Consider the following 254,992-nt stretch of genomic DNA (forward strand, 5'->3'; position numbering starts at 1 on the left):
CTTCTCTGTGCTGAAGCAAAAATGTTTATATGAAGGGTTGCATTAATATAACTATTGGCTGAAGTTCTCACTTTACAATCTAGTTTTCTGTCTATATAAATCTTTGTATGTCTCTGATAGAGTGCCTTCATTGGTGCTAAATGTCCGAGAGAGCCATGATTACTGCAGTTTCTATGGCGGCCTGGGGTCCCAGGGGTCTGTCCGGCCCCCAGGCAGCTGCTGCCGTAGGTGTCCCGGATGGTGCTGTGCTGAAGAGCTCAGCCAGTCTGGGCCCTCGGGCTAGCTCCCAGCCACAGGCAACTTAGCGAGCAACTCTGGAGTGATCTGAGCTCTGGTGAATTCAGCTATTAGTGATTTCGCTCTGTGCTCGCAAAAGTGCCTTGGCAGACGCAGGGATTGAGAGAGGAGAAGTCTGTGTGGAGTTCCGCAGCGGTGTCTTTATTGGCAGCTCCTGCAAAGGGTTCCAGTGACAGCTCTTCTGCCGAACTGGGCAGGGATGGGGGTTTATGTAGGATTCTAGGGTGTTGGAAATTGTCCAATGGCCAGGGTTGAGGAGAGTACGACCTATAGCCTTACAGAGAGATAACAAGGGTCCGAGGGTGGAAGAGGGGCTGCTTTGGTCCACTCATCATGACTGCATTTCTTATCTTAGGCGAGTGACCGCCAGGGAGGCCTTGCAGGGCCTCTGTCTGCTACAAGTTTCCTCATCAAGTAATTCAGTATCTGCTTTCTTTGTTTCATTGACTTCTGGTGCATGTTTATATCCATAAAATATTGTGACTGTTGAGTGATACTTGCAAGGAAGGTTTGGGCTTTTTGGAACATGTAGGAATGACTCATCAAAAGAACATGCTGATGCTGCTGTGGCACTGTTGTTCCCACGGTGTGGTCATGATATATCAGTCTTATATATAACACTCAAATACCTTAATAAGGCAAATAACTATTGCAATTTCATGAGTAAGCTAGGGAAAAGGAATAAAAACAACAACAACAACAACAAAAAAAAATAGATAAGAGTAACAAAACTAGGCTAGTGTCCAGGAGCAGGCTTCAGATCTCAGCTTACAGACGTGGACTGTGCCATAGATCTATACTTTTTCCTCTGTAGGCTTCAAATTGTTGTGTCGAAGCAAGGTGACTTAGGCAGTATAATAAAAACATACCATTATGCACAAAAATAAATCTAACAGAGTGCTAAAAGAATTGCAGATTCCCTGAAATGGGGCTGTACAGAGAATCAGCAGCAGAGAGAAGTGGAAAAGAGAAGGAAGGCCTCAGGCTTCTGGGATATGTGGTTATCAGCCATGAGCTGTCAATTTTTGTAAGGTAAACAAAGGAGATGAGACCTTGATCTGGGGGACTGACATGGGCAGAAGTATCCCCTTGTCTACTCCTTGCAGTGAATTTCAGTTCCAGCTCTTCTATCTATGGTGTGAGGCTGCGGAATGATTGATGGGCCAGAGCCAGTGGTCTGAGATACAGTAAGGCCAAGTGCTGGATCCTTCACTTGGATCACAATAACCCCATGCAGTGCTACAAGCTTGGGGAAGAGTGGCTGGAAAGTGGCCTGTCAGAAAAGAACCTGGGGGTGCAGGTTGTCATGTTTGGGTGGTTACGGGCTCTTTGGGAGGGTTAGACATGGCAGAAGAGATTGGGGTTGACACTGTATGTAATGGAAGAGCTGGAATTTGTGGAGCTCACAGTTGGCAATGGCACAGTTGAGAGACTCTGGATAAGCATCAAGGGGCAAGCAAACAATGTGGGTATCATTGCAGGAGTCTACTGTAGACCTGTCAGGCAGGACAATGACGTCAGCAAATTAGTCTTTGAAGAACTAAGGGACACTTCCAAATCAACTGCTCCCATCCTTATGGGGAAGCTCAACCTACCAGAAATCAACTGGGAGCGTCACACCGCTGGTACAACCTGGGCCAAAAATTCCTAAAAGACCTGGACAACAATTCTATGGAACAGATACTGAGGGAGCTGACTCAGAAAGGTGCCCTCCTTGATCTGCTCCTTGTCAACAGAGTGGATCTTGTGAGCAATGTGGTGACTGGTGCCATCTTGGCCACAGCGACACGAAGTGATTGAGTTGAAAATCCTTATTGACGGGAGGAAAAGTGCAAGAAAACCTCAACTCTGCACATGAAAAGAGCAGACTTCAGGCTGCTCAGGGAACTAGTTAGAAAAGTCCTCTGGGAAATGTTTCAGTAGTGCTGGGGTCTGTTACTGCTGGTAACTTTTTAAACATCACCTCCTAAGGGCACAGGAGCAGCAATTCCCCATTGTCAGAAGTCAAACAGAAGGCTGGCTTGGCTGAACAGGGATCTTCTTTTGGGTCTAAGGCAAAAAAGGAAGGTGTGTTCCCAGTGGAAGCAAGGCCAGGTGAATACAGAGATGCAGCTTGCCACTATAGGGAGAAAGTTCATGCAGCTAAAGATTACTTGGAGTTGTAGCTGGCCAGAAATGTAGGAGACAATAAAAAGTTTTTTCAAATACATTAATGGCAAAAGGCAACATAGAAATAATATCAGTCTGTTACAGGATGAAGTTGGGCACAAACAGGGCCATGGACAAGGCAGAGGTGTTTAATGCATTCTTTCAACACAGATGATGGACCAAGGGGGTCTGAGGTGGAGGACAATGGCTGTGAGAATGATCAAATCCCAGCTGACCCTGAACTTGTACTGCTCCAGCTGGATCACTAGAATTCTATAGGGCCTGATGGGATTCATCCAAGAATCCTCAAATAACTAGCTGATGTCATCGCAAAATCTCTCTTGATGATTTTTGAACTGGGAATCTGGAGAGGTCCCAGCTGACTAGAAGCTGGTGAACATTGTCCTGATTTTCAAGAAGGACAAGAAGGGGAACACTGGAAAATACAGACCTGTCTGTCACACTTTAGTGCTGGTAAAATCATGGGAAAGATTATTCTGGGAGGTATTGAAAAACACCTCGAGGTCAACGCAGTCATCGGTCACAGCCAGCACAGCTTCATGAGGAGAAAGTTCTGCTTGTCAAACCTGACTGCCTTCTGTAACAGGGTAACCCACCTAGCTGATCTAGGAAAGCCTTTTTGGACTTCAGCAAAGCTTTAGATACTGTCTCTCTCAGGATCCTTCTGGAGAAAATGTCCAGCACACAGCTGGATAAACACATCATGCGATGGATGAGCAGCTGGCTCAGGGGTCAGGCAGGAAGGGTTACAGTGAATGGGGTGACACCAGGCTGTGGACCTGTCATTAGTGGGGTTCTGCAGGGCCCCATCCTCAGCCCACTTCTCTTCAACAACTTTATTAACAACTTGGACACAGTATTAAAGAAATCCTAAGTAAGTTTATTGAGGACACCAAACTGGGAGGAGTTGTTGATTCCCTTGAGGTCAGGGAGGCCCTGCAGAGAGACTTCAACTAGAGAGATGGGCAATCACCCACAGTATGTAATTTAACAAGGACAAGTGCCAGATGTGGACTGGGGCAACCCTCTATGTAAGGACAGACTGGGGAACAAGAGGCTGGAGAGCACTACCACAGAAAGAACCTGGGGGTCCTTGTCAGTGGCATGTTAAATATGAGCCAGCAGTGCCCTGGCAGCCAGGAGGGCCAACCCTGTCCAGGGTGGGCACAGCATCACCAGTGGGACAAGGGAGGGGAGGAGATTGTCCTGCTCTGCTCTGCACCGGGGAGGCCTCACCTTGAGTCTGTGCAGTTTTGGGCACCACAATATAAAGAAGACATTAAACTATTGGAGAGTGTCCAAAGGAGGGCCACAAGGATGGTGGAGGGTCTGTAGGAGAACCCTTATTATGAGCAGCTGAGGTCGGTTTGTTCATCCTGGAGGAGACTGAGGGGGGACCTCAACATCCTCATGAGGGGAGGCAGAGGGGTGGGACTGATCTCTTCATTCTTGTGACCAGTGGCAGGACCCAAGGAAACAGTACGAAGCTGAGTCAGGAGGTTTAGGTTGGATATCAGAAAAATTCTGGTTCTTCACCCAGAGGGTGGTTGAACATTGAAACAGACTCCTCAGGGAAGTGGTCACAGCACCAAGCCTGACACAGTTCAAGAATTGTTTAGACAATGCTCTCAGGCATTCGGTGTGATTCTTGGGGTGTCCTGGGCAGGGCCAGGAGTTGGACATGATGATCCTGATGATTTCTACTCAGCATATTCTATGATTCTATGACAGCAGCTGAACGTGAGCCAGTGTGTGTGCCCGGGTGGCCAAGGCAGCCAATGGCATCCTGGCCTGTATCAGTAATAGTGGGGCCAGCAGGACCAGGGCAGTGATTGTCCCCTTGTACTTGGCAGTGGAGAGGTCACACCTCAAGTGCCGTGTCCAGTTCTGGATCCCACAGTTCAAAAAAAGACTTTCAGCTACTGGAGCCTGTCCAGAGAAGAGCAGTGGAGCTGGGGAAGGGTCTGGAGCACAAGCCCTTCAGGGAGTGCCTGGGGGAGCCAGGGGTGTTTAGCCTGGAGAAAATGAGGCTCAGAGGGGACCTTAATGCTCTTTACCTGAGAGGAGGTTGTGGCCAGGTGGGGGTTGGTCTTTTCTCCTGGGTAACAAGTGACAGAATGAGAGGACATGGCCTCCGGCTGTGTTGAGGGAGGTTGAGGTTGGACATCAGGAAGAATTGTGTCACTGTAAGGGTTGTTAAGCATTGGAATGGGCTTCCCAGGGAGCTGGTTGATTCACCATTCCAGGATGCATTCAAGAAAATGACTGGATGTGGCACTTAGTACTATGGTTTGGTTGACAGAGTGATGTTCAGTCAAAGGTTGGATTTAATGATCTTGGAGGGCTTTTCCAACCTTAATGATTCTATAATTCTATGTATGTGTCTTGTATTAAATGGAGAGGACAATATGGCTTCCGTGGCTAGTGACAAACTGCCAAACAGCTGAATAAATACATACATCTTTATTAATCATGGGCAGTTTGGGGTGGAGTTATCTCCTGCCTGTCACCTTTGCCTCTGGAGAGATCCATGGTGTCCCCTAAACATGCCTAAACCAGAGGCTATGGGGAATCATAAGTTTTAGTCACCAAGTGTTAAAAAGGTGTTTGCTACAGTGCTTGGAAGCTGGAGCATCAGCAGTAAATACCCTTTACCTTGCAGGCTTGGGAGAGAAAGTCCTGAGCCCAGGGCCCAGCAGCTGTAGGTTTGATGGGGTGATGTGAGTTGCCTGGATGAAGACCCACATACACTCCCAGGTCACAGGCTAGGGAGAAGAGGGCCTTCCCCTGTAGCTAGCTGTCTGCTTCTCCTGGCAGCAGGGTGAAGAGGTGTCTCCTTACATGCCTAGGAAGTGACCCTAGGATAAATTAAACTGTTTTGGTCTTTAAAAATACTGTATTATTATCCTACTTGTTTTCTACATCGATATTTTCTGTGACTCCATATTCCTTATTTTCCCTTACTTGCACTTATTTCCTGGTCCAAAGGTGTCACCCTTGCAGACCAGTGGTGAAGCCATACTGGAAAATATGAGGGATGTGTGTCTTGTTATTTCTTTATGCTGCAGATAAGACATTCAGAGGTAGGTGAACTCAATGCTTGGCTATTAGTTATGGGTGCTCCTTCTCACAGGAGAGACACTATCCCTACTGGGGTGTGACTGTGGGCTTTGCTCAGGAGATCAAGTGTAAGAATTGTTCTTTTAAGGTGTTTCACCTTTGGTGTGTTCCTAGCAGGAGCTTAAATCTTTATGTACAGGAAAGGCTATGGGTCTTTGACATGAATATGAGTTCTCATGGATACGAATGAAGCGCCTTCTGCATAAAAGGGCTTTCAGGACAACAGAATGGTGTTTTCCAAACTTCCTTCTGATAAGAAAGGTACATGACCTCAAAAAAAAAAAAAAAAAGAAAGAAAGAGGCCACTAAGAAGAGCCAGAAGGACATAGTCCATTGGTTTGCTTTATAACTGCTGTCAAGTGACAGCATCTACCTTCTGAATGTGAGTTTAAAAGGCTCGCAACTCTGACTCCCCACCTCCTTTAAAAGTGGGCCTTCAAAAACCTAATTCAAAGAGGAAATCCTTATATCATGCTATATTTTTCAAGGCTTGACACTGTAAATTGTAAGGGAACTAGCAACTTATTCTTGATCTCTACTTGAGTTTTCTTCCTCTATTATTGAAATAATTCTTAGTTATTATCTTTTAGTTAAAACTCTTAGTTTGGATGTCTTAAGCTGATTTGATTGTCATACAAGTTGTTTATCAGTAGCTGGTCTTTGCCTATGCTCTCTGTTGCTGGTATTTACCTTAGAAAGATATATTCATTTGCTTATGACTACAGGTTTACTCTGCTATGTTTTAGCTAACAGGTTCTTAATAATTGTAATATGAGCTCTCTTCCCACCAAATCAGGAAAAAAAACCCAAAACCAAACTAACCACAAAATTAGTCCATCCTGTAGGGCCTTAAAAATACTGCTTAATGCATATTAAACTGCATCATGCCTTGTTTAAAAATAAAGAGGTTGTGGAGTCTCTCTCACTGGAGATATTCAAGAACTGTCTGGATGCATTCCTGTGCCATGTGCTCTGGGATGGCCTTGCTTGAGCAGGGAGGTTGGGCCAGATGACCCACTCTGCTCCCTTCCAACCTTACCCATTCTGTGATTCTGTGAAGAGGTCTCTGAATGAAGCAAGCAGGAAAGTAGAGTATTGTAGTTTCTAATAGAAAACAAGAGGTTTTTAAACTTCAGGGTTTCAAGCTGTCTCATACTTTTCAACATAAAACAAAATACCTTTACGGAAGGGTGCAACTTCCTGCTAAAGTATTTCTCTTTAGGAGGTATAAAGCTTTAATGGTGCTTCGTTTAGGCTATGTAGCTGGAGCCATAAATAACTTTAGAACTCCTCTTAAAAATAGTGAAGTTTATCCACAGAAAAGCAGGCCCTAAGCTACCTTACAGAACAACTTTGACAAAATGGCTGTGACTGAAAAGGACAAAACCTGACAGCACAAGCAGATGTCAGGTTTACAATATACTTACTGCAAGGTAGGAGGAATACGGGACATGATATTCCATATTATTTTTGTGCCCAGATCACAGTGGAGCTGTGTGCAAATGTTCTAATGAAATCCTACATCTTTCCTTTGGAACAACCAAATAGATTCAGAAACTCCCCGGCAGAAGAGCAGTATTGAGCACACAATAATTGGATTGATCCTCATAGCTTTAGATCTGTGCAATTTAGATTCCAGGGTCCTTCAAATAGATCCATAAAAGGATAACCAAGAAAAGAAACCTCAGGTGTGTAAACTTGTAAGGAAGGCCTTACCATCTTCTCTGGAACATACCTACAAGTGGTAATTGGAAAAAAAAATCAAAAAAACAAAACAAGCCCCCTAGGTATCTAAAAAGACTTGCCATCTCCCAACACAAAAAACTTCTCAGCTTAAAAAAATCTTATTTTACATTACATTCATCCTCTCTAAGGAGGCATCCACACAGTGAAACAGGATGTACTATGTGTCAATCCTCTTGGAAATGTCCCAGTGTGGACTAACCCACTTCAGCTTTATTGCCACATCAAAAGCTCTGTGTATTAGCTTGCATTAAAATCATAATTTCATTGTCTGCTGCAGGATTTGATTGCACATTAGCTTCTGGGGTTTTGGTTTGGTTTGGTTGGTTGTTCTGTGGGATTTTTTTACTGATGAAAATTTATGGGAAAAGATGCTGGCAGGATGAGGAATGCTCATGGGATCTGGTGCATTTTACACTACTGAATCAAAACCACAACAATGTGGCAGGTGACCTACAGCACCTCACATCAAAAGGTCTAGAAAAATGAGCAGCATAATCATTACAGTCTTTGTGCTGAGACCTATTCATGGCCAATCTGACCCATTCAATTTTTAGCTACCATTCCCTTTACAGTATTCTTCTTTCACAATGTGCCATGGAATTTATTCTTGATGTTACCAAACCCACTTTGCTGTGTACAGCCTGGTTGCCAACAAACCCATATCAGGCATCTCTGAAGGCTAGAGGTTTTTTAGGGGAAAATGATAATTTATCTCTCTCCTCTTGCTAGCTGAAGTTTCAGTAGTTTTTAACAAATTATCTATGGTAATATTTCAACTTCAGCAAGTCAGCTAAAGGCAGGAGGTCAGTTAGGTCAAGTTTGCCCAAATTCAGGGGACCACCTTCTCTCTGTAGTCACTGGAGTAGGAGATAAACTTCCAGACCGCAGGATGCATCTTGCTGGTGGATTTCAGTGGAAGTCAACTAAAAGAGATGCCTGCATGTCTACTGCAGGCATCCTGAACTACGATATGGGTTAGATTTCTTGGAATGAGCTGATGCAATATATTCAGTTGACAAAAGACTTTAAATGACAGTGAGTTTTGGGCTTTTTTTTGCATTCCTTTTGAGCCAATACTAACAGATTTTCTTCATGACAAGGTCTAGAACAGATATTTTGCAAAGCTGAGGTGGCTGGCTGGCTGCAACGTTCATCTTGCACATGTCAGTGCTTTACTTGAAGTTTGCAGGAATTGTTGGCCCCACTTCACCAGGTGCTGTAAGGAAACACAGCTGAGAAATGGCCCTTGGTGCCCAAAACTTGGGACCTGTTAAACTGCTGTCAGTGACCCTACTGTGACATCTCTGCCTTGGTGGGCTGCAGTGCTTTTCCTCTTGCCCTTTAAAATAGCAAAGCTGCCAGAGGGTAATCACCTGGTTATTGTGTTTAATTATTAGAACACATACTTGGAGGCAAAACCTATGTTTACTCTTTAATAATGTTACACTTGGGAAATGAAAAATAACTGGAAAAAAAAGGATGTGGATTTACTTGAAGGCAGCTGTGGCTTCTCTTTGTGCTGTTTTGCAGTACATGTGCTCAGCACTGCGAGCAAGTGCCATTTGTTCCTTATCAGCTAAATGGCTGTGGGTGCCCTGCATTAGGTGTTTTAAAGGACAGTGTCTGCTTACAGCATTGCTAGGTATGTGGTGCTGTGGGGTTTTGTTGCTTTTGGGATAATGTGGATTTTTTTGGGGGGTTGTTTTGGAATATGTATTAAGAAAACTGCAACCACTGAGTGATCTTAACAGGAGATGTGCTGGCACTGAGGGTAAGTTTCAGCATCATCTGCTGGAGAAGGGGATTGCAGGGTGGCTGCTCCTGCAGTGGGCCCGGCTGCCCTTGGACACGGTGGGACCCTGAGGGGCAGTGGCGGGCCTAGCTGGAAGGTGTGGAAAACTGCTCTGTAGGGGATAGATAGGGCTTGTCCACCTGATCTCATGGAGGCTATGCTCGGGGGAGGCCTGTCTTCAGCTGGCACAGAATCACAGAAATAATTAGGTTGGAAAAGACCTCTGGGATGATCAAATCCAACCTCTGAATGAACACCACCATGTCAACTAGACCGTAGCACTAAGTGCCACGTCCAGTCTTAAACACTTCCGGGGATGGTGACTCCACCACCTCCCTGGACAGCCCTTTCCAATGCCTAATCACCTTTTCTGGTAAGAAATTCTCTGTAATGTCCAAATTCTCTGTAATGTCCAATCTATCTCTCATGTCCTCTGGACAGGACTCTGTCCTCTTGTCCTGTCCCTCGTTACCCAGGAGAAGAAGATGACCCCAACTTGGCTACAAACTCCTTTCAGGCGGTTGTAGAGAGCGATAAGGCCATTCCTGAGCCTCCTCTCCACCCCGCCCACGTGCAGTGGGATGTGTGACAGTCTGCGGCTGCCGGCGGCCACCCCCGTGCGCGGTGCGGGGTGCCGGTGCGGTGTCAGCCCGGCGGGGTGGCGGGGGGCTGACAGCCGCGGCTGGCGGGCGGGGCGGGGCGGGGCCGTGTTTACATCCCGGGCCGCCGCACGCTGCCGCGGCTCCGCGCGCTCCCATTGGCGGCTCCGGCGGCGGCCCCGCCCCGGGGCGGGCGGGCGGAGCCCCGCTGGGCGCGCCGGGCCGCCGGCGGAGCCGCCGCTGGCTCGGCGGGGCCCTGGGCCCGATGGAGCGGACCGGAGCGGGGTGATGGTGTCGGGGGATCCCCCGCCAGCGGGGCCGGGCGGCGGAGAGGTGCCGAGGCAGCGGGCGGCGGCAGCGATGGCAGCGCTCCTCCCGGCGCTGCCTGCCGCTCTGCCGGCGGAGCCGGGGCAGCCGGGCCGGGACGCGGGGTGTTCCGGGGGGCGCGGGGGTCGGCGCGGCCCCGCGGCACAGGGGCGGCGCTGGGGCGGCGCTGGGGCGAGCGGGGCGCGGGCGGCGGACGGGCGGGGGAGCCGCCTGCCGCCCTCGCACATGCGCAGCGCGGGCCCGGCGCGCTATATAGCGGGTTGGCGCCGGCGGCAGCTGAGAAGCGCGGCCCGGGCGGCAGCGGCGGAGGTGCGCGGGGGTCCCGCCGGTGAGCACGGGGGCTGGTTGGGCGGTGGTGGTAATAATAATAATGGTGATGTTAATGATGGCATCAGTGATGATGGTAGCGATGATTATGGTAGCAGTGGCAGTGTTGAGGATGGCGGTGATGATTGTAGTGGTGGTGCCGGTGGTGGAGGGGGGGGTGTGAAGGGGGCACTGGCAGCGGTGACTGGGAGCCGTGAGGCGGGAGCGGTGGCCGGGAGTCGTGACCGGGAGCGGTGAGGCGGGCTGCTCGCCCGCCCGGGCAGCGTTTTGGAGGGAGAGTGGCTGAGGAGAGCCTGGGGGACATGTCGCCGGGGGCGGCCCCATCCGCAGGGAGCGGAGAGTAGCGATGGCCCGGACGGGCATCCCCGGAGGGAGCAGTGCGGTGGGCCGGGGTGCCGGCGAGATCCCGCCATCGGCTGCCCCCCGCCCCACCGCGAAGAGCCCCGCGGGAGGCGGGCTGCCCGGTTTTGGAGGGAGCCCGGCGCGCTGGGGGCGGGGATGCCGGCCGAGCAGCTTGGCGGGCTGACCCCGACCGCCCGCCTGCGCCGCACCCCGGCGGGACCCGGCTCCCCGCCTTGGCCCTTGGAGCGGGGTGCCTGTGGGGACATCCCCTCACAGCCCCAGTCCCTGCACTGGGGGTCCCGCTGAGGGGTGTCCCGGCGGGGGGTGGGTGTCCCCGCGTGTGAGGCGCCGTCTCGGCAGCCCCTTCCTTCCCCCTCAGGTTTTGGAGGGAGCCGCGCTCTCAGCCAGGCGGGAGCGCGGGTGGGGGGGGGGTGGGGCGGCGGTCCTGCCCCTCCCGCGTCCCCTCAGCACCCTCGGGAGCGGGTGGGTGTCGGAACGGCCTTTCGGGAGGGGAGGGCGGGCGCCGGCGGTGCCCCCAGCCCAGCCTGACCCCGGCACAGGCCGTCGCCGCCTCCCCGCTCGCTGGAAATTGGCGCGGAACCGGCGCGGCGGGAGCGCGGGCGGCGGCGCCCGGCCCATCGCGGCCCGGCCATCCCGGCAGGTGTGGGGGGCATCGCCCCTGAGGCAGCGGCAGCGTCAAAATGTGGGTCTCTGTGGGTGCCTGGAGTGGAGGCTGTGGGGGGACTAGAGGGGTCACAGCCCCAAGGACTCCCCACATCCTCTTGTGTGGGAAATGTCCCTTTACAACTTCCCTGCCCCCACACCCAGGAAGCCTGAGCTAAACTGCTGGCATACCTGAGCACCGTGCAGCAGGACATGGAGCTGCGTGTGCTTATGTACCACAGTCATGCTCTGCTTGGGCATTCCTCAGGCCAGTGGGATACTTGTGCCCTTCTGTTTGAGCTGTGTGAACCATGCTGCTCTTTGTGATGAGTTCATGACACAAAGTAGGGAACTTGGCTCTAATTTTGTGAGGATGCACTAACTGAGCTTATGCTATTACTTTGATCCAGGTAGAGATCTTGTAGCCCAAAGAAGATGTCAAGGCGCAGGTAAGCTGTTAACATTGTATTAAGAGTATCTTACTAATACTAACAACTGCTAGTACTAATCTAACAACTGCAGCTCTCCTAATGTCTAATGTCTTTTTGCTCCTTACAGTAGCCGTTTGCAAGCCAAACAGCAGCAGCCACTGTCCTGTCCAGAAGAGGCTCCGCAAGAATTACAAGCACTACATTATCTCCAGACCAGAAAAAGGAGAACAGCAGAGGTGAGCAATTTGAGCTGCTTGGAAAGTTGGATGATTCTGAAAACTCTCCAGTGTGTTTAGATGGGACAGTCTTTACTTTGCCAAGTTACAAAGTGGTGCAGGGGTAGGAAGAGTTTGCCTGAGCTTTAGGAGGGTCTGCTGGTCACTGTTAGTGTATTGATGTGTGTCTCTATTTTCAGCAGGAGATTAAGAAAAGAGAAGATGGAAAAATTGCTAAAAAACATCAATATGAAATTAAGGTAATTCAGTCCTGAATACCCTTTCAAATTAGGTAAGGGAGTCTGGTTTATGTTGGTGGGTGTGAAATCATGCATTCCACACCAGAAAGTATTGAATAGGGGAAGTTTGTATTTTTAGATACTAGAAACTATGGGAGCTTCGCACCTTTTTATCAGTTGTTACACATGACTTGGTTGCAGATAAAAGATCCTTCAATGTAAAAGCCAGTGCAGAGTAAGATTAGGTGAAAAAAAGAGAATAACCCCAGATGTTTCAGAACAATTCCATATACAGAGCAGGTAAGGCCTAGAGGCAAGTCTAAACAAGATCACTGCACTTGTTTTAACTTTAGGTGTGGTTTCATGGCCATTTAGTTAAGATTCATAACCATGCAGGCCATCTTTACTTTCATTTAACAGTTCTTTTGATTATTAAATCAGTTTAGGAATGTGTTTTTACTAACATAGGAAGCTCTTAAAACTTACAGGCCTTTTGGTTTTCTATTGTAAAGCAGATTAGTAAAATATTACAACTTTCTCTTGCAAACAATATTGTTTGTAAAGTAAATGAGACAGCTATGGTGAAGCAAAACTCTTCTGACTGTGAAGTTGTCTTTGTAAATCTTGAGTACGAAAAAATGCTTCATAAGTACATCAGCTGTACCTGGGGTGAAAGTAAAGTGTTAGGTGTTACAGCTTATCTTTGCTGAAAGGGGGAAATCCTGCTTCCCTGTCTCTTCTTCCTTGATAGCTGGCCGTGCACTCCATCCCCTGCCTTGCTCCATTCTTTGAATAAAGCAGTAGGCAGGTTCATCTTGCTAATCTGGCATTAGAAAATAAGTTAAAGTTATGCCAGGTTAGTGAATTAAATCAACCCAGCAGAGGGTCTGACAGCATTGGGGTAGATCTTGGGCAGTGAGGATCACAGGAGAAAAGGAGGAGTAGGACCTCCCTTTTCTCTTGGTTGCATGCATTAAGGTCAGTTCTGCTGGAGTATGTAACTTCACTCTTGGGTACTTCAGTCTGGCTATAAATAAGTTTAGATATACTAAGGGATCCTGTGTAGCTTACCTTGCAAGTTAGCTGTATAGGAAAAGCTTCTGTGTTCAAGGACAGGTGTTGCCACTCTTTGTGAATGGGATTCCCTCTCAACTCCACAGGGAATAATAGAACTTCTGTAGCACCATTTTGAAGGCTGTCAGCCATTACAGCATTGCATGTGCTCCAGGGATTTGATACCTCCTTATTGGTTACATACAACCAAATAAGCATTAGTGATACAAGTTACAGTTAACTAAAGTAATCTAGAACTCCTTCTCTAAGGCTTTCTGCAGGAATACCTTTGCAGTCTTCTCATTTTGAGTCATTGCATCCCATATTTGGCATTGGCAAGCTGAGAGAGTTCACAGCTGCTGCTTGCTCAGTGGGTATCTAGCTCTGGAGCCGAGATGGGTGGCTCCTCTCTGGAGCACTAAATTGGAAGATAACAAGTTGCTGAATTTCCACTGAGAGACAGTAAAACCTCCACCCCCTCCTTTCTCTTCCTTCTGAATAGATAAGTAGATAGGACTAGCAACCTAATGTCCTGTGTTTTAGTAGCAATTAATATCTTTGCCTTTTGTACTGTAACCGAGCTTTTCGAGCAATGGATAGGCTACTTGTGGGTTCATAAACTAAAGATGGTCATTTTCCTCAAAGCTGAGTTCCCAAATGCATCAAATTTATTTATACGTGCTCCATCTTGACTATGGAAGGTTTCCTTAGCATTTAATTTTCTTCTTTCTTGGTTTCAATACTTGAATCAATGCTGAGATCTAGAAAGACTAACGTACATATCATATATTGTTGCTGGTACTGTAATCTACTCCTTGCCTTTCTTGCTCTCATAGTAAACTCAACATTTAAAAGATACCTTGTTTATTTTGCAGAGTTGTTGGCCCCCAACGATAACAGGAGGCATCTCACCTTGCATAATTATTGAAACACCTCACAAAGAATCAGTAACCACTGACTTCTCGAGATTCAAAAAATACAGATTCAGGAACCTCTTCATCAATCCATCACCTTTGCCAGAACTCAAGTAAGTTTAACAGATGCAGTCATTGTTAATGTCTGAACTACTCTAATAAAATCTGTTGTATGTGCTTATATAATACATACCTCTACTTGTCTCCTCATCTTACAAAAGATTTGATGTACAAGCAAAAGACAGAAATTCTTGGGTTTGGTTGTTTGAATATTTTTTTCCCTGATCTTATAAACACACCAGACAGATAGTTTTCATGTTTCAGAGCTGTCCTTTTATAACTGGACACTTAAAGGGTTAAGAGGCAGATAATAGTTAAGCTAAAACTTCTTTCAGAGCTATTGGAACTGTGGCCAAAAAATATTTAACAAAATTTTCTTAAAGAACTCAAAATGTTCAAATAAACTTGTGGCAATATCACTGTGCAGGTAGCTTGCTATTGCAATGGAATGTGCTTGGTGCAGTCACAGTTGTAGACAGTTGCCCTTCTGTAGAGAGAAAGCTTAGCTGACTAAATTGTAGTTTTCAATTTCAGAATTTCTTAGACATTAGGCTGTATTAGATGAGTACCCGGTTGCTGTTTGTATAAGCCTGGGGTTTAATGCAAGAGGTGGTAAATTTACTGCAATGTGTTAAGGATAACTTCTCCCAGGGTAAATGAGAAGAGAAGCAGAACAGGTAGCATTACTTTTAAGTTAACCTTTCTAGATTTACCTTGGTGTTTTTTTTTGTGCTGGCCCAAACTGGATCAGAACTTCAAGATGCTGCCAGGTGATGCTTTACCTCAAAGACCTGTTCAGATACAGAGTTCCATGCAAGGTGCTTAATCCTGTTGTTGACAGGCATCTGGTAAAGCTGAACTCCATCCTTTCTGATTAGCTGAATAAGAGGATAATTTACTTCTCCTGCCTTCTCCATCCTTCCCTAACTGCTGTAAGAAGATCATAATTAATTTCTCAATGCCTGCCTGCTTAAATGGAGAGAGTTGTGTATTAAACAAGCAAATATCTCTCCAACTTCTAACTTATGAGGACAACAGAATGAAACTGAGCTGGGTTAAAATTTGTAGGCAATATCAGTGATCAACTCTGTCTCTCTGCTTCTGCCTGGGGAAAGGCAAATACAGAACTCCAAAAATTTCAGTAGGAAATAATAATTTCATTGGTTAACATGCTTTTCCTCTTAGTACCTGCAGGATAAGAAGTGCGTCTAAGAAAAGCCCATGTGGATTGATAATAACAGTTACAAATAAAGCCATATTGGTGATATAGGCATCATCTTTCCAGACAGACTGGAGCACTAATAAGTTATAAGTTAGCAAAAAAGAAGAACACATTTTTTCTCGAAATAGATTGCTTCTGAGCCTTGAAGTAAGCTAGGGAATAAAGGGACGGATGAGTGACTTTTAAACACTATCTCGTTTTTCTCAAGCTAAACTGGACAACTTGTGTATGCTTTGTGTTTCCTGAGGAGTATATTGTCCTTTTTTAGGGGAAAGGTTTGGTTTTATCTTGCTCTCTGAACAGCCATCAAACTAGGCAAAATAGGGAACTCCAGTTGCACATGCTCAGTTTTACTGCCTGTTCTGTAGAACTGGACTTATTGGTGATCTTGGCAAGCTGCTGTTGTGGTGATGTAAAATGTTCCAGATATTCCTGCAGTTTTCTGATTACCATAAGGATGTTATAGTATGTGGATTTTTTTGTTTTTGAATGTCTGTAAATTATAAATAATGTGTTTAATTTTTTAATGAATTATGCATATACTTATTAATGCTTTGTGTGACTTTATTGTATAGCTGGGGAAATTCCAAAGATGTCTGGCTCAACATCCTGACGAAGGAGAACAGATATGCTCACTGCAAACACTTCACATCACTACATTCTAGTTTGCAACCTCACATGAGATCGATACTGCTAGACTGGCTCTTAGAGGTGTGTACCTTTAGTTACTTTGCTGCGTGTTATGCCTGTGAAGTAGGCAGGTAAAAGCACAGCTTTTAAATTTTTAAAGATCTCATAGTAACATGTACAGTTATAGAAAGTGGTAAAACTATTTTGCAACAGAACAAATGACTGCTTTTGATCCTCTTGGTGAGCTACATCGGGGCCTTCCCAGGCAGGAGGCACTGAACTTTACCCCCAGTACAGTAAGCAGTAGTGTTTAACTTTTGCTCATGGCACCCTACATCCTGCAAGGGAGAGAAATCTGGTTTTGAGACACTTGTATTGAAATTATGGATCTCTAATTTATGGGGAAGACTGTATCTAAGCCATGGAAAAAACTGCATCTGTTGAGGATTTATGACCCTGACCATGTCAAGAGCTCTTGAGTGTCAGCCCATGATGCTATTTTCTGATTTCATAGCAAATTTTCAATTTTATCATAGGATGAGAGAAGAATAAATCAATGGCTGACAGGTAAAGCTTCTTGATACAGACAGCTTCTTATGTGGAAAGGTTACAAATAAATCATATTAGCAAGGGATTTCAAGAAAAACTAAAGTTTTTTTAATACACTCTGAATAAAAAAACTGTTCCAATTGTGTGCTTCACTAGTTTGTCTAATGTGGAATTTACATGTTGCCGCTAAATTAATTTGTTGCTTTTTTTTAAAATCTTGAATTAGGAAATCATCCAACTTCCAAACAAAAATATCAACAAGGGCATTGCTTTTGTCCAGCTCAGTGGTTCTATATGCCACAGAGGATTTAAATCCTAGCAGCTTCTAGACCTCTTCAGTAGTTCCTAACAGTCTTCTATAACGTTTTAACAGATGCTGCTTAACATGACCATGTGTTATTATGTTTGGGAAATACACTTCTTTAGAAACTGTGCTATTTATTTATGGGTGGGCCTGACCTATACAGTTTTAGTTCTGGATCTTCTTTGGAGCAGTCGTTAATAGTATCAGAGTAAGACATCAATTATCAGGCAAATAGATCAGGTTTAAAAGAGTGGGGCTGTGGTATTTCTGCCAATCAGTAGCATTTTTGGTGGTCAGGAAGGGCTTTAATTTGCAAATTAATTCCCAACCTTATCTTGGGAAATAGCTTGTAGTAGTGAGATTATATTCTGACTTTGTATCCAAGTTAAATAATGCAGCATCTGTGATCTATTTCTTGGATAGCCTTTTCTGTTCTTGTTCTTTATTGCATGTAGATTGTAAATAATTAATAGATATCGAACTGCTTTCTAGTTGTGAAAGGGGTATGGAGTTGCAGATGAGCTGGATATGTGGTAGCCCTTCCCAGTTCAATTAGAGGTTAGATGAAAAAGTAGGGCTCTCCTTAAGATCTCCAGGTCTGGGCAATCTCCTTTCTTTTTTTATTAAACTGGCATTTGAAACACTTCAATACAATGCGAGTATTAAAAGTTCTCCCTGCCAGGGAAACCAGCAATGGGATGGAGCAGATGGCGGCTCCTGCAGTTTTGTTCCTGCTTAGTGAGGCTGTTGGTGTGCCTGAGGGGCTGCAGGCAGTGCTCCTGGCCTGCCAGCAGAGCCCACTCCAGCAGGAGCTTCCAGGCTTCTTTGCTGTAGAGCCAAATATTTTAATTTTTTAGTGGCTCTGCCCTGGGAGACCTATTGGGAATTCAGTGAAGATTTGACTTCAGCTTGAGGCTTGAGAGTATTCTTAATCAAGGTAATTAGTGTGTGTAAGTGTAGGTGTTGCTGTTCTGTTGGGATTTTTTCTTCTTCAGGCTTTCTTCTTTCATGGGGAAATATGGTTGCTATTTAATTTGGAAAAAATATTTCTTGAAAGTCTGTTAGTACATCATAGACAATTCACATTTAGGTGGGAACATGGGAAATACCTTTTCCAATCCCATGCTAACCACTGCATCATACCATACCTTGGTATGTGAAGCTTTGTGTGTGCAAAAGATGAACCTGCATTTTGCTGTTAGAGCTTGAATACTCTGATGTGTGTACACAGATTTTTATAACAGAAAACTTTTGGTTTTTTTCCCCTGTTGTAGGTGTGTGAGGTGTATGCACTCCACCGGGAAACCTTCTACCTAGCTCAAGACTTCTTTGATAGATTCATGTTGACACAAAAGAACATTAACAAGAGCATGCTTCAGCTCATAGGAATTACCTCATTATTTATTGCCTCCAAACTTGAGGTAAGAAGCTCTGTTACAGGGAGGAGGATATTGAATTTGGAGTAACTAAAAAGACAGTGATAACAATTATTTCATGTTTGAATATTTTGGACTTGTGGGTGTACGTACAACACTGAAGGTCAGAAGGGGAAATGTTTTTCTCTTCCTTCAGTTGTGCATTTGTCTCTCGGAGAGTAGTTTTTGTCCTCCCTTTCTCCAGCAGCAGAGAAGGAGACCACATAAACTTAAAAGGCATGCAAATGTGCTAGAAGTGGTTTTGTTTTGTCTTGCCTTTTTCCAAATATACAGCAGTTGGCAAACAATCTCAGGAATGGGTGTGGGACTTGAACAAAACCAAGCCTAAGTCTCAAACTGCCTATACATCAGGCTGATACCCTTACAATATCCTCCATTTAGTGGAGTGTGAGTCTTAAGTGCAGCAATGGTGATACCTTACATAGTGTGCTACATCCATGGGCCAAGAGCATACTTTTGGATAATGCATAGTGGGCTAGACTGACAGGAAAACTTGGGATTAAGTTGTTATCTTGGAACCCCCAGATGTCACTGTGGTTCCCAAAGCAAGGTTGTACACTACAAGCAGTCACCTGTCCTAAGGAAGTGCGTGGGGCCGTGGTGGTCACAGAGCCAGCTGGTAGAGAAGCAGTTTTGCTGGCAAGCTCTCTTCTACTTACACACTTAACTATGCTTGGCCCCAGCTGGCATGACTGGCTTAGCAAATTTCCTTGACTGTCTCTGCATCATGGATTTTGAAAGTTGCAGTGGCTGGTTGTGGGGTTTTCTCTCTTTTTTTTTTTTTTTTTTTTTTAGCTTTTCTCTTTTTATTTTTTTTTTAATTTATGCAATTACATCTGCACTGACATTGCCAGTAACCTGTACCAGTCAGCCATCTATAGGAGAATTGGGATGATGTATGTTTTTACAGTATTGGAATGCCTGAGTAGAAAGATCTATAAATGAAAGGGTGTTCTGATTGTTTGGGCAGCATGTATTTGCCCAGAAGCTCAGAGCTGCAATAAATCCATTGCATTGTACTAAAACCCAAGTAAGGTTATATGTTATCTCCTTATCCTGTAAGTTTCATGTCAGTTCATGTAATGAAAAAAACACTGTTGTAGCATAAGAGATGTTAACATGTCAGTATGGACAGAAAAGTATTTCCCAGTATCTTCTCAGCCTTTCTTAGAACTGTAAGATACACTCATCTTCATTTTCCCTCCCCTTAAAGGAAATCTACGCTCCTAAAATACAGGAATTTGCTTATGTCACGGATGGTGCTTGCAGTGAAGAAGATATTGTAAGAATGGAACTTATTATGTTAAAGGTAATAATTTGCTGTGTTTGTAAGCACTGGGTGAAAGACCCTCCAGCTGAGCCTTGTGTTTTAACATCACTTATTTGCTTAGCAAAAGGAACCTGTCCCTGTTTCTGCACAATAGTGAAGCCTTTGTTCTGTGTGCATGGACCTCTGAAATCGTAGCTGGGATGCAATCCCTGACTGGTAGAAAAGGGCAGGTTTCTCATGCTTGTGTGAATGTAAAAGCTCTCAACAGTGCAGCCAGCCACAGGCAGGCTGGAAGGCTGTCATGGTAATATACTGCACGTGCCAGCATCCCTTGCTGTCCAGGAACAAGGGCTTCTGGAGAGACAGGCAAAAACTTCACACTGCTTGGTGTTCCTCATGTTGGAAAGGATCTATCTTTACCAGTGCAGGACTATACATATATTCTTCCTTAATAGATATGAGCTGCAGGTTCACACAGCTAGCTCAAAAGCTTGACAAAATAATATTAATTTCCCAGCTTCTGAATGGAGAAGACCTATAAAATCCAACTGCACAGGTGAAAGGATACAGATTTGTGCTGATCCTAGTACAGCCTTTTCAAAAAGCAGTGAGAATGCAACCCAAAAAGAATATTTGTACTTGAAATTATAATTTTTAGTGTCTTTTTAGGATATGTGCAGTAATCTCAGGAGAGGTATAGGAAGAAATCAGAGCACAAAACTATCCTTGAGTAGTTTAAGGCACTTAACTGTTTGTTAAATATTTGCAGGCTTTAAAATGGGAACTCTGTCCGGTGACAATTGTCTCTTGGCTGAACCTCTATCTTCAAGTGGATGCTCTGAAGGATGTTCCAAAAGTGTTGCTACCTCAGTATTCTCAGGAAAAATTCATTCAAATAGCCCAGGTAGGTAGTAAAATGTTGGAAAATGGTTCCTGGGGCAATGACACGCGCTACTGAAAGCCACTTTGTCCTAAGGGTTCCCTTGTTTCCCCCTCACCTGTTACTTTATTAAGGAATGTGCAAGATTGGCTCCACCAAAGAAATTAATTTTTGAGGACAATTACCCCTGCGTTTCTTGTCTCCCTGTTTTTACATACTTTAAGAATTTTCTGTATGCTGGAAAAATAAAAAATCCATTTTATTTCTTTAATCACTCCAGCATTCTGTAAACAGTAGTGACAGCTCTGAGAGGAAGGTGGATAGTTTTTGACTCTAGGCTGTTTTTACCTGTGTTGTCCTTAACAGTGTTTCTGTGTAATTGCCAAGAAGGCAGCCTGGGGAGTGCTTTGACTATTTTGGAAGAGCTGTGGTTCTGTTTGTATGGGCATGTGTTGTGCCCAGCCTCAGAGAGGCTTACTGAAGCTGGGCAGCTCAGTGGTGTAAATACTGCACGAGGTAGTATTTAAATTTAGGACAATACCTTCCTGGAGCTCAGCCCTGTTCTGGGGCAGAGGCTGTAGGATGTGCTGTGTGCATAGCCCTCTCTTGAGAAAAGATCATGCTAAAGTATCAGCTTGTTAAAATTTGTTACTCTTCATGTCCTCAGCTTTTAGACCTGTGTATTCTGGATGTGAATTCCTTGGACTTCCAGTACAGAACACTAGCTGCTGCAGCGCTCTGCCACTATACCTCAATTGAAATAGTTAAGAAAGCTTCAGGTAAGATGCCTCTGCAAAGCTTGGCCTTGTTGGGCAGGGAATTCTGAAAGCTGTCACAGACAAATTTGCTTAAGATGGTATTGGTTTACCAAGCTGCCAAAGACCAAAATCTACATGGACACTAACATTTGTTCTGTGTGCTTCTTTTCCTTCTAATTTCACTTCCTACCACTATTTCAGATGTTACAAAGACTCAGAAGAAGGAAACACCAGCAATGCAGCTTTTGCTAAGGAACTGAAACATTTATTGTTCTTGCTTTTGGGCTAGTATTTGCTCTATGACTTCCAGGTGTATGGGGGATGATTAGCTAGGTACTTGGCCACTTTTTCTCCTGAAATGTAGTTCTCAAGCAGTCATGCATGCCTGTCATCACCACCCAGTGTGTTTTTATAGCATGACCCACAATCTGGTGTTCAAGCCACAAGTCACTTCAGCCTCCCCTGGAAAGCAACAACAACCCTTGTGACTTGCATTCCCCCTCCAGACACCACCCTTTTAAGTAACAAGTATAAGGAAATGTTGGCTGTTTCTGGGAGGATGTTTCTGAATTTTATCTGCAGTATTATTTATTGTGTTTTTTAACTCATGGCCATATTGGAACACTATGCAACTCCCTCATGATTTCTAAATATATTCTGGTGTTCTACCTTTCAGGCTTAGACTGGGACAGCATTTCAGAGTGTGTACAGTGGATGGTTCCTTTTGTGAATGTGGCAAAAAAGGTCCCTGTGAAGCTGAAGAACTTCAAGAAGGTTGCGGCAGAAGATCGACACAATATCCAGACCCACACAAACTATCTGGACATGCTGGTAAGTGGTTTGTGGATGTGCAGTTTGGGCAGCTGAGAGTTCATTACACATCCCTTGTCCTGAGGCAGCTTTGAATGACCAAAGCACCTCCCTGCTCACACCTGGCCTGGCTCACCTCAGTGAGTGAGTGCCCAACCACCAGCTGCTATAAACAACACGTGCTTTACCCTAACACTCCCAACACACACTTGCATTACCACTACTGGAGAGCTGTTTGTAACTTTTTTTTATGCAATGTCACGGGTTTTCTCAATATCCTGACTCTAGAGCGCTTGAATTGTGTGAGGAAGCACTGCTGCCTCCTCCTGACACAAAAAAAGAGACCTTGTCACAGGTATTAACTGTTGTCTTCTTTCCCCAATACACAGGAAGAAGTGAACAGTGGAGTAGTGTCTACTGCCCCAGGGCAGTTATCACCTGTGTCAACAGGAGGAATAATAACCCCTCCCAAAAGCACAGAGAAGAAATGAAATACAGCCAATTGTCATGAACAGATTCAGAAACAGGACTTGGTGCTTCAGAACAAGACCACACTAAAGGTGACTCATGCTCCTTACTGCTGTTAAAGATTTGGGCAGTAAAAGACACAGCAGATGGAAACAGAGACCAGCATCCTCCTACAGACTTGACAAAAAGAGCTCAGCTGAGCATTGCACCCGGCTATCACAAGAGCCTGGACCACTTTGGTCCATTCTAACATGATGTATGGTGAGACCTGAATTCTTAACTTATGACTTTCAAGAACTTTTTTAAATAGGGCTGGGTGGCAAGATTTGTCCACTCAGCTTACATGGCAGACTTGCTTTAAATTGGGTTAGATGAGCAGAAGAATATTGACAGCTTGTATGTATTACCTCTTCTTGACCTTTTTTCTTTTCCTGGTAAGGTCAGAGCTTACTCATGTCAGTCAGTCCCCCCAGCTCAGGTGCAGTATTACAGAGGTCCATGGGCAAGCAGTTCACATCTCTGAAACCACTCCGTGTTTGCAGGACAGTTCAGCCAGCCTTGTGTCAAATCCCAGCTCCGCAGGAGGCTAACGTATTTAAGGCCCTTTAGGCTTGCCATAAGCTTCAGTTTTAGTGTATCACTGACCTCAGGTAAGAGTACCAGCAAAGAACCTGCTGCTGCAGTAACCCTAACTGGAAGAAGTACAGTCCCCAGCCACCCACTTGCAACAAGAAAAGCATGAGAACTGGAGAAGGTATGGAATAAAGGGAGCCTACAGGTACTCTACAACCACTCACGTCATAGGAACAGTATTTTAAACTGTGGAGCTCTATGTTATTATCAGTGTTTATAAACAGCGCTAACTACTGTGTTTTCCTTGGAATATTCACTACCTCTGAGTCACTTCTGTGATGAAGGGCAGTACTAGGAGAGAAGGGTGTCAGTCTTCTTCCCTCTTTCATGATGCTCCTATCTGTGCTGCACACCCAGGGACAAGTGTTACATTACACTGAGCAGCCCACAACGCTGCACTAGAGCATCAAGTGCCACCCACATGCACATTACACTCACGACAACTTTGCAAACTTGAATTCATGTATTCTCAAACAAGCCATTGTGGAACTAGCTGCAGTTGCTTCCAGCCTTCTGTACAGTTTGTAAAAATATAAGAGGTTCATTGTAAGATTTCATCTATTTCTAAGAAGAAAGATACTAGACTGTAAATGTTGTACAAAAATTTAAATGAATTTTTAAAAATAAAGTCCTGAAAGATTTTTTTCACTTTTACACATTTTGTAATAGTATTCCAGCATTAGCCTAAAAGTAAAGTTTTGCCATTGCTTGAAGAAACTTCTTTTTCCTTCTCTGTGCAGCAAGCTGTAGGACTTCCTCAGGGTTGCTGGCGTTCAGCTCTGTCTGGCCAATGGCTTTTATCTTGAAACAAAAGAGGAGACACAACCAACATGAGGCCTTCCAGTAGAGCTGTTTCATTTCAGGGCACTTTCAGCACTAATTCCATGGGTGATTTATTTCTGTATTTATTTCCTGTATGCCCTACCATCCCACCCCTTCAGCCACAACTTTACGTAAGCACCGAGATTCTAAAAGAATTGTGTGACAAAATGAAAACTGGAACTGAAACCACCTTTTCAGAGGTGATTTCAGGGAGGGAAAGGCGCTCTAAAGAAATCTCGGCACCCTGGGTTAACTTACTGCTATCTGCCGCTTGTCTGTCTCGCCTCTTTTGTGGTGGAGATCTGAGGATGAGTCAAGAAAAGTCACTTAGGTAGGTAATGGACTTTTTCCCAGCAAAAGGATACAGGGATTCCAGCAAAAGGATACATGTCAAGTACTCCAAGATGGTGACATCCCAGATGTATTCATAGTAAGAATCCATGGCATCATGACTGAGAGACAAGACAGGTTAACTGACAAGGTCACATATTGTGTTTAAGCATCTATAAACTTTGTTGAAACATTTACCTGTTCTGTTCCTGCAGTGCCTTAAAAGCAGTTTTATAGTCTACTTCTCTGAGGAACTGGCACAAAATAGCTACCTGTAAGGAAAGACTCAGTGATTCTGACAGCCTTAATTCCCCACAGACAAACCATCCACACCCTGCCTTGTTCATTTCACTCCTTTGCTAGACCTAATCTAGACCTTGTTCCCAGGACAAGCAAGTTCTCAGCACCTAAACACAGATCATTCTGACATAACTGTAGCAACAACTACAAGAAAAGGGGATTGACTCAGATCAGAAGGGAGTGACTTGGCTTCCAGGTTTCCAAATGCATTTAAGAGCTTTTAAAGCAGAGCCCAGTACAAACTTTGTTACTTCTTGAAGAGTGACCGACCCCATGGATCAGCAATAGCACCTGCAGTTATGAAAAACAAGGCCAGGTTCCCAACATCACCCCACAAATACCTTCTCTTAAAAAAGTCTGTATTATCAGAGAAAAGTAGGACAAAACACCCCTAGACTACTACTACTTTTTACATTTCCAAGTATGTGTTTATTTATTCATTAATTTTAGTTCTATAACTGTCCTAGAAGCAAAGGTAAAACCTACTCTACTGCAGATTGCATTTCCAAGGGAAGCTGAATTCAGTATTTTTTAAATTTATCCCCTATATAAACATTTATAAGCAAATGTTTTAGTTAATGCCATGTTTCACCTCTTACCTGGGTGTGACAATTGAGTAAAGAGCAACACTTGATCATTCTTTTTATCACCTACAGAAAGGTTAAAAACAAATCACTTTCTGAAATGCTTGCTTTGGAACACAAACTGCCATTTTTATTACTTTTTAAATTCAAGTGACCAGCTATCTACATTCTTCTACCCCCTAGAAACTCCCAGGCTTCAGCACATGCAGTGATGAACTGAGCCTTCATCACTACAGAGATTTCCAGCACAGCAGGAGCCAGATGTTTTCAGCAGCTGGAGCTCAGGTGAGCACTGCTGGTGAGGCAGGGCTGCTGCACTGTCCTGAGCAGGTCTGGCCCCCAGCCCTGCCCAGCATGGTGTGGCTCTGCAGGGATGAGCCAGGGATGGTCACACCACACAGTGATTGTGCTCTGGGCTTTTACATTTACTCTCCACGCCAGTGGGTCCCACAGTGCTTTCCCAGCACACAGCTCTGCAGGCTCTTTGAACTAACAGAAAAGCCTGTGATTCAGCAAAGGAGAAATCTCAGACTTTCTAAGGCTTTCAAGTAACAAGCCAAAAAAGAAAAAGGACTGATGAGGGCATGTATCCCTAAATGCATCAAGATATAACACCTCACATGCTACAGGAATGTGTCTGTGCTGGACAGTTTAGTCTCTACATAGAATCAGGATGCTGACTGAATCCAAAGAGAGATTTTTGCAAATCCCACTTTAGCTCACCTGGTCTGTGTACACATCTGGTGGCACCATCTTATTGAAAAAGTCTGAGCATACAGCTCCTGCCTGCAGGTAATAGTGAAGGGCTGCTGAATACTGATTAGTTGCTGCCAAGGGAAAAAAAAAGCAAAATAAGGTCTCAAAAGTAAATACAGTAGTTATTTAATACTCAGATCAATTGTTTATAGAATTATTCAGATGCATATCTCATAGATGAATTCTACTGGGAAAATGACTCGTGTTTCATTGTTTAAAAAGCATGGACACACAAAGTGGTTACACAGTGGTAGATGGAAAAACTACACAATCAGAGAAACTAGCACCACAGGCAAATTTCTGCCTTTTGGGGATTGCTTTTTATTTTTTCAGGTAGTTGATCTTCAATCCATCAACCTTAGAGTGGAAGTTTGTCTTCAGTGAGCTTAGCACACACAGGGTAGTGAAGGAGTTTAGTGTGAGTGAGAGAACACTCTCATGGCTCAGGCTCAGCGCTACTTCTACTCCCAGTAAGCCCTTCCTGAGCTGGGGGGAAGGCAGCAGCCTCCCGGGGCTCTGTGGCAGGAGCAGCCTGCTTGCCCATGGCTGCTGAAATACAGACCACTGTATTTGCCACTGCTCCAACCACTGTTCTTTCATGTACCAGCTCTGAGACCCCCTACATCAATGTCCTCCTTCTGGGAAACTGCTGCACTTTGTACAGGCAATAAAGACTGGAAAACAGGTTTATAACCCTGAATCACTCTCCCACATGTAACATGACAGCACTGAACATTGGATAAAGACTCCTCCTCTCACCCCAAGAGTAATAAAGCTGTAGTTATTCCTCATTTACAAACCCTTCCTCATGCTTCCTCATTACAAACCCTTGATACTTCCCTATATAAAATACAGATCGTCTCCACTCTGCTCATCTTGTGTTCCACTGAAGCTGATCTCTATTGTAAAATGCAAACCCATTGGGATGAAATTATGATGTTCAACATCAGTTCAGAAGGCTGAATGATTTATTATAACTACGCTATAATACATTAATATACTATATAAAGGAAGATACTAAAACTACATACCTACTTTCTCTAACTACCATATCTGACTCACAACTCGTGACCCTGTTCTCCAGAGTCCAGACAGGTGGATCTGATTGGCCATCAGGCTCAAACAAGTCTCACCAGAAAACAATCAAGCAATCACCCCAGGTAAACAATTCTCCAAACACATTCCACATAGGAAAAACAAGGAGCAGAAATAGAAATTGTTTTCTCTTTCTTTCTCTCTGTGCACCTCTATGAAAAATCCTGAGAGAGAGAGAAATGTGCTTGCCACAGATCTCCACATTTAAAAGCAACCACCATTCACAACTTTCCATTCACTTAAAAAACACTGAAGTGCCATGATTTTGCACAATTACACCACTCAAGGACCAACTGCACTAAAACAGTGATGTTAAGGGTAACTGTCAAAGTTTCCCTTACCCTAAAAGCAAGTCCGCATGACCTATCAGAAGCTCAGGCTAGCTGTGGATTTTGACACCTTCCCAGACAAATCCACCTACACCACTGCATCTGAAGATTTTAACCTCATATATCACTAAAACTTCTTTTCATAAAGGGAAATACAAGGTGGGTTATGTCAAACAAATCTCAGCAAGGTTCCCCTACACACGTTAACCACAGACATTATTTCACTTACCAAAATAAATATCTGCCTGAATAATTAACCAGAAGTGGTTGTTTGCATTGATAGTCAAGGCATAGCTGACCAGCTCTTTTACTGTAATAGCTACAGCTTCAAAGTCCACTGATTGAAGACTAAAGGAAAAAAGAAAGAAAAATAATTCCCAACTTACTGCTTTGGTTTTTTAACCACTAATTTGATTTCCCATCTAGTTGAAGTCCAAAGCACCTTGCATTAAAAGCATAACTCCAGAAAATATTTCATCTTGACTAAGATTACTGTTGTTACAATACAGTAAATCTCACCAAACAAATACAGCCTTCAGAGGCTTGAACAAAAAGCCAGAACTAAACGAGATTCTGAGATCCCACCCCACAGAGCCTCTAAATTTCAGTGGAGAAATACAGTTCAACCCAGCCAGAATAAATCAATACATACCATTTGCCACTTCCTATTTTGGCTATTATTCAAACACACCTCAAAAAAATTAGTGATTTCATACTGAAGTATTATATAGTACACATATAGTGAACATAAGTTCAATAAAGCACACAGATTTAAAAAACCCATTTTTTCTTCTCATCTTTCTTCTTTCCCATATCTCCATCAGGACCATCAAACCAGGAACAAAACTCTCCATGTCTTCAAACCAACCTTCCCAGAGACAGAATGGGGGCAGTGATGCCTTTACATGGAGAAATCACACTAACAGTAACTGGGACCAAACCCATCACATACAGAATTTTGAAAAAAGTGGTTTTTATCATCATCTTACTTGGGGATGGATGAGGGCCAGATAGAAATGTGTTCTGCTGCAATATCATTCACAATATCTTCCTAAGAGAAGAAAGATGGTATAAGAAATCACAAGAAGAAACATTTCAAGAAAGCCAAGACAGACTTTGATGATATATACTAACCCGAACATTATGAAGTTTGACAAACAAGGACAATATTGTAGTAAGAACCAATGGTTCCTGTAGGGGAAAAAAAAAAAATATTCCCATGAACTGACAAAAATCCACTTTCTTCTCTAAGCTTTAAAACTATTTAAGAAGTTATGCACTCATTACAATTTCCTATTGAAATAGGACAATATTTTGTCAAGATATCTGCAACACAAGTATACTGCAAGAATGTTTCTGTAGAAAGTTTTTAATTACTTCAGATTTTCCTGAATAACTCCTTGGATATAAACTTTACTTTTGCTTTATGCATCTTTACATTGTTTCTGTGATTACTACCTAACCTTAAACTTAAACTAGGCTTACTACAACTTTCTATGCATTTACAAACCCAGAAGCTATAAACAATTTCCCTCCTTCTTACTTCTGCTGCTTAGTATGATGCATGTAGCAGCTTCTGTCTCCCTCCAAAAGGAATGCTTTGCTTCGTGACAGCTGCAATAAAATACACTCCCAATGTAAACAGATCTCCATCAGAATTCAGGGTAATTTTTTTACAAGCTATTCCACACTGCTGTATGCCAGGTATAGCAAACTCACACTTTTTTCAGCCATACAAAACACCCATATAACTGTTAGATTTTCTGGAATTTAACACAAAGAGTCCAGAAAAATACTACACCAAAAGGAAGTTTTGGTTGCAAACATATTTTCAGCACCACTGTGACTTACCCGAAGCTTTTTGATGAAGGACAACAATTCACTCCTAAATTAGGGACACAAATACCCATGTAAGTAATCATCCACAAGAATATATGCACACTTCAAAAACAAATCAGCAGAGCAAATTCTTCACCTGCTAAAATACCCCTTCACCTCCAAGTTTACAAATGCAGGGCATGTAAATGAAAATGCTCAACCAGCTCATTCACTTTTAATACAATTACTAGCAAATTTTACACTAAAAACAGGTTAAAGTAAGAGGTATGTTCTTCTATTGAGCTATAAAAGGCATGAAAATCACAGAAGTCAACCACTGACTCTAAAAGGGAAACCAATTGAACTGTACTGCAATTCCCCAAGCCAGGTTTGCAACAATGACCCACACACTTACAGAAGAGGGCACACATTGATCATTTATAATGTCCTTCAGTTTCCTTGTAATGAACATCAGAAATTCTCACCATAAGACAATCCTTACTGGCACAGTTTTCACTACTTCTTTTCCATAATAACAACAGGGTCACTGCCCTTTACTTGCCCTTTTTGTTTGGATCAGAGGGGTCAGGAAAGGTTCAGTAACCTGGAATACACTTGTACTCCTTTTTCTTGCCAGAGTACACAACTGGAAGATACAGCACGTCTGTACCCTCTTACACCTACCCCACAGCAGTGTTAGCAAATGCAGCTGGCCTTTAGCACACGTTGAACTGATTAGCTCAAGGAAGGCAAAGACACACACAGAGGTTTGACAGAGGCACCCTTCCCATGGCTTTAATGTGGGAAGCTGTTCAATACAGTCACACAAGCCAAACTGTGTCATATTAGACAAGTTATATTTAGGCTTAGACTTCAGAACAGGCCAAGAACACTGGACAAATCAGAGAGTCAGTCCTGAATCAGTCATTTGAGGCTAAAGCTGCCAAGATGTCTGACAGAGAAACTGTTGACCAGAGTAATTTGATTTTCTTACTCTTTGCAGACTTTAGCTGAATTAGAATTTCATTTCAAGACAGAGTTTAGCTTTAGACTCGGAGACAAAGCTAAGTATAGATACCCATGCTGTGAGCTATGTGCTTGATACAGCTATAAAAGCATAAAACTGATACAGAATAATTCTATTTGCTGCAAAGCAGACAGCTTCAGCCCATCAGCTCAACTGTCCTCTAGATGCCATTGACTCTACTGGAAGATCTGCACTGGTTGTAATGGGAGCACAGCCATATATGTTTCAGTTTCTGCATGGAGAGCTGCCCACCACACCCTCCTCTTCTGCCTCTGAAAAGGAAAGTCAGCACATCCCTACTAATACCCAACTCTCACAGTGAACAGGATTTTTACTCAGATCTTTAGCTGTTGCCATCAGTCTGATAGTGAAATCCAAACAATTTTTGACGAGAACATGGGATCAAACTAACTATTCAAGCCATCTTTAAAAATAATTTTAGAAAACATACCTGTACATAATACCCAGTGTAGACTCCCTGTGTTTTATCAAACTCACTCTTCCATCATTGCCACGTTTGTGCTGGTTGGATACACTGCAGATTTGCACAACGACTTCCCAGAGATCTTTAGCTGTGCGTCTACTTTCTTTGGGACCTGGCAGTTCCTTGCACGTAGCAGCCAGCAACTGGCCCAGCTAGGCAATGGAACAGAAAAAATACAGGAACTAAGGCTTTTCTGCATATCATCTACAGCAAAAGAATTACTGGTATTTAAAATGGCTTAAGCAAATGATTTTAAATTATGATCTACAAAGCAATATGACTAAATTTTGCAGCAGAGAACAGTGATGACAAAGCTGGAAAACAGGAATTAAACAGAGCATTTTCCCATTTATTAGCTTCCTTGGTGTGTATTTCATTAGTACAAGCTCCAGAAAACAAACTTACATATTACATAAAACCTAACCCCCATAAAATACCATTTTATAAAGACTGGCTCTTTAGAACTCACTTAACTTCCATACAGTAATTAATCTTAACTGAAACTGGCACAATGTTATACAAAAAATCTGAACCTCAGAACAGAAATTAGGAAGTATCATAGGTAAGCAGAGCAGGGTAAAAATGAACCTGTCCTGTAATACGACCTGCCTTCTGCTCTATGGCCTAGGTGAGAACTAGAAATAGTGCTGTGAAACAACTTTGAAAACAAAGTTTCAAAGAAGGCAGGGCTTCAATGTCTCCAAAAATTCAACACTGGTGATGGATAAAAGAACAGAACTCTTACAGTGCATTTGGAACACAAGTATCTGAGGAAGAGACAAGAAGCCAGACTTGAAAACAGAGATCTGCACACCTTTCATACTTCCAACATAAATCTAGGCTGAATTCCAGCTGAGAGTCCTTTAGGGAAGTGCTACAGTGTTTCAATCATGGATCATAAACACACACACCTGATGGACCCAACCTTAGCTGGCAGCTGACAAGGGCCAAGATTTCACGTGTTCCTGCAGCACAGCTTCCATGTTTTTTGTCAAGGGCTAAACATTAGGCTTGTTGCTTAGCCCTACTATGTTCTGCTGCATACTTAATTCATTACAGCCACAAAGCCCCACACTCTTGAGCAGAAGGGTACTTGCTTTGAAAAGTACAAAATACTTCAACAAAAAAGTCAATTACAGTCTGAGAAAGTTTTGAGACTGAGCACTTGTTACCTTCACATAAGGATTAGTTTGAACCAGAGGTAATGGAACTTGCATGGTTAAATACTCGTTCTCACACCAGTTTAACAGGAAGGCAACACATTCTTCAGCTATAACTTGTCGAAGAGGAATATCTAAAAGGAAAGGGATTCTTTATTTAACTTTTTTTTGAGAAAATAGTGTTGTAAAATGGTGTTGCATGAAAAGAAGCAAATCCCATTGTCTCTAATCAGCTGTTTTTGTTCAACAGCTATCACAGTAAAATACAATGCTTAACCCAACGAGAGACCTCACCTCTGGAAATCAGAAGCAACAAGAGTTTTACCTAATCTCAACAGTACAATGTTACTCTGTCATTGTCAAACCAGGAGAAAGCTTTAACAACTAGCAAAACCCTTCAGACAGAAGTGCAGAGATGTTTATCCTGTTCAATCCTGTAAGTGGCATTGAACAGAAACTGTCAATGAGGTAGGCATCATGCTCACTTCCAACTTCTAAAAACAAATGAAACTTCTGAAGACTTACTAAAACCAGTGTCAAAGTCACTGTTGTTTTTCCACTTACACACCTAGGTGATTAATCTGCAATAGAAAGTTATTTTATTTTGCTGTGGATTTTTCCCCTTCTCTCAAGGTTTGTGCTTTACTGCATCCTCAGAAAGACAGTAATGTACTTACCAGGTACTCTCATTTCCAAATAGCCTCGGACTCTGCTAATAAGATCAGAAGGAGGACGCTCTCCAGAAGCACCAGGTCCAGCTTCGTGAGTGTAAATGTCTAAAAGGAGCATTTCATTCAGCATGACCTGACGGAGCTTTGGAGAAAACTCTGTCACAAGCTCCAAGCAAGCAGCAAAAAGCTGCTTCGCATGGACAAAATCCTGCAATAAAAATCATATGCATTAATGATTCCTAACAAACTCATAAGGGGAAATACTACAAGCTAAAGTGCATTCAACTCTATCTTGGCTGATCCAGCCTTGGCATTCATTAGCATCAGCATTGCTCAAGCATCTCACAGTGTCTACTTATGAGTCCTCTGGACGTGCTGTTAATCTTAAGAGTTCCAGATCTTTTGAAAACAAACAAGGAGTTTAAGCAAAAACATGCTAGAACCAACTACTGGTATGCTTGGTACAATTTTGTTTTAGCTGCAGTTCAGCAAATTTGTCAATTACAAGGAAAATAGAACAGCATTCCAATAAATTCCTTATGTAAAACACTTATTCAAAAGAACAGCACTTCCTATCAGTAAATCAAATCACCACTGGATGTAGATGACACATGATCTAGAACAACATAATCAAAACTTAGTATGAATGAAATTATCTCCAGGCCCAACTCACTAGAAAGCCATTACCTTTGCTTTGCTGATGGAACTCTGAGAGACAGAAATACTTATCCATAACACAACATATAGAGCTTGTTACAACACCTCCCTCACCACCCAATTTTTTAGATCTTTTTCTAAAAAAGGACCTTCCAAATTTTCCATTTCATTAAGATTCAATGAAATTTGGACCAATCTGAAAGTTGGTCCAAACCAACCAGTAAGCTCAGATGGCTTGCTCACCTTAATGGCACAGCAGTGTAATCCCTTGGCCATCAGGATGTAGACCAAATCCCTAGTCAGACTGTCTTTGATTCCTAAAATAACACTGCCGTAAACATTTGGTACTTCCCACTGGGAGAGAAATGCATAGGATATTTGCACAGAAATAAGTTTTAGAATCACTGCTTAAAACAACATAAACAAACCCCAAATATTGAAAATGACTGCCAATTCCCATCTTTACATCTAATCACAAGTAATGTACGGCTCATTTAGAAATACAATAAAAATGCCCTAGTACCCATTGTTCACACTCTGAATATACAATAATTAAGGGGAGGGACAACAACAACAACAAAAAAGACAAGGAATCTTTATTTAAACAAAGTCTTCCTCTCTCTTGCTCCAACCTTCTAATGACAGAAATTTAAGCTAAAACAATATTGCTATCTAGTCAGAACACTAAAAGCACAAGCTACGAAAACATCTTTTCTCGTAAGGTAAGCTTGTGATACAGCCAGTAATTCCTTAAAACAAAGGTTACAGGTTTTATTGTAATACTCTTCACATAGAATGTGAGTTTAGATATGTATTATCATTCTTATTAAACCACCACTATGCAGAGAGGGAAAAGATAAGTTACCCTGAGGATCTATAAGAAAACGTATGTTGTTCACTGCAGTATGATACCTAACTAGTCCTTGAATTATAGTCTCTTGTGAGCACATGAACTAAGTTACCTTATTAGAAATTGTCCAGAATTGGCGTTCTGAGGTCATACCATGCAACTCGATTAAGATCTGGCGAATCCTCCAAGGATCCACTGACAGTATGAGCTGATGTTCAAGCTGGCCAATATTGACACTAGCTGAAGCTAGAAGAAAAGCAACCACATCTCCAGCAAATTCTTCTCAATGTAGATACTTCCAATTCTTTAGCATATAACACTTCAATCAGAACGTAGTAAGAACAGCAGATACATCATGCTTCCACAGGTCCAGCCATCCTTTTGTGCCCTTCGACGAACACCTTGTGCTACCTTCAGCCCGACCTAAAGGGCTGCTTTCAAGTCCCCTTCCTCACTCCAGCAGCTCTGAGTTCTCTTGCTATAGCAAAGCAATAGATTCAAGATCTGCATTAAAAGTGTGTTCCTATACTGCTCTAGTGAAAATACACATTGTCTTAACTAGCTTAAGTTACTGCAAGACTCCATTAGAGCTGAAAAGGCAAGGTCTTTCTAGCCCCAGCCACCATCTGGCACCTCTTGTTAGCTTTGACTTGTGCAGCTGCACAGCCAGCCAGCTGTATTGGGAAATTAACTGGTTGAAAAGATGTATGTTTTACTTTGGTAGGTTAAAAATTTCATTCAGATGGCACTCCTGGTCCAGCTTACCACAGAGTCACATCATCATTAATGTATCTAAGTCCAGAGGCAGGGTTCCCTTTCTGGGAACAGCTGCCACAGCCACATTTGCTCAAACAATGCCATACTCTCACTCTGTCACCTAGGACACATTCATTTGAGCATATCTATTACACTCATTTGAGATACAAGCAAGTAACAGTCACCTTCTTGAACAAGCAGGACATGCACCAACTAACAACAGGAAGTACTCTCTCTAAAAACATTCTAAACTTTTTTGAGAACAGACCTGCCCTTCGTAACCTCAAGGTTTTCATCATGGAAACAGGGCACTGTCTGCTCATAAGTTAATGAAAATGCTGCGAAAATTACCTGGGATATCATAAAAAGAAGTCACAGGTTTTGTGCACAGATTGATTCGAGGAGATCTCTTCCGCATTTGGTCAATGAGCAGCTTCCGTTCATCATCTTTCAGCAGTTTTATGAAAAGCTCATGAGATGAAATCATGAAGACAAACTGAAGATCTTCCATGCCCAAACATAAGTTTCTAAACAAATAAAAATGTTAGTACATAAGCAGGTAAAAAGTGAAAAAGTTCTTATTTTTCTAGTTATAAGTTCTTGAAATATTTATTGTGCTGTATTACATTGCTTACAAAGTGCAACTTCATGTTATTGTAATATGGGCACATACTTGAGAAATGCTGCCATTCTTCTCTTCAATTCTTCAGAAGCACTTTCCAAGTTTATTGACCCTGAACAAACCTGGAAAAGAAAGCAGAAAATAACTAAGCAGTCCCCTTGCACATTTATAACATTTAGTTACAGCCAGTGTTACTGACTAGCTTTTAGTCTCACAAGTAGTAACAGCCAGTAAACCTTTATCTCAAGTGAGGCAACAAAGTTATAGAATCACAGAATGGTTTGGTTTGGAAGAGACCCTAAAGATCATTCAGTTCTAAAAGCCCTGCCACGGGCAGGGACACCTTTCACTAGACCAGGTTGCTCAAAGCCCCATGCAGCCTAGATTTGGACACTTCCAGGGATGAGGCATCCGCAGGTTCTCTGGGCAACCTGTTCAAGTGCCTCACCACCTTCACTGTAAAGGATTTCTTCCTAATATTTAATCTGCCACTTTCAGTTTGAATTTATTACCCTTGTCCTGTCCCACAACAAAATGCAAAAATCCCTCTCCAGTTTTCTTCTAGTCCCCTTTAGGTACCTGAAGGTGCTCCAAGATCCCCTTGGAGCCTTTGCTTCTCCAGGCTGAACAACTCCCACTCTTTTGGCCTGTCATTTTTATTTTGTAGAGCAATTTTAGAATCTGCTTAAGTGCTGTTGGGTGGGAACCAAATGCAGCATTGCTGGGTGGTTACCCTAATTCATGTAGAATCAAACCAGTATTTCTGTTTTGCTCTGTGTAACCCTGCCATGACTCGGTTACTCTAACTGCAGAGATGAGACCATCTCTCAAGGGCTTCTTGTAAGCCAAAGGAAGTAAGATAAGATTTGACTGACAAAGCTTGATAAAGAAATCTCAGTACAACTGTGTGAAATAAGACTGCCGCTAAAGTAAACCTGATAAAAGCTATTGCCATCACATATGGATCAGTTTCCTGCAAACTGTACATAAGATAGGATGTTTCAGACAAAATCCACATTCCTTTTTCCTGTTCCTCTAGTATACAGAAGCACTGACACCGAGTGCCACACAAGAGATTATTTAGCACATAAGTTTAAAAATGAAGTATTTCTAAGTGCAAAATAAGATTCACTAGGACTTGTTTTTTTTTTTAACCAGCAGTTGAAAAATAACTATATAGTTGAATTTGTCAGCTTGCAATACTTTTTTTTAGAAGTATGTTTCAGTCCCAATATGAGCAGTTGACGTAAGCTTTTACTTCTTCTGCAGTAGAGAGTACCATCAGTTAATTTTTGCCACATGCTTGAAGAGACAAGCAAAAGAGCTAGGCTCAAATTAATAAAAGACATTCAAGTAACAGCAAAGCAAAAAAAGGATTAAGTTTAATTTAAGAAATAACAGTTTCCTAAAAAGCTTCACTAAAGGTAACAGTGTAGGTCTCACACATAACCGTAACTCAGGATCACTTTTCCACATGCTAACTTCTACAACAAAGCTGGTAAGAGAAAAGTGGTCCTCTTCCACAAGTACTTTTCTACTCATTCTGTCTTGGAGAATTTGATTCTTTGCTCCACTAGAACAAGTATTCAGCAATATCTCTATATAATTTAACAATGTCAGGAATAGCAGCGACTTCAAATACAAGCTGAAGCAACAGCTCACCACTGGATCCTCCTTGACAGATGGAAACAGAGCTATGAACAACAAATGCAGAACTGAACACTGAGTGGAGCTCTACTAACTGCAAACAAGTTGAAAAATGTTTGAGAAGTTACCTCTCTCTGCTTCAGAAATTTGAGCATCATTTGCAATAATAACAGTTATGCGGAGAAAGAAATCTAATCACTAAATACCATTTTCACTTGCAATTCTAGATTAATGTTTTACCTCAAGAAGGAAGTCTATTTTCTCTTTGCTGGGTTTCAGGAACAGTTGACAAAACTGAATATCAATTATTCGACCTTGTAATATATCGCAGACAGTGTTGCACACGCAGACTTTGAAACAGACTTCATCCAGAGCATCATTCCTGCATGAACACAAAACTGAAGATCACAGGACAGCTCTGACAAATGAAGAGTGGTATCACAGCAGGTGGAAAAAACATCTTAAAAAAAAATCAGTCAAGTGATAAAATCAACTGTTAATGTTCAGTACATTTTTTCCATATATGGCCACAGTGAGATACAATCGAGGAGCTGTGGTGTGATGTAAAATGTAGCTTAGGCTATTGCTAACAGAAACGAAGGCTAAAGTTTCTTGGATGTAAGTAGTTTGTTGTTAAAAGATTTTACATACTTTCCACGAAGAACATAACTAATGAAAACTGCTCTTCATCATCACTGAACATTGATCATTATTTAATGTCTCACCCTTGCTGAGCTTTTTGGAAGAGCTCTCTCAGCACTGACTGTCTGAACTGTTCAGGTAAACTGAGGGTTAGGTTATCTTCAAGGAATATCTTCACTAAGTCCTGTAACAAAAAACAGTTGGAATAGACAATGCATAATGCAAAAGAACTAGACAGAAAATTATTTTATCTAGTAAAAATGAGGAAACTAAGAGAAACAGCTCTCATCCATATTTAATACTAAAATTCACTGAGTAATCAAAAAGAAATCAAGTAAAAAAAGAAGATCTTTATCATCAGAAAAATCAAAGAAAAAACCAAAAAACCACAAAACAAACTTGCACATCTAAGTAGCAACCGTCCCTGAAAGCCAAAGAACTCAACTCTACCTGAAAAGCACTTATCTCAGCTGGCAGGAATTATTTACCATTGTATGGAATCCAAGATATTTTAATCTAATGTGTACCTGATTATGTTATATTCCTAAACACACAGGATTTAAAACAGTATGTTAATGGTTAAATTGTCATTTAAAATTTCTTAAAATCCGTACCAGTTCAAATGGAATCCTCCACACAGAATGCTAAAATCCCCCCTCAAATACACATGGCTTTGTTTAGGCATTCTACCTGGTATTTGCCAGATTTCATACAGCTGTGGATTTTACTGTATGGAGTTGCCTGTTGAGATGCATCATCAGAAGATGAAGTAAGAACTTCACAAGCTTGACAATACCCAGCTAACCGTTCTTCATCTATGGTAAAATGAAGTGATGATGAGCCATTCTGAAAAGTAAGAGTTATATCAGATCTTAGTGGCCAAAGTATTATGAAATATATGCTTAATTCAGAAACAAAGACTCACAATTTCCCCAAATAACAGCAAAAGAACAAAAGAATGTACATTTAAACAATTAATTTAAATAAAAACTGGAGTCCTGCAGTTTTAGAAATATGAATATGAAGCTAAATAAAAAAGGAAGCATACTGTACTTATAAATTAAGATGAACTTTTTAAAAAGGAACACAGATGTACTTTTTAAAAAGGTACGTAAACGGTACATATTTTTATGTATGTACTTTTTAAAAAGAACATAGGCAATTTCCAAGGGAAAATCAGATTAAAAAAAATAGGAAGTGCTGTATGGTTACCTTCCTCAAAAACACGTCATCACCACGGACACAGGATGTACTGTTCAGTTGAGTTACTATTAGTACTGGAGATGCTATTTCTGCATTTTTTGCATCAATACAATTTGTGTAAAAGACTATCCATTACAAATGTAGAACAAAGCAGCAATGCACTGCAACCAATTAATACCATTTCAAACCAGGCACAATGTGAAAAAAAATTACTGTCAAAACTTCAGGAAGTTTCTTTAAAAACTCTGTGTACCATTAAGAGTTATTAAACTACTAAAGAAGCAAGCAATAATTTTGACAAGGGTTTTTTTTTACAGAAGAGATGAATTTACATGCTAAAAGAACACTTGTTACCTTTGCAATCAACTCCTTTGTTTTGAAAAACTTCTCCTTAGCCTTTTCATGAACAGCTGCATTTGTAGATCCTTGTTGGAAATAGATTGCACCCAAATCATAGCAAACCTGCAAACAGCACTGATATCAACACATGGTCTTGGACATCATGTTTTAAGTCAAGATTAAGTATTTAAGCTCAAATGTTCCACGTACTTTAAACTATTCCTACTTTTCTAATTTACCAACATACATTGCACACCTTACCCCACACATTTCAATTGCTTCCTCTTTAACTGCAATCTCAATCTGAGTAATTCAGCACAAGCCTTACAAAATTAAAGAATGATTTTCCCATAATCATAGCAAACAATGCAATAAGCTCTCCTTGTCAAAAAATGGGTTATTTCAGGGAAATGAGAAGGCAAAAGTGAGAGGTCAGTGGAAAGCAACAATAGTTACAATGATTTTAAAAAGTTCTACTAATGTAAAAATGAAGCCACTATTACTTCACTGCATTAAAAAAACAAAACAAAAAAACAAAACAAAAACAAACAAACAAACAAAACCAAAAAAAAACAAACCCAAAACAACACAGGGAACATTAACAGAAAAAAACTGTGATTCACCTCGAAATTATTAAACACTTTTTCTAAAGAAGCAGATATAAACTGAAAGCTTTAATACAAAATGTACAAGTTACCTGGCACTGGATCTCCTCTGCACTGATTTTCAGTCCAGCTGTAGAACTTTCTGTTTCTCCATTCACCATACCAGGTTCCATGGCCAATAAGTCCAGAGTTCTTATAGTATGGACATAAAGATCTTTGTTTAATTTAAGTGCTGCTTCTAGGACCAGGATGGAATCAGCAGCCTGCTCCTTCAACTGTAATAGTTCAAATACATTAAAAGAATTAACCTCTTGGTCTTGAGTTTAACTCCGGGTTTAAGTTAATGCTACAATTTTAACTGTTCAGTATAGGGATGGTTTTTAAAAAAGACATTACGCAACTGCTCTATGTCATGTAGGCTTTTGCATTTCTTCTACAATAAAAGAATTCGTATTTACATTTAAATTCGAGAAAAATATGAAGGGAAAAAGAGTCTCACCACTTTCAAAATATTTTCAGTTAGTTCCTTTTCTTGCTGAATATGATTCATACTGCAAGTTAGACACAAGAAGTCAAGAGTTCAGTTTTAAGGTAGATCTGCACATTATTTCATGTTCTAGATCACAATAATTCATTCATGCTTGGTTTTGCTTAACTACATTTTGAACATCATTATGCAGGACCACCGACTGCTCTTATCTATCTATATCTGAAACGCAGAACTATATAACGAAAAGATAGTTTTGTATGAGAATGTGGTTCAGTAAACAAAAAGTTGCAAAGTTATCATTGCCTTTTTTAAGATCAGATTGCTAATAGCAATTCAATAGCAAAACAATAATAAAGAAAGCTTCCACAGCCTCAAGTCTCATGAAGCTTCAACATTTAAATGTTCTCAAACATGTCAGGGGTAGAAGCATGTTCACATGTTTATGTAAAAATTAAAAGTATTTTTCAATTATTTTCCCACATAGATTTTTTAAAATTCAGGATCAGACTCTGATACATACAGGACAATATAAGATCTATAGTTAAAATAAGGAGGAGGAAGAGGAGTATGTTTAATCAACATATTTAACAGACTCTCTTAAACAAGTATGGTCTAATGATTAGCACAAAAATCACATTAAACATATGAAAAGCACCATTTAGATACTTCCAACTTTCAGAGAAATCTGTAACATAAAAGTCACAGACAAGTTGTTACTAAAGCCTCACAGATTCTAGAAGGCAAAATGCAAAATTGATTTTAAATTAAAAATTATTGCCTAATGAAGCAAATGAAAATACTTATTTCTAAGGTTATCATACACAATGCCTCAAACAAGTGTAATAAACCAAACATATTAAGCAAGCTACTGTAAGTTAGGGATCCAAAAGAATGCAAGAAATGAATCCCATCTAAACTAGAGCATAAGCATTCTGCCAAGGCAAATTGTCATCTCTCTTCCTCTCATGAGTTTTCATGCCATGTCAAAGTCACAGAGATTATAACACTGACAGAGTGGAACAACAGACAAGTGTATGTATCAAGTGTGTCTGACAGGAAAGTGAGAATATACTTGAAATAAATCCAAGTTTTCCATGTCACAGATAGATGTTTTAAGAAACTGTAAGTTATTAATCTGATTTAATCCACTTAGAAGTTACATTCCTGATTATAAAATACCTATGACATTCAAATTAATTATATCTGTAACTTACACATTTAACTGAGGTGGACCAGGTTTCACTTGCTTTACAGGAAAACTACTTTGAACGATGGTTCTTATGGCCCTACACAGGGGAAAAAAATTAAGCAAAGAATAGTATTAGCCTCAGAAGTGTAATAAGCAGATCACATTGATAATAGCAGTTTACCATTTCAGAAACATTATACCATTAGAATACATCCTTTACTCAAGAGCACATCTAGCAGCTAAGAAACACTCTTATGTCCATAAAAAGCTGAAAGACCAAGATTTTATATTTATAAGGAGAGAGTTCAAACCACTATCTTGACTATTTTTTTAGGGAAGAAAACCAACTCTAGAATAGCTCTTCAGACTCAGCTCCTTCACTGTAACCTAGCAACAGATCACAATACTTTCTCCTTCTACGTACAATTATACAGACAGAAGAAAACACTGCTTTGTTGTATAATGATATTACTGCTGTGTAGGAGTTTACCATCTGTTGTAGAGTAGTATTGCCATTGCAGTGGTTGGGGGTAAGCTGGACAGATCTACATCCACATGTTTAGTTCCCGGGGGAACTTTGCTGATACACAGAAGTTCATTCAATAGCATGTTCAATACAGGAACAGACAAGCTATTAAAAAATAAAAGACAGAATCAGATACTTCCTAGAGTAAATCTACTTATGGAATGTTAAACAATGTACACTACTATTCAGTACTGGTTACTGAATACTGTTAAGTACTATTCAGTACTTAACATCACATGGATGTTTTTCAGCATTTGAGATCAGGTATGTAAAGCAGTTACCAGTATTAGCTGCATAAATTAAGCCCAAGAGGATGGGCCCAAGTTCACCTGCCCTGACAGCTGAATTACTACTCTGCACCAATGCATTACCCACTGAGGTACCGTACCAGAATAATCCAGTCACCTGTAACAGCACGACCTAGCTAAATAAGAAGTTCTTTCAAAGCAGCCCCAGATCATACTCCCTGAAGGTAAGCAACCCCATTTCCATCACAAATGAAATTTCACTCACATAAAGTGAAGTTAAGCCTAGGAACTTTATGAATAGCGTTAAGTACAACATACATTAGGTGGGACAGAGCTCTCTTTAATAAAATGACAAGACATGCAGGCTGGACTGCACTGCTCCAAGCTTTTGTGGTATAATTTAACAACTAAAATACTATTATTAATTTAGACATTATTTGAAATTAGATCAGCTACTGCCAAAAGTACCTTTGACCTTATGAAAAATTTGCATTCTTTGCAACAAGTATTGAAAATAACCAGTGAAACTACACTTTTCGCAGCTAAAGCCAGGATTTCTGTTTAACAAATTTTAGGTCCTATGTTCTATCAGAAGCATTCTACAAGCAGTGGCTAAGGGAACTGGTGTTTAGCCAGAAGAAAAGAAGGCTCAGAGAGGACCTTATTGCTGTCTACAACTCCCCAAAAGGAGGCTGTAGCAACTGGGCGGTCACTCTTCTCCCAGGCAAGTGACAGGATGAAAGCAAATGGCCTCAAGTTGTGCCAGGGGAGGTTTAGATTGAATTTTAGGAAAGATTTTTCACCAAGTGGGTGGTCAGCCATTGGAACAGGCTGTCCAGGGAAGTGGTTGAGTCACCATCATACCCTGAAGGTATTTAAATTATAGGCAGATGTGGCACTTAGGGACACAGCTTAGTGGTAGGCTTGCCAGTGTCAAATTAACAGTTGGCCTCAATATCTTAAATCTCCTTTCCAGCCTAAATGATTCTACAATTCCATGCAAGTTAGAACTAGGTAAATTATTGCCTCCTTAAATTTTACATTAAATTACAGAAAAAGGGGGCAAGAGACCTGTGTGAATGAGTAAGGAACTTCTGCCATTACTTAAGTGTAAACAAGAATCACTTGACACAATCCTGTGCCTTGTGTTCTGGGATGATCCTGCTGGAGTAGGGAGGTTGGATCAGGCGACCCACTGTGGTTCTTTCCAACCACACCCATCCTGTGATTCTGTGAAGTGCAGCTCCCTAATGTGCATACCACTGCCAAACTGAATTAGTTCTTGACTGTTCTAGCTCATCAGACCATTTTTCAGCTGAAATTTCCAAAGGAAAGATGCAAAGCTGGGGCTTGTCTATTTCAACCACAGTCATTTCAGTGACCTAGTTCACAGATACATGGACTTACTAACATCAACAAAACTGGAACAAGACCAGCAATTTCAAGCATGTCAGAATGAGGAAAGTTACGCTAGTTTTGTCACTGAAGAAAACATAACCTCAAATTCATCTTTATGAAGCTTACATGTACATATCTTAATGTCTAAGACATGCTGTTTTTCTTCTCTAAATACTGTTTATTTGTTCAGACACACTGGCTGTATCAAAACCAATTCCTAACTCACAGCTAAAATAAAACTTGATTTCAATTATCAAACCCAAAAGGAAGCAAGACAGATTTCCATTTTTTAAAAAATAAATATCTCAAGCCATTTCAATTTAGTAAACTTAGCATGAAGATGTACAGACTATACCTTTTTTCTAACACATCCAGATCCCACTTCAGATGAGCAGCAACTTTGAGAGCAAGAAGTTTTAGAATGCGGTTTCTTTTGTTATCAGGTGGTGGCTGGACTTGGTTCTGTTCATTCACTGATGGTTTTGAAGCTTGTTCCAAGAACTGAACAATCAACTGTACAGGTGGTGGGTCTGCAAAAAAACACAGCCACTCCTCAAATTCTTTATAAGCCCAGAATTTTTTTTTCCCAGCTATGAATACGGTTCTTTTATCCTTGGTGTTTATAGTGCCGACATTGTTACCTGGTAGATTCTCATTCCAAATGGTGTCCTGCATGTGCTGACTCAAATCAGACTATCAACATATCTTTGCTTAACATTAAAAATCACTTGACCATGGTAACCACACTCTCACATTTAAATTTATTTTCATTATTTTGTATTAATTATGTTTTGCTGCTTGCATCTACTGAAAATAAATGCTGCCTAATGAAATCACAAGTGAACTGTTGTAAAAATGATGTATCTACTGTAATTCTCCTCTGCATGTAAAATATATTTACAAGCAATTGCTGTTACTTCTGAATACATTTAGAACATACTTTCAGATTGGTTAAAAAACAACATCAAAAAAGCACCCAATCTCTTCCTTACAGTAAGATAGCCAATACCTTTGAGCTCTTTTGAAAAAAAGAGGCCAAACTGTAACTATTACACACTCACTGACCTTTGTGAAACATAAAGCAAGTATTACCTATTTACTTAATTCATTACAAAACAGAGTATAAAATCTAAGCATAAGATCTAATATAGATTATGCTTAAATTGACTTTTTGTTGAGGCAACACTGGCCCAGGTTTCCCTGTTTCTTTCACCTCCTTGCAGAATTTGGGTACTGAAAAAGATGACTACCACTTATGACTGTCAAAAGATCAGGTAATTTTAAATATGGCCACTTTCTTATAATACATCAGATGAGATTTCTATTGATTCCAGGTCCAGAGAGCAATTTCAGCAATGAACCTTTCGGAGGACTTCACTTCCTGCCACTAACAGGACTCCAGTGGGAGAAAACCAGCTGCCAACTGCAATGATGTGCAGGAGCAGCACTTCCCACCGAACAAACAAACTACAACGCTTCCGCACACAACAGTCTCATACACGAAAGGAAAAGCGATCTACCAGAAAAGAAAGACAGAGAAATGAAGTTATTAGATAGGAAAGATAAAGTGAAATGGGAAAATACGCGTTATTGCCGGCGGTGAAAGCCGCCTCACAGCCCCGGGCAGTGCCCGGCTCCCTCTGCCCCCCGCTCCCCAGCACCGCAGCAGAGACCCCGCACTGCCGCCTCACAGCCCCGGGCAGTGCCCGGCTCCCTCTGCCCCCCGCTCCCCAGCACCGCAGCAGAGACCCCGCACTGCCGCCTCACAGCCCCGGGCAGTGCCCGGCTCCCTCTGCCCCCCGCTCCCCAGCACCGCAGCAGAGACCCCGCACTGCCGCCTCACAGCCCCGGGCAGTGCCCGGCTCCCTCTGCCCCCCGCTCCCCAGCACCGCAGCAGAGACCCCGCACTGCCGCCTCACAGCCCCGGGCAGTGCCCGGCTCCCTCTGCCCCCCGCTCCCCAGCACTGCAGCAGAGACCCCGCACTGCCGCCTCACAGCCCCCGGAGCGATCCTGCCCCAGGAGGGGCCGGGGAGCGGGGCCGGGCCGAACCCGAGGGCGCGGGGAGGCGGCGGCCAGCAGGGCACGCACCAGGAGAGGGCTTCTGCAGGTGCTGCTCCAGCAGCGCCTCCTCCAGCACGAACTCGAACCACGACGTCTGCGGCGGCGTGCATGGCCGGCTGGAGGTGGCGGCTTCCCGGTCCGCCGCCTCCGCGCTCATGTCGGCCGCCGGCAGGGAGCCCCCCACGAACCCCCCGGCCCCGCAGCCACCGACGGCCGCACAAGATGGCCGCCGGCCGCGCCCCCTCGGAGGCGGCCCGCGCAGGGCCCCGCCCGCCGCGGCGCGGGGGCGCGGCGCCCGTGGGGCGGCCGGGCGGAGCGGCCCTGTCGGCAGAGCAGCCCGGCTCCCTAATGGAATCGGTGGTTTTCTTTCCCAAGTTACTAGTTCGGTGCATGTCCCCTGCCACCCCCCGCAGCTGTCCCTCTGCCTTTGCGTCCGCTGCGGTCCTGTCCCCTCTGTGCTGCCTGTGAGCACTCAGGCCGATAAATGGCTCACCCTCCATGCTCCTGCCCCTGCACACCCTAATGCCTCATGAAAGGGTAAAGAAATGAGGACTTTGATCCATAGAGGCAGATTTAAATCATGGAATCACAGAACGTTAAGGAGTTGGAACGGACCTTAAGGATCATCTAGTCCCAACCTCTCCTGCCATGGACAGACACATCCCACCCGACCAGCTGCTTAGAGCCCCATCCAGCCTGGCCTTGAACGCTTCAGGACTGGGACATCCTCAACCTGCCTGGGCAACCTGTTCCAGTGTTTCACCACCCTCGCAGCTGATAGGAAAGATGGGTGCTAATGTCTTTACAAATTATTCGATGAGAAGATGATATAGGAGATTTAGGAGAAATGGATGTTACTGTCTTTGAAATGGGTCTCTAGGAACATCAAGCTGCACAGGTTTGTGACAGAACCCAGGTGTTTTGACTAGACATTTTGAATTCCTGAACTTTAGGGTATTAGGAGAAATGCATCTGGGCAAAGTCTGTTGCAGAACCCAGATGGTCTGAACGTTTGGTGGATCTGCAGAACCCAGAGAGTCTGAACTTCCGAAAGTTAGGAGAAAATGACGATACGTATTTTTGGGGGAATATGTGGTAGGTGATTTAGGAAAGCTGTACCTTCCTAGTACCTCAGCCAATGGGAAAACAAAGAGGGCTACAGGTGGTCGGGAGTTTAGGATAAAAGGAGGCTGCATCCTCCAAAACCTCAAAAGAGACCCTGTGGGGGATTGGCCTAGTGGACTCTCTCCCTTCATTAGAATAAAATTGCAGGGCTCCTTTGCCTCCTTTATGGACATTGGCTTTTCATAGTGTGGCTTTTATGCACATAGTTAAGAGTTTTTTCCTAATAGTTAACCTAAATTTCCCCTCTTTCCATTTGTACCCACTCCTCCTTGTGCTATCACTACAGTTCCTGACAAAGAATCCCTCTCCAGCTTTCCTGTAGGCTCACTTCAGATACTGAAAGGCTGCTATGAGGTCTCCACAGAACTTTCTCTTCTCCAGACTGAACAGCTCGACTGTCTTAGCCTGTCTTCATAGTGAGGATGCTCCTGCCCTCTTATCAACTTCATGGCCCTCCTCTGGACTTGCTCCATGTCCGTTTAGCGGTTACAGCTTCTAATGTTATTAAGGTGTCAGTATTTGCATGACAGTCCGTGTCCGACTGTGCCACTCTCTCAACTGCAGGATCTGGTTCTGAAGCTTTTCAGGTATCCCTGTTCTTAGAACATATATATCCTGGGGAGAAGCAGGATGACTAGCAGAAGCTTTTATCTATTTCAGTAATTTGGCTGAGTTTCTCTAATATTTTACTAGAGAAGAGTTCCCAAAGGCTGCACAGGAGATTTGCAATGTAGATATATGATTATGTACAATAATATTACAGTACTAGAAAAGTTTTTAACCAAGAGGGTAATTGGACAGTGGAATGGGCTACCCAGGGAAGTGCTTTCAGCACCAAGCCTGGCAGTTCAAGAAGTGTTTGGACCATGCTTTCAGGCAAATGGTGTGACTCTTAGGGCTATCACGTGCAGGTCTCAACTATGATCATTTTGCATTTTGCTATAAGTGATCCAAGGAGATAGAGGAAAGTTCTTCTTTTTCACCTTTCATGAGGAGAGAAGTCCATTACATGTCCTGAGTTCGATGCAATTTATCTTCTGTCGTGCATAGTACTTTGTGTGTTCAGTTATTTGAGGGAAAAAATTAACTACTGCTTCAGCTTTCCTGAGTTATTTAATGCATCCAAATCTAAAATATTCAGTTTCAGAATATGAATTACAAAATAACCCTCAGGGAGATCATAGTCTGTTAGCATGATTTTTTAGCACATTGTTCTAAATGTGAAAGTGTCCCTTTTGGAAGAGACATTTTACCAATAATTATACTAAGCTTTACTTGATACCAAGTTCAGAAGAGGCAACTTAATAAAGAGCAATAAAAATGTATATCCACTTCATGAAAATGTTGTAAGAATTCAACACTTGGAAGAGTGACCTTACTGAAGTTCTGTGGCTCAGCAGTTTTCATTTGCAGCAATCACATATGTAATATCCCCTGGTGTAAGAAGTGTTGTAGTTTCTTACCACACTACACATATATCTTTACAAAGTAGGAAAAATTTACATTAAACAAGATGTGGCTATATGCTAATACATCCACCATGTTTATTTTTTATGACTTTGTAAGAACGATCAGTGTCCAGCCATGTGAGGTTTTGGCATGAAAGAGTGGCTCATGGTGACTCGTTCTCCAAATCTTTCTAATAAATATTACTAATTTAGTGTCATCTACACAAATAATTTTATTAAATGAATGCAAATTGTTTCATTCAGTTCACATGGTAATTCTGTTCAATCCATTTTTGATGTAAACAATTTGTTCTAATAGTATCAAAATTGTCCCTCTAGGTACAAAACTAATTTACATTTGCATTCTTTATGCCAAGTAAAATGATGAAGAGTGATGAAAAAATCTAATTTTAAAACATTAATTATAAATCAAAGTGAGTGTCAAGACTGATAAAAAAACAAATGTTGAGTATCATGGTAATTAAAAAATCCCACTGAGTTGAAAACAGTTAAAAAACCCTTGTCACTTCAGAGCTTACAAGCACTCTGTAAGCACCTATTAACATTCACACATCACCAAATGCATTGGGAGCTGCCCAAGAGGGGAGCTCAGCTTCAGAGAGGTTAAGAGAGAAAAGGAAAGAACAAGGTGATTTACCCATTGTCACAGAAGTGAGTGTTCAAGTCAATATCAGATTTCAGAAGCTTCTGATTCCCTTTTTTCCATACTAAAACCAGTCGTTTTTTGGAGAGCAGGAGGAGGCAAAGGAGTAGAGGCTAGGTTTCCCATGCTTTCTGTTTTGAGGATCCCAGTTTTTACAATGACTGTCCTGAATGAAAGAATTCAGTTCCAACTTTTGCCTGGATGCCCTTCTAGCTTGTCTTCACACCTGCTATCAGCTCTTCTGTTTTCCAGCTGCACACTTTGAAGAATGGTTCCATGTGAAAAGCAAAGTTGGACATAAAATTTCACTGAACAGAAACTTTTTCCAGGTCTCACAATTGCCTTTAAGAGTGTAGAATTGTCACAAAGTCATGTTCACAGATGGGATCTTGCTACTCTTTTCCCCTTGGTACAGGTAATTAGAAAAAGGGTCAGACAGAAAAAGTCACACAGAGTTGGGCAGCCTGTGAGTGAGGCAGTGTGTGTCATGTCATGGAAGAGCAGAGTTTAGGAGGATACAATAAAAGCTGACAAGAAACCAGAAATTGTAAATGTTTTATATTTAACATTGGTAATAATTATTTCACAGTCTAAAATCAATTCAATTTAGAAAAATTAATGCCCTATGCATTGTTACCCACCTGATAGGTTTTACATTAATACTAGGGAGAAAATAATTCGAGTTCTTGCATCCAGGATAATTCTAGTAAGTCACTGCGGTCTACACAAATAAAAAAGGATATTGTAATACTATTCTATAGCTATCCTACATTCCAAAGTTTTCAAGAAAATTCATGCTTTGAAAGTCTTTGCACTTATATAATGAAATAACTTTGTACAGTGCATATAAAAAGATTATTCAGATTATCACTCCTGGGAAAAGTGAGTATATCATGCTATTGTACCTAAAAACTTGCATCATGTAAGTTACTTGATGTAACTTATATATAAAAAGGGGCATTTTTAAAAGTAATGTCCATATGTCATGACAATGTGTCAAGTTCCTTTAACTCCAGTTACAAATTTTCATTTGAGACTGCATAGAGTTCTTTAAGCTTCTCAAACTTTGACCCCCACGTTTGGAGGCAATCGTAATTTAGATCTTCATCTCCACTGATGGAATCTAATGAGCTAAGGCTCCCTGCTAGAGAGCATTGCCCTTCCAAGCAGTAAAAATGAATAGTGTCAGCTGGAAGACTCTTCAGATCATTGTCTGCATCCCGTATTATTTGAGAAACATATTCCTTGAAGTCTGGGGTGCTGGTAACAGCTGATATTGATTGCTTTTGATGTGCATGTTTTGGGAGTGAGTCTCTTTTAGGGCCAATTGGTGTCCTGGAGTGTGGAGCAGCTGCTTGCAAGGAGGAGCGGGGAATCTTATGGAGAGGTTTCTTCAGTTCATCTATATCATAAGCATTCTGGAAACAAAGAGAATGCAAATATCAGAGAGAAACAACTTAAAAGGAAACTGATTCAAAAAATGTTTTACAACACAAAGCAACAGAAGACTGAATTCTGTGAGTCTTCTACAAGCTGAAGAAGAGTGTGCCTAGTTCAGAGGACTAAGTTCAGATCGTACCAAATCTCTTTGTGTAATGATAGTTTTCAGCTAAATCAACAATGATGTGTCCAGAGCAGCTCCCTTGAAAGTGGGCACACATGACCAGCATCATTAAAGGTAGAAATGGGGCTGAAGTGAAAGCCTCCCACTAAAGAGGACTTCCGATTACAAAAAAAAAGAAGAAGGAGAAGAAAAAAGCCAATTTGATAATAAGTTAACTAAAAGGTCTGGGAAAGGAAAGTGAGGAGATGTTGGATTTGCAAAGCTGGACTGAAGCTGCATCATACCTGGTCACGTTCTCCACCTCCTTCTTCATTATAGTTGAAGACATTTTCTCTAACATCCTCCCAGCTTTCATGCTCTTCAGGAATGTGGTAAATTCCTCCTTTCCGAAACCCTGAACTTCCCCATTGACTCCACACTGTGTAGGAAACCAAGAGTGCTGGAAGAAATAAAGACACATATTTGTTATATGATGTATGACAAAATACGTGGCATGATAAACAAGTAGTTATATGGTTCATGAGATATTAAATCAACTCTTAATTTGACAACTAAATTTGCTGGTAAGAAATGAGTATTATTAAGATATAAACAACAAAAATTCATGAATGTAAAGAATAATCTATGTATATTACATCATAAACTTCATTAAAAGGGTATTTTACTTACCTAAAGGGATCCATTTAAATAGAAGGCATTTTGGCCAATCTCTGGCCTTTCACCAATCCTGAGTAAATAAGATACCCAAAGTAAGTAAACCACTGTTTTAATGAAGGTTACAAGTGTAATATAATCATGGAGTCTTTGCTATTATGAGATGTCTGTGCAGTTTATCAACATGAACACAGTTATATGGTGTTACTAATTTTTCAGCCAAAGTGCAGCTGAAAAAAGACACAAGACACACTGTGAACATTTCTCTATGCCCACATTTTTAATGAGGCTTGCCTTTTAAGACCATGAACTTTCTAGATCTCTTCCTTCCTAATATGTGAAGAGCATATGTAGCTGTAGGTCCTCCCTAATATAAACGTAAGGGCTCAGAGCAGGTGAGAGTTTCAAATGGATGTGGCTGCACACAGAGTTGCTCACAAAGATGGAAAGCTCTTAAGAAGGATTGAAAGTAAGTGACTCTGGAAAAGTCCTAACTTTGCTAGACGTGTCTTCAAAGCAAATAAAACGTAACTATGTGCTGATGTCTGTCTCTTAGCTTCCTCAAATAGTGATCTCCAGAAAAGGCAAAACACTGATCACAACACTCAAAGGTAAAGCAGACTTAATTCAGTGGAACAAGGTACAAGATTAAAAATAAGAAAAAAGGGTACATGATCTCCTACCTAGGAAGACAAGGAGGCACATGCTGATTGCCAGAATAGAGCCAGAGCTTAGTCCAACAGGTCTTCCAGCCTTCACCTGGCTAATTTCACACCATCTTCCCTTGTAACCTTCAGGGCACTGGCAGATAGTCTTGTCGTGGGATTGAGCCACACAAGTACCCCCATTCCTACAGGTCCAGTGTCCACAAGGGGATGAGGTACAGTGTCTGAGCCCTGTAAGGGTGTCAGTCACTTCTACTTTCCCAGCTGGGCACCTGAACAACCAAAGCAAATGATATCTTATAGGCAAGCAAAGCATCTGGAGCTGTATGTTGTTTTGTGCAGTTTGTTACTGTTTCTTTAAAGTTTAATTATTCTCAAGCAAACCACAAATCCACATTGAAAGTTTGAAATACATGGAAAGTCTAACTTAGTGAGCTAATAGACTTATGAAAATATGAACACATGTTCTGGTTTCCTAATACAGAAGATATGCACAAGAGCTTCACTCTTTCCTTAAAAGAGGGAGCCATCACTTTCTGACTAACCCTTTTTCTACATCCATGTTCTAATCAAAACCCCTAAAAGAAAATGGACAGCTGAGATCAATAGGCAAAGAGCTAGTGAGCACATGGTATAAGTTTAGCAATGTTCCCTTGGACCCTGGGGAGAAATATCATTGACCTCCTCAGAATGACTCGTCTTGTCTTTTAAGATTGATTTCTTCTTGCGTGTAATTGGAGAGGCCCTGGAGGTATAGTGTGAGGTCACAGACTTTCTTTCTGCAATCCAAAGAAGAAATTCTACTGAAAAAATGGCAGAGACTTAATACTGTTCTTTCAGAAGCAGTCTGAAGAATGGAGTGTCCCCAGGTACACTTAAAACCATCTCGCAGCCTCTTCTAGCAAAGAATCACCAGACTTCACAAGTGCCAAATTTTGTCTGAATTCCAACAATTCCAGCAACTCCTCCTCTCAGTCCTGCATGTATTTATGTTTGGGTTTTTTAAACAGAAATGCCTGTATTTTGATTTGCATATATTAATAAATATTTTGAAGTTTTTATTGAAATAGTGGATCTTCTCCAAGAAATTAACTATGTAGGATAACAGCTGTTGGGCTTGGGCTCTGGCCCTGGGAAGCCAATTCTAGAATCCAGTTTTGTGACAAACTAATTTTGAAAGTCTAATTGTTTCATACAAATTATGAATAATTTCAACTTCTTTACAGGAAATATATGTAAATAAGTATTGTATTTGCAATATGCAAATATATATATTTATTTTAAAAATATATTTTTATATACATATATGTATATACTGATGTGTATATACACACATACACTGTCTTTATACAATGTAAATGTGTATATACACTATATTCGTATTTTCATGCAGAGGACAGACGAAAGCTTTTGCAATCCACCTTTTATTAAAGGACATTTCATTTTCTCACTGGCCTCCTGGTGATCTTCTCAGCATGGAAAAAAAGGTGGAGTGATTAGGTTCCATATCAAACTTGCAGAAAAAGGCAAGTCTAGTCCATGATAGGAGATGAGATGGAAAGAAGGATTTGCCCTCAGAATGGCTCTCTCTGGCCAGGGAATTTCACTGTTAAAAGCAAGTTGCTTGGTCAAAGGTGGAAAGAAAGAGCTTCCCAGCCATCCCTGGATGAAAACAAAAGCTTCATGTACCGGCACTCGTATTTTCTCCAAAGGTCTACACAAAGGAAGGGGCTGTAACACGGCTGGCTGCTGCAGGCACTGGAATGGCACCCCATGGTGACCCCTTGCCGCCTCAAAATTAATCCGAACTCTGTGCTTCTGCCCTCCACGAGGAGTGGCTGACCATCCAGCTGGACATCACGCATACAGCCTGCAACAAAGCAGAGGAGCATCACAGGAGTACATTCAGTTAGCTACTTCCCCACCCCAAGCCTTGCCCCCAGCACATAAGCAGGAGAACTTAGAGCATTGAAGAAAACTTAAAAAATTGTTTAAAAATATCCTTATACTCCTCGGGTTTATTTTAGGAGAGCTACAGAACATGTGTCTATTGTGCTGTTGCATCCCGTGGTCCGCATTACGCTCTGGTCAATCTACAGATTGACAATACTTCTCCAGGAGAGCTGCACTGTACCAATACCACTGTTCAGCAGAATTGTGCTATGAATCAGAACAGCTCCACTAAATTAATTTAGATTTAAGATATAATCTTAAAAGTGGGGCTGTTCTAAAAGCAACAGAATGAAAAAGCTGTCTTGTTGAAAGACAATCTCAAAGTCTCAGCACTCAACCCCAGGAAATGGAGAGAGCACCACAAATTGCCTTGTAATTCTTTCTCCTCCTGCCAAGAGTTGTTTTGCCTGTTCCTTAAATCCTTCCAAGGCAAAAACAGTAGTGAAGATCACACGATGAGTACACTGCTTGAGGTATGAGAAACCCTGACCTAGTAGAAGTGCCCCTACCCCTGACAGAAGGTTTGGAATGAGATTATCATTAAGACCTCTTCCAACCCATTCTATGATTCTGTGAAACAAAAAATTGAAGTGCTATTTGTTATTATTTACAGGAAATCTCACATCTTCACTAGAACCAGACACGATAGAACATAGGGTTGAACAATGAATTCCCCAGTAGAGGAAGGGCATAGTAATCCATATGGGAATTGTTACCTGGGTTTTAGACTATCCAATACACTCAAAGATGCCACTTTCAAGATTTAACTCCCCCCTTTTAGGAATCCATCATATCACTTACCTTGGAAATCACTCTCTGAATGACTGGGAAGGCGGTTTCCTAGCACGATGCTTGCCCAATCCATTTCAAACCATCTATTCACACCCAAGACAGAGGTGATTTCTTGATTACCTCCACCACTGTTAACACGCAGGGTAAATTCATTGTTGTAGCGCTCCATGGTCAGAAGAACCCACTGGCCATTGTTTATACGTAATGTTCTCATTCTCAAAGAGTGATTTTTGTCCCCCAAACTGAAGTTAACACTAAAGAAACCCTCAACCACCTAGAAGAAGATGACAAAGACCTTTAATAACAGAAATGCACTTCTAAATGTTATTCACAGTCCTGCCTCAAGAAACGGATATGAGTTTTTAAAATGGAAATAGCACTCTTATTTTTAAGTGTTTTATTCCGAGAGAAAATTACCACAAGAAAACAGCAGGTGCAGGAATTATCAACTGTTTTTTTTACAGGCTACTCTTCTAACTCACATGAACTCTTTAATCAGTCTTCTCCCTATTGATATCTACCTCTAAGTCTTCCCACCAGACCCTCCTGTTTCAATTAGAATAATTAGCCTCTCTCTGGCTGGTATAGTCCAGACAGCTTTTTTCAACAGCAACAAAAATGTAGAGGCAATTTTTACAGACAGGGAGAGAGAGAGAAGCCAAAGGAAAAAGCAGGGGAAAATGTCTGATTGTTCAGGACAAGCAGAACAATCTTCTTCATTCACATGCATCACATGGACATTTTACAGGCAGTGCAAACTAGAATTTATGCTATGAAAGAGTAATACTGAGAAGGACAACACAAATGAGAGTAGTTACCCTCATATGGAAAATTCTTGCTCTTTATTACATTACAGAACAAGTGTCTTTAATCAGAAACTGCATGTTTTTCTCTCGCTGTGGTACTCCATGACAAATTGAGAGCACACAAACAGAACAGCTCTGCTCACCTCCAGTCGGATGTATCCATTCCCATCTGCAGAGGCCAAGCTGAGAAGGGTGCTGTGGGAGAGCCGGGTGCGCACCAGCAGCTGGATCCGTGTGCTTCGAGTGCTGAGGATGCTCCTTGGCTCATAATGGATCCAGCTATCCCTTCCGAAAGCCCATTCTGGAAGAACTGAGCACAGCACACAAAATCAAAGTGAAAACTTCAGAAATGGCTGGTCCCTCAGATTTCTGCTCTTTGAGAATTACTAGCTCTGAATGTCAGAGTTTTAGATCTTAAGGAATTTTGGCAATACAATGAAGCATTGTGGAAAGCAACTTCTGTCCCACTTCAAAGGGAATTAAGAGAAAACCAACAAATCAAGGATTCAGAATTTAGGCAGGAGAGGGACAATTAGATACTATCTCTTGCAATCTGCCTGTTACAAACTATATGTTCTACCTAATCACTTCTACACTATGCCCAAATCACTTTGTTTTTTTTTTTTTAATCGGAAGCATATTTTCCAGTAAAGTAGCTCATGTTGATCTGAAAAATAGAAAAACCAAACCCCCAAAAAAACCAACCAAAGAGGAGAATCAAATGTTTCCTTCAGTAGTTTAGTCCTGTGATTAAAACCCCCGCTCTTAGAAAATATGCACTTTTCTTTCCATTTCAGTTGGCACAAGAGAAAGCCTCAGGGAAAGCACAGGATTTTTTTAACTACAAAGGGAGATTAACTTAGAGTTTACTATTTTAACTAGGGAAAATGCACTATAATTATTTGTTTCCCGATCCCTCTGAGGAACCCAGGGTCCAGCAGAGAGTTTGATGAAGTTGCACTGCACACTTCTGCGGAAATCAAACACCACTAAACTACCCAGGCCCTGATGCTCTTGGCAGAGAAGGCACCTATTTCAGTCTCATTAGCTGACATCAATTCTAGATCTGTTTTGGACCAAGCTTAGTTGAAAAAAAGAAACTTCTTTTCACCAAATAAGAGATAGTTCAAGTTAGCTAATAGACAGGACAGACACTGGGTTACCAGCAGCTCATCAGACATAAGCGTTATGCAAGTAGAAATCCAAAGAGTACCCAGCTCATCCTGGGGCATTTAGTTTGGTTCCCAGGACATGAAATATCAAATGATCAAGAGACAACTTCTGTACTCTCTTTTCCTTTCACTGTTTGTCTTCTCTCTTTCCTTCCTTAAAGCATATTTTCTTTTCTCCTCTAGGTTTCCCCCCCATCCCCCCCATTATTTTTCTTAACCCAGTTCTTTCTTGTTCACTGTCTCTGCAGGTTCTAGCTGATGAGCAGGCATGGGTTTTCCTCAGATGCTCCAGAGACTCCTGTCCTCAGCTGTCTGCTCCTTGCTGTGAGCAGGTCACAGTCATTCATAAAGCACCAGCTGCACACCAGCATTTTGCAGCCCAATAAGAAGCTGGTGTGAATCAAAGTTTTTCTGTTACATGGGGATATGACTTGCAGATTTTGAACAATTACTTTCTGAGCCCTTGGTTTGTCGCACAGTAATGAGGGGTAGAACCAACACAGCAGCTGGGCTTCTGAAGCAGCATTTAAAAAAAATTCAAAACCGAGTAGGGTTTGAATCCAGGCAGATGTTTATAAACCAGTATATCTGTCTGTAATACAAAAAGCTTAACTATATTAACCAATTTTTTGGTAATTTTAAGCACCTTAAACAGTGAATGTTCCAGGCCTAGACCATAACAGTTACAATTCCAGTCTTCCCCCTCATTGGACAGACAGGGCTTCCACTGGGCAATTTACTGTCACACTTTTGTAAGTCCTGTATGGCAGATGGAGAAAGAAGAGAGGGTCTGGCTGCCTGCATAGGGTATTATTGTTCTGTATACAAGGAAAATTGGGTTCATTGAGCTGAAAGGATATGTGTAATGCACTATTGTCCTATTCATTAATTCCAACATATTGACCCAACACTAGCTTGAAAGCACTCCTTTCCAGCTGCTCAGTGCTGCTCATGCTCACCTGTAGCTCACTCAAACTACAGGACTGAGGGGGACAGTTCTCTGCTACAGGACTGAGTGGGACAGTTCTCTGCTACAGGACTGAGGGGGACAATTCTCTGCTACAGGACTGAGGGGGATAATTCTCTGCTACAGGACTGAGGGGGATAATTCTGTGCTACAGGACTGAGGGGGATAATTCTCTTCCAACAGAAGCCCCCAGAGTTAAGAGCCACTGGTGCTCTTTACAGACTGTTATGTTCAACCGTGTTGTTTGTACCTTGTACCTAGAGGCAGGTAAAGTCCCAATAAACATCTGTCACACACTTCTGATTCCTGCTTGGTTGATGAAGGTTTTAAGATAGAGGGGACAAAAGCAGCTTCAAGTGTATATACCCTGTATATACCCCGAACATGGATGTGGGCTACTAGGAGTTAAATAATTTATTTCCAAAACTTTTGAATTTTGTTAAAATTTTTCACTTTCTTACAACATCTCTGAGGTTTTCATTATCCACCACTGGAAGCTTTTGTTCTCTGATACATATTTCATGCTGACTTTGTACAGAATAACACATTTGTTGCAGGCAGCCTGATATTATACCCCTACATACACCCACTGCTGTGGTCTAGGGGCATTGGTCAACTTGCAATTCATTCTAATGACAGATGTAAATGCAATTACCACCATTTTAAAATGGGAAATGGGGTCTGAAGATAACAAGAGGGTTATGCCCACAGGCTTCACATGTTCATTAAACTTCATTTTGTGATCAGCCTGAGCAGAGGTAAAAGGCACAATGCAGAATATTTCCCCTTTCACCACTGAGAAATAAGTTGGTGATAAAAACAACAAAACAAGCTGTCTGACCATTTCCCTACCCTGCAAAATAAAGCAGCTCTAAACATAACCCTCATCTGCGACATTACCTTTATTTAACAAGAGTTAGCAGGATCTTTACATCTCTGAAGATCTAAATCATTCCCAGAATACAGCATGGTCATGGTGTTATTATTCTGTTCCGTTTGAAGTCATGGCAGTATGACTTTGAACACTGGAACAGAGTGTCTGATGCTGTTCCCACAGATCCTCACCACAAATTTCTCCCTAGAACTTGCAGTACCTTTTTCACATGCTAATCCAGCATATCCTGGGGAACAGTCACAGCGAAAGAAATCCCAGCCACCAACACACTTGCCATGGGTGCCACAGGAGGCCATCCCACCACTCTGGCACATCTCATCCATAAGGACACAGCCAGGAGCACTGTTCAGGGACTCTGCAGGGTGCTCTAAATCATAGACCTGGAAAAGGTCAAAGAAAACCATCACAGCAGGTGCTTACAATTATCAGCAGTAAACCAAAACTGATCTTTGTGGCCCTACCTTACTGTCAACGATGACATTGCGTATGCAGCCCACGAACCCTCTGAAGTGCCTTTGTGAGTCGCGGTAAGGCAAGGTCTTCTTAACTCCACCCAGCTGCAGGGGCTGATGGCCACTGAAGAGCTTACCCATGCTGAAGAGGAGGGAGGCAAAGAAAGAATTAGTGCCATGCAAAATACAGCAGCTTGGCTGATTTCACCACCCCACCCCCCGCCTTTTTCTGTAGCTCTTTTGAGTAGTTGTGTTTTAATTTTCTGTTTGTTTTTGTGTTTTTGTGGTTTTTTTTTGTTGTGGTTTTTTTTTTTTTGTTTGTTTGTTGTTTTTTTTTTACCTTTGAGATCCCACAATCTCTCCAGAGGCTTCACAGGCAGACAGATCCATTTGGGAAATCTTCTTAGTGACACTGCCATTGTCTCTAACTGAGACATTCATGCAGTTGTCAAGAATCAGCTTCACCTCCTAGAAAAAGGCATCATTTAAAACAATTATATCCAGAGATGTGCATATATTTTAATTACCTATTTTCTTTCACTTAGCAGAAGATAGAATAGTAACTAGTAATTACAGTGCAGGAAACTTTGTTAAAATAATAAAATACTCCACATACTAATCTGGAAAGTTATCGCACAGGGCATGTAACTAAAGACCACACAAAAGAAAGATCTGACTCTGCCATGACCATGCCAAGTCATGGGCATAGTAGAGGGAGCATAAGACATTCTTGGAGTTTTCTGCAAGATCACAACACAGAGAGGTAACCTAGCATAGCAGAAGGTCTGTCAGGCTGTATCCCATATCCTGACCTGCCCTTCAGCTTGTTTTACGTAGGAGAGAAGGGGGAGCCTAGCAGATGCCTTCTGCAGTGTTATATTGGCAAGATAGTCCCTGTACACAAAAGTACATCTACTTCCTTTGTGCTACACATCTCAGGTTTCTTGCTGGGGCAGGGCTTCTCACTCAGATAAAGTACGAATATTTCACTCAATCACATCAGGAAGCATTTATCCCATGGATTATCACAACCCTGTTGTCTAAGCAGCAGGCAGGATAACTAAAGAAAGGAAATAGCATGGCCAATTTCATAACTGGATCAGACTTCTCCAGGCCTTTTCTGCCTCATTACTTCAAGACTAAGGGGATGTCTGAACTGACAAACTTCTACCCCTGCCATTTCAGAGATGATAGAAAATTGATGGATTGAGTTCTACAGAAGGGAGGAAGGATTTCGAAGGAATAACTAGGTACATGAATTAATGCTTACACAGGGCTGCCTGTGCCATATTTACACTTGCCTTTCCATCATTTATAATTTTAATATTGTGCCAGCGGCGATCTGCAACATTAACTTTTTGTGACAGCTGCAGGAAAAGCTCACCAGAGCTGTGGCTCACAGTCAGCGACGGGACACCACCAGAGAGTTCTGCAAAGGAAAGACTCTTATTGGATATGCAGTAACCATGTTCCCATTCAAATGAATTTGAAGTGGCTGTTGCAGTTAGATCTTAGTTGGAGAAGATCTTTAGACAGCTTGAAAAAAGTCCAGCTTCTAACAGTGACACAAAGATATGAATTAGGCATACTGGCAAACTATTGTGCATTCTCTTTATTCTCCAAAAGTAACTTTCTGAGCCTTTTTAAAAATAAAAACCCCAAACGTATGAACTAAGTAGACTCTCACTTTCACATAAACACAAATACTTTATAAGGTGCTAACCTAAAGCAAGGAAGTTTTCCTGTTCTCCAGGCTGCCCTCGTGCTGCTGGTCCATGGTACAACAGAAGGCCATCAACAACTTCAGTGATAAACTCTAAGGAGATGCGGCTCTCAAAGCAAGGCTGAAGAGGAGGGAACCAGGCATAACCGTGGCCTCTGAAGCTGTGTTTTGTCTGCTGACAGTCTGGTCCATGATAATTTGCAGCACATTTGCATCTATTTAATAAAAAATAAAAGCAAATATCCACCATGCAAACAGAAAATGCAAAGGTCTCTTCTGACAACAGGACTCTCCTCTTTAAACACAGAACTCCATGTTCCCTAGGCCATAGTATAGGTAAAGCACTAGCAAAACTTCAAAAAATGTTTTGACTTGTTTGTACAATCACAATATATATTTAGTCTAAATTATAATATGTCTATGCAAGGATATTCTTTGAGTAAATGATGCGCCTGTTGTAATATATAAAGGCCATGAAAATCTCTTATGTCTTCAGCATAAAAAAAGAAAAACATGGTTTTCACTAGGCTTAGTTACCAGCTTGTCTGAAGGCTTTGTAATGCTGACAGGAAAAGCAAAGGTATCGCAGTATCATAGAATGCCTGGTTGAAAGGGCCTCAAGTATAATTTGGTCCAACTTTTCTTGGCAAAAGAATGATCTAGACAAGATGGCCTAGCATCCTGGTAGTGTCCATTGTTGGGTAAACCACCACCTCCCTGGGAGATTAATACAATGGTTGATTATTCTCATTGGGAAAAAAATTCTGCTTGTATCCAATCAGAGTATCCGCAGGAAGGGTATATCACCCAGAAGAAGTGCGGTGTGGCAGTCACAGACCTTGACCTCTTCACTCTTACTGCCAAGATACTTGCTAGTTTATTTCTTTTACACTATCAAACAAGAGACCCAGAATACTTTCCAAGTTCTTTCTCTGTAGAAAAAAAGTAGCCACAGTATGACAGTAGCAGAACCTGTAAGTGGGAAACCAAAGGAACTACAGAAATGGGCAGAGGGACAGGAAGGGAGATCAGTTGGGCTCATATTTCTCAGTTTCTGTTTCCCATAGATTGCTTGTACCTTTGAGAGCAGAATGTAGGATGCAGGGAAAGATGACACACAAAACTACTGAAAATGGAGCAAAAGCAAAGAAACCTCAGAGCTGAACAAATGATAGGTGACAGAGCCTACCTAGAGTTTCTGGGCAGCAAAATTTCCCTGTCTGATTATATCTGAGTAGCAATAAGAACTTTAGCATGACAAGAGCTGCTGCAGCTTCAGTCTGAGTCCTGTCACCCCTACCAAGGGTGCTATGAAGACACTTGTCAGTGTTTCTGCTTTCCTATAGTTGGGATGATTGCTTTTAAGCAAACATGCTGGAAGCCACATTCTGGAATGGGATCAGGCTAATTCTGAGCTAGTACAGTCCTATCATTTTTTAAAATCTGTATACTATCTTATCTATGAGATCTCATTTTTGGAGAAACAAATAAGGCAAGAAATGTGGGGAAGAGGTTATTAAGTGATGTAAGAGATGTGATTAAAACATTTAACAGCATTAAAATGTTTAAGGCAGGCTGCACAAACTAGAATACTTTGCAGTGTGGCATTAATGGAACTGGTGCAGCCTGGAATGTTCCCAAGGTTTTCCTGGAGACCATGTTGAACATAAAACATATGTACCTGAGAATAGAGGTTCTTTTGCAAGACCTGTGTGTGAAATATAACAAAACTTAGATTTGCCACAGTGGGAAGACATGCAGCGATGGTTCCTGAAGCTTTGACTCATCCTCCTTACAGCCTGAATTACATGCATTGTGTTTGCACACCTTATGAAGCTTTACCAACCTGTAGCCCAAATCAGTATCCACACATGTGCCACCATTGAGACAAGGGTTTGTCTGGTATGAGGAGCAGGAAAGATGAGGATTCTCCCGAGCAGCACAGCCACACACAGCATGACTCAGGACTGTCACAGACACCAGTGAAACACTTCCAGCTGTGGTAATGGTTGGTACATGGTTCTGTTCATGCTTACTGATGCATCCACCGCTGTGAGTGCAGTCTGCAGTCACGCATTCATCAATGCCAGTCTGGGTGATATTTATGTCCAGAATGCTTTCCAGCTGAAGAAGAAGAATTGCATTCATTTGACTTTTCCACTAAGTTCACCAGTGACAGCAATGAAATCCCAAGTCTTATTTATTTTCAAAACTGGTTGCTGTGCCAATTCCTTCCAATGTCTGCCTCACCCTGTACAGCCAAAGGCAGCTCAGTCTGGCATCTGTTAAGTCCAAAGCCTTGGTGTAAGTCAATTACAGCATGAATAAGCATTTTGAGGGCAAAAATACTGTCAATATTCATTAGAGACTGAGTGGATTTTTTTTTTTTTATCACTAATGGTTCTGATGCATTATTTATATGGCATCTGAACTATATTTTTATCTGAACTTCTGACTTAAAGATACTGGGAATTGGTACTGGATAGTGAAGAAATATCTTTTCTGGCAAGAATGAGTTGGTACAGCTCTGCACCAACACATTTCCAACAGTGCAAATAATTCAACTCCTGTCAATGTTTTTTTTTTTTTTTGGGTTTTTTTTTTTTTTTTTTTTTTTTTTTTTTTTTTTTTTGCTAGAGGGAAAGGAACTTTACTAAATTTTAAACACATATTTCCAGCCTGGTTTTGTACTGGAGAGTGGCTCTTTTGCTCTTTTAAGTCTAGAAACTTGAAACGTTTTATTTTCGGGAGTTTCAACTAGAGAACTAAAAATTGAAACATTAAGGCATCATGCAGAAAGGCAACAGCCAAACACATTCTTTATACAGTGTTTTACAGTCTTTTCAATAGGAAAAACATGTTTACAGTACTAAAAGTGTATTGTGTTTAGGTGACTTAATATGTATTTAGAGTCTGGCTTTCAGAACATTAGAATTTGAAACTTTTAGTATAAGTGCAAAAGGATTGCTTGATTTTACTGATTAAAACTATCTATTTAAATCTATCACACATTATTCCCTCAGTCATTCTTATTGTTCACGTTCACTAGGCAATGGACATCACCTGAATAGACACAATGGGAGGATGCTGTGGTTTCATACACAGGATGGATACTTACCCAGGCTCTGGAAGCTGCTACATTGCCATTAAGTTTTTCTGCTTTATAATAAGGTGGACCATAAACTGCAAACCAAACATCAACCCCTCGGATTGGACTCGGGCTATTCAGTACACTGAAAATGTGAACATTTTCCAGTTGAACTGAGATAATTTCTGAAAGCAGCTTCTTCATCTGATAGTATTTACTTTGTTTTTCAGGGGACTGGGATATGAACTCCTCTGGTGTGATACCTGTAACAGCAGTTGAAAATTTGACACACGTTTCTTGCAACTGTTGTAGCAATAAAAGAGAGGAGCATCACAGAATAAATCATAAGGTTGCAGAAAATGGACTCAACTGCAAATTCAGGAGTATTTTAATTTTTAGGCTCTGAAATTTTCTGTGCTTGCTTCTGCTAAACCTGTGTGTCCTGAAATTTTTTGAGTTTTATTAATTTCCAATTTTTTAAAATTATTTTTTAAAATCAGAAACATGTTTAAGAAGATTTTGCTTTTCCACAAAGGTTGAAAGAATCTGGTTAATTTCAGGCAGGCACTTGTTCAAATAAAGTTTCTCTTCTGAAATAGAAGTTGCTGGGTTTTAAAAAAGTTGGTATAGAAATCAGATAACTTTTCCTTGCTGTCTTTTTTCTCCATAGATGTTCCTTCACATGCAGCATCAGAGGACCATGCAAAGATGCATTTGCAAATCCTTACCTAGAAAACTATTAATTCTCATCCCATGTCTAAGGGCATTCTAAGCAGAATTCTAAGTATCACAGCAGTAACACTAAAGACATAGACCGTACTTGGTCACATTGCCTACCTTTTATTCGTACAGAACCAGCATTACGGAGGGCCTCATCTTTGATTTCCTTCACTATAACCTTTACAGTGGAGATAACATCTGGCCAGACTCCATCAATGACTCTAACTCTTATGTTGTATGTTCCCGGTGGGGTTCCTTCTTTAATAGTCAGCAAACCTGAGTTATCATTAAGGATAAAGTACCTGTAATAAGAGTTAAGCCAAGGAACAAGCTATGAGAAGTCCAAAAGCTAAGTACTAGTTATCATCATTGATGGTTTTTCTGAACCACTTTTTATTTATTAAAGAAGGCAGATATGTTCCCTCATGAAGGGACAGAGCAGAATAGAACTTTTTTACATTGTCTCCTGTTGGCTCCTAATGACTCTTCATCAGTGTATCATGAAGGTTTCTTCCTGCTGCTATGCTGTATTAACTGTATGGGAAGACTAAAGCTGCAATAGCCATAACTTTGGAAATAGTGCAAATTCCTAGTGTAGATATATTCACTGAGAATGACACCTCTGTCAAAACCTCTGAGTGGCACATGTACATCTCAGGCCCAGTCACAATCCAAACGCTCCCAAGCCTATTCATCTAGTATAAATACAATCTTGAAACCAGTGGTGACATAGAAACACCAGGAGCTTGGATGGAGGAATTTAGAAGTTAGTAGGTATGTTTCCTGTAGCAGCTCACTGATACAGATTGTGGGTGTGACTGTGAACAGGAATTTAGAATTCTGGCCCATGAGGCAATGGGCAGCAGACTGGTTTGGCATGCAGTGTAATTTACTGCAGCCTCACACTCAGAAGGGTTTTTGGAGATCTGCACACAGAAGTGTCTAACCAACAAAATGCTTTTGTACTCTCGTTTTCAAAAAAAAGTCAGTGCAAATACTTGCTATGATTTTGTGTGTGCTCAGTTTTCTAAAAAAAAAAATTACGCAACTCCCATTTTTCTCTCCAAATACCTTGATGTTTTCCCTTCAAATTGGTAGATTTTGCGATCCCAGTCGTCAGCATCAGGGGCACTGACCTGGCCCAGTACAGTCGTGGGGAGAATACCTGGAACAACATAGCACACAAGTGCACAGTCAGACCTCTCACAGTCAGACCTCTCACACATTCACAAACATGTTCTGGTCTAAGCACATGTGTTGTAAGCCTAAGACCTCTACAAAAATTGTTGTGGTAGTTCTCGAGAGATATGCACTGGTTTGCAAATGCCACATGGTGCCCTGCTTATCACATGTTCACTGTATGACTACATAGATTTAATTCTACAGGTGACTGCAATGAATAGCAATGGGAAGGAAGAAAGAATAGCCACCTCTGAAAATTTTTACTATTTTATCTGCATTATCCAACCAACTTACAGAGTGGTTTAGACAGGATTTGTTTGTTTGGCAGGATAAACATCCAAAATGCAGACTGGGTTATAAAGGGCAAAACCAATAGCAATTACAGCAAGGTAGAAATTACAGCAAGATAGTGAGGATGCCCAAAATACAGTGGTCAGGCTTATTTTGAGTAAATGGTGAGACTGGGGTGAGATGGAAAGGTGCATGTATTCTGCTGGTTTTGCATCCTCTCAGCAAAACTGACAAATTAGTATTTTTTGGATTTACAAAACTTACTTCTGAAGGAAAGGTTCCTCCTTACTTCTGAAGGAAATAGTTATCTGAATTCATAAACCTACTGAACAAAAAATCAAGGACACACAAAAAGGATAAATGTGGGACTTTACCATGTGACGAGGAGCAGCACAAACACCAACAACCGAGGATCTGAATGCAAGGAGAGAAAACTGTACCTCTCTGGCAACTGTGGTGACATTCACTAGATATTTTGCAGGAGACAGGAAGCTCTGGTGTTTGATTCCCACAAGATATGAATGCAACATACAGTGTGATAGTAACCTTTTGATTCTGTCTCTCCTTTATATTTTAATTAATCAAAGATCTGAGGTCTTGAATAGTCCCTCCCAGAAATTAACCGATGTACCGATGAAAGAAACAACTAAAATGAAATTCAGGCTTAATGAAAATGTTTGGTATTTAAGCCAGAGGCAGAGTTTCTCAGCAAATAGAAACAGACTTGGTTTCAATTTAACAATAAGCTGAACTTGAGTAATCGTGCAACAGACAGTACAATGTTTCAGTACAAATAAATGTGAACAACATCTACTCAGAAGTAGTTCCTAATGTGCCACAATAGACAATCCATTTAATGTCCTATCAAACCATAGGACACAGAGCAGAGTAGAAGAGAAAGGAATGCCCTGAGCCAACATGATTGCAAGCATCCCAAAATATTTTTACCTGTGTGTTTTATTTTCCTGATAGGCTTATTATGGGGGGCACCAGATCACAAGAATACTGCTGCCAAATTGCCAAAGCAGGAAGGGAAAGAAGGCTTCTCTCACGCTGTATGTAGCCAGCATTCACAGAAAATTCCCCCATAACAGCATTTTTCAGCTGAAGACTTAGATGAATGTTTCAGCATTCATTCAAAGTTCAGTTTAAGTGTACACACTAAAATTCAATTCAGTCAGGAGAAGGAAAAACGTTTAAGGAGGAGAAAGAAGGTTCTCAGCATTCAGACTCATCATTTCTCAGCAACATTATGAACTTTGGTGATTTTTTTTCTCCCCTGATATGTTAACGCTGCTGAAAAACTGTATCTGAAACCAAGAGATCATTACTCAAGTTTGACAGAAAAGTGCCAAAAAAAGCAGCCAGTTATGCTCCTTCTTCAAGGCTGGCTCACTGTCTTCCACAAATCAAGTGGCCCAGGGACCTGTGCCCCACATACCTACTGCTCTCTGTTGGGGTTTAAGCAAACTTCAGTAGCACCTCTACTAACAGCTTACGTGGAACAGGACAGAGTCCTCCTGTAAAACTTAAAGCTGCTTCTTTTGGTCTTATGTCACACTTGGAAGCAAACATAAGGGAGTGATTTACCATCATAGCTGTAAATGAGACACTCCATGTAGCCAGCAGAATGCGGGTGGTCATTTTGGTCCCCGATGTTCACGGTCAGGGTGTTGGTGGAGCTCATGGGTGGGATCCCACTATCTGTGATCAGGATGGGTAGGTAGAACACCTTGTGCACCTCCCTGTCAAAGGTGCGCAGTGCAGTGAGCACGGCACTGCCGTTGTGGAAGTCCTGCAGGGTGAAGCTGGTCAGGCTATCGAAATCACTGAGAAGGCGAAAGGAGAAAGGTGCTCCATTAGCAGCAGTGTCTCGGTCCTTGGCATACAGCAGTGTGGAGGTCTCATTCATTTGGACAACCTGTGGAGAAGCTGTGTTTTCCCAGACCACTGGGTTATAATGTGCCTCAAACTCTGGCCCATTGTCATTTACATCCTGCAGAGTCACTAAAACAGTGGCACTGCCAGTCAGAGGGGGCTGTCCCATATCAGTGGCAATCACAATGAGTTGGTACTGAGCTGCTGTCTCATAATCCAGCAATCCTGCAACCATCAGCCACCCATCACTAGCCAAAGAGAACTGGCCACCTGGATCAGACTTGTTTAGCAGGTGGAAAGAAAACCTCCCATTCAGGCCAGAATCCAAGTCAACAGCAGAAACCTGAATAACTTTGGTGCCAACTGGTACATCTTCCCCAAGTGCAGCCACTTCATAGACCTGGGGATAGAAGACAGGAGCATGATCATTGGAGTCCTCCACATAGATCACACAGTGAGTGATGCTGAAGAAATCCATGTCCTCTGCTTTCACAGTCAAATTGAATACCCTCTCGTGAGGCTTCTCAAAGTCAACCCGTTTGCGTAGTCGGATAAACCCACAGTTGTTCACTTCATCTGTCTCTATGGAGAATTTGTGGTCATTGTCTCCATCAACAATGCTGAATGTCACCATGGCATTTTCTCCCTCATCTCTGTCCACAGCAGACACCACTACCACCTCAGTGTTAATACTCGCGTTCTCGGAGACAAATGCTGTGTAAATCCTTTGCAGGAAGACTGGAGTATGATCATTCACGTCAGTCACCAAAATAGTGGCGGTGCCTGTCCCAATGAGCCCTCCTCCGTCTCTGGCCTCAACCACCACTAGGTATTTGTCTTCCTTCTCACGGTCCAAGGACCCAAGCACTGTAGAAATCGTGCCACTAACTGAATCAATTGAGAACAAGTTCAAATTAATTTCATTTTTGACATTCTGAATGATACTGTATGTTAGCACAGCATTTATACCAGCCTTGGGGTCATCGAGGTCCACTGCTGTCATTTCCATGATAGGAGTGTCAGCCGGAGAGTCCTCAGGGATGTGGCCTGTGAAACAGCCATCCGACACACAGAGGAAAAGGGGTGCGTTGTCATTCACGTCCCTCACTTCTATGATCACATCTGCAAAGCCAGTCAGTCCCTCTCCGCCCTCATCCGTTGCAAGAACGAGAAAGCGCCACGTCGCTCGCTTCTCCCGGTCTAACCTTTTGTGTGCGCTGATCTCACCTGTGTTCTCATTGATGCTGAATTCGTTGCTGGCTCCCTGCCCGTGCAGGGAGTAGTTAATGGCATTTTGATCAGCTGCTTGGTCGGGATCCGTTGCAGAAACCTGGAACAAGCCACAGCAGGCAATTGTTTATGTTAAAAAAAAAGGGAAATCACAGTTCTCTTATTGATGGCAGCTGCTACAGTGCAGGCTAAATGCATAGTGTACATTTTAACAGCAAGCATCTATTTGCTTGAGTCATTCAAGTACTCTTTCAATAAACATCATGTACTGCTTAGAGAAACAGAAAGAGGACATTTTCACAGACTAATACATTCTACTTCCCCGTATATTTTGGAAAGAGAAAAAAATGTAGGAAGAATCAAGTGAAAATAATAACAGTTCTGCTGAGCAAATATTCCTTGTGAAATTTTTGAAGCTGGAATACAAAGGCAAGCAGAGGCTGATTCTCTCTGAATTTACAGACTGCTGTGAAAACAGGTCATGCATCCAAGCTGATGATCAGCACAGGCCAGATTTGCATCCTGGGATTGTTTGGGAGATTACTAGTTGGGCCTACCAAGAACTGCTCTAACAACAAAACAATGAAGATGATTGAGTTGGAGTCCAAGAACAATCCCTGGTAAAGTTTATTTGGTAGCATAAAATTAACTGTTACATACGTGAAGTACATGTGCCAAAACCATTCTGTGCTTAGACAGTTACTCAAAATGTGACAAATCTTCTTTGTAAAGGAAAGTTATCACAATTTTCAATACTTAGAATCAAATAATTTTAAAATCAGTTTGGAAAAGACCCTTAGGATCAAAAACCAACCGCTATTTATGTAGGTGAAGAGAGCAAGTCCACCACGAAAAATTACCAGGTTTACTTTATTCTATTCTTTACAGAAAGTTGCTAGCTAAGTCCTAATACCAGGCCTCACCCACCCTAAATAAACTATCTTTTTGGATTTGCGTGAATGGATGGGATCGAGCTGAACATAAAGCCAGGTTTTGCCCTGCTTTGTGGAAACTGCTTTACCTTCAGGACGAGTACAGGCAGATCAGTGAGCTCCTCCAAGACACTGCCCTGGTATTCATTCTGAGTGAAGACTGGTGCTTCATCATTCTTATTGACAACATGGATGATGATAAGTGTGTGGTTTTCCCATTTTCCATCAGAAGCTACAAGCCGGAGTTCATAATGTTGTTCTTGTTCATAATCCAGAGGCTGAGCAATGAAGACAGTTCCAATCTCAGGTTCCACATCAAAAACCCCTTTCACATTTCCTGAAGTGATCTGATACCTTAGTTTGGCATTTGCACCTATAAGAGAAAGAAACAATTGCCCCCTGTTCACTCTATGAATGCTCAATCCAGCTATGCACAATGGACATGTATCCAAGAAAAACCTTATTTTCCATGACTGTTGGTGCATGTGTGAGATAAAACATAAAAACCTACACAGAATGATCTGTGTACGTAATTAGAAGATTTTGTGTGTGGTAGATGGGAGTCTAGGTTTGCATTTATATTTACAAGTATACTTTACAGACACAGACAAGCACTTGTTGATTGATAATGGAGAAATTGTGTGATTCTAAATTATTGTGCACTCATTTGCCAATAATAAAAAAGTAACATACTATGAAAATACAAGAAGCTATTTTTACTCAATGTTTCCTAAGTCTCTCACTTCAAATGCCAGTATTCCTTAACTTTTTCTTAAACCACTGGGTGGTGCTAAAATATAACAGAAGTCCTCTATTTTGAGCGAGAATTCATCTTGGAACGTTCCACCTGTGCAACAGTAGTTGTTTGCTGCAAAACATTTAGGAACAACAAGTAGTTTAGTGCTTCCTGTTTACTTATTTGGAAAGGTAAAAAATACATTGCATTCCAGTATACAAAGCAGTTTCCTAAATTAAATAGGTGAACTGCTAGGACCAAAAAGAGCATTCAGCTTTTTAAGTTGTGAGTCAGCCGTGGATGACAAGATTAGAGCAATATGGATGGCTAGAAAGTGAAAAGGCTGTGTTCAGCATTAGTGCTTGAAAGGACTTGGCTGCCTTTGCAGCAAAAGCTTGAGCATCACTTGCTAGCAGCTTTTGTCAAATTCTCCCAAGTGCAGCAGCTGGTTCCAAAGGCTGCTTTACCCCTATCTCACGGGCACTAAGAGGCACAGGCATTGCAGCACTGCTCTCACCTACTCTCAGCAGCACATCCCTCTGGCTCTCATCTGGGCTCTGTCAGCAGCTTGCCTTCTTTTAACCAATAGATTTGTTTCTCCTCAGCAGGTTGAGCTGGACCAGCTCACAAAAGCAACCAAAATGCAAAGACAGGGACTGACTAGTGGTACATGCTATTGGACTGGCTTTGCCCATCTGGTCTCACCACACAGTAGGGGTAGCTTCACACCATCAGAGCTGGTGTCAGTGTGAGCCCAAATGGAGGGTCTGACTTTCCCTTTCTTCCTGACTTCATTTCTAGCCATGCCATGCCACATTTTCCACTCTTTGTCAGATTCTTCCACAAGCATATTTAACCCACAAGCTCACCAAAAAGCACACTTTTTTTTTTTTTTCTTTTTTTTGCAATAGTGGTACATAGAACTGACTCCTAGGGAGATCTTGAAAGCACAGGAGTCAGTAAAAAGCCAGCATGTGCTCTGGAAAGAGTGAGTATAAAGTTACAGCAGAGTTGCAATTCCAGGTGATTTCATTCTGCCCCAAAGACATTGCCAGCTAACTTAACCTCTGCACTACAAACCTGAGCACCCAGGTAAAGAAAACATTCACATGCACCCAGAACTTCTCTCCTCACTTTTACAAATGTTTGAAATGTGGAATTGTCTCCTGAATGCAGAGCTGTTTGCCCATGAAAGAAGTAGCCCTACCCTACACACAAACACACATTAACACAAAAAGAACTTAAAAAGACATGCACGTTCCACTCACCCTCATCTTTGTCATCTGCTGTTGCTGTCACAACAGGACTTCCCACATCCCTGTCCTCATCTATGCTGAGCTCATACACTGGCCGAGGAAATGCCGGAGCATTGTCATTCACATCGCTGACAAAAATCCTCACGTAGGCAGTGTCTAAGAAGGAGATGCAAGAGGAGCACACAGAGTAGAAATTGCAGAAGTGGAATACCTTGCATCATTCCAAACAGCTCACATACCTGCAAAGCCTATGAAAGTTAAAAAGCCTAATATAGAATTCCTTAGTTTTACCTGTGTTGGGCTGCCCATGAACACCAGGTCTAGCAGATTCTGATAAGTCCTGAGACTGAACTTCAATCAAGTAAGAGGCTCTTTTCTCTCTGTCAAAAGATGCCTGGGTGTAAATAATTCCTGTCTCAGGTTCAATGGTGAAGAACTGATAATCCTCATTAGCATCTTTTAATATTAAGTAGTGAACCTAAAAAGGAAATAGTTAAAAGAGGTTACATTTTCTATTTTCATTTGTATGTCCAAGTGCTGTGACCTCCCCCTTCCTCAGTAGCCTCCTGGTTCTGTCTGCAAAGTAGCAACACTCTGAGGAAAGACAGATCATCTGAACATATTTTTTTTAAGTCTTTTGTTGATTTTGATACAGAAAGTGCAGAATTCTCAAACAGAAGAACATCTGTACCAGTGATATCAAGGCCCATCAAGCCCGGTATCTAATCTCCAACAGTGGCCAGTAGGAGCAGTTAAGAAAGATCATGAAAAACAGAAGGAGAGAGAATGTAGGGACTGGCATTTTCCCTGGTGTCTCCTCAGCTTCTAGTAATCCACTGTGCTTCTGATCTTAAAAAAAAAAAAAAAAGCTAATATTTTGGGTCCTGTTCAACAAGACTGAGTAAATGAAAACCTCCACCAATGAAAGCTATTCACATTTTTCCCTTTAATAAAGGTCTTTCTCTGAAAAAACACCAGTTCCATCCCCACCCTCAAGTCATGCCCAGAGCAGCACCAGAGTGTTCTACCACACAGGTTGCCCTCCAGACGCTACAAAATGAGCAGAGTTCCCAGAGTCCCCACTAGCTAGAGTTTCTTCACAGAAGAGCTAGTAAGATTTTTAGAAATGGTTCAGGAAAATGCAAAGAAAATGAGTAATTCCCTTCAGCACTCTGCTTTTTCCTAGGGTTGGGTCATTATTACTATGATGGTCAAGTGTTGGTTTGACCAATGATGGTATTTAATTGACCATATTTAAAAGGCTGTGAATAACTGCCAATAATCACTGATGGTCAATTAAAAAATGAGCTAAAGAGGCAGGAGTTTGAAAACATGTCCTGCAGCCACATCCACTTGTCTTGTCATGGGAGCAACCCTGAGAATCATGCAGCAGTGCTTTGATGGTTGCTGGATCAGGATGAGCTGCCACGCTGCAGGACCCTGAGATCACGAAGAGCATCTTCTCTGCCTGCATCCCATGAGATGCACACCAGCCATAAGATAGACAAATGCTTGACAAGTGCCGTAAGAACTGCTGGTGGCTCATCCCCTGCCATCAGCTGACTGCACGTTCTCACTACTTACAGTACTACAACTTGAGTATTGTGAGGAAAAGAACTGGATTAAGGTCAAACCTCTCCATGTAGGCCAGAATCCAAGTCCATAGCTAACATCTGAACCACGGACGTGCCAACATCAGCTCCTTCTGGCACAGACACCTCGTAGTTAGAAGACATGAAGAATGGAACATTGTCATTGACATCTGAAAAAGGAGTTGATGAGGATCATGGTAAGAAAATATTTGTAAACTTTTTTGTTTACTGTGTTTTTTTTTGTTTTTTTTTTTTTTTCCCACAGGTGTATTTTGCTTGGAGGAAGAACTTACATTGTTTATAGTAATAAGCAATCCTGCTCTGGGTTTTCCCATTCTCATGGTAGCAGTCTGGAGGCATTTTATAGACACTGGGCAGTTTCTGAGAGACAGTGGCCTAATCCCAGCTGAGATAGTGGCTAATGATTTGACCAGAGATATACTAAGTCCATGAATGCCAGGACCAGGAGGGCTTTCATCCACAACTAAATTACTGAAAAAGGATTTTTTTTCCTGTGAGCAGAATGAAGTTTCTGCCAAATTCTGGTACCAATAGCTGCACTACAGGAAAAACCTTTTGGGACAAGGTCCATAACCTACAATGTTAGGAGGCTCAGACCCTGCTCTACAGCCTGAAGGGGTTTTGCGTTGGTGGATTGTGAAAGATAGGACAATGCTGTGATAAAGTGAAGCAGGAAAGTTGAATTCCCTTTCAAATTACTACCCCGTTCTCATTTCCATTTTGGTGGGCAAGACAAATGTTTTTGCTGGAGACTTAATTTATTCATATTTTCATTTGAATGTCTGCATAACAAAAGTAACTCCACTAATCCTGCAAAAAGCAGGGATTAATATCAGTTTTACAGTTTTATGTGGATCTACTGGAACAGAGCCTTATGAAAAGATCCTATTATAAGGAGGTTTGAATCAAATTTTTGAAAATTGCATTTATCATAAGGATAAATTTTATTTCTATAGATGTAACCTAAGTATGCAATGGAAAATACTGAATGTAACAAAAACCCCTAAACAGATATCCAACACAAACCCAGCCTATCTGAGCTGTTTCTCTTTTTATAGCACAGACTATTTCCAGTAATACTCATCTCCTTTCAATAGCTTGGGAACAAGTACTAGATTTCTCCTCCTTTTGAAAGAAAAACTTTCTGATTACCTTTGCAGAACCAGGCACCGTGCTGCCTAAACATTCAAACAGCCCATTTTTGCACACATTTCCACATTTGATAGTAGTACTTAGGAACTGTCTCAGACATTGTTTAATGACTGCATAACTTTTTACAGTATAGAAATGTACAAAGCATTCTGAGGTTGGTTGGCATTTCATGGATGTTACCTTAATTTGTGGCATTATACTAAAAATAATAAGAACATTTTTCTGAACAGCAGCAAAGCTTACCTGTTATATTGACACAAACAGTGGCAAAGGAAGCTAAAGGAGTCATTGCTACATTTTGTGCCCGGACTGTCAGGGTGAAAAACTTAGTAGTCTCAAAGTCAAGTGGTTCAGCGACTAGAAGAGAAGCAGATCCATCAGCTCTGTTTGGCTTCAGATAGAAACGAACTGGCATGTTAGTCTCTGGAACTTGACCCTCCTCCAGGTTATACGTAACCCTGGGATCACCAAGAGGGGATGTGGCTTTGATGGTCTGAAGAAGAAAAGAGCCACCACATACATTCATGAAGCACGGGGTTGCAAGTGTTGAGTGTGATGGCAGAAACATACACACATGTATGTACTCCAAGAACATACATGCCTGTATGACTCAGGTAACAGACAAAATAGAAACATTTAAAGAGCTGAGTTTTATTTTACAATATCTAGGTTTGGTGCCGGTGTTTAATCAACAGGAAATTTATCTGCCTGTAAATGTGCCAAGCCAGAACTGCAGCACAGGTGTAGGAAATCCCTCCTCTCTCCTCCTTCCAAAGCAAAACTGATCCATAAGGAGACCATTTCTCCACTGAGTTGTACATTTTACTTAGCAAGTTACAGAAGAAAAACTCAAACCCTAGATTGTTTCCAAGTGCTTGAATATTACATGCAGGAGGAGGAAGGCAGGAATTATGTGGCAATATATAGAAGACTAAGTCTTCTGTCCTTAAAGACTAAGTCTCTATGGGTTAAAAAGGAATTGGTTTGAGTTAGAAGAGTCCGAAGCAAACTATGTCACTCCACGCTCAGGCTAAACTGAGGAAGGCTTTAAGAAAGACACAAGCAGATAGCACAGCCCGCTGAGGATGGAGGAGTGAAGAGATGGCTCTTAGGGGGAATACACAAGAATTTCCTTCTCTGGCAGCACATAAGTCTTGCTCCTGTGGAAGCACACCTTGAGGGCCATTAATGTAAGAATTCACTGGGAAAACTGCTGCCAGCTGAAATGCCACCCTTTTCTGTGACAGGTACACCTGACAAACTTTAATGGGTGCAGAGCAGTGAAGGCTCATAAGGGAATAATGCAAGGCAGTAAGGCTGCAGAGCGGGCATCTGTGAACTTCTGACTTAAAGTATAACAGAGGAAGAAGTGGAAATGAAGAGGGGGGGGAAGTAGTCAAGCTTTTAACATACCACGATCTTGGTGTCACGAATGGTGTTTTCGGGGATGGTTACCCAGTATGTGCTCTGCTCCCAGCGGGGTGGCTGGCTCAGTGCACTAGTGACAGTCACTGTCAGCTCCACGGTGCTGCTTCTGTTCCCACCATCTGTCGCTACAATATAGCGGCTAATGTGCATTGTCTAGAAACAAAGGCAGAGGATAATTGAAAAATATTTTGTACAAACCAAGAGATTAACCCTCTGCAATGGATTTGAGAGGCTAGAGTCTCACATTACCTGGGGTAGTGGGCCATTCACATACACCCAGCCTGTGCTGGGGTTGATCTGGAAGTATTCCAGCTGATGCTCTAACATTGAGTATGTGACAGCAGCATTCACACCCTGGTCACTGTCGTGAGCTGCAACTCGGAGGAAGCTCATCCCCACTGGAGTGTCTTCACTAAGGAAGTCTTTGAAAAGACAAAGGTATTGTCAGCAGGTCTGCTCTGGTTTAGCAGGTTGTATTTGTAAAGAAATACCCCTGTAAAACATCATTGTTCCCTTCATGGGAGACTAAACGCTTCTGTACTGAGGCAGTTTATAAGTATTGTCCCCAACAGTGTCTATAGTCCTCTTTTAGCTTCCCCGTACCTCTCCCCTGCCACGCTGGATTGTTAAGTGAGTTGCTGGTGATGCAGATTTAGTGACACTGCTGCTGCCAGCACTGGTGCCTCTCCACAGCAGCGCTGGCAAGCCCCACAGTGGCTCGCATGCCCACTGCTTTGGACCACAGCCCAGCCTGCTGGGCTCAGCTGATAATAAAAGCAGGTTGGCAACAAAGGCAATTCTGTGTGAATTGAATTAATCTTGAATGTGAGTGGTGCCGGCAGCGCTGCCAGTGGGAGGCACTAGGTAATAGCAAAGCATAAAGACTCAGGTCACAGAGAAGATGCCTCCAACCCCCCAGTGTTTTGGAAAAGCTGACCAGGGCACGGGCAATGGTCATTTTATGTATATCTCTTTCCTTAGGTTTCACTCCCTGTTCCCAGAAATCCACCTGTGTCAGAGGTCGTGTCTTTCTGCTTGTAGTTCTAGAGAGACCAATCCTTCTTTGAACCTGCTTAGGTAATTGTCATCTAAAAATCTGGTAGCAAAGTCATGCGTTTGAAGAGCCCACTGCACAGATGAGTAATTAATTTTGTCTTCCTGAAGCCCGATTTCTGGAAGGGACACCAACAAAATGATGGGAAATCATGAGCAGTCATTTCCTGCTCCCCTCCACTGTGAGAGTCACAGTTTCATATGAAACTATTGCATCCCTGCCAGCTGTCTTCCTTCCACACTCATCTTTACATTACACTGATTGTTGTCCAGCTCTTCTCTCTATCCTCAGCCATCCAGTCCCAATTCCTCCTTCAAATAGCTACGTGTGCTTGCCTGATTGTGGTTTTGAGTTGTTTCCTTGTAGTAAGGCTCCACCAGCTCAGTGTATTAAAACTGACAGTGGGAAGGCTGTTGCCATTGGGTTTAGGCGACCCAGTCAGTCTGTTAATTCACGTCTTGTTCAGAAACTATTTCATATCTTTAATCTCCCTTATATGTATGTCCTTTAGTATTTTTGGTGTGGGATAATCAGAACTGCACACTACTTATGGAGCTGTCATGTTTTCTGTTTTGGTCTTCTCCTTTAATGTCTACAGTGTGTAGTAGTGGAGCAGTACAACTTTAAACAACACCAACCACTTGCTCCATGAGCAGTAGTTTGAGATTTAATTGGCTTCAGTCATCCCTGTGTCATTTAATTGGCTTGACTTGTCCCTGTATCATTTAATTGTTCTGGGATTCTTGTCTTTGTTGTGTCAGTAACAGACAAAGCTAATCTCACAAGAGATTTACCAGCACTAAGACAGATTCATGAAAATTGAATTAACTGCCATAAATCACTGTAAAATTCTCCTTTTTTTTGTTATGTTTTTGTTTGTGTGTGCGTGTGTGTGTATTTATGCTGTCTTTAACAGTCAAGTTCTGTTAAATTGCATTGTAATAAAAAAGACAAAGTTACTTGGAATGGTGGCACTATCTCATTTCATGTGCTTTGCTTGCTGCTGGCACAACTTTAACATTTACTGTACCATCCCTACTACAGTTAAGCATTTCTTTAATGTCTGTTTTGCAGACAGATGATAAGATACATGGCTAAATCAGGAATTTGACCAACATGCTAGTGCTGAGAGTAAAGAACCAGCAGTTTCCAGGATGAATAGAAACCTATGACTAATGGCATTTGATCTTGTTAGGGAAGAAGCTATTTTTAATTCTGTGACGTTCAAGCATTGATTACTTATGTAGAGATGCTGGGAAAGCGCTAGGCATAACATGACCTCGTTATCTGCAGTTCTGCCATCTCAAAAAGCTGCTTTTGCTTCACAACTTTTGCTAGTACCCTCTGTTCATGAAAAAAGAAAAAAAAATCTGCCTGTTCCTCGAAGTGGTGAAGCCACCATAATTACAAATGCAACCTCTTAGCTTCACAGCTTTTGAAAAAGAGGAATCCTGGGCAGTTTCACCTGGAGGACACATGTGATAGTAGAATAGAAAGGTTCATCTTTGCACAAACATTACCTCTACCTCAGGGATTGTCTGCTCGACTCAAAAATATTTCTCTCCAGAAAGATCATTCCTACTCAACTTCTCAGTGCTGCTTTGGCCACATTTGCAGAAGACATTTTTAAGAATGTAGAAATGGCTATTCCAAATCTATACATTTTAATGAATTTGGGCCTTAGAATTAGTCACTAAAAGATACATTAAAAGGTGCAACACAATTTTCCTTCTGTCGTTGTACATAACTCTGAAGTGTAAATGTATATTTAGCATATTTCCCAGCAGGTCACTTCTTGTTAAAGTCCTAAAATATAAAGATCCAACTTATTTTTGAGTCCTTCTAAAATGCTGGCATCTGTGATGTTAAAGACAATTTTCTTATAAGCCATCTTCATTTTAATAAGGCATTGGTCACTGCTTTGCCCTCCACAACATTTCACACAAGTGGCAAAAAACCTCCAAAATGAAGTTGTTGGCAGATGCACCAGAAACAATTTTTTTTCCATTTTAAAGCAATTATTCAAGGAAGGACCTGTTCCAGTCCAATAACTACAGATTATACTCATGACTTGTGGATGACATTGAATGTAGAGAGTCCAAGTGTAATGAAATGCAGGATTCTACTGGAGAAGCATCAAGTCAAATTAAACAAAAGTCTGATGCAAAGCATATCATGTGGGGATGAAAAAGGGAATGTCACCAGGTCAAATGGGAAAAGCTAGCTCAGCAGGACAGATACAGCAGGCGTTGGCTCCCAGCCAAAGGCAGCCTAGAAACCAAGGATTCTGTGCTGTTTGACAAGACATAAATGCCACTTCAGTCTATTCAAACTGAGGTGCTGTGCTACAGAGACACAGATGACAATTGTACTTCTAGTCACGGTTGATGATTTCCCAGCTAGGATGTCATGTTTTCTTTTGGGACATCAAATAAAAATTCAGTGCAGAAAAAAGCTGGGCAGAGAAAAGCTGCAAAGAGAAGGGATCAGATCTGCCTCATCTGTAGGAGTGAAGTATGTCAATGATTTTAAGAGAACTGCAATGACTAAAGAGGACTGGTTAATTCTGCACATTTCCACTGAAGATGGGTTAAACAGTAAATGGCTTAGTGGGCAACAAAGGAAGGTCGGTCACCTAACAGAGTGGCCACTGTTACAAGGAATAACCTTCTAACAAGATTCATGTGGCAGTAGTGGGGACAAGCAGTTAAGTAACACTCACACTGATAGCGACTGTTCTCAAACTTGGGATCGTTGTCATTGACGTCAGCGATGAGGACGGTGACCTGGCACACGCCGATCAGCGGCTCCTGCGCCTGGTCAGTGGCAGTGACAGACAGAGTGTACTCCCTCTGCTTCTCCCGGTCGAAACTCTGCGTGGTGGTGATGACTCCTACAAACACAGACACCTCCTGTGCTGCATGTCACAGCCTCAGGACCGAATTTGCAGAGAGGAATCTGCACATCTCCTGCACAAAAGGAAGCTCTGATCACATGCAACAACAGCTGTGAAGCTCAGTCCTCACTGACCCTGCAACACATGTCTTGGGCTAGACCAACTCCAGTTCTCTTGTCTCTCCTCTCCTCACATGCCTCAGGTCGCCTTTTTCCTGCTGCCCTGATAAGAAGCTCAGTCTGAGTATCTTGTTATCTCATGGCTCATGGAGCACAGAAGGACTTTCTCCTCATTGAAGGGCCTCTCTAGGTTTACTCCAGTGGTAGTCAAAGTAACTGAATCAGCTCATTATTACTTCGAGGAAGAGCCACATCACAGAAGACACAAGTGATATGACCAAAGTAACCTCTCCTACAGGAGTTGGAGGCTGTCTCATTGAACAGATTAAAATTGGGGAAAATCATATAGTGGATAAATCAAACAATTTTCTCCAAATTTCAGGTTTTCTTCCCTACTAATCAAGTCTCTCTCTGTACCTCAGCTATTTTCTTCTGGTTAGCAGATTTTGAACTGGGCTTCTTGAGGCCACTTCTAGACCTATTTCTCTACAATGCTCATAGTTCTTCAGCTCTGTTGTAGTCCCTTCCAGTCTCCTGCACAGTCCTGGACATAACAATATCATATTTTCCTATTTTGACTATGGAAACATCAACAATTATATAACATCTTCATTTGAAATAAATCATATATAAAGACATTGTTGCCTTGTTCTGTATGAGGGTTTTGCCTGCAGTGCACTGGATCTCCTATTTGTGCATGAGATGAGAAATCAACTGTGGCCACATCACAGGCAACAATAAACTTAACCAGTAAAAATCACACTGTCTGCTCTGCATTTTTATAGCTACCTTTGATCCAAATAGGAAGGTAAGTGATACAAAACACATTTTTATCTTCTTATTGAATTGGGATTTGTTTCCCTATTTAATTTGCATTTGGGACCCCCAATATAAGAAGGATGTGCATCTGTTGGAGTGAATCCAGAAGAGGGACATGAAGATGGTCAGAGGGTTGGAAACCTCTCCTGTGAAGACAGACTGAGCTGGGATTTTTCAGCCTGGAGAAGAGAAGGTTCCAGGGAGACCTTACAGCACCTTCCAGTACCTAAAGATGGCCTCAACTAGAGCTGGGGAGAGTCTGTGGGCATGTAGTGATAGGACAAGGGGTAATGGCTTTAAACTGAGGGAGAACAGGTCTAGATTAGGAAGAAATTCTTTACTGTGAGGGTGGTGAGACACTGCCCAACACAGGTTGGACAGGGAAGCTGTGGAAGCCCCATCCTTGGAAGTGTTCAGGGCCAGGTTGGATGGGGCATTGGGCAACCTGGTCTAGTGGAATATGTCCCTTCCCCCAGCAGGGGTGTTGGAAATAAATAATCTTTCAGGTCTTTTCCAACCCAAACTTACTATGATTTGAATCACTACAACCTTAATCTAATCTAATCTAATCCAATCCAATCTAATCTAATCTATGTGCATGGCTATTTGCATACCCTGAGCATTTTCCAGTGTTTATCCTATAAACTGTCACAACTAACCCTGCAGTTACATGGTTAAGCATGAGCCCACATGAACATACTGATACGGTGGCATTTTCATTACAATACAACGTCATTTTCATTTTTTCTCAGTAACCTGCAGCTACTGACCTGTGTCTGGGTCAATGCTGAAGCCTAGAGAAGCTCCATCTCGGTGCATGAGCCCATACTTCACCTCTCCATTGATGCCGAGGTCTGCATCATAGGCTTCTACCTGTAGCACACGCGTGCCTGGAGGCTGGTTCTCCAGAACCCAGGTGCTGTCACTGTAGTAAGCGCACTAAAAATACACCCAAACATCCGACCCTAAATATTACACAGAGTCACATGAATCTGCTGCACAGTGCCAATATTTTTCCAGCAGGTCTGGGAAAAACTTGGAAGAAAATTGCTACTACTACTTATGCACACAAAGAAATCAATCCCTAAGGGAGAGGAAGGAAAAAGGAGGATGAAGATTTTATCTCAGGGTCCGGGTGTCGAGGTGACCCCAAGAGTGTAAAAGTCTTTGTTTCCCAGCCCGCACAGATGGAAAAGAAGTCTGAATGCGTAGGGTCGGCTTCTCAAGATTGTTTATTTTCTCTTATCTATAACATTCTTTCTCTGACCTGCTGAGCTCTGTCTAGCAAGTCGTCCATGGCATTCTGTGTGCCCTCTAGGGTGGTGTTTACATTTTATACTAAAAACTACGTGTACTATGTTTACAATAATGTGCCAATATCTATCATATGCCATATGCAATCATATGCCATTTATGTTAGACATTGTGTCTCTACCTTAAACCAATAGAAAAGTGTCACCATCACAGCAAGACATGGAGGACAAGAAGAAGGAGAAGAAGGTCAGGACATGCCCAAATCCCTCCATCTTGTCCCCTTGAACCCCATTCTAAAAAGCCCCAAAATTCTACTTTTTCACCATGTGTTAATTCAGCTATCACACTACTCAAACCCTTGCGGCTTGTAATTCCTCATACAAAGTTGGCAGTTTTTTCCACGGGCTAAAATCGAAGCCACAGGTGTTTTTGACTTCATGCCAAGGTCTCCGAGCCCCCTGCCAGGGTCTTGAGACAGCCAGGGCAGTCAGAGGGATGTCCTGGGTTCCAAAAACTTTACACTTCCTCTAGGAAGAAAGCTGACTGCTTACAAGCTGACTGTTCACTTACAAGTTCATTCTGCTCTGCACACACAGACCCTTCAGCCCACCAGCAACCACCAGTGGCTATGGAGACTCTTATCCCAGTTATAACTTAGATGGGAAAAGAATATCTGCAGAAAGACATCTTACCTCTCTAAAGACAGGCTTGTTGTTATTAATGTCATTAACTCCTACAATAACCTCAGCAAAACTGCTGAGAGGAGTGGGTCCCCCCGAGGCATTGTCATCTATCGCAGTGACATTCAGGGTGTACTGTGGCCCTTTCAGAGTGGGTGGTGGGTTTCTGCGGAGTTTAATGATACCTGAATTTGGAAGCATAAAGTGTCATGTTAATTTACTCTGTAAACACACAAAATCAAGTGAGCATCACATTTCTCTGTCACTGTATTGCTGGCTCAGTTTGTATTTTGGTTTGAAAGCACAGGAACCTATCATCTTAGTCTGCACACCCTTGGACCAGGATCCCAAGTTTTGGCTGATAGTTGAAGAACAAGCATCATATCAAAGAACAAAACCTCCTGATACAAAGCATCTGCATTTGCAGATTATATAAACATGGTGCTTTCTTATGGTTCTTGACATACAGGTGGAGCAGAGTCAGTAGAGATTAGACAGTAAATAACTATGTTCCAAAACCTCTTTCCTTACCTTTCTGGCTATCCAGCTCAAAGTTGCCCTCCTCATTGCCCCCTGTAATCAGATAAAGTAGCCCATCTCCGTCAGGGTCCTCTGCCCGAACAGTAGCCACCAAGGTGCCAGGACCAGCATCTTCCGAAAGGAAAGTCCTGTAACTGATGGACATAAGGGAGCAATGACAGCACACAAAGTATCAGAATAACCATCACCATGTTAACCATCAGCAAGATTATGAACTCATTATGAATGTATTTTGAAAGCTTTGGCCATGCAACTATGGAATCTTAAATTGGTTTAAGATATGAGTTAGGTCTTCTTTGTTCAACATTTGCTATTTATTTTAGGATTGTAATCCTGTACTTCTGGTATATATAATTTTGAAGGATGCCTTGGAGGATAACAATATGCACCGTAATACATTGTACTGTAAAACAGGATCATATGTCTATTAAAGTTGAGAAAAAGGAGTAGTATCTGCCATGCAGTGTTTCTTATGTCCCTATATATTAATGGAAAGCATCAGATACTACAGAGATGAATATAAAAAAGTATTTGAATTTGTAAATAAATATATGTATGTTTTGTATTTGAAACATGCTCATACTACAGAATTGTGCAAAGAATAGAAATTATCTTGATTAGGGACAGGAAAGAAAATGGACTCTTAAGCAGGGGCTCATGAAATTAGCTTACAATACAATCTGTTGATGCTAAAATTAAGTTTCAGTAGTAGTTTGCTAACTACTATATTTATTTGTCACCTATTTATAAATGGATAATCACTTTGAGGCCCAGGAGGCAACGCAGTCAAAAACATTTCCTGTATAGATAGGTCTTTGATTCATTCTGTTGTCTCTCTATAAAGTCAATGTGTGGTACCAAAAATTACGTATTTTTTAATATACAATCTAGAAATGAAAGTCCAACTCCTAAAGCCTTTCTATATAGAAATTATCCTCCAATTTCACCGGTACTTACGCTTGCACAAAACAACAAGGGACCATTTAGCCAAGTGCTATTAAGGTTACATGTCTGAACAGCATCTTTTAAAAGCAAAGCAGATGTTCAAGGTGCCTTACACGGCCTGGGAGAAGACAGGAGCCTCGTCATTGACGTTGGCCATTCGGATGCGCACAGACGCCGTCCCTGTCCGAGGGGGATGTCCTTTATCGACAGCGATCACCACAAACTCATACATGTGGCTGGCTCGCTCAAAGTTCAGCCTCTGGTTAGAATTGATGACCCCGTGACGTGTGATGGAAAAATCAGTGCTCTGGATGAAGTAAGAGATCTCAGAGTTGGAGCCAGAGTCGCAGTCTGTTGCAAGCACTATTAGAGAACACATTTAACAGAATCGCAAATTTAACATACTGCAAAGGAAGTTTGGTTATGCTGTTTCCCACCAAGCCAACTCTGTTTGTTTGTTAGTTTTTGAGCACAGGCATCACTTAAATCAGTTTAATCCATAAAAGTTTTTGTTTGTTTGTTTTGTTTGTTTGGATTTTGTTTTGTTTTGTTTTTTTGTGGTTAGAGTCTGGGAACTTAGCAGGAGGCTGGGAGTGAAAAATCAAAACAGTTCTTCCCTCTGCTCCAACTCAGCCCGAGTGATCTCAGTCAGGTGAATTTGCAAGACAGCTGTGATCCCAGCATTGCACAAAATGCTTTGTACAAATAGCAATCAACACTGGTAATTAGCACACAATCAGTATGCACGTTGGTGAACATTATCAGTCATAAACTGGTTCCTCACTCTTTCCAGGAAAGTAATGTTCAAATTTAATTAGCTCCCAGCTAGTTATACACTTTTAAATTACCTGGTGCTTTGAGGTACGAAGAGTGACTAAACATTCCTCCCCCGTAAGTGTTTATTCAGTACACTGAGTGTCCCATCTGCTCAGGAGCAGCAAACCAGGATAACAAAGCATCAAAAGTGATTTTTAAGAGCAGAAGCTCACCTTTCCAATTACCTTGCAATTTTTCTAGCTTAAGAATGAGGCTTCACATCATACCCACACTGGTAATAAACAAACTCCTTATTCTACCAATAGGATCCAGATGCAGCCACCGTGGTAGCACACAGCCTTGTGGAAGCAGAACTGATTGCAGTGCGTGGACACCCCAGTAAACAGCTGCAGCATCATCCACAGAGGGGAGGCAGAAACAACATGTCTCTATCAGAATATTAACTCAAAATAGGAAAGGAGCAGAGAATGATTTCAAAAGTACACTGAAGAACTGTTCTACTTAGTTGCAAAAAATTTCAACTGCATCTGCCTGTGGATAGTTACTCATCTTTGTTTACAAGGATATTTAGAGTGGTTGTAAGGTTTTTCCAAATCCTGCTGTGAATAAATGTTTGTGTTACAGACTACAGAATCAAGGGCTTTAGAGTTAATGACTCTCTTGCTGCACTGACAGACAAAAGATATTAAAAACTCAGAGACTAAAATGACAGTGATTTAAATCTGTCAAATATAGTGGTTAAGTATTTTGTTGTTGTTTTTAGAAAGGCATGCAGAATGTGAAAAACTTATCTGATTTGAAAAATTCAGATTTAATCTACAGTCATTAGTGAGCCATTTAACCATTCAGAGAAATACATGCTATGTGCTTAATGATATGCTTCTTTCCCCCCAGATGTTTTCTGGCAAATAGGGAATGTGGCACTTGTACATGACAGAAACATGCCTTACTTCCCAATAGCACCTGGGAATTCTATTCCCCTCCATTTCATTCCATCCTGGAAGCTGGTGTGCCTTGGAAAGGATCATATGCCAGCTACAAGCAGCTCTGTGCTGGCTTTGCATGTTCTGAACTAGCTTAGTGCAAACTAACTCTGGCTCAAAAGCTGACTGAGTTGCCAGCTACAGCTCCAAGCCTTGTTCTAGTGGCACATCGATGCAGCTGAAGGCTGAGGGTCCTTCTGAGAGCACCCTCTGTGCTCCAGACTTTGAGTGTGCTAAAATAAAAGCAGCTGAAAACTGAAACCTATATTTGCATCACCCACAGTTTTAACAAAAGCATTTATCACACTACGTATTTCACTGCCACAAACAGCTACAGGCATGCCCACAATGGCCAAAGCTGTCATATTTGCATTTATTTTTGTTTGTGGATCATTCTGAGGCCACAACATCTCATCCCTCAAGGAGCTACAATGAGGGTAAGAGCTCTTTGTCTTTTTTTCCTCAGATACTTACCTTGGCAGTCAGTGGCACAGGTCTCATCCTGCACAAGGTACAGCTTCCTTGCAGCCACTAACAACCCTGCTCAGCCCTTCTACAGCAAGTGAGTCTTCACACACCCATTTCCACTGACTGTCACTGTACTTCCACCTCCCATTTTCTTTTCTAAGATGGCTCTTTCTCTTGAAATGTACCCCATGTGAAAAGAAAACAACATGGGATGCAGTTGCACAGCTTTGACATTCTGCTTGCTTTGGACATGGGGCACACATTTTTCCCCCACAAGTGGAATTTTGACGAGCTTTACAAGTCCTCTGGACAGAAGAATATTCATCTCTTTAAGGAAAATCACATGCTTAGGAATTTTAGGATTTGGTTTCTGATCAATTTCTTTCTTCCCAGGAGAAATTAAATCTAAAAATTAAGTATGAGAAGCTCTGAATTCTCTTAGCAAATGTTTAGAGAAAGCAGGCCTTGCAGCTCCCTTACAAAAGGGAAGCTAAAGTACCTCTGAAACCTGCAGAGTTCAGCTCCATCTTTGGGAAATTTACATTTTCATCTTTTTGCTAAGTCTTGCCTTGGCACATATTCATTTCTCAGGGTTCATACCCCCGAAAAGACAGCTACAACATTTAAAGGAAATGAAGCCACTTTCTATCAGCGGCTTTAACTGCCCTTGGATACCACAGGATCTCTCCTTAGGCACAGTACAGTGATCCTCACCTGAAGACACTCACAGCTCTACTTCCAGGATACCTAAAAGTCATCCACAGACCACCAGGAAAGCTGCCATCCACATCCTACAAAGGCAGTGCCTGTGCGAGACAGCACTTCCTCGTGGCCAGAACATGAAAAGGTAACAAACCAGCACATCTGCAGCGAGACTGAAATGAAAGGTGACAGGACGGTTCCCACCTTGCAGAAGAGACGTGCCAATAGGAATGGTTTCGGGAACGTTGTCTCTGCTGTAAATGGAGCGCTGGAATTCAGGAGAACAGTCGTTTTCATCGGTGATATGGACCATGACCTGAGGAAAATGTACACACTGAGAATGGATTTTAGCTTCTACACTGCTAAAAGAGCAGTGGCAGTCAGTGCTTTTGCTGCTGTCCCATCCTTACACCTCTGATGCTATTCTTCTCACACTACTCCTGTAACTCAGAGAAGCATTTTCTCCTCCAGTCCCAAGATGGGAGGCAAAGCCAAAGAGTAATATCATGAGGTAATTGAAGAGCCCAGATGTGAAGCCGGGCCAGAGCCCAGATTTCTGCCTGTACTACAAAGCCTCCTCCCTGCCCAGCATCCTCACGAGTGTCCTGGGCTATCCATCTGTGTAACTGGTCCCAGAGCAAGGGATCGCAGACCATGGGTAGGAGTGAAGAGATTCATGTACCTCAGTGACACTGCTGAGAGTGCTCTCAACTTCCATGGCTTTCAGCAGGAGGTGGTAGAGGTGGTGCTCGCTCTCGTAGTCCACGGGGTGGGTCAGGCTGAGCTCTCCGCTCTCTTGCCTCACCCGGAAGAGCCCAGAGGGGTTCATCAGGAGAGTGTAGGAAAGAGGCTGGCTCTGGAAAGAAACCGCCTCAACAACTGCTACTCTGCAAAGAACGAGAGAACAACCCTTTGCTTCAAAACAATAACCACAAAAGCTGTCTCCTCAGCACCTAGAGGAGGATAGGATGAGGAAAGATGTCTTGCTTACTCTCTGTCTATGCTTGGCTCAGTTTTGTATTCAGACAGGGAGCCCATCTACCTTCTCTTCTCTCACCAAACTTATTCACTGACACAGCAGTGCTAAAATAACAACCCATTTCAACCCCCACAAACCCTAAACCATCTTTTTCTTCCCTATTGTAGCCTTTTAAATACTTGACAGCAGTACTGGTTTACCCCCAGTTTCTCAGTTATTCAGAAATAAGTGACCTACTATACTTCTGAGTTTCTCTATAGTTGTATATTTAGAAAAGAAACAGGTTTAGACATGGATGGGAAACCGATGGAGCACAGGGCTTTCCAGATCCTGCTGTCCACCTTGGCAGGATATCAAAGGAATATTTGCCTCCCTACTGTGACTTATGTTTTGAACCTCCACCTCTCACACCAGTCTTTCACCAGCATAATACACTTTTAGCTCATCTCACTGAAAGCTCCTGGGAAGTAGAGAAATTTCCCTCCTCCTCATTCAGCCTCTCTTAAGGATTAGTGGCACATCTCCAGCAATTTTTCCTAGGTCATCAGTATATTTTGAGGGTTCCTGCTCCTTAGAGGCCTTATGGTACTGTTCCACCTGCTACTTAGAGATCTTAAAGCCCATTCTGCTCTCAAGTAGCTGAACAGTGACAATAAACCCAGAGCCAGCTTGAGAGCATCTCCCCACTGTGGCTTGGCTTAGCCACTCTTCATGCAACAGCAGAGCCTCTTGGAAATTGAGCTTTATCTATTTGTATTTCACACTGGTGCTGTTATCTCAGGAGTCTGGCAATGACTTGTCTTTCTAGAAATTTAAATACAAGTCAAACAGGACACAAACAACTCCAGATCTGGTTAATTAAAAGACTATTTTTCAAGCATCTGTTTAAATCACCAGGAGATGCATAGCCAGCAGTTTGGCTGTTCTAATTCATGATGCAATACACTAAAACCCCAAAAGCATTAAAATAATTCCAGTGTCTCAGACTATGTGTGACACATGGAGACTCATGTTACACTGGAGAAACATCAAAAGAGGCACAAATTCTTTTAGAAAACACAACATTATTTTTAAAGTGTGATAGACAAATGCATATGCATGGCCCTAAGAAGCAAAACCACAACAGTTTCACCCTGCTGTGCTCTGTGAAGCTCCTCTCAGACCGCAGGGAGGAGTCACCTAACCAAGTACAACTTACTTTTCTCCTGCTGGAGTATTTTCAGGGACAAACACACTGTAGGACATGTTGGTGAACTGCGGAGGTCGGGAGCCTGCCAGGATGGAAACGGAGGCGTAGGGGCTTTTGTTGCCGTGCTCATCAGAGGCTTCCACAGTAACCACATACTCCTTGTTCCACGTCAAAGGCAGACCAGTTGTCATGATCATGCCAGTGTCCTTATCCACTTGGAATCGTTCTTCACCACCTATCAACACATGCACAGCTGGTCTGAGACATCCCCGCAGCAAGAACATTTGCAGCTTCACCATTTCGAGGTAAGCCATCCCCAACTCATCCACCTATGTCCTTGTACACACTGCTTTTTACCTTTCCAGTTGTTCACCTTATCTTTCACTCACATTCTTTTGTAGACCAACAGTATAAAAGGGACAAGAATAAGTAAGAAATGGAGCCTTAAGCTAAAAGTAAAGCTGTCATCAATTTTAAAATAAGCAAAGAAAATGGCAATAAGAAAGATTCCCATCCATGTAACTTTTAGTTACAGCACTTCCAGCCTCTACGTCCTGTTCTTGCTGTGTCTTTAAGGATTCCCCAAGGGAAAAATCTACCAATGAAATAATAAAATGGGAACTTGGTAAGAAGGATCTGCAACTAAACAGAATTTCACCTTTTTTTTCAGACTAGCCCTACCTGCAATGAGCGTGTAAGTTATGCCAGCAGTGGTGTTTTCATGGCTGCTGCAACGCGCGACGAGCTGGTAGATGAGAGTGCCTTTGCGCGCATCGGGGTCGGCGCGCGCCAGGTATGGGTATGGGTGCATGGCCCAGGACAGAAGCTCCTCTTCTGGAGCAAGGAGAGTCACGTGGCAGAGGTACCAGTCATCATCTGCAAAAGACACGTGGATTTCTAGACAGCTTGGTCACCAACTTAATGTTAAGATCTTATCCATTAATATCTGTAAACAAACTGAGAAGGAAGCTTCCACTGCAAAGGACATGTAGTGATTTAATCACAGTATTTTTTACCTCTAGGGAGACCTATATTCAAGCCTTTTTAATTCACAGCAAGTCACTAAAAGATGCTAAAGGTATATATGCGCTTCTTTTTCCTAAGCATTTTTGTCCTAAGCATTTTCCTAAGAATTTTTCCTAAGCATATTTGTGTTCTAAAAGTGGCCTTAAGATTCGACTTCAAATTAAAACAAATGTATTACTGAATGTAGAGAACAAAGTTGAATAAAAAGATAAACTAAATGTAGAAAGGTACATAGGAGAAATGCATGTTTTCTGCCTGTTAAAATATGATCACATACTTCCACAAACTGCACTGAGGTTGCAGGTCTGTTAAGGGCTACACCACTACAAAATTAACATCCACCCAGGTGTATGTGTGTCTCATACGGAAAACCCTTCAACTCTGCCTTCAAGAAGGCCATTTCACACAGGGTGGAAGAAAGCAGGAGCATGTGGACAAAACCAGAACCAAAGGCAAGAAGTAAGCCAGAAATTCCAAACAATTCTAAGTGTGTGTCTCAGGGATGTGATACTAAATAAAAGGCTACCCACAGATAGACATTCCCTGACACACCAGACCTGTAGTTACAAGCAGCCTTACCCTGCAGTAAAAATACATGCTAGACAAATTTCCCAGAGATAATCATTCCCAGGAAGGAAAAAACTTAACTGAACTTTTGTGGGGTTTTAAAGTATTTAAAATCATTTAAGATATGGTTTCCTTAGTTTTCTTAGATTAGATGGTTTCTGGTTTTCTCATGAACCAGCACTGCATACAGGAGAACATGGGTTCACTTTTTTTTCCCCCTCTGTATTGCTGTGTAGGACAAGGCACAACCCATAGCATGAGGTAGTAGCTCATAAGAGCAGCTGGAGCAGTCACTATTTTATCTATAGCCAAGAAGGAGGGTTGACAAATAAATACCTGTCCTAATTCAGCCAGTTACAGACATTGTTATTTTGCTCGTAAAGGGATGAAAACTTGTAGGCATGAGCATTTAAAGATATTTTTGTTCATTTATTGGTCTAATTCAGGCAGTTCTAATTTCTGCAGAGATTTAATATGTAGTCAAGTATTTTTCCCATTTAGTGAAACCTGGAGAATGATTCAAAAAATTGTAATAATATAGATTATTCTTAATATTGCTCCATGTAGGTGATCCAATGGTAAAGTACCAATCAATAATGAGGTCCTAATCCTGCTGTAGGTATTGTAAAACCACCCAAAGTCAACAGTAAAACAGAGATTTATGTTTTTAAAAAGACAGACAAGGGAACAGATTTCATTGAGTTCAGGACAGCATGTCGGGGAAAATATTTGTGTTGCTCAAATTAACCGTAATTTTCTGGACTTTTACAAACACTTCATCTTCCTTTTCTATGAAAGCTGCATTTAAATAGAAACATAGAAGAATTTAGGTTGGAAAAGACTCTAAGATCTTCAAGTCCAACCATTAACCTGGTACTGCCAACTTCACAACTAAACCTGGGACTCACCATCCCTGGAAATGTTGAAAAAGCATGTGGACATGGCACTTGAGGATATGATTTAATGGTGAACATGGTGCTGGTGTTAGGTTGACAGTCAGACTTGATAATTTTAAAGGTCTTTTCAAACTTTAAATATTCTACAATTCCATGAAACCATGTCCCTAAATGCCACATCCATATGTCTTTCAAATATCTCGAGGAATGGTGACTCAACCACTTCCCTGGACAGCCTATTCTAATGCTTGGCAACCCTTTCTGTGAAATTTTTTTTCCCTAATATCAAATCTAACCCTCCCCAGGCACAGCTTGGGGCCATTTCCTCTTGTGCTATCACTTGTTACATGGGAGAGGAGACCGAGCCACTCCTGGCTACAGCCTCCTTTCAGGCAGCTGCAGAGAGCACTAAAGTCCCCCCTGAGCCGTCTTTTCTCCGGGCTAAACACCCCCAGCTCCCTCAGCCATTCCTCAAAGGACTTGTGCTCCAGACCCTTCCCCAGCTCTGCTGCCCTTCTCTGGACACGCTCCAGCTCCTCAATGTCCTTCTTGTGGTACGGGGTCCAAAACTGAACACAGCACTCGAGGTGTGGCCTCACCATTGCCGAGTACAGAGAGAAAATCCCTGCCCTGCTCCTGCTGGCCACACTATTGCTGATTCAGGCCAGGATGCCATTGGCCTTCTTGGCCACCTGGGCACATGCTGGCTCATGCTTAGCCCTCACTGAATCTTAGTAAAATTGTGACACTTAGCAAAGCCTCAGATCACAGATTCATGGGATGGGTGAGGGTGGAAGGACCTCTGGAGGTCATCTGGTCCAACTGCTCTGCTCAAGCAGGGCTACCTAGAGCTGGCTGCTCAGAGAAACATCCACAAGGCTTTTGAATATCTCCAAGGAGGGAGACTCCAAAACCTCCCTGGGCAATCCAGTGAACTGAAGTTCTAGGGGCTGGATTTCAAGAAAGACATGGACCAGCTGGCAAGTGTCTAGAGAAGAGCCAAGAGCATAACCAGTAAGAATGCCCTTCAAGAGAGGTGAAAAGATCTGGAGATTTTCAGGAGACTGCAAGAGACATGCAAACAGTGATATAAGGACTAAGGTATGAAGTCAGTCAGCTGTTCAGTAACCTGCAAACCAAAAAATAACTAACTCTCATTCCAAAGGAAAAGACTGGCATTAGATGTTGGGCATGGAATCCCTCTCAGCATGTTTTTAATTATAAGGACAATGGAGCCCTTGATAGTGGCCAGAGAAGCGAGATAGCATCCACCACTGAGATCTTTAAGACCTGACTAGACAAATATCTGCTGGCAATCACTTTGTTGTGAGAAAACCTTCCTCTAGGCAGGGGCATGGAACCAGCAAGACTGTTAAATCCTTTCCATCACGCATTAATCTCCCTGCCCTTCAGCTTTTGCATCTCATTGATTTTTGAGGCATATATGTCCACATGTCACTCATTCCCCTGCAGCTTCAAGGAACTTCTAACATAAACATTCCTTGGACTTTGTGTTTTATCTTTGCTGTTTGCTTAAGGGTAAGAAATGAGAAAAGGAGTGAATGGCAGTCTAGAAACATCCAGCATCACACGTGAAAGGAAAAACATGGGATGAAGCCAAACCTGGAGGGCTGTAGTACAGCAGCAGGGGTAATAAACTTCAGCTATAGGGTAGAATATCTTTCTGCAGCTGAGACCTGGCTCACTCCTTCAGGCCCTCAGCATTTATTTCAGACTTTCAGACTTGAAGCTGTTTTCTCCATGCAAGTAAAAAAAAAATTAAATTGAAGCAACCTGCAAGAATGCTGACCAAACAGTCCAGGTTATATGTATATAGATCAGAGCTCTAATCCTAGCAAGGCATAAATGGAAGAAAAGATAGTTACAAAGAGCGGATTTTATCAATTCAAGTCCAAAACTCTAAAAAAGTGGTGTTGAACTGGAGACTAACAGGAGGTCAGTCAAACAGCACTAATTTCCCCTATCATCCAGAAAGAGCTGTTCAGAAGCAGCACTATGAGTAGGGACATTTTTGTTCCGGTCGCTCCCCTTTGCACACACGCCAGGTGTGAGAAACTCAAGGATTTTAAGATGCTACAGACATATGGCAATCAGATACTGTGTAAAAATATCACACTGTCTTGAAACAAGTCAGTGAAACAAAACCAGCCTTGACAAAGTAGAGTTTTTCCCCAGGAATGCATTGGGTTTTCAACTGTCATAGCTGCAAAGGCATTAACAGATCAAGCCTGTGAAATCAATAGTGGTTTATTTTGTTCCTGACACAACCACAGCATCCTGTTAAATCAAAATGCAACATCACCCAGTGATGTTGCAGTTCACCCAATTTTGTCAATATGAATTATCCACTGCAAGGAAGGAAATAATCAGGAAACCAGACTATCAATAGGATAGCCTGGCCTCTGCACCACACATTGGAAAGAGTCTTGGTAAGATCAGTCTGGAAGAGAATATTAAGGAGTGCTGATTTTCCTGGAGATTCTGGTGTATCTAAAAGGCTTCAGCTTTACCTCCTGCTTACATTGAAAAAAGACATGTAAACAAAAGGGATGTCCATCAATCAATTAAGAGCATATTAAGTAAAAATGTTAGGATATATCAAGCACAAGAGTGGGGGGAATGAAGAAATGCTAAGTTTGTGTCTTGGAGGGCTAAACACTCTTCAGCAGATCAGAGCACATATGCCCACACCTTCCTTGGACAATAATATGAGAGCAAAGAAAGAACTGGAAAGGGTTTTGAAACTGCAAGTGGCTATTCTTGCAAGCCTGTATCAATTTCACTCCTTTGATCATTTAGTTTCTTTCCTCACCAGAAGAAGAAACATAAGAGAAGAGAATCTCTTTTCCCAAGATTAGAATTAAAGCTGCATAGGCTGATGTGGGTTTGAGGGGACTAATGCTGGAAAATTAAAAACTAAAATTGTGCATTAAAAATTGTCGTTTATGTTTTGTTTCTATCCCCTCAGGCAAAAAGAATCATTTGAATTGAAAAGAGAGAGTGTGGTATGTGAAGAAGTTTCTGAAGTATCCAGCCTGAAATAGAACACCAAGGTGGGATGCCTAGAAAGCCCTTCATTGTGCTGTGGTGCTCATTGGCCACACCACAAGTCCTCAGTGGAGGGCAAGACATCAGGAGCTTTGGCTCATTATTGAAATCTACACCTGAGAAATGGCTAAATGCTAAAACCCCCTTGTCATCTTCAGAACCATAGCCATAATCTACTTGGGGATATTTAAACTTAAACCAAAATTTCTTGTGGCAGTACTTGATCTTTAATCAGAGTTCATCATCACTTTCAGAAATGCTTTTTTTTTTTTTTTTTTTTTTTTTTTTTTTTTTGCATTTTAATGACACCGTTAGTGATATTTATACAGTCACGATGTCCACTGTGCCACTCTCTCCTGCCCAAGGGGCTTTTGAATCTGGTGGTAAATTATTCCTACAAGCTTGAACATCAGCAGCTGGGCAGAAGATGAGCACCCCAAATGAAGGTATTCACTGAGGTAAAGGAGAAGAGAAAGCAGCTTTAACTTGGTCTCGAGGACTAGTCCAGTCAGCAACACCTGTGATGCTCGTGCCTCTGCCCCAGCTACAGCATGTGCTGTCACCCCTGCTGGGAGAAGTGCAGGGGCATCAAGGAGCTCATTCAATGGGGACAGCCTTCACAACACAGATCTCCCCTTCAAAAATGAAGGCTTAATTTTATGAAAATCCTTTCCCTAACTCCCTTCAGAAAAGTTGTATGGGAGCACCTTTAGTCCAGCTAGTCTGCTGTCATGAACATGATGGGTCAGCTCCACCTCAAACATTGATGAGAGATTCCTGAGTGTGATGCTTTCATTAATTAACAGATTTGGTGTCTCACAAATACTCCTAAGGTTCAGGTACAATGCCCGGGAGTATCATATTCCTTTGCAACATACTACAGCACTGACTGGACTCATGTTGGACCAAGTAGTGAGTACTGTGTCCTGAAGGCAAGGTGACACCCTCACCATCAGTTATGGAAAGAGGCCTCTTCACTCCCTTGGAAGTCCACAAACCACTGCAGCAGCTTGGGGACAAAGAGCCCACAGCCACAGTACACCTGGGCAATGTGACTTGTACCAACTGCCTCAGCTAAAGCTTTGCTAATTTCAATTTTCTCTCCTCAGTTAACCATAACCAGCAAGCTTGAAAGAGCAGCCTGCAGAGATCATTTTACATTATATCTATAACATATTTCTTAATTTACAGCAGCACTGGGACACATTTTCTATGTATACACACCCTCACCCAGTTTAGGAGGCAAGGTCTTGCTTTTCTCAATACTACCTCTGGACTCGCCCAGTGGGACCATCGAGCTAAAAGGCAGCTGCAGGTGCCACTGCACACACGGACAGCAAAGAAAAATCTCAGCCAATTTTTCACTTTCTGTGTGAATGCACAGCTACAGTGGGTACCTCCATCACATGGGGTGTCTGAGAACCATGGCATTTGTCAGTCAGCAAAGATAATTTCCACAGGCAGATGACTATACCACAGGAAAATCTTCAGGCAGTTACAGGAACAGGACTTCAAAATCCATCATATTTTTACTGCTATCACATCATCTTGCCTGTGGTGTCCTCCTCTAGTTTTTAAATTCTATTTTTAATTTTGTGTTGTCTGTTTCCAGAGGAAAGCTCTGAAGCACTCTCAGACCTGTGATTACAGAAGCAGCATTTCTGCCTCAACCCTTAAATCTACTGTATCTGCCAACAGCTGCTCCTTACCACACAATCAGGAGAATTAGAAACACAGCACCACAGAAAAGGCAGGAGCTACAACAATTTACAGGATTTCAAAAGCTTCCATATAGCAGAATTCCACATAAAACAAGTTTTTATTACAGTTTGCCATGTTAACAGCTGACTAATCCTCAATAAAAATGTTATTAAATACTATACAAAAATAATTATTTACAGGCACATCAGTTGATGAGGAAGTCAGATCACACCAGTGTAGTAAGAGTAGCTGACAAGTCAACAACACAGAGGGAATTTAGAGGATTTTTTATGCCTTTCAAAGAAGGAAAGTGCAGTAAGACAGCTACAATCATGTCTTGTCATCCTACCCAGCATAGCACTTGCTCTTCCTCATTAAAGTGGAACTTACTAAGTTTAAAGTATTTTGTGTGGGACAAAAAAAATTTTGTTCCTGAGAGGCTGTAGCAGAGTCTGATTCCTTCAGACTCTGATAGGAATAACTTTGCTTTGATGTGTAGTCTTCCTGTGGAAAAACTACAGGCATTTACCATTTGTCCTTTAACATAATTAAATCTCTTCTCCCTGAAGGTTGCTTAAATGTTTTTAAAATAAAAAGTTGCTTGCTGAGGCTTCATGCAGTAAGAGCTGTTCCTATGACCATAGTTAGAGTCCATTAACTTCTTTCCAAACTCTTAGAAAGTTAATGTCACCAGCAAAATACAATCATTTTAGGACAGCAAATGTGTTTGATATGTACAAAAAGATGCCAAAAACCATTGTAGCCATATTAACTTTACCACTTTAACTCCCCTGGATGCAGCTGTGAGAAGCAGCTCAGATCCAGCAGCACGTGCCCCTTTGGTGCAGCTGGGCAGCAGCTCTGAGAGGTGTGTTTGGAGCAGCAGCCTCCAAAGGAGCTGTCTGCTGTGCCCTAAGAAATGAAAAGGTAAAGTTGCTAGTTTAGCTTCCACTTCTCCTTATATACTAGATTTCTAAACAGATCCTCTTCCACAGGCATGGCCCTTGGCTCTTTGCTGCCTCCCTCTCACAGATCAGTGTCTATGCCATACACAGGGTTCTCCCAGTCAGGCAAAAGCTCAGCCGCCCATAGGAACCAATGGCTCCTTACTTTGTTGTCATCAAGCACTGCTTTTAGGGCATTCCATCAGCAACATTCATGGCAGGAGCAGAATTCCAAGTCCTTTCTGTCAGCCTGTTTCCTCAGGTTAGCTTTTAAAGGCTTTTCTTAAACTTTCTGCTTTACTTTTCCTTAAATTTTGGGCAGTTTCCACCAGCAAGCCAACCTCAGGGCTCAAACTGCAGTACTGTCGAGCTCTGCGCCAGCCAAGGTCCGAGTGCTGCAGCAAGGAACACCTGCCACCTGCCCTGAAGCACCAGCTGTGAAGCCACTGCTCTCTGGGGAGGACACAGCTTTCTAAGCCCATCGGAGATGCACGAGCAAGTTCAATTCCACTTCAGTCATCGTCCCAAAAGAGAAGACATTGTGCACATCTGCCATTGGGAGCTAATATGACGAACAGACTGCCTGTGCAAACATGGTATGTGTGGATTTTGGGCCTCCCATGTGTAAGGCAGGTGTGTAGAGGCAGCCCCAGGTCAGCTGGCTCCTGCCAGGAAACGAAAATCAAACCCTGCTGTGCACTGCACAGTGCCCCTGGAGTGTGAGACAACACCAGGAGCATGCAGGGGTGTTTCTGGCATGGTGCAGCTTTGATCTGGATCTAAAACCAGGTTTTTAAATGCCTTCCTGCTGTTGAAATTTAATGAAAACTCAGGAATACTAAATCATAGTCTGCATAAACGGATTCAAGATACTAATCTTAATAATAAAGGCTTGAATGTTCTATTTTTAAGGTCTCCCACTGCTTTTCTCTCAAACTTGTCACGATAGAGGTTTTCTCAACATGTAAATAGCTTGTGTAACTCACCAAGAATACTTGTAACATAAGCTTTACATTTACCTCTTCAGTTTTAAGCTTTTTGTAGGCTTCTCAAAGTGTCTGACTTTATCACACATTCTTAAGACTAATTTATTGCCTCTGGATCATTATGTATGTTTACTTTTCTTTTTTTCATAGCAAGGTTTTTCCAAAGGTATTTACAGACATGGTAATGTAATAACCTTCATCCCAGAGCTTGCTCTTTCATCAAGTGGTCCCTGGCCATTAAACTGGTTTCACGGGTTAAGTGAAGCAAGCTTTTTCTGTCGGTACCTGAATTTGGAGGCACACTAATGGCATCCACAGATGGTTTTAATCAGTCTGATACCAGGAGGAAACAACCCCCTCACCCCAGGAAAAAAAAAAAAAAAAAAAAAAAAAAGCAGTATATAATGTGACCTCAATACCTGATCAAGCCAAGTTTTTGTTTCTGGAGTAAGCCTTATTTTCTGAAAATGGCAGGAGGTGCCAGGAAGCAGTGGGACTGTTTAAAAAAAAAAAAAAAAGAAAAGAAAAAGAAAAAAGTAAAAAAAACCACCAAACCTAAGCTACATCATGATTTGAAATCATGGCCAGCAACATATGTTAATTACTTGTTAGCTTTTACAAAAGCTGTATCACATGGATTGAAAGGTTTCCCTTCCCAGTAGGCATCCTGATGGAAGTTTCTTAAGAAAGTAGAAGGGACTCAAATCCCATATTCTTTCCATGTGCAGTCTGGGTTGTATTTACAGGAATGTCAAGATCTGACAGATGTCTCCTTAAATGCAATTTGCTTCCAGTTAGTCATAAGAGTTCAGCACTGATCATATTCTACCATAAGACACTGCACTGAAGGAACTCCGTTCTGCTACAGCCTCCTCAGTCAGATGTAAGGTCTATCTCCTTGGAATTCACCTACAGTAGTAAACAGTTGTTTTCCCACCTGAAAGAGAACAGGGAATGAGATATCCATCTCACCTCCAAAACCAGGAAAATACTGAGCAGCCTTGCACCTGTTTTACTCACTTCAGTCTAAAACTACCTACTGGTGTTCACCCCTCTCTGACGTCTTGAGGCATCCCAGAGTTAAAGGGTTGCTAACACCGACCTTTTAACCCTTCAGTGAACTGCAGACACATGGGAGGGGAAGAGATTTGTCTTGCCATGCTTTTTTTGAGTTCCTACTGTTGCCAAACAAAATTACCCTCTGTAGATAATGGAGTGACTTACACAGCTGTTTCCAGTTAGACAGCATGTAGAGTGTATCTGCAGTGTGAGTGTGTGCAGGGACACGGGCATCTCCCACTGGGTCTCACTATTCCAAGCCAAGGCAGCGTGCACTCTGTAAGCCCATTGCAATAGTCTCTTAAGTTTAAAGAAACAAAAAAACCAAACAAAAAATCCAAAGCCAAACAAAAAAGACAAAACAAAACAAACCACCAAAAAAATCCCCCAAACCAAACCAAAGAGAGAGCTAAAAGTCTTCTAGAGTCTTGGAGAACAGGGGTAAGAAATTGCTGTTTGAAGCATGATAGACAAAGTCCTAAATGTGAAGCTTCTACACAGTGTGCACCAGTGCCTATTGCCAGCATCAGAGAGGGCAGCTGAGGGGGCAGAAGAGGAAACAGCAACTGCACGTCCCACCCTGTGTAAGTTGGTATGAGAAGGATGAAAACATGCGTAGGTACTTGTAGGTGTGCATGAACAGAGGCAGACATGGAAGAGAAAGCGAGCTTCAACTCTTCCTCACCATCCCCAGCCTTTCCATGCTCTGGCCACACGCTGTTCCGATGGTGCACTCAGTGTTTCCAGGATGTGAATTGTCAAAAAAGAAAATCTGAATGAGAAATGTTGGGTCTGCAACTCATACCTTTGTATTGTTGCCTTAAGTTTTAGCTTTCATATTTTTCAGATTCTGTACTGCTTTAGTGTGTAACTTTGAACTTCGTATAAAGTGTTAGCAAGTTCTCCTCACAGTTTAGTTAGACAAAACAATCTTTTTCCAGCCTGAGAATCAAGGACACCATTGCAGCTTCAGTCCCAAAAAGTGTAAACAACAGCGAGTTGAGGAAAGCAATCTGGGAGGATGGGTCTTCTTGTTTTAACTCCAGGTCCAATCCATAACCATCCATGCACACAGCCCAGAACAGCGAAGCTTTGACACATAGATGGAGGCTGCCAGATTCCTAAAGAAGATGCAAACTGCTCTGTGTAGGTAAATAAGACAAGCCACAGAACTTGCGCCAACATCTTTAGGATGCACAGTCCACGTACCACGTGTGCATTCAATGGGAGAACAGCTGTGTTTTCACAGTGCCTGCTACAGGGTCCCCACAAAACAGATGGCAGCCTCCTCCCTATCACTGCTGTGTTTGCTACTGAGCAACTGGGAAGATTCAGGTTATTGTACTCTGTGCTCAGTTTATTTCAGTACTTCAACTGCACACGGAAATACCTTGTCTTCCTAGGGCTACTGTTGCAGGAAACAGTGCTCTAAGTTACTATCTGATGTACTGTTTAATTTTTTTAAAGCTTATTTTTTAAAAAGCTGTTCTTTTCTTGAAAAAAAAAGGCAAATGCATTCAAACCCCAAGACACACGCTTCCCTGGAGAAGCAGCACCTGTGAAATGCCTAAGTCCATTCATGTCTTTTACATAAGAGATAGCAATTAATAAAGGTCTGATAGCTTTGCTTTTCAATTAAAGAGGTTATTAAAAGTTTGGCACATGTTCCATAATATTGATTGCTTCGTGAGTGATTTTTAATTACATTTAGTAAGAGACGTGAGGAGAAATGAGGAGCCAACCAAAGCCAATTCTGTTTGACTTTTGACAGTCCACCAGGTCTCTTGAGATAAAAAAAAAAAAAATGGACACTCACATCCTTTCACCATTTCATTTTGTTGTAAAATAAGCAGACAGAAAAATATCCCAAGTTTGTTGCTGTACAAAGTTACGAGAGAGTTTTGATTTTCAATGTAGCTTAAAGGAGTGCCTAAATGACCTTGTCCCACTTGATCATTGAATTCCTTTCTCCCTGAGGCTCGTCTGTTGTCAATACATTATTAGCACACAGACAGTGGTAAAAACATGCTGTGCACCACCAGATTGGAGAGGACAACACAATCATATGCTGAACACTGTTCACAAGGTTATTTGCTTTCATTGTAAATTAGCAAGACAGTCAAGCTGTGTGTCCCATTTCCAACTCCATCTTTAGCTTGAATGAGAAGTTCTACTTTAAACATCAGGCGATTTGTTTAAAGTTAGCAGCTGGGAATACTGTGCAGAGTTTTTCTAATGTTAAATGTCTGTCAGTTGCACAACACATCCCATTCCTGCAAGAGTAAGTTTCTCAGGCAGGCTGCACAGAGCAGTCTGGTAAAAAATCACAGCCCCCAGCATGCTTCAACACATTTGTTTTCCTCCCAGCTCTATGTTTCACATTTCCTGAGCTCTAGACTGTAAAATTCATTGATGTAAATTGATAAATATTCCCTCTTTTAGTTGCAAGCATTGAGAAAAAAGCAAACAATACAAAACAAACTCAAGCAAATGATAACTAGTTACATTATTAGCAACCTGAGCTGCACTTACAAATGCACTCTAAATCTTACTTTAAGATGAAAGTAACACATGGAGAGGATGGCTCTTGCAACCATAACACACCTGAAGCTTAATGTGGTTTAAGAAGTTTATCAAGTCTAGCCATTCTCTTTGCTGTCTTATTAGGAAAACCGTACACAACAGTATATGAGCGCTTGACATGGTATAACTGCAATATCTCCATTTAGTTCTCTACACCAATTCCTAGGATTCCTGATTCAGATTTTTTTTTTTTCTTTTTCTTGTCCTAGTCTCGTTGACATCTATTTTGTAACGAGTCCTTTCCCTTCCCGTGCGCAGCTCTGCCAGTGCTGTGGCTGACTCCCAGCGCCATTGGATGCGGTTCAGGGAGCCGGCGCAGCGGGACCCCCAGCGCGGTGGGCTGCAGGTCTGTCAGTGCCCACACCCAGGACAGCGTCACCTCTTCCCGGCTCCTTCCAGCAGGACCAGAGCGACAGGAGAGGCTCCCTGCTAACTGCCCCCACTATGAGACAAGCTATCTATTGCGGCATGGCCCCTTCTTCACCGGGTCCTAATTGCATGTTAACCCCTGAGCAGAGACCTCCGTTCCCACAAAAGTGAGCCTACTGTGACAACAATTCCTTACAAGACAACATAACCAAAACACCATTCCCTACATTTCCAGCTGCTCCTTCAAAGGCAAGAGGCAGATGTTCTGCGGGCGGTACCGGGGAAGAGCCGGCACACTCCCACGCCCCCGCCGAGCTCCTACAGCCGGGGGCAGCTCCCGCAGCCGCCTGCGGCTCTCCGCGCCCCACGGAGGGCAGCATCACCGCGGCTTCATCTCCTCGAATGGCAAATGCCCGGCACGGCCGTGCCCGGTCAGCATCCCCCTCCTTCGGGGCAGCCCTTCATGCCCAGTCGTTCCTTCTGCGGCCATCCCGACCCACTCGGAGCAGCACCGCGGAGAGAACCGACCCCATCCCGGCCACTCTGCCCGTCCCCTCCCGGACCGCTACCTCCTCCGCCGCCGCGGTGCACCTTGACCAGCACCTCCGCCCGGCCGCCCGCTCGCAGCTCCCGCCGCAGGTAGAGCCGCCCCGACGTCCTGTCGACCCCCACGGGGGTGGCAGCGGGAGAGGCCAGCTCGAACCAGCCGCCCGCCGCCAGGTCTCGGCTCTTCGGGACGGTGAAGACGGTGTCGCCCAACCGCGCCCCGGGGGGCAGGCGGGCCGTGTAGCGCCGGGCACCGGGCCCCGGCGGCCGCTCGGGCGGCGGCTGCAGCGAGCGCGGCTCCCGCCGCCGCCCCGCGCCGTCCGCCGCCCCGCGCCCGCGCACGGCCAGGCGCAGGCACCGCGCGGGGCTGCGCAGCGGCCGCGGCCGCCCGTGGTCCAGAGCCGCCACGCAGAGGCGGAGCCGGCGCAGCCCCAGCAGGGAACCCACGGTCAGCACCTGCCCGCTGCGGGGCACCACGAAGAGCAGGCGGCTGCCGGCGCCCGGCGGCCAGGGGCGGTAGGTGAGGCGCGCGTTGGCGCCCTCGTCGCCGTCCGAGGCGCGGAGCCGGGCCACCTCCGTGCCCAGCGGGACCAGCTCGTCCACCTCCAGCGGCTTCGCCGGCGGCAGCCGCGGCCGGTGGTCGTTGCGGTCCAGGACCCGGACCCGCAGCAGCGCCTCCCGGGGGGACCGTCCCTCCCGCCGCCGCAGCCGGAACCCGTACTCGGGCTGCGTCTCCCGGTCCAGCGGCTCGGCGGTGCGGAGAAGCAGCAGCCCCCCGCCGCCGCCCGGCCGCCGCTGCAGGGAGAAGCGGGAGGCGCCGTAGCCTTCCAGCGCCCACTCCCCGGCCGGCTCTCCGGGGCCCAGCAGCCTCCGCAGCGGCACCCGCAAACCCCGCACCCGCGTCCCCGCCGGGCTGTTCTCGGGCACCTGCCCGGCGAAGCGCAGCAGTCGGGGGGAGCCACCGCACCCCGGCCCCGCCGCCCCGCCGAGCAGCGGCAGCAGCAGCAGGACCGGGAGCAGCCCGCAGCCGCTCCGCCGCGCCCTGCCCATCCCGCCGAGCGGAGCGCAGCCCGGCTCTGCACCGCTCCCGCCGCGGGCACACACGGCACGGGCAGCCCTGGCCCATCCCGCGGCCACTCACGGCCGTGGGCGGGGACGGACCGAGCCCGCCCCGCGTGGTCGAGCGGGCAGCCTGCCCGTGGCAAAGCGCACAACACTGAGGTGCAAATTCCTCACCTCCCCCTGTTCCGTGGCAAAGAGCACAATGTTGCTTGGCAAATTCCTCTTCTTCCCCCAGTTCACATTGCCCGTGAGGGTCATCTGTGAATGATCTCTCCCTGTCCCTGTTTCGACTCGTGAACTTTTTGTTGTATTTTCTCTCCTCTGTCCATTTACAGAGGGGAGTGACAGAGAAGCTTTGGCGGGTGCCTGGCATTCAACCGGGGTCAAACCACCACATGAATCCAGCTGCTCCCTCCAGGTCTTCTGCAAGCTGAGCGGACACAGGATGAACTACACTTCCTGGGGGGGTGACCTGGGGAAAATGGGCAGTCTCCCCCCTGTCTCCTGAGCCTGTATGAAAAAATCCACCCAGTCAAGCTACAAGAACCACCATAAAAGGAATAGAGGAAAAAAAACACTATTGCATAAAGGAGAGTGGACCTTGGGACACTTGAATCATAAGAGTAGTTGTCACCCAGCAGATATGCTTCTCTATTATAAGCTGGGTTTGTCTTGGAAGTACAGCCTCTCAGAAGTACACATTCAGGTTGCTGCTCCTTCAGGAAAGATGCAGTATTTTTGGGACAAGAACAGTGTGTGCTGTTGTTGAGAGCACGACTGAAATGGTCCTTCTGAATATACTGAGCAAACACATCAGTCCCACTAGATATACAGAAAACAATCTGGGCATGGAATTCATTGTTCTGGTTAGTCTGTGATCAGTGGAAGTGTGAATACAAGCCAGACCACTCCAGTGTCAATCACTGCTCATCAAACCAAACAGTACTCATTTTCTCATCGCTCCAAGCATGAGCTCCCAGCAGCATCTTCCTGTTAATAAACAAGAACAAGAGTATCTCCTTTCACATAGTGATGGTAATAGCTCAGGAACAGCCTTTTGCGGAGTCTCCACATGCAGCTGGTCAAACTGTGTTAGGTGTTGCTCCATCAGAAATGCTCCCTCTTCCTGCTTCGAATAGGCTCGCTAGTTTTACCAGAAGGTTGTTAGGAAGGCAGGGGTGTTTGTTGCCAGCTGTGTTGTAACTTCAGAGGTGACATATCTAGGCTGGAAGTGAAGCCCTGCTCAAGAAAGCCAGAATCCATTTCACTTGTCTTTAGTCAAATATTACATGCAACAGTCAAAGGTGACAACCAACTGCTAGACCTGCCCCTGTGCCACCTGGGGAATTACCAGTTTTAAGGAGAGGTAATTGTTGAGAGATCACATCCCATTGTTACCAGCTGTCAACCTTCATTTTTTATCCCCTCAAGGTGAAGAGATGATAGCTTCTAAAATGTGGCACAATGCAAGATTTCAGACTGGGAAGGCAAAAAGTAAAACTAAACAGTTTTACAGAATGGTTTACCAGTAACAGCATGAAAGTAACCATCCAGATCCATGCCTAGTTAATGTGCTGTAGCAAGATTTGAGTATGCTATGGTTGCTCTTTGTGCCCCAATTCCTTCCTTCACAAAGCCACTAGAAGGCTCTAATTTAAAACACTTAATGAGCTAGCCAGACCATGCAAAGAAGCATGCAGTTTAGGACAAACTTAGGTCTGTATGGAGACACAGCACAGCATTCCCTCTTCTGAAGTGGGTTGCATCCTTGCACAACTTTCAACAAGGACATTAAATCCTCTGAAAATCAAGTTCCCATTTCTAGCCTACATTACAGGGCACACTACCTTTTCTATTCTCTTCTATTCAAGCACTTAGGAATATAGTTTCCCCTACAGCCTGTGAAGATATAAATTACATTTTATTTACAGTATTCCCTCCCACCTACGAACTCATGTATTTCTAATACATTAACATAGCATTTTGGTGATGGAAATTCAGGCTTCTCCTGCATGCCACTCCCACTGCCAGAATTTAGGGCATACCTCACAGAGAAGAACCAGAGCCAAGCTCACCTTGCGGATACTCACTAGCACAACTGTTATTTTTGACACCAAATTACGCAAAACCTGTATAACAACAAAACAAATGTACAGATATTTGTGGCCATAGATCCTACCCTACCATTTAAAGAGATGCAAACACACTTGAGTGTAGCCATGTTTTCCAAAGGAACTTGTCTGTTCCTGCAAAACTGAAGCAGAATCCACAGAGACTGATCCAGTGTTAATCCAAGAGGACTTCTCAGTAAAGATAGTGGAGATGGCTCTTGGCTTCAACAGGAAACAACATAGACAAGAAATAAATACAAATAAATAAGTTCCTTAGATATTGTCTAAACCAACACAGATATCTTCAGGATACTGACAGCTTCTACTGCCGAAGAATTATAGTGAAATTTAGTTTTAGGACTCTTCTTAAGCAAAGCTGATCTAGTGAACTGAGTACTGTGAACTGCACCCACTAAACCTAAGTACTGCCATTCTGCTGCCAAAACATCATAAGCCCAACAGCCTTCCTCTGGCTCTCCCTTGCAGCTGGGACAAGCCCCTGGAATGCAGCCAGCAGTTTGGACTACAGCTCAGATTGTCATAAAATGGGCCAGCTTGGGAGGAGAGAAAAAGAAAAAAAAAAAGGAAAGGAAAAATGAAAGGAGCAGCATTTATCCATGTGCTAACAATGCTGAAATAGATGAAAAGGACCGTGCTTCAGAACTGCATGTGTTTCAGAAAGAGGTTTTCATGATGAAACAAAAAACAGGCTTTTATGATTTTTTTATGATTTTAATGTACCTTTCTAAAATTGCATAAATGGTTTAGTCACTTCTGCTGCAGTAATTTTGTCTTACTGCCCAGAACTGAAGTCAGATCAGCCATGGAAACTACAGGTGCACCCAGCAGCTACTCTGGGGAGACCACAGCCTCAGTGCTTGGAGTCTCATGGAGAGTGTAACGTGAGCCAGTGAAGAATGGAGCTGCATTCTTACCCGTCCTTTTCCAACTTGCTTCAGAGGGGAGAATAGCTTAAGGCATCACTTTACATTCAACCTCACCTTACAGAATATTCTGGTATTTATTGCAGTTTAAAAACAACGTCAGTCTTAATATGTTTTGGGTCTTTCCATTACCAGTCAGTTCAGCACCAGCAGGAGTCACGGCTTGACAGCAGACAGTACAGTGTAACTGTGAAACAGAAGAAATTCCAAGGCATTGTAAAGCTGTTCAAGGTTCTTAAAGTAAATGTACTGATGGTGTGTTAGAACCTACTGAATAGCTCTGTAGTACTCAGGACTGTTTAATGTTTGTATATTCTATATATGCAGTTTAATCCAAAACAAGATGCACCATTAACAAACGTCCATGACATTTATTACCTAAGCAACCTGAAAGCACACAGAGGTTGAAGTATGATAGGCTGGGTCACTGCAAAAATTGGAAAATCTGGGAAACTAGGTCCTACAAAGAGATTCCAGAACCACTATTTAGGTGGAAAATAATCCAAACCAACAGTACTTTTACCTAACACCTCCGAATCATTGATTATAAACAGAATATATCTTTTGTACAGAGATACAGACTCACATAAAACACCTATTTATAGACATATACCAATACAAATTCTATTATATGTAATAGAATGTTCTCTATTTCACAGCTAGTAACCACAGTCTCAGTTTTGCGTAAAGGCATAGAAGAGTACACAGATACCAACATGAATTTCATGCTGCCAGGAAGCTCCATTCCCCTTTGAGCTAAGCAACCACAAAGCCTGGTTGCTTGAATGGCTAAACTTGGATACTTCAACATCAGCTCATTTCCCGACTTGCCTAAAACAAAGCAGACTGATAAATGCTCAAACTCAGAATCACTATAAATTAAAGAGGTAAATAAGTAATTTTTTTCAGGTTCTAAATGATCTATTTTTGGAGAAGTGCTCTGTAGGGTATTTGTACTGTCTTTAGAATTTAACTAAAAAAAAAATCATGATTTTGTATGATTACATGCTAAATTATTACAAAGTAATCTGCATTCAAAGATTCCTACTAATAATATTGTCTAAAACAACAGAGGTCTCCAAAACATGTAATCATGATCTGTAAAAATTCAAGGCAGATAATACATTAGTAGATTTTTAAAAATTAAATCAGTAAACACTTAACGTTGCATAGCACTTTATTTTCAGGTGATATGCTTGCTATAGTAAGATTTTTAAGGAGAGTCACAGAGTTCAATAATTCCATATGAAGCAGCTCACATTTTGCTGTTCATCCCCACACAAGTATGTCTCAACAGGCAGCCACAGTCAGCACAACATATGGATCCAGTCTGAGCAGGCTGCTTGTCCTCAGGAGCTGCAAGACTGTTTATGCTGCCTGTCAAGACAGACTTTTTTGCCATGCTGCACAGTCTTCCCTTGAGTTCTCAAAGGATAAAATGGTTTGTGTCCCAAACAATCCATATTTTCTGGACTTGGCTTTTATTAATTTTTTTTTTACAGAAAAAAATTTGTTACAAGAGAAAAATATTTCCTATGTAGACATTATTTTGATAAAAAACTATCCAAGACAACAAACGGGATAAAAGGAATTGTATTCCTTAGACTTGTTATTAAATAGCTGCACATAGATAAGTCTGTATGCCACATACATTGCTGCTGAACATCACTGTGAACAAGTAAAGCACCACCAGTAATTCCTCTCCATACCGAAGTAAACAAGTTTGAATCTTTGAAAGGCATTAAACCTTCTGTCCCATCAAATAAATAGGTAACCTTAAACATCACTTGAAAGGCAGAAATACATACATTTAACTGTGCTGAAACAAAAACCATTGCCAGATTAATTACACTAAAACACATTATTGAGGTACAAAACAATTCAGAAGACCTTTAGGCATCACTAACTCTGCATTTGGCACAGAGTGCAGCAACATGATGGTGTTTGTTTTTCAGCTGTACTGATGAAGTAGAAAAGATTAAGATAACACACAAGGCATGTCTTAGAATTCCCACTTTTTTCCCCTCTGAAGTTAGGTTTTAAAAAGAGTATTAAAGCATGATTATGCAGATTTATGTTGAGGTATTATTTCACAGGAAGTATTGCTTGTGTTGGAATAAAGCTCTGCTTCTCTTTCATCTCCAATCCCACAGTACTCCAGAGTCCACCTGCCCATCAATATTTACCAGACTTACAGATTCAATCACCATTAGTGATAAGAGAAGTTCCTCATTCCATCTCCAAAACACAACAGTAAAACAGACACCTGTAAATGCAAAAACATCATGTGTGCACATGCCCACACATTCACAAGCACAGCCTACACCTTCTCCTGTTGGAGTTTTGGTTGAAGGACAGGTTATATGAAGTTTTAAGAAGTATTTGTAGGGATTGTATACCTTACAATCCCTACAGCCTCATCTTGCAGCTCCTTTTTATGTGAATTGCATGGAAAAGCTGATGGAACATCACAAGGTCTGGACAGTTGAAGATGACTTAGTGAAAATAAAGTGGTAAGAACAAGACTTGGTCCCTAGCCTCTACCTTTCAGTATATAGTAATGCCACCAGAGCAAATAGCTGGACGAATTTTCAATGCCTGTGAAACCTTTTGGCCCCCTTTCCTCCACATTTGTGTATCTTTTCCTTATTCCCCAGCCCCATGGAAAATGTATTTAAGATTCTGTTGCATTAAATTGTATTTCCATTTACTTTGGAAGAAATGAAATCAATGTTTTTTTTTAAATAATATGAACAGAAGTTTATGCTCAGAAATACCTTTCCTTAGTCTCAAGCATCTCCTGTCAAATCTGAGTTCAAGTATGTGGTAATTCAGGAAGTGAAAGAGCATTTTTTTAAGATTAAGACAAAACTGTGTATGTTTATCTGTGGACTGGTCAAACTTTGATTCACAAGTCTAAGGATAACAGGTGGGTGCCTGAAAATACTATACTAATTTATTTTTTCAAGGTTTTTTTTTTTGCATTTACTAAGATCAAGTATATTAGAAAGTGGAAATGTGAAGGAGGAAATAAGCCATCAGAATAGTCACACAAATTGCTATTCAAATTCTCATTCTTCCCAGTGAACAGCTGTTATATGGCTGGAACACATCCCAGCTGCACCACTTGGGCATCCTCAGAGGCTGGCATATTAAGACACAACAGAAACTCTAGAAATCAGAGGGACAGGAATTAAAAAAAATGTCACAAAAATAAACATGAATTGAGGTTTTTGTTTGTTTAATAAAAGCTTGCAAGGCACATGTTTCAACTGAATTGCAACATCTACAGCAAAGCAGATCAAAATTTGTAAAACTTTCCTACAACCGTTTCAGGGAGTTAAACCTGTGATCTGGTTGAAAGCCAAGCCAGGGCTGTCTGCACAAGTCTGGTGCCCTATTGTTGTCCCACTAAGGGATATCACTGGAACTTACTGTTTTTCACAGAAGCTGGAGATTAGACAGTATTTTTGCTAGTTCATGGCTGGATAAGAAATTAACTCACTTTCTTTGTAAGAAATTATTCTTTCAGTCACTCGTTTTAATTATGCCTTTTTTAGAGGAACAACCACAGTGTTCTCCCAAATAAAAGGCTCCTTCTGTTACTTAAGGCTGCTGTGCCAATGGTGCTGCAATATAATTTTCTCTAATATAAAATGCAAGGTAAAAATCTTAAATGATTCTCCTAAAGCAGAATCAATTGAAGTATCAAGAATACATTCTTAAAAACTATGACAAAACTCATAACAGTAACTATGTCACAGTTCAAATAAAGTTCAACTCATTCATTTAAACATGTATAAAGGGCAACATGCTACAAGACAGTTTTGCTTAGATGTGTGGGTGGCCTCATTTGTGGTTTTCTTAATATGTGTACTCTATATGTATGTGTTCAAACTATGTTCTACATGGTAACACACAAAACATTGCAGTAAAACACAACAGGCAGCCAAGGACAGTTGAATGTTACATCTCAGCATGGCAGTCTAAGGCATGAAGCCAGAAGTTCTGTAACTTCATCTACCCAAGTACTGTTGTAACCCTGAAGTTTGCACCTGCAATGCCTTATTGCTGATATGAAGTGATATTCATGAATTACTAGCTTCAAGAGATTAAGTGACCAACACACAGACATGTAATTCCTTGACCGTGATTCAAACCCTAAATTGGAAAAGGAACTGTAAACTTACTTCCAAATATTACATCTATATCCACACATACAGAGGGGGTTCCTGCAGGCCTGCCACAGCTCAAGTTAATACACAAGCTTCTGTTGGTATACAGTAATTGAGCAGTCCGAAATAACCCAGTGCAGTAAAACATGCACTTGTGCACAAGCAAATACATGCAGCCTGCACTCCAGCAGACACACAGATACACACTATCCCCAACATGATGCCTGTATGCCCAAAAGGATATTTACTTATAACTTGTAACTCAGTTATATGGATAAATGTTTCTCTCAGGGGCAACATCCCATATATTCAGTGGATTTATCTGAACATTGGTTTCAAATAAAATACATAATTTAACATTTTGTCAAGACTCATAGGCCTAAAAATATAACTGAAAGTAAAAAACAGATTACAGATATGTTGGCTTTTACAACAATAAAGCTTTTTTCTTTTAAATCACTCCAAAAGTGATAACAAGGTTTAAAAAATCTCAGCACTACATGTCAGTGTAAAATAAGCAAGTGTATCTGCATAGAGCAGAGAAGAATCATGCACATACAACAACATGCTGCAGTTCCTAATAATTTCAGAGTTAAAATCTCCGATTTGCAGTAAGGATTGCTTTGCAGCTTCCACTTGCAGAATGCTTTGCAGATTTTTCAGCTGAGGGTTCATCCTGTTTTGCCAGATCCTTCATTAAAGACATCTGGACTCCAAAGAATCATTCCCACGTGCCTGACAGACTGGTCTCTGGGCCAGGTGTTATGTTAATTTGTAACTGCAGGTAACTCCTAAGGTGTGAGCAACTTCTTCCAAAACTTAGTCCTGGCTTTTTGTCCAGTTACATTTACATTAAGCAAAGCTACTGTTACCTTTTATTGGAGTTTCCATTCTCAACACTAGGTTTAAGCTCAGAGTTGTAATTAAAACATCATTCCTTTTCTTTCTTTTCTGAAAGTCTATCAGGCAGCAACAAACAGGATGAACAGATAATTTGTTAAGAAAAGGAGTTGTAAAGAGGAGCATATAACAAATTTTAGAGGGAATCAAAACTGCAGAGTACTTTGCCAAATTTTCAAAGATCTATGTATTTGCATAACTGATATAAAAATAGCTATGAACACCTGTACCACTATTTATTAATGGTGGTGATTATAGTGTTTTAAATGACAGTTATGGCACTAGCTTAATATAGCTATTGCATAATAAGTTGAATGAAATGAGTATCACCCATCCACCCACACCTACTCACACACACGTACCAGCACACACACAGGGGGTGAAACTGAAGTGCAGAAATCTCAGTAGCAAACCTGGCTGTCCTGCTACACTTGCCTGAAAACAAGTATGGCATACTGTGGTATACTGGCCCATTCTGGCGGCTGCTAAGAAAGACACACGCGTACACACATAAACACGTAAGTTTGGAGAAATGCTGAAGACAAGTTCTTTCCAAGCTGAAGATCTGAGCTTGTTGGCTCCTATTGCTAGGTCTAATTCCTAGCATTTCCACCAACATGTCTCTGTAGACAACAGAGACAACAATATAGAGATCAGTGCTTTAATCTATGGAAGTGTTGTTTAAGTAAAATCTTCCTTATTTGATTTATACAACCTATATAGCTACACATAAGATGTATAAATGTGTGTTTGAGAAACAGAAATGTTTACCATGGAAGACAGGAAGAATTAAAACAAAAGAAACCCCAAACTAAAAATCCAAACACTTACTTGAAAAGACTTGGGATAGTGATTGCTTTCTTGCTAAAAATTAAAAGCTATATGACTTAAACAAGCTCTTAAAATAATTTTTCTGTATTTACTGAAGTCTATGCATATCAACTCCCTAACACTAAAGTTAGAAATCTCATTTACATGAAGATTAACATGATTTATAATGGGAAAAAAATGTAAAAACATGGAAGACTGCAGCACATTGTAGAGACTGTAAAACTGATAAATGTTCCCATTTCCTTCAAGGACAGTATATGTGTCAGCTGATCTGTAGATCAAAGAATTTCAGTTTGGCAGAATAAAGTTGTCAGTACACTGCATGTGTGCACATCTATCTGCAAAAATAGACTTCCTTGCTCAAAAGGAACTTTTCCAACTGAAATTCATTCACAATCAATCCTCAGGAAGAAGCTTGCATGCTTTTTCAGGACTGGAAGGATATCACAGTGTTGATTCTATATACAAAGTAGGATCTATTCCAGTATACTCGAGTGAAATAATTCACATATGGAGAATAGTTCATTTTGATTTCATGACAAAATCGTCCATATTTTGAGTAGGCATAGTTGTCACCTTCCTCACAAACCACCTGTCAGAGAGAAAAAGACCTAATTACAGAACTGAAGATAAATGGTTACAGAATGTAATTCTGTACATTTAATTAACTTTTGTATTCTGTAAATTTCATTTATGCTAGATATTTAATTTCCACATTGTACAGTTCCAATAAACTGAAAACACATTCCCCTGTTATTTGTTTAACCACCTAAAAAAGCCTTTGTGAATTAATACCTTTGTCAAGGTAGCAGACATTAAAACCAGCGTACTTCATTCATACTATAAACAACAACAGCAGTGGTAATTATGCACTTGCCCCATTTACCCGATAGTTCCAACCTGACCTGCACAGGGCATACCAGTATGAAGGAAACTAAAATCTCAATTACCTTTCCCAGGCCAAGTAAGCTTGACATACCTAATAAAGACCAAAGACACACACACAGATCTCCCTACAAATTCCAACCAATTGACTTGGAAGCAAACTGTGCATTTTACCATCTACTGTCTGATATCCCTAAAGAAATCCTTTAATTATTCCTTTTGATGCCACAAATTTACATGGTTTTAAAAAAATGTTGTAGGAAAAACTCATGAAGAAAAATCCACCAGTGGCTTCCAAACACAAAGATAATTGCCCTGAGCTACAGTCCTTCAGCAACAGACTGCTGGAAAATATTTGTCTTTCCCTATCAGTAAACCTATGCTCTCAGCCAGTATCAGAAACAAGATATTGGACTAGGACTACAGGATGTAGCACGAGCTATAAAGTAGTACTAATCTTCCTAAACACAGCAATTCAAAACACATCTACAGACCTGTCAACACACTGTAGGTCCACTGTCTCACCTACATATGCACTAGCTTCCACTACTTTGGAGTATCTTGATAATCTTCCAATATGACTTAAACAATTTTTGTTAGCAAGCGAACTGGGAGATTTGTTTAAAGCTTCCTGCGACAATACACTTTATTAACTTTCCAGAACTATCTATGTCAGTTTTCTGAAAAAAACACCAATATACCCAAAGCAATCACTCCCCCCAAAACAACAGCAACAACAAAAACCACAACAAAAACCACAAGAAGGATTATCAAGCTTATGTGTGAGAGAGAAGCATGCAGGATGCATGGAGATGAGAGATGCAGGGGTATGAGGGCAAGCAATCCTGAAATTGTGGTTAATTGCTCCAGTGGAGATCCTAAGTATGAAGAGAAAACAGGAATTTACTCATGCAAACACAGATCTGAGAAGAAGCTGAGAAGTAATGTGCAGATTAACAATCATGGAGGTTATACAGACACACACACTTAGTTATGGCACAGTATATTGGATATATTCTGGAATAATCACAGCATGCATGATTTTAGCAGCAAGACAAGGAAAGAAATAATAGATTTCAGCAATGGTAAGGAAGTTAGTAGAAAAATGGAGACAATATCCTTCATGGATAAAATAGTTATGAAACTGAGAAGTGAAACTGACACCAGCTGTAGATTCCTGGGGAAATATAGAGTAATCCCCTAACAACATACCACTTCTATATTGCTTAGAGGTGACTCCCTCTTTCCTGTTGACCTGAGAATAAGCAATAAAACTCTAAGAGAGCTTAAGGCCACACTCTGCCTTTCTAAAACCAACATTTTTGCTGGATTTCCAGGAAGCCAATGAACAAGTGGCAGTGAGATCACCTTATAAACCCCACCTTACTCCCTACTTAAGCAGCAAGAGCAGCACTACCAACATCCAAAGAGACAGAACACGTCAATGATTGAAGCAGCATTCACGGTGAGGTTTATTCAACCAATCTTTCTAGCAGATGTGGTTTAAACTAACTGTTGGTGTGCTGACCTATCTACAAGGCTGAACTGAACACACTTGCACTCTCATCAGAACCAAACAGCCTGTACTGAACTAAATGGCAGGCTGGTCCTCATCTCAGCCAGAGTTTTAGAAGAACTGAGTTTATCCATTTTAGAATTTCTTCTTCAAAGCCAGTAAAGAATGCCTTCTGTGGCAGGACTTCACTGCTTTTGTAATAACCTATTCAGGTGTCAGTCTTGAACATTTATATATAGTTAAATGGTATTTAATGATTGTCAGAAAAACAGAACAGCTAGATACTCATGTGTTAGGATGGATTAGGGCAGTTAACAGTACTAGGTAAGATTACAAGTTTAAGAAACAGACAATCCAAAACTCAACTGATCACCTTTAAAACTTGAGTTTTGTCTACATGTCAATTATAATAGGAAAAATAAGACCAGCATTATAAGATTTATTTTCAATTTAATTATTTATGCATCCAAACATTCATTTCTTCTCACCGATACTTACATGACCATTAGCAATATCCAACAGATCTTTAACTCTACATCCTCTTACAGGTCCTACTTCATTGCAAATTGAATCTTCAATAACCAGGAAGTTGGCTTTGTAAGATGTGAGTATCTTATAAATATCCTCTGCTGACCTCTTTGAATAGATCTGATAAATCTATAAATTAAGAAAACATGTTCATGCAATGCAAAAATCTGTCATACCTTAAATACTGGGACACACATACCCCCCAACAATGACCTATCTGCAATGACAAACTATATGAACACATCAAGCTATAAAAAGTTTGGTTCTGAAATCTCCAAAACAGTGAGGCAATGGCCAGCTGAATGCGAAGTATTTATCTCTGATGGCAAGTTCTCATCTTACATACTTCAAGTGGCCCAAAAAGTCTTCAGAAATAATATTTTGATATTTGTTTCTGTGCAGAGTGAAGCACTGATAATCTACTCGATAATCCCTTCCATGTCCACTGGACTCCTATGTCCTCCTCCTTTCTAATACATTCGATTTTTTTGCATTCCATTTGGGTGAAGAGGAAGACAGTTCCTGTGAGATGCCACATTTATGGAATTGGATACTCACATTCTCATTTCTTTTCAGAAGATCATCATCATTATACAAAGGCAAGCTCGACACCATCCATCCTGTACAGAGCTTAATCACACCCATGAGCTGTGGGCTGCCTGCAAACACAGCAGCCACAGGAGCCTGGCGTCTGCAAAAGCAACACCAACATGCACTCTGAGTACTGGATGCACTCATCAAAACAACTTTATATACTGTGGGATCGGTTAGGATGCTGCAGAATGAACTGGAATAGGTGAAGGTATCACTGGGGGTCTCATTACAATTGGTGATGGTGTTGCTGTGGCAGTACTTTCCTTGCCAGGGAAAGCGCAGACCTGCAGCAATACAGAGTTTGAAAGGAGAGGTTCCTGCTGCGGCAAGGGCTGATGGTTGTTCTCCCCTCCTTGCAATCCACCAAGCACCATTCAGAGTGGTCCTGGAATGGATCCAAGTTCTGCTTTTCTGAGTGGTTGCCAACTTGTGACAAAACAAGCATGGGTGAGAGGGTAGGTAGAAGGAGAAACAACATGATGTTATCTTGTGAGGGAACGATTTGTGATTGTTGTAACTTGATCTCTATCATGTATTTCATACGTAATCTCTGATTATGTATTTCATCATCTATGAAAAAATAATGTCAGCATACATAATACATAATGTCTACAGTAATCATGTTTCTGGATTTGGTATAATTTTTTGACTACTTGTATTTCTGTATTCGTGAAAGAAAACAGTCATTGTCACACTTTATTAGACTGACAACTTCTGCAGAGAAAATTCAAATTAAATTCGTATTATCTGAGAGAAGACTTTGAGAAAATATACTGCAATTATGACATTGAATTAAAATTTAAATGTGAATAGCTAAGTATATCCATAAGAAAAAAAAATCTTTTCTTTAAAAATAAGAACAGCTGCTACAGATAAGGGTAGTCAAATTGCTCGTAGCTGAGTGAATCTCAATATAATTCACCATGATTAATTACGTACTTGAAGTATATGCAGACTAACATAAAAGCCATTAGGTACTTGGCATTATTCCACTTGCTGCCTTGAAGGGCTACAGCAGTGACAAGCAACATACACTACTACAACAACAAGAAGAAATTGGCTGGAACACTAATTACCAGCCTTGTCTTTTGTGAAGACAAACAGGTTGACATTAAAGACTACATAAATACAGAAAGCAATATTCTAAAAAATACAGTTAAAGCCAAGTTATCTGAACACAAGGGATCTAATTTTCAGAAAAGCGCAGTTCCTAATGACAGAGTTTGAAGTTAAATTGAATGAGACAGAATGCAATTCTGAAACTTTTGGCGGTAATAAAACTAAATCTGTGAAAATAACTCGACTTGGTATTAGCTGTGTATATGTTCAGTATGAGCTGTATAACATAGCTCCATACTTGCTGTGGTCAAAGGGCAAGTCTGGTAACACATACTCCTCTCCATGTATCCTGACAAAAGTCTCTAGATCCTCACATTCATTTCATTTTATTGGCTCAGGCACATAACATTTCAGGGTGTTTGTCCACCTCTGGCACTACAATCAATATCAATCCTGTAATCTAATGAAATGTCAGCATGCAAAGAAGCAAGATGAGCAAGATCAGCAAGATCCTGCTGAGCTCTTCACCTTTATTTGGAAACTAGGTCTGCAATGACATTAAACATGTCTTGCCTGTGTGTTTCAGGATCTTCTTTTGTAATCCATGATAAACTCCTGTTTCTTTTCATGGGAAAAATATCAAGCTTAAAATATAAAACTTCTTCCCCCATGCATCACTGAATGACAAGGTAAAACCCAGCTTGATAGAGGTAGCTCCACAAACTGCCAAGATAAAAATACCCTTACAAAAAGCAGTAAAATAGAAATGTTGGACTTCATGCTTACTTTATCCATGTCATAAGTTCTACTGTATCAGGATCATAGAATTCTTGCAGTTCTGTAAGCTCTGTCATTATTCTAGGAAAAAACTGATGGAAATGTTTTTGGTTACTTACAGTTTAAAAATTATCTATAGAGCATCTCATTACATTAAGGCCTTATGTGACACAACAGAAATGGGTTTCAATAGTTTCCCACCCTGCCTGGTACCTTTGTGTGAATATTTTACAAAACTCAGATTACATATACTTACCGGGCAGCAGGAGACCCTCTCCAAATAAGTATGTTAAACAGAAGTTCTCATCTCTCTCTATTTCAGTAGAATACTTATAATTAAAAATAAATAAACAAATAGCAGCAACAACATTCATCAAGTGGCCTTAAATGCATCAAAACGATAGTTCAGGTGGTCATATGCAAATGTCTATAAATAAGGGCACTGAATCAAGAAGATTATAAATCTTTCATGATAAACCTGCTTGAGCAGGAAGGATTGGACTGTTGTGACTTAATGGAAAGGTGTTATGCAAGCAAGACAGGAGAGAAGAAATTTCCTAGAAGAGCCCTGGTAATGTGCCCAGACTTGCTTCTGACTTCAATCACTGTAGTGAAGAAGAGCACATTGCATTGTGTGAAGTGGGACATCTCAGTTTATGCTCTTGAAAAACATTTTGGGAAAAGGAGAGATTCTGTGAGATAGAATGCCACCACTTTCAAACCAGGCCAGATTGCAACCCTGCATCATGGCTTCCCTACCCTGTCAGATTTGAGGTCCTTCTTTATTAAGATTGGAGATTGTTTAAGTCCTTGAGCCATTTGGTGCATTTATCTGAAAAAGCCATGGCTGGCCAACCTTGAGGGGCTGGAACAGGTACGGGTACATGCTGTTGCAAATGCCAAGTCAAAATTACTGGATGTCAGCTATTTTGGAAAATAATGAAGTTTACAGGTTCTGCCAGATTAAAGAGACAGCTTACTTTGGGATAGCCACAGTGAACAGACAGAAGTGGGAGCCTGCTTTTAACTGAGGACTTTCCACCTCCATTACCTGGACAACTCAGCTGTCAAGTGGCAGCAGTCTACAAGTAGCATAAGAGCAGCTGCCATAGGTTTGTGTCAGGGACAAACAGCACTGCTGTCACACATACACTTGAACCACTCCCAGAACAGAGGGATGGAAAGAGGAACTGCTACTGCCACCCCAAGGAGAACCTGCTTCTCTCATCAATCACAGCACCTGGAAAAACCTAGTTAGAGGAGGGATTATGCCAGACACAGTCAGAAGGCAGCCAAGCAAAAAGATGCTGCGCTATACACTCAGCCTTTTATAGCCATGGTAACAGATTAGGAGACTCAAGGCATTTTTGCTGCTCTGTTACTTCTAATCAACATTCTCAACCTCAAGGATGAGTTATGAATCTGAAGAGCAAACTGTTCATCACTGCTTAAAAGCAGAAGCTGGATCAGCAGTGGATGAAGCCCTCTAGAGTCCAAAACCCCACAGTGCTTTCATTAAAATAATCTGGAAAGGAATTACTTGTTTAACTGAACTAGTTTCCTCTATTGTAATAGATTTCATAACTCTTTTGAGCAACTCTAGCTTTTTTTACAGACAGTATCTATTGCTCCATCAAAAACATGTAAAAAGTCAGGCTACAAGAGAAAATTTGGTTGCAATGTTAAGATAGATGTTACAAAATCTGTTAACTGTTGGGCAAGACCAGCTTCTATATATGAATTCTCAGACTATCCAAACTATTTTAAAGCTGTGCCATTTTAGCAGAGGATTACACTTTATGAGACTTTTCACATATTTTTTGCACTCACAGGAGCTTAAAAAATAATTTCCAAATACTCTACCCCCAGTCTGTCTGTGACTTGCAATAAAGAACTAAGTATACATTTTAAACATGGAAACAGCTGTGGCTTTTCTTCCCTGTATTGTAGTAGGTACACACCTCAACACAATGGTCTGCACAAAGAATTTAACTCCATTATAATTTGATGGGAGCTTTTCAAACAGTTTATTTGCATATAGCCTCCTGTAGTTTTACTTCTTCTAACTTTACTCCTTTTCACTAAAACTAAGATTGAGGCAACAGAGTTTACAATATCCTGAGTTTTCATTTGGCAGTATTTTCTTTGTTGAGTCAGTTTATACATCCCAAGCTTAACAGCTGAATATAATAAAATCTTCATTTAAATTTAATTACAATAAGTGATAGTTAAAAAATTAAATTGTCAAATACCTTATAATGAAAAAAGTGAAGTTTTTTCTTAAAAAATGAAACATATTTTCAATGGATGACAGCTTCAATTTCATCACATGTACTTAATTTCACTGAGTACATTTCATTATATTTGCTCATCATTTTGACTCATATTGTGCCTGCATACAAAGAAAACTCCACAAAGGTACTTTTCTTACCTCTTTCCACAAGCTGAATCCAATTATAGTGGGAACTGCCATACTCAGAATAAGAGCCTGAAAAGTACATGTTAGAGAAAATGGATTATGCACCATTCTCCAGCACTGAGGTGTCTGTTGATTCTGCTCATACAGTGAGCAATATTTATGTCTGAAACCTTAGAGTGACAGTAGGTGAAACCTTGTGGTTTTCCACCAGGCAAAAAAACGTTCCTCAAACAAGAATTTGCCTAACGTAGCACAGAAGGCTTTATTTGACTCACTAAAACCTTACCATCAATTTTTGGGACAGTTAATTACTACTCAAGTAACAATGATTCCATGTGCATATGACGCAGGGAACAGTAGAAGGTAAACACCTCACATTCAAATGCTGTGAGAAAGGAAAAAACCCAAGCATTTCAAACCTCTGATCTTGTTCAGATTAGCATTATTGATATGCAAGACTCAGAAACCCATCTCTCAGCATACCATCATTCTAGCTAATACAATTTTTGCTTTGCAAGAAGGAGAAAATAGCTTCTATGGTACAGAAAACATATACACAAGGCATTCCTTTACTATTAAGCTACTAACACATCTACTCTGTTAATAGTAAAAAAGCAGGTCTACATTACAGAAAACACGAAGTATATAAAAGGATGTGCTTACCATGTACCTGAACATATTGTTACTCCTTGACTAAAAGAACACAGTCAATGCTTCTGATATAGCAGTGTATGGTATTTTCACAGGAGACATAATAAACCTCTAAGTATAAAATATTTATTCCTATAAGCCTCTTGAATTTAGGGTAAGCAATATTCTATCCCTATTTTATTAATAAAACCAATGCACAAAGCTGCTAAAAATCACACAAAGCAAGTCTTGTCATATGGAGAATAAAGCTAGGGCTGGAAGCAGGGGAGTTATTTGCTCTGTACCACAAGCTTATCTTCAGTCACAACACTGCTCTATAATGGCCATATATGAACAAATCTTATACAAAGTAATTTGACTTACCATTTCTTATGAAGCAGTTTTACTCTTAGCAGTTAAATTCACCTTACTACACCATTTTATGACCCATTTCTTAGTGAAACAAAGCTTATGCCTTCCCCGTGCACCAGTACTTTTTCTCCTGCATTCTTCCTAAAAAGTGCAAGACCTTCTTTACCAATTCCAACTAGATATGAGAGAGAGACAGAGGTCTCAAATATTTGTTAAAAGAAACTGAGAAGAGTGAAAGGGAGATGAAGACAGCTCTGCTTTGTATGAGAAAAGGTTGTAGTGTGAACACAAGTTTATCACCAGGTACCAGAGAAAAAGTGATACTAAGAACAAAAGACAGAAAAAGCAGACCATATGCAATCCACTGCTCACAGAACAACCTGTTGTTTTCATGGGCTATTTAATGGGTCTTAGGTACTTGTTGGTTGCAAAGCTATTTGCTTGCTAGCTGTATTTTCCAAGACTTTGGCAACAGCAACTCACCAGCAGAATCGGGTGCACAGCTTTCAGTCGAAGCCACTTGAAAAGCGTCATCCAAAGTTCAGGAGAACACACACCAAATGCAGCAAGCATACAAACATAAGGTGTCCATAGATATTTCATTCTGAAAAACACTGCAATAACTTAGTTGGGACCCTGTGTATGCCTCTGTACTCGAACTACTATAAAGACATTCAGATTTATTTCTTATGTCAAACACAGTCTGGATGTTCAAACAATCTGAGGTTAACTTTGATGGTACTGGAGGGTAAACCAAGGAAATCTCTAGCAGAAGAGCTGGCACTTCATTATCTGCTGTGAGATGGAGGAGCAAGATCCAAGGTAAAAGATGACAAATCCTTCACAGAGTTCAGGGGAGGATGAAAGAAAAACAAAGAGAATAGTAAAGTCACTTGGCTGGTTTTCCAGCCAAGAAGGGATAAAAAGCAGCTATTTGGCAAAGCTGTACAGATAATGTACTATAAGGGACTTCCTGAAGAAAGGAAAAGAAAATATTTAATTAACTCTTAAGGGTAGACTAGTCAACTTAGAAAACCTACAGGATAGCACAACAGTCTGCTTTAAGCAATATTTGTGAATATTTAGATTTTAGGATGAGAAGCCTAATAAAAACACAAGCCTGACATCTTCAAGCTGATTAAGCTGAGAAACAAGATTAGAACAGTAACATCTTCCAAACATCAGCTTCTCTAGCTTTAAGGACTAACACAATACTTTTGAAATTAGTTCTGCTAACTGCTTTAACGTGTCAAGCAAAGGTACGCTTTGTGGTAGCCTACACACAAGAAGATGGATGAGGAATCTTCCATGTCCCAATAATCCAGCACTATTCTGTTCATCTAAACACTACCCAAGTTCTTGCTAAAAATAATTACAGCACAGTTCTACACTTAGATACCACAAAGAAAGTGATTAAAATGTGATTCAATTAATGTCTTGGATCTCGCTGCATTAAAGTTTGGAACACATGTTAAAGAGACCAAGCACAAGTTTTCATATAACCATATCCAATTTATAATTAAAATTATCTTTGACTACCCCTAAATAGTACCACTATATGCCAAAATTATTTCTGAAAAAGGGTGATTTCAAAGGGTTAAACAGCACATCATGTCCAGTAGAGAACTCTGTTGCTTTCAAAAGAGATACATCAAAATCAGACTTACCCTTCCAAACACATCGCTAGACAACCAAGCAAAATTGTGTGAATTACATGATAAACTATTTCTGGCCTCTCTCCAATTCGACCATCCTCAAGTTTAACTGTCTCTTTCAGTGGTTCACCACTGCAGTTGGAGAAAATGAGACATCACTTAATTCAGATATTATCCCAGGAAAAGGTGCCAATGAAAATACTTTTAAGTCAGCAGTGCACTGAGATCATTCCATATCATAGCATATAATATTGTTGCACTGTTTACTTGCTTTTTTTACTTGATCAATGACCTATCAGTACCCACTGTCCCTTGTTTTAGATTGCAACCTGTCTGGAGCAATGGCTGTCAATTAATACAATGGGATCACTGCTTATGACCACAAATCTTACTTTAAGATAATTCAGCACCAAGAGAAAGTCTAATTTAAGAGCATGCACACTCTACAAACATTTAGACAAATCATGCTGAATATGCATTTTAAGTTCCTTCATACCATTAGCTTGGTAAAGAATTATGGAATCTGTAGGATGATAATTGTGTATGGAATGTGTGTATAACAAAGGAAACAAAAGTAGCTTTTAGTCACATTATTATAAATAAAAATCATAGCCAAAATCTTGCAATGAAAGGTTTTCTACTAACAAGATAGCAAGGCACAGAATAGATAACAATTCCTTCTACCATGATACGATTTCTGTTTACATTTTTATAACCTTCCTCATGAAAATTAGAAAAAATATTTTGAGATTATTAACTGATTCAAAAATTTAAAAAAATAAGACAGAGGAAAAGGTTTATTTTAAACTTTTCTTTAAAAAGGTGCTGGGCATAGTGTAGTCACTGCTCATTTATAGTAATAAATACTTATTTCAACCATTAGCAAACAATAAGAAGTTTGCTCCATTGTTCAGAATATCCTATCACATATCCAACCTGACATTTTCATTTATAGCAGTATAATCTTTGTTTGTTAGAAGCCTTCATCCTTAAAATAAACCTATTGATTTTTGCTGCAGACAAGTGAGAAATTTGTTCCAGTATCTGAGAAGTTACACCATTCATCTTCTACCAGGAAGAGATAATTTCCTGACCACTGAGTTTCCAAGACAAGTTTTGCTGGGATCTACAGTGTTGGTATTCTTAGTCTTTTTACAAAGACAGTTCCACTACCCCTTCTCTCAGGGGAACTGTGAATTACTGTGAAACTAAAACTAATTGAGTAACTTTTACTTCAGTCCTTTTCCAAGCAGCAAAGGCTAGTGGACTTTATCATAGTAAACAAGTGTTTTAAAATACCAACAGTGAAGCATTAGAAATCCAAAGCCCTCTCAGCTCCACCCATCTCATCTTTCTCAACATGCAAACTTGGGAAAAAAACCAAAAACCCCAAATCCAAAACAGAAAAACAAATTCTAGTGACAATTAGATAACTTTGCTGTTGGAAGAAGAATTACAGATAAAACATCTGTCTCTGTCAGTGAGAAGAGACAAACACACGAGCAGACATTAGCCAGACCTCAGCAGGAGTTGCACTTGCAAGGAAACACCAATGACAACTCCCTGTCCTGACAGGAGGGATGCTCAAGAACCTCCTCACTAAAGGACTTTTCTTTAGGAGGCTCTGGTGGGCCTTCCCACTGGTGCTCACACCCTGACAAGTTCAACGGCAAAAGAAACTTTGGAGCAACAAACATGACGACCATTCCCTGAGGCATCCAGGAGCCTCTTATTTTTAATTTATTTTTCACATAAACAAGTTACTTACCAAATTCTCCTAAAAATGACCTGAGTTACAGAAAAAAGGCAGATAATTAATACTAAAATATAAAAAGGCAACAGTGATGACTGTGTTAGTCGCAAAAAAAAGTCTTGGGAGGGTGCCTGAAGAGATTCTTGACAAAGGAGCCAATTCATTGTAAAATTCCTAGTAAGGCAAAAACATTCCATTAAAAACAATGACAATATCCCATAAATTAGGAAAAAAAACAACAATCCAGCACAAAACAATTACAGTTTAAGCTGTTCATGTCATAGGAAAGTACTTGAAATTCATCTTTGAAGTTATCTTTTCATCATTTGAAACTGCTTTGCAAATACTCTTTAGGGTAACTGTCAAAAGTCTATCTTCCCAAAAATATCTGTGAACTAAAGAGACCATCCTTTACATCACAAAGGCCAACCTCCTACGTAACTCCATTATGGGGCCCAAAAGAATCTTGTGTCACGGTGGATTAAGATTTTAGAGATACTGATTTAAGAATGTATGCTTGTCCTCATTCCAAACAAGGAGATGAAGAAGGGAAAGTGGTAATCTGAGATCACATAGAAACCTGAGACACTGCCAGAAATAAAATCCTTAATGTTGAAATTCTAGTTGTGTAGCAGAAGCCACTTTTTCATTCTTCTTTCTCAGTTAGCAAGCAGGTAGATAATACACTGTGCCCAGAAGCACTGTCAGGGTGTATTCTCAGCTGGAACTGGTGCAGCGTGTGATGCTGTGAATGCATTCTTTTCTTACTTTGTTTTGCTTTCCTCCCCCTTTTCATTTTCTCCCAAGGGAAGACTAGAGGACAGAACCACTTGCAATTAGACAGAATCAGTTTAAAGACTAACAGCACGGCATGTCCCAACTGGCCTCAAAAGACAGATCTTGAAGCTCTTGTGCTGCAAATCATAATTCCAATACATAGTTACACAGTGTTCCAGGCTTAAAGGCACCCAATTTGTCTCAATCTCTGGTTTCATTGCAGTCTGACAGCCTTAAAAGTGATATTTAGCAAGGCCCAAGGGGAAAAAAAAAGGGAAATCCATTAATACCTGGGAGCTGAATAAACTGCAATCCTGACCAGGAGTCCTTTGTTTTCTTGCAAAACACTTAAGAATGTGTATGTGTGTGTGATAGCGCATTGTAGTCTCAACATGACTACATCTTTTCCTCCAAAAGTTCCCCAACAGTTTCAGTTGGGTGTGATGTCATTTTCCACTTCTTCTCCTGAAAGGCTGTGAAGTAGTTTTTTGTAATAGAGATGCAGTTCTTCAGAGAGAGTTCCAATTCCTGTACAGAATTGCAAGTCTTGGCTTGGGTCCAGGAGTGTGTCAGTCCTTACTAACACTCCTTTGGAAGTTCTCCAGAAAATCTGTTGCCATGACATCTTCCTGCAGTCCAACATCCAACTCTTTTACAGATACTGTTTTTTCTTAGAATCACAATTCCCTCTGACTTTGAAGAAGTCCCTTGTCCTAATTTCTTCCAAAACATACAGGAAGTATTAGGGGTACCCACAACCCAAGCCTCTTTTGCAATAGTATCAATAGTTCATGACTCTTTCCAGAGTGTTTTTTCCAGGCTACATAAAGATTATACTGCCACCTTTACCCTATTATCTTTGCTTTCAAGTCTTATTAGAACCACTAGACAGGATACAAAAGTTTTCACTCTTCAACGTCACAAGAGAACAAAAATCCATTAAATGCCTTCACCTGAAGGCATGAAAAATACTGAAGTGCCCCAGAAACCTCAAGACCCTAAGTAAATTCTGTATGTGCATATTTTTTTACTTCAATCTTAAAACCAGACAATAAATAACTAAACTATTTCCCTAGCTCCTCTATAAAACTCTCATAAGTCCCTGAAATGTTACACTTCTCAGAGCAGTTTCAAAAGTCTGGATATCTTGGGAGGTGTAAAGAGTTTAAATAAACTTACTTAGTTGTGTTTAAGCCAAGTTTTACTTCAATGAACTTCAGCAAATGCTCATTTTCTCTATGAGGGATGAACATCTGAAAATTAATTTAGCAGAGAAAAATCACACAAAATGCTGGAAGCAGTTTTCACATAGGCATTCAGATTACAAAACGTCAGGTAACAATCAACTATTCAAGATTTAGTTAAAACCAACAAAATGGATTAAGTGTGCTAATTAAGGTACTGGTATAGCATTGTAAATCTTCACTTCAATAAATCTACATTCAGGGATTTCTTGAGAATATTATTGCCTTCATTCCACTCCCATACCACACCAGGAGGGCAAGTGAAAAGCTGCCAGTAAGTTGTCAAAAGACTACTGAGCAGTAAAAAGGATCATGAAAAACAGACCCAGACTTGCTCCCAAGCAAGCCTAAGAGTGTTGCGCTTGGCTCCACTAGAAAATAGGACTGCAGCTGAGCAGAAGTCATGAGCATTTGTAATCTTCACACAGACTGTCTGAGCTGCCTAAAGTTCTGTAACTTACTCATGACTGTAATTTAACTCGTATTTTTCAAGGTTAGATTTTATTTTCCTGGAGATACAGCAAGGCTACTCATTGTGAATGGCACAGGAAAATAATTACATGTGAGCATTCTCTGAAGCCTTCTAGGGTTCGGTAGTTTTGTTACTTCTAAGTTAGTACTGTTAATTAAGACAACCATGGTGAGTTGGAGACATAGAAGAAAAGCACAAATAATATGTGTAAACAGCCAGCAAGAGGGAATTGCTGATCGAAATACAAGACCAGGCTAAAATCCCACTGTGTAATCTCAACTCCTAACTGACCCCTACACAAAGGGAAAGCCTCTGTTCCCATGTTCTACTTGAAATATAATTGAAAATTAATATCTACCCTAAGACCACTCAAACCTGCTCCTGGCTATTGTGTCACCGTGCACAAGAATAATGTTTTAATATTCAGACTAGTCTGGAGAGGCCATTCAAGTCATAACAAACCCCATATTTATAACATAGATAAAATGTCTTTTAAAAAGTATTTCCATACTGTTCCAACCTAGAAGACCAAAACCCCAACAAGACCAAGCTGTTTGAGTTGCTACACAATGACTCAATTTTTAGTACTCATACTAACCATGAATTAAGCTATGAACTGTCACATCAATAAGATAAGCAACATTTCAAAAGATTTTTTCAAGATATATATGTAACTTTCCATTTAGATTCTGAAATTAAAATCACTTTTTCAGAGGAATCTTACCTTTAATAAGAAGTTTAGTGTCACTGCTACTGTAAGTACCAAATAAATATACATTATTTTCAGCAATCTTGACACAAATGTGCTTTTTTTCATATTCATCTGCAAAAATATTTAAAGAATGCTGTATCATTCTGGAGTTCACTTTAAATTTTAAAAATACTCTCAGGGTTAGAAGAAAGTCTACTTACCTGAAGGGATTTGGAGAGCATTAAAGCTACCACAAGACTCAGTAATGGTGATACTAGTAAGGCTGAATTTTCAAACTGCAGAAGGTACCCCACAATGACAGAGAACAGGTAGATTCTGTATACCTCATGCACCTGTTGAAGAAAAAAAAATTAATAAAATAAAACTACAGTGGATATAAATCCTAGTTTTTAGACCAGCAGATAGCTCACTTCCTCTGTTAATCAGGGGATTAATGGCTCTTAATCCTTCAACTCATGAATCTAGCAGGGTACCATTTGGCTCTGGAAAGCATGGCACATGAAAATGATCCTGGTCAGCCTCAGTAAAGGACAATTACTACACAAGAATTCTGTAAAAATGCCAGAAACAGGAGTATTCTACCAGGTCTCCCCATTCAGTAACACCCCCCTGTGATGCAGCATAAAGCAGCAACTACAAAGCACCAGTAAAAACACACAATTTGTGACAGAGCTCACCTGTAAACAGGTGCTTTCCTTGCCCTCAAAATAACTTGCTCATTAATCTGTCTCAGGAATGAATACTCAGACTATTATCTATACTTGCTGTTATTACTACTTGATAAGCAGATGTTATAAACCTTGATGCTCGATTCTTCAGACTTTTACCAAAACATCCATATTCTCCCTTATACACTCTACTGTGAACTACAATGGATCAAACATTTCCCACTGCTGAGGAACAGAATAAAGAGAAACTGAAAGAAGAGGTGAAGAATTAGAATTGCATGCAGTTTGGTATCTAATAAAACCAAAAGGCATGTATGTACAAAGAAGAATATATACAACTGCAACAGGCAGAATAAAAACACCTTATTGTGTCAACATTTCTGAGAACCATTTTGCAAAATAAATTTAAATACTTTCTTGTATTGAAAAATCAATTTGCCTTCAACATCTGTCCAGTCTATTTACTGGCAAAGCAGTGCAGGACAGGCCACTGAGGGTGAATATGAGTCCTTTAACTGCACAGAGCCAACAAAGCACTCCTTTGGTCTGCCCACCCTGCTGTGAATAGGAGCAAGAAAAGAGGCAGCTAGGCCAAAACGGAGAAATATCATTCATCACTCTTTTAGCTCTCCAAGGATGTTTCAGGTCGCAGAAGCTTTGTTTACCTTCTATCCCAAACACAGCAGTCCAAAAGAGACTCAGTTTAAAGTTATTCTATTCTTCTGATGGATATCACATGCACTTCAGCTGGGCACAGGCTGCAAGACACTCATCACTCAGCCCTGAGCCCTCTGGAGCTCCTGAGCAGTATGAATGGCAGGCACCTCAGAGGCTGCCTGTAAGTCCCCAACTATTAGTAGGCTGAAAAATTCCAATACCTTCTCTGTCTGTGCTAGGGCAAAACTGTCTAGCAGGAAAAGAGAAACAGCCTGGACAAACAGGAGATAATGACTGTATTCCCACATCATCATGAAGGTATATGTTGAGGCATTCACCAAAAGATAACAAAACTTCTAGAAGGAAAAAAGAAAAGAAAAAACACATTAATTTTGTACCCAGGCATGTCTGTCACCAAGTAACTGAGAGATCATTAAAACATAAACTACAGAAATTAATTATTGTTTTGGGAAATAATTAAAATACTACTTCAGACGTGCATAACTTTGAGATGGAAGAAAGTAACTACTGAAATATTCAAAAACATTTCAAGCCAATCAGAAGAAATATTTTAAAGACAGAGTCAGGGTAAAAAATAACAACCATCTTCTTAAAAAAAAAAAACAGTTTACATGAGAAAAATTCTGCCTGGGTTTATTCAAAAACAAGCAGCACACGGCCCATTACCACACTGTTCTCTCTGAACCCTCCTGGGGGCATAACAAGGTAGGGCACAAGTTGTTTAGCAAAAACTGCACACGCCTAGGTGAAATCCAACTGGCTCTTTTGAAAAGAAGAAATAAAACTTCTACTGTTTTCTGCCCAGAAGGGCAACAATAGCAGAAGTAACTAACCTAGAGTACAGTTTTACCCACAGCTCTTTATTAAGAAACTAATTTTGCCTTACCTCAGCAGAAGAGTTTAGGCTCTTTTTTAAATAGCCTGTGAGAGCTGCTACTTGACATGCAAAATATGGCAAAGCCCAATTTTCTCTTGATGGTATGGAATAATCAATTCTTGTTGTGTCTGTCCTAGAAAAAAGTACAAAGAAACACAAATATTAAAATATTGTTGTATAAAAATATCAAGGAAAGCCTAAACATCACTTCTAGTTGTAAATGTGGCCTTGCAAGCAAACTTTTCCTGATTTTGGTGCAAAGTAACACTGACACAATTTTGCTGCTGATACACTTCACAAATTTATTAACAGCACAGAAGGCCCAATCTTTACTCATCTATTTAGCAGGTTTCCATGTTAGCTGGCATTTATAGGACTGAAGCCAAAAAGCAACTGCCTGGAGCCTTTTCTGACCTGCAATGAAAATCAGCTCATAGCTGAGAGAAAAGATTCCTTTCAGTTCTCATACAATATGTTTTAAACAAGTGATTTACGTAGTAGAGCACAACATACTTAGGATACAAACTGGTGCTCCCTCACAGCAGCAGCAGCAAATATTTTGTCTACAGGGAAAAATTCTGCCCAGCAAAACAAGATATTAAAGACGGATGGGGAGCATGCAGGGTTTTCTCATGGAATGACTTGACAGTATCCACACAATTAGAGGTGTAGGTGAAAGTTTTTAGAAGTGCTAAACTGACTCAGAAGCACAAGCCACGCTTTCAAATGTGATCAAAGACATCAGTCTCAGAGGTACATAGTCTGCTTTGTGTCTACTATGCCTTTAAAAAGGAGCCTTAAACTCCTTTATCATTGAGGTATTTAAAAGCATTACCTTTCCTTTTTTCCTCTGAAGCCTCTTACAGAGGCATATTCACAGCTTTTTTAACTACTAAACTTTTCATTTTGTTGACACTGTTTAATCTTACTCACTGTTGAGAAAAACTAGATTTATTCACCATTTTTCCTACTTTTCACTGTTCACACCAGCTTGATGAACAGTATTTTCAGCTACTAATCACAGATTCTGTCATGATGACTTCACACTCCTGGAAGATGCTTCTCAACCGTTCAAATTTAAAGGTTTATCTCTAACATTTTACTCCATAGTTCTTTTATTTCAAGTGCTCTCAAGTTCATAGAAAGCCCCAGAGCGCCATGGTGACAAACCCAAGAACATGAACATAGGTTTTCATTGCCCAAAAGAGGCTCCCTATTATTGTGGCGCTTCATAAGGGGAAGGGGAATTCCAAGTGAATTGTTTTAAGATAAAAATATCTTGATATTAAGATCATCTAAGAAAATTCCATTTTGCAGAAAAACCCACTATAAAAAGATAAAAAAATTAAAATATTCTTAAAAAAAAATGCACTTGATAATTTCTTTCTATGCCACTGGACAACTGCCACAATATTTAGAGCTGGCCAGAGAGTGCAGTTCAGTTTAACAGCTGTTTTGGACATTTGTCATCATTCTTCATCAGCACAAAACCAAACCTTCTAAGGAATATTTTTGAAAAATGAAATTGTGTGTGAATACAGGAGTATTCACACACATACATAAAGTCAGTCTAACTGGTAATGTGGATGGTTTGGACAACAGGAGGCCTTTCCATTAAAAAAATCATCATGAGAATCAAGGAATCACTTGGAAATGTTTTCTATTCACCGTAAGATTTTACTCTCACAGTGAGATAATAAAGCTTAATAAAAGCATTTCAATCCACTAATTAAAATCACTTCAATCCACTAATATTTTAAAATTCCTTATTGACAAACTAGATTGTACAAAGATGTTTTTCTTACCTGTTAATAATGAACCATGCTACAGTCAGCATTCCTGCCAGCCAAGTCCCACTCATAACCCAACTGGTTACAAACAATGCAGTCACATAAATTCCCTGCAGTCCAAAAACTATACCAATGTAGAAATACACTGGTTCAATAACTTCCTGAAATTACAAATAAAAACGAAGAGACATAGTGGCAACTGAGCTGAAGCTGGAAATTATTACTATTTACAATCTGTTATTGCTAACAATGTGCTAGGTGCTTTACAAACAGGTAAGAGACGCCTCCTGCTTTAGAAATGTACTGGGCATGCTTTTATTTGGGGCTCAAATAGAACATGGGGAAGAACAAAACAGTGTGTATTAAGTGCACACTTCAGGACTCAGCTTGCCAGTACCATGATTTTTGAATCTGCTTTAGCTTGAACACTCTGTGTGTCAGATTTAATAAATCTATGCTGCAGTGGGGTATAAAGTTCAGAGGACTACTAGAAGAAGTTATAAAAGGGAAGAACTTGAAGAAGTAAAGATGTGGCAAAAATGGTTCCAAAATAAGTAAATAATAAAAATGGAAAGATAAGGAGAGAGGACACAAGTATGCAGCATAAGCAGAACAAAGCCTGAGTAGAGTGGAAACTGACAAAAGGTTAATCTACAGAAGTGTTTTCCCCTGTGAGAATGAGCAGGCAGGTACTACTATAACAGACTTTTGTACTCCAAAGGAGTTAACTTTCCTGTTTTTAATGGATAGCACAGATACTCCTGACATTTCTAAGCAGTCTGTAGAAGTCAAGAATAACAGCAAAAGTTAGTGCTTAGTGTTAAACCCCCAAAATCCTATGCCAGAGACTGATCAGAATTGAGGAGAATCTGGACCTGGTGAGAGCCTTAGCTCAACTCATTCAACAAAAAATGTATGTGTTCATTGGATACAACACAGAAAGTCTCATACACACACACACACAGACACAATCATAATGAAAGTACAGAAAGTAGGAGAAATGCACATACTTCGCTACCAGATGCTTGATATAAAACACTGGCAATCAACTCTGGGTACAAAGTCATTTGCTGGACAGCATTTATGGTCTTCAGTGATATTGTCTTATTGTTGTGTGTCAACTCATAAACACCTACAGGCAAAAAAAATATTATTCCTTGAATCAGTTACTACTGCTGTTCCTAAAAGAGGCCAAAGTGTATTCAAAGGCAGGGGGAATAAGATTTGATCATTAAAGCTACTAACTGATTCACCACACCTAGTTTAAAAGGAAGCAGAAATTTCTGTGTTAGATGTCATTCCACCTACTGATCTAGCCAGAAAGTTATTACCCTTTTTTCATCTAGTCTTTAAACAGAAGGCCCAAAACGAATCATCTGAAGCACAGTCTTTTCAGTAACACACTGATGCAGTCCTGGAACTACATGCCTATAGATCACCTTCACAGGAAGATCTTAAGGAGTGAGGCAGATCTAACAGGGATGAGCAGGATGTATTAAACCTGTCTCGAGAAGGATGTCAGGTATGATGGCCACATCACATCTTTCAGCTCTGCATTTCTGAGATTTCCAAGAATCCTTTGCCAAACACAATGCGCCTTTCTATGTGGTTGAGATGGAATTGAAGCTGCCATACTTGAAGGATTATTCCAAGATCATTCCAAAATGTTATAAATAAAGAAAATACTTGTCAATCCTTAGAACAATAGAGGGAAGAGCAAAAACCATCCAAATTAAGATATGCGGGAGAACAAAAGCCTAAAAAACAATGCAACACTCAAACCAGACAACTGCTTCCAGCTCTGAGTGTATCTTGGTGTATGGTCTGCAGCTGGTTCTCTGTAGGCCAAATTAGGTCTGTCAGGACTTATAACTGGGTTCAGCACAGCTGTAATACACTCTTGAAGACTGGATGCCTTGTAATACCTTGTAGACACGAGTCTGCCTGTTTGCAGAGACAGCATCCCTGAATGAGGCATGCAGTCCATCCACTCACAGCATGGGCAACATCCCCGAACCAAAGACCTCAGATATTGGTGATGTGCTACATTTCAGCTGGGAAACTGTTCAACCAATAAAACACTAACCACAAAGTTTAGTTTTACTGGCTTCAATGAGGTTTCACAAAGGGACTGAACTAATTCAGTGGCTGACCACTGCAAGATAGGGCAGTTCATCCTCTTCTCTCCTGAGTTCCAGCCCCATGCTCGTGCAGTGCATTCTGAACTCCCTGAACAAGCATGGACGTGCTCCTTCTTCTTTCCACTGCTTTAGTTTTCTTTTGGTTTAGGGACCCACGGTCAGTGAGCCCCAGAGCCAGTGCAGGATAAAGAGCAGGAGCACAAAGAAAGGAAAGATCATTGGCACCCAGTCTGTTCTCCTTCCTATTCCTTTCTGTCCCCACCACTCAGTGCTCACTATTCATCACAGCTGACAGGATTAAAAACTTCTGGCAGGGACAGGATGGAACAAATCAGCTTGTGACTGAAACTGTTCTATCTTCTGATAGAGGATGGAAAACAGTAATCTTCATCCCTCATTCCCAAATTCAACATAAATTATATTTACATGGCAGAAAAATCCACTATTGTGACACAGGCAAACCCAATGATAACTGTGATACAGGGCATAATAGGAGTAATATTAACCCTACCCCATAGTATCGATTAAAGACAATCTGCTGGAATACAGGATAGTTAAATAATGTTTTGAAAAGGCACTGAAAAGTTAGGACAGCATGTGGTTTTTAATTAAACTGATCAATATACCTACATAAGAGAATAAAATTAGTCTCCCCAGTCTGCAGGAGTTTTTACTGTCTTCAAAGAGAACAGGACTTTTCAAAGTTAATAAAAAAAAAAATGAGTTTTGTACCTCTTTCAAAGGAAGGAGCCTTTAGCAGTTCTTTATAGAATGAGTAATAAATGGCACTGTCACCCTGAAATGTAATTTCTCGTTCAAGTTCCTAGAAAAAAAAATATATTAGTCTCCTGCAATCTCTTTCCAGAGAAGACAATGTATTTTCAGACAGACTGGTTTGGTAACACAGTACATGGCTATGACTTCATGGTACATCTTCAAAATATTCCACAAAGCATTAATCTTCACAGCATTTCTATCAGGTACATTTTGCTCTCTGTAACTTAGCAAACATACTCGGAATCAGAGCAACTCAAATCCACACTGCAGGTCAGCACAAAACCTACAGGATCTTTTCATATTCACAAACCTAAATTTCATTCAACTTTCTATACTCCACTTAATAATGGAGTTCTTAAGAAAACAAAACCAAACCAATCAACCAAAACACACAAAAGAACCCCCAAAATCCAAAAACAAACATAAAAAAAAAAACACCCCAAAAAGCCCAACACGTATTCCTGTTGATTAGCTTCTGCAATGCCAATATGCTTCAGGTATTTTTTCATATTTTAGAAAGGTATTTTAAGGATAAAGGGTGGCATGGAAAAACATAAAAAAGCATGAACAGCCATGACAACTGTTAGCAGGAAGGGAAAAAAGAAAATAAAGAAGACAAAAAAAAGAAGCTATTTCAAAGACAGAGGTCTCAGTAGAAGGACACAAAACTGCAAGTAGTTTCAACATGACATGGATCAGATTTGATTTCAAGGACACAATTTGGCTTTTGTTTCAGCAGTTTATCTTTACCTGCCTGCTGGAAAACCAGAATTTCCGTTCATGATACGTAGAGAGGTACACAGCATACATCATTCCACTGGTGACTGCTGCGAGACAGCCAAAGAAAAGCTTTGCAAAACGCTGGATTAACATATCTGAAAATGAACAGTGGAAAAGCTAAAATAGTCCAGAGGATTGAGAAACAAACAGTACATCCTACACAACTCTTATTTCTGAATAACAAGCGAACTTACTAGCATGAGAATTATCATACCATCAGCAGCACAGATACATTGAAAACTGGTGTGTTACTTCTGTCCTGCAGTTTTCTTTCCCAGTTGTTATCATTGCTTCACAGGACCTTCAGACAAAATATTCAACACACTACACTGCAAATTTTCTCCAGCAAGCTTTGTTTTCAAATGAATACCAAGAAGGAAAAGCCTCTTCCAGATAAATAGAGCAAACTCTAGATTCTACCCAAAATGCCACAAACTTCTTAAAAACACTAACAGAAAGAGGTGGCATACCACATCTAACATAATTTCTGAGACATTCTATTTTCCATTCTCTTTTTGAATATAAGAATGAGCAAATCTGAATTTTACCGAACTCATTCAAAGGGTGACTACTTCACCTGTAGCTCCCTCAAGTTAGTATGTCCTTTTAACATAAAAGCTTTTGGTAGCTTGGTGAGCACTTGCCTAAAGTTATGCCTAGTTTTCGTTCTGTTTCTTGAAAAGCTGTAAGGACTTTTTGTCTGCTCTTGTTTCAGTACCATTGCTTCATATGTATCAGCTTCCAACCAGAAGATCATTCCAGGAACAATAGAAATATTTATTTGCATGCAAATATTAACAGTAAATTTCTGAACTCCCCTGCCTCTACCTCCCCAAGCCTGAAACAGCCCAAGATGACCATTTCACCCTCCAACACATAAAATGTCATTATTAAAGAACTCCAATGTGCATGCCTGTTTTCCCTTGAAATATTCAAAAAACTAATTCAAAGTAAGTCTGTTACAAATTACTGTGCTACAAATATCTTCCCATAAAATGTAAGAGAATAATGAAAAAAACCAATCAAAAGTCAGCTAAAAATTCTGTAGCTTACATTTTGGCGACCTTCCCAGCTTTGAATTTTCTTTGTTTCTCTCCTCTGGAGCCATTTTGTCAGATTCTGGGCAGTTTTGTTTCTTTCTCTGTCGCAGGTCTGCTGCCCCTGAAGACATTTTTTTTTAAGTTATTGCAACACAATACATAAAATCACACTGGAAAATCCACACAGCAGCAGGTAGCAGCCAGTTACTGCTACTGATTCAATCCCATGGAAGATATATTTGACAAAAACTCAATTAAAGTATGTCATATGCCCAACTAAAATAACAATATAACACTACAGGAATCAATTCTTATGTTATTCCTTAGAAAAAACAACAGTATTCTCTTGTAACCATACTCTGGGATTACCAAGAACCCAAACTGGAAGCTAACTGGTTTATTCCATTTGGTGAACACAAATGAAGGAAATCAGTAGCTTAGATAAGCTGATGCAGACACTGGGAGAAACTGGTGCCAATTTCTCATCCTGGTTTTATGCTGCTATAGCAGTGTAATACAAAACTTGGGCTAGTCCATTACTTTTAAATTGAGATGCCTATTATTTACATGGCAAAGGCTTTTATAAAGTAAATGTAATATCACTTTTTTCCTGCTTTTGGATCTACTCGAACTAAGCAGATTTATGAATATTTAGTCTAACATATAATTTAAAAGCCCAGTTTGCTCAGCCACATGGATCACATCACAAAACCAAAGGCTTCTGTTCACTTTTTTGTGAGCAGCAGCAGTTTGAAGTCCTGGTCCATTTATTTTACAGTCTGAAAGGCAATGAGGCTAACTCACAGACTGCAGGTCTGTGAATACAAAAAGACTCATTGCAAAAAGTATTTTACAATTCCTATATTAAAGATACTCCACAACATTTATGTCATTCTGGAAGTGTAATGAAAAGGTTTAACTGTAATTCACGCTCCAGAATTTTTAGCTCTCCTGTTTGACCTACTGTCCAACATTGCTTGAAATTTTGCAGCCACCAACTTTCCTCTGGACTTAAAACAGCTCCTTCATAAACCCATCCAACTTCAAACTTGAAGTGTCAATCTTCACATCGCACAACAAAGCTTTTAAGAACTCTGGTTGTATATTAATTACTTCAATTCTAATTTAGTCTACTTTTAATTCCTGACTATTAAATATAAAAGTTAGAAACCAGAGATAGAAATATAAATGGTTAAAGCGATGTCTGCCTGTATCAGGACACCAGTGTGTTAACAGAGCAAATTATAAATCATTCAGAGCAAACCAAAATCTCAATGGTAACATTTTTCACAGAATGAACAGAAAATGTCTACCTCCTTAAATAAGACAAGAACTGGAAAGATTCTAAACAACACAAGGTTTAGGGTGTTCAGTATCACATTTATCATCGTGTCAATCCAAAATGAAATGTATATCAGCATCTCTTCATGACATGTGTATGAGCAGTTTATCAGGAATGCAAACACCAAGTGCACTGCAGTTAAAAATCATTTGTACCGTGCAATATAAAACACAGCAGAAGAAAACCCTAAATAACAAAGGTGGGCAGATACGTGCTTGGAAAGACAACTGAGTGTCCCTGTCATTCTAGTCATGACCAAAGCAACAGCACTGAGAACAATGGAGGAAAAGGCCTTTGCTTCTCTAGCAGAGAAGTGAACCATAGCAGAAGTGTAACAAACTTATAAAGTATAGCATTAACAGCAGGAATAGAAAGCTCCCAAAGAAGTAACAGTTTAAAATTCTACTTCTGAAACAACATCTCATCAGCAAAAGATCTTCACCTCAGTTTTGAAGACTGCTCAACATTCTGCCCCAACGCAATAACACAAAAAGATGTGAGTGTATTACTTCTGCTTCTTGCTGCTGCCGCAAACAAGAAAAATGCTGTTTTCACTTCAATGAATCCTTCAAACAGAGTGATATAAAAGTCAAACAAGGTAACAACTAAGAATTATCTAGAATTTTGAACTGATGACACAGCCTCTAGTAACTCTATCCAGCACATAATTTTTCATCTGATTTTCAGTTCCCTGTACGTCCCCAAGTGAAACAAGTTCTTGTTCAGAAAACATGCATTCCACTTTTTTTGTTTTTCTACTGCAGAAAAACATAACTCAATCCTACTTTGTCCCACTATACTCATCTACTTTTCACCTACTAATTGAGCACTGTCTGTAATTTTTGTCTTCTCATCTAAAGAAGGGTAAGATAGAGCTGGGAAACATTCAGAGAAGGGCCATGAGGGTGATTTAAGTAGTGCAATGGCTTCCATACAAGGAACAAGGAAGCAAATTGAAGATGCCTTAGTCTAGAAAAGAGGAGGACCAATAGAAACATGCCAGACGTCTACAAGTTAGTGAAGTGCACAAACACACTGAATAGAGAGCAGTGATTCACCTTTCCTAATACATGAACTTCTCAAACAAACCTAGTGAGTCAGGCTAAAAAGAACGAGTTCATTGCACATCATCTTCATGCAGAACACTCCTACCCAAAGAATGTTCTCCAAGAGTTTGCAGAAATTCATAAGAATACGGACACAGTTGTGGAGGACAAGCAACTGGAGACTCCTAAACATACAGAAACCATGTGCAACTCAGAAAGTACCCCTGCTGAGAAGAGCTGGGAGGCTGGAATATGCCATGGGACCGATTTTCATATGCTCGTTTTGCTCCTGCATTTTTCTGGGTACCTATTAACAGTTTTGTTTCTGCTGATTTTTCCAAGAAAATGAAACACCATCTCGTACCCCCTATAACACGGTGTCATGGTTTTGCACTGAAAAGACATGGAGAAAAATGCTTGTGTAGGGGCTAAAAGTGAAACAGAATCACAGAATACGCCGAGCTGGAAGGTACCTGCAGGGATGATCCAAGTCAAGTTCTTGACCCGGCACAGACCACCTCAATAATCACACCATGTGCCTGAGAGCACTGTCAAAGCGCTTCTTGAACTCTGTCAGGCTTAGTGCAGCATCCACTCCCCCTGGGAGCCTGTTCCAGTGCCCAAACACCCTCTGGGTAAAGAACCTCTTCCTAATTACCAACCTAAACCCTTCAAGCCATTCCCTCGGGTCCTGTCACTCGTCACCACAGAGAAGAGATCAGTATCTGCCCCTCTTCTTCCCCTCCTGAGCAAGCTGAAGGGCTCCGTCAGTCTTCTCCAGTCCAGGCTGAAGAAACCAAGTGACTTCAGCTGCTCCTTATACAGCCCCCCCTCAAGGCCCTTCACCACCTTCGTATCCCTCTTTTGGATGCTAACACTTAATGAAAGGAGAAGGAAGACTGACTAAAACATACGGAAGGACGCCAAAGAGAAAGTCCACTCACAGATGCATCCACAGAGCCCACGGATGATGCCCCGGGCGCTCTGCCCAGAGACAGTGCCAGGCGAGGGAAGAGAAGAAGACCCCTCGTCCCCTAGAGACTGGCCCGGCCTCCCGCTTGGGGCTGCAAAGGACAGGCCGCCTCGGGCTGCGCTGGGGCCCGAGGGGCCGCGGGGTCGGGCGGGGCCCGGGAGGCCGCCTGTGTCCTGCAGCCCCGTGTTTCACCTCCGTCCGTGCGCGGCGGTCCCGGCACGGCCCTGGCACAAACCGCGAGGGGCGGCCACACCGCGGCCTGAGCCAGCGGCCTGGCCCCGACCGCCTCCGCCCGGCTCCGGCTCCGCGGCCCGAAGAGCCGCCCCTCACCTTCCTCCATCGCCGGCCTGTGCGCGCCGCCCGCCGCTGGCTCCCCCCGCCGCTCTCTGCGGGGCGACGCGTCCGCCCCGCCCGCGCCGCCGCCGCCGCCCGCCTCCCGCCGGCCGCGGGGGCGGGAGTGCTCCCGCATCCCCCGGCGAGCGGAGCGGAGCGGAGCGGAGCGGCCCCGCGCTTCCTCCCACCGCCGGAACTGCGGCTGCGGAGCGCGGGGGGCGGCCGGAGCCCAGCGGCGGCGCACCGGGGCAGTGCGATTGTACCGGGGCAGTGCGATTGTACCGGGGCAGTGCCATTGTACCGGGGCACAGCGGGCGCACCGGGGCAGTGCGAATGTACCGCGGCACAGCGGGCGCACCGGGCGTACCGGGCAGTGCGAACGCTCAGGGGCGCTCCGGGGCGCTGCCGGGCGGCATCAGGGCTCCCCTGCGGGAGCTCGGCGCTCCCGTCGCCTCCCGGGCCGTTGGGGCCGCTCCCGCCTGCCAGCCCCGCTCCAGAGGGACCGGCGCCTTCAGAGAGCTGGGACAAGAGGAGGCTCGGGGCTGACCTTATCGCTCTCTACGATTACCTGAAAGGACGTAGCCAGGGCAGCGCCTGTTCCCAGGCAGCCAGAGATAGGACGCAAGAACATGGCCTCAAGCTGTGCCAGAGAAGACTTAGGTTGGACATCTGGAGGAAGTTTTTCACTTCAGAAAAGGCTGATTAGACTTTAGAACGGGCCGCCCAGGGAAGTGGTGGAGTCACCGTCCCTGGAGGTGTTTAAGGAAAGACTGGACGTGGCACTTTGTGCCAGGGTCTAGTTGACATGGTGGTGTTCGTTCACGCATCGGCCTCGATGATCGCAGAGGCCTTTTCAAACCTAATTGATTCTGTGATTACAGAACTGGTAACTCTTCTGTGGAAGAGGTTGATGGGAATTGCCACTTGGAGGCTGCATGTCTCCTGACCTGCAGTCAGGCCAATGGCCGAGCAGCTGCTGGAAAACTCATTGCTTGTCTGGCAGCTGCAAGGAAAAACTAAAACAATATGTGTGTCCTGTTGCAGTGTAAACTGAAGTTTGTAAGTTTCCTAGTTTTTTTAAATAAAATCTAAAATTCTTCTGCAGTTGTTGATTTATTGGATAGTGAAAGGAGTTGCTTATGTCTTTAATGATCCACAAATTATCCATTGCATTTCTAATGCATCATGTTCGATCTGGGGCTTTTTGTTTGTTTGTTAGTGTAGGGTTTTTTAAAGTTACTGGAATAAACAACCATAATCATTGCAATGAAAAGAATGAGTAGTTGTTTTAAATATTTGTGCTCAGACCATAGGTACATGGACAGACATAAAATAAACAATTGCTCAGTTGTGCTCTAGATGTTTTTCTTAAGTTTTCTTTGTACCTGCTGTTTTAAAGTGTACCTTGTTGCATTTATTGTGCAACTTCAGTTTTCTTCTGATGCTCAAATATGGATCATCCCACACCTTGATTTCAGTAAAATTATAAATGCACATCAAGTTATTTACATGCATAGCTAGCAGAGAAGTGAAAAATTCAGCCTGCTCACACAATTTTCCTTTTTTCCTAAGGAAAAAAATTGCACATTTGAAGGTGGGAGAACCAAAAATTTTTCATGCAATTTTTTTTCTCCCAGAATGAACATACTGAAATGATTGTTAAGGTAATGTTGAAAATGTTATTACTGTTGCACTTCAATCTTCCACAATGCTTTCTGTAACTAATATTATATGAATGTTATTTCATTTGACAGCTTATTATGTGGCCTAAACATTGCGCTGTAATACATTACAATGAATAAATACAGGGATGTTGTGTTCTTTTCCCAAGCTTTCTCTGTACAAACATGCATCATGTATCTGCATGGTGGTATTTGTTCTCTGTTTACATATTTTTTCTAAGCCCTGCAGACATAATTTTCCTTTTTATTTACAAGTTCATGGTACTGATGCTTTGCAGTTTAACAATCATTCTTTCTCTCCTTTAGAGATTGTTGACAGGAGACACACACAGACCTTAGTATAATGCATTAATACTGGGCATGTTTGTCATTACTCAAAATTTAAAAAAAAATATGTAGTTGTTTATTTTGTAAAAAAAAAAACAGGTTATATTTTTATATGTTAAAGATCCCATGCCTAAAAATATATGTAATGTTTCAATAATCAAGAAACGACTGTGGATATTTCACCCATTCTCCTAATTCCAGCCTTTTGTAGGGTTAATTTTTTCACTTTTAAAATTTTTTTCCTATCTTATTTCAGCACAGCTTCCAGTGGTTTTGATTGCTTCAGCTCATGCCTGCCTCGCCTAGGATATAAGTGAGCCAGGTTCTGTTGTCATCTGCTGTATTGCAAAACATGGAAAATACATATTCAATCAAGGGAGCTGATTTAGATTTGCATTCTGAAGCTGAGCTGGGGACATAGAAACATGCTTTGGCTCACTTCTCTCTTAACTTCACTCCTCTGGTGGTAAATCTGTGTTTTGATTTCTTCTGAGGCCTTTGGAATTTCTTTAAACAGTGCTCCTCCACAGATGGAAGACACTACAGATATGATAGCCACGACCATCTTCCTGTTCTTTCTACCTTGCCTCTTGTATTTACTGTCCTTGAAGCAGCATCAGATCCTGCATATTCATTTTCTTTGCTTCTTTCTGTCACTCCTTGTGCTTCCCTGTAATCTAGAACTATCTCATGTCACCCTGTGTTTAGATGTGTGTGATGCTCGACAGCCTCTCATCCTGTACGCTTTCTCTTCTACATCCTTCTCACCATCTCATTATCTTCTCCATCCCTTTTTTTTCCTCTCTCCATCCCACCTGAAAGAGTTCCTTCTTTGTGTTTTCACCCTCTTAAATAGCATTGATCCTTATCACAGTTGCCTTTATCTGACCTGTAATTTAGTTTCTTGCTTTTCATCTTACTTTGTAAGACCAAGCCATGTCATCTGACTAATTGCTGTATTGCTCCTGCAGAGCACTGTATCAGTAATGAAGCCACGGTAAATGGACTATAGGAGAAAAGTCTTGATAAATGTTTGTTTATTTAAACACACACCCACACACACACACAAACACACATCCTTAGTGATGTGATTTGCTCAGCAGAGACCACTGTACCACTTCTCTCTTTCTGCTCTTGCTCTAGTTCTTGTTTGTGCTGCAGGTTCCCCAGAGCAGGAGTTCCCCAGAGCAGGAGGCTGAGTCCTGTATTTGTGAAACATGTGAGTATTGTGTACCTGGCCAGAAATAACAGTAAGGGAGCATAACTGGCCGATAGTTGCCTTGCCCTCCACGTGGCCTCTGCTCTGTGAGGAGGCCCACTGCTCTGCTATTGTCTCTGTCCTTTCCTACACTCCTTTTTTCTCCCTGAGCTGTCTCTTTGACTTTTATCCAAGGATAAAGCCCTTTGAGGTGGATGACTCACAGCTCTGCACTTGCTTTGACTCACACTTCGCCACCTAGTATATTGGTCAGCTCTTACTAAATTGCAATTGTTTTTTTTTTTTTTTTATTGCTAATGACGACAACCCTTGCTGCCCACATCTTTGATTTCACTGTCATTTCTGCTGGGTCAGAGCTATGCTTTTTTTCTCTATGATTAGTCAAAGCTGTATTTCCCTTTTCTCCCTCTTCCTGGGTTTGATACCGTTTGGTTTTTTAAACATTCCCTGCAGATTTCAGAGTCTGGAGGCTCTTTTGTCTCTGGTGTCCAGCTGTTTGGGCTGCATTTCTGAGGGTGAAGGTGCTGGTCCCCACACAGCCTGCCCTGCCAACATGGAAAGGCAGCCTCATCCCTTGCCTCCCCGTGCAGCATCCTCACCATTCATCAGCTGCTTGACCAGGAGCAGCGCATTCCCCAGCTTCCAGTGGTAACACCCCTTGAGTGATGACAGAGTTGGTGTCATCACACAGGTGCTTATGATGAGGGCTTAGCAAACACTTCAGCTGCTGCAAAGCAAGCACCAGAATTCAGGTCTCTTTTCAGGCACTGTGTTGTCCCTGAAGGGCAGGCCAAGCATGACTGGAGTCACTGAAACCCCATTCCTGGTACTGACATCAGCAGAAATGACTGATTACATCTAGGAAATTGCTCTCCGAATATTGTGCTGGCCTTTTTTATATAAGTATTTTTCAGAGAAGTGGAGCAATATGATCTTTAATGTGTCTTAATGTCTTACTAAATACACTAGTCAGGCACATCTCCTATCCCAACATAGCAACCAGCAGTCTTAGCCCCACATTCTTGTCTGACCATGTTACAGCTGGCAGAAGAAAGAACGATATCACTGCTTTTGATGGGTTTCCAACTTTAAGCAGGAAGCAATTTGGCCTGATACTTGAAGATTATAAATCAGTAATAAAAGTCATAGCCCAAACACTAAGCAGACATGAGATCCGTTCTCAAAAGCTGCATCTACTGTTATTAAAACATCTTGGGCTGAAGCAGCCTTCTGCAGCTGGTGCTGCTTTTCACTGGAGTGAGTAGAAACTACTCCAGCACAGGCAAAACATGCTCTGACCAGGCAGATTAGCCCTTACCAAGCTACTGCTTGTCTGCTAGGATTTCCTAGACAGCAGAAAAAGAAGTGAATGGGACTATACTTGGCAATAGGGTGCAACTTCCATCTGGGATGCAGATTCTTGACTCTGAAGCAGCTCTGATAATCCCAGCTGTAATTTTCTAAGGAGGAAACATAAGCCCAGCCATTTGTTACAGAGAAGTGTGATTCCTCTAGGAAGGGCAGTTCTGTTTCCTGAGCTTTACTTCAACCCCAGCCAGCATTGCCAGAGCTGATGCTTTCCAAGCCTGGAGCTGTCTGAGTTGAATGGCCCCATTTGAAATGATTAATTTTACCTGTATCAGCCTGTATAACTGCTTTTATGAGACACGGGGCACTCTGAAAAATGCAGAGAACAAACAGACCTAGTGTGTAAGCAGGACGCCTGTCGCTGTGTAATTATGTGTAACTGTACAGTTACATAAATGCTTTTCTTGGGGAGTCACCAGTGACGGCAGCAAGCTTTGCCTGCCATGTTTTGGCTAGTTAAAGCACTGATTCATCATACTTGAATACTCCATTTCCTGCTTGTTCTATGGTAACTTGATTACTGCCTGCAATTTCAGTAGTAATTAATGAAGATGAGAGATATATCCAGTGATAAAACTGGGTTGTCTGAAGAAGTGGAATGATTTACTCTATGATTGTAAAATCTCATAGAGTTACTAGAATATCACTAGCTTGTTTGCAGATTGATTCTTCCTCTTCTTGACAGATGCATTTTTATCAGTTAGGGTAACGAATGTGAGCATACAAACCATGATTTGACTCTTTTGTTCCTCCTCCATGTGAAGTATCCCCCTCCTTCCCTTTATGCCACTTGCCTTGGGCTCATTTCTGCAGTTGCATATTTCTTCTTGAGCTGTCCCACCATCTGTTATGCATCAAATTGGTCAAACCTCGAGTGCAGAAATCAGCAAATTTGTGCTCAGCTCTTAGCAGGTGTCATTGTACCACTTCTGGTACCCCCTCTAGCTTGTTAGCTCATTCAGCTCTGGATGAAACCTTATCGCTTAGATTGAGAGCAATCCACAAAAGGAGCAATGCCCTGAGAGAGGAGCTGGCTAGGCAGGGATCTGATCTTCTTCCACTCAGATGGAAGCTCCAGAGGAGATGCCAGCATTGATGATTTTAAAGCACAGTGTGATCCCCAGAAGTAAGGCACTGTATTAGTTTAAGATAATTATTATTAGTCATATCATTACCAGTGTTGTAGTGACTGTTACTGTAATACCTTATTGCAATACTTACACAAGAAGAAATATGCACTAGCAGGTAGAGGGAAAGAAGGAAAATTATGGCTTTGCTCAAGCAAAAGGTGTCTAAATTTGAGATTTGATCAGGGTACAGTAATCTTTCTGACATTAGCTCAGTTGGTTAGAGCTTGGTGCAATAGCACCAGGGTTGTGGGTTCAATCCCCCTGAAGGGCCATTTACTCAAGAGTTGGACTCTTAAGTCCATTCAGCCTCAGAGTATTCTATGACTCTAGAAACAACAGCAGATTCTTTGCTTGCTTGTAAATCTGCATTGTTTTGAGTTAATGCAAGTGCAATCTGCACAAATAAAACAGACAACCTGGACAGTAGGTAGATACAAGATCTATCATTAAGAAACTCATGGAGAAATTAATTTATGTACAGTTCAGATGAGCAAAGAGTCAACATGTTGGTGCACAGTGCTAGTGAAAGTGCCAAATGTTTATGTTTTTGTGATGGGAGAATCTGAGGAAACCAGGCTTTGTAGTTGGCCTTAGCTGGCTCCGCTGTTTTTTGTTTTTTTTCCTTATCTTGTGTACATCATGTTAGAGTAATTTATTAAATATCCTTCCCAACTTTATGTAACTCTGACCTTACAGGTGAAGAGTTGGTCCTGCCCTAGGAATTGCAAGAAAAATTATGTTTGTTGACAAAGGTAGATAATATCTTCCTTTTCAGTGAGTCAGGATGTCAGCAGCTACGACTTGGACAGGAATTGACAGGAAATTTACGCTTAGTCCTTGAACTCTGTGGTTTTGGCAGAGATGTGACTGAATGAAACACAAAGTGACAGAGGGAGAAACCTGGATTCCCTCCCAGAGGGGGAGTTTTCTTGAATTGCTCCATCATGGAGTAGCTTGTTTCATTCACAGAAAAAAATCTGGATCTTTAAAGTGACTACTATAGTATCCATCCCATTGACATCAGGGACCCTGAGAAGCAGCTATCATGTAACCATTTTCTGCAAAATACTTAGGAGGGTGTAATTAATTGCTGTAAGCCTCCAGTGTGGCTTCACTGAATTCAATCAACCCCACAAATGTCACTGAAACTTCTCTGGTCTATTTTGTAGACAGGATTTACCTACAAAACAAACCCAAGCATTGATGATGTTCATTCAAAATGTCGGTTAATTTTATACTGAAACAATTTCTTTTATGCTAGAGTTTAAATTTTCATTAGTTCAAGGAATGGACATTCTTTCAGGGTCATGTCTTCCAGATGTGCAGGATTGCAAATCATTAGCCAGTCCCTGCAATAAATTTTCATTTAGACACTTTATGACCTAGGCAAAGAGTACAAGTATAAATAGGGAGAAAACTGATAGACTGCTAGAAAACAAGAGTGCCTGCCTTTCCCTGGTAAGGTTAATGGAACTATCAGCCTGCAGGTATCACACTTGCTTGTGGAGTTTTCTTCCCTCCTCCTCCTCAGCCCTGTTTTTGCAGTTGGCGTTTGGAGAAATACCAAATGAAATCCAACTTAATGTGTATGTCATGAAATTCTGCTGAACTGAGTGAAGGGAAAAAAGGCTTTTGAGACCAGTCCTGGGAGATTCTGGCTGCTGCTTGTGCCTACAATAGGGAGCAGTGGAGGGAGTTCAGGGTCTTATGAGAGCAGAGTCTAAATTAAGGCAGGCTCTGGCATGCGCAGTGGCAAGGAAATGCAATTTCATATAAACATTGGGGCTCCAAAGTGAGTGAATGCCACCTACGCTGCTCCCAGGAGACTCCTGTTTCTCAGGAATGTTCTGGCAACATGTTGCAACCTAGATATTAGTGGCACTTTTCAGTTTGCTTTGTCATTTTCAGCAGCAGCTTTTCTATAAAAACCATACTAAAATGTGGTAGTGTATTAAGGAGAATGCACATTTTCATTACCTCTAAAGAAGTGGGCAGCATTCTGGCGTGCACCCTCGCAGTTTCCACACTTGACTACAGTGAACAGTTCCTACCCTAAACACTGAATTTCCATCATTACAAAGAAAGGATTCTCAGTAAATACAAAATTGCTAAGTGCCAAAATAATACAGCATTTTTCCACTGGACTAAGCATACAGATTGACAGAACTCACTACTTGCTGATCAGGTTTAAAGGTAAATAAGCTAAGAAAGCAAATTTAGACAGAAAAAAAAAATCCTACTCATGCAACACTGTCTAATGAACATTTCTTGCCCTGTGAAATGTTCAGTGATAAGGTGGATATTTTCCCTCAACAAACACGTGTCAGAAGGCTTATTGATAGCTCCTGTGTACATAAGATCTGCTCTCCTGTTAGCCAGTGCTCTGCTGCTCTCATTTGACCTCATCCCTAGAAGGCTGAAACTTTATTACTGTAATGAATCTTTGTTTCTCCTTCCTTGCACCTGGGAGATTTAAACGTGCTTGTGCCAAGACACCGACTCCTTGCTTGGCTGTATATAATCTGGGATACATGCAAGTTGATTTCACATGGAAATTAGAGAGGGTGGAAGAGATTTGTCACCAGACATTTGTGACCCATGTTACATCAGCCTTTGGGAATACCGTATGTCAGCCAAAATAAAGGCTTGCCTTGCGAAACAGGTTGTTAGCACTGATAAACAAAGCTTGAATAGGACTTGAGGATCAGGCTAGTGGCCTGAAATACTGAAGTCATTTAGGACCTTGAATTAATATATTTGTCCACAAACATGTTCCTGGTGGAGAAGGGCAAGGCAGCCTTTCCCACCTAGCAAACACCATGCCCCATCTGATGCCAGCCATTGTGGGAGAACTTTGATCTTGTTTGATTGCTTGTCAGCTCTCAAACTGCCACTATTTTTTATTAAATTGATCAGTACAGAATTCATCCATTTTTGTGCTCCCTTCTGATTTCCAATAGCACTGGCCTTCAGTTTTATAATTTCCTGATTTAATGACTCCTGACATACCTGAGCCAAATTAGAAAATGTGTTTCCCATGGAAGCTCTGCTCTGAAAGTCAGCAGATCCCTTCACTTTTGCACTGCTTTATTGATGTGTGTCACTTGAAGTGAGACACAAGTGAGTATTTCTGCCTGCCTTTTAAAGCTCTGCCTAAATGCTTTTCATCAAAGGCTCCCATTGGAATCAGATTTCTCCTTTGTTGTTCTGTTTCCTCCTTTTTCCTCTGGGGCCAAACAGTTCAGCACTGTTTAATCCTGGGAAAACCAGGAAATGAGAGTTTACTGGGAGGAGGAGTAGTATTCCTCTCTCCTCTTTTGAGATGAGTGCCTGTGTGCTGCTCCAGCTCATCATCCCTGCTCCAGCTCAGCAAATGGAGAGAGCGAGGAGTCTCCTGGGGGCCATTCACCCTCTCTGAGAGAGCTGGCTGGGAAAGGTGTGAGGAACCACATGAACTGTGCCTGAGGAGCACCACTACGGGGCTTAGAAAGAGAGAAAAAGACGTAACACCAGGAAGCACAGATTGATGGTCCAGGATACATAGGGTGAACATAGGCAACAAAGGAAATTATATAGCATGGATTGTCTACTATGTTATTGATGAAGAAGTTCACACAGCTTCTATGAACATCTCCTCAGTAATTTATTTTTAAGATATTTATTTTATTTTATTACATTTAATATAGAAGGCAAATAAATATAAATTCACTAAATTGTAGTATAATTTTTCTTTAAGCTGGTACTTGTTTCACTTGAAACCTTTCTCTCACTTTGCTTTCTATAAAACTTTTTAAAAATTTGTATTTTTAAACAAAAAACCAGCAAACCCCAGAAAAAGCTCTCAGGTTAAATCTGCGTGACCCCCTTTGCATCTCAGAAGTTTTCAACCAGAGGTCAAGCATCCACCTCTACCCTGAGCACCCTTCATGCGTTATTAACTCTCAAAACACATTACTGTGCACATTCAGTGTATGTAAATACAGAGCTTGATTTTTATTTACTCCACATAGTACAGCAGAGTTAAAGAGCTTTTAAAGTGCATGTATATAAAACTAATTTATATTTAAAAATCTGGACCAAACCTAGAATTTTTTACAGTGTAGATCATCTGTCACAACCATTATTTGCTATGTGATCTCAGAATTTATTTACTTTCATTAATTATTTATTGTGTAACACAATAAAAGTAATCCACAAATTATTCTTTGCAGTGGTTCTGCTTCTCTTGACTTCTAAAGCATTATATTCATTTTATGTATTGCTTTTAACTCACATTCCAGAAGTCACGTGCCTGGTGAATAAGCTCAGTTATACTTCTGATTTGCCTTCTGTTTAAAAAAAAAAATGCAAGCAAATTCCCAGCCTTCATGATTAGATAGAAACTTGGAAAGACTTGAAACCACAAAAGCAAATGTATCCCCATTATGCCCGGATGAGAGGTTTGTTGGGGCATGGGAGGCTCCTGCTGTGCTGTAAGCTGTGAAAGCCAGACTGCCACGTGAATAAAGGAACAAACAGCAATCACAGTCAGGGCTTGGGGTAGAAGTGGCAGATGGCTTTCTGTGAAGGTTGTGAGATTGTTTTAAATGTGGAAAAGGAAAGGTATACAGGAGTCAAGAAGCAGAACTGATAAAGAGAACAGGGGTTGGAACAAGGTTCCTTTGTGCAGAAGGACGCTCAGGGCTTGTCAGTGGATGAAGTGCTGACCACTACAAGTGCAGGGTTGTCCTGGGTGTGTTCTATTCTCACTCCAGGAAAGGTACTGGTATGGCAACAAGCATCCCATTGCACACCCAAGAAATGTTTAAATCCTCTGATCACATCTGAAGCATCAGTAGCTGCTTTGTTATTGGAAAGAAGAAAATTAAAACAATTCCGTTCAAGCTGTAAATTAAAAGCCCACTGCAGATGTAGATTTCATGAGCCAAGTTATTAAGAGCTTTAGTATGCATATTAGAAGTAATTAAAAGCAAGCAAACAGGAAGAATGCCAGGTGAGAACATACAGGTTGGAGGAGAATACTCAATTACACAAGTGTAAATGAATATCTTGTAAATAAATCCACAATCATTTTCTTGGATGAAGTTACAGTCATGCTGCTTGTAAGTAACATAACCATAAGCACTGAAAACCAAAACAACAGCATACAATTTATAACAACAATAAAGCAAAAATTAAATGTAAAACAGAACCAACTTGTTTGGCTGTTCTCAGTGGTGCCCTGGAAATGAGGTTATCCTCTCTGAGGATGCTGATAATTTGCTGGGCTGGGACTGGTCCGACTTTTTTCTGACTAATGTCATAATTAGTCAATTACTTGAAGATATTTGTCTGAGAAACTTCTGATACTGTTACTTGTTTTTAAAATGTTGTTTACAGTTGTTTACAATTTATAGTTGTTCATACTATTTTGTTGACAAATTTCTTCCCTATTGTGTATGCATAGTTGTCCCTATTTTCTCTACACAAATTCCTTATTTGTGAGTATTCTGTAAATAATTCAAAGAATAACTTCTCATTTCATATGACGTTCAGCAATTATTTATTCCTTATATTTTATAGTGAAGCTGTAAAATGCATCATTGCACTTGCTCCTGACCAAAACATGAAAAGATTTTAAAACTAGGTATTGTCAACAACAGTTCTCTTTGGATTAAAATAAATCAAGGGTTTAGAAGTATTTTCAAGATGTATTTTAATATCTGAAAATTGCCTGTCTTTGTCAAATAAAAGACGACTCATAGATCCCTCTAGGAAAAAAAAAATATCCTTCTTGTTTGCTCAAATGCTGACCAATGTTTTAATCCTCTTCAGATTAGTTTATGTGTGTGAAATCAATATTTCAAGGTACTTACAGTGCCTCCTAGAGCACATGAGTTACTAATCAAGCTGGGCTCCACAGAGTTTCTGTATTCCATCAGGTGTCACAAGGAGCCTTGACTGGTCTGCGCCTGGTCTGGGGGAATTAAGGCCAGGTGAAATGCCAAGCTCCTTAGCTCATCTGCTGCAGAGAACAGGTCTGCAGTGTGCCTGCTCAAGTCTTGTTATGGGAATAAAGCCGACGTGCCTCACTTACTAGGTCAGAGACAGTCTGCAGTGTCTCAATACGCAGTGATATCAAATGTATCACAGAAACCAAAAGCATGATTAGGTTGCAAAGGCAAACACAAAAATTTAAGAAATGCCAAAATTAGGATGCTTATTCAACTGACATTTGTTTCCTGGTAGCAAATTATTTATGATACATTTATCTCTAGCCACATGATCACCCACTGGTGTTTTCTCCTGCTCTGGTGCTCAAGATGAGCTGTTTGTTTACTCTGTGCTGAGTGTGCCCAGCCCTTGGTTAGTGTACACTCTTCAAACCCTGCTTTGGAGACAGCTGCTTATTCTTACTCAGGACTTTTCATCTGATTGTATTGATGGAGTAGCTCAACAAAATGGAGGATGTGCAGAGTCCTCAACATTTTCCATCTACAGATGTTTGACCTGACAATTGCAATAACATTCCCAAGGGGTAGGAGAGGGGGTGTTTTACCCACACAAGGGAGAGGGGAGGACAAACCAAGGGCAATTCCCTCAGGTGCTACTGCAGAGAAGCCCACCCAACTCACCAGCAAATTCAAAGCCTCCTGCACTGACACTCCAACTCCATCCATAATTTCTTGCCCGGATGTTGACCTCCTCTACCTCTTCCCACAGCTTATCCCACCTATATTCTATAAATCAGGCCCTACATCTCTCACAGCTCTGCATTTATACTGGGCAACTTCTTCTTTATGGCTACATTCACAGCTTGTATTAGAGACGTAAAATTACAATCTCCCCTTAGATCTGACATCTAGCCCTTGCTGGACTGACATTCTCCCCTGTAACTGCAGGTAATGTCATGGCCACTTTGGGCTGGAGCACACCCAGAAAATCAGATGTCATGTACTGCTGATTTTTTTAAACTGCTGGAGAACATAATTTACCAGATTTCCCTGATTTACCTGTGAAATTGCAAAAAGTAGATCACTGAAAAGAAATCATGCTATCACGACAGACTTCTGAGAACAGAGAAATTAGCCTTTCTCAAAGAAAAAGTCACTACTTTCTTACTTTAACACAGACAAAACTGTCTTTTCCTCTAGCCTCACAGCTGTACTGTTCTGTCTGAAATGTTCCACAGTAATTCAGCAGGAGACAGAGATTCAGAATGAAAAATTTCAGTTCAAGTTTGAAAAAATCATGAACAACAGAAAACAAGACTCCTAAGGGACATGCTGAAGGCCTTAATAACAGATACTTTCAGCAGCTTTGCTAATAATAAGCTGTGGGAATTGATGGTGTTAATTTTTAAATTATTTTAATATTTAAATTTTGATGGGGCTTGCTTATTGGTTAGATCCTGTGTGCAGGGCAGATAAAGCAAATGGGCAGACCTGCTGGGGTGTTTAAAAAAAAACTCCTTTCACATTTAAGAGGAAGATGAGGCTTGTCTGCATCAGAGGTGAAGATTTGGGGCATGTAGGTATTTTCTTCCACGTGACCGTTTTCGTGCCTTTCTCAGAACAGCCCCTGGTGCTGTACCACATATGACACACCCCCGTGCCCTTTCAGAGAGCACTCCCCACATCATGTAGAGACTTACTCTGCAGGCTTGGGCTTTTTCAGGATGCTTGTCAGTCAGATGCTGCTTAGGAAGCTCCAGGAGCTCAGCTTGGGGTGACTGATGGGAATTTTCAGTTGCCTGGCTGGACAAACCCAGATTTCTCTTCAGTATTTAGAAGAGGGTTATAAACAATTAGGAAGTGAGCTCAGCTGACGGGTATATCATGTTCTTTCATTCTATTCACTTACAGCATTTACAACATCTCCCCATTATCGTTTAGGCTTTTACAACTCTTAATGACCCTTTTATCAGAGCAGCAATAACCAGTAAATCCCCTTTGGCATTTATTGCCCTGTCTCTAATACATAAAAGAACTAATTTATAACAGCTCATGAATACTGGAGATTATTTTTCAAACAACTTCTTCAAATCTCACTACAAAAATAAGTGCTCTGATGAAGGCTCTGTTTCTGTGATTCGCTCAGCATCAGCCCTAAATTAAATTCACCAACAATATGCAATAAACTTCGTGTACTGCATGCTGTATGGCAGAGAGAAATGAGAAACCAGAAATCCAAAATGTCTTCTCTGTAGGGAGGTGTTCCTTTCCCTGCCCATCTCCTGCCAGCATCAGTTTTGTCCTTAGCTGCCAGAAGAAGTTTCAGGCCTGGGCACAATCAGCATGCACTCTGGGGACAGGGGACACTACTTTGTCAAGAGCCATCACAGAAAGTACAGGTGGACCTTGTACATCTGACATGGTGCACTCGGCAGTCAGATAACTACAATCAGTTTGCTGGGCTTTGTCTGAAAATGGTGGAAAGAAACAGGCACCGCCAGGAGAGGCTTTATCGTATCCTACAAGAGGGGCCTGGGAGAGACAGCTCAAAGGTGTGCAGTCCCAGCTGCCCTCCTCTCGATGCCTCTGTCTGTTAGCAGTCATCTAACTTCAAAACACCTAAAATTAGATGTCACTATTCTCCATGCCTTCATTTGCAGTGATGACAACATAACTTCGAAGCTCTCTCTGTTATTACAAACAGAAACAAAACTCCAAAGATACGCTGTTTACTCATTTTTGTAATTTTTGCCCAACATGCAGTAATGTCCTGCTCTCCCTGTAGGACATTCAATAGATTGCCATTAGTACCTTTGGAAGGTGTGTTTTTGTCTAGATTTACCTACAGGTAGAAGACATGCAGCCACAGGACTCTGCAGAGAAACTCTCCCCTGCACTTCCAAACCCCATCAATTAGAACACAACAAAGTAGTCCTTAGGAATAATTTCAAAGTGAGCTGGTAATGAAGGCAACCTAAGGATTCTCTGTGCTCCTGGCAGCTAATTCAGTTTTGCTAACTCTGTATCTAGACCCCAGACTTGGATTTGATTCAAAGCCCAGCACTGGAAAAACTTGAGCAGATTTTGGACAGGGATGTAGATATTTCTATGGGGTGAATGAAGCACTGTACAAAGATGCCCAGTGCTAAGTGAGTCACTACCTAGGCTGGAGGTTGATGTTGCTTGTGCTGGTTAGACACCATATCCCAGCTAAGTAGCCTTGATGAGAAACTGTCTATTTTGACCTGGGCAGAGAAGCTTAATTAGGGCAGCAGTTTTTCCCCCAACACAAGCTAGCCCAAGCACCTCTGTGCAATGTGGAGACTGTTCAGTGCCATTATAGTGGGGTCTGTGCCACAAGGACCAGACGTGTTCAGCTCATCCCACTTCCCATCTTCTCTGTTGCCCGCTCATTGCTCTGCTGAGGGCTACTGCCAGGTCCTCCCATTTTTCTCTTTGCTCTGGCTGACCCTCTTCTCCTCTGCAGAACTACAAACCAAACAGCTCCCAAAAGAACTTTTCATTAATATAATTTATTAGCTAAATCGTTCCTCTGACCTATTTCTTGTTCAACTAGCATATCTCCCCATCCACTCAATATAATTGGCACAGTACCTGAACTCTGCTGCCGGGGTTTAAATGGCCTGACATATATCACTGAGTCACAGGATATTAAGAGAAAGGTGAGAGGATTATTGGCGCCCTGCCACTGGGATCAGATTGGATTTCTTGTCCAACCACTGAAACATGTGGTTGTATAAAGAGGGTTTACACAGGCTTGGTTTAGACCTTACTCAAAGCCTGACCACTTGAAAACAGCATGGGACTTTTACTAAGGACTGGGGACTTCACCATGTAAGGAAGCCTTTCTTGTATATATTGTCCTGTTGATTTTTGGAAGGAGATGATCCACATGCGGCTCTGCAGGTGGGGCTGGCCAGGAGTGCTGTGCTGGAGCTCTCTGGAGCTGGAGTTGCATCAACACTTTTCTCCTGCCTGGCTGCAATGGTCCATTGCAAAAGCCATTACCAGCAGCCTGGCCTTGCCTGCCAGTCTGCACACGGTCCCAGGTACTCCCATTGCTGTGATTTCTTATTTTCCATCATGGTTCTCTCACCAATGATCCTCTTGCTTCTGAGTTTAAGGAAGTACTAAACACTGGGCTGTAGGTTTTCACTGGTGATTAATTTTGTTATGTAATCTTGTCCCCCTTTTGAATTATAAAACATCAGAGAGTATAAAACACAGCCACCGTCCTTTCCGAGAAACATCCATCCTTTTTATTCCTTTTTCCGGGAAAAAAGGCCTGCTGTCGTCATCTGCCTTGCTCAGGATTTTTGTAATTGGCCCCTGTCTTTTTGGATCCTCCTTCCCTCCCCTCATCTTTCATCCCCTACTCCATACTGAGAGGTAACCAGGGAAACCAGGAACCATGGCAACCCAAAGCAGCAAAATTTTTCTGTGAGGAAAAAAATATAAGCATGCAAAATCCCTTTAATGTTTATACCAGGCGACTGGGTCTGAATCTTCTCTTTCCCTCCTCTTTTGTGCGAGGAAGCCGTGGGCCTGCCTCCTCTTGCTGGGGCTGCCCTTGCCATGAGCCCTGGAGGTGAAGCTCATCTCCAGCCCCTTGCTTCATCCAGCCAAAACCCTCGGCTCCCCATGCCCCCACAAAGCCAGTGTGGCAGCAGGGGCTCCGTTTCCACCAGTGTGGGTGGTCCTGACCCACCAAGACCACTCAGACATGCTAAGGCAGTACACCCCAGGTTCAGGGAGCATCTGTCCTCATCTCTGTCCTCCTCAGTTTTGAATACATTTCTCAACAGGATACAGGGAAGTGTTTCTTTCACTAACTGGAGATGGAGAGCTCGGGCCCAGAAGGTTTAGGGTCTGGTTTTCAAAGGATGAGCCAACTGGGCACTTCTCTGTAGCTCTGGACATACCTTGTCACAAAATAAGTCTGTGATGGAGGACAGAAAAATGGGTCTTCCCACACCCACTGAATTGTTCACCCCCAGATTCCAAACTGTCTGGATGAGAGGCAAGGATTCCACCCTGCCAGGCAAGGCCAAGAACGTAGAATCCCAGAGCACAGAATAAACATTTTTATTACTGTGTAGTATAATGACAGTATGGGAATGGTGCTGTCATCACTGCTTCTCCAAAATATGGGAAAGAAGGGCAGCCATAGAGGGGGAAACATGATGGCTCTGTTCTCTCTCTCTGCTTTTCCCTCAAAATGGAGCACAGGGTGCTCAGTGCCCATCAGCAGGGCTGTGCTCAGGAATAGGAAGCATCACCCTCTGGCAAAGCTCTCAGGGCTCAGCCCCTGCTCCCTGTCCCTCGCCCTTCAGCCAGGCCAGTCTCCTCAGGGGATGGTGGTAAGATCCCAGTCCCTTGGAAATCCCAAGGCCGCTCCTTCTTTAAAGGGCTAGTGCAAGTACTGTTCTTGGTGGGGTGCAAGAGGTTTTGGAATCAGCTGTGGAAGCTTCAGGCAGCATGCCCAGCACTGCTCAGAGGCTAAGTCAGCAAAGAAATAACTAGCAAGTTTTGCTACTCTCAAAGTGTACAAGAGACAAACTGCTTGACTTCTAGCTTATTTTCAAAATAGAATGCTGACTGTAAGTTGCCTTCTTTAGGAGAAAAATTATGACAGAAGTAATAAATTGTACACGTTTATTTTTGAGTTTGCAGATGACGGAATGTCAAGCAGTGGTTGGGATAAAAACAAACAAACCCTGGCAAGCAGCTATTTTTATAGAATAGTTTTGTGTTGAAATTTCTATAAGTTGGCAACAGAGTCATCATGAGACCTTTAATCCGGATAAGACCATGCCAAAATCTTCAGGAAACATCTTGCATGTTAATTTTTTTACTTACAAAACAGGGGAGAGGGAGGGAAATGAAGGCTTAGGGAAATGTTTGCAGACATACAGTGTCTGCTCTATAAGGCAACAAATGCTTTTTATTCTGTGGACGTAAATGGGACTTTTCCCAAACCTGTCACTTGCTAAGTTCAAATCTGGGGTAGCTCCAAGTCAGTTCTTGCAACAGATTTGCTTGCAGCCAGGGGAGGGAGATGTCACCAGGCCGAGTAAGCAAAGTTCACGAACCCGAAGGACCAGTCTGGGATATCTCACCTTTAAGGTCAGTGAGCCTATTGAGAAAAGACTGGTTCTCCAGTGCAGTTGTTTTAAAGAGACATTGTCAGAACTCTGCTGATTATGTTGTCCCAGCCTCCTATTTCCCAGCCAGCGCCCAAACAAGGTCTGTGCAGGAGAAACATTGAGCCAAGAGGACATCTGCTGCATCCACAATTGCAGCTCCAGGCCCAGTCCTCTGGGAAGTGGCTTCTTTATCGATGTTTGCTGTTTGTGTTTGATGTCTGGGAAATTTCTGTACTTTCTTAGACTTCACTCTATGCCATAAAAGCATTGCTATGTGCATGCATGTGTCTGTCCCTAAAATCTGTACTCTGAAGAAAATATTTTAGATGTAAATGTTGGCTCATAAAAAAAAATTATTTTGTGCTATAAGAGCCCTTGCCGTTGCCCCATATAGTTTCTGGCCAATAAGACCTGTCAAAATTCTGTTTATTAGAGTTGTTCTGTTGAAATCTGTCATCTGTTGGAATCTGCCGGCAGAGGGGAGGAAAGGGTTACCTAGTATGTGAGAACGGAAATCTAAGACAGGAGCTTTATAACTGGCTCTGTGATGTGAACATTAGATAGTAATGTCTCAAAAGTAAACTATTTAAGCAGCTCCAGTTTCTATGCTAAATTGACTCTAGTGTGTTTGTAACCAAAGAGACAGCTGCTTCCTGAAGAGCCTCTTAACACTTATAAGGATTAACTGGTTTTGTGTTGAGATTATTGAGATCATCTTGATGCACTTATTTTATTCTGATTTGTTTTCTCATTTTATTTATTGTTAATCGCTTCACTTTAGAAGCATCTTTTCCTTGATTTTACTCCCATTTTTGAACTCAATTTCTTTTAGTAAATAGGGACAGAGGGGGGTCAGAAATGCATGCCATCTAAAAGCTTGACCAACTCCTCCAAATTTGTCTATAGATCCCTTTCAAAAGATTCACCATGAATTTTTCATTTTTCACATTTTCATGCACTTCTGCTGCTACAAGTAGTTGAGCACTGAGGGAAGTTTTCAAAGCAGTGTGTGTGAGTAGCACACATTAAGTCTTCTGAATATTTCAGAGGTTTTTTGCAGAGGTCACACCTGTCCTGAGCAGCAGGTTGGTCTCCTCTGAATTCCTCTCAAAGGACCCCACATGTTCACCCAAAGGCACATGCCTTATTTACATTCAAGGCATGGCTGCACCATGAGGTTAAATTTAAAACCCATCAGTCGCTAATTAGCTTCTCTGCCCATTGCATTCCCATGCAGCCACACCAGGTAGATGAAAGATATATGCCAAGCACTTTGGAGACTGAGGGAGAGGGAGAGAAAGTAGAACAAAAGCTGTGACAAGACATGAAGAAAGAACATAATTTATAGCCATGTCCAGGATGGGGCAGGGTCAGAAACATTGAGGAAGCTAAAAAGTCTGTCTGAAATGACCAGCAGCAATCAGCAACCACCATAACTCTGCCCAGAGTGAAGAGCCACAGACAGCAGGTGAGGAAAAAGACAAGGACAAGAGAAGAGCCTTAGGAGGTGCCCATGTGTGCCACCAAGGAGCCAAAGAGGGCCCTACTTGATCCTGGTGCTGGAGTCTTGCAGACAACAAGGTTCACATGCACGGCACTGGGCTAGCAGTCATCCTCTGTCTTTCTTCTCAGGACAAGCCCTACAAGTCCTTTGACAACATGACTTCCATCCTTCCCAATAGATCTTCAGGTGACTCTTCATAGCTCTCATAGAATGACATCAAGAGATGATCTTATTCTGTGACATGGCACTCAGCTGCCTCTGATGGACTTGTGTTTAAGCATAATATGCATCCTCCTAAGTACCTCTGCTTGTTGTCTTCAGGATGTCTGAACTTCTTCCTTTGAGGTCCCATTTCCCTTACAATTTCTTTATTCCATTGTAAAATATATCCAATAATTCCTTGGGGCTCCTGATAGTGCTTGTAACTGGGAATAATAAATCTGCATTCTGTTCCTAGGTACAACTGGCTGGGATATGTGTCCATCCATTAGGTGATGGGTGTAATCATTGACTGGGTGTTTCTGCCACAGGGAGGAGAGGTGTCTATTTCCCACGCAGAGGGCTCAAGTGCATGCTCCTGATGAAGATGAGAAGGAGGAATTAATCCCCTGATGAGAACCCTTGGAGTTGGAGCTGGAAGGCGTGAGAAATGATAAGACATTGATTAGGTCTCTGAGTCAGCAGCAGACGCACCCTTGCCATGCTGCCGACTGGTCTATTAGTTCTCCCACTTGTTTGTTACCTAACTTATCTTCCTGACTCATCCCAAACCCAGCTGACACAGAGATAGGCAAACTACACCCCACTGCCCCTTCGGCAGCCTCTGGTGCACCTTCTGCTGCCCTGTAACTCCCGTGAGGATTAACAACTTTTCTTTGCCAAACAGGGGAAAAAAACGGTAAAAACATTGTGAGTGTAAGGAGGAGAGGGAATCCTGGAGACAAAAAATGAGCTAAGATTGCTCCTGGTTGAGGAAGAGTTTTTTTTTTTTTTTTTTTAAAGAGGTAATTCCCTTTTATGCACTTCTGGTAAAATTGTGTCATGTTGGCACCAGTCCCATATTTCAGTGATGGTGATGGTCTCACCATGAGTGAAGCAGCAACCTCTGTAGCAGCAAGGCACAGGTAATATGGAGTACAGTCTTTCATCTCTCTCTGGACATGACAGGGTTCTGGCAATACTTAATTTTTTAGTTTTGTTTGAAGAACGGGTTAACATTTCACAGTGCCAGATTAATCATAGTCACCCCAGTCCTGGAGGTCTGTGAGCATCACCATTGCAGCCAGTCTCTGCTCCTCACTGGTACTGAGCTCATTTGGACCCAAAATATTGTCCTAAGCTCCTCTGCAAATTCCTCTGCAATTCCTTTTTAGCTAATATGCTCTAAGATTGGTGCAGCAGTAATGGGCATGGAGATACAGAGGAAAAATGGAAAGGGTACAGAACACTTCTGTCTTCTTCCCTGGGGTCAGGTAGCCTCAAACAGTCCTGGGCAGCTTTGAAAAAAATCAAATAATTTTCCTCTTTCTCTGAATTTGCAAGGGGAAAACAAGAGACACTGTGTGCTGCTTGTTGAGAATAGCACAGGGAGTAGATCTCACCTTCCAGCACATTCTGCAGGAGCCCAATGGGAATCCAGCCAGGCTCAAGGAAACTGCAGAAGGGAATTACATGGGCTTTGGTGGGACTTGACAGCATGTGGAGTTGGGGATGGGGTTGATCCACGTTTGATGGGCATGGTCTCCTCTGCCTTCAGACAAGTGAGTCCATCTCCAGGTTCTGCTGGAGTGGGCTGCATCATCCCATAAATGCAGCAGGATGGCATCTCTGGCCTGGAGATTTGGATTATATTTACTCTGCCTTTTCAATGTTCAGGTTAGTCTTTCTAGTTGTAAATTCAGCAGCTCCAGGTTTCAATTCTTTGTGCGGTGTTCCCACCTGATTTGTGAAGTCCCAGTAGCCTGTCTGAGAAAGGCATCTGGTCATCTTCAAAATAGTATCCCAATCTTACAAGGAGCTTTGTGGGTGACCAAGGTGTTCTCAGAAGCAAGGAGGACTGCCAGAGCAGGCCACACCTCCCTGCTCTAATGAGCGACCATCAGCATTTCGTACCAGGCATAGCAACTTCCTTCTGACCGTAATTTTTCTTGCCTGGGACAGAAATCCACAAGTGTCCTTTTGTGTTTGAGTTTTGACAAGGAGATCCTCAGCAGCCTCTGTCTGAGGCAGCTCCCCTTTCCTACCCCTTGTGTGGCCACAGTGCCGATTCAAAGTGCACATGAAAGGCTTAGCCTGAGAGTATGTGCTGCTGCTATTGCACATGTGAAAACTGAATTCATTGCAAAGCAGAGAGACTTATGGGGAAAGTGACTCGCTTTCGGGTTTGCCCCACACTGCTGCTCTTGGAGGCAGACATTCACCTGAGTTGAATCATCTGCAGGAGGTGTAACTGGAAGTCAGAAAACTGTTCTGCTTATCAACTCAGAAGTGTGGGTATGTGATTTCATGTCACAGGCTCTGCCTGGGCTGGCAGAAGTTGGTACTGGCTGGGCACAGGTGAAATTTCAACTTCACCTGCTAACATGAAGCAGACATGAAGTCTGCTCCATGTTTTGTAGCTTCTAAAATCTATGGGAAATCTCTTGTTATTCAATGTAATTTCTGCTGCAGTCAGGGGATGCTGAACATCCCTGACTAAACTGCTGGGAGGCTATGGTAGGCATGTGATTCTAGACCCTTGAGTTTTCCATCCTGGACTTTCAAACTTTGCCTTTTTTGTTTTTTCCCACATTTTTCCACTCTCTCTACATCTGAAGTGACATGGAAATTCTTATGGATAAATATTCAGGACACTATTTAAATCAGCAGCTATATCTTGCAGATCATCTGCTTTGCTATGTTGCAAATGTTGCATTTGGTATTGTGTAGTGTGAATTATGGATATGTGTTGCATATCGTCTGGGATAGGCCCATACTTGTCAATAGATGGCAAGACATAATCAAACTGGACCAGATTCACAGTTCTTCCAATTCCTCAGCAGGGCTTATTTCTTTGTGAAAGCAATATATTTGCACATTATTCCCAATTATGGGGATATCTGACCTTGCAAGAAAAGCACTTAGATGGCTGTAGCACACCCTATTCCTTATCACTTGCTCAGATGTATTGGTAAATTAACCAGATGGATCCAAACTAGTGTGAAGGAATACGCAAAACTCCAAATCCAGATTCCAATCTGTTAGCAAACAACAAGTTTATGTAGTAAAATGCCAAACTAAACCCTTGTCTTCAAAACAGTCTTCCACTTGGATGTTCCAAATCCTGGGCCAAGCTGGGGCTGAGTGCTGGGACACTGAGCAGCACTGTGGTGTTTCCAGAAGCTGCTCACGGAAGCTTCCTCCAGACACTGAACCCACCAGGTGCCAGACGATGCTGGGATCTGCATCTGTTTGGCCAAATCTTGGTGTAAACCCCTGTGTGGCGGGATGAATTAGGCCCTCAATGGCTACAGAAAGACATTGGAAATAGGAGTTTATATTTACAGAGTACATTTCATCCCAAAGGACCCTAAATCACGCTGCACAAACTTTACATAAACAGCAGAACTGAAATGCAGCTGCGTCAGGAATGGAGGGTGGCAGCCAGCTGGCATGTGTTAGCAGGACAAAAATAAGCCACTATTTTTGGCCAAGGACATCAGGGCAAACCCCTCTATCGGCAAAAGTGCCTACCAAACTTCAAAGTGCAGTTTAACTCCAAATAGTCATGGTGGATAAATAGATCTTTTGTAGTCAGGTGACTTGTTCCCAGGCACATCTGGGGAATTCACTCACTAAAATAAGGATTTGCTACATTTTATGCCAGCTAAGGCTGCAGAACTTCTGCACCCAAGATAGCACATTTCTACTCCAGTCATATTTGCAGAATTGGAAGCCTTTTTTACATAGACCTCACTATTGAGGACACAGAAAAAGCTGCTCTGGCTTTCTTTGCTGAACTTACCCTGAACTGCCACATCTGGAAATTAACATTTTCTGTTGTTAGCTAGGCAAATTTGTTGATTAGAAAGACAAATTTTCACAATACCTATCAAGGTAACTTTTCAGAATACAACTGACCTTTAAATATCACTGTGGAGAGGCCAGGACATTTAAAGATCTTGCCCCAAAACCCCTCACAGAGCAGGCTGCACAGCATCTCTCAGGTCTCTGGGCTATCCAAACACTGCACAACACTGAAAGGCATGGTTCCTTACAGCAATGTCGCCTATGAAATGCACAGCATTTTTACAGATACATATTTACTTTGGGGCCAGGAGGGTATCTATACTTACAGAGTGCACTGCAACTCAGAGAACACTGAATAACCCTCCAGGATAAGTTGGCCTGTGGCAACTGGGGATTCCCTGTGGGCCTCCTCCCATACCTCCATGCTGTGTTAAAGCTGAATCCTGCGCTCTGGCATTCACCCTCCTGAGCCATCTCATTGCCCCGTTATGCCATTTACCTTTTGCTAACAATTTTTAAGTGACATTTCTCTCTCAGAAGTGTAGGGAGTCCAAGTAGGACATACACTGCAGAGTTCTGCTAGTAAGGCTTTCATAAGGTTATTTCCACGAGCCTTCAGATTAATTGAAAAGCAGCATTAAAAGCCATTTGGGCTCAGAGCAGGGCTGCAGGGGAGGTGGGCAGCATTTCAGGTGCCCAAAGCACAGTGCCTTCTCTGGGTTCCCAAATTTTTTACTATCTCTGACCTGCTGAGGCAGAACATCAGCCTGTCTTTGTAGTAGAGGTACTCCATTCCTCTGACCATATTCATGGCCCTTCTCTAGACCTACTCTAACAGGTCCATATCTTTCTTGTACTAAGGTTTCCAGAGCTGAACACAATACTCCAGGTGGTGACCTCGTGGGGCAGGTTAGAGGGGGAGAACTGCCTTCCTTGATGTGCTGGCCCTGTCTCCTTTGACATAGCCTAGGATGCGGTCAGCTTTCTGGGCTTTGAGTGCACACTCTTGGCTCATGCCCAGTTTTCATCCCTGAGAATATCCAAGTCTTTTGCTGTAGGACTGATCTCAATGACTTCTTCCAATCTGTGCTTATATTTGGGATTGCTCTGAACCAGGTGCAGCACTTTGCACTTGGACTCGTTGAATTTCAGGAAGTTCTCATGGGCCAATTCTTGAGTCTGTCCAGGTCCCCATGGAAGTGACCCTGTCCTTCTTTTGTGTCATCTGTACTGCTCAGCTTCAGGTCATCTGCAAACATGATGAAGGTGCACTTGACCTCACTGTCTGTGTCACTGATGAAGATGTTGAAGAGCACTGGTCCTAGGACAGGGCCCTGAGGGACACAACTCATTGCTGGCCTCCACCTAGACATAGAGCCATTGATCACAACTCTCTGGCTGCATTCATTCAGCCAATTCCTTACCCAATGGTACACCCATCAAATCCATGTCTTCAATTTGGAGATAAAGAAATCATGTTGGAACATACTGAAGGCCTAACAGAAGACTACATAACTGATGTCTTCTGGTCTTCTCCTATCAACTCTTGCCATTACTCCAACACAGGCCACCAGACTGGTCAGGCATGATTTGCTCTCAGTAGACATATGCTGGCTGACACCTCCTTGTCTTTTATGTGCTTTAGCAGATCTTCTAGGAGGTTCTGCACCATGGTGTTCCCAGGCTCAGCTGGTCTGTATTTCCCTGGATCTTCCTATTTTCCATTGTTAAAAATGGGAGCGATGTCTCCAGTTTTCTGGTCAGCAAGGGCTTCACCTGACCACCATGACTTTTCAAATATGATGGAGAGTGGCTTAGCAACAACATTGACCAGTTCCTTCAGGACCCTGGGATGCATCTCCTCAGTTCCATAGACTTGTGGCTATTCAGCTTCATCAAGGGATCCTGAACTGCTCTTCACTTACAGAGGGAGGGGATTCACTCCCCCCACACCCACCCAGAGGATCAGGGATTTGAGAAGTGGGAGGCCTGACTGTCAGTGAAGATTGAGACAAAGAACTCATTGTCTACCTCAGCCTTCTCATATCAGTGTCACCCTTCTTGCTTATCACAGGGACTACACTCTCCTTGGCCTTTTCTTTTCTGACCTATGTCCTTATGGAATCCCTTCTTGTAATTCCTTACATCTCTTGCCAAGTGCTGTTCCAGCTTTGCCTTGGCTGTCCTGACCCCATTCCTAGACATATAAACTGTGTCCCTGTACTCTCCCCAGGTCACCTGTCTCTGCTTCCACTGGCAGTGCATTTCTTTCTTACTCCTCCGTCTGAGGAGCAAATCCATGTCAGTTTCTGGCCTGCCTTGCTTGATTTCCTACACACTGGAAGAGCACTCTTGCACTCTAAGAAAAGAGGCCTTGAAGAACTGCCAGCACTGGTCATCACCTCTGTCCTTAAGGACAGTTTCCCAGTGAATCTTATTCGCCAACTCCTTAAAGAGTTGGAAGTTTGCTCTTGCAAAATTCAGGGTTTCAACTTTGCTTCTTTCCAGGCTCACACTCCTTGAAATCACAGATCTCAAGATCTCGGCCTGAGAGTGAAGAAAGGGAAAACAAAGAAAGATCTGACCTAAGAGTGAAGAAAGGGAAAACAAAGAAAGAAACATTTGGTGACCTTATCTGAGCCCCAAGAAATGTGGAAATGTGTAGGACAGGGGTGTGATGCTCTGGGAGGAGCAGAGTCCAGGGATTGCAAGACAGATCTCTCCCTTGTCAAAGAACCAGTGCAAAAACTGTTTGTGGAAGTGGATCCACCTTTGATGTTGTGAGCAGATTACAGAGCCATGTCACAGAGCCATGTCACATGTTCCCAAGATTCCTGGAAAGGAAAGCTGGTCACACACACTGGAAGACTCTCCACAGCATGCCAGGAGCACTCAGCTCTGTATACCAGAGTTGTCCCTTGTCCTTTATTAAGCCCTTGCCTTTGCTCTGTTTGCATAGCATTAAAGCACTGCACTTTCCAGGGAGAAAAAACTTTTGTCTAATATTTGTAATTTTAAAGATGAATTTTACTTTATTTTAATGCACCAGCATTATCCAACATGTGATCCAATATATAAAATTGATCATGACCTAGAAAAGAACTTAAGCTTTTGGAATGATGCTGCAGGCAGGGAGAGAGGCCCCACAGGCCAGCACTCAGGCACTCAAACTGATTATGCACAAGTTGCACAGTTTTATACACTTGTGAGTCTACACAGGCACTTTGAAAATCTCACTGAGTAATAACAGAGAGCCTTCTCTCTTCTCCACTCCCTGCCTCCCAACACAGGACCCTGCAGGGAAATGCACTGTGTACGACTGCTATTTCCCCCAAGCAGACTTGCATCCATGGCAGTATGAAAAATTAATAAATGAGTACAAAGTGCATTAACAAAGGCTGGCATATTTCCCACAATTAACTGACATCCCCTATTTTATTTAAAATTAATAAAAGCTTGCCAAGCATGCAGAACTTGCACATCACAGCAAAAGAGATGTCTCACACAGCTCATCAGGTCATGTCACTGTATTAGTGATACTGCCTAACAAAAATCATGACAAATATTCCCAGTATTATGTCAGGCCTGTATCCAAGGTGTTGCTCTCAGCATCAGTGTAGGAGGGCTGTCTGACACATGCTCTGGAAATTGCCACTCTGATGGATGAACACAGGCTGCTAAGCCAGCCTTATAACATCTAAACCGTGGTCTCCAGCTGAGGCTAGTCCCTGTCTCTCTGGTGCAGTGAGGGGAGCAATAGCCCTTAGCTCCTGGAGCATGCCTGGTGCCTCCACAGAGCTTGTGGTGATGGGGAACTGCACTGCACTGCTGGCCTGTCACTGCTCCTACAGTCATTAAATGGATTTTTCTACGGTCCAGATGTCCCACCAATACCTTACTGAGCCACACATAGAGGGTGCTCACAGAACCTTCTAGAAACTAAAGAAGAAACCCTGGAGTGCTTATGACCCTCTTAAGTGTCAGTCCTCTTTTTTTCAGCAGTAGACTCAGGTGACAATCTGGTGAATTGCATACACTGTAAAGCTAAGACCCCTTTGAGGTTTTCAGAAGGCCTGAAGTAGAGCAGGTAACTGCTAGATAAAGTTGTACTGGAAAACTGTGGGGCTTGAGGTACCATCAGTGGCATAGCCCAAGATGGGACTGGTCCAGGTAAGCAGGAGTGATCCTGTTCTTGGGTAGACTGCCCCATCGAGGCCAGAGCTGCACCCAGTTACCTGTACCTGGTTATAGTTGTTAAGTGCAAGCCTTGGCTCAGGCATAACAACAGCAAGGGCTGTGCCAGGCCAATGAAATTAGGGACCCTCATAGATGACATTAACAACACTCCAAGACCTGGGGATTTCCACATGCTGCCCTGACAACACCTTTCTGGATGGTGATGACTGCCTACACTGTTTGAATAGACAGTATGATACAATATCTCTCAGGTAACTGCATGTGGAAAAGTGCCTTTGCACACTTTGAAGCATGCTCTGTGGGCCAGTGATGGCCCTCTGCATAGTCCTCTCCACTCTTCCAAGCTCATGACAAGGAGGAAAGACATATGAAATGCACTTCTACCAGAAGAGCACCATATTGAACTCCTTCTGCTTCTCCTCTGCATCCTCGTACTTGTGGCACTACTGCAGGGTGAGGAAGATGAGGCTGGGGAAATGGCAGCTAAAATTACATGGAAGAGTTGTGCCTGTCTGGAAAACTTGCAGCTGTCTGACACTGGCATGCCAAGTGTCCCCACCATGATGGCCACCTATGCCCAGTTACTCTGGGGAGAGCTGGTTTCTTCATAGTGATTTGCTGGTAACTTGAACAACGATAACACCCAAAAGGTGAATCAGAGATTTGATGGCGCAAACATCTGGGTGGAAATCTGTGACTTCTGGCTATGTTCTGTCATCTGCCCCACTGTGTACCTCTGGAGCTATCCCACACCTAGCTACTCCACCAGGTACCCTGGTGTCCAACTGAAGCATCCTCGCTCTTTTTCTCCAAGCAGAAACAATGACTCAGGAAGAAGCCCTGTGTTCATTTGGAGGCTGCTCCTGCATACTAGTTTACGTGAAACATTGAGGAACCACATGTTTCAAAGTAAGCTTCTTTGTGTAACCAGCTCTGAAAAGAGAAAAGAGCTTCTCACATCTCAGCTGAGAATTGTACCTGCACTTCTGTGGGAGCTACTAACTCTTTTCATTTAGGCTGTGGTGAATTGGCTCCTTTAAAAGGGTACCAAGCCCCACTTTGATTTTCAGTTTCTAGTCTCTACACAGGGGCTGAATCAAAGTAACTTAAACTGTGGCTTTGATTCCTGTTCCCAGAGCTGGCTTAAGATGTATTTTCATGGGCTTCCTGCTATTTGTTATCATCTGCTTGCTGGAGATTCATACGTGCCTGGTAGAGCTGGTGGACCTGGATGTGTGTGTGTATGTCTGGATTTTGATGTTCACAGCTTCCCAAGGCACTATTGAAACACAAGCACTTCTGATCAAGAATAATGGTGATAGTTGATGAATTAACATATGCCTTGAAATGCTCCCATTCTGTTCTCCAGGATAACATGCTCAGTATTCTGGTTTAGCAGTATTTACCCATACCCTGATCCTGTTGTTTGCCTCATATTTGGTAATTACCTTGATGAGGCTATTTGGTTGTTTCTGGCAATGATGTAATCTTTGCTTGTACTGCTTGCCTACATAGTTTGCTGTATTGAAGGGTTTTGGAGTACTTCCTCCAGTGATTTTATTTCACTGGCTCTTTAGAAAAAGCTGTAGCTATTTTCTCATCTAGCTGTGCCCAGAACTTTTGTCTCAGGGAAGAATATGAAGTCAGCCGACTTCCTTCCATTATAACAGCTTCTCATTGTACAACTGGAGTTGAGACAGATTTATTAAATCTACACTTGCTGCAAAATAGGCTGGATCTTCAGCTGTGCTCATGCACTACTCAGGCTGAAAAAAATGACAGGGCAAAGGTTTAAACAAACCTTTAGGCCTCTCTTCAGCCATTTTATTTCCCAGAGTTTTTGTTTTGTTTTTTTTTTTCCTAGGGTTTTTTGTTGTAGCCCATGCGTAATGTCTCATCAGTTTAACCAAAGATGCAAGGTTGGCCTGGGATGAATAAACTGGTGTGTCTAAAAGCATGAATATGTCCCATCCTGCTCCTCCAGGGTGTATGAGGGTGAGTGCAGTCACGTAAGGCCCATTGTGCATGATCTGGGTGGTGGAAGGGGACCTAGGCAGGGGTAGCACAGGTTTGGTTAAAACCTGATGCCTGGATAGGGGGGATAGGAGGGAGATGCGAGCATTTAACTATGGTCTGTCTCTGCCAGAGGATTTCATAGCTGGAGGCACTGTGAAGTAAGTGGGTTACTGGAAAGGGTCTAAGGTAACATTTTTTCCCAGCTCTGAAATTTGTTTGCTAGATGGTCTTCATCACATCAGCTATCTACTCAATGCTCTTGATGCAGTGTCTATGCAATGGGTTTAAAATTATCTACCTACAAAACTCCTTTGAGATCCACCAGTGGGAAGTGATACCTAAAGCCTCACTTTGCTCCTCCTGCCTGAATTTCAGCAGTTAAAAAATCATGGGATGAGAGAGTGTTCGCTTCCTCTCCTGCTATCCCACAGTCATGTGGCTTGGGCATAATGCTGGGGTGTGGGAGAGGAAGGGTTTGAATTCCCTGGGGCTGTGGAGCAGCTGTGCTGACTGACAAAGTCTGACAATCCTTGCTGCTATGTTGGAGGAGTCCCCTCCTCAGGTGTTTACTCAGAGCTTCTGCTGTTGTCATCATCCTGCTGTGAGCTGGCAGAAACAAGCCTCCCTGTGCCCCAGTTCCTCCAGGGCAGAAGTCCAATGTCCTCCCACGGGTGGCTGATGAAGGCAGGTGTGTGGGAAGATTTGTGGGGTTTTTTGCACAAAACCAGCTGAGATGAGCACCCAGAGCAATGGCCACCAGCTCTGCTGGGAGAGACAGACCTCTGGCAAGGGGATGGGAACAGAGACCTTGGAACCTGTGAAACCACACCTTGAACTGGCTCTGGGAATGCAAATCAAAGCCATGATATAAGTTAAATTGGTGCAGCTTCTGTGCTCAGCTGAGCCCTCTAATCTTTGAATTGCCAAAGGCCTTGAGGGATCATTGTGTTAGGTAAAGCCTACCAAAGGGCAGGCTGCTCCAGCCTCTTCTTCTTGTCAGCAGGTGTGGAGACACTGTGTGTGGGGTAGGTAGTAGGGATGTCTCTGGTGCCCTTGTCAGAAGGGTGCTTTCAGATGAACCATAGAGGCAGCTTTCTGATCCTTTTCTTTCGTCAAAATGACACAGAGGAGCTCCAGTTTTTTTTTTTGTTTGGTTTTTTTTTTTGTTTTTTTTTTGTTTTTTAAGCTTTTAGAAGGATTAACACAGATTTATGTTTGAGAAAGCAGGCTAGTTCCAATCTAAAGTGCAGGACAATTCCCTCTAGTTCCCAGGAGGGTAACATCATAATCCATTATTAGCTGTGCCAGTTACAGTTATTTCCTTCCCACATTTCCTTTTAGGTGTCAGACTAGAATGCAATTGCTTTTCTTCCTAAGAGCACTATTTTTAAATCTGAAGAATTGAATGTTATTAATATAGTAGGTGTTGTACTGTGCAGCCCATTCTATAATGGGGTGTTTATAGCACCAGTGCTCTCACCCAGTCCATTTGTAATCAGAAGTAATAGCAGCACTTCACCACTTGCTCCGCTTGAAGACGCTGCAATAAATTCCAATGAGCCATAGCTTGGCTGCAGCTGGTGACTGATGTAGAAGCTTTGTGCATTTTTACTTCTTTAATGTTTATAGCTCTTTTACATTATATGAATATTGCCAGTCCTGAGGATTCAGCTGTCATGAATCAAGCCTCAAAAACTAATGAGATTTTACAAAATGTGTTCATTTGGAATGTGTTTTATGGACCTTCAAATGTTTCAGGCTTTGTGCCATGCTGTCAGGCTTCCCTTACTTCGCTGCCACAAGCTTGCTTTAAGAAAAGAAAAAGAAAGCTGGGATTAACATATGATTTCAACAACTGGCCCCTACCAACATCACCTGATATCACAAAACTTAAGATAATGTTGTAAGAGCAGTCAGCACAGTCAAACACACCCTCATCTGTGCGATGGACCAACACAACTCAGCTAAAACAATGTCACCTTGAGCTTATTTCTGTGGGAATTAAAAACTTTCAACTCCAGCTGCCGTGAACTCCCCATGTAGAAGGAGGAAGGAAAGGTTCATTTTGGAGAAGTGCAACAGAAGTCACCAGCCAGCAGGGATGGGCTGAGCAGGCCACAGCGCATCCATATGCCACCCTTGTCTTTTTAGCAAGGAACATTCAGCAGCACAGATCCCCCATCCACCAGTTCATTGCCATTACCTGCTCCATTGGTGCAAGTGTCTGTGAGGCTGCAGCATGAAGTGGGCAAGGGAATCAGTCCTGGTTAAAAATGACCATGCTTCTCCCTCCCCTCTCCCAGTCTCCTAGTTCTAGAGTATTACTTTATACCTGGATCACTTTCCTATTCCTTCTTGATGGCTGGCACCGCAGCAGTGGCAATGCTGAAGGTGGCAATACCTCTGAACAGGCAGTGGGGATGCAGAGTGACCAAGCAGGAGGCATCACTGAGTACCAAAGAGCTTTCTTAGGACTGACTGCAGACCAAGGGGCGCACGTACATAGGAAATGGAAAGAAAGGAGAAAAATCAGAGAAGGGATGGTGTGTCATTTCTAGTGGAAGTAAGGAACAAACTAAGATTTGGGAGTGGTGTTTTATGGAAGGACAGGCCTGGCTTTCTTGCACTGCTCAAGGAGAAATGACTTTGGAGAGCTACTTATTAAGTGAGGAAAGCTGCACCTAAGAAAGGCCTATCCCTGGCATCAGTTCCTCTTAAAACTCAAACATAGACCCAGATTTGGTTTGGGACTTCACTGAAATGAAGGACAACTGCAAATGGATTTACTCTGTATTTTTCACATTTCCCAGCACTAGGGTGCAGGACTGCTTGGGTTAAGACAGGTGATCTTACGAACAACTACTCTAAGAATAGACTTAACAAAAGGGTGCTGCTGATGGGAAGCAGTGTGGGAGGGGGCAGCAGCATCCTTTTCTGTCCTTGCTCAGGTAGTGACTCTTAGTCCCAGTGGTCACCAATTTCTTTCTGATGCCTCTAGAGCTGATGAAGCCACCATTGACACATTTAAAATTCTGGCTATTTTTCATTGTTTTCCTAAACTACCAATGACAACTGTCCCTGCTTTACACTGTACTTCTCCTAACTCTGTACTCTGTAATCTCCCTATGCTAATGCTCTCAAATGATAAGCTTTTCTATTCCTCTTGCAGTCATCTTCTTTCTTTCTGTTCCTTCCTTATTCCCATCTTCTTATTTTCTTATGTCCTTCCTGGTTAGTCCTCCTTCTCTTTCTCATTTCTATTCTGATAAGCTGTTTCTGATTCAAAAATTGGATGTCTAAACAAAACACAACCAAGCAGGAAAGCCAAGATTAACAATTCTGCTACAAGTGTATTTTTCTGGGTGAGATCTATGAGCATGTGCAAGAACTCTTATCATTACCCTGGTACATATTTGTAAGACAGAGTATTACCTTCCCCCAGACTCATCTCTTATTTTTTAAAGATGTTCCCTAGTGACAGAGACCATATTACCCTATCAGTTTGTACAATGTCTAGCACATCTGATCACTCCTGCAATATAAATGCCATATAATAATCGAAATAATACATAAAACACTCGTTGCCTGCAGTCTTAAGATATCTGGAGTTGTGCACCGCCTAAGCATCTCTCTCTGGTGATTGTCCACCTACCCAGCTCTCAGGAGCTTGGAGTATCCTCCAGAGGTGACAAGGTGCTCTTACCCTCACACCACACATGAGCAACAGTGCTGTGACACAGGACACATAACATGTCCCTAAAGACATGAAAACCACCATCTGCTGAGCCCTTGTGCAGTGCTTCAATGTTTGGTCCTCTTCTTTCCGCAGGGTGGTGGGAAGCAGGACGTAACTCCAGTGGAAGCAAAGCGTCTGTGGGCCAGATGGTTTCATGAGTCCCCAAGAACACAGCCATGGAACTTTGGTGGACTGTAAAGGGGAAAACCACACAGGAATAATGCAAAGTCCACCTCTGTTTGCTGACATCCTTTATTTCTTTTTAAAATAATGCTCTGATCCAGTGTTTCCCAGGGGAGATCTGGAGGGAATCACCATTTCCTCATGGACTCATGTAAGAAAGGAAGCAGCTGGCCCCTGATATTTATTGCTGATATCAGCTTGGAAACCTTGGCTGAAACACTGCACAAATCCCCATTTGTCTGGGTTATTTTCATCCTCCCTCTTTTTGCTCAATGAAATAATTAATACTTCAAGGAAAAAAAACAAAAACGCTCTGGGAGTTCATTTCACTCAGGATAGGGAGTGCTGGAGCATAACAGGAGGTAAGATGGAAGTGCTCTTGGACACAGATTTATTCCTGTTCTTATTTTAGCTCAACCAGCTCACCCTTCCCAACAAAGAGGTGATAAGGCAGTGTGTTTACAGCGAGTATCCCGTGTGGCACAGCTGTACCATAGATTAGGTAATGTTACTGACTCACTGCAGTTGTTGGGCCACCTCATTCCTTCCTTTCTCAGGGCTATAGACTTCACCATGTACACACTGATGGGCTTTGCTCACACTAATCAAGCCTCAGAGCTTTTCTGTTAGGTTAAGTGTAATTGTAGGCATTTTTCAGATAAAGGAACTGAAACAAATCTTCCTGCCAGAGACATCAAGTTGTCTTCTCTGATTTTTTTTCTAGGGGTGCTTGAAACCTCCTTCTAAAGAACCAAACCAGGTTCACAGGCTCACTCAGGAATTATCATTTGGTATCTCCACGCCTAGGGTGTTCCTGGCCAAAGCTTTGATACTTGCACTGGATAGTGGGCACCTAGATTCAAAACAAGTCAAAAATAAATGAGGTTTAGTAATCCTGCTGTAGACAAGAGCTACACACCTAAAGGGCCCATTGTATTAACACCCATATTTTGGACTTCCTTTGATGGATTTGGAAAGTTGTTCTTCATTTTGGTTTAATGCAAGAAGCTTTTTATTAATGTTCTGACCTACCCAGATGGTCAAGTCCCTGATGGCTTTTAGAGACCCAGCATGGGACTTTCTCTGCACAACTGCTAAAACAACACCATCACAGAGTATGTGGCCTAGCATGAGGAAGAAGACTGGATGCTCTCTTTCAGTGGACATGTCCCAGACATCAGATGCTTTTTTTCCCAGCCTGTGTTCTTATCTGAGCTGGATGCATAAGAACCTCTGTCAGCCATGGTTTTTTATTTCCTCTGTGGTTCAGATTGAAGGAATTTGCTTTCATATTATTTTACATCATCCCTAATCACAACCGAGACCATGGTGAATGAGTCAGAAAGTGGGATAAAAATCTATGGGTTGGTACCCAAACGGTCTTTTAGTACCCCTCTAAATGCCCTCAGATGTGACCTTCATAGACAATATCAAAACTTCAGTAAGTTTTTTACTCTAAATACAGATCAATTGAAATCATGGGGAAAAGGATTGTTCACTGATTTCAGTCTTACTGGGATTTGGAATTGCAATAGGGGGACTAACTGAAGTTAGTTAGTTAGTTAGTTAGTTAGTTGGTTAGTTCCATGTTCACTGAAACCAATGGAAAGGACTGTAAATAACCTGAGCCTGTGGTTTGGTTTTTGGTCTCACTACTGCTTTGGAACTGGCTATAGCAGTTGCTGTTTACCCTGTCCCCATCAGCTGATCAGTTGTGCCTCCCTGCAGCCTCCTGAGTTGCACCAGCCTGACTGCTTGTGTAACCATGCAGTAAAACTGCCTCAGGAAACAGCCAGCACAGGGATGTTCCCTGGCACAGCTCACTGCCTGGCTGCACAAACAGCTGTGCCAGCCCCACAGACAGGTGGCAGGGGTGCAGGGCAAGGAAGGAGAAACAGCTGCTCAACACTGCTACCAACAAAATGTCCCCCTTGGAAGGTGCTCCTGGGTTGGTGATGCAAAGAGACTGAGCTACATCAGTAGGTGCTGTCAAGAGGGTCTTTGCTTGAGCCATTTCACTTGTGTTGGCTCTAGCATTTGGAGGCTTCACCAGAGTAAATGAGCTCACTAACCTGGCAGAAACTAGGCAGGCTGGGTAAAAAAGAGGCTAGGTTCCTACTGGGCTGTTAGATTGCTTAGTTGTCTTGTATGATGTGAACCTCAGTGATCAGATCCTTGATACTTGTCACTTACACAAGGACACAAAGTTGTATCCACGGTTGTTCTTATGCTTGAGGGAAACAATCCATGTTTACAATGGAAATACCAGAGAGCACAAGTCAAGAATGTAGTGACTAATTATATTCCTTCAGCATTACTATACTGGTATTTTGTTTATTGAGCTCTTCCATTCTAGTTCAAGATTCAACACACAGGCTCATTCCCTGGCCTTTTCCAGGGCATCTGCCTCATAGAGGGCATCTGCAGAGATGGCTTTGTACATCCTCCACTTGTTAATCCAAAGCTTTTATTGGCATGGACATACCCATCCCATGCAATACTCACAGCAGTTTCACTTTTATATCATTCAAAAGCAGAGTAGTCAGGGGTGTGTTTTTTTCCTAGTTTCTCCCTTTAAATTCCAAGTTTGAGCCTGAAAAAATATTTACAGCTGTATTATATAAACTAATGAAAAACAATGTTTAAAATTAAAGCGCTGGCACAACTTTATGGAGAACAGCAGTGGAAATGGCCATGTGGTAATAAACAGGCTACCTGATATGGTTTATTGTTTAACTCCTTGCTTACTTTTAGAAACTTAGGCTTATGTTCTCAAATGCCTGAGTCCTCTGAGACACGCACATGTGTTGGGTTAATCGCTAAACCCAAGCCCAGGTTCCCCTGTGAGTATGTAGCCTTGGAGTAGATCAGTGAGTAAGGAGCCTGCTCAAGCAGGGACTGCCTGTATTTCCATGTGCTTCACAGCACAGAACACACCATAAACAATGCCTCAGTTTCTGAGGTAAACAAGAAAAATTCAGATTTTTAAAAAAGGGCAAGAAAATGTCCGGACATTAGCAAGTTTTCTTTCTTGCAACAATCCACCAGGAAAACAAAAGAGAGTGAGGGATTTTATGTGACTGCAGTGTTGCCTTTCTCGTGCATAGCCGTGATGGTTTCCTAGCCTGTGATCGTAATGGCATGATGAGATATTTATAACATGCTAGGGAAAATGTTTCCTTTTTAAAGCCCATCACAGTAGCATAATAACAAGCCTTGAAATCTGTCTTTCCTATATCCCCAAATCACTTGATGGAAATGATTTTTATGTGCTGACTGTTGGTGTGCATACTAAAGCCATTTCTAAGGAAAAGCTGTAAAACATACACCCGTATGCTGCTCTCTGCACACATGACTGCACAAGCAGATTAGGCCACATGGCAGTAAAAGTGCCCCTGCCTGGTTGAACAAGAGCTCCTGCAATTGTTACCACAAGTGAAGCCATGCTGGTACCAGAGCAAGGGTGGGAACAGCTCGAGTGCAGATAAGCCTTTACAGTAAATCAGCCATAACATGCTTTGGCTCCATGCCCAAGTAATAACTAACCAGTTTTATGTTAATTATTTGCTATCCTTCGACGTATAGCAATAGTTACAAGCTGTACTAAGCATAAATGACTGCAGTGTGTAGTTGGCTTTCATAAAGTCTCTACTTTTTTGACATACTGCATCACTTTCTAACTGACAGTTGTGAATTATTCCAGTTTTTCCTTTTGCTCTGGCTTCTTTCTTGCAGCCTCTCATGAAGGAACATTTTAGAGTGTGTTTTTAAGGATGAACAGAGGCAGTCATACATTTGGATAGTTCATTTTGTAGTTCCTGTGCATGTTATGTGGTAACTCACCCTTACACACAGACTGCAGAACAGTTACTCACTCTTGAGCACCCTAGTAAATCTGCTTCAGCCAGAATATGTTCCCATATCTGGAACATAACCACCAAGAAGATGGGTTGCAAAACCACAGAACCCCTCTCTATCCTTCTCTATCCCTCTTGATCACAAGTCTCCAGTCCCTAAGTCACAATGCAACACCCCATCAGGAAGCCAACCTAGCTCTTTGTGGGAGTGATTGAAAAACTGGTCCAGCTTTGAAAAGTCAGCACATTATTTACCACCAGAGTTACTTTTTTAAGCTGATAGACCAAAGGGCCAGCCTGCAGCAGCACTGGCAGGGGCAGAGACAAATGTCAGAGATGCAAATACCTGCAGTTATCAGTTCCTTGATGATTCCTTTAGTGGAGTCATGGTCTGAGACCTGTTTCCATCACAGAAAAATCACAGTAGGAACCCACTGGCTATGATATATGCTCACTCCCACACAATTCCACCAAGGGACTCTCTGTCCCCTTCTAAATCTCAACCACAAAAGTCCTTTATGAGGACCTAAGTGCATAAACTTCTCTAAAGTGTTTGTGGAAGTGTTGCTTTAGGTCTTGCCAGCTTGGTCTCCACTGGTAAGGATTTTGATTCTTCAGCATGACTTGTCTATTCCTGCAGGGCTGCTGTACATCTGGAAGGGTTGTGTAGTTCTGCACTACAGGTGTGCCAGTCACCTCTGCAAGTGGCTCACACCAAAAGACAGCTTTGGCCAAAGTGCAGTATTGATGGCATGACTTTAGGGTCACTGTAGGTTTTTGTGGATGAAGGTAAAATGCTTCTGAATCCCAAATATATACTCCTCCTAATAGTGGATATACACCTTGCACAAGGATGAATGGCTAACAAGAAACCAAGACAGAAGATAATTAGGGCAAGGGACATAAGTTTTATTAAATCTGCAGCCTCCCCCGGGAGATAATTTGTGCAGCCATTAAATAAAGCAAACACTATTGGAATTTTACAAATAAATTATAGGAGGAACAATTCTCCCTTACCTGAGTGGAACACACATTCCTTCAATGATATTGCTACAGTGCAGAGAGATTGGGAAAAAAAATCAAGTTTTTATTAAAATAAAATATTAAAAATGGAAGTCAAAGGAATCACAAAGTTTCTTCCAGATTACTCCAGGAAGTGCTGCTCTTGAAAATAACGGGCAGAGCTCATTGTGGAAAAATGAAATTAGGCAATTAAGAGGACATAAAAACTGAATGGAAAAGGCTTTGAGTCAGGCTGACAGCTTGGTTAATAAAGTTATGTGCTAACCAATATTAGCACATATGTGGGCCCACCTGGGTGTTAAAGAGTGTGGATTGTGGAGTGATGGCTGACAACTTTGCTGCTGCCACAATGTACCTGCTTCCCTGTGAGCCTGGGCTCCCTATTAACAGCAGACACTGCTGTAGTATTAGAACACCAGCAAAATAGGAACAGAACAGGACTTTGGAGAAATTATTCTACAATAAACTTTGATTGTTTCTCTTTGGAGAAACATGGAGCAGCAGTGAATGCTCCAAATTCTTACAAGTTTCAATGACAGAGCAGCTCTCAGGTTATGAAAATAAGTCCCCTGGTGCTCAAATGGCTGATGACCACTGAGGCACACCAAATACACTTATAAAATTGCTGTGTCCTGACCCCACCAGCCACTTTGTCATGAACTTTAACAACTACGTACCAGAGCCTTTCAGCAAATTACATCACAAGAAGAAATAGGACAGAAGAAGAATTAAGCACATGTTGTGCTGTGGAAAAGGCAGAGCCAAGATCTAGAACTTGTATTACCCTACAAATGAAATGAAGACTTTGTAAAAAAAAAAAAAAATAGGAAGATTGTTTGGAAAGAGCCCAGTTCTTGCAGCTCTCATTTTTCTGAATGTTTTTATTTGCTTTATTCTATTTACAGCCTCTAGTTCTCAAGTGTGCCCAATAATGTTTCACCTTAGAGCTTCCCAGCTCTCAAATGCTAGAGCCAGGCACTGGCTGCTGCCCAGCTGGCCTCTGCCCTAGTTACACTCAGCAACGCAGTGAGGGCTGTAGTATCAGTCCTTTTCAGGGCTAAACCATGCCATGGACTTTTGATCATTAAAGGAAATGAACTTGGGATGACATTAAAAAAAGTAAATAAGACTTGTGTACAAGGACATTAAGATTACAAAGCAGCAGTCTCAAAGGTTGGAAGATGCAGAGTGCAGAGCTGCTGCTTCAGTGATGTTCTTTGGCAGGAGTTTAAATGACAGCAAGAGGTGTGAGGCAATGAAGAATAAAATCCCAAGTTTTTGACTTTCAAGGAATTTTGCAAAAAACACTGTCTCAACAGCCAAGATTTACACATCTTCCAAGAAAGAATTACTTTTTTATGAGAAAGTAATCATCCCCTGCACTGCTGAGCTAATGATGTATAAAATAAGTCTGACAAGCCCAAGTCCCACAGTGACACCAAACACACAAGAAAAAAGGGAACAAAACAACAACAAACAAACTACTGGTGACCAGAAAACAACTCAAAGCAGATCACTAGCAATAAATTGTAACATGACGTTACATGAGCTGGGCTCATCTTACAAAGAGCAAAGAGTAGAGAGAGAATTGCTAAGGGCAGATGGCAGTGCCTTTCCTGGTGATATAAACACAGATGAATGCATATCACTTCTGAGTACTGTATATGGCTCTGCCTATCTCAACAGCATAAATAACTGGAAAGAACTTTAACAAATTTCTAGGGAATTGAGTTCTAATTGTTCTGTGGTATACAACCGTTGGTTGCATCTAATTATACTTACCACGGCTATGGCTTCAAATATTCCACATTACAGAAATTATGAAGTTCAACTGGACGTGTCTTACCTGCCAAGATTTGAATTTCATGTTATCCTGCAGTAGCTGGTGGCAAAACAAACCTACTGCAGTGTAACAGGAGGTTCCGTCCTTTACACGGTTATATTTAATCTCTCCTGATGCTTATCTGAGTTGTAGCCGAGTACAAGGAAACACAGATTCTGCATTCAATTCTTGTAAGTACAAAGAGTAAAGGCAACAGCATAGTGCATTACTCTTGCATTTGCCTGTCCAAGGAACCAAGGATATTTTTTATGTTTTATATGTAGTTTATCTTCTGTTCAAATATTTTCCACAAAAGTTGTATGGGAAAATCCATGAAAATCAGGAAATCTGCCTCTTTATAAGAAGTACTGGAAGAAATGTGAGCTGGATCATACCGAACATATGATCACATGCATAAAATTAACAAACTAAAAGCTACAATGTATATTCTTTCTCTTATATAACTTCCTTTAAATTCCTTTTAGGATATCCGTAGCAATAAGATTTTTAAAAAATTCAGACTGTATAGTGACTTGCCAAAAAAGTATGTCCACACCATTACACATTCATTTTTCTATACTATTTATGGGCACATTTGTTTGTAAACCTTTTAAAATGTTCTTTCCACTTCTTGAGATTTACTTACACCACTTCATACTTCTGTTGCACAAAGCTGACATATCCAGATGGCAAATATAAACATCAAAAGATGGACTGCCACTCAAAGACATGTGGGAAACATTTGCCAAAGCTAAATATGGTCTTAAAAGAATTTCAATATTAGTGTAAAAGTTCTTCTGAACATGCCATTAATAGTTGTGCAATAGATCTAGCTGACACATTGGAGGTGGTGAGCTGCACTCAAATACTTTGCTACCCACAAAATGGCACTTATTTCAGGATTGTTCCATATTCAGGAAATAATACAGTAAATCAAACTAACAAATTACACAAACTATGCTATAAAAAGCAGTACACACTAAATAGTATACAAGAAACATGGACATGTGCATGGTGAAGGAAGAGTCTACAGGATTCAGCTTTTTTGCTGAATAAATATTTGAGACTCTTACAGTTCTTCAGCATTTCTTTTTATGTAATCAGATAACTACAACTACAAATTCAACCTGATGACTGACATTTTTAATTACAATGGCATCTTTGTTGTTGCTAACAGTAATATATATACAACAAATCAGTTCAGAGGGAAAATGCTTTCCATCATACTTGGCTTTGCCTTGTGATCAGAATGAGAAACTATGTGCATGAATTTTTTTTTACAAGCAGTATTAGCCTCCTTTATATATTGGCAGGGGAGGGAGGGGATCTGCTAAAATCCATTACACATTTTGTCTTGGTTGTAATAAGAGAAGGCATCCATTGGGCGCTGGGCAATTCAAAGAGCCAAGGATGAAAGAAAGAGTTCACTCAGAGTGGACAATCAGTTTGGCCTTTGACACACTTTAGAAGAAGAAAGTGTATTATAAGTAAAATATTTTACAATGTTTTCTCAGACAGAGAAGTACAAAATATTTACTCATCCCTTACACCAGCCACAACAGAGATAGGTCTTTATTGTGTACTGGTCCTTGCCTCTGACACCACTTCTGCAAGTCATATGGCTGCATATAGAATCACACTTTTTTTGGAGACTTGACTGCATGCAAACTCCCAGTGAGACAACCCATGAAGACCAAGCCTTCAGGCGTTTTGGAGCAAGTCTAAATACAGGCACTCTTAAGGTGTTTTTTATCCCAAACATGGTTTGTTGCTAGCATTGAAGAAATTTCATTTCTTTTTATTCCTAAATCGTGGTAAGAACAATGGATTTTGAAGCAGATCACTAGCAATAAATTGTAACATGAGCTAATGAGTCTATATTGAACAGATCTGCATGGCTCCATTCTGCAAAGGAGATCTGTGACACCAGTAAGCCCCAGCAACTGCACTGCTGTTGTAGAAGTGTCGTCTCTGCCATGCCTGTCTATGCTGCAACACTGAATTATGGATAACCATCATGTCCTATACAAGACCTACGATGCCATGCTACAATTGCTATGTGGTAATTTGTTCCCTCAGCAGATTGTTTTCTGGGAAAAACACTGAATCCACCAGGGTAGCTGCCATACAGAGCATCTTCTTTAATTAAAAAGCACAGAGGAATTGCAGGTGCTGATAAGTTCAAGGAACATGAGCCATTGAGACCACTGCAAATGCAGTTTCATGAGAGACTGGCTCCAGCAACCATGTGGGTAAAGTTCCTGCCTATGACCTCCAGCTACTCACTCCTGTTGTTACAGCACAGCTCATCACCTCTGCTGTTGTGTCAGAAGTTACGTACCTTGAGACACAGCCCAGTTTATAGTCTAGCTCCACAGAGATTGATTTCACAGACCCACCTGGAGAGGTGATGAATTTCAGCACAAAGGCAAAGCAGTCAGCCAGGCCTGGAGCATGGCAGGCACTGTTTGAAAGAGCTTCACTACCAAAGTCAGTGTACTGGGGAGACTTCTCCTGCAGGTTTATGATTCAGTTAAACCAGACCTAGTAGCTGAAAGAAGTCCCACTCCCTCTCCTGTCTGCCAGCCATGCTTTCTGCAAACTCTTTGCTAGGGATGCACATCAAACCATAAATAATGCAGAGCAGAAAGCTAAACTGATCTATAACTCAATGCCTTTTTGCAGGCCTAGTTTTCTGCTGTCTGGACCCTCTGATGTGACTGCCTGTGGCTCCAGAGAGCACCAGAGACAGAACAAGGGATGTGTTAGAAACACAGAAAGGCAAGCAGGTGGGGAAGGGCTTTCAAAGGCAGCTTGGCATTATGTTGGCTTAGTCAGGATTGGTCATTATCAAATGCCATCTCCACGATGAGGTGCCATCCAGACTACCCACAAGTTACACAAGTCACCTTACAACATCCCTGCGAAATCTGGGATACCTCAGCACAGGAAATATTCATGTGGTCACTCCCTTCTGCTTGTCATTTTCAAAGGGTTTCTTATTGAGCAATGCAACCAACTTCCTTTTTGGTATCTTAGAAAAGGTTTTCTTTTGGGATTTTGGGACTGCACCATTCTTTCAGAATTATTTTGTGAAGGAAGATTAATTTACATTCACATTATTTTCAAGGAATTATTTCAATTTCAGTATATCCTACCTACTTCAGTCACAGAGCCTTTGATGAGCACAGCACAGAGCAAATGATGGCAGCAGTGAAAAGGAGTGCGTATGGGAATCCCAGGAAAACTTTAATCATCATCATTAACATTTTATTTTCTGCAGCGCAATTCCTACTCTGATGTACCACAATTTGCTGTAGCAGACTGCAATGCCCAGTGCTGATAAAGATGAAGAGTAGGAAAGCCATGAGGAAAAAAGTAATCACTAAGCTGGAACTGCCATGGTTGTTTACTGTTTTGATATTTTAAATTATTTTTTTATTGCTGTGTGAGTGTCTTTCAAGTCAGGTGTGATTCTGAAGTAGAAGAAAGGTAGACTCAAGCATGCAGACAGATGAAATCTAGTTTCCCTGGCTCCTGGCTTTGTTGCTCATTTATAAGTTTGTGTCCTCACAAACCATGTCGCAACTTCTGGTTTTAGTACTACTTTGCCCAATTTATTATCTTATTCAAATGAACGTTAAAGGAAAGTAATAAAACCCACCAGGCTGCAACACCAACGAATTTTGGTAAATGCGGTGGAGTTTTCTTATTGCAGCTTGACATTCAGTAAGAAACACAAACTTTACATAGGGACCATTTGGAAATAGATCATGAAGGTAAATTTGTGAAAACAGCAAAGGAGGGAACTTCTAAAATATATGAACTCATGATGCCAATGGTACCTAATCTAAGTGATGACTTCCTAGCTGAAGATATATTTTACAGGAAAGTTATAGTTAAAGCTAACAATATTAAGTTCTTTATAAAGTGGTTCATTAACTGAAAAGAGGCTTCTTTCTTAGACAAATTGCCTTAGAAATGTTGGCCTTAGGGGTCCTGTCATCCTTGCTAAAATAGCATAGTGCCAACAGAATTACTTTATACAGTTTGAAATCAATTTTGCAGTCAAGAATTCTACTTATAAGCTTTTTGAACTCAATTTCACTGCAAAGTTAACCTGAGTTGTAAGTTATTCCAGGTATAACTGGAATCTTTTCTATACAAAAAAATATGAAACTCAAGCCTGTGGTTGCTTTTGATTTGAGGCAACCAGTTTAACAGGAGGATAAAGGCTGATACTGAAGTGTCTGTCTTGTCCGCTACTCTATACTATGAGGACATTTTTCCACCACTTGAATGAGATTACTCTTCCAATGCCTTTCCATTCCTCCTTCCTTATTGCCAGAGGCCTCCTGCTCATGCCTGCCACAGAACGAACAGCACTACCAGCTTGTGGTACTGCTAGGAACTTTTAAGGCTAGCAGAAATCCTGGGGCATGTGTTTATGGTGTGAAGTTTTTAAGTGTAGAACTTACTTTAGGTGATCCCATTTCAACATCATTCCTCAGTCCTGCCCTCCTCTACCCCTGCATTGTTCATTTCTGCTGATCCAGTATTTTTAGAGTCCTGAAAAAGATACATTTCTAAAGAAGAGCTCAGTGGCTCCTCGTGCGGCACAACACACCTCTCCAGCACAAGGACGAGGGCTGCAACGTGGGCGTGGCAGTGGGCATGCAGGGTCAGAAAGCTTAAAACAATATTTTTACAAAACATGTGGCATTGTGAAACTGTGACAACTGCAGGGGACACAAGGAGAGGTATAAAGACATGCTCCAGAGCAGAGGCTGCAAATCCCTTCATAAACTAGCAAGAGGCTTGAGGAAGCTACTGCAAGAGTACATAGAACACTTCCAAATCCCCCAAAAATGTAGCCAGTGCTCAGGGAGTATTGGGGAGGGCTAATTGTAATTTTCCTGACAAAAAGCCCCCCTTTAATCTCCATGACTCACTCCTTTGAAATACAGTCACATCTTTCAGCAAAAAGGATGTAACACAGGAATCAAAATGTCCAGTGGCAATCATAGTGGTCTTGGAGCAGGCAGTGTGGGGAAGAGGAAACACAGAGTGAGATAGAAAAGTTATTGATATTTGGCTCTAAAGTGTAGAAAAACTTTCTTCATAATTGGCAGGAATTTTGGTTTGCTTCTCTTAGTTTAAGAGACGCTATACAGAAGAAAGAGAGGGAATTATTCCAAAGTGTTGAAGGTTTTCAAAGGTAGAAGAGCACATTTATCTAAAACAACAGTGGGAGTCCAACAAGAATTCAGATCATGCAAAAAAAGCAGTGGCTCCCCTAAGGATTTACCTGTAAATCTTCATTCCAGAGGTCTCCACTCAATCTGAGCACAGCCCTCCAAGCCCAAGTGGGAAGGCAAAGCTCTCACTGAGATGGTTGAAAGAGCTTCTCCCCACCACTTCCACACTGCCCAGTTTTCTTGCTTCAGGGGCAACTCAATCTGCTCCTTTGCAGCTACAGAACTGCCACAAATCCAAGTCTTGCTATAAAGGAAAATTAAAATTCAGGTTAACTGTGTGCTTCTGAGTCTGCTCAGAACTAAAAGAAACGGTTCCTCAGATACATAAACAACAAGCAGAAAGAGAGAAAAAATAATGTCCCACTGATAAGAGAGGTGAATTTGTCACTGACAATGCTGAAAAGGTAGAGGTCATCAACACATCCTTCACCTCTGTCTGCACCAGCACTACTGGGCCTCCAGCCATGGGGACAAAAAATCCATCCCTTGTGATGCATCCACAAGCGCATCACCAGCAGAGATCCAGGAGTCATTGTCCCACTCTGCTCAGTGCTCATCAGGCCACACTGGAATACTGTGCTCAGTTTTGGTCCCTGCTGTGCTGAAAATATGTGGACAGGCTGGAGAAGGTCCAGAGAAGATCCACAAAGATGATTACATGAATGGGAAGCCTGTGACAGGCTCAGTGGGGCAAAGGCTGAGAGAAGTGGATTCGTTCAGCCTTGAGAAAAGAAGGCTTAGGGGAGACCTCCTCACCATATTCCACTATTTGATGGGTGGCTACAGAGAAGATGGAGGCTCCCTTTTTACAAGGAAAAAAAAGACAGGGGTTTTTGGGTACAAGTTGCTCCTGGGGAAGTTACAACCACTCACACAAGGAAACCTTTTCACAATGAGAACAATCAGCCATTGTTCAGAATAATCTCCCCAGGGAAGTGGTGGATTCCTCAGTACTGTATACTCCTGAGATTTGGCTGCCAGTGTGCTGGGCCATCTTGTCTAGACTGTGCTTTTACCAAGAAAGATTGGATGAAATGTTCCTTGAGGTCAGTTCTTTCCAACCTGTTCTATGATTCCACAATTTAAAATCATGGCCAGTTTATGTGCGTGCCCCTGGCTGTGAACTGTGGTGGTTCAGCAGGACCCTGGAGAGAGGAAAATTTAATGAGGCAGGGACATTTTCCATGTCTCTTATTGTGAGGCAAAGACTTTTTTAATACAAAACTCTTGAGAACACTACACCAGAAGGAGGTAAGTGACATGACCTGTGACACTGAATTATGCATGTATAATAGTACCCAAGGATATCATGAAATCTATTACAATGAACATTATATGCTGAAAGGTTTGCAACATAAAGGGCTGTTTTTCATCATCCACTGAGGATAAATTTAGGCCTAAAAAAATATACAGGAAAACACAGTTGTTAATATGATGGGAATTATTACTGTGTAATAATTTATGGGTGTTGCTTGTTGACTTTGCTATTGGGAAATTCACTGTCTAAATATATAGGCTTGATTTTAAAAAGGGAAAATCAGGCTAGCCTAATATATGGCTGGAAGATAAAATACACAGATAGCAGAACAAAAACCCCCAAACCCCTCAAAAGAAGTCACTTCTTCACACTCTGACCAGCAGGTTGAGGAAGGTGATTCTGCTCCTCTATTCCACTCTTGTGAGATCCCACCTAGAGTACAGCATCCAGCTCTGGGTCTCCCCAACACAAGAAAGATGTAGACCTGTTGAAGTGAGTCCAGAGGTGGGTCATAAACATGGCTGGAGGGCTGGAGTACCTCTCCTGTGAGGACAGGCTGAGAGAACTGCCTTCCAGTACCTCAAGGGGGCCTAAAAGAAGGCTGGAGAGGGACATTTGACCAGGGTATATAGTGACAGGACAAGGGGGAATGGCTTTAAACTGAAAGAGCGTAGGTTTAGATTGGATACTAGGAAGAAATTCTTTACTGGGAGGATGGTGAGGCACTGACACAGGTTGCCCAGAGAAGCTGTGGATGCCCCATCCCTGGAAGTGTTCAAGGCCGGGTTGCGTGGAATTCTGAGCAACCAGATCTAGTGGAAAGTGTTCCTGCCCACAGTAGGGGGGTTGGAACCGGATGATCTTTAAAGTTTATTCAAACTCAAATTATTACATGATTCTATGAAATGTGTTTGGATATTTAGAAGTTACTGGAGAAAGAAAAAAAAAAAAAAAGGACTGTAAACAGATCAATAGGACTATTTTAGGTAAAACAGAAAGGAGCATGTGCAGTGGAATCAGGCTGTCAAGAACATAATATTTTTAAAGAAGGAAATGTGTTTCAAGAAACTATATCTATCTGTCTTGTTATAAAGGGCTAATAAGTCTTGAGAAAAATGAAGTTTGTTGGTTTTAAAATCTTTGACTAATCTCTCTCACAGGGAAAAATGGCAGAGATTAAATATCATACTGAGTACCACAAATGAACATCACAGTGCTCTGCAGGATTAGATTAAGAAGGAAAACTGAGAAATTCAAAATGAGATGAGTAATACCACTCAAAAAAAAAAAAAAAAAAGAACAAAAAAAAAGAACAAAAAAAAGTGAGCAGTGGTAAGGGAGCAAAAGAAGGAAATGTGGCCACATCTATAACTACCATAGCTGCCCTGAGAGGTTTCTTACCTGAAGGTTGATCATGCTTCTGTTGGACTAACAACACAGTTCAGACTCAAAACAAGAAGGAGCTGTCAGATTTCAGGTGGTGCCTTGTCTTCATTTTTCTTTTTAAGTAACAGTCATCTTTTACTAATGGCTTAATGCCAAAAGTATGCTTGAAGGAGGAATTTCAATAAGGAAAGCTGGCAGTCCTGCCCAGGTTCCATTGATTCAGTGGAATTGGCTGCAGTCCTTGTGGGACAAGTGCTCCCTTGATTTTAGACAAGTCTACTTCAAATATAATTAGACTGGAGTCTTTTTTTTTCTTTTTTGCCCTACATGCTGAGTGAGACGCATTACTTGTAATCATTATATACTAGTTTATTGATCGTGGCTTTTCAGTATTCACTGTAGATAGGCTTGTTTTAACAGAACTGTCAAGAGACATGTCTGGTTAACAAACAATTACCAATTGAAGGTATAGAAACAAGCACAGGGATTTTGCCAGGATATACAGAAATGTGTAGGGTATTTTGACAAAAGATGAAAGGGCTTTTCTCTTGAATCTGGTATTTTTTAAGAGATGTTCCTAAAGTCCATTTAATGACATTTTAGGAGTGGTTCAATATATTGTTTTCATCTCTGCTTCCTGTATTTCAATATTTGAAAAGATTGAACAAATGGAAATTATTATCAGGAATTGCCTATATGGAAAACCTACGAGAGCCCACACAATGGATTACACTGGCTCATTACTTATTATACAGGTTACCATTAAAATATATTCCAGTTATTAGGAAAGCTGGAAGTGAGTCAATTATTTGAATAAACAAACAAAGACTCGGTTGCCCTGTAGTTTAGTGCATCCCTGAGACGTCTGTAGACTCCTTTCCCACGCCTCCTGTCTCATTCCTAAACGAGCAGAGGCTGTTGTGCAAGGCAGCCTGGCAGCTCCTAATGAACAGGTAGCTCAATGCACTCCTTGCAAGCAATTCCTGCACTGTCCACCTCTGCACATTTCCTGCAGGCACAAGGCATTGACTGCATCTTGTGTGTATCAGAGGAGGAAAAGGAGATTTTGCAGCTTAGGAAAAGAGAAGCATCAGCATATCAGGCCAAAGGAATGTTACTGTGGTCCCTCCAAAGGGCCTTGTGTCCTGATTGCTTGGACAAGCTGAAATACAGAAGTTTGGTGTGTCAGACACTAGAAGAAGATGAGAAGACGAAAGAAGGTGCCAGCTTTTTGCTGTCCCCAAAACACTGGAGAGGGGTTTTTGTGTCTAAAAGATATAAGAAACAGTGATAACTTCAGCAAAAAGAAGTAACTCAGCCTCACAACTGACAGTGTAATTTCCAGCATTGTAGGAAACAATATCCCTACATGCAAATTCTTAGGTAATTGAATGAGGATAAACAGAAATAATACATGAAAGAAACAAATTCCAAACATCCATTGGGACAAAGTATGCATATTTCAATTCCTTAAGAGTGAAAGTCTGTATTTTTAAAAACAACTAATGTTTCCTGTTTCCATTAAGGTCTCAGACTGGGCATCCCAAACCATGCAAAGCTGTTGGCCAACAGGTTTATATTTACCCTGGGAGTCAAGTGAGATTCATGACACTGCTGCTTATTAAAGCTCTTGTTTTAATGTGCTTGGCTTTTGCAAGTTATGACACAGTAAATACATTTGTGTCACTTAGCAACCTCAGTTGTTTCTAAAGGAATGTCTTTTGTTCTTGGAAATCTATTATAAATGCAAATGACAAAACAATTATTGGGGAATCCAAAGTTGTCTTATTTGGATGGTGTTCTGGCCTCTCTGCATTCTGCATTTGAAGTGTGCACAGGAAAATAATTTACTTTGCACAAGCACCCTTCATTGACACTATTGTTATAAAGAGAAGCTCTGCATATTTAACAAATATTACAGAAGTTTCTGTAGAAAATAAAGGACGTGAGAAACGCCTGGAGAAAGAAAGGACTGGAAAGGACCTCCTAGTCACTGGGTTCACCCTGTTCAAAGCTGTCTTACTGTTTTGTAAACAACACTATAAGTACTTTAACACTGTGATGCAACACTACATAGCCTCTATCATGAATTTATCAACCTGATTTATTTCTACACATGCCAAAGTCTGAGATCACAGTTCATGCAGCTCCAGCAAAAGGGTATGAAATGTACACACCTGCATAAATGAAGTATTATTTATAATTTTCACATTGACTGGGTTACAGCATCTCCACAACAGATTAGAACATGTGCATGATCCTGAACACATACATGTAGTCAAAAGACTGAGATTACACCGGATTGTAGACTTCAAAGGATTTAAGGGTTTTCTTTCTTTGTCTTTAATAGGTTTAAAGCTCAGAATTCACATCCAGTTGTCGATGTTGTCAGGATCAGTACAAAAGGTAAAATATAAAAATTGACTTTTATATTCTGAAATGAAAATGCATCCTCAAGAAACACAATAAAATTTTGTCAAATTTTTATAGATGGACACATAATTAATATAATTAGTACTTGCTTATGAAACTCATATTTTGTCCTCTGCTAGGAATAGCTGAAAGACAAGTATTACTAAAAGTATCTTAAAGATTGTTTTCTAAACATTTGAATAGATAAAGTGAGAGTGCAAGTGAACAATAATCATAAAAAGGGACCAATGACTGTTCTCACCTGTAATGTCTTGGTAACAGAATGACTTAGACGACAAGTTGCCCTGAGAATTTTGGCAATCCCAGCAGACCATACACAGAAATGCCTCTGGGGAAAAAAAAAAAGAATAGCAGCAATGGTAATTATCAAATTTCTGCTCAGAAAAATACTGTCAGAGATCAGAAAAATTTTGTCAACAGTTTTGCAACTCCTTTTATACTTTTATTTTAAAAAGAAACTCCCCCTATCCTTAGTGTTCTATGCTTGGAGATTTTGGGGATTTTTAAAATTGCAATTACCGTGGTAAACTGCTAAAATAAAAGCAGTGCTGCAGAGCTCATCTCCAGTGGTAGAAGACCAAGTATGATAACAAGGCTGTGATTCTCCTAATTAAAAAGAGAACACAGTGAGTAAGCTGTAGCTTACTCACGACTTGGCCAAATGACCTGATAGTTACAACTGACGAAGCCTCAGCTTCTTTGGGGCTGACCTGGCAGCCAACCCTGTCACTTACGCTCACAAACTCCACATCAGGACACCTATGACAGCCCCTTTATTGCAAAATCCACTGCTGAAGTTGTTCTCATTTCTATGGAGAGGCACTAGCAAACAGCTACCTGTTCATGAAGTGCTCTAGTATTTCTGCCAGGAACATCGATAATGGCTGCAGACAGTTTAGATCTGCCCCTAGCATGGATTGGGGTTTAGTGCCAGAAAGATCTCTGGGTGCTGACAGACTGAGATCCATTCCACAGATATAATTATGATGTAAATTCATACTGAGCCCTCTTTGGTACAGTTTTCCCACAAAAACAAATCTTTGAGGGAGAACTGCAGCTACAGGATATACTATCTTCTCCAGCATTTTAGCTTTTCTCTCATCATCCAGTGAAAAGAGCAGATACTACCTAAGTAATGGCTGAGGTTCCCAATTCCTCCATGTTTAGTCTTAAAACCATAAGGAGATACTCAGTCCATCGTCAACCAGTCATCACTGAAATTCTGCATTTCAAAAAATCTGAGGACATCAGGATTCTGCTAATGACCGTGCTCTGAGTTCCCTATCTGTGGCACAGATTTGCACGATCCTGCTAGCTTTTCCCAGCACTGCCGTTGGTTAGGGATGCAATGAAGCACGATTTGCGATTATCATTCCCAGGCTCCTGAAAGCCCCAGGTGTAGATGTAATCACAAGCAGCACTAAGCTTTTGCTGGTATAGTTTATTTTGCTTTTGTGGGAGAAGAAAAGGCTGGAATAAGCTGTACTGGTTTATTGCAGTTTTGCTTGTATAGAATACCAGATTACCTACTCAGAAGTGGTCTGAATATAGATCTCCCTTGGAGTTGAAGTAGATCCATCCATGTATCCACGTAGGCCTGCTTCTATTGCTTTTGAATAGATACTGCATAAATAAGGAATAAAGGTGAAAGTGTTTTCTCAAAAATATTTGGGGGTGGGCAGGGGGCAACAAAATCTCACTTTTTCATCATCTGTAGAAAAATGTGATCTGAGTTTTAATTGACAGTTACCACAAAGGTGCTGAAAATAAGTCTCAGTACCTTAAGTATGCACATGAATAAATAATATGCAATTAGGCAACATGATTTATGCCCAGCTGATACAAATCCAGGCAGGGGATGTAGTAATGGGCTTGGACACCTAGACTGGAGTGACCAGTACCATGATAGCAGGCATGTTGACAAACACATGCATTTATGCACAGGTTCTCTTGCTCTGTACAGCAAGTGGAAGTAGCTCAGGAGGACACGAGGACAAACGGACCAAAGGACATGCCCTCTCCTTTGCCAACCGCTTACTGATTAATCAAGGGCACAGTGGTGAGAGCAGTTATGTGTATGAACAACTTACACTTTACAAGCTGTTACCAGCAGAACCGACCGCATGCCCCGTCACGTGAATAAGCGTGTTCTGGACTATGTCCCCAGAGTTCCAACACCCAGAAAACCTTTTTTAAGGCTCATCATAGACATTTCAGCGCTTGAATGATGCAGTGACAGAAGCAAGGGAAGGAATGGGACTGGGACATGAAGAGATAGGGCAGAGCCTTGATGAAGGTGATGAAGCAAGCCGCAGGCTGAGAGAAATCCCGACAGAACACCTGCACAGAGTTGCTTCACGCGTGCAAATTCTAGTGATGCAAAGTAAGCCTCCTAAGGCATTGGTATGTCAAGGAATTAAACCCCAAACCAATGCGCTGCCGGCAGCGGGCACACAGCGGGCAAAGACGACCGCCGAGCGCGAGCCCAGCGGTCAGAGCCGGGCGCTGCGGCACGAACGCGCCGCGACCCCAGCACGGAACCTTGCGGGAGACTGCGCTGGGCAGCGGGGACTGCACCGCCGCGGCCGCTCCCGGAGAGGCCGGTGCGGGCCGGTCGCGCTCCGCTGGAAGGGCCAGCCCCGCTTCCAGGCGCGCGGTGCTGCGGGAGAGCCGCACGCGCGCGACCGCCGGGCGCTCACGGGGGCACCGGCGCGCACCCGCACCGGCGGCCCGCGGGCCGTTAACGGCGGGGCGGGAGCGGCACGGGGCGGGAGCGGCACCGGCCGGGCGCTCACCGGGCGGTCACGGGGCGCTCACCGGGCGCCGCTCGCGCTCCCCGCTGCCCCTCGCGCCCCCTCCAAGCGATCGTCCCGAGGCGACGGGGCGGTGCGGGACCCTCCGCCGCGCGGCGCGCACCGCCCCCTCCTGCCAATCACTGCGGCTCCGCCCCCGAGACCCGAGGTGCGGGGTTTGAAAGCGGGCCGGTCCACGCGGCGCGCAGACTGGGGGGGGAAGGGACGGGACAGGGAGCGTCGCGCTCGGTGGTCGCGGGGCGGCCTCGCCCGGCCGGCGGCGGAAGCCGCCCCCGTGCTGTCGGCCGAGCCCTGCCCGCGCGGGGTGTCGGCCCCAGGAGCGGCCGGCGAGCGCTTGGTCCGGAGGGCCGCCCGCCTCCCCCCCCCCGCGGCCGGCGCAGTGGGAGGCGCCCGGGCGCGCGCGTCACCCATTGTTTACAAACCAACGCCAGCGGGCCGAGCTCCAGCCGCGACCGCAGCGCCGGAGCCGCGTGTGCTCTCGCGCGCGCGCGGGGCGGCGGGCGGGCGGCGGCCCCGGTCCCGCTGCGGCGGCTGCGGCACGGCGGGGACCCGGCAGAGATGCCGTGCCGCCCGGGCGAGCGCTTCCTGCTGCTGGAGCGCCCGGTCGCCGTGGGACAGGCGGGCTCGAAGGAGGTGGACGCGCTGGTGGCCAAGCTGGGCGAGGTGCTGCAGCTGAGCGCCCAGCGGGCGCCGCCGCCGCCCCGCGCCCCCAAGCACCTGGGGCCGGGCAGCGCCCGCGACCGCGCCGCCCCCTACTCGCCGCGGTGCTGCAGCGGCGCCGGGGCCGGAGCCGGGCTGCTGGCGCCGCGGGGACCGGCCCCGCCGCAAGCTCACTCGCAACACGTTGAGCCTCCGCGGCCGGACCGGAGCGGCCAGCAGCGGGTGACCAAGCAGCTGTGCGGACGGGGCTGGCTGCGGAGCGCCGCCCGCCGGAGGAAGCAGCCTCCGCCGGGGCCGGGCGACGGGCCGGCGGAGGAGGAGGACCCGCACCGGCTCCTGCAGCAGCTCATCCTTTCCGGCAACCTCATCAAAGAAGCCGTCCGGCGGCTGCAACTAGCGGCGGCGGCGGCAGCAGCAGCGGCGTCCGCGGCCTCCAGCGGCAGCACCTCGGCGGGGAGCGGCGGCGCGGACGGCGAGGCGGCGGCGGCGGTGGCGGTGCAGCCCCTGCAGTAGCCGGCGGGGACGGGCGGCGGCGGTGACCGGGGCGAAGGAGCGCGCCGCTGGCGGCGGCGGAGCCCCCGCCGGGCGGGATGCGGGAGCGCGGTGCGGGCTCCGCCGGGATGTAAGTGTGTCCGGCGGCGGGGCCCCCGGGCCGGTGCCGGTTGGGGCGGGAGGGTGCCCGAGCTCCCCCGCCCCAAGGTCACCCGCGGCGCGGACCCCGTCGAGCCCCAGCCGGCGAGGCCGCGCACGCCGCCCGCCCCGAGCTGTTGTTGTGCCCCCCTCCCTCCTCTGCTTTCCCGGGAGCTCCTCCTTCTCCTCCCCCCGCCGGAGCAGCCCGGCCGGGGCCGCGGACCCCCCCGCCGCCGGTCCCCCGCTGCCGCGGAGCTCCTCCGTCTCCCAGGAGCCATTTGCAATAATCCTCGCTGACCCCGGCGGGAGGTGTTTCCTTTTCCCTCCCGGGCTGTTTTGGGTTTTTTTTTTTTTTGGGGGGGGGGGTTTATTTTGTTGTTATTTTAACGTTTATTGTTATTATTTCTCGTTGTGACTGTATGAAGCAGTTTTAAAAAATGTGAATATCAAAGCTGGAAGGCAGCTGGACTTCATAACAAATGAGTGAATGGAGCCTGAGATGCATTGTTCACATAAGGTAGCCGAAACAAGTTTTTTCTACCAAAAAGAAAAACCCTGAATCCACCCTTCCCCGACAAACTCAATGGCTCGAGTACAAGATGCAGCTGTTGATTTTAAATATATGCACTTCGTACCGGAGCGTTTGAAATGTGTTCCTGATTTACAGGACTTACTGTCTTAATTAACCTGTCTGTATTGAATAAACGTGGTCTTGTTTTTATTTTTGCGTCTGCGTCTCATTGTTAAGGGGAAATGATTTCTGATTCACGAGAACAAAACTGTGTAGGCTCGTTCCCCCTTGGTCTACTTTCAGTTGTAAGATCTCCATTTTGCAAGCAGAAAAAAAAAATCCCCACAACAATCCGCATAGTCTGATGCAGTGGGACACCGGTTATTAATGCACGGAGATGCAACTGAGCCCCTTTGTTTGCCAGCAGCGTTCATTCGTAAGCCGTGAGACGCCCCTTCGAGCAGCCGAGAATGTGGCTGTTGGAATTCATAAGTCAAATCATACTGAAACAAAAATTAGGTATTTTGTAGTGGGGAAGGAACGTGGCTTGTGTTGGTCACTTGTTCGGGTTGTTTTTGTATTTGTTTTTTTTTTTTTTCTCTGAGGATAGAGGGAGGGAAAAAGACTCTAGAAAAGGGAGAAGAGATCTAGGCAGCAGTCAATTTTTTTATTTTTTTTAGTCTGTAAACCAAAATTTGATAATTCGATGCTGGTCATTAAGTTTGAATACCTATTATGAATAACTTCCTTTGTAAAATCCTATGTTAGGGTTTTTGGGAGTCATTGAGCTTCAAGATGAAAACTGAGCACATCAGACAGACTGGAGCTTAACAATCTCCCAACCCCCACTCAATTTGAGGTAAAAGCTTCTCCTTTGAAGAAGGTAGCAATCCCACATGAAAGAAAATGGAAGATGTTTGCCTTTGTCCAAGAGAGCAATTTGAGCAGCTACATTTACTTGTGTGATTAGTACTTTCATGAATACATTAAATTCACAAAATATTTTAGATTTCTTTCTCTGCCACAGCTGCTACTAGAAACTGATGCTGAAGCATTTTATGTCTCACTGAATTCCTCCTGCATTAGGACCAGTATGTTGTTATTAGCTTTATCTTGATTAATTTATAAGTTGAATGCAGTTTTTCCATATCAAAGCATGTAAAATGCAAAAAAAGAAATTACGTGCATTTTAGAACTTCCTTCATTACTAACATCTGAAGTCCTTTTTCTCCTAACTTGGGCTGCTTTCGTGGCATTTTGCACAACTTGGAAAAGATTCAGATCTGCCATTAGTTCTTACTTTCTAATACAATGATGTACTGTGTAGGTTATCCTTCAAATGAATTTTTATTTGCAATTTTTTTGTTTCTTTCTTTCTCCAGGAAAAAAAAAAAGTTCAGTAGCAGATACAAAGAATATAACCACTAGCCACAACTGAAGAACTAGTTATTCTTGTATTTGTCCTTTAGATGCTCAGGGAGGTAGGTACTTGCTGTGCAGATGCTGAATTTGAACCCTGGGATGAGTAGTTTAACTACTAAAAAAAGCTGGAGGAAACAAGCTAAAAGCTGGGCATAGCTGTTGGAGCCTAAATAGTTAATTATGGTTAAAAATATATGGGTGGGGGTCAGCTGGAATTCTGAAAGCTGGCAAGTTTGACTTGAACTTTTTTGCCACTGATAATTATGCATTGATTTTGCATCTCCTTTCCCTCCCCCCCTTCCTCCTCCCCAAACCCTAGGCCCTGTATACTAATGAGAACAGCTAACTTTACAAGTGTCCTTTGTAGTCATTGAAAGCCTCGAGACATTCCTTTTAAGGATTTTACTAGAATAACACTTTTCAATAAAGTGGCAGTTGAAGTGAGGCGTAGAAAAGATGCTAATAAATTTCACTGTGACCGGCTGGTTTTTAAGCTTCCTAAATTACTTCTAAAATAGCTTTTACTTTCTTCTTTGTGCAAGGCTGGGAGATGTATATATGAACAGGGTTATAGTAAGCTAAGAGTTATGCAGAGTGTGTGATGATTCAGTAGAAGGAATTTTGGCCCTTGTTTCAGATAACTTGCATAACTCACCAACACATCTTTGTCACTTACATCTTCCATATAAGTCCTTGTCTTCTTCAAAATATAGAACATGTCACTCCTTCATAAAGGAATGGATTGAACATGGCTCATTTTGATTTTGGAAGACACATTTTAAAAGAAGTTGGGCCAGTTGAAGTATTGCCAGAAGGTTTCTGTTGATTTGTTACAAATTCTCCTTTTCTTTGCCTTGTGCTACACTATGCAAGCATACAAACTGTGATACGAAAGTCATCATCTGCTTTGTTTCCCAAGCAAGATAAAAAGCGTTGACCTGGGAAATAATAATTTTTCTAGGTTTTATATATCTCTGTTTCAGAGGTGGGGTTTCTTTAGTATATTAAGTCTGTGCTAGCCCTCAAATACCAGTTGTTGCTTTCTAGAGAAACAAAATGGAAATACATATGGCTTTTACAGTATGCTTAAACTTTCCTCATTCATGAGTGAAAATTTAAGTTTACTTACAGGTTTAAATTTGGAATAAAATTGTGTTTTCGTGATAGGCATTTAGCTAGGTTTTAGCTCTTTTTTTCTGTACTGTGAAGAAAAAATTTGTTCAAAACACACATTTTGCAGTGGATGACAGGAGCTGTAGAATCAAAACCATTTAGATTTTTGTAACAAGTAACATTTCAATGCATTGGGAAAAAAAAAACTAATTTCATTCTATCTACAGGGTGCTATATGTTTTGAGGGTAAACTTGATTTTAAATAATGTTGTAAACAAATGCACTGAAGGCTCACAACCTCATCTTTCAATGTGCCTCTGTGGTGTGCTAGCATGGCTCTGGGCTGCCACAGAGTTTTTCATTCATGGTCTACATTACTGCTTAACTCCTCCTGAGTTTATATGACTGGACAACTCTTTTCCTAACTGCCCGAAACTCAGCTTTGCATCCCAGTTATATTTTGTTCTTTGTACTCCCATGTTCTCTGAGCTCTTAAAAGTAACTCAATTTAGCCAGAATCTGGCAGGTAGAATGATTTTTTTTCTGCTATTTCCCTCATGTGACCCATATCCCTTGTAGCTCACTACCGTGTGTTGTACCAGCACTTAGAATCTACTGTAAAAATTACATTGGCATGGTACTTGACATGATAAGTGTGGTGGGAAAGGAGGAACTCCACCCTAAGTCCTTAAAATGAGGTTTAAAAAAAGCCTTTCAAGAAAATAGTAAGCGCATCTCATGGAAGGCATAAGGGAGAAGAAGGATCTATGCTGGTTAATGCACAATTTAAGTTCTGGTCAGCTGGGGCCAGTCTCAGTTTGGTGACTTCTCCATGTCCATATAAAAAATGTTTCTCATTGCCTCCTAGTCCCTGGCTCCATGATTTTCATCTCTTCACCCTGCATTCCCTGCCTTATCTAGGCCATTTTTTCAGCTTGTGGTTGAAGTATTTCACTTTCACATGTCTTTTGTCCATGTCATATTACTCTTCCCAAATATTAAGTAGCTTTGTTCTCTTCAGTTGCGTTTTGGTGGGTGCTTTTGATGTGCTTGTTCACTTAACTTTCAAATATTGTCACTCAGTCACTTCTTGGTGGCCACGATCTGGTTAACTCCTTACAAACCTTGCAGTGTGAGTTGGAGGGCAAGTTACAAGTGTCTTTCATCTTCAGTTTGTACAGCATAGGGTAGAAATCAGAGTAGAAATCCTAGCTGCAATGAAATGAACAGATGAAGTTAACAGAAAAATTATTTTCAACTTCTATGGGAATTTCCTCCTGGTTTTTTCTGGTTTTTTGGTTGTGGTTTTTTTTTTTTTTTTTTTTTTTTTTTTTTTTTTTTTTTGTTTGGTTGGTTTTTTGGTGGGGTTTTACAATAACATAAATGCCTTTGGGGGGACACAAAAATGACATCAGCAAACTCATTTCCTGAGTCAATGAGTTTGGTTCACTTTTTCTCTTCCAAAAATTATGTTTTAGCTGTGTGACTAACCTCAGTCACCTTTGTCAAAGCTGCAGAACTGCCATTATGCAATTTCCTTGGCAAAAGGCAGCTGCTGGAAAAGAATTGGTGCCCATAGAGAGAGGAAGGCTGCAGTGTGCCCGAGCTGCATTAGTAAACACTGTAAACTCCACAGCAGAGGAAGCTACAGGAAATCAGGCACCATAAATTCAGAGGCGTGCAGCATTAGCTGTTCCTTATGCAATATCCTGTATTTAAATTGTATTATTTTTGCTTCCCATTATATAATATGGTGGTGTCTTGTGGAGTAATACAGCCAGCTAAGGGTGCTCTTCCTCACTGCAGGCATTAGGTAGGACATGAGCAATCAAAAGAAATTGTAAAAAACACCATGTCTCTATGTCCTTCTTGTAATTACCGACTTGGCAGGACTTCATTCATGAAGAGGTGCTAAGGATAGGCTGTAAGCTCCTGAGCTATATGAAGAAGTTAAATCTGTTCAGTTCCAACCCCAAGTACCTATTTCATGGCAGCACCAATTTTAAAGCTAGGGGGGGAAAAATCCTGCTGGAACTTTGAGCTTGGAAGCTGAGTGGTAAATTCAAGAATAAATGGACTTGCTTTCATTTTCCTCCCATGTAGATACTTAAGTCCTTATCCAAGGAACTTCACTGCTCCCTGGCACACTATGGGGCTTGTATCATCAGCTGCCCCTCGGGAGATGATCTCTGATTGATTTTACAGTCCAGGGAAGTTGTAGTCTTCCAGCTCAATGGGATCACTTTCAGGAGCAGTGCTGACTTAAATACATTTTTCGTTTGGTGGTAAGGGATGAAACAGCACCAGGATAAAAATGTTTTAATTAGAGGAAATGGATCCTGGCTGGCTTAATAGTAAATATTTACTGCTCTAAGCATTTTACCATAAGAGATTGGGGCTTATTCTACCCGCATCACAACAATTGTCCTAGTTTCAAGGCTTAAATCTACAGAAGCATGGGCTTGCAGTTAAAGTGCAAATTATTAGTGTTCTTAAATCCACGTTGCAATGCCTTTTCTTGTTTACAAGACTAACTTAGTGTTCCAGAGGAAACCACACAGGGCTGAAGCAGGTGACTGAATGCATGTATGTACATCCCCAGCTTCTCCTGCAAAATGGAGGATGAGGGGGACACCTAATCCTCGCCTATTGCCAGCAGGCAGCATTGGCAGTTGCTGTTCCAGCAACACTGATCTGTCAGTGCACGGATATGCCCCACTGCTGTGACATCTCATCTCTACATTGTTTCCGAAGGTAAAAAACCAGACATTCATGTTTTCCATCTTGCTGTTCTGCTCTGTTGTTAGTTTTCACGAGGCTGCTTTGACAGCTGCTTTCCTCCAATGCCTCCGATGCAAACTTCCTCATCTGCTGTCAGCTCTGACCTGAATTGTGGCTGGAGTCTGGATCACAGGACACAGAAAACTTACTCCCATAAAAAAGGAGTAAGTCAGCCTGGAGTGTGCTAGACTGGTAGTAAGATGGAAATAAGAAACATAAATTTCCACATCTGCATTTGTATAGATCTGTTCTTCTGTTCTTCTCCCACATTTTTTTTTTCTTTTAAGAGAGGCCACAGATGTCAAGAATCTCTACAAATCAAACTGCCTACCTCAGACCTCAATAGGGGTTTAGAAGTGATCCACGGCCTCTGTGTTCATTTTTCCCCTTGTTTTCCTGGAGAGCCTTTCACAGCACATTCGGTGTGTGCTGATCCTCTTCTCCAATCTGCAGTGAAACAAAGATGCTTTGGGGCTAAAGAGCAAACATGCTCAGCCTGGGTGCTGTGCATGTGCACACACAAGCATGGATCAGATGTGACTTGCTGAAAACAGTACTTGTGTTCAGGGTCAAATGTGCAGATGTTTTATTGACACTAAGAATATAGACTTATACAAAGGACATGTGGTATTAATTAGATTACAACTAAATTTTCATGAAAAAATCTAGGAAAGTCTATGGAAGAATATAGTTTTGCTTTCTGTCTTGTAAAAGTTAAGGCAAATGTGTTTTAGTGCAATACTGCCTATGTCCTGTGTGTGTCTTGCCTTGATAGCTGCTCCTGAACAGGCCTTATCCTAGAAAAAACAGATCAAACCCTACCACAACTACCAAATTACTGTAAGAAGTAGAATTTCAAATGGATTTTGGTTTATCTGCTTCCAAAACAAAACAAAACAAAAACCCTTATTGTAAGGTATATATCAATGCTGAATAACTCTTTGAAGAATGTCTTCATGCAGGAGTGACTTAATTTTGCAGCCAACACAATACAGAGCTGCCTTATTATTGCAATGGCTTTACCTTATCTATTATTAAAAGTCTTTATAATAATAGTACTAATAAAAGTAATTATTTTATTATTTTATTTTATTTATTACTTTACTAATAAAAGTAATTATTTTGGCTTCAGTAATTTTAAATATGGTTGCAGACACATAAAAGTTGAAATTGAGTTATCCAGGAGGCACTACTTTCAAGTTCATAAACTTTAGGAAGTTTTAAATTAAAGAGGGAAAGTTAACTTGAATGGTAAAACTAAATAGAGTACTGATTTTCCATGGGTGATTTCAACTTCACAAGTTGTTCAGTTTATTTGAGCTCTTGAGAATCAGCAGAGGAGATTAAGAAATTGACACCAAATGTGATCTTTTGGAAGTGATAGTCATAGAATCGCAGAATGGTTTAAGTTGATAGGGGCCTTTAAGATCAACCTATTCCAACTCCCCTGCCATGGGCAGGGACACTTTCCACTAGACCAGACTGCTCAAAGCCCCATCAAACCTGGACTTGAACACTTCTGGGGATGGGGCATCCACAGCTTCCCCGGGGAACCTATTCAAGTGCCTCACCACCCTCACAGCAAAGAAAAAGCCATTCCTCCTTGTCCTGTCATTGCACACCCTGGTCAAAAGTCCCTCTCCAGCCTTCTTGTAGGTCCCCTTTGATATTCCAGGTCTCGGGAAAACAGAGCAGAGGGGGAGAATCATCTCATCATAAGTAAACCTTTAAAACTGTAGGGACTGGGTTGCTCAGTATCTTGGATGCCAGTCAGCTGCTTCATATCACCTGCTGTGTGGTGGAATAGCCCCCAGCAGCTCTTGTCCTGATGTCTGGCAGTTTGGCTACTTCTTGGTTCGAGTCCCTTCCATGCTGTTGGATTTTGGAGCTTTAGCCATGGCTACAGTTGATTTTCCTGATAGCTCTGCATGATATGGTGGGTGTTCCAGTGCTTTCCGAGCCAGGAGAGCTGCCCTGCTGTATGGCCTGTGTCTGCTCAGATTCAAAGCTGCCTTCTGTGGATGGCAGTGGGAGGCTGATCAACAAGGCTGGGGAGCAAGGTTCTCCGTGGGAGAGCAGAGGGGCTGGCCAGCCCATCAAACCTGACCGCCTTGACTTCTGCATTTAATGCTGAGGGCTGACAATCAAAGAGTAGGAATGGATGTGGAATCTGTTCCAGAGAGGAATATGGGACTGCAAGTCATGCTCTATATGAAAGACTCCTCAAGACACATTGGAGCTGACCAGGAAGAGAAAAAGAAGATGAGACAGCACTTCACAGAGGTGGGATTTGAACCAACACAAAGATGGGAACAACTCTGGGGAAAAAGAGTTTTATACACTCTAGAGCAAAGGATCTACACTGAAACCCAAAAGGGTACATAAGCTTCAATTCCCCTTACTAACTCCTAGAGAAAGAGGTTACTGAAACTTTGACAGCAGATTATGGAGCCCCATCACGAGAGGAAAGATTGTTAGAGACACATCTGAAGAACTGTCAACAAGTTTGTCAGAAACAGACTTCCTGATGGGAAAAAGCAGTTGCATGGCACGGAAAACTAGGACAGGCTTGAATAGCTATCCCTGACAGCATACAAAAGGGTGTGGAAATGTGGACACTGACTGTGGGCAGCACTGACTGTTCCTTCTGTTCAGGTGCGCTGTTGGCCTGGGTCTTGCTGGGGTTTTACCCTTTACCTGTCACTGATTGACTCTGGGATTGCGGGTTTGCAGGACAGATGGCAGGGCAGACATAGTTTGGGGGCTTGTCCTGCAACAACACCCTAGCACTTGAGATCTGAACCTTTTGTCTGATGCTCCATTTAGAAGCCTCTGTGGGGAAGTGGGAGAAGTACAGCACTGCCCAGTCTGATTTCTATAATTGTGGGTATAAAACAACCTGTGTGGTTATTGACTCTTGGTTGTTGCAAAATGATTTTGAAAGCACTGGAGTTGTAGCAGCTACACCTTCCTCTGAACTTGCCTTTTTTTTCTCTTTGTTTAAGTTAGTTAGTTGCTACTGCACTTTGACCCATATTACAGTGAATGAAATTAAGTGTAAGTAATATCTATTGGCTTGCTTCTCTTTTGACTGTACATTCAGCAATGATGACAAAATTTTGTTGGTACCAAAGACTTCAGCACTTACATTGTCATTTATAGCTCACAGCTGAAATTCGTGGCCCTGGGTGCTCCTGGCATCAACAGCTTCCCTTGAATAACTGCTGTTACTCAGTTGTTAACACTCACACTCTGTTTGGTCATGTCTCTGGGGCACAACAAAGTTGATTATATAATTTACCACATCCTTATGTCCTGGATATAAGGATAAACCTCTTTCCCATGAAGGCAGCCTGATACCGGAACAGGTTGCCCAGAGGTTGTAGTCTCTCTCCTTGGTAGGTTTGATTGGACAGGAGAAAACACAGAGTAACATGGTCTGACTTCAGAGCTGTCCCTGCTTTGGACAGGTTTATGGACTTCAGTTCTCTTGAGAAATGCTTCTGACCTGAATTATCCTATGACCCCACAAAACTGGCACATGTGCTTGCAGAAAAATATTCCTTCCTAATGCAGTGCATGGAATTTGCCCAGTGTTTCCCTAAATCTCAACTAGGAATAAGGAATCCAGGCTATGTGAATGTAGTCCTTAGCAAGCATGTCATTTCAAGGCTTTTTCCTGCCATTAGTAGTCAGGTTCATTCACCCTGACTAGTACTCTCATTTAGGGTTATATAATTGAAAAGACCATTCTTCTCAGTTTCTTCTGTGTCTAGATTCTGGTATTTCTCACTGAAATCTGTCAGGCTTCAAAAGCAATAGCATCCTTTCCCCAGGCACCGATTACTCATCTACAACAAGGAGGACATCCACTGTTCTGATACTGCTCAGGCAGACACATGTACTTTCTTCTCCAGCAGTAGGAAAAGGACAGAAAGGATGGCAGATGTCATCTTTGTGGTTTGGGCATTCTTACTTTCCTCCATGGCTCACACATGGATCATTTGGATCATACCTTTGGACTCAAGAGGAAATAAAACAGCGCAATGTTCATGTGTGCCCAAGGGCAAGGGTTATTCCTAAGAGGCCAAGAAAAAAGCCTTTTTCTGAATTTGAAGGAACCCTGTGTTCTTAGGATTGTGCTCATAGTGGCAGCTTTTGTCTCAGGAAACCCAGTGCCTTGGGACTTGACAAGAGCTGACACCACCTTCTGTATCAGGAAGCAGTTTCCTGTGTACCAGTGATATCTCAGAAATTGTTCTAGGCTGGTGCCTGTGTGGGTGTTTCTGATCACTGTGACTGGACAACAAAACCACTCCAATTTTGGCTGTTCAAGATGAAAATTAAATGTGAAGTCAAGTTTCTGTTTGGTACATAAGCAAACTCACATCCTTTGCTTCAGATAAGTCATGAGCCTGAGACCACCTTTCAGACATATCTGTGTGCCCTGTACATCTCTGCTCCCAGCAAGGGCATTAGGAGATTCAGAAGAAAGCCCACATGAATGATCTTAACAGGGCATGGCCAGCCCAGGCAGTTCAGCTGTCCAGATCTCCTGAAACTCTCACTACAATCTCCAAGAACATAGGCAAGTCGTTCAGCTTTTCTGAATGACAGCATCTCTAAATCTCACCTGGAATATTGGTTGGCTAGCTTGCACAGGGATGGCTTCTTCAAAGCCAAACCAAACTCACCCAAGGTTTCAGTTGTATAAGGTCAAATATTAAGAAAAAAAGGGGTGTGTGTGTGTGAAGTTTTCTAGGGGGGCAGAACACTCTATTTCTTAGCAGAGTCAAACATTTGTAACAGATGCATGGATGCTTCCAGAGCAGAATGTATATGGCCAACACATCTCCAAGAGCCAACTCTGAGGAACCAACCATTATTTCCCAATTAAATTGGGGAATATCAAAAATGGGGAATGATGGATGGTCTGTTGCATAATTTACTCTGGGGTAGACCATTCACATTTTTTTCCAAATGTGTCTCGGCACAAGGGCTTTTCTTGATCCTTAATTCTTCTTCTCTCTCTTATCTGAAATGCCATTATTCTCTGTTGTTCTCTGTGGGAGGTATGACCAGAGCTTCACATGGCAGTGCAGGCAGAAGCACTGCTGCCTGCTCTGAACCACCACAGTCCTCTCTCGTCTCCATCCCTGCTTTGCAGAAACGAGAAGAGCTTGTTTGGTTTTTAACAAAACTGCTGAACTGTCTCCTGTAATACCCTATTATCCTATCCGGCTGCAATGTACTGCTTTTGATTTTTGCTTGGCTGGTTTGCTAGCAAACCCTTTTTGCATGTATATGTACCACACTGGCGTGCCAAGAGGTGAGCAGAGATATGTCTGTCCTGCTATGGGTTTGGCAAAAGCTAACCAATCCTTTTAGCACCAATCGTTATAGTCACCCTCTGGCCTCTCCCTCAGCAAAATGAGGCTATAAAAAAAGGCAGGTCTCCAGCCCGTCCTATTAGAGTTAATGAGGAAACCCCAGTAGAGTTAATGAGGAAAGTCAGCGGTGCAGGGGCCTTTCCGTTCCTAGCTGGCGGCAGCCGAGCAGGGCTGGGGTGAGTCAGCACGGGGGACGCGCCGCGCCGCCGGCAGCGAGCGCTCCGCGGCTCGGCACCGCGCCGGCTGCGCTGTGTCGCGGCTCGGCAGCGAGCGCTCCGCGGCTCGGCACCGCGCCGGCTGCGCTGTGTCGCGGCTCGGCAGCGAGCGCTCCGCGGCTCGGCACCGCGCCGGCTGCGCTGTGTCGCGGCTCGGCAGCGAGCGCTCCGCGGCTCGGCACCGCGCCGGCTGCGCTGTGTCACGGCTCGGCAGCGAGCGCTCCGCGGCTCGGCACCGCGCCGGCTGCGCTGTGTCACGGCTCGGCAGGGATTCACACCTCGCCTGCGCTGGGGACTTCTTGCGCGGTTATCCTCGCACCTCCCTCAAGTGCGAAGTAGAGGGAGAGCGCTTACAAACGCCGTCTTTGAGTGTGGGGATCTGTGCCAGCAGCTCGTGTCCGCTCTGAGCCTCCGTGTTCCTGTGTCGTGGGACTCGGACAGGGCAGATGAGCGCTTCCCGTTAGATATTCACAGACACCAAAAATAGATGCTCCATTACTGCAGCATGCTAGCTGACAGTAACGATAGGGCTCTGCTTACTAGTTCAGTTACATACTGGCAATCTAGCCTCTTTGCATGCTTTATTTATCAGGTATTAATTGCAATTTCCACTTATCAACCCCAGCCGAAATCACTGCACTGTCTGTTGCAGCGGTCAGACATTTACTTATTTTTGCTTTTATTATTAGCATGAGAAAACTCAATTACAGCAGGCACGCATACACAAACACACAGTAGTAAGTCTGTGCTGATGTTCTTAAAGATACACATCTGCTGATACTAAAAATAGCTCCTTGTCAGCAGCTTGGTAATTTTAGGCTCAATCAGAATTCATCCCCATGGTAACTGTACAGTTGTTGAATCATTTATTATTTGAGCTTCAAAATCACAACAGTGCCGGCAATTTTCATCCTCCAAACATTTTTAAGGACCTTTTGCAGTGTTGCAATACTCCTTGCTCCACACCATCAATATTTATCAAGCAAATAGCTGTAGCTGACTACCTGCTTCTCCTTGGACATAGTGGGGCTGGGATACTCGATAGCAGGATGACAGTTTAAATAGGTTTCACTTTTGTGATAACAGCAGCCCCATGATGTGGCTGTTTGGCCAGGGATGGTACACACAAAGCCCTGCAAACTCCCAACTGGCAAAATGAAACTTTAAAGTGTCAACCTAAGCCACGGTCTTTGTCTCAAGAGCCAGAAAACAAGATATCTCAGGTCTCGGTGTTGCAAGAGGTTTTGTAGATAAGAGGTTGTTAGTTTTTAACCTCTCAGATAGACGCTGTTGACCCCAAGCCGGTGGGGGGACACACTGCCTGGTTTTGTGGAGATAAAAGCTGTTTGCACTTTCCCTTGCTTATAGATAATGCTTGTAGCCATCTTGTGCTAAACCCAAGAGAAGTCAGACCACTAGGATGGCAAAAAGTAAGGTTTTTGCTCAGGTTCCCTGAGACCAGCAGTTGCTCGGACTCTGCTGTCACGGAGTGTTCAGAGAGTGGGACCGGGGTAAGCTCTGCAGGGTGGGGCAGGAGGTACAGAGTGGGCACTGTCAGGTTTGAAACAACAGAAATCACTCAACAGCAGGAAACTTCCATAGCACCCAAATTGCAGTGAAATGGGGTGCCAGAGACCGATTTCAGGATGGTCTAAATCACAGACACCAGCGCTCTCACCAGCTGCACGTGTGACTTCTGTTGCACTGTTGCTAGCCATTAGATTTACTGGAGTGCACAGCACAGAGAGAGCTGTTACGTTTTAGGTAGGAGAGGTTCAGTCCCTTTTAGTCTGACAAAATGGGATCTGAAAGACTGACCCAGAAACACAGATGCTACTCCCAGGTGCCATCAGTTGTAACGTGATACACTTAACAGAGCTGATTCTCCTGGGTTAAAACATTGCAGCTATTACACACTGTCACGACTGATGCTGTATTTTTAGATCAAATGCACTTTAATTGTGTGAGCTGTTAAGAAGCTCTTGGACAAGGTAATCTGCAAGGTGCTTTGAAATTGCCTTTCGTCTTATTAGTTCAGTTGAGTTGAACACAGCAAAGTAAGAATGTGCAGGCACCTTTTACATCTGCTGTGCAGCTGCCTCCTACCTTAAGCAGCATTCTGTAAATCTGTCAGTACCTGAAGTGTGTTGTGCATCACCCTGGTGGGCTTTGTCAGGTGATCCTGGTGTGCACTGCAGGGAGAGCCAGCGTCTGCCATCAAGGAAAGCTCAGTTTCCCCTCCAGTGCAAGTGTATGATCACCACTGATATCAGTTCAAGTCACCTACATGCCAAGACAATACAGTGGTTTTCTCATAGACAGGAGCAGGAGAAAGGGCCCATCCACAAACCAGCCCCAAGCTCTGAAGTTGTCTCCTGGAGAAGCAGCAGCTATTCTTTATTCTTTATTCTTTATTCTTGCGTCTAGTTCCTCAGTCTGCTCATTTAATTAAACCTGAAATGGCCTTCCTTCCAGTTGGTTCAGCTGCTGTACATTTATCCCAGAGCACATACAGAGAAAGATTTGGAAGACACTGCCTTTTTGTATTTCCACCTACCAGGCTCCATCTTCTCGGGCTGGGAAGTGCTCTCTGTGGCCGCAGCCTTAGCTGATGGAGGTGATGCCAGGTCTCACTGTGCCACAGACAGACATGTCAATAGCAGAATTACTTGCTTGTAGCAACAAAAAAGCTGGTCACAGCTCATAGGTTTTATAATGAGTTGGGAGGTGAAGAAAATCACCTGCACAATAGGCCAGAAGTGGAATATACTCTCAAACCCTTTGTGGTCAAGAGCTTGGTTTCAGGCAGTTTTTCCCACTTGCCACACAGTGCTGGGTTGGGTGGATTGATTCTGCTGAGCAGGGTGCTGCCCATGAAGATGGGTTGGCTGTGCCAGAGGCTCCCAGCTTTTTCCCAAACACTGTTTTCCTCTTTTTTCCTGACAAAGGATGAAGATCTGAGTAATGACCTCAAATATGCCGTTAGTGCCCTGAGCACAGCACTCACTTTTACATTGTCACTATTTATTTTTTTTTACCTCATGATACCTTTTTGATCCTGCTTGGAGAGCAGTGGGGGGGAAGAACATCCACAGTGATGTTGTGTGATGCTCCAGCAGCATTGCAGACCAAGGGCCCCCACAGCCCGTGAGCTCCCCAGCTGGTTGTAACCCAAGGCACTGCACAGTCAGAAGCCTTCACCAGCAAGGCTGTTATTGAACCTGCAGAGCAGCTGCAATTGGTGGCCACACATGGAAAGGAGACCCAGCCTGCCTGAGATTTTGAGATCAGGTTGGGTTTGGAGCTTTGGGTACAGTCTCCTTGAACACAGGCTGCTTTTTAACCTGAAGTCAGAAAGAAATAATGAACATGTCATGCCATTCCATACTATTTTTGCAGTCACTGTCAGAGAAAGAATCAAGTGTTAAGTTAATGTCTCAAATCTGCCTTACTAGTTTTTCCCAATCTGGTTGTAACTGTATTTCAGGGCTGGCTTACAAGCAGTGGGATGCTCTGGTAATGTCACTCTGTCACCTCATGCTTACTTTGTGATAGCTTTTAAGTGACATTTTTTCCATGTAATATCCCTTCCCACCTTGCCTGAAGGCAGACTTGCATGGGCTGAAACTTTTTAATACATGGGCTGCTTTGTTCTGTATTTGGCCTGAATCTTGCACTCCAAGTTACACATCAGTCTCCTAAAAAATGCAGGTGAAGCGCTGCTGTGCGCCTTTCCATGTGGTGAGCACGTGGCAGGCGCTGCTGGTGCCTGCGGAAAGCTGGGACTGCTGGCGAGCTTGCAGCAGGCACCTTCCTCTGTAACCTGATGCTGGCTTTGATGTACGGGCTGAGACTGGAAGCTAAGCAAAGCCACGGTGATCCTTCGTTTCCTGGAAGCCAGAGGGGCAGGTGGAGCAACACACGGGCAGCATGGACAGAGCCAGCAGGCTCTGGATTGCAGCAGCCCATGGAACTGCTCCTGTGCATGGAAGGACACAAGACATGAGATTGGTGTTAGAGATCTCAGAGCGAGCATGCACAAAATCCCATTCTGCTGCTGACGCTTCTCTACACAACGATGGACAGATTCTCTCTGCAGGCACCAATGCGTAGCAGCTCTCTAAAAAGCAAACCAGGCTTGCTGATTAATGTAGGCCATCTTTAATTTTCTCTGCACTCATTTCTGTACATTCTCATTTAATTCCTGTGATATTGTGGTGGGCTCTTACTGCTAAGTGCACTTAAATGTGACTGCAGCCAAGCGATAGAGGACTCTCTTCTGTCCCTTTCTCCCTCTGTCCCTGCCCATCAAGGATCTCACTGCAGCTGAGTTCATACAGCCTCAGCTCCTGCCCAAACCTCCCAATAACCAGCAGCAATTCACACCAGGGCCTCAGCACTCCCCTTCCAGGCTCCCTGACCGTGGTGAGCCCAGGCCCACTCTTTTATTACCAGTCAGGCTCACAAATCAGCATGAGATTAGTCATTAATTGCTTGGGCAGACAAAGCTTGTAGCTTTTGAGGTCCAAACCACTCCTGCATTTGATTTCTCTTCTGTGGTGCAATAAGACTGGGTGGGATAAGCTTCTTCCCCCCATTTGTCCATCATGGGAAATCTTGACTGAGCGTGGGATGATTTGATGTGCTAGTACTATCATCTGGGGGAGAGTCTCCATCTGGCCTGCCCTAAATTCCCCCTAGGTCTTCTCAGGCTGTTTCATGGCCTGTGATCCCATGCTGCTCTAGTGACAGACCTATGTTGTTGATGGTGCTCCTTGGCTCTACACTGCTCATTTCTGGCTCAGCACTGGGCCTCCCTTGTGTGTGCAGTCACCATTGTTGATCCAGCTCCAAACTGTGCTCAGTATTAGCTATCTACAGAGTAGTTAAAGATCTCTGTTGCTTCTCTGTGCCCAAGAATGCCCTTGACTCTCAGAGCTATGCTCAGGACTCAAGGTGGTGTGTGGTAGCACAGGGCTGGGTACAAGCATGGCTGATGAGGGAAGAAGGGATTTTCACACTTTCATACTATGAAATCATGGCCCCAGGATAATAGGGGCATATCTTGTAGGCAGAAGTGATATATTTCATTAACTGAAGAGATAAAGTTGAAAAAAACCCCCAAAGTTCAGGTGTGAGATGATATGATAATTCTGTGTTTCAGACAGTTTGTCATAGACAATGAGAGCCAGTCAGGGTAGGGCTTACTGGAGTTCACGTGGGCTCCTTGCTCAGCTATGGCCACTCAGTCATCTCCCTCACGCCCAGCCAGGCTGATGTGTACAGCCACATTTCTCACAAACAAAGACATGAGACTGGTATTTAATAACTTTTCTCAGTGCACTCACAGTCAGCTTTTCCAGCTGTTTTCCAGCTTGGTTCTGTAGGCAGTGCTTTGGCTGTATGTCCTTTCAGCAGGGTTTGCTGCAACTCTGTTACTGCCGTGTCTCACTGCAGGAGCTCTCAGAGCAGACCAGAACCACATTGCCTGGGGAGATGCAGGTAGTACACCAAGGAACGATGTGGCCATGCGACATGCCAGAGCCACAGGAGAACAGTTTTTATCACCAGGTTCCATTTACACCATGAAAACAACTTTTTTCCTTTGTTTCCTTTTGTGCAGCATAACCTTCCATCAGCTTCACAAACCAAGCAGGGCAGAGGTGGGTGAAAACAAACTCATCTTGCTTACACTCGCTCTGACTGCCCAGAGTGACCTATAGTGTGTAAAAGGATCACTTGGCTCCTTTCTGGGTGAGTCTACAAGAGAGCACAGTTGTTTACATCTCCATTCAAGTGATTAACGATTCAACAACAACAAAGCAAGGAGTTTGTGTGGCTCCACGAGCTGACAGTGCCTGTCTGAGCACATGCTGAAATAACCAGCTGTTCTGAGGGCTTGGCAAGCCCAGCAAACACAGGCTCCTTCCCTGAGTACAGCACCAGAAAGGGACATGGTCTGGATGGGAGATGCTGGGCAGTGGACCATGCCTGCCCTTTGTCATCCTCCCTCCTGGGGCAGCACTTTGACATTTGCTCAGGATGGTTGGTGCTTTGGGTCTCCTCTCATCCCCTTCCCTCTCCCCAGTCCCAGAGGCACAGCCCAACTCTACCCTATTCCCAGCTCCAGAGAGGCTGAGGAGGTGATGCTAGGAAAAGCAGAACAGGGCAGAGGTGGGAGCATAGAAAAAGAAAAGAAAGAAGAACTTTCTCCATGTAACACAAGACATTTAAATATAGTCTTTATGAAAGTATAATATATATTTTCACTTTTTTTTCAGATTAATTCCAGTTACCTTCATATTATAAGTTCTTTACACATTCAAACACATGAGTGATAGATTCCCATCTCAAGTTCAACCCATACTCTTAAACTCAAGAAAGTTACACTGTGGAATTGGACTTTCATCTTTACTATGGAGTCTCAGGCTTTCCTGCTTAAATAAATAAAACTGCCTCTAGCTAAGAGCCTGCTTAACTGAGATAATGCAGATATTAAGGGATAGCAAAGCTGTGAGATTCACCAACTAATTTTGCAAGAAGAAAACAGAATACACACATTTCCCCCTTCTGTAGGAAATATTTCTTGTCTGTTTTCTAAACAAACATACATTATAACAGGGAAATAATATTCTATTCAGCTTTAGGTTAAATGATATTTAACTTTGTAATGAATTTAAACAGAAACATATTGAAAAGCAATATAAAGGATTCAGTTCTGAAAATACAGAATCTAAAAATTCCCAAACATGATAGGCAAGATATGTATGATCTGAGTTGGGGGCTAAGATGTACAGCTCACTTTATAATATCTGAGGTCAGGGCCCTAAGAAAAAAGCAGTATCATCACAAAGATGAACATCTGAAGAGGACATCTTGTCCACATCTCTGCCTGACAGTGGGACCAGTTATACCAGTGCTATTTCTGATAAGTGCTTGGCCAACCAGTCCCAAAAGATTACCAGGGTGGAGACCGTGCAGCCTCCCCAGGCAGTTCAGATCAGTATTTAACTACAACTACTGCTGGTAGGAGAAGGTTTGTTCAAAACCCTTAATCCCTGTAACTCCATCCCTCACTTCTGGTCCCATGCACAACAGGAAGAATTTATTCCTTCTTTCTTTGTAGCCACATTTTTAATATACTGTTTTCACACTTCTCCCCAGCCTCCTTTCACCAAACAAAGCAATTTTAATGCCTTCAGCAGACCTGGGGGAGCTGTTTTCACATTGCCTCTCTTCACTCTGCATTTTTGAGCAAATTATTGGTTATAAGTTTTTGATTAAGCTTTACAGTTACACTGTAGAGAATACTTGGAAAAATACAAAGGTATCCCAAACAAAAAGCCCATTTAACATAACATAAAGTTATGTTATGTTAACATAAAGTTTGTTTTTGCAAAAGCATTTAATTATTTTTGCATTCAGTCTGTGATTTATATTTCCAAACTTTTTCTGGCCTACTGCTTCCCATCCCCTCATTGTCTGTCTCTATTTGCACACTCGAGATATTCCTGCACAGTTAATAGGCAAAAATTCTATTCCCCCATCATTTCCCTAGTGGCTTATATAGGCTAATTCTCCTTATGCATAACTACTAATTTGTAATTGTGCTACATAATTAAAGGCAGAACCATTTTCTCAGAAGGAAAAGTTGGAAATACCATTTAAAAGTATCTTGCATCAATTAATCATATTCAATGTTTACAGAACAGTAATTTAAAAAAAGGCCCTGTCAAATACTTTAGACTGTAATAGTATGAAGTTTTCCAGGATAAAATGTAAATCTAAATTACTATGGCTGTAGTGAGCAGGGGAGGGTTGCACCAAGGAAAGAGAAGGGCAATAACCAAGGAAGAATTAAAGGGGGAAAGATTAAAATTTTTAAATTAGATACTAGAAATGAGACTAGCACTTGCCTTGCCTAGAAGACTTTTTCTGATTTGTCACCCCACCACTCTCTTTTGCTCTTTATTCCCTTGTACTTACTTTCAGGGATACCAAGGCCAACGCACTGTGGTGGATTTGGGTTCATGGTAACTAAAAACTCCTACAGCACCACCTACCTAAAATGCTTGCGTTCCTCAGTTCTGCAATATTTATTTTGAACATGCCAAAGAACCGATCCAATTTGCCCCTTTTAGCCTCATACATCTCTATTTCAGGGTTTCCTTCCCCCTTTCTTCAGCACAAATGAGGATTTTAATTGCCATGGAAAGGTGTAGTGATCTACTCCTGTGCCTGAAGCCCAGGCTCAGGGCAGGCAGGGAGACTCAGGGCTGCAAAGAGACAGCAGTTATTTAAGAGCATGCATAGCATTGATTTCTCTGCTAAGAGTGACAATTGTGGTGCTGGGTTACTGGCTGTAGTCCAGAGAGACCAAGCTCAAACTACCAGCTCTGACTGACCCTCTCTAGAGCAGACAAGGCACTGGGTCTTAACTACAGGTCACATTGCTTTTCTTGCATAGGAGACAGTCAAACACCCAGAAGGGTGGGGAGAGCATGAAGTGGAAATACAAAAGTAGGACCACAGCAGAGAGGTTAACTGCATTTCTCATTTTCTGAGTACACAGTATGATCCAAGTTTGAAAATGCCTACTCCTGCAAGCCTTTCTAAATTTAAATACTTGAGTGCATAGGAAAAGTGTACAAAAGATAAGAATCAGAGACAAAGCATTTAACATCCCACACATTTTTTACAAAGTCACAGCATTTTTTTTCCTTAGATAATCCATTTTACATTCCTAATTATTTCTACGCTGTGTAAAATCCACCTGCATATAAAGTTTACAGTGGCTCCTTTTGCAGAGATTAGACAAATATATACAAGACAAAAGACTTTTTTTATTAAAATGTCAAATGCAAAATTACAGGTTGTAAAACACTTTAATTAAAAAGAACAATTTTAAACTCTGTGCAAAATTATGTAAAAATGACTTTTTTGCTATTTCAAAGAACAAAAGAGATCAGATTTTGTAGGCTCAGGCTGAACAATTTTTGTGTTAAGAGGAGCTTAATACTTTATCAAGCAGATGCCCTGAAGGACTTGCACAATTTCAGCACCTGTGCTCTCGGTGAAGGGTTTAGTGGTCTGTGTGTGCATGTCTGAAAATCGTGCATGAACTTTAAAACAATAACAGATCCATCTGGTCACTTCCAGAGTTCTGGTGGTTTTTCTCTTGAGCACAATTGGCTTGAGAAGCAATAAAGCTGGAAACATAATCAAAATCTCCATCTAGGCTTGTTGTGTTTGTTCAAAACATCAGAAAGGGTAGAGGAATCTGCATGAAAGAGTTGTGCAGGTCACTGAACACCATGATAAAAGCAAATATAAATTTCTTGATTTTCTAAATTAAAAATCTTTACAGAAGAACCAAAAGCTTTAGTTTTCACCTTACACACAGTTTTAGTGACATTTTCTACTAAAGTTAAGACTGCTTCACACAAGTACACCAGAATTTATTCACTATTACATGACCTTTTACCTATAGAGGTGAAGCTTTAAAATCAAGTCCACCATGGCAATGCCATGACTATCTCTCAGTGCTTGCTTCAGCCATTTCTACTTTCCTGTCCCTGGGCCAACACAGGCACTAGCACTGCTAAGCTGTAAACTGGCTGAAAACAAAGAAAAACCCCATGAGTTTTCCCAGCTGGATTAGCTTCCTGATCTAGTCACTGGATGGCAACACAATAAGTGGATGGGAAGTGATGTAGCATAGTTTGGCCAGGAGTCCACTAAGCAGCTAATTATGGCTCCGACTGTCAGTGCAGGGATGGGTTTTAGCTTCATCAATCCAGCTAAAGGCCAGCTTGTTAGACAACGAGCTGAGATGGCCACTTATACACATGCAAAAGTAGCACATTTGGAACAGATGACAGTGAGGTGATGCTGCAGGTAAAGGTTTTGACCAGACGTAGATTACACCCTGGGCTAAGTTGTCTGTGTCAAAAGCAGAAGAATTAGAAAAAACAGATAGTTTTGTTGCTATTTTTCAGGGGGAAAGCTGAAAAATGAAGAGAGGAAAGAAAGAGGCATGAAAAATCTAATCACTTCTTTGACAATGTATTTTTTTTAAAGACTAGAGATTACAGAAGCATTTTTTGCAAATACATTTTTATCTCTTCCTCTGAGACTACAACACTCTAAGTCTCATGGTCCATCAATACACTGTTTTGCAGTTCAACTTGCATTTTTCTGCACAAATGCTTTCTGGGTGACTTCACCCTTTGACTGTTCCTATACAGAAGATCAAGTAAACCAAACTTGAAAGGTTGAAGTGGCCTGATCAGAAGGCTCACAAAAGCAAGAGAGTAGCTGCTATTATACAAACTACATCATTACTGCAATTTTATATCAGTGTGAAACTTAGACACTGGATTCTGTAGTTACCTAAGAAAGTGGCTTATTCTGTCTAACCAACACCTCATTTTAGTGCATTGCTAGGAGAGTAACATCATCTCCACACTTTTCTCCACAGAGAAAATTGGCTCTGAGATGCTTTCTGCAGGCTCTCAGTACTGCTATTAAAGCTTGAAGTAGCATGCATTCGAAGTCCTGGGAAACATGTAAAGCAGCAGCCCTTAAGATGACCGGAGTAGTTAAAATCCTTTAAATTATGGCTTTCATAGGGTTTCACATATTGCAGTGTGACATTCTGGACACAGCAAAGTGTAGCCACCTTCTCAGGGCAGCAAATGACAAATTATGGTGGTTATCTGAATAAAACACCATGATACCCACAAACCCTATCTCCTGGGGTTTGTTATCCTTACCTTCACTAAGGAAGTCTAACTGCTGGGGCCTTTAAATGCAAATCCATTCTTTGGACACTGTCCTGGCCGCATGATTTGTGTGTACAAGTCCGTCCTCTGCTGCATACTACAAACAAGTTAAGATAGAAGCAATCAGAAGCCAAACTAGTGCAGAAAAGAGACAGCAGCTGGCTATGCAACCTTAACCTTTCTTGAAGTGCTGGGCAGATGTCAAAGTTCAGGCTGCAGAATTAGACACTCATAATGCTCCCACCACCATGGCATTAAGAGCAATTCAATAACAGAAACAACACTGAGGTAATAAGCTTTCCCTAACAGCACAACACATGGGTGTTGTTGAAGATCACTGTTGAAGATCTTGTTGAAGATCACTGTCCCCAGACTCTGGCAGCCCCAAATGACTGACCTCAAGAGAGTGACCCTGGGGACAAACACCTCCTGCACAGCCACACATGCCCAAATTCTCTGAAGGAAAAGTTAACATGTTCAATACTAAATAGATTTGCATAGACCACTTACTCCTAAAGTTGTGCTAATACTGAAGGATGTCGCTGACTTCTCTTAATTACTCTAGAATTTTATGGAAGTTAAAAAATTAAGACCTCACTCCTCCAAGAGCTCATACTTCTTGCTCAAAGCTACCTCAATAACTTTGCTTTATCTCCTGAGCATGGCACCAAGCACATAACCAGTTCCATTGCCATTTCAATGCTATTCCTTAGACCTGGGATAACCTCTCCAAACCACACGAGAAAGGTAGCTCCCAGATGAGCTCCACTTCTGCTCTCCCAGCCCAAGGCTATGAAAATATCACAAAAAAAATCTACTGGGCTCTATCAGTCTTCCCTTTATGTCCTTACATCGGTGTTTCAATCCCTAGCTGAGCTGGTATTCATGAAGACTAAGTTTAGCCCGAAGGCTACTGTCCTAAGATGCCTTGTGGAGGAGTCCTCACTCCACATGAGTCCTAGAGTGTTAGCCTATATTCTACCTCCCTAAATTAAAGCTCATCTTCTTGAGTGCCTCTGTAGCTTCCAAGTCCAGCAGGCACATTTGCCCCCAAGCATGTCCTCACCGGTTTTCAGTCTTGACCTCACCAAGTTCCCATTATTTGCAAGGCCCCAAGTAATCTTTATGCAGCAAAGTATGGAAAGGAATAATTTCATCACAGCAGGTAACAAGTAAATCCAGCAGACAAGCCATTCCTGGAGACAGCGTACAGATGTTTATAGCCTCCGTTCAGAGAAACCTCTTCAAGGTATTTCAGGAAGTGAATGAAATTGACTGAGGTTTAACACTGCAGCTTCTACAGGGAACAGCTGTCCATGTCTAGAAAGAAAGCTGCTTTTCCTTTTTCCACAGGAACTGCTTATAGTGCTTGTTTATCCCCATAACTGCATTCCTGGGTACCTTTGTGACAACACCTTCCCTGGTGGTTCCACTAGATAGCAGAGACAGCCTAGTGCCAAGGACAACACTTGTAATCATTTTTGTCAATTTTGAGCCTATTGTCAGAAAAAACAGCTGTAGGAAGGTAAGGCTTTAAGCTGTAGAGAACCATCTACATACAAACGTATCACAACACTTCCCACTAATTATTTCCTGCATGCCTCTTCTGTTACAGTTGTAGTCATACCGATCCCTAAAAAACTACTACCACAGTCAGTACACCTTTGTGCTACTCAGATGCTCAAACATAAGATTCAGGGGTCAGCTTATGACACTAATGAAGCCAAAAATAAGCCTTCCCCCACCAGTACACCATTCAGCTTTAGAACTTACAGCCATCACATGCTGTCTCCAACCTTTATTTTTTAATGTAGCTACAGAATAAGGTTATGAATCCATAGCAGATATGCTCATCCACAGTTTGGATACAAATACATCTGGGGATGGAGCTCCCCACAGCTGCCAGCAAGGCAGTATTTGCTTCCATTTACTTATATTTCATGGACTGTTTAGACACAGTATCTTTTTGTGGTCACTGGCAACTGCCAGATATTAAAGGTTAGTGCCACAGTAGGACAGGCTGGTCTTCTTTTAAAGCAATATTAATGCCACAATAATATAATTTATTCAGGAGTAATAAAGAAAAATCTTTTCTTATGCCCAAAATATTCAATCTGTAGATGTTAGAAACATTGATATTCTTTTCAGGTCTTTCATAGCTTTTCTCAAAGGCTAAGGGTGCTACCTGCTCCGACTCCCTACGAGAAGATAACACATGGACTGTTCCCAGCCAATTCTATGTTTGCCAGTCTGAGGGGTGACAACCTCCCAGAGGAACAGCAGCAAGTGACTTAGAGTGGTCATGTCTCCAGATGGAAAAGAAGTCAATAGAAGACCATGAAAACATAGTGAAAATTGTCTAGGCAGGCATACAAGATAAGTATTCCAAACTATATTCTCAAATCAAATAAGCCTCATGAACAAACACTTGCATGGTTTACATCAGGCCAGAAAGTATTTCTACAGTTGTTCTTAGGTGTATACCACTATATAATGATGCAGTGCAAGAGCTTGAACTCTTTTTATATCCCTCTAGTTCTTGAAATCAAATAAGATATGAAGCATTTCCCAATGCAAACCTTTTTTCCTTATGAACTGATCCCTCTTCTTGAATCTCATCAACAGGCAGATTGGATGTTTTCCAATCAGTATTTCTGAAATTATTGTATTCTCCAAAGAATCTCAAAATAAAACAATTAAGTTTCAGAAATCAGTTTTGGATACAAGAACAAGTTTTCACATGTTCTGAAGGTTGATGTTGGCATTCAAGCAGCATTTATACACCTCAAGGGATCCCAAATATTCATCACTAAAATATTATGTGGAAACATTGAGGCTCACTGTCTCTCCTGATTTCCTAACAAGTTTTTCCATTATACATTTGCTTAACAGATACCAATATCCAGAAGGAAGCTGTGGTTTATATTACAACTGGGTGTGAGTTGGGAGCAGTCAGCATATGTAACCAAGCAGGTTTTCAGATTTCTGCCAAGTATCTTGCAGGTCCATGAAGAGAACCACAAACATACCCAGCACTATTTGCACATAGGAACAAATATGAGCATAGACACCATCTAGAGGCTTCAGTTCTCTCCCTGCAGATTTTCTATTTTTCCTTTGACTTTTTTTTATCTGTAGTCCTGAAAGTTTTCTGTTTGTGAAGTGTCTGCTTTGTGACAGATACCGACAATATCCTTTCATCAAGCTACTGATTAGCAGCTTCTATTTGTTTCAGAACTGTAAGACAGGTCCTGTTTGCAAGTTAGTCTTACTTCATATTCCTTACTGTAATACCCAGAGGCACACTAGCAGTCAGACTCATCCATTAGTGTTTCAAGATTAAGTTATTGCCCCTCTTTTCTAGGTCTAGGAAGCTCAGCAGACCCAGAACACCTCTGCCAGCAGCAGCAACAGAAAAAGTAAAGACACACATTACAGAGTACTTTCAGAAAAACTCAAGAAAATTTGACAGATGATCCCAGACTTCAGTGAACAGCAGATCTTTTCAGAAACTGGCAGGGATTTCCAAATACTCCTTGGGCTGCTATGGCACATGACTATAATGTGCAGGTGTACACAAGCTTACAGCATACAGCATAATACCTGTAGTGCTCACTACTGGAAAGCAGCCCATGAGGAAATGCAGCTTCAATATAAAGCTTTTTTAGAAGTGGTTCATACAAAAGTTAATAGTAAATTTTGTGGTATAATCACCAAAGTTGAAAGTTTTAACATGGTACTTTGTTCACAAAAACTAACAAGACATGTTACTAGCAAGAGTACTTACACAGCCAGAATAATTTTCCTGATCCAAGATTGGAATGTTTATCCATATTTAAAGAAAGAAAGGCTGCATAACTTGACAAACAGCAGAAGTAGGAGCACTAAACCATCAGGTCACCCATTAATCAAACAAACATTTAGATCCCTATGCCTACACAATCATGGAGGAATATCACAGATAGTATACTCAACAAGGAATACATTTTTTTAATTAAAAAAAAAAAAAAAAACCTTTCAGGTCCAAGAAGTCTTATTCCAAGATCAACCCAGCCTCCATCCCTGGAAACACAGCTCTTCAATACAGATACCTTCCCCACATTTAACTAGATAACCCACTCTGGCCTACTGAAATCAACTTCCCAGCTGGATAAGATCATGGTAGCACAACAACAACAAGTAGGGGGAATGGATCCAGAAGCTCTGCTACAGAAGACTGCAGTAGTCTGCCCTGAGTAGTGCTGGGACTTTCTAACACACCCCTGTAGGAGGCTGCTTCTGAGTAAAGTGAAGCATCCAGCAATGTACTTTGGTGCCATGAATAACATTGCAAATGTTTTAAAAAGCCACCTGCATGGATGACACACATGCCTTCAGGCACAACAGGCACATCTTCTCTCCCACTACTGAACTGTGTTGTAAATAGGCAAAAGGAAGAATGATACTCATACTGATCACTGCAGCAAGCTTGCACAATGTTGCTGTAGCAATTAATCCCTCATACAAATCCAATTGTTTTACTAGTTAGCAGAGAACAGTCAGAAGATGACAGTAAGAGCTGCTACCTGAAAATCAAGTCATTGAGTATATTAAGGAACAAAGCAAAGGAACAAGTCCCCACCAGTCTCCATGGCAGCATTTTGTATGGTGGGCTGAGTAAAAACTTCGACATAGCTACCAGGAACATTTTAACAGGCGTACCAGCTTTGAAGAAAGGTGGGGTTTGTTTGGTTTGGTTTTTTAATTTAAATAATTTTGCTGTCCTGATATCCAGATAGCTGTTGATCAGAGCATTACTGTTCTGCTGCTTTCACACACCATGGCAGTTTTACTAATTAAAACCTACAAATGAAGGGATAATGACAGCCTATGGAGGCATGCAACAATTAGTCTTCCCTGCCAATGCACTCCTCCTCCAATGAAATATGGCAGTAGTTAAAGGCATCCCTGCCGTTCTAATTTTCTTGGCAAGCTACATTTATTTTAAAAGTGAGTAATTAAGTGTCCCCTCAAACAATCATTCTCATGACAAATTTGTGACATTAACTAAAGAGTTAAGATTATTTTGACAAATTCATGATGGAGAGCAGTTCAATGGAACAAGGACAGGTCATGAAGAGTCCCAAGTTCAGACACTTTATTTAAAACATTTGAACTCCATTTACTGGACAACAACTAAAAGCCACCAGTAGGCTTTTATATCCAGTGAGCCCATCACTGCAGATGTGATTTCATGCAATCCAAGCTAACATACTTAGCATAAAAATAATAATAAGAACAAAATCACAAGAGTTTAAGAGATGTGGTCCAGAGTGTTGATGTGATGCTGTGAGTACAACTAAAAGAGGTTTTGGTTCTGGCTGCTGCTGTTCTCCATCTGTGACAGAGCTCCCAGGCTAAATACACATATGGTTGTTTCCTAACCCAGTTCTGTCAAGTGATGCTGGTTAGCCAGACACAGAGATATGTAAACAAAGCTGCTGGCAGCAGCTCTGAATGGTAACGCCCACTTGTTCCTAGGTTTGCCAGTTTTAAATTCCCTGTAACTTAATTGTGCTTCAATAAGAATCTGAGCAATAACCAAGGTTAGAAAAGACTCACTTGTTTCCCATGATGATCATTATGGAGAATCTGATTCATCACAGAGAACAAGCAAGACTTTTTCTAACCTTGATTATTGCTCAGATTGGTCATTTTACTTTTACACATGCATCTGCATGTATGCATACATAAATATTAGTGCTATATGTATGTTGCGTATGTATATACTTCTACAACGTTATTAGTGTATAATGAGAAAACCCATACCTTATCCAGAGCAGGAAGGGACATAAGCAGACATGAGAACACTAAGACATTAATTACCCTGTATTTCCTTGTGCAGCAAGTGTCACATTCATACCTTTATCACTTAAAAAGGCCTTTTAACTCAAACCACTCAATGGAGAGAACTGTACACATTGGCCCAACAGGGAGATATCCCCAGCTTAGCCACTATTAGACAAACACACTGGAACAGACCCATGCTCTCAAGCAGTACCTGGATCTATCAAGGTAAGTCCCACAAAGGTGTGAACAAATTTACCTCCCCACCTTGCTTCAACAGCACAAGAATTTACCGTAGGACATAAAGTGAAGAACACTCTTCCACTTATTTTGAGTTCAAGGACTTCCTGAGCCAGGTGTGGTTTCTGTGTATTCACTAATTCACACTGAATTCCCTGTCATGGAATTTATCCAGTTTGTTTGAAACCTCACCAGGTTTCAGTTTCCATATCATGTTTTGGCTATGAGTTCTACAATTAAGAATCTCCTCTTCCCACTATGCTATTTAAAGCACTTTAAAAAAAAAAGTAAAAAGCATAAATGTATTACTACTTGAATGGATTTTGACAGATACTTTTGAGGCTTTAAAGGCACTGCTTAAAAATGATTAAAATGGCACTAGAACTCAACAAATACAATAAGAGTCAACTTGGTTTTAAAACTGTTTACCCTGTAGCAATAGCTTCCAAGTTTGTATATGGTAGAAGTTTCTATAGGATGTGTTAGCAATTGCCAAGTAGTGCAGTTAATATTGCCAATGTAGATATAGCACCTAGTACACCTAGGATTAGATAAAGGAAAACTCCTTTCCATGAATCCTGTTGTTCTTTCTTAAAAGCTTGGGACTAGACAGAGAGCAAGACCACTGATTTGCTGTCAGAACACGTTGCCAGATATAATTACAAGCTGAACAGTGATATCAAAGACTGACAGATCCTGAATAACTTGCTCTCCCTCCTTTTCACTAGGAGTTCACTAAAGCTATTTTAATAGCTTAGAAGGTATCCATTTCTTTATACCACTGGTTTCATCACTAAAGCCGTAAGAGCACTAAGACAAGCCTGAAAGTGTCAGGATTTCTGACAGGTGCTGAAAACCAAACCAGCATCTCCCTCCTTTCCACCATGTAAGTTGATTTCTGTGTGGAAAATGGAGTTGGACTATAAAGCAACTTGACCTTGCAAACAAAAGTTGTAGAAGCTTTTGGCAGCAGCTCAAAGAAGTTTTCCTTATTTCCATATATATTCACCAGTTCGATTTATGAACCATTGTCTGATCATTACCTACCAGCTCTGTATTACATTTCCTGGATGTGCTTTTAAATGGAACACTTAGTACAGAGGATGACCCATTCTTTCCTGCTGCACATACTTAATTTCTAACTTAAATTTCAGAACCAGAAAGCTACATTTAAGAGACTTCTGATTGCTACTTCAAATGGACCCAATTACTTTTTGCATCCTGGACAAAGCACAGGAACTCACCTGAAAAGCAGTAGGTATTAAAAAAAAAAAAAAAAAAGAAACAAACAAAAACCACCAAAACAAAACCCAAAAAAACCAAGCCAAAAACATCCTCTACAAAGAATCACTACATCTATTGGAGTATATACAAATTGTCTGTAGATAAAAGATTCTGGATGGAAAAGCAATACCTAAACACCAAATCTCACAACAAAGAAGCCAACTTGAGTCCAGAAATTTTTCATTATTTTCTTTAAAAGGGCAGTATTTGTAATTAGCAGAGAAGCTATGTAATAATTGTTTCCTAAAAACAGTGAACAACTGCCAGTTAGACAAGAATATAAAAAGGATATTTTGGGACTTGGGATTGATCAGTCTGTGACCAACATACATGCCCACAGCCCAATCAGCCAGTGATGAGACATGTGGGAGCTCATTCAGTGAGAAATCACTAGGGCCTCACATTTAGCCTGCAGTGGCCAGTCTATTCTTATCTTAAGAAGTAAAACATGTCAGTAATCACAGACTATTACTGCTATTATGTTTTCATGAAATATAGAACTGTTATCGAGAACCTTGTTTTATATTGCCAGTGCAAGTTTGGAATTTTATTTTTCTTAATCTTACATTAACAAGGATGAGTTTGGTAATATCATAACCATAAGACAGATATTGAAGGCTTTATAGAAAGTAACTCATGAGTGAAGGAAACATTTTAATAAAAAAACACAGTCAGTTCACAGACATATAGGTAAAGTAATAAGAAAACCTTTGTTATCTCACAGGTATTGAAGTGCTCATATTGCTTAACAGCTTCCTAAGTAGCTATTTGGTCCCTGCTGCAGAGATAAAAAAAAAAAAAAACAAACTTGAGTTGTTTAGCAGATTTCCTAATAGACAAGAAATGGTTTATGGCTTAAAGGGAACATGGCTTCTTCCAAGGCCTCATGACTGCAGAGGGCAACAGGTATCCAGAGATTTTGTTCTGTAGCAGATAGCTAATACATCCAGAAGAAAAGCCCTTTGTGAGAGGTGTTTATGAGGACAGGAAGAACACATGCCTCTATATACATTACGTATGCATTCAGTACAATATGTAGTCATAGAAGTAAACAGTTTTCATCATAAAGGTCAAAAGTTACTTTGTTACAAACACAAAGAGGCAGTATTTCAGAAGTTGCCAAGGCAGACCCCAGTCCACCCATTCTAAAGAGGGGGCAAGGGCTTCTTTATGGACATGGGAAAGTACTGCACATGTCAATTTGCACTGAGGGCATAACAAAGCAAACTAGTAAGTTTGAGAGGAATGTTAAGTGAAACAAAAATAATAAAAAATCTCACTTAAATGTGTGTCCTAGGTTAAAAAGAAAAACCAACCAAACAAACACACTAACCAGTCTCCCTGCCCCTCAAACATTGCTACCTGCAATACCCTAAAACTTGAAAAATCTCTAGTTATTCTGAAATTGCTTCCCTGAACAAGATACCAAACAAGCTGTTCTTGGTATCACAAGTCCTTAGCAGAGCAGACAATGTTCTTTTGTGAGCTTTGTGCATTTGCTGGGGACAATAAAAAAAAAAAAAAGATTTCTTCGTTGCTGCTTGGGTTCTCCTCTGCTTTACCTGGGGTAATATGCTGTGTAGTTCATGAAGAGCTGAGCCCCAGCAGGGTAGTAGGCTGTGGAAGGCTGGAGTGTTCGTGGGTTCAGAAGCATGGATGGCTGATACAGAGCAGCTTCTGTTGGCACAACTGCAGCAGGAGCCGGAAAGGAGTAGGCAGGGGGTGAAAGGCCTACAAGGGAGCAAATGGAAAATAGATTAGGACCTCTGAAGTTCCAGAGTTAATACATACACACACAACTCCACAGTACATCAGGAACCTTCACAATCTTCTCATCCTTGTTCACCACAGAAAATGAATGTGAGCCACCAATGCAAGTGTGACTAAAAGTGTTACACCCAGCCTCCAGTCATCAGTAAAGTCAAAAATACACAAAAAACCACCTCTTGCTCTGGGAATAGGGTCCCTTTCTGATACCTAGGTCAGTTTTGCTTGTATAGGCTCAGATTTTAATGAAGTCTGCATTCAAGAACTACAAGACTTCTACACAGTAAGAAGGAAGTCGCCATGACAAAGATCTGTTTAACATTCAACAAAAGAGAGAAGACTTTCATCCTGGTACTGCTTATCCCTTCATTAATCAACAGCAGAGTGAGAAAAGTCATGGCTTTGCAGCTTGAAGTGTTAACACTAAATTAAAAAAAAAAGTATACTTTGTACTGTTTCAATAAGATGTTAGGCCCTAAATAAATTCTCATTGATGAGAGCTCACCCTCCTCCTTTGCTTTCCTCTTCTCCCCATTGCCATAAAAGTGAACATAAAGCTTTAGATAAAGTAAGACTTTAATTTCACTATTCAGAGTTACAGCCAGTGTCTCACTGTATTGTAATATGTGGAATGTCAGGGCCAAAAGGCTTTATCTGAAGAATACATCACAGACATTTGTAATTGGAAACTACAAATGTGTTTCCAAAGTTTGTGACTCTGCCCAAGAACCTGTCCTAGGAGCTCTCAGGTTCCAACCCATCTGGAACAGCCATCACACATAGGAATATCTACTGCTGACCCCTGCTCAAAATAACTTTTGTTGAAAGAAAAAAACTCTCCCAAGGATTAGCTGAAGGTCTATTTGCACTCAAACCACTCCAAAGGAAGTTTGCTGCTGTATTGGTAGCTCTGACTAGCATGCAGAGGACATTTCTTAAAATATCTACAACCAAAAAAAAAAAAAAAGCTTGCATAGAGAGACACAGAGAAAGCTACTACTTGACTACCTTGCCAATTATGATTTTGGAAGCAAAGTATTATTTTTCCCATAGGCTCAGATTTGTGTGACACAAATGTTTAGCAAGTTTGCTCTTAAGCTCCTGAAGTATTTCTCCCAAAAGTTTGTGTAGAAGTCAATGTTCATCCTAGTAGCTCTGAGAATCAAAATTTAAAAGGAAATACAGATTCTGCAATTCTGAGGCAGAAGCCAAGTGTATTTCACTCCCACAAAGCCAACCTCCATTTCATATGAACAGCAAAAAGCAAAGGAAGAGTTCAGTCAGGTGCAGTTCAAAAGGCAAAACACGTGTTTAAGTCTCAAAGGGGAGCATTACCTATGGCTTCTCAAATTAAGTTCTGGAAGTGAAAAGGGAAGGTCTTTTACTTGACATAAATAAAATGGACCTGGACATACTTGACATACATTGTGAGCCATGATGAAAAATATAAGTACAGATCAGTTAAAATACAAAACAGTTCTTTAACGTCTAGGAAGGGCTTAGAAATTACTTTTCAGAATAATCACTCACCCCAACCAATTAAAGTTTCAAGGCAAGGAAGGAAAATTTGCCACTGGAAAAGCAAAAGTAGTTCTTTGGTCATAGTAATTCACAACCAAAGGGAAAAATAATGATTGCAAGCGGGTGATGATTTAAGACAAAGGACCTTATTTTAACACCCTCATCTCACAATGTTACCCAAGAACCAGGATCAGAGGCAGCAAAGCAGCTCCAATACCTACCCACACACAGTGTAGAGCATAGTGGCAAGACCCAAGCAAAACTTACATGGTAACTTACATGGTGGCGGGGACAAGCCATTTCGATTTAAAGTGCCCCCCATTAATACAAAGTTCATCTCTTCAGCAGAACATTGAAAGACTTCAACATATCTGTCCTTCATAGTCTTCTTATGACACTTCTGTGCAGCCAGAAAAGCTCGATCTGCAGATTTCATCTGAATGAAAGCATCTCCCGATGGACGTCCCTTACAAACAAGGCAGACAATAAAGAAATGTTTCTGTAGGTTCCATGAAGGAGCAGCATAGCAATAATTTGTGCTGTTATAAGAAGTCTCTTCAGTCATAAATACATTCATCTCCAAAGTGAAGTACAGTCATCCTGAGCACTCATCAGCATGTTTAAGCTCTCCTCCCTAAAGTTTTTCCCACTTTGATAATTTGATTGTATTTATTCACCTGTTTTGATTAAGCTACATTATAACTTGTTACATCTATATCTAAAAAAAAAAAGACACCTATGGGAGAGACTAAATACAGTCAAGTGCCCATTGCTAAACAATTTGTTTTAAATTTTATTTTCTGAAGACCAACACGGGCTGGGATATTCAAGTAGAGTACTAACTAGCCTAACATTTGGTATGAGCTTGCAGAGAGGAAAAAAAACCACATCTTTATATCTGTAAATGAACAGGATACACCACTGGGAGGAGTTATTTTAGCCACACACAATTGCTGATTTCAAGTAGCCAAAACTAGAGAGAGATCTGAAGCCAGCTCTAACTCAAGTTCTTGGCTAGTTCTTCTAGTTTTGGAGGGGACAACATTATCACCATCCTTTACACAGTTGTTCATAATTAGAGGGTTGAAACCTAGGAACTTGGAGAAAGATAAAAATCTAGTAGTCAGGCAAAAGCAGTATTTGGGTAGAAAAAAAATGTCTGATAACTTTGGGCAGGGCAAGGGTAGCAGACAGCCCTTAGGGCTATATGCACACACCAATTTCTTCATCCAGGTTCTTTCATTAGCACTGTCAAGGGCTGATACTACTGTAAATCATTACTTGTGCTTTAATATCTGCACTTCTCTTAGTCTCTCCCGGTACTACACATTCATTACAGTTTTTTAGCCTTGTCTAGGTCAAGTTCCCACAGACACAGGAATGCCTTTTGATAGGTACTGAAATGACTCTGTCCCCATATTCCTGAAGCACAGAAGTCCTGCTTGGGACCAGGAAGTATTTTTTAGTTTTGGTTGACATTAAGCCTAAGCTAAAACAATTGTAGAACCATAATTTTTATACAGTTTTATAAGCAGCTTGTTCCATTGAACCACCCAGAGCATCTCCATGGAGTTAAAGGACTCCTCCCCCTGAAGCCACAAGAATAGGAAGATAAAGATCACAAGAAAGCACAATCCTTTGTCTGAAAGGTTTTCTTAAAAACTGCTTCCAGAAAACAATGGCAAAGATGTGACACCTTATACACATCAATGAGCGGTTAATCTTGGTGCTTAGCTGTGACTGTTTTTTAAAGAAAGCAAGAACACAGGAAACCCAAAGCTTCAGTTTCTGACTTTTGACATGGGAATGCCTGTCTCTAGAAGGCTGCAGTCACATTTGTCCTCAAATATACTTATGGCACATTGTTCAGCAAGGCAGGGACAAACCACTCCTTTAAGAGCTAACATTGCCCACACTTGTGTTTTGATGGCACTTCTCACCAGGTATAAGAAAAATCATGCACACTGTTGAGCAAGACTCTTCAGCTCAAGCCTCCTACAGGGCAGGATCATGGCTGCTGTACTGGGAGCACCAACCTCTCCATAACTGGCTTAGCTTTCAACACATGGGTCTCAGTGAAAGAAATCACTCTACAGCAAATGCAGCAGCTAGCACAGCAGGGTTCAAGTCATCTATTGCCAGTACATTTTTAGAAGAGAGCTGGAGGCAATGAATACAATTACTGCTAGTCCCAAAGGTGCTTCCCTATGGATATCATCATCAGGACTGTATTCATATATACAAGCATTTGGCAGAGTGGCTAGAAACATGTCGCCTACCAACCTGGTGATTTAGTACCATGTGAACTCCATGGGTCCGAATATCTGTAGAAAACTCTCCCAGGAACTCCAGAATGTCCTCTATAGTAGCAGCATAGGGAAGACCACGCAAACGTATGCAGTCTCTGATGTTAGTGGGAGGCACAAATTGTTGAGGTAATACTGGAAGAATTGGAGGTGTTGGGAGAGGAATGAGAGGTGTGGAAGAGTACCTGTTCAGCACCTGTGCAAAACAAAAACAGATTACAGAAGCCTCCTTACTCATTCTTCAACTTAGGAGTAAACATAACCCCAATGCCACCTGTTTTCACTCTGGGCAGTATTTTAAGATACAAGTGAGCTAGATACAAATATTAACTGTAAAATATCTGATTTCCAAGCACTGTGTTGTGGTTTAACCTCAGAATCTAGCACACTTCTATAGTCATTCTACGATAAGTAGTCATGTTATTGTTTTTAAAAAAACTGAGTTATTTTTTTCTTGAAAAACAGTTTTGTTTTGGGAAATTTGCTTGAACAGATAGTGCAAGTCTCAGAGATCTTAGAACATGAAACCTGTATATCTACAGTATTTTTATTGTGAAACTCTCCTAAAACATTCTACCATCTACAGAGTCATGATGACACTTCTACCCAAAAATATCTCCTCTGCAAAACTTTAGGAGAGTTTGGGAACTAGAAACACATTTCACTACCACACATCCCTAACTGTGCCCACCATAGTCCATTCAAGAAACATAAGGAGCATTCCTGAGTCATAGTACCCATGACACTTACACTTTGAGATTTCTAGTTAATTTCAACAGCAAAAACCCTGTCTGGTGAAACGTTGCCTGAAAATTCAATCACTACTCCTGAACTCTCTCTGAGCAAGATTAATATTTATTTGCATTTATACAGCTATCAGAAGGTTTTACTAAACAAAGAAACATATGAGAGTACTTGAGAAAAATGCAATGACAAGTGAGCACTGTGGTTCTGCCTTCTAATCACTAATGTCACCTTCTAAGCAAAGCACTGAAATCTCTACATATTAGGGAGAACTGCATAATTTCTTGGATACAATGACATGGCTATAATTTGCATAATAGATGATAACTTTTAGACATAATTCTAAAAGGTATTTACCTCAACTGAAGCTCTACAAATATTTTTGGAGACTTAACAGTCCACTCAGCTCCCCTTCCTTTCCCTGACAGCTTAGCTGCAATTAATGGTCCACCAAGCCCTGTTAAGCCAGACTCAGCAGTTTCAAAGTCCTGCCACCCTCTGCTAGGTAGCCTGTGTTTGCAGAAGATGGCAGAGATCTGCCCTTAAAGACAATTTGTAGAATTCTTCAGATACATTACACTGGAGAGGACAACTACATCAAAAGGCTTTGCTTTCTTGTGTCACTGACTAAAGATAAATCTTTTAGCTCAAAATTTGTTGCTAAACACTCCTGAATAGATCATCATTGGACTTAGTCAAATTCAGAATATACATAGTGTAAAGCACAAAACCCACATCCACATTTTACAAAGGTATTGGAAGTCAAAACCCCAAAGGTTTCTATATGATTGAAAACATCCCTATACCATAAGATCTTATATTTCAAGGGAGCAAAGTCTCACAGAAATTCAGACAATTCTCATTCCAGCAAGAGTCAAGAGTGAGAAAAGGTAAAAGAAGCTTTCAAGTCAAGGCCCAGCATTATTTGCTTCCTTTACTGCCAGCATAGAAGTTTGGACTACAAAAAAGGCAACGTTTGAAAGGTTTGCCCCTACCTGCTGAACTTCCGCTGCAGTGCTCCTGAAGAGTTCAATGTACCTTTTCCCCAGCAAATCCTTGTGCTTTTTCAGTGCATTTTGTGCGTATTCCTCGCAAGCAAACAAGACAAAGGCATCCCCTGTTGGCCTGCTGTCAGGGTAAGTGACAAACAGGACTCCCTCCTTTCCTCCTGTTACAGGGCAGTGCTGGCCAAAGAAAGTCAGCACTTCTTCTGTTGTTACATTGAAAGGAAGACCTCGCATCCTGACAATCACTTGGTTTTCTTTTGACAAGAACTGTGCAACCTCATTGGAAGTACCTTTAACAAGAAAAAGTACAGAAGCACTTCAGTCTAGCATATAAAAATCATGAGCATAGCCACATCCTCTCCACAGGTGTTTTTTGAGCAGATAGAACAATATTTGCCTCTAAAGTCAGGAAAGATGACCCTCTGATAAACTAGATATATTGTATAGTACACCTCCCATTAAAGTATAATAATGATACCCTGTCATTTAGAGGGGATTGATCTTTATTCAAAGGAAAAATAGGAAGTACTTGCAACATTCAAAGCTGAAGGAAAGCACAATCTGTCAATCTCTTGTGTGAGCAGGACCTGTGCTTTCGTGCCCCTCGTCTAACTGTGGAATACCTCTGGCATGTTCTGGAGTCATAATATATGTCAACCAAGTACCCAGATCATTGTGCTGGCAAAGAAAGCTGGAAGAGCAGGTTGAAAACAGCTTGGGGATTTCATCCTATCCCAAAAGAACTGTCAAAGTCTGACAATTCCACTTTCAGTACCTTTAGAACACCAGTGATGCTAATAACACTACCTTATTCAAAGGTAGCTGCTAACCAAATTCCCATCTTAATGCAGTCCTTTCACTTAGAGCTCTCTGACTCTGCAAAGTTTGGTTGTACCAGACACACCATTCTTCAAGAATGTCGCTGTGCACTATCTTTACTTTGAATAGTGTAACTACTTCCAAACCTATCAGTTAGCTATGTAGTTGACAGCTTAACAGAATCTCTCACTCTGAAGCCTCAACCGTAGCTCTCTAGTTAGTCACTTACAAACCTCAGCCCAAATCCATGTCAGAAAGCAATGAGGAACTTAAAGTAGTATTGCAGATAAAACAGCTTATTGGTTCTTAATTCAAATTTTGTACACTTGCAGACAAAGGGGAAGAAAAAGATATCAAGAGAGAGTTTGAAGAGCAAGTTTTGCAGCCTTTCAATTATCAGCAAATATTTCAAGATTCCCTTTAAATAAGCATTTCCCCTAAATCCTCCCCATTAAGTCTGAGGCAAAGATTTGATTTGAAGAAAATCAGTTCCATAAATCCCCTGTATTTATGCTGTGATATCTGTTCTTATGTCCAAGCCACCACAGCAACAGCAGTTACATTGTTCTGAAAAATTACTCTGGTTTCATTTTTTCAGCAATCAATAGCATTTAGATTCCCACTACCATGAAGATGACCTAACAAATTAAGTTCATATACAAGATGACTTTGCCCAATCAAATCCTGATTGACAGGCTGCTTGAAAATGGCAAGAATATGGAAGAGGCGGACAGACGAACCATGGAACATCTTGGACTGCTGCTAGTAGAATACATAATAATCAATACACCAGACAACTTCTTGTTCAAAGACAGAAAAAAGGGCCACATTCAATAGGAACACTTTGCTGCCAAAAGTTAGAGATGCTGATGGAACAAACCATCCCTTTTCATCCCCTAAAAATTACCTCCTGCAATTTTAAGGAAGTCTTCACCTGTTGCCTTGTATACCTAAAGGGGGAAAAAAAGGAACACATGATTGGCATGTAATATGCATTTGTTTTGAGAAGAGGATTCCAAAGCCCACCATGTCACCCACCTCTATGTATCGGTTCCCCATGTGATGCTTGTGCCTTTGTAGTGCTAGATCTCTATGCTCTTCGCTTACGAACCTCACAAGAGCCTCCCCATTCCTCCTACCCTGGGCATTGAGACAGAGTGCAGCACCTCCTCTGCAAGATTTAAATCAAGAGATGAAACTCCACGACCTATGCAGCTGAAGAGCTACAAATGTACAAGTAAATTCTTCACTACTAACTTGGCAATATTTAGACCTTTGAAGAATCTCGCTATGTCCTGGTCAGATGACTGCCATGGCAATCCTCTTGCTCGGATAACAGCATTGTCATCCACAAGTTCCATCTTGCTGCTGCAGGCACAGAAAGAAGCAGTAATGCAGAGATATCTGCCTCTAGTATCTGCCACCTGTTTGCTTGTCATTTATACTCCAGGAAAAGGCTTCTGTCCCTGCTCCATGTCTGCTGGATGGCAATGCCAAGGCAGCGAGGCCCAAGTGCCACCAACAATTGAAAGCCACTGTACAAGTCTCTCCAAGGGACAGTTTGTTTTGTTAAGTTGCCCCTTTCCAAGTTCCCCTTTCCTGCTTTACCACATTTACTCTTTGAGCTGTCATCTCTTCAATCACATTCCCAATTAACTTCCCTTTCCTGACATCATTTGTGCTTCTCCATTATCTGAAGAGGGCTACTGGTATAAAAACCAAGTACTTGTAGTTCTCATCTAGCTAGGTAGAAATTGAAACAGAACAATTATATGTAACAGAGATTAGTGGTTTATATTTCTACTGTGATAGTTTATAAGAACCAGTCACAAACCAAGACCAAATCTGTCCAGGGCTGTACTCAGCAGAGACAGGACTGTGGCATGAAGAGTCAAGCCTTAACATTGCTGGTTGAGGCTATCACTGTGCTACTAGAGGCTAACATAGCTAAAGGCTACATTGGCTGCTTAGCATGGGAATAGCATAGCCACAGAAAGCCAGGTTTAATTGGTCATTACTACAGTTCCTTTTGTTCTCTTACTTCTTAAAAGTGTCAAGTTCAACAAAATGCTCACAGCTACCCAAGCCTACCTTTCTGGCTATCACAGGAACAGCTTTTTTGCACTAAAGAGCTTAAGTGATTGATTAAATAGATGAAGTGTTGTTCAGTAGTAGAGGACTCCCTCATACAAAAGGGCTGTGGTATGCCTGGTGGGTCATGTTTCTTACTCACATTTTAATTTCTCAGATGGCCTTTCTGTAGCTGTCTGTCTCAAACTGTTCCTCCTTGCCTCCTAGTTCTGTACTTCTCATTATCTCAAATAAAATGTAAATCTTCCACTTCATCCCAGAATTTTGTTAGTGAAAGGAAAAAGCTTAGAACAAAGCTGAACATAGCCCCTGAGCCAATCTCTCTGGATACTTTCTGCCAATGTTGCCTTTTTTTTTTTAACTTTTTTTGACTCAAAAGTATAAGCCTCATCTACCACCATGACAGATCCTTAATCTGGAAGAGGGAAGTGCTTGTGCAAGATGGGACTATAAATAAGGTCAGTTTAACACTAGTATCTTGTGATATTGCAGAGAAATCATTGAGAAAACCACTGAGAAGAATCTGTATTTACACATAGAAAAAACACAGTTACACTAAAAAAAAAAAACCCAAAACCAACTACCCAAGCAACAAAGCAGGCATCAAAAGCAGATAAAGCTTTATGTTTAAAACATATTTGGGAATGAGAATCACCGTAGATTAAACAACTGAGTGATAGAACAGTATTTCTGGCACAATTTCTTTATGAAAGTGTTTCTTCCCTATTAAAAAATTTATGTATATGCAGTACATGTGTAGTAAATTCCAGGAAGAGTGCAAGAGTTAGTAACTAATTGGGTTATTTCTGAAACACTACTTACATTCTTTGTTAATAGCACAACACACTTAGTATCCATTATAAGCACTTATTAGCAGAACACAGAACTTTCAGCAGCTAACAGGCAACACTGAAGCCTAACAAGAAAACAGGCTTGCATCTGATCACAGATTGCCTGTTCTCTTTCCCACTTGAAGGATCTAATCGATTCCCATTACAGTGGGAAGGTAAATAAATATAATGGTAACAGCTATTGGCAAATTAGGAAGAGATAAGTACAGCTGATCTAAACAGTAACCTTCAACAAAAAGTGCTGGGGGTTGAAAGATGTGCAACAAGAAAAGGGAGGAAGTACTTACCAAGGCCCACTTTCAAATTTGTAGTTCACCCTTTCTGGATCTGAAAATCGGTGATCTATGAAATACAGTACAAGTTATTTCCTATTTTGTAAATGTACAGGACAGGCAGCAAAACCAAAGAAGGAACAAAGAAAACTCATCCATCATAATCACTTACTGTATGGTTCAGATATTAATGTTAAAATAATATTCCCCATATCTTCAACTTGAGAGGCTCCATAGGGAAATGTTGGACTGTTCTTGTCAAGATTTAAATCTTTTTGCTGGAGTTAAGTCAATCATCACCAAATAGATTTCTAATTGGTTTCCTGCTAGAGCAACACACTTTCATGTTGTCCTTGTATGTTCCTTCTCAGGGGAAGATTTAATCCATCTTCCTGCTGGGATACATTAGCTGTTCTTGGCCTTGGCCTCTAATTACTGCCACCTGTAGGAGTGTAAGGTCACTAGAGAAAGTGTCTGGGGACATGAGACCCCAGAATAAGGACATGTATTTAATATGTATGTTTGACAGATACACTGCTGCATATGGAAGAGACTGGAGCCCTGTTCTCTTTAATTAACATCCTCTTTAATCTTCAAGGGAAGATTTGGGGCAGGAGAAGAAGCAAACAAACTAAAAGCTCCAGAAATGGAGGGATATACCACATCTTTTTGACCATGTAAATACCAAAGCAGAGTAAGTATCATACCACTTTAACAAAATTCATAAGTGACACCTTGTCTAAACCTTGCCTATTAGAAGTTTCAACCCAAGTTTTGTGCTGTTGCAAAGAAGCATTCTGATAATCTGGTTAGAGTCCACCAGTCATGTGTTTTGTCAAGAGGCAAAACAGAGCCCCTCAACCCATAGCTTCAGTCTGAAGGATTTTGGAAATGACTGCAATAGAGACCAGGAAGCATCCTGTCCCAGGAAGGCCTTAGAAAGACCAACAAAACCCCCCACATTCACAAAGGGAGGCTGATAAACCATCTTCTTTCAGACAACTGTAAATAATTTACTATGTTATCTCCTGCTTTCCATCATATTTGCCCCTCTCCAACACCAGGCTACAGGACTGCAAGATTATTTGCAATTCTACTCCATTATTTATGAAGCAAATTTTAAAAAGGTCTTTTTCACTCATTTTCTTTGAGGACTGAAGTGTAAAAAATGTAATCATGAACAGAACAAAGAATAAGGAAATCTGGGAATAAGTGTTGCACTTTTAGCTTGCCTTATCAGTTTGCATCAAAACTTCAGAGCAAAAATGAGTTTCTTAAACAAGACCCATCCTGACACAGAGGTACAGTAAGTCAACATATTGAAAACAGCCAAGGGCACCAATTATTTGCCCACATGCCCCCCAGACTACATTAAACACATTTCAAATGCTCCAGAGCCTGCATTATGATGTTCAAAGGTAGCTTCATAGTCCAAGACAGCTTTCCTCTTTAGAGGAAAACTGCTTTCTCCACCTAGAACTGAGCAACATTTGAGTTGTTAGATGCCTACATGAAGTACAGGAAAGAGAACAGTTTCTGTTAGAAACAATCATCTCATCAACAGGTGAGCCAGCAGAAATTTGTTTGTGAGATAAAGTCTTCCCTATTATTTGTAGGATGACAGCAAGTCATCCTACAGAAATAGATTTTTTTAAAAATTGTTTAACAATCATCTTGTTGCAAAATGAAAAATAACTTGAACTGAATTAATGCATTCCTCTTCCACAGCAAGGAAAGGAAAGCTGCTGTACCAACAAAATACACTTCAGGTTAATTTGATTTTGAAGCTTTGTTGGTTTTTAGTGTGCATTGGAGTATGGAATGTGAGAGGATGATGCTTAGTCTTAGAAGAATTTGAAGCTTAAGTAAATTACCTTAGTTTAAAAACCAGAATTCTTAAACCAGTAATTCCTCCCCTCCAACAGCTTGACTATAAATAGATTCCTAGTCATTGCCTTTACCCTCCCCCTCCTACTACCTTCTCTGGGGTAAAGTACTGTGAACATTAAATAGTTTTCTTAAAAACCAAGCCAAAAAGCCTGAGCAACTCCAAAGCATGGTTTAAGAGATTACAACTATGACAACAAAAAAATTCTTAATCACAGTCTCTCTTCCTAAGTTTTAAACAAGCTCAATCTCACTACCTCCTCTGCCCCCATAAAGGGGGGGTTGGAAAGAAAAATAACCTACAAACAGACTGAGCTGACAGAGGAGCTGACAGAGGAGGTGCCTAAGCAGCACCACACAGATGTTTCTGGGCACCTTGTGTATCAGAGCAGAGTAGTGCTCCTCCTCCCTTTCCTGACACTGTTCTCCATGTAGCACCTAACACCTCCTCCCTGGGCTTGTGCAGAGCCTCTGCTGTTCATACAGGGAACCAGAAGCTGATGATGGTACAGGTGTTGGAACCCTGGTCTTGCCTGACCAAGTTTTATGAAGATTTTGGAAATGTGTTTCCTCTGTCAAAAGTCAAGAGAAATGGGGCAGGAGTTTCAATAGTTATTCCAGCAGGGGACATGCATACACATGTGCTTGGCTGTTAGACTGTGCTGTCAGAACTGCAACAACACTTCAATATTTCCTTTGTGCTGAGCAAAAGATCCCTACAAGTGATCAGGATTCAGAGAGGGGAATGCAGAAATGTGAAAGGGACAGGAACTTGAAGAGAAGCCATCATACGAGGAAAACAAATTCAAACACAAGGACCCCACCCTATAATAATTTTCTTAGGTGAAATTGTTCTCTGAAGACACTGATCCACAGAAGAAGCAGTTCCTGAAAATGCTCTAGTGCCAACAAAAGTACCAGTTGTCAGACACGGAGTCAGTTGTGCCAAACTCTATAAACACAGTGGAGGGGTGGAAGTAAATCATCAACATTATTGCAGGCATAACCTCACACCTTCTCCTCTGATTAGTTAGAAGCACAGCTTTTAGGCAAGACTGGAAAAGAAAACTGATCGTTTTCTGCATGTTGAAAGAACATGCTAAGTAAAAATCTGTATTCTAATGAACAAGATTGACTACACAGAGGTGGACACCTATGGACCGAGGCACTAGAAATTATGGTACTTGGGAAAAAAAATAAATGAAACAGTCTATAAACCCCATTCCTTGTTCTGTGAAGGGATAGGAGACCACACATGTTTCTCTACAATTACATTTAAGGGATCCTTCTCCTGGGCAATTGGTGAAAGACAATTACAGGGGATAATCCAAGTTCACATTTAAAGAGTGTTAGAAACCAGACATGGCTGGGCAGAGCTAATATATGCAGTAGTATCCAAATGTATATTCTTAATGAAGCAATAAGCAAAAGATAGTCCCAAATAAGGCAGGATAGGAAACAAGGAACTGTTTAATCTTGGTGTGTAGCTGTGGTACCACCTCCAGCAATATTCAGCAAGTTAAAGGGAGCAGGAAGGAAAGGTACATTCTATATTAGGGTGACCTCTCTAACATGGAAGAAATTTTTAAATAATTTCCTCAGATGTATCATCACAGCTGCCAGTGTCCTCCAAGACTTATTCCTGCCCATTGTCTCTTAACTTCTTTCTCATGGAATATCTTAACCTGAGATGACATGAAAAAGCATTGCAATTGTGCTCTGCATTGATACTTCCCCCTTTGTTCTGTTTCTTATTTAAGTCCCTTTAGGCAGAAGATTACATCTTTCTACATAATGCTTTGCATAAAGATAATATAATATTACCCAGTTCCTGAGTACTATCACAGGAAATACAAATAGCAATATCCAAGATTCTCACCTAATATCCAATTATGGGCATTTTATTGCCAGAGTTAAGCACTATTGGTTATAATAGTGCTCCACATTATTGTTTCCAAGACACTCAGGTAAAAACACAAAAACAAACCAAACAATAAAACCCCAACAAATTAAGTTTCAGTAGTACAATATCCAGCACATTAAACAAGCTGTTCTGGAGTACCCCTCAGATTCTACTGACAACACTGGCAGATACTCCTAGTAAGAAGATATCCTCACACATCCAGTTCAGAAGTGAGAGGAACAAACCAAGTACTGGAGGAAGCAAGAGCTATTTGCCATTTAATAGTTTCTGCACACCCAATCTCGAGGCAAAGGATGAGTCTTCTGCAAACCTAATAGGAATAGTCATGCAAGCTTTATTCACTCCACCCTGAAGGCACTCACAGGGTAAAAACTTGCTCAGCAAGCTTTGCAAATCAAGAAGTGTAGCAAGTATGGGAGGTACAGAGGGTGCAAGAACAACCCTGCTCCTTTTGTATGCTTATACATTAAAGAAAAAAAAAAAATGTCGACAGACCCAAGTCCTTTTCTCTGCTGGAACATGATTGCTTCTCTAAAGTTCTGTTACTCAAAATTTCTCATAATTATCCTGCTGTCATTACACTTACACAATTCTGACAAAGTCTGCCAGAAAACTGTCTCATACACAAGAACTGTTTTGACACCATGAGTTAGGCAGCAGTAGTACTCAGAGATACTAGTCTCAGTTCTGCCTTGGTCCCTTGAATTTCATAGCATTTTAAACATTGCTTTACTTTTATCTAAAAGAAATGAAAGTATGTTTGCTATGAAATGTATAATTTCTTGCAGGGGTTGGGAGTAAAGATTTGTAAAGCTTTCACCTGAGTTCTTAAGTTTGGTATGGTTTCATTGCTATACACAAATTCCAAGTAGCCTCCTGAGAGAGTAAGTCCACAAAGTGCTCTCTAAAGGAAGAAAAACCCAGCCAGTTATTCAGTCTTATCTCTATGCTCTTTTACAAGATTGTGCTTGCCATGTCTGCAAGAAATACACAGCCAAGCCCCTACAATCCAGTGTGCTGTATACTGAAATACATATCTGGAACTGACTGTGCAGTAGGAAGTTACCTCCCCTGACAGCTGGGAACAGGAGTGTACATTCCCCATTTGTTTGTAATTTGTTGTTTGTTCAAAAGTGACCCATCCAAACAAATGTTTTTGAAAACTTTAATAACTTCAATGACTGTAGATCAATACCCAGCTTTCTCCTATTTCAAGTCATAAAAGTTTCCTCTTACTGATCATAACCAGGCTACACACATATAAATGGAGATGTAAGGAAATGAAGGGATGTGCCCAAAAATCCATTCTACTCATGTTTCTACCAGTCTGTAAATGCAGGTTTCAAATATCTAGTCAGTACCTTAGCTCCATACGAAAACCTTCCATCCTCACCAAATGCTAATGTATCTGGCACACTAGTTTCTGTGGCAGAAATAATGGAAGATTCATGCACCCTCTTTAGCTGTGAGGCCAAGAAGCTGCACTTTCTACAAGAATAAAAAGAGCTTGATCAGATTCTATGCACTAATCAGCAGCTTCATTTCAACCTACTGTACTTATTCCTGATTTTTGTGTCCACACCCCAGCATATCCATACATGAAGGAAGAAAAACTAAACAACTCTGCACACAATTTATGGAACTAGTTTTTAGACTCAGCACCTGCTTAAACAATCTTTTTATCCTAAACATCACATACATGTCCATGGTCTACAAGCGAAATTAACCAATGCAGCTTCTGACACTGAGGAGATTAAGTTGATATATTTCAGCAAGGTGAGCAGAAAAAAATTATCATATTTGTCAATAAAAGAACAACAAAAATGGTTTTACCCTGTTTGGTCTCTGCATCCTCTGCTTCCACAGTAACAGGGGAGAGACAGTTGATTTCAGCCATATTGCATAAACATAGCAAGTTTACAAATAAGAGCCTCAGCAGTTACAAAACAAAATAAGCCACAAAAATAAATATAAGACCAGAATGAAGTTAGGTTCATGTACGTTAAGAAGCATATCTTATCCAGAACTTGGACTCAAGCTGAGTGCATTTGGATAGACTGACTAAGCTTCTAGGAACTTAGAGAAAATATTATTGGCAACTGCCAAAACTACTCTCAGGCAACACTGACTCTTTAGAGACTTCCTGACAGTCAGGTAACACAGGGTGGTCTGCCCCCCTCTCCCAGCAGGCAGGGAATACACAGTCCATCACCATGCCCTAGCTGACCAGTGACACTCCAGGTAGCTACAGTCATACAACTCCTTCCACAGTGGAAAGGCATACTCCAGACATTCACATAAGGAGAAAAACAAGGTCAACTCTCTGAAACAGCTGAAGTAGCACATTGTCTTTAATTTCTCTAGATCATGTGAAAGCATTCCCTAAACAACATATTAAGTTTTTCACCATAACTTTAAGAAGTCTCCATCATCTAATTTCAATGTACCACAGCATTTATTTCACTTTTCTGCATAAAGATTCTACTCTAAGTGTACTGCTTTCCTTCAGAATACTGGGAGAAATTATTTTTGCCCCTTCATTAGCAGAGATTAATCTTAATTTGCAGATAACAAAGCAGAGCAGAATGGTTAAATGCAAAAATCCACCCCATATGTGTATTTTATGCCCAACAAGTACAAAATCCAGGCAATACTAGTCCTGCAGTAAAAGGCCAAAAATTTCTGAAGCTACAGACATCATCTCTTAATGGCAACCACTCCATGGACACAATAAGCAAGTTGGAGGAAAAGGTATTAAAAACAATAGCAGCAACTGCAACCACCAATACCAAAGACAAACATCTCAAATTCCTTTATTCCTCCTTGATACCTGACTTTCGTGGCCACTACTTCAATAGCTCTGTAGCTCTGTCTCCAAGGATATTTCTGGGATAAGGACTGAAGCTTGCAGCAAGAGGGAAGACTACCAGGAAAGAAGGCACAGCCAAATCACAGCTTCAGCTCTCAGGCTCAGACTAGGAAAGAGCCAGACAGGATGGGATTACAGACCCCTTCAGACTGTTCAGAAAGTAATTTTAGACACCCTTATCACTGAAAATGGAAACATACTACTGACTGCATCTTGGTGCCAGCCAAGCCTCACCTTGTGAGGTGTACAATGTGCACTTCTACATGACTGAATACCACATGTTCCAACAGCATCCCTGCCTTAGGATCATTCCTATGTTAGAGATTCACTACAAGGTCACATTAGGAATAACCATCTCCTCGCCTGAAAATTAAGGTGGTCTCCCAAAATTTACTCTTGCCTAAAATAAAATAAATATCTATCTGATGCTATAAAACTCAACCACTAAACTTAAATATTACAATTCCCAAGAGCAATTAAAAAAAATGCGCTGGCTACATGAAACTGTGAAGTTTAAAGAGAGACAACTATAAGGATGGTAAAGAAAACATACAGAAGTCAAGAAAAAATACAGGATTTTCTCCATGAAAGCATTCATCCTCATATGCTTTTATCTTTATCTTTGTGAGAAAACTAAGTACAGCTCCGAGTCACTCATTAAAGTTATACCACCCCTAAACGTGTGTTGCAAGCATTACTCATACACCTCTGTCCTAAAATTCAGCCAAGACTGTAACAGCAGCAGAGACACCATCACTGTTAAAAGGATACATTCTGTCATAGCTGCAACATCCAGCTTACTAACTTCAGGTGAGCCAGGGCAACACTTCTTGAACTCTTTCCGCAAGTCAAAAAAGGAGTAGAAGCATTCAGGCAGTAAAATATTCTGTAAAAGGAGCAAAGTAACCACTATCAGTTAGGGTGAGTTTGTGTATAGATACCTATACACAAACCTACTTTGTGTATAGATACCAAACTTTCTAACAATATCTTTAGAATAGATAGGAAACACAAACAATCTTTGCTACAGAGAAACTCATATAGCCCTTCTTAGCCAGGTAAGTACATTTATAAACTTTTTTGCTTAAACAGCTTTCTCTTTATATTGGTTAATAAGAGAAATGTGCTTTTGTGCTGCCAGAGAAACATTTGCCAATATTACTAGAGCTTCAAATCCAATATATAAGTAGCAGAGCAAATGCCTCCTATTGCAACATTAATCATCAATTCTTGATTGAAGTTTTAACTGTATAAAGCCAGAGGGTAGTCAGTTCAATTGTAGAATTAAGCAAATTTTGCAAGACTAGCAGATATTTTAGTTTATAGAAAAGCCTGTTTTCAGAGAATGTCACACTTCAAATATTTATTTCCTACAAATAAAAAATCTGACTGTGCAGAAGAGGATTTGGCATGGCACAGAAGTTGTCAGCCTATGCATGCTAACTGCTTTAACTGCAGCATACAAAGCCAGAAGCAAGTTATGCAGCCCACTAGAAGTCAATGAAATCCTTCTTGCCCCACCACTACATCTACCACATGCTTTTAATCTTTTTGGGAGTGGAAAGGAGAAGACATGGAGAAGTCTTGGGGGCAGCTGTTAAAACCAACGCAAACCCTTACTCCTTCAGTTAGCTCTTCACCCCAGACAGAATACTACATATTCCTTTAGGCTCTTTGTTGCATGCAAGGGCTACATGTAAAGGCTTTCTGGGATTTAACAACTACTTAGCATGTTGGCATTATAACAGATAGCAGCCTATGTGAAAGCACATTTTGGGAGTCCAAAGAAAGCAGTTTAGGCTCTAAAACAAATTCTGCTTTGAGAACATTAGTGCTTATCTTAGCATATGGACAGGTGTATTAGGCAAACTATACTCTTTAAAGACTTATGAAAATGCAGATGGGCTTGCCAACGTTTCCTGCTCTAGTTTTAGCATGATTTTCTTCCTTGATGTGAAATGAAGTTCTGTATTTCATTTATGCTCTTTTGGAATGGCTGATGCCAATTCATTCTCTGAATACCAGGAGTTGCTAGATGGCTTCAGAATGGATATCTTAGAAATAAGTATCTTCTCAAGAGCCTGGAGATTTCTGCCTATTTGGATTTTAGTGATCCCACACTCCAATCCCTGCATTAGGATATTAATAAAAAAATTATTACAATTCTCATAAGTATCTGGTTTACTTAATCTACAGGCAGCACAGAGCAAATTTCAAATGAACAATTCTTAACAAAACAGCAACAGAAGATTTTGATAAAGACTCAATTCCTGTCTGTGACCCTGTTATGATACAGAAAAGTTATCCCTGACATCAAACCAACTTAAATAATTGTAGGATGCGCCCCTTCTTTTATCCACGTAATTTAAATGGATGACAAGTTTTACTTTATTAGCCAACAAGAAAGTCTTTTAAAAACCTGTTTCCACATTTTCTCACGTTACATGTCATAGAAGGCAAGTTACATATATAAGAACTGTCCCTTCACAGTGAATAATGCTCACTGTTCCTCGTCTAAGCCTTCAAAGCTATCAATACTTAAGGCACAAACAAGTATTACAACCAAGCTCATTCAGTATTGCTTTTGTAACAGCACAGACTTGCAGCAGTGTCCCATCAAAGATGGGGAGACAAATTGATGGGCACAGAAGTCAGGTACAATGAGAGGAGCAGAAAAGCTCAGTTACAGAGCAATGCATGTTCATACCAAACCACAAAATGATGTGTTATTAATATTGAGGCAGTTATTTCAGAGCCAGAGAGACTCATATATTGCTGCAACCCTATCACTAACGAAAAGCAGGCAGGACTTCTTAACACTGTTAGTGATTTGGCAACTCTGAAGTTATGGAAAACTCCAGACTACAGGACTAATCATCACTCATAACCTGCCTCAAACTACTGTTCAGCTCCTTGCAAATATGAACACTGCCTTTGGAGTGACAACTGAATACCCAAAGATTGAAAGTTGCTATAACTAGGCATGAATGTAAAATTTCAAAAAACAGTTTATGGTTAAGATGGTTAATTATTTAGCAACAATCCCACATCCCACCTGCTAACCCTGTAGAAACTACAAATACTGTCAATATGTTGCTCCTTTCTCAGACACTTAAGAGCTTCTTCCTTCTGATTTAACTTTAAAGGCATCTCAAGACTGCCTAAGGACAGGTCACTGTATATGCCTTCCAGACAGCCAGGCTCTTTAGCCTCATAAGCACATTACATAGAAGCAATGTTTGTGCTATGGTTGTGTGGAGGTACCCTCATACTAGAGAGAAGTTGATTTGTTTTGCAAGAAATCATAAAAAGCACATTAAGAGTAAGACTTAAGCTACAACTACATACCTTTTTGGAAGCTTCAGGGTGTAGAACCTGCCTAATGTGCAACTGTCCATCAGTACAGAAACAGAAAGAAGTACCTACACCAATGTTCAGTTCATTGCTCACGGACTGATTAAACTGTTGGCAGGAACAAGAAAAGACGTACATGTTACAGAGATCAGAGTAGCACCACTAGGCAGTGTCATCAGTTGGTAAGGTTATGCCTAGGCAGCAGGAACTCAGAGCTGGAATTATATTTCCTCTTAGCCTACTCCTTCACTTCTGCAGATTTGTTTCTTACTAGCTAAACACATGCTAACTTCCATGATAAATCTCTTCACGAGGAAACCACCCCTTTCCCCCTTCTAATGAGATATGGCTACATAGACATCCCACACCACAGAAGAAAATCCTTTTCAAGATTTGCAAGAGCATTGCAATGAGACAAAGCTGATTGCAGAGACCTGAGGCAGAACAGCTTTTTAGACATGGCCCTCCAACATGTCAGAAAGCAAGCCTGTCGGCTTTCAGCCCTACCCTCAATGGGAATCACGCACACTTCCTTGTTAATCTAGACGCTTCAGTACCATCATCGTCCCAGGACTGATGGGCATGAGCCTTAACAGGGGATAGCTAAAGCTGGCCTCTTCCAACACTGATTAGGGCTCACCCATAGCTGAAACTCACTCAGGGTCCAGCATGGCAGGAGAGCAGGGTAGGGAAATAGCTAACCCTAACCTTCCTCTCTTGGGGTTCAGTTTTTCCCAAGGCAAATAAAGAAAAGGCAAGGGAGAAAGGCCCACAAAGCCCTGTACTTATAGGCTTCCTGGCCCATTCGTTTGTGGTGCTCCCGTACCAGGCTCCACTGTTCTGATGGTGGGGATAAGCAGATGACGATACCACCTCTACCCCACGGGGGAGCTCCCAAAGGAGACCAGCACTTAGCGGCCAGTTACGGGGTGTCACCTGTCTCAATGCCTGCTCCAGCGGTGGAGCCAGTGCCAGGCTCTCCACATCCACTTGGGTGATCTCCTGGCACTCAGCCGTCAGTTCTGTGTGGTCAGGCCGGACCAGCACGTCATGCAGGTGCCCCAGCTCCAGAGAAAGCAGAGGAGGGGGTGAGTCAGCTCTCCGGGCTGAAGGTCCCCACCTGCAGCACCAGCCCCTACCCTCCACCAGAGCTTGCTCCAGCCTGGGACACCCACTACCAGCCCAGCGCCGAGACCGCCCTGCCCGCATCCAGCATGGCAGGCGCCAAGGGGAGCAGCAGGTCGGGGTGCTCCCCCGTTGGGTGAAAATACCTCCTTACTCCTCAGGTCGACCACTTTCCACAGGAGCTGGAGCAGCTCTCGCTCGTCTGAGCCCAACCTTGCCCCGTTGGTGCCCGCCGTGGTCACGAAGAGAATCACCAGGTAGTCGGGAGACGCCGTCATCGTGCCACCGGGCCAGCAGAGAGGATAAAAAGAAGGAAAGGAAGAAGCGAGGAAGGAGAAGAAGCCGGAAAGTTTCCTTGCCCCAGGCACTTCCAAGCGAGACCCAAGCGGCAGAACCTCCAGCTGCAGCCTCACTCCCCAAGGACCTGGCGTGGGGGAGGCGCACGGCTCCCCCTCTCTCCCACCCCCTTTTCCCCGAGGTGGGTGGTAGCTGCTCCCACACCAGTTGCACTCCTGGGAGAGGCGCAATGGCTGCGAGCTTTTCTGCGCGGGGCCGCGGCAGCACCTGCCCACCCCCGGCCCACGTGGTGCAGGTAACACACACCTGGCGCCGCCGCCCATTGGCCCCGCTGGGCGGGGACGTGGCAGCGCGGCGGGGGCGGCAGCCGGAGTGCGGGGCCGGGATTGCAGGCGGGACGCCCAGCGCGGGCCGGGATTGTGGAGAAGTTGCGGGGGCGCGACTGTGGAGGAGCAGCCCTGGGCCCCTGAGGAGCCTCAGCGTGCCCCGACGGCGGCCCGGACCCTGGCGAGCCGCGCCTTCCGCCGGCGAGGTGCGCTGCACCGGGATGGTGCAACTCCTCAGCGACGGGGAGGGATCGCCCGGTCCTGCCGGGACATGTCGCAGAGGGCAGTTCTGCTCCTGCCCTGCTCTGGGCAGCTCCGTCCCCTGGACGGAAGGGTTGGGGAGATGGCCACGCCGCTCGGAACAGCCCCGGCGGCTCCCCCGCTTTGGTCGGGGGCTGGAGAGGCCAGTGTAGTGCCAGGGAGCGCTGTGGCGGCGTGCAGGCGGGCGGCCCCCGAGAGCAGCTCCTTACGAGGGAGACCAGGGCCTCAGGGCGGTAAAGCCTCTTCCTCTGTCGGTCTTAAGGCAGCGGCATCGCAGCTTCTCTGCGGTTGTGGCACGGCGGATCAAGTCGTGTGTTAACAGCTGGCTGGTTTGGCTGTCGCAGCCTTCCCTCGATGAGCTGGTGATTTTGGCGCTTTTGACAATCCCTCTTGTTTTATGGTGAAATACCTATTTTAAAATTTCTGTTTTAAATTCATAATTCTCCAACACATTTTTTTTTTCATGACAAATCACGGAATGCAGGGTAAACAACACTAACTTTCTGTAGGGAAATCCTGTAATACACTTAATTCTTTTAAGACCTCAGTTGTTCATTTCCAACTTCATTGAGATGCTGCTTCTTGAAATGTTTACTGAGATCACAGAATCATGGCATATACTGAGTTAGAGGGTGATGCCATTTGGGTTTTGCCTTTTTTACCTTTTATATGTTCTCTGTGTTCTTCACACATATATTTGTAACTCTGTCACCTACGGAATAAGAAGTTAGTTTTCCCAGTACTTTTCCATGGCCTTTCCCTAAGCAGAAAGACAAAACAAATTCCAGAGCTCTAAACCCTGGGGGGTACAAGGCCCCAGTGATTCTGGTTCTTGGTTCTTCCTGAGAACCAAGGCTGAGAATGACACTTTGAGATACATTCTCACGACAAAGTACAACTAGGGGGGGCCTCCAGAGAAGGGGCTTGACGTGGGGGAAAAATTATATCACCACTTGTCCTCCTAATTAGTGCTTTTTATCAATTTTGCTAATATTGTAAAACCTATAGAAATGTACTCAATGTGGGTTTTTGTGGACATCTTTCCATAACTGCCCCTGAAGGCCTTCATTAAAGATCCTCTTTTATATTACCTCCTTATTAAAATTATCTTGAGTTTCATTTCCAGGTTGGGAAACAGGCAACAAGGGGACCCATCAAGATCATTGAGTACAACACGTGGCCCTGTGCAGGACACCCCAAGAATCACACCATGTGCCTGAAAGCATTGTCCAAATGCTTCTTGAACTAATGAAGGCTTGGTACTGTGACCACTTCCCTGGGGATCCTGTTCCAGTGCCCAGCAACCCTCTGGGTGAGAAACCTTTTCTTGATATCTAACAGAGACTCCTGACTCAGCTTCATGCTGTTTCCTCAAGTTCTGTCACTGGTCACAAGAATTAAGAGATAACATACTTACTCCTTGTGAGGATGTTGAGGACAGTTATGACATCTCACCTCAGTCTCCTCCTTTCTTCTCAGCTGCTCCTAATAAAGTTTCCCCTCACGGCCTTTCACCATTCTCATGGCCCTCCTTTGGACACTCTCTAAGAGGTTTATGTCTTTATTGTATTGCGGTGGTCAAAATGTCACACAATACTCAAGGTGAGGCTGCCCCAGTGCAGAGCAGAGCGGGACAATCCCCTCCCTTGCCTGGCTGGTGATGCTGTGCCTGATGCCCCCCAGGACAGGGATGGCCCTCCTGGCTGCCAGGGCACTGCTGACTCATATTCAACTTTCCACTGACCAGGACCCCCAGGTCCCTTTCTATGGCGCTGCTCTCCAGCCTCCCATTCCCCAGGCTATCTGTACATCCAGGATTGCCCCATCCCAGGTGCAGAACCTGGTATTAACCTTTGTTAAACTTCACACAGTTGGTGATTGCCCATCTATCCTACTTTGTCAATGTCCTCTGCAGGGCCTCTTTGCCCTCAAAGGAGTTGACAGCTTCTGCCAATTTGGTGTTGTCAGCAAATTTACATAGTATGTCTGAGTCCCATGTCCAAGACTTTAATGAAGACATTGAAAAGAACTGGGCCAAGGATGGAGCCTTGTGGAACCCCACTAGTGACAGGTTGCCAGCCTGATGTCACCCCATTCACTATAACTCTTTGCACCTGACCTTGTGAGCCAGCTGCTCACCCATCATGTCACCTGGTTATTCAGCTGTGTGCTGGACATTTCAGTGAAGGTCTGCCTTGTGTATTTCTTCATCACTATTCCTTGTGCTGGTGCAGGTTCACAGCTTGCACCACCTTTTATTAACACAAACACGTTTGTTTGGCAGGAAGGGAGCAGATGTGTTTCACCACTGCTGGGGATCCTGTCAGCCACTGACTTGTCCCCATAGTGCCTCGCGTCCTCTTCCTGCCCTACTGTGGTTTGGTGCAGCCTGGTTCTCCTTGTGGGGACTGCCACTAAATTCCAGCATGACACATCATGGCTGGAATAATTTTCACTCTCTCTGGTCCAAGATTTCAAAATTGACATTCATTGGTAGCAGACAGTGCAATTTAAGGGGTTAATATGTCAAATTAATGCCTCCGGTTTTTAAAAGCAGTAGCTGAAATTTTCAGTGTGAATCCAGTATAAGGAAACAACTAAGATAATTGTACCCTATTTGTGAGAGGTTTAGAGTTCCTGGTTTTCTTTGTGCATTTGTCTTCTGACTTTTGATGCATGGAGTAAAACATTTGTGAAGTGATGGTCTGGGGTGTTTATCCTCAGTAGTGGCTGCAAGTGATCTGTACTCAGCATCTGAGGAGTGAGGTTGGTCCTCACACAGGGAGTTTGCTTTGTGATCTCTGCTTAGCCTGGAGCAAAAGGATTCAACAGTATAGGATTTCTTTGTGCAGTTTTCCCTTTCAGGTCTTAAGTTACTGCAACGTAGAAAAAAAATTATACTTTAGTACTAAAATCTAGAACGTTTCTGAAATTACTTCACAGTGGAACATGCCAGACAGAGAGTTCTGTCTTGGCTGGCTGCTCATCTTTCAGTGAAACTTAATCATCTTTCCTAGGCAGTTTCATTCTCAGTGCCAGCTTGGCTTTTTAGATGCAGCTCCTGTCTTTGTGAGAATGATTTTTGCATGGGCACCTGTTCCTTTACTAGTGATTTGTTGTGTTCTGACTTACGCACTTTTTTTCCTTCTCTCTTCTGCCTTATTGTCTCATCCTATGTCTCTGTCCATTTTAGGAGCATGAGAGTCCCCAGATTATTGCTACAGCAGGCTGCATTATGTACAGTAACCCCTTCCAAAAGTGAAAATGTACCCTGAAAGTATTTTTAATTCCCATTATGTCTTTTGGATTACTGGCTAACCCTTGTTTCATTTATTCATTTGTTTATGAAGCTGCTAGTCACTAATTGCCACTGTAGAGCTATTACCTTTTATTTTTCTCTTGGCTAATACATTCCCTAAAACACCAGTTATCCAGTCACAGTTCCCATTCCACCCTCTTTCTTGCATGCTTGCAGCATCTGGTCTAACAACATGCACCAGTTGGTCAGGTTCCTGTGTTGTGTTGCCCAGGCTCCCATTCCAGTTGCTTGTCCCAGGCCATTCCGTTGTCCTGGGACTGGTTAAGCATAGTCTTTGCATGAAGTGTCACCTTCCAGATGACATGGGCGTTGTTATCTACAGGAAGGTACTGAGGTGCTTTGAAGTAAGGTGACCTCTCAGGGCTCCTCCCAGCACACTGTTACTGTTCTCATCTCCTCTCTGCCAATCCTTTTGTTTCCTTTGTAACCGTTTTTCTCTTATTTTTGTATTAGTTCTGGTGATTTCCCACCACGTGTCCTTTTGTTCCGCTTACTGTAACAGGTCAGTTCTGAAACAACTCACACCCTTCTCCTTGCCAAGGAGCTCACACCCCCCACACCCAACACTGCAAGACTCATGTGTCCTCTTATTTATTTCCTCAATTTTTCTGAAGTTTTCTTCTTTCACCCATTGATCCCCTTCCTAAAAATCAAACAACCTGCGACTTTGCACTTCTCACTATGTCCAGATTTCTTCTGCCAGTTCAGCATCTCCTGTTCTGCTCTATTCCTCTACAGGAGGGTCTTCACCTCAATACCACCTGCAACTGTTAGCCTTTCCTGCACCTTCAGCCTCTGACAAGTACCCCACCTGTATCACTTTTCCTCAGTTTCCTTCCAGAATATCAACTTCTTACAACTGAAATTAGAGAATCAGCTCTATCATTATTTTTTGAATGTGTTAATGTTTACCACTGTTTTTTTTTTTTTTTTTTTTTTTTTTTTTTGATGTCTCTAATATAACTGCTGTTCCTAACCAAATTCTGTTGACTCCACTTTCATCAGTGGAGAAAATACCCCCCCAAATACACAAATTGCTTCTTGATATTGTGCAACTGTGTGTGATATTCAAACACTGCTGTTCTTGCAGCAAGGAAATGCCTGACCTGTAAGCCCAACCATGTGCTGAAGTCAATGATAACTGCATTCAGAGCCATCTAAATTGAATCCTGCAAAGCTGATTCTGTTCACATCCAGAACTGCAGCTGTTCCCAGCAGCGAGGGAGTCACTGCAGATAAAAACGCAGGGCTGGAATTCCCCTGCCAGTTACCAAACAATTCTCACTGGCTGACCTGGTTGCAGTACTGTTGCAGGCTATCCCAGCAGAGAAGTCATCTGACAGGGACTGCACTCCTCTGGCACAATGGCACACATGGTGATGCCCACGTTTGGAGTAGTTGCAAAGCTACTGCCCCACAGAAGTCTCCAAAGAGCCCGTAAACGTAATGAAAACAAGCTATGCCAAGTGTCAAAAGGCATTGTGCTACTTTAGTAAAATGCATATAAAGGGGTTTTTCTTCTATTCTACATAAAGATATTGTATTTTACTTCAGGAGTTTAGATCTGGTATTTCATCAGGATGAGACAGGGATCCACGCTGGGGCAAGAATCACAGCAGGCAAATCTGCCATCATGGCCAAGGATGCCCCTTGGTTTTCAGATTGTGAAATACTTCTTTAAAGGGATTTGTACTTTAACTACATCTGTTCAAATAGCATGAGGCAGAACCAGGTTTTCAGTGAACTGAGAAGAAATTCTAGTTGATGAGTATCCCTTCACTGCCATAAAACACCTCTTCATGTGTGCCAGTAGAACTCACTGGGGAGTTGGCTATGGCTGGCTCCCTAACACTTGCTGTGGGGACAGGTACTTCCTGAACTAGTTTCACCACCGCAAATACATGTATTGAACCACAGCCTTGTTTAAAGTGATGCAACATTTTCATGTGGAGTACAACTTAGAGGACTGCTGCTCCTGGTGGAAGTGGAAGTTCGGAGTGCTGAGAGAGCAGCAAGCTCAGCTACTGGAACAAAAAAGGGGCTTGTGAAGTCCTGGTACACGCATAAATCAGTGTATTTCATAAGCAGCCGTTTCAGACACAAGAGGAAGATAGCAAGGGATAATAATCACTGTTAAAAGAAAGTGAAGGTATTTGGCTGAAGTTTCTATCTAGAGATGTAACACATCTTTTTACAGCTTCCTCCAAAGGCACATGGTGCAGCTTTGCTGTCAGGCATAGAGCTTGTACAGAAAACGTGTGTAGCCAACACCGCTTGCGTAAGATTAATTGCACATCATTCTCCTGGCCAGGGGCGGGCTTTGGCTTCGTGGTGTCCCAGTGCTTGATTGCTGTTGCAGAAGAGCAATGGATGCTAAACAGGTACTTCTGGCGCTGCGGAAAGGTTGAAAGGAATTCTGCTACATGAACTTGAGAGAAGCGACAAGTTCTTCACCTGAAAAGAGTTTGTTTTAAGCACGGGAAAAGCTGCAAAGGAAATTTCTCAGGCGTGGCTGAAATTAACCAGCACCGAGCTTGTGAAACCGAGCGGAGGCAAAGGTTCGGCACAGACTGCGGTGACGCCCAGCGGGGACTGGGGTCGGTGGAGAGCGGGGGCACCGCCCCGCTGCTCACAACCCCGACTGCGGCCCGAGTTTTAGCAGGTGAAAGGGTGGACTCGACGATCTCAGAGGTTTTTCCGACCTAATTCATTCTGTGACTCCGTGAGTCCTGAAGGGACCCAGGCGCTGTCTCCCCGGACGGCGCTGAGGGCGGCGGGACCCGGCCCCGGTCCCGGTCCCGGTCCCGCCCTCAG

The 254,992-nt window shown here is 42.1% G+C and overlaps 6 protein-coding genes and 1 long non-coding RNA gene across 15 annotated transcripts; 2 read left to right on the forward strand and 5 right to left on the reverse strand.

The window, feature by feature from the left end:
• The first annotated feature begins 9,956 nt into the window (after window positions 1-9,956).
• Window positions 9,957-23,345, forward strand: CCNE2 (cyclin E2). Of its 3 annotated transcripts, none has more exons than XM_068184713.1 (12): window positions 9,957-10,056; window positions 11,793-11,831; window positions 11,941-12,049; window positions 12,229-12,288; window positions 14,196-14,347; window positions 16,092-16,227; window positions 18,274-18,420; window positions 19,649-19,744; window positions 20,475-20,609; window positions 21,253-21,364; window positions 22,020-22,174; window positions 22,543-23,345. In XM_068184713.1, the coding sequence occupies exons 2-12, from the start codon at window positions 11,818-11,820 to the stop codon at window positions 22,642-22,644; spliced, it is 1,218 nt and encodes a 405-aa protein (XP_068040814.1). In that variant the 5' UTR covers window positions 9,957-10,056; window positions 11,793-11,817; the 3' UTR covers window positions 22,645-23,345. The 3 variants fall into 3 exon arrangements, with proteins under 3 accessions (XP_068040814.1, XP_068040808.1, XP_068040822.1); XM_068184707.1 differs by lacking the exon at window positions 9,957-10,056 and adding an exon at window positions 10,258-10,378; XM_068184721.1 differs by lacking the exon at window positions 9,957-10,056 and adding an exon at window positions 10,548-10,570.
• Window positions 23,346-23,845: 500 nt separating this feature from the next.
• INTS8 (integrator complex subunit 8) lies at window positions 23,846-46,101 on the reverse strand. Of its 2 annotated transcripts, XR_010997300.1 has the most exons (28): window positions 45,892-46,101; window positions 44,158-44,332; window positions 42,121-42,261; window positions 41,656-41,727; window positions 40,451-40,502; window positions 40,044-40,226; window positions 39,362-39,469; window positions 38,495-38,650; window positions 37,888-37,988; window positions 37,403-37,544; window positions 35,567-35,637; window positions 35,245-35,420; window positions 34,250-34,383; window positions 33,531-33,641; window positions 32,637-32,838; window positions 31,972-32,093; window positions 30,767-30,951; window positions 29,322-29,355; window positions 29,014-29,084; window positions 28,605-28,661; window positions 28,460-28,521; window positions 27,700-27,818; window positions 26,014-26,117; window positions 25,306-25,356; window positions 24,605-24,678; window positions 24,464-24,528; window positions 24,335-24,378; window positions 23,846-24,055 (listed from the first exon to the last, which is right to left on the reverse strand). XR_010997300.1 is itself a non-coding variant. In XM_068184676.1 (27 exons), the coding sequence occupies exons 1-27, from the start codon at window positions 46,019-46,021 to the stop codon at window positions 23,939-23,941; spliced, it is 2,988 nt and encodes a 995-aa protein (XP_068040777.1). In that variant the 5' UTR covers window positions 46,022-46,101; the 3' UTR covers window positions 23,846-23,938. The 2 variants fall into 2 exon arrangements, 1 of the variants encoding a protein (XP_068040777.1); XM_068184676.1 differs by lacking the exon at window positions 29,014-29,084.
• Window positions 46,102-49,192: 3,091 nt separating this feature from the next.
• Window positions 49,193-104,511, reverse strand: LOC137470877 (neural-cadherin-like). Of its 2 annotated transcripts, XM_068184667.1 has the most exons (33): window positions 103,425-104,505; window positions 90,337-90,531; window positions 89,665-89,890; window positions 88,170-88,374; window positions 87,692-87,803; window positions 84,671-84,920; window positions 83,604-83,746; window positions 83,085-83,257; window positions 81,909-82,077; window positions 80,027-80,197; window positions 76,500-76,672; window positions 76,236-76,403; window positions 75,066-75,315; window positions 73,692-73,819; window positions 72,349-72,535; window positions 72,070-72,213; window positions 70,155-70,438; window positions 67,616-69,233; window positions 65,624-65,717; window positions 64,670-64,854; window positions 63,863-64,095; window positions 62,591-62,868; window positions 60,745-60,959; window positions 60,323-60,450; window positions 59,362-59,489; window positions 59,031-59,163; window positions 58,769-58,949; window positions 55,679-55,845; window positions 54,739-55,003; window positions 53,674-53,854; window positions 52,003-52,256; window positions 50,950-51,104; window positions 49,193-50,519 (listed from the first exon to the last, which is right to left on the reverse strand). In XM_068184667.1, the coding sequence occupies exons 1-33, from the start codon at window positions 104,449-104,451 to the stop codon at window positions 50,118-50,120; spliced, it is 8,622 nt and encodes a 2,873-aa protein (XP_068040768.1). In that variant the 5' UTR covers window positions 104,452-104,505; the 3' UTR covers window positions 49,193-50,117. The 2 variants fall into 2 exon arrangements, 1 of the variants encoding a protein (XP_068040768.1); XR_010997284.1 differs by lacking the exons at window positions 49,193-50,519; window positions 50,950-51,104; window positions 52,003-52,256; ... (2 more) ...; window positions 55,679-55,845; window positions 58,769-58,949 and having other exon boundaries at window positions 60,406-60,450; window positions 103,425-104,511.
• A 4,469-nt stretch (window positions 104,512-108,980) lies between these two features.
• On the reverse strand, window positions 108,981-141,442 carry DPY19L4 (dpy-19 like 4). The gene is made up of 19 exons (XM_068184693.1): window positions 141,260-141,442; window positions 137,582-137,689; window positions 136,499-136,623; window positions 135,704-135,794; window positions 133,841-133,962; window positions 132,846-132,991; window positions 131,050-131,173; window positions 130,364-130,498; window positions 129,018-129,149; window positions 128,830-128,928; window positions 127,569-127,642; window positions 125,628-125,786; window positions 123,872-123,991; window positions 122,688-122,808; window positions 121,215-121,271; window positions 118,793-118,875; window positions 116,912-117,044; window positions 116,324-116,482; window positions 108,981-114,016 (listed from the first exon to the last, which is right to left on the reverse strand). The coding sequence occupies exons 1-19, from the start codon at window positions 141,396-141,398 to the stop codon at window positions 113,852-113,854; spliced, it is 2,292 nt and encodes a 763-aa protein (XP_068040794.1). The 5' UTR covers window positions 141,399-141,442; the 3' UTR covers window positions 108,981-113,851.
• Window positions 141,443-191,638: 50,196 nt separating this feature from the next.
• LOC137470913 (uncharacterized) lies at window positions 191,639-194,125 on the reverse strand. Of its 2 annotated transcripts, none has more exons than XR_010997309.1 (3): window positions 193,860-194,125; window positions 193,296-193,392; window positions 191,639-192,097 (listed from the first exon to the last, which is right to left on the reverse strand). It is a non-coding gene; the product is annotated as an uncharacterized lncRNA (long non-coding RNA). The 2 variants fall into 2 exon arrangements; XR_010997307.1 differs by having other exon boundaries at window positions 193,300-193,392; window positions 193,860-194,096.
• Window positions 194,126-194,728: 603 nt separating this feature from the next.
• Window positions 194,729-196,593, forward strand: LOC137470936 (GSK-3-binding protein-like). The gene has a single exon (XM_068184785.1). The coding sequence runs from the start codon at window positions 195,141-195,143 to the stop codon at window positions 195,753-195,755; it is 615 nt and encodes a 204-aa protein (XP_068040886.1). The 5' UTR covers window positions 194,729-195,140; the 3' UTR covers window positions 195,756-196,593.
• On the reverse strand, window positions 196,235-248,496 carry ESRP1 (epithelial splicing regulatory protein 1). 4 transcript variants are annotated; one of them, XM_068184766.1, is made up of 15 exons: window positions 248,122-248,495; window positions 247,787-247,915; window positions 246,845-246,958; window positions 244,268-244,382; window positions 236,989-237,087; window positions 236,832-236,886; window positions 234,860-234,970; window positions 234,641-234,773; window positions 234,510-234,552; window positions 232,772-233,073; window positions 231,010-231,228; window positions 228,994-229,192; window positions 227,001-227,169; window positions 218,080-218,185; window positions 196,235-200,130 (listed from the first exon to the last, which is right to left on the reverse strand). In XM_068184766.1, the coding sequence occupies exons 1-14, from the start codon at window positions 248,251-248,253 to the stop codon at window positions 218,095-218,097; spliced, it is 1,911 nt and encodes a 636-aa protein (XP_068040867.1). In that variant the 5' UTR covers window positions 248,254-248,495; the 3' UTR covers window positions 196,235-200,130; window positions 218,080-218,094. The 4 variants fall into 4 exon arrangements, with proteins under 4 accessions (XP_068040867.1, XP_068040874.1, XP_068040848.1 ...); XM_068184773.1 differs by lacking the exon at window positions 196,235-200,130 and adding an exon at window positions 216,175-216,584 and having other exon boundaries at window positions 229,006-229,192; window positions 248,122-248,496; XM_068184747.1 differs by lacking the exon at window positions 196,235-200,130 and adding an exon at window positions 216,175-216,584.
• Window positions 248,497-254,992: the final 6,496 nt, after the last annotated feature.

The sequence above is a fragment of the Anomalospiza imberbis genome, chromosome 1, assembly GCF_031753505.1.
Source record: "Anomalospiza imberbis isolate Cuckoo-Finch-1a 21T00152 chromosome 1, ASM3175350v1, whole genome shotgun sequence".
In the NCBI taxonomy this organism is placed as follows: Eukaryota; Metazoa; Chordata; class Aves; order Passeriformes; family Viduidae; genus Anomalospiza; species Anomalospiza imberbis.

Coding starts and splice junctions, on each gene's coding strand:
- LOC137470936 (XM_068184785.1), top strand. CDS start 195,141: ATGCCGTGCCGCCCGGGCGAGCGCTTCCTGCTGCTGGAGCGCCCGGTC.
- CCNE2 (XM_068184713.1), top strand. Junction 14,348..16,091: donor TCACCTTTGCCAGAACTCAA/GTAAGTTTAACA, acceptor TTTATTGTATAG/CTGGGGAAATTCCAAAGATG. Junction 16,228..18,273: donor TGCTAGACTGGCTCTTAGAG/GTGTGTACCTTT, acceptor CCCCTGTTGTAG/GTGTGTGAGGTGTATGCACT.
- DPY19L4 (XM_068184693.1), bottom strand. CDS start 141,398: ATGCGGGAGCACTCCCGCCCCCGCGGCCGGCGGGAGGCGGGCGGCGGC. Junction 132,992..133,840: donor ATCAAGCATCTGGTAGCGAA/GTATGTGCATTT, acceptor TTGTAATTTCAG/GAAGTTATTGAACCAGTGTA. Junction 117,045..118,792: donor GAACTTATGACATGGATAAA/GTAAGCATGAAG, acceptor TTGCTTTTGCAG/ACGCCAGGCTCCTGTGGCTG.
- LOC137470877 (XM_068184667.1), bottom strand. CDS start 104,451: ATGGGCAGGGCGCGGCGGAGCGGCTGCGGGCTGCTCCCGGTCCTGCTG. Junction 89,891..90,336: donor AACTTACACGCTCATTGCAG/GTAGGGCTAGTC, acceptor ATGTGTTGATAG/GTGGTGAAGAACGATTCCAA. Junction 69,234..70,154: donor TGCCTGTACTCGTCCTGAAG/GTAAAGCAGTTT, acceptor GGCTTGTTCCAG/GTTTCTGCAACGGATCCCGA.
- ESRP1 (XM_068184766.1), bottom strand. CDS start 248,253: ATGACGGCGTCTCCCGACTACCTGGTGATTCTCTTCGTGACCACGGCG. Junction 236,887..236,988: donor ATTAATATCTGAACCATACA/GTAAGTGATTAT, acceptor TGTATTTCATAG/ATCACCGATTTTCAGATCCA. Junction 231,229..232,771: donor CTGCAGCGGAAGTTCAGCAG/GTAGGGGCAAAC, acceptor TGTTTTGCACAG/GTGCTGAACAGGTACTCTTC.
- INTS8 (XM_068184676.1), bottom strand. CDS start 46,021: ATGAGCGCGGAGGCGGCGGACCGGGAAGCCGCCACCTCCAGCCGGCCA. Junction 41,728..42,120: donor ATACTACTCTACAACAGATG/GTAAACTCCTAC, acceptor TCCCCTGTGTAG/GGCCATAAGAACCATCGTTC. Junction 40,227..40,450: donor CTGAAAATATTTTGAAAGTG/GTGAGACTCTTT, acceptor GAACTATTACAG/TTGAAGGAGCAGGCTGCTGA.